The sequence below is a fragment of the Dermacentor silvarum genome, chromosome 5, assembly GCF_013339745.2.
Source record: "Dermacentor silvarum isolate Dsil-2018 chromosome 5, BIME_Dsil_1.4, whole genome shotgun sequence".
Lineage (NCBI taxonomy): Eukaryota > Metazoa > Arthropoda > Arachnida > Ixodida > Ixodidae > Dermacentor > Dermacentor silvarum.
In genome coordinates this window covers 45686497-45937975 of record NC_051158.1, presented here as the reverse complement: position 1 = coordinate 45937975, position 251479 = coordinate 45686497, and the positions used below count along the sequence as shown (strand labels likewise).

Below are 251479 nucleotides of genomic sequence, written 5' to 3'. Positions count from 1 at the left end.
GCGTATCCAAATACTCGACAAGTATCGATGCACGACTTTCCACAGAGGTTCCCGAAACCCTGTAGCGTAGACACATGTATTTAATAATCACTGCGTTGTGAATAACAGCACAAGAAAACTTCGAGCCTCAGCTACTTCACTGAAAGTAAAACGGAAGCCGCCATGACACCTTTTCTACAGGAAGCAGATGGCGCTTCGAGCAGCAGAAAACCGAAACTGTTTTTCACATCATTTGGAGATTTTCTTCCATGATTTGCAGCCAGTTCAACACGCCGTCACTGCAGAAGCGTCCATCGCTGGTGAAGCGATCACTGCAGACTGTGCTTTGCGGAGCAGGGGACGATGCCGGCAATCTGACATGTTCGGACTAGCCGAGTGAGCTACGCTGCGTAACAGCCGAACAGCGACGAGTAAAACATGACGAAGGGGCGACGTGCGGAACTAAATTCTTTCTTTATTGCTCGCTTTAAGTACATTACACATGATGGCAGCAGGCAGTTGCTTCGTGTCATCCGCCCGAGGAGGCATGCACTTCACCAAATAAAGACGTGTCGCTATACGATCTCGGCCTCAATGCAGCACACATAAATACAGAGCCTATACCTCTAATAGTTTTTGGGAAGAAAAAAAGAATGGGAAGGGGGGGGGGGGGTGTGGACTAAGTTAACATTAAATTCAAAGCACATTCAACAAGCTTGAATCACTTGTATAGCAGCTAGAATAATATTGTTGCATGGTGCTGGATAATGAAACTTAATTACCACTGATAAAACTATTACTACTTCGCATGACGTGTTTAAAATTACGGGGTTTTACGTGCCAAAACCAGTTCTGATTATGAGGCACGCCGTAGTGGAGGACTCTGGAATTGGACCACCTGGGGTTCTTTAACGTGCACCTAAATCTAAGTACACGGGTGTTTTCACATTTCGCATGATGTGAACCAATCAATGCTACTTTATACTAAGTGGTTCATTATGAGAAAGGAAGGTTGGCGCTATCTTCTGCAGCCCTTGAGGGAGCAAGAATCAGCGCAACTACTTTATACCTATTACTTAGATTCACCACCGCTTCTTAGAGAAAGCAATTAGAAATACCAGAGAAAAGCTGCTAGATTCATACTCAACCATTTTCAACTTCTCCCCCCACCTAAATAGGGCAATTATAAGGACATCAAACTGTTCAAGCTTAGAATAAAGGAAAATAGACTTCAATTCCTTAAGTTATACTTCATACCAATTCAATTTATTGCTCGACCCATCTTCATATTAACCAGACCCACTCGTCGCCGTTGGCAGGATGCTATAACGTACACCGTACTTTGCATGAACCAGCACATATTTCTTTCTCCATACTATAACAGAATGGAATCGTGTAATCAGGTCACAATCTTGTATTAATAATTGTCTGTTTTTCATTGCTGTATTATCCTGCACTGTCACGCTTGTTGCATGTATTTGTAGCCCTCCCTGCTAGAACCATGTGTCTGCAGAATTCATACAAATTAAATAACACATACAAGCAAGAGAGAAGTTCACAGGAAGGTGGAGGCTTGAAGTGATTAACTGTGGTCGAACTAGAATGTCACTGCAGCCAATTAATGTTTCAACAAGGGAATTTGTCTCGATCACGTCTGCCCTGAAACAGACAAGTTCCCTTGTCGATATGTTGCCTCCAGCAACAAGTATGCTGACAGAGGTGGCCTGGACTGAGGCTGCCTGCTAATTAATCCACTGAGCAATAATATAAAGTTTTATCTCTCGCTCTCTCTCCAGCAACATTAATGTTGTTTGACAACAGTTAATCACTTAACACACATATGAATACAAAATAGTGGCCAGAGCGAGGTAGTTTCAATGTGCAATTACAGCTATTGAGTTAGTTGTGCCTTTCAGACATAAACTCTACTGGGAGCAGCTCTAAATTTCTGAACCCTACGAGCAAGAATCACTAGCTTTAAAAGAAAATGTTAGTTTGTTCCGATGCGACAACCGTAACCAATAGCCAGTTTTCCTTTTTTTTTTTTTTGCGTATGTCAAAAAGGTTTCCTTTCAGCAAGCTGCTTCATAATAACTGTAATGTATGGCCGAAATTTACAAACCGAAATAAGGCAACATGACTGAGTATAACAACAGGTCATAGATAAGAAAGGCACACACAAAGGTTCTTATGTAAATCTAACTGCCAACCTAAGAAGCAATTGCTTGCTTACAGCCTGACAGTATGCACGGTACAGACAAGTACCCCCCCCCCCCTCCCGATTAAAAAATATCAATAATAATAAAAATAACAACATGTAAAGAATGCAGCAATAGCAGTAAAGGAACATAAACTTATAACCAGGCTAAAAAAAAGGTGCTCATAAAATCTCAAGGATAAAAAATAGATAAAATCTAGGTGCGGTCATCCACAACCAACACAGGGGTGCTTGTCAATCTGATAGCACAGGTCATTGTCTTGATCAAAAATGACATAGTGCTTGTCAAAGGTATTGCTCCTGCTTGTCTCTCAGTGAAATTAAAGAATGTGCATGTTAAAGAACCCCAAATGGTCAAAATTAATGTACAGTCCTCCACTGTGACATGCCTCATAATCAGGTCATGGATCTGACATGTAAGACCAGGCAACTTTTTTAATTGTAGGAGTGCTGACGCAAGTGTCATGGTGGTTTTACTTCCCTTAACACTCGTGACAGCTGGTGCTAGCAGTTCGGAGTGATGAAATTGGTGCTATGAAATTGAACTTTTCATTTGTGTGCTGTTGTATGTGTTCAGACAAATTTCTTGCTGAAAGCAATTTAATTGAACCTTTTTACTCTCTTGTCGATTCATTAAAACATCTTTTGGTCTGTCCAATATATACTTTACCACAAGACAAATGTGTCTGGTAAATTACGCCTAAAACTAGAATGTTAACGTTGTTCTATGTGCTTTTTTGCAAGGCTTTTTGCTCAAACGTGCCATTCACCAGGAAGCACATAGACAAGGCCTTGCTCGGGGCTGAAGCTACAACCCTGACACCAGCCTGTCGCAATTCTTAAATTGTGAGTGAGCCCATGCACGTAAGGCACGACGTAACCTTTAATACATATGCACTTGCATAAGGATTAAGTACATTAACCTTTCCTCATTCAATGATTCAGGTAGGAATGAATGTTTTGCAAGAATTTGAATTGAATTGAGTTTATTCTGCAACAACAACAAGGTTGCGTGGCTGTATCCAACACTGAGAAAAATAAACAATAAAACTATTTTCAGGAACATGGGTGTTGGCAATCCTTATCACATAATTTGATTTTGTGATGCAGATAAACATGGATCTTGAAATTCCACAAATGTCCATGGGTCCCATCACGCTGAGGTTAGGCCCCTGCGCTCTAATTTTGGAGCCTGCTGCTTAATGTATATAACGTGCCTTGGGTAGCAGTAGCACAAAAATGGTATTCACATAACATATATATATTTTTTAATGGGGTTTTACATGCCAAAACCACCATCTGATTATGAGGCACGCCTGCTACTTTATGAACCAGGCATTGTGGCAATAATGGAAACCTGGCTCTCACCAGCTGTACTCGACCAGGAATTCGCTCCCCCTAACTACGCTGTCATCCGAAAAGACAAGACCATCTCGTGGCGGAGGCGTGGCGTTAATTCGACGTTCCATTTCATATACACTGCTGCCTCATGTCCCGAACACAGAGGCAGTTTTCTGCAAAATAATGTGCAATGGTACAAGCATAGTGGCGGGTTGCTTTTATCGTAGCCCATCCTCTGGTCCCGAAGGCATAGTTTCCACCCACGATTTTCTTCAGCAACATGTCCGTAGCTCTGCAGTTATACTAATGAGTGATTTTAAGCTTGCTGATATAAACTGGAGTAGCATGCACCAAACCTCACAGGGTTCAGAGGCTTTGTTCGATTTAGTGCTAAATTTCAACCTCCATCAAGTTGTTTCATGCTCACGCGTGTTCAAGGAACAGCCACCAGTACATTAGATCTAACACTTATTAGTAGTCACCTTAGCCTTATCAACGCTCAAGTTGATGTTGTAGAGGGTATTTAGGACCACAGAGTGCCCATTTGCGGATTAACACTCGATCACAGCTTACACTTTCAATCAATAGTAACACATGTTCCGAACTTCAGTAAAGCAGATGACGCCAGCGTACTAACTTGTTAGCTCATGAATCTTATGAGTTCATGGAATTGAACTGTGATCTTGTCACAACTGTAAATGACCTCTGGCTACGATTAAAGTGCATTGTTTATTACTGCATGAATTACTTTTCCACTACGGCTTACACGGCCCCAAAGTGCCATGTAACCCTTGGATAACAAGAGAAATTCTACATGCAAAACGAAAAGTTAAGCGACTACGGAAAGCGGTAAAGAAAACGTGCTGCAGTGCGAATGTATAAAACTAAAAACAGCCATTTCAAACTTCAAGACCAAAACAAAACAAGCAAAGAAGATTACTTCAAAGTCACACCACCGTCATACATTACTGGTAACCCGCAGAGGGTCTGGAAGCATTTCCGCCCTAGAAAAACAGGCAGTCCTGAACTAACATTAGAACAGAAAGTCCAATATATACAACAACTTTTTCCACTCTGTCTTCCCCAAAAGATAACGGAAAAATCCCGCAGCTTTTACCCCCCCCCCCCCCCCCCTGGTATCACGGGTATCAACCCAATAGATGTAAGTGACGAAGGAATATTTAGTCTTTTGCTCGAACTAGACCCAAAAAATCTTCGGGACCAGACAACGTCCCCAATCCCTTTCTTAAAGGATATGTGGAATGGTGCATACCATTCCTTGGTTTGGTTTTCCGCAAATCTCTCACCGTATCAGAACTTCCAGAAGATTGAGAAAAGCTAAAATAACACCGATTCCCAAAGCAGGAAAGTGGTGACCCTTCAAACTTCAGACCATATCGTTAACCAGCACGTCGTGCAATATTTGAACATATAATCTTAAAACATTTAGCCGTTTCCTTGGAGACGAACGGCATTTTGTCATCTTGCCAGTACGGGTTCCGTAGCCAGATTATCAACTATAACGCAACTAACAGAGGTTGTCATGATTTAGCACTGTTTATTAACAACTGCGCACAAACAGATATTATACTACTAGACTTTTCTAAGGCCTCTCATTCCGTATGTCACAAAAATTAATTGCAAAGCTCCGAAATATCATTGGAGATGGATTATTAACACGTTGGATTTAAGACTTTTTAACTGACCATTCCCAATATGTCCTGTTGGAGCAAGTACCATCAGAAACCCTGCCTGTCATGTCCGGAGTACCACAAGGCTTCGTTCTGGGGCCTTTGTTATTTCTTATTTTTATTAATGATATCACAGACAATATATCTTGCAACATTAGGCTCTTCGCTGACGACTGCATTATTACAAAGAAATTAACAGTCATTCAGATCACCTTTGTTACGGTTGACGTACGACAGCCCGTGTAAAAGGATTAACCAGAGGTCTCCCCATCGTGCTTGGTTGTCGCAGGCGGGACGATCCCTTTGTGTACAGGTGCAGGGACTGGGACGCCCGAGTTGGTGATCCTTTGTGTGCATGTGCGTGGGAGACGAATAGGCCCGCCTTCCACGAATAACGTCTTCAGGAGCCTTGGGTTGCCGCCAGCGGAGGCAAGCCCGGGAAACGTCGCCTAGGGGAGCTGTCCACCTTCCGCGAATGACGTTCTTCGGGAACTTCGTGTTGCCACCAGCGGGGACAAGCCAGGGAAACGTCACCTAGGCGAGAGGGAGATGCTGCCGCACCCCCCCCAACTGGACTTGCCTGTCACGTGACTGGAGCGAAACCCCGCCTCATTGTTAGAGGGCCCATTTAAGCGGCCCCGCCATGTATTTTTTCTCATTCATTCATTCTCTTCTTTGCAAACCTTCAACATGAAATAAACCGTGCAAGTTTCGCACTTAAAATCGTCTCGCCCTGCCTGGTCGCCATGATCTACCGGACGCCTACAACCTGCCGGCAGCGCCACTCTACCTAGAAGTGATGCCGGTCGAGGTTGTAGTAGCAGGCGCCCCAACAACTGGCGGATCGCGGTAGGATGGAACCGGACATCAACGCGAGTCCCAACAACTGGTGGCAGCGGTGGGATGCGCTACCCCGGAGGCCCAACTTTGGATAAGATCTAAGAGATCGTCTCCTCTTGGTCCTGGTGACAACTTCGGAAGGAAGGTGTCAGGATTCATGACTGCATATGGTGAGTGCACGGCTTTTCTTCACTGAGATATCACTAGGCTTTACGTATTTTTGGGAAAGTACAGAGCAGTGATTTTTCTTTAACCGTTGACGGAAGTTTGGAGTACGTCGAGGTTGTTATAGAGTGAAGAGTTAGCAGCACTAAGGGCAGCCATGAACCTGAAGGCACTAAAGAAGCCGGAATTGTTAAACTTGGCCAGAGAGTTGGGCCTCCAAATTGCCAAATCGAAGAGAAAGCCGGAGATCATTGAGGCGATCGAAGCAGTCGGGGCAGACGACGATGAACTTGAGGAATGTTTAGAAAGCATTGAGCATAAGGAGGAAGAACGCAAGCGCCTAGAGGCTAAAGAAGAGCACGAGAGGGAACAGGAACGAAAACGGAATGAGCACGAGAGGGAACAGGAACGAAAACGGAAAGAGCACGAGAGGGAACAGAAACGAAAACGGGAAGAGCACAGAATTCGGATAGAAGAAATTCGACAGAAAATCCAGTCTCTTAGAGGGCAACAGGTACGATCTAGGCTGGGCGTATTCAAAGTAGGCGAAAACTTAAAAAGTTTTCTTGCCCTTTTCGAGAAGGTATGCGCGGAGGTGCAGCTTGACCGTGAAAATTGGTCCTTCGAACTGTACAACGTGTTTCCCTTTAACGTGTCCTGCGTCTTGTCTCGCCTTTCTGATGACAAGTACCGGAATTACGATACAGGTAAGAGAGCTTTATTCCGGCAGCTCGGGCATTCCGGTTGAGAGCGATCGGAAAGGTCAAGGGGACGAACAAAGAGTTCCTACTCTTGAGGTAACTGAGCGACAACCCACGGTTAAGGTCGCGTCAGGGAATGGAGAGCACGCGGAGTGCGACGTGGCAGAACCCTCAGAGGTAAAGCACGTAAAGAGCGAGGCCGTCGCCTGTCTACAAACAGGGGCGATTCCGGAAAGCGTTCCTTGCGAGGACGAGGCTGGTTCCAGTTGCCATGAGAAGATTAACGAGGCACTGGAGACCTGCCTCGTGCCCCTGCATATGGGCGAAAGGCCGGAGTCGTCAAAGGTAGACCTAGATAGCGGGGCGGCTGAGCAAAGTACGGAAACGGCGATACCAGATCCCACCGGTACAGTTGGGGATGGCCTGGCTAAGGAAATAGTTTTCAATGATAGCGCAGGTAAATTGGCCTGACAGTACAGGGAACCGGATATTGCTCTGAACTCAAGCTTCGGAGAGTGCGCATTTCAGGCTTCCACCGAATCTGAGTCAGCGACCATCCCGGAGAGCGCTCCTTGCGGGGACGAGGCTTGTTCCAGCAACCCCAATGGGGTCAATATGGAGCTGGATACGGACCTCGTGCCTCGGCACTTGAGCGGCTCTCGGGTACAGCCGAATGTAGAGCGCGAAGACGTCGCGGAACCAGAGCCAGTGGCAATTCCAAAGAGCGTTTCTTGCGGAGACGTTCCGGAATCGTCAAATGTAGAGCAGAATGCCATGACGGCCGAGCAGAAAGGGAACCCAACACTCGGGGGTTTCAGGTGCATAACAGATGACCGCATGGCAAGGAAAAACGTTTTCAGACAGCGCCGCCAGAAAAAGGGAGCCAAGTATTCGGCGCATCGAAAACTTGAAAAAGTTGCCCCACCGCAGCCCGTAAGACAATGCACCAGGCCATCGCGCCGAACGGGAAAGGGTTTTTTGGGACGGCTTAGGAAACGGAAGCGTCACCAAAGGCTAATTGCGACAGCAAAGGGCGCGTTTCCGCGAATAAAGGTGCGGCTGAAATGTTCAGGTTTCAAACTGGTTGAGTATGCGTGTATGAACCCAGCCAGTCAAACAGGCACCGAGGAGGAATGCGTCGCGAAAGCGAGAACAAAGGAAGAGGGGCTATTCTTCCCGCGTTTATGGCCTCCCCTTCGGGGACGAGAGGGCAAGCTGCGAGGACACAGAGTGGCAGGTGTCAGCAGAGGGCATTGTATGTCTGGCGCCCTTTGTCGTCCTCGGCGAAGCGCGAGGGCTTTCGGACTGCGACCCCATCGAGTGCGCATTAGGAACTAATCAATTTGTCACACCGATGAGTAACTTGTTTGTACGAACACGTGAAGCATTTTCTTTCTTTTATTAGTTTTAAGAAGTCTTGCTTTTGAATTTACAAGTTAAGTGTTATGCTGCGAATTTCTGTGTCGTACAAGCCAGCTAACACGAAGGAAAGCGTCAATCAGGTTGCAAAGGTGGTGGCTCTTGACCGCGCCGATTTTGTAGTTAAGCATTGAGATTTGGGGTTTGCGAAGACAGACCTTAGTTTTGTAATTTAATGCTTACAGTATAGGGCGTGTATCAGTTACCACTGTAGAAATCTACAGTGGCTGGTAGCAATCTAGCTGGTAGCAATGACCGAAAGAGCAACTTTGTCCCTTTGACCTTTTTCGATCGCTGTCACGGGTTCCGTGGTTCGAAAGTGCGCCTGTGTTTTCTTTTCCAGTGAAGATTTGTGAATCACGTGCCACGAAGGCGAATTCACAGTTTGTAAAGGCGGAGTTAGAGGACGCGGAACACGTTACCGGGAGATGGTCCCGATTCTTTCTATTCATACCGGGTGACATGATTGACAGCGGTTGTAGAGAGTCATTTTGAGAGGGAGGAACAAAGGTGGCTTAGAGCAGCCTGTGTGTGAGGTGGTTGAAAGCTAGCGGCACGCGAAGATGCCTATAGCATATGAAAGAGAACTTGTGCAGTGCTAAAGTGGGCTACTCATAAGCTTAGCCACTAGTTGGCTGGTAGACAATTTAACTAACTGCCCGTTGTGACAACCGCGAGGTCTGTCTTAGATGGTCGCTTACTGCGACGGTGTCGCTGAGTCAAGCATAATTTTCAGTTCCCTCACAACGGGGTAGAGAAATGAACAGGCGGATTTAGTAATCACGTCATAACGCTTTTGGGAAATGGCTGTTTTTAGTGTTCAAGGGGGAGGACGCTCGAAAGGAATGGGAAAGCAGTAGCAGTTTTCTTTTTTTTGTAAAGCCTGGTGTGTCTTGGGGGAGAGTGGCCTTGTGCTCGGTTGTTTGTGGTTGTGGGTCCGGCACTGTTCTGGAGTGGTTGCGTGCCCAAACAGGAGACGAAAAGTTGCGAGACCTGTTTGCAAGCCCCGTTTCACCGGTCCGGACCAGGGAGAGAAGGCCTACAAGAGCGCCCCGAGAATTGATGGACGACTCCAGGAAATCTGCAAGCTATGAACCAAGGGTTCGTCACCACGGAGAGAAAGTCTGCTGCTGAAACGCCGATCCCTCGCCCAGTGGCTGCTGGCCCCTACGCGTCGGGATCTTCTTCCCCCGCCGGAGATGCTGTTACGGTTGACGTACGACAGCCCGTGTAAAAGGATTAACCAGAGGTCTCCCCATCGTGCTTGGTTGTCGCAGGCGGGACGATCCTTTTGTGCGCAGGTGCGGGGAGGAGATTAAGCCCGCCTTCTACGAACGTTCTTCCGGAGCATCTGGAACGCAGTATAGTCTGATCCCTTTGTATACAGGTGCGGGGACTGGGACGCCCGAGTTGGTGATCCTTTTGTGTGCATGTGCGTGGGAGACGAATAGGCCCGCCTTCCACGAATAACGTCTTCAGGAGCCTTGGGTTGCCGCCAGCGGAGGCAAGCCCGGGAAACGTCGCCTAGGGGAGCTGTCCACCTTCCGCGAATGACGTTCTTCGGGAACTTCGTGTTGCCACCAGCGGGGACAAGCCAGGGAAACGTCACCTAGGCGAGAGGGAGATGCTGCCGCACCCCCCCCAACTGGACTTGCCTGTCACGTGACTGGAGCGAAACCCCGCCTCATTGTTAGAGGGCCCATTTAAGCGGCCCCGCCATGTATTTTTTCTCATTCACTCATTCTCTTCTTTGCAAACCTTCAACATGAAATAAACCGTGCAAGTTTCGCACTTAAAATCGTCTCGCCCTGCCTGGTCGCCATGATCTACCGGACGCCTACAACCTGCCGGCAGCGCCACGCTACCTAGAAGTGATGCCGGTCGAGGTTGTAGTAGCAGGCGCCCCAACAACTGGCGGATCGCGGTAGGATGGAACCGGACATCAACGCGAGTCCCAACACCCCTTACGTTGTTTTCCTCACATGGCTCTCGCATCTCCTGTATTACGGCTTCCCCACGTAGCTAAGCACCGCCTGCAGACAGTGTAATTGCAGAGAAGTGCGGGAGATGGCGCTAGTGTTGCGATGCTAGCCCCACCTGACAGCATGGATACTCCGGTGCAAAGAGAATGAGCCTCCTTATTTTTGGCTCGGGGCTCGTGGGGTGCGTGAACGTCTCGAACGCGGTCAGCATGCTTCGTGAGTCCGTCCCAAGAAAGACTTCAGAGCGGGACACTGGTATGGACGAACACGATCGTTCGAACATGGCACCGTTCGTGTGACTGTGCATGTGAACGATTAGGCAGTGGTGTCCAGCAGGGGGCTAAGATATTCGCTCGATATCCTGTCGTGGTGAGTTAGACTTCCTCGATTCGTTAGCGTCAATTGGCGTGTTCTATAGGCAGTTATTTGGCTAGCTGGCATTGATGTACGGAAGGTGTAATAAATGCCCTTGTGATTGTTTGCACTACTGTGTTGTGATTCCTTTGTCCCAAGAGCACGTTTGAGACCCCACAATCATTACGAAGTACAGCCCCTGAAATACAAAGCATGTGTGGAGCACGATTTCACAGCTTGAAACAACACCTGACAGCTGTGTATTTATTGCAAGCACATGATAATTAATTTTAAAAGGTTCCAGAAATAATCCACAAACTGTATTTCATTCTTACCAAAAAAACATGCACCTGCACAAACTGTTTAGGGGTATGTTCCAGAATCAGAACTGTTTGTGACTTTACCACACTTTTTAACTATCGGAAGAAAAAAAAAACGAGTTATGGAAGTATTAGAATCTCAATCTTCTATGCGAAGACAACACAGCGAACTAACCTCACAATAAAATAATTCTGCATAATTTGTCACTTGGAGCAGAGAAATGTTTCCATCACAAGTTTTGCTCTTTCAGTTGACAAACAGTCGGAACTACTGCTGATATTACACCACTGCCATCAAATATGTCATAAGGCATGCTCACTCTGCTAGCTGCATCCACATTTGCTGTTCCGGATGATCCTCTTTCTTTGATCGTTTGGCCGGTGGTGCCTTGGTCGATGCTGACATGCTGTTGGCACGGTTCATTTCTTCCAAGAGAAGAATTCCTGTGCAACAAGTAGACAGCTTTAACATACCTGAATGCCTAGGTAGATTTAGCAAGCCTTTTTTAATACTTTGAAATGTTGTTTAGAGTCCTTTTTTAAGCTTATTTAAACTATACAGTGTGCTACAAGTGACGATGGCTTGGACAATGAGCTGCTTGTGCAACAAAGATAATCTCTCTCCAGAGAGCGATAGCTAAAACCAGAGTACTTTGTCTACATTTTTTTATACTGTCCCTGTTTTTTTCATGTGATAAAGGGTTAAAATGGAGTACCAACATGCCAAAACTTCTATTATTTAAAGAATCTTAGCATATCTAAAAATTCTGTAGAGAGAGGTTCTTTAAATCTAGAGCCCTCTAGATAGAGTATAACTAGAGAGATTTAATGAAAACAAGAATTTTAGCAGAGCTAAAAATTGTGTTCGGTGCTCCTGGATCCCAAAGACAGTGTCGTGAGATTTTGTCATGAGTGCTGCTGTTAACATCTTCGGCTTTTGGTGTTTCCCTGTATGTCTATGTTGGTGCTTTCTATCATTGAGTGTAGCTGGCAGTAGCTAAAGTTTTTCAGCAATAAATCGTTTTAGTGCACTTTATACTATACTTGACTGAACTTCAGTGCTTCTTTTTCACAAAAACTGTAACGTCACTCAAATGGGGTTGCACAGCTGGATAGCTCTGGCTACAGCCTATGATTAAATTGAATGTAGCTGAAAGTGAGCCACATTTCATTATAGCAGAAAATTTACTTCTGCGTTTGAATTGCAGACTGAATGGTACCTGCAAATGTGTTACACAGTAGCAAAAAAAATCAAGACTTTCTCATGGTTTAATTTACTATCCAATTCTTTTTGTGGAAACAGCACGACAATGGCATGGCTACTGCATCAACCCAATGATTCATTGCAAAATTATTATTTATTTCTTTACTGTTAATCATAGTGCTAACATATGGTAGTTTCTCATAGTATAACTAACACAGTATAAAACAAGAAAAGTGAGAGTTACCAAGGCTTTGGTGGCCACTGGCTATAGACGCTCTAGAGACCGCAGCCACTGGAAGCTTCAGATCCAATGCACTCTGAAATGCTACTTCCTGCAACAGACATAAAACATACAGAACGATTCAACTTTAAAAAAATAGAAGAGGAAGAGGCAAGGGTCAAAGGAGGTGCTAGCAAGACACGAACTACACACAGACCAGTTAAAATTTAGCATGCAAAATAACGAAAAGCCTGCTAAAACTTAACAAACGCTATAAAAACACAGGCCAATTTTTCTACCCAAAACAATAGCACGCAGTACAGTACATAGCCCACCCTCTGGTACATTACTTGGCTGTCAAAACAATGCTGTGCCATACAAAACGTATACAGTAGAACCTTGTTGATGCTATGCCTTTTCGTACGATTTCCTGGTGCCAACGTTTGCGATTGAGAACACAAAAAATAATTCAATACAGTTACGATTCTTTTTTACCAGTTGATACATTCCCAGAAAACACTCACGATCGTGAAATTACAGGACAGTGATGAAAACACCTGGGGCCTGCAGCTACCTGTCAAGTTCTACTGATTCCTAGGTAAATAGTATGAAAAAGAAGGCAGGCAGGCATGCATAACCACAGTCCGCCTAATCAGGTAAGTTTGTCTTTTTCCTGAATGCTTGCTATTCTATTCGTGGCAGCATTGTTGCCTCACCTTGTAGCTCAGTCATGACAGTTTGCTTGTGACAAGGATATCGCAAAAGCTCTACTATGATGTGCTTTGAGTGACGCATTGAGCGCCGGCCAATTTTCACCTGTGGCAGGAGGATGTGACCACTCCGGTCAGGCACGCTAACTTTTTATCCGACTAATATAGATGCACACAGCGTTTTTTCTTTTTGGCTGCGCTGGGACCGATTGTTACGCTGCTACAGGTCCATGTCATGACAACGCCAACTAGCAATAAGTTCTCAAAATTTTACTCAACAGTGATTAAACAACAACAACAACAAAAAAAAAAAGCAAAGACATATACAATGCAAAGACACGTTTTCCTGGGGACCACGGGTGGAGCATTACAACACCGGCTTTAATTAAGGTAGTGTTCGCTCGAAACGGACTCCCTTGAACAAAATGCTTGCGACCTCACCTGCACGAAAGCCATAAGTGGAGGGAAGCACCGCATGCTTCCTTCCAGGATGCCAGCCAGTGCCCTCTGCAGTCCTTGGCACAGTTCCTCCCGCTGCTTGGAGAGCGATGCCCCATCTCGCCTCGATTCATGCAACACGGATGTGACGACCCCAGAGAGCAACATCTGTGCAACTTGCTGGTCTTGCTAAAGAACAAACAAACGAACAACATCACATCAGAAGACTAATCCATATAAGGAAGCAAAAAGTTGTAAGAAGCTTTGTTCCCACTCAAAACATTGAATAATTTTCACGCCCTTGAGTGCAAATGGGTGTCCTGGCGAAGCACCAGAGCTGGGCACTGCACTTGCTACTGCACGGAGACTACCACGGTTATAACCCGAGCAGCTGCTCACAAGTTAGAAAAAGCAAGCAAAATTTAACGGAATCAAGGAGGATTGAACTGTATATGGAAGCGTACCATGAATTGATGATTGCAAATTTTGTGACCTAATAATGCCAACATTCACAGGCCCATTTGAAGAACAAAAGAAAGGAATAAAATAGGATAGCAGCGAATTTTGCACCAAACCTACAGAGCAGTACAGTGGCACCAAAGCAAGATCTCGACAACAAACGCTTCAAGATCTCCTAGGGTGAATGGTGCAAGGAAATAAAAACTCAAAGCACTTTAACATTACTCGCAAATTAAATATATTTTTACATCTCAATACACCAATGAAAACAAAGATGGCTGATTTTTATCAATACGAGCCCGAAAGTTCATCAAAGTGTAACAACACAATGATGTAGTTGGCAGCATATTGTCTGGCTATGGCTTTTCACACGTTGAGCACTTCGAGCACTCACAGCAAACCAGGTCAAAAAGAGATTTAAATGTCTCTTAATGTTAGGCTTATAAACAATAACCAATAAATTCTTCAAATTTTACCCTAGCAGTGCAAAAACAAGACATGCACATACCTATTACCGTGACTCATTTGGCCATGTACAGTCTTTGACCATGTACAGGCTTCATGTACAGTCGTGAGCAAATGTTTAGAGACCACAGCATCAGCAAAAAGTAAACACTTCTCGCGCAATGTGGAATTGCATTGTATTGGTCAAACACGCGCCACGCAGGCTGTGCCGCATTATTTCAGTCATCATGTCAAGGCTGCAAAGAAAAACAAACTTTTTGGCGGCCCCATTGGCCACCAAACATTTGCTTGCGAGTGTACATGTCTCCTGCATGCTTTGGTTGGTGGAACACGCTGGAATCAACGCACTCAATTACCTGGGCCAAAGCTTGCATGGGAGCTATCAAGGCCGAGTGCGAGATCTGAATGTCTGGGAAGTCACCCATGCGGTAGCTTCGGTAGAGAGTCACCTCCGCTTCACGATGAGCATGCCGTTCTTCTTTAAGTTTCTGCCAAGGAAAAAAAAAGCAAGCACTTACACAAACCAGTACGCTATGAAAGGGTGTGTCCCACTTATTATACCACCGGGGAATGCCACTAATGATCTATAATCGTGAAAGAGTCAAAGCAAGTTTACTAACCCTTTAACCCTTCAGAGCCCGAGCTGTTGGTCCTGCCAGTTTGTACCCCATGGCCAGAGTTCTTGAATGACTTTTTTTTTCTGGTCACGTAACTTCGATGGGAAAGCTTACTACGCCGGCCAAAACAGCCGTAATGTAGCGCAGTGTCATTTAGACGGCATTTAGCATCGGCCAGGGGAGGCTAGCCTGCATACGTTGCATTTAAGTTAATACAACTAAGCGTGCAGTTCCTTAAATAAATAAAAAAAAGAACACTGCTAGAAAATGACAAATGCTGGCCAGGCATCATCACTAGCGCTAGGCACAAGATGCGGAGCGAGCTACAGAGAGCTAATGGTCTTTTTCAATATGTCTGGCCTCTTCAAAACTACTCCCCAAGTGCGGGAGCTACTACCGCATTGTCAAGCGCACGTCTGCAGTGAACTGCGTCACTTAGCCCGTTGTGCCGTCTTCAGATCTGTTCCGTTAGGGACCAGATATTTTCCATGTGCAGTGTCTCAAGAACTAACATGACTTGCTCATCGTGGCGAGCTCTTAGGTCACTAAGAAGGTTCCCTTTTTGTTCCTGAGTGCAAATGCAGAAAAGTTGACGAACGTTGGCCAAGCATCATCACCAGTACTAGGCACAAAACTGCCACTCTGGCTTGGACTCGGTGTGCCGTTCCTGACAGCTGTGTTAGCTGTTCCAAAATCCCAGTAAATAAACAACTGAATGGTTTACTTGCTTGTCCAATTGAGATGACATAACCAACATACGCACAAAAAGGAGCAGGGCAGGTCTTACCTTGCGTGTTTCCTTAAGGCGAACTTCCCTGCGCATGTGCTGAAGACGGAGCTGATCGTCGTCTCGCAAGAACCTCCTCTTTAGCAGCCGCAGGCTGTCAACTGCGAGGAAAAGTGGGTTCAATCATATTTCAATATACTGAAAAACTTAATAGTTTTCAGACTTTTATTATGTAACAGTTGATGTGTACATATCCGAGGCACGTGTTACAGAGGACTGCCTCAAATAAAGCCTTTCTATCCAATATCCGTCTCAAACATATATTTGTTACACGCTGATATCGGGAAGAAACATGTTACATTTGTTTCATAATATCCAATAAGTTGTTAAAACAAAGTTCAACTGTATATTTTCGGATTTGCCCTGTGTTGGCAGTGGTATAATTCTTGCAAGTTGTTATGTGAAGTCTGGATCATTTAGAATGCAATGTAGTCCTTCAGTCCTTCGTTAGTCACAAACAATTAACAAGGCCCTAGCAGACGCTGTCAAAATTCATGATGTCATGCAGAGCTGGTGCGGGAAGTTCAAGGCAGCGTTGCCGCCGGTGTTATGTTTTTGTTTTTAACAGCACTGTGTATATGCCGAGCGTAATCTGTCTGTCGTAAACAAAAACTGTGGGCTGATCCTGGAGGTAGTGCAGAAAGGGTCAAAGCGCAATGGCACATACCCCTGTGACCTAGCGAAGCTGAGCCTGACTAAGTCTAGCTAAGCATGGTTGGGACTACTTAACCTTAGCCAGTCATCGATAGCCAATCAATAGCTAATCGATAATCGATCAATAATCAATAAATTCCAGAAAATGCTGGAATGACTTAGTAGTGCTTAGCCTAGCACAAATACGTGGGCAATACCTTGTGATAGCCAATAGATAGCCAATCAATAGCTAATTGATAATTGACCAATAATCAATAAATTCCAGAAAATGCTGGTGATGACTTGGTATTGCTTAGCCTAGCCCAAAAGCCAGGACTAGAAATTATCTCTATAATGAAGGAATAAGTCTGTCCCGGTTCTACTGTGAGCAGTGTGGCGTGCGACCTTTACAACGAAGTGACCTGTATAACGAATGGTTTCGGAGGCTCCATGCACTTTGTTATAAAGGAATTCAATTGTAGCGGCTGCTTTTGTATTAACAATAGTAATGCCCTACTACTTGAGGGTATTGGGAATATTGCCTTTCTTCTTTCCCGAGTGTACTTATGACAACCATTTGAGGTTGGCGTCTGACAAAGATGCCCGATAGCAACAAAGGAGCAGTGACATGACAGGATGAGCGGGACACGTTAATGACCACTGGTTCCCGATTCCCTGGAAGATCTGGACAAGTGTGCATGAAAGTGCCCCATGAATGGCATCTATGATTTGTCATGATTCATGTAATGACATCGCTGACATTTCACAAGGAGAAAAAAGAAAGGGGGGGGGGGGAACCACAAGATCTGCAGGAGAGGACAAGCAATTTATTGTGCAAGGCCATAGGTTCCCAGCTGCACGCACCAAAATAATGTTTGGCTCGCATATCCATGGCTACATTGTCTATACTCGGTTTCATACATACCAGGCAATGCTACAAAGGCTAGAGAGACTTCTATCACTGTGTGCATTTGCGAACAAAAAGATAGTGCATCACATAGGAAAGATAGATATAGATATGAGTCATCTAATTTTATGTGACATTAGGTCTCACAGTTTCATGTTGCAAAACTAGGATGTAATTATTACATGAAAGGCCCCGTAGTCCTCAACCTATTTAGCCCTGAACGAGCGGTGTGACACCTTTCTGCGACCAGTGGCTACAGTGCACCACTCGGGCTTGTGAGCAAAACAAAAAATGTGTAACAAAGAAGTCTTTGCAGTGGAAAGGTGGAAAAAGGTGTTTATTATTGCCCAGAGAACAGTCGAGGAGCATCTATACTGGCCGACGGAATCGGTCACGAATCTCGAGATACATGCATGCCGCTTGCGCCCACGCGCTTGTACTTGTCATCGTTTTCAAGTAATATCTTAGTTATTTTGTAGAAAGCATTGCAAATCACAAACAGCACTGTGACAAGCACGGAGTAAGGCTTCTACGACCACACTACTCACATAGCTTCCACAGCATCGACTACTATGTATGAGACGGAGTTACAGATCAGGAATGTCTTATTACCACGTTCAAGAAGCGTTGCTGTGCCCCTTCAATTGCTTGAGCACTCATTCATGGATGCCATTCTTACCTCGCTCAGTAGCAGTGGCCCCGTGCTTGCCGTTAGGGTCCGCTCTGCCAGGAGAGAGCTGTAAGATTGTTGTGGACCGCTGCTGCTTCTGCTGCGCAGGTAGGCTGGGCTCGTGCGTACTTTGCGTAAGCCAACTATAAGTGCTGGCCTCTGAAACACCACAATGCACAAAACATGACAATGGGATAGCAGAGCTGGTGAAAAGGGTAGGCAAAATATCTTATATCTGCACATTTGAATGCTCAGAATATAGAAATGCCATTGCTAGAACATAAGTTCAAAGGAAGATAGAAGTCTGAAGTGAGCAACAGGAATGGAATGCTGCTACAGCGAACATTCCTTGTTCAACCAGCTGATCTCCCTATCGCTAGAACATGATACATGTGCAGAAGCGGCACATGTGCGCAAAATATGTTGACCATTGTCATTATCATCATCAGCTTATTTGAATCCACCACAGCATGAAGGGCTTCCCAGCAACCTTCACATACCCCTGTCCTCCATCGGCCACTGACTCCCCCCCCCCCCCCCCATCTTCGGTTTGCAAACTTCTTAATCTTGTCACACCACCTAATATGTATGCTGTCCTTGACTGCGCTTCCCTTTCCCTCGGCACCAATTTTGCAACTTTAGTGCGGCAGGAATCAATGTCAATGCGGTGGCACAACAGAAATTGTTTGTTGGCTTGGGCTACATGGAGCAAAAAAAGAGGCAGGCATCGCTGCGTGTTTTCCGCGTCGCTACCAGTGTTGCAAGACTCGATGAATGTGCTTTTGTAAAGCGATTGAACAATAAAAAAGGGTTTTAATGAGAATCATTCTATGCCTCATTCTCGGCACTTCGCGGTAGGTAGGTAGGTAGGCAGGTAGATTCCTGCTTCTTCGGAACTGATGCACCCTCAGTGTTGTTTTTTTTTTCTCGAATATTATAAAACGAGCACAACGGTTTACTTTCAGTTATGCAGAAGAGAAAAACTGCTACAGATAACGGCAAATGCATTCTTAGTAGGGTCCTCACATTGCTATTCTGATTTTCTATCTTCTACCATGATTCTCTCTTAAGTGCATGTTTCCATGACAGCGCTGCTGTGACAGGATTAAACAAAAAAAAGAACTTCTATAAACTTACGACAGATGACAGAAACACGCAAGAGCGGTGGCCTTGTACTTCAGCGTGAACATTTGAATGAAAAATGACCGCGGTAACGGTGCACAAAATTCAGGAGCCACCCCTCCCATTTGCAGATGTGCGCTCTGCACGGCCGTCACCACGCACATGAAGGAACGTGTTCCGCAGGGTACTAACAAAAAACCCAGACTGAGCAAACCCAGAGGGATGAGAAAATATGCTTCTAGGATTATACCACAGGCGGCGGAACTACCTTGGAGCATGCCAACTTCATGTTACTGCGCCCATCCTAATGGAGAATGCATGGGTACACCAATGACATGCTGGGACAGAAGTGCGGATACGTACCGGTACGTCAGTGACATGGGAAGGGCTCAATGCAATGGTTAGAAGCTAAAGGCAGCACCTCCATGTACCAACCTGGAGAAAATAACCGTCTTCCGTTTCTAGCTGGAATAGTTGCTTCTTTTTAGCCTAAACAGAGAGAGGCGAATGCAACATTGCATGCTATGTCGGTCTGTTGATGCTGCATCCTAGATTTTCATTCCTATCGTAACGCCGTACATTGTCCTTGACAAAAGAACGGTCTCCATCAGATGCATGTAAATTTTCTCAAAGGCTGCGAGCTACAATATGATTTAACGACTTCCATAAAGTTCTGCATGCATCAGACATCATATCCTGGTTTCTATAAAGAATGCGCGCCAATTTTCCTCTATCGCATGACACAACTTGCATCAAGAGCCTTCCCGGTGCATCGCAGCATCGGGAAGATGCACTATGCCCCTTTTCCCAGTTTCTCTATTGCTTCCGCAACACTGCAATGCATCAACTTCAACAGCGCCGGCTTCAACTGCTAGGCTATGGCTGCCTGTGTCAACATTACCACCACCACCACCAGAACTTACCCCCTGCCTGCTGCGTCGGCGTGAATTGCAGTGTCGCCTGCGTGGCCCTCAGCTTTTGTGAAGTGGCGCCATCTGCAGTGGAAGACTGTGTTGACGAGGTCGACGACTGCGTCTGACTAAATGACAGGGTTTCTGCAAACAGGGGCGTCATTGCTGCGTGGCGCCTTCGCCAGGACCCCGTCACTGTATAGTCCTGCATGTGACAAGAGCGAGACCCCAATTAGAAGTAGGGCTAGTTAAGGTGTTAGAACACTAGTTAGGGTGTCAGTTAGGGCGCTGAAGTTTTTTTTTTTTTCTTTCGCTAGTATTTCTGGATTTGGAATGATGCTTCTAAGGACTTTGACAAGTAATTTTAGTGCCATGATTGCTGGACCATAGTCTGCTCCCAGCGTAGAATACCCAGGGCAAACTTGAGCTTAAAAAAAAAAGTGTTCTTACTTTATATAGTTTGCACCTGCTGTCATAATTCTTAATAATCCACAGAGACAAATTTCAGTTGAAGTTCCTTTCGTTAATGTTTCCCACAACCAGCATATACAGTCAGTAAGTAAAAAATTTATTCTGAAGTACTAATACGCTGGGTTTTTTATTAGGGTGCGCAAACAATGTACAGTATAGACCACTTATAACGTAACCGCTTATAGTGCAGGACCGGATATAGTGCGGTCCTTTCAGACTCCCGTTAATTTTCTCATAGCACTCCATGTATACATGTATCGCTTATAGTGCAGTTGCGGGAAACGAAATACCGGTTACAGTGCGGCTGCCTGGGAGTACGGAAGTCAGCGGAGACGGCCAACGCTCCCCTTTAACGGGCGCCCCAAGGAGTGCTCGAGGAAGAAAGAGAGACGAAGTGGAGGAGAAGGGCACATGGTGCAAACGAACAGCCAGTGAGGCTGAAACCAGAATCTTGAGTGCGAGTCGTGAAATATCACGGCGCGCATAGCGAGCGAGGGCCTCAAACTGCCAACGCCGGCCAACGCTCGCTTCACGATAACGGCAGTAAACGAAACTTCAGGGAGTGGGCGGCGCCGGCACAGCACGGCGAAGGGCGCACGCGGAGACCACGGAATGTGATTTCGCCTTGGCAACTCCGCCGCTTCGGTGGCTCCCCTCGCCTTCCCTCGTAGCTCCCTCACTTTCGACTGTCACCATGAGCGCTCGCCGCCATGCAGGCGCCGCTGCTCTAGCCGGCCCGTCGCCAGTTCCACTAAGTTTCGTTTTCTGTCGTTATCGGGAAGCGGGTGTTTGCCGGCGTGGGCAGTTTCGTTGGCCGGCCTGGGACAGCACCGCTGCTTCCCTCTGTGCCGTAGCCGCAGCGTGCAAGGTCAACACGTGACTAGAAAGTAGAGGAAGCATAAAGGAGAAAGAAGGGTTCACTGCCATTTTCTACGCGTGGCTACGGTAGCGTGGCTGAGACGTCGGCACGTACACGCATGTTCTGGCACAACGCAAAATCGGCGACCTTGTCATTTGAGAGAGGGCGAAATTTCCGCTACGTTTTTTCTTTTTTTGTTTTGTTCGCGCGCGACATTAAGGGGTCTCTCTTAAGCTTTTACTCTATGGCGGTGCCGGAGCAATGCCGGTCGGAGGCGCCGCCTGGTGATTTGGTTCGAATTAACGAGATTCGACTCTAAATTGAATGCAAACAGTTCTAGCCGCATTCCTCGACTGTCGCATACGTGTGGCGGCTCGGTGCACATGTTTTGCATATGTGCGGGCCTTGAAAATTGTTGCTTTGGTTATAGTGCGGTACCGCTTATAGTGCGGATATTTGCGACTCCGGCGACTTACGTTATAAGCAGTCTACACAGTATTGAAAGCTGCGAGTAGCAACTGTAAACATTGCTCATGTGTAGTGATAATCATTGCAGAGTTTATTTCACTATGCGTAAGCACGCTAAAAAGTTGTAGGCGCACTCTGCCATTTTCTTGTTTTTTTTTTACACTGTGTCAACGACCTCAAAAATCTAAATTGTGTGTAGTCAGCACACATAGGTAGTGTACATCAAGAGAAATTTTAAGTTTTAGACATTATAGTCCGCAGACTATAATCAGGAAAGCACAGTAGTTTCTGCCTGAATAAATATAGAATTCCAGACTAAAAAAAAAAAAATGGTTCCATGTGTGTCAGCCAGCCCTCGATAAACCTTCACACAAGTGAAATAGCATATCTTGACAAATAGTTTTTCACTGCAAATTCAACAATATCAATGCCCACATGACAAAGGCCCAAGTCAGAGCTTGTTCTATGTCTTATGCTCTCGGAGCTTTTGGTATTTTTATGTGTTATTATGAACATATAGCCATGTCACGATTAAATTTTACAATTTTCTTAAACATTTTGGGGGTTTGGAGCGTGCTTACGTTGACTAATAAATCTGTGTCGAGTAATAAATAGGCACGTTTTTCCGAGAATAAACTTTTGTATGAAGTAGCACTCGTCCTGTCTGGTCTGCCTTATCGTGTCCTCCGATTTTTTTTGCGTTTTAATTCAAGTATGAATCCTTACAAACTTGCTGAAACTTCAGTTCTTGTAAAATATAGCAACTTTGTGACAAGCACTGTCTTTGCTATCAATTCCCATTTGCAATATCCTGTCACGAGCCTTTATTGGCTCGATTTTTTTCTTAGTATAGCTTGATTTTGACAACATATAGTATATATTTTTTGTTAGCCACTCAAATGAATTTTTCTGTCTCTTTTGTTTCTACCAAGTAATGGGGCATGCTCCCAGTCAAGCTGCAGCTTAGCAGCTTTTTTGTCCTTCGCCTAATTGTTTCTTGTACAAAAGAAATGCCAAAATAAATTGACTTGACTTTTGATATAATATCTATCACTAGGAGTATGCAATATACTGGTTGGTTTGCTCCAAATCTAAGCCACTTCCTCACTTTGATAAGTATCGGCATGGTGACAACACCAACAAGAAAGGCTATTACTTTTAAAATCTGGTAAATTCACAAACTGGCGTGCAACCACCTTTAAAAAATAAATTAAATTGTGGGATTTAACATTGTGAAGCTAGGCAGTAGGCTATGAGGGACATCGTTGTGGAAAGCTCCTACATTAGTTTTGACTACTCGGGGATCTTTAAAAAGTACCCAAAACACGGCACATATGAGTGTTTTTGCATTCCGCTCCCATCAGAATGTGGCCGCCATGGCTGGAAATAGAACCCACAACTTTATGCAAATTCTGGGGTTTCATGTGCCAAAACCGTGACCTGATTATGAGCACACCGTAGTGGGGGACTCCAGATTAATTTGGACTACTTGGGGCTCTTTTAACGTGCGCTCAAATCTAAGTACACAAGCGTTTTTGCATTTCGCCTCCATCGAAATGAGGCCACTGCGGCCAGGGTCAAACCCACGACCTCAAGCTAGGCAGTGCAATGCAGAAGCCACTGAGCCACCATGATGGGTGCTAGAATTAATTGCACCATAAACGCGGTAAAAAGACCGCTTGGGCTGGTAGCTGGCTTTTATCCCTGGCTGCATGACGGTGCAACACTCGACACAGGAAACAAGGGCAACTGCTGTTAGCACATGCACTCTCCCACGCTTGTTCCAGACATGCTTATTCATTAATGTGGAAAGTTGGGCGAGTTGGTGATTAATCATATACGATATTGGTGAATCAGTGCACTGACAAGGACAAAGTGGAGAGACACAAGAATGCACGACACTCGCTGTCCTTGTCAGTGCGCTGCTTCACCAATACGGTATGATGCTTATTCATGTTTGTTCCTGGTTTGTAGCGTAGTGCTGTCACACAAAGCCAGCAGACACAGTGACCTTGCCGTGTTTGTAACTCACAGATGTTGTTTGTTGGCAAAGCAAAGTTGTTAACGATCATTGCTATCTCACAAGTAGCGGCACCTAGCAGACCTTGAGTGCCCTACAACTCACCACGAAAGTGCAATCTGACAGGGGATGCTGGAAGACCTTGCGATCGTAGTCGGGACTGCGCGATGTCAGCTCCAGCAGCAGAAACGTGGCCGATGACAGAAACTGCTCTTCCATTTCAGGGCAGGTACATGTCACCGAGTAAGGCGATGAGGCGCTCTGTGGTGGCACGGGGCAGCTGCGTTTCTTGGCACCAAAAGTTTGCTACCGACAGCCTGAAATGGTTGTACAAGAACAGTAGAAGCCCTGAGCAAAATGCAAATCGCAGCAGTATTAGTAATATGGCAATAGACGAAAGAACGAAAGACAGAACGAAAAACTGCGATTACCAATAACAACAACCTTGCAAAGTTCTGTGCGATGCACACAAACTCGCACAGTGATAGCTGAGGATGTGTTCCTTACAAACTGTTTGTGAACAAGTTTACGTGCACATGCACACTATCAGCTGCCACTGCTTTATGCTTGGCATCTTCAGTGTGCGCGAGCACTTTACATGGAGCCATGACGGGAGTGCCAGTTATGACTGCCACAGTGTCATAAGAAGGTTGTACGAGCGCCTGAGTTAACAAAAAAAGATTTATTTCGGCAAGCAATGACACACATTTTGCATAGCATGATAACTGTCCAATACCACCAGGATGACTGAAAATCAGCAACTGTGCACTACGTACCATCATCATAAATTGGCATCGAAATGGGAAATAACTAGCAAGAACAGCTGTTGCATGTACCACTGATTTCTACTTTAGAGTGCATTGAGCGACCTCGACTGAAGGCACCAGAATTAAGCTCCCTTGTCCCTGAAGTTAGCGCTTTGCTACTTTGCAGCAAAACTTTGCCGGCAGGGAAGTTCGGCATCTTTTATTTTTCTTCCCTTAAGATACCTGCCTATTGTGCTGTAAACTACCCAAGAAGAGGGGAGATATATTTTGGGTAGGCATAAAAAATTGGCCATCGCCGTGCCGACAGCGTCACTAACATGAGCGGGGCGTGCTGGAAACAATGGCGATTGAGAAAACACTTTAGGTAAGAAAAAAAATATCGTATACGGGTTCAGATTATTGTAAAAGCTCTTACCAGACACGAAGCGACAACAACCACCCCTAAAACATGGTAAACCACAAAGAAAAATTGTCACGGATGCAATATTATCTGACCAAGCTCACTAGTAAGTTAAGCATGCGCCCTTCTTCTGGGATAAGCTGCCGCACGATGCCACATTTCTGCTGACTTCACCTGCACCCGGCTCAATGAGTGGCATCCAGCAAAACATATTACAGATCAGTGGTGTGTACTAACTATACAGAAGTGATGCATACTCACTCTGTAGCCAGTTTTTAAGCATGGAATAGTCTCAAATGTACATTTTGGAGCCTGAATTATGACACTGTTACAAATGCAGGCAGCCCTTAAAGTGTAACAATTCATTTGAGTTGTTTTCAACTAGTTACATTTGGATTTACTTTGATCGTACATGGCTGGCAGTGGTTTAAAGAAATGTTTAAGTTCATTTGTTATTGCTAATTAGAGAAACAAGACAGAACACAGTAACGCTTAGTCAACTAGTTAACATTTGGATTTACTTTGATCGTACATGGCTGGCAGTGGTTTAAAGAAATGTTTAAGTTCATTTGTTATTGCTAATTAGAGAAACAAGACAGAACACAGTAACGCTTAGTCACACACACATGTGGATGGCATTGAACGCACATGCAATGGTGTTTCAATGGGGAATTGACATAGATACTGAAGAATGCACACACAGAGATCACCAAGACACATATACCTATACAACATAGCATATTGACAAGTCTTTGAATGTCATTATCACTGGAGAGCCCAACATAAGGCAAGCAATGCGATACCATCAGCCAGAAAGCCAGGCTATTTCAGACATACAGTAATGCATGGTGCAAATAGGTTTTACAAACAGGCCTTACAGAACTGCCAGAATGTGCACCCTACAGAACTTACTGTACTTAAAGGGCCCCTCACCAGGTTTGGCCATTTTAAACAAACAAGCGTAGCTGGTACATGACGTGCTGACGATTGTGTCTGCAAGGTAGTATTATGCTGCTGCGTGCCCGGGAAAACAGCTGAAGTTTTAAAGCAAACACCGAGCATTTTCCCTCTCGAGGAAGCCCGCTCCCAGCCAGAGAGTCACGGTGACACGCACAAATATACCTCTTTGCAGCAGGTGTTTCGTTGCTCACCAAGACTAATAATCCAATGTGGAAGGTGCAACACCGCAAGAAAGGAAGAGAGAGAGAGAAAAAAAAGGAGGCGGGGCTTGATGCCTCCTGGCAGCATGGTACCAGAACAGTTCATTTATTCTATCTCCTTCAATAATGAGTCAATTTAAAAACAAAACTATTCTGGCAAAACAGCCCTTAGATGGTGTTTTACAGCTTCCAGTGATAACTGAAATTTGCAATGGGGCCTGTTGAGGGGCCCTTTAAAGGGACAGTGATAAGAAATCCTAAATCAGTTGATTTATAAAGTTTTCTTTGAGAACTTTATCGTTTTTAATTTCACTATAATAGGCTGACTATTAAAAGCGAAAGTGAAATTCAAAGTTCCATTTTCACTTTTTTACTTCGCACTGAAACCCCAAAACCATCACGTCAGTGTAACATCATGGATTTCAATGCACTTTTCTTTGTACTCGGACCATGTTGACTCAGTGAAAGTTCTCGAAACTTGCCAAATTCAGTCCTTGGCCCTTACAGCACACATCGTAGTCCATTTCTACCAATAAAGAATTGACTAGGCCCCAACAGATGCCATCAAATTCCATGACATCACGGCTAACTGATGCAGGAACTTCAAGGCACCGTCGCTACCAGTATGCTTTCTTTCCGAGACTTTTCTGGCTCACCAACAGTATTCTCGCAATAACAGTGGTGTTTTTGGTATTGTAGAAGGTTAGCTTGTAGTGAGAAATACAGGTGCCAGCAGAAGACGAAGAATAAGACGTTTGTTGTTGGTGCTCGTGCTCGAACCGTTTGGTCGTTGCCTGTTTCGGCGCATTCATAAAAACGCCGAGCGTATCTACTATTAAACGTGCACTATCAAGCTTACTAATACAGGTGAAAGTATTTTTCTCTTACAATACAATATTATTTTTCTTAGTACAATAGGCTACTAACTTGAGTGCACTAAGTTCTGCAATGTGCACATTTTTGACACAACGACCCTGCTTTCAAAACTTGTAAATATAGAAAGCAGACATGTAAAAACTGTGCTTGCTATAAACTGCATGTGCTTACATGAGTCTAAAGCTGCACTCTGCACACTTCGCCTTCTCCCATGAGTCTAACTGTAGATATGTACCTGTCATGTGTGAATGCAATGACTGTATAGGTTATGCACAGGATTGCGCATGCAGGTGCACAGGATTGAGGGATTAAGCAGCTGTTCAATGTGTACGAGTTCGTGAGCACTAACACATGAACAGGTCTCTTTTTTTTTCTTCAAAATCCTTTGCACAGAGCAGCAATATTGGCCTTTGGGTGTTAACTGGGCATTCACTGTAACACAGGAAGAAGTTTCGTTCAGGGCTAATTAGTTATACAGTACCAATTATTGTCATAATAGTGTGAATATACAACACACATAGACACCATGTATATTTAGTTGTGTGCATGTGTGTTTTATATATGCCCTCACTGCACAGGAAAAGACACGAGCTCGCACATTGCGAGCAGACCTAAGCTGACTGCATGCAAACAAAAACCATGCCACATGCCAAAGAGTGGCGCAAGGTACAGAGCTGCCAGCAACACAGGGTTGTGAGGAACTTAGTGCATTTGACTACGGTCTTTTACAACATGATGCTAAGTTTGAGACGTCAGCTCACCTTAATGGCAAATCTGCGTCGCCTAGGCCCAGCAGCAGCACACGCCTTGCCTGTTTCATCAAATTCGCAGCATCCTTATCGGACCTGTGCATAAATTTGCATGTTTTGCCCATAAATTAAAGCAGTAAAATATGCAGAGATGAGATATACACACACATAGAAATGCATTCTAAACAATCACACACACACATAAAGTTGCGCAAGGAAACCGATATAAATTCACAACACAACAGCCATCATGCTTGTTCCAAACAACGACACAGCTTGTCACATAAGCTTAAATTATACAATAACCTTGGTTGGCCATAGTTATTATTGGGCTGTGTTATGAACCAGTCATTGACAGCCTGAGGATTGTGTTCATGATTCGTTCGACTCGAATTTACCAGCGTTGAAGCAAACAAGTGCCTGTGCCAACGCATGCTATAAGAAAACAATGTTCTTACTAATAGGTCAGCACTTTAAAGACTGCAAAGCCCTCCAACGTGGGGAAAAAAAAAAGAAGCCCATGAAAAATTTACTGACCTGTACTTTGTGTACAGGCGCATGCAGACGTCGTACACCAGCTTCCTGCAGGAGGTGCTGGCGTGACTTTGCAGCTTGCAGACAACGGGGAGCAGCACGTGCCAGTCGTCTTCGGTGGCGACTGTCGGAAGCTTGACGCAGATCTCGAGCGACACTTTCTGCAGTGCTTCATCACTGCGTTTCCCAACACACACATGATGAGAAGCGTGGAAGAGTGACATTGTGCGCAAAGATGAGCCAGCAGAATATGCCACGGTTCATGACATTTTTATCTGAAGATGTTTACAGCGAATGGCCGCCTCTTCCAACATTTCTGGTAACAAGTCTGTCCACTTTTTGCCTGTGCCTTGAACTTGCACCGATCATTCGGAATTTTCGTCTAAGCTCGTGGGCTTGCGGACTTTAGAAAAATTGCACCACCTAATTTGGAAGCCTACGCTCCAAAATTACTGCTGCAGACTTGCTCTCATCGGAGACGTCCCCCACTAAACTGTACAGACAGGCCTCCAGGCCATGATTTTCCTTCCATCCTTTCTCTCCTAACGCGACAGGCAGAAATGGCACAAAAGAAACAACATAGCAACCATTTCGGCTCTTAAAAGCAAAAAATGTTTGCATAGCTTGGACCATAGAGTTCACTACAAAAATTACTGCATGAAACTCTGGGGCTGCAGTCACTCAGCCACTATGGTAATGGCAATTTATGTGGGAATACATATGGTCAAGAGTAGTTCGCCTGGTTTACACCAAATGTTCTTGTGATCTTGAATGCACCCATACTAGAAGCCTGAGTATTCTACATGCACCCATTCCTAAATCTTGCAGCTTGTGTTAAAACCAAGCAGCTTTTCATCTCATGCTGGTGTAGTGAGGGAAATAGTAGGACGTTTTTGGGTGATACAGTTCAACCTCGATATAACGAAAACGGATATAACAAATTATCAGATATAACGAAGTAAATGAAAATTGGCTCACCACAATTACAGTTTAAAGATAGATGTTTATAACGAATATCGGATGTAACGAAGCTATTCTTGTGTCAGATGTGAATTCTTTATAACGAGGTTCAGCCATCTTTCCTTCCCTTTCTGTCTCTCTCTCAGCTGCAGAAGTGCTGCAGTGTGTCTGTGTGTTACATAAGCATCTGCTGGAAGACATACCCATGAGCGAGCATGTCTATGAAACCGAGTCCCTCCAATTTCCGGACAGGTTGGTCCACCTGGGTGCAGGCCATGGAGATGACCTCCATGATGGCAACCTTGAAGCTGGCCAGAGCTCGCGGCAGCTGTAGCATCATTGTTTCGGTAAACCTTTGTCGAAAGGACGAGAGAGGGAAAAACACAGGCAAGAAAATGGATTTTTGAAAGTGAAAAGATCACAAGGACGAAAGCCTTGTAAAGTCCTTAAAAACTAGTTTCATGGTCAAAATGGTGCACAAGGACATGGATGAGTGAGCGGATGACACACGTGTTATGTTTTGAAGTGAATGCCTTCTCAGGCACGTGTTGCTAAGCAAGACTTGCCTCCTTGCATCATGCGTCTACACCATTCATACATATATGCCTTCATGGAGTACTTAAACCAAAGCCAGAAAAAAGGTTTAGCGAGTTCCATTGTGCATGTGGCCCTGTTAATACTCTTTGCTACCTCAGCAGCTGCTGCATATTCGACCAAGCCAAGCATGCTGCTTTGTCTGGATCATTCCTTGCTAACAGCATCGTAACACGCATCCACTAGCAACTGAAAGTCCCATTCCTTACTAGTAGAAGAAAATAGTGGGACATAAACAATTGGGAGCGCAAACAAAGGTACACGTGCAAGAAGCCATCATACTGACCACCCAGTCTAACCTAACCAATTGGCCTAAGCAAGCACATTGCTGAACTTAAAGGCTAGTGAAAATTCTTTCGCAAAAGTGAGTTAACAAGTTTTTGCTGTACTATGTTGCACTGTTATTCCACTAACAAAATAACACATAGGTAAACTGACATCAAGCAGATTCCAAAACGCCATTGGGCGTACAGCGTCAGTTCTATCATGTCTTCTGTGAATAAATTAGAAGAGAACAAATAAACAGGGAAGACCTGCCGACATATTAGAGCGAAGCTGTATATGACTAGACTCCCAGGATTTCTTCGTCTCCGTTGACAGACAATTCAACCAGTCACAGTGCAAGGTGTGCGCCGCGTGCACCGCTGGGTTCCTTGCGGCATCAACAGATGGCGTTCGCATCCGCGGCGCCGGCCGTGTGTGGGAAGAAAAAAAAAAAGAACCAGAAAGCTCGCCTACATGCATAGCGCTTCCCGGTAAAGATTATGGTTGCATAAGCTGCAGTTGGCGGGACGTGGCAACTGTAGCATACGAAGCAGGGAGTGACGTCTCCACACTTTCATATGTAAACGAAGAACCCACCTAGCAACTAATTTAATTTGTGTTGTGATAGCGCTTCGGAAAGGCCACGCATATTCAGGACTCCTGAAGAGCAGCGTGAACACGATGAGCGATGAAGGGAACAGCAACGTCAATATGCACAATGGTGTCCTGCTCAGGATCGGCAGGACCCAGTTCAAGGCTACGTCACATTCGTCTATCGGATCAGGTGATACCACAGCTTCACTGGCCAACCACCTTCACAGTGTGGATTGGAGCCCAATGTTTTTGTGATCAAACCTATTTCAGCCACTGTTTGCAGAACTGTGGACAGCAGGATTGTGCATCGAAAGCAAAAGCACTGATGAAAATAGTGATATTTAAAACATGTTGCATACATATTAAAACATTTATGATTGCACCTGTGCTACAGGTGCGATCTACAAGAGTTAATAATATAGTTGAAGCTCGATATAATGAACTTCAATATAGCAATGCCAACTGCCGATTTTACCGACTTCTTTATATTAAGGTTTAACAGTATGTGTAAAGAAAGAGCTTTAGTAAAACGAGTAGGAAGGTAGACATTTGGATGTTTTCTTTCGGTATCAGCACGTCGTCATGTGGCGGGTTCATTTCTTTCACTGTTTTTCACAATGTTTTACATCAGGCATATTTTGAAGTGGTTGGGTAGGTGCTTTCCAAGTATGCTATAGGCATGAAATGTTCTTGCATGGAGCCCAGATTCTGCAAACTTCACAAAACTCACTGAAAAATTGAAAATTATTAACTAGCTCAGAAGCTGTACACTTTTCATGATTCTGAAGCAAGAAATACGGTGAAATTGAATTTTTGATGGGCAAAGAATTGGTGTCCGAAGAGGAATCCACATCTGCAGCAAGCTGGAACAATGACAAACACATCTGAATACAGCCAAGATACATAATTAAAACTTTTCTGGGTCCCATACAATTCTTGAAAAGCAGGAAGCCCCCCAAAATATACAGCAATAGCATCAGCAGAAACTTAGAAAACTGCATTAACACCCATGCACACAATTGCATCATTCAATCCAGTTACGAACTTGACATTTTTCAAGCAGGTGTTGAACAGCAAACTCATACCTCTGTGCAAATGGCTCGTAGAAACGACAGATGTGGTGCAAGCACAGCACATACTGGTCACGCTGGGACATTCTCAAAATGGCATTCAGGTTCGACTCGACCGAGCTGCCAAATGTCGAATCGACGCCGATGCCTTCGTTCATCTTGCGAAAGGTCAGCCCTACGACGTCTGCTACGGACGTGTACGACAGTCGATGCTTGCTAGCCAGGAGTCTTGGCAAACGGTCCAAAATTCTGGGGGAGGAAAGTTCAACAAGAGGCAATTTTGTAGAATGTATTACTGTAGAGTGTAGAATGTCTCAGAAGGGTTTGGGCGCGAGCTAGTTGGACCGCAAGAAAATGCGCCCCCCCCCCCCCAAAAAAAAAACACAGACAAGGGAGAACACGGGACGAGCGCTGTCCCGTGTACGACAGTCGATGTTGCTAGCCAGGAGTCTTGGCAAACGGTCCAAAATTCTGGGGGAGGAAAGTTCAACAAGAGGCAATTTCGTAGAATGTATTACTGTAGAGTGTAGAATGTCTCAGAAGGGTTTGGGTGCGAGCTAGTTGGACCGCAAAAAAAAGCGCCCCCCCCCCCCCCAAAAAAAAAAAAAAAAAACACAGACAAGGGAGAACACGGGACGAGCGCTGTCCCGTGTTCAACACAATTTGTAGAATCTACCATTAGATGTTTCCAAATCTTAATCTTCACATTGGTCAAATTGTGAGGCGTTAGAATGTGAAGACGGTGCAAGTGTGAATGACAAGTGTCCTGTTCGAGAACTAAACCGTGACTGCGAATGCTTCCAGCTGTTTGTTTCCTTAGAAATTTGCCTACAGACCCCATGAGAGATACTCATGTTCTCTAAAATCTATCATTCTATAATCTATAATTCGGCTTGTACAAAGTGTACGTAAAAAGTTTTTGTTCGAAAATATTTGTATGGGAATGCTCTCTGAAGCGTGACACAGTCTCGGCCTTTTATAAAAAATGTTGCAGAGCCCCTTTGAAGACATTAATAAATAGTGTGGATTTGCACGAGAAATTGTCTGAACTTGTTAAATGTATACTCTCGGCACACCAGAATAAAACAAATTTTCAGAACTTTTTTTGTGATTTACCTGCCCAGGGTGTAGTCCTGGATTTCAAACTCAACGAGGTCGTTGGTGACGAATATTCCAAACAGGAGTACACCTTTCACGTCCTTGCTGTCCAGTGAAATCTCATCCAACAGCTGCAGAATGGTGCTGGAAAGGAACACAACAAAATTAAAAAAAAAGTCCTTTGAGCTGTGTCTTACGAGAACTAGGCTATCAGGCTATAAACTCCTCAATGATTTCAATGGTTTCTAAGTTTGGCTGCGTACACCCATGACACTCTTAAATACTGTATTTACTTGTACAAGACCCGCACTTCTCTCTGGAAGCCGTCCCATTGGCACTCAGAATTTGCACAGAACATCTGACTTTACATTCAAGGACAATTTAAGGATTTCAAAGATGCCAAGGGCCAAAATTTAAGGAGAGGGAAACAAACTTTATTTGTACAGATACACTGAAAAGTAGTGAAATCTCCTTCTTAGCTGCAATTTATTGCAGCTAAATAGCTGCAGAGTTGGACACACGTCTCAAGCTCTTCAGGTCACTTTTATAAGTGAACTTTCCCATTGAAATGATGTCAATAGCCTTCAGGCATGATGGTTAGTAGTGTCCGACTTTAGCCAAAGATACTTGTCGTCTTAAAGCCAAATGGCTCAAACGTACTTTTTGCCAAGCCTTTCTAGAGCCTATAGAGCTTGGAAATGTAGCCACGATGGCTGCTGTGTGAACCAACTAGCAAAACAACAAAATGGTGGCACATCTTGGCCGCTTGGTCTTGCTTTGTCTAGATCCATGACTGCAATGGTGATTTAAACAAGTCTGTCACTGGGAGCTGTGGACACGCCACATTGCAATCGTTTAGCCACGCTCTCAAAAGAAAAGGATTGTTTCCCAATAGACAGTGTCTAAAGTTTGCTACATTGAATGTTCTGAATTTCGAGGGGTCTCCCGCTGTCACTTCGTTACATAGAAGTCTCAAATACATGTGCTTCTATGGAGTAACGGCGGGGAATAGAAAAACTTCGTTATATCCAGGAATTAGTTATATGGAGGTTCGTTATAAGCAGGTTTAATTGTAGCTTGTTAAATTGTGAAATTTGTTAAATCGAGGCTGATTATATTGAGGTTTGACTGTATACCACCGAATAACCGAAAAATTGAATAGTAGATATTTGATTTGCAATTGAATCATTGAAAAGTTCACAATTTGGTTTGATTCAGTGATATTCGAGCACTATTCACATACCCATAATGTATACCAATAAAAAGATAACTAGGCCTTAGTGGGCACTGTCAAAATCAATGATGTCATGGTTATATGGTGCGAGAACTTCAAGGAACTTTCGTCACTCACCCATCTCAAGTTTTTGAATCATTTCTGGCTTGCCAATCTTTCTCTCACAGTTGTCACTCACCCATCTCAAGTTCTTGAATTATTTCTGGCTTGCCAATCTTTCTTTCACAGTTAAGAGTGTGTTTCTTTTGGTATCATAGGAGGTTAATTTACTAATACAGATAAAATAACTTTTCTCTTTAGCATCTGTTCAGTGGCTCTTCAACTGTGTGTGCACAATTGCTTGCCCTGCATGGCTGCAATAAAGATCCTTCTAAATGCTGCTGCATTAAACAGGCTTCTTAGCCATCTATCAGCACATGGAGGGGGCAAGTACTAACTAGTGCTTGCAAATATATTTCCAACTGGCTATCCGGTTTAACTCGAGGGAAGTGAATCCGGTCTCGAAAACCAGTTATCCAGATTTCAAAAAATGGATTTTCAAGATATCCGGTTTAAATAACCGGTTAGCCAGATATTCGAATATTCGGACACGAATATTTGGTATTTAAAAAAGGAAAGGTAAGAAGGTTAACCAGAGCAGATATCGGGTTTACATGAGCGGTTGGAAAAATAACTACAAATATAAGAATACAAGAAAGAAAGAGGTAATTTCGGCACAGGTACAGAAGAACAAATATCCTGCTATCTGAATACTATTAATCGAATAACCGATCACTTCGGTTATTCGGTTTTCAAGTTCGAATTACCGATGAATTGAATAACCGGATAACGGGCTTTTCCGCGAAACTGGTTTGATGTTGTTGCACTAAGTACTAACTCTGCGGGAAAACGCAGGTGCTCCTTCCAGGTTCCAACCCACGCTTGCACCAGTTCCAGCTGAGTGCGAAGAATGTCACGCCTCTGGTGTCCGCAGTGGGTAACCAGGAATTCCAGCACCGACTGTGCTTGTTGGCCAACCCCCAAACCCTTGAGGTCCTGGATCAGAAACATGTCACACTTTCAGCATTCAACGCTATGTTCCCTACTTTCTGGCACATTCGTAGAAACGTAACTGCTAACCTGATTAGGAAAAACAGTTCCTCATGCGACACCTGATCAACTGTGAAACGATCACATTATAGTGTCTTATTCTGCGATTATCCATTGGCATTCCAGTAAACTTCCTCCTGTCCTACCATCATCCATGAATTACTAAGATGACCCCATAACCTACTGATGATTCCTACTAACCCCCTTAGGGCCATGATCCACTGACAATGCCTACCTACTCCCTTATAGCCTTATAACCAATATAACCTTGTAATCTCCTTACTCCATACCTGCCAACCTGTGAATATTAAGATTTGTAAAACTCACCTAGCCATAACACTGGGACTGTGGCTTATATGGCACTTCCAAACAGCACTTACCTTTGTAATAAATAGACAGAACTTCAAAGGACCTTTCTTTGCTACACTAATTGCTAAATGTCACAATTTCTAAATGTAATTAGGTTCCATAGCAATATTATGGATGTGGTGCCTGGATATGTTTTAGCTGTGTTGCATTCTTCGTTGTTGGAACAGAGAATCTCTTGTGTGCTGTGTATTCCCAGTAAAAAAAAAACAAAAAACAATTGACTTCAATTAGCTTTTCCAATAGGAATCAGCAGGGACCAATAGGAACCAATTTGAAAATCGTTACTTCCAACCGGTTACGATTGGGTCAGAGGAGAAACCAACTGGAGTTGCCAATTGAAATGAACTGGACCCAACTGGAACAGATTAGAAAATCCCTAGTTCCAACTGCCCAGTAAGAAGAAAAAAAAAAAAACCACACAATTGACTCCAAGTAGCTTTTCCAATAGGAATCAACTGGGACCAATAGGAACCAATTGGAAAATCCTTACTTCCAACTGGTTACGACTGAGTCAAAGTGAAACCAATATAGTATTGAGTCCAATTGGACTTGGTTCCAACCAAGTGGGAAATCCTTACCTCCAGTTGGTTACGATTGAGTCAGGGATGCAACCAATTGAGTCCAATTGGACTTGCCAGTTTGAACCAGCTAGGCCCACCTTACATTCCCAAATACTAAGTCTAATTGGACTACCAATAGGAATAAACTAGCTAGAATGTAACCAACTGGGAAATCATACTTTCAGTTTATGAACTCATTCAAAGCAGTGGCGCACCGATCAAGAGGGGGGGGGCGGGTGTTGTAACCCAACCGCCCCCCCTGAGGCAGAGTTACCCCCCACGCGTCCAGCCCCACCACTCCAACGTGTACCTTCAGTGCTCTGTTCACATTGTCATTACAATTCAGGAGGTGGCTTGAGGTCGAAGTTTCCCTGATTAACAAAAACACTATATCACTGTCTTGTATTTATTCATTCACTCTTAAATTCCCTTGAGTAAAACGCTGAACAAATAAACATCATCATCATCCTTGCTGTCATGAAATTATTATAATTATTAAGCATTTTATTTGCTGTTGGATTCCTCTCGCTAAATCAAGGAAATCGCATATTATGCAAAGTGCTTGCTTCCCCCCCCCCCCCCCCCAAGAAAAATATTTAACCCCCCCCCCCCCCCCGGCAGAGATATTTAACCCCCCCCCCCGGTAGCTCGATTGTAGTCGGGGGCAGCAGCGCTGACGATGTGCAGGTGACAGCAAAACCAGGGGTTACTCCGCTCACGCTGCGTACACTCAACGCACTCGACAAACACTAAAGTAGTGCAAGGGAGAGGAATTTGGCATACGCATCGCCCACGTGGTACGATGTTCAATTCGGCTAGCAAAAATTTCGGGTGGCATTTCAGATGCTAAGTTCACATGAACAAAGCTTGCTTTCTTGAGTCGAACGAGGAATTTCAATTCGTGCGAGGCTAACTAAAATGAGGGAAGCAAAGTGCGACACCTCAACACGATGGTCCACCAGGTTGTGTCCTTTCACGTGCGATAGGCGGCTTCATAAAGCCTTAGGCCTAATGCGTCGCTATCCTGACAACAACCGGCATCAAAAAAAATAAAAAATACATCACCCAAAATGGGCACAACAGGCAACCGCGAGGAGACGTTAGCTCTGTGAGGTGGTCCTACCCCGCTCGGTGCACACAGCATCCGAGTTGACGGCGCCCACCGTCCCAGACGGTGTCGGAGCGCCCGGTGCCAGGGCGCAATACCAGTCAGCCCGTAGCGGCACCCGTGGCCCGCGGCCACCCGGCTCCCTGAGCCGCAACTTCCGAAGTCAAAGAGATAGAAGAAGCTATTTACATAAGAAACTCCCACCACCCACGAGGCTTCCGTACTCACTCGCTTCAGGCTTGCCAATGCTCCGCGGGCGCTAGGCCTCACTCTCCCAGGATGCAGACCACGTGGCTCTCGTACCGACGAGTGTACTTCAAAACACTCGCAAAAAGGCTTAGCATGTTAAAAAGTTCAAACACGCTACAGCAACCGTCGCCTCGCTCAAGAAAGCACACCGCCGACACTAGCGATCAAAATACACGCTAGGACTACGCTTCGGCTGAAACATATCGAACCGAGCAAAACTGTTAAAATTATCGTCCGATGCCCCAAGAGCCCCACGTTGGGCAGCCAGATGTGGGGTCTCACATGTGCTCTTGGGACAAAGGAACGACAACACAGTAGTGCAAACGATCAAAAGGGCATTTATTGCACCTTTCATACACTAATACATACTAGCCGAATTGCTACCAATAGAACATTCACACGGGCGCGCGACAAATCAAGGAAGTCCGACTCACCGCGACCCGATAGCGAGCGAATACGTTCGCCCCATGCAATGACACCATCGCCTAGTCGTTCACGTGTACAGTCACGCGAATGGTGGCGCGCTCGAACGATCTGTGTTTGTCCATACCGGTGTCCTGCTCTTAGCCTCGCGCGACGGCGCACGCGCGAAGCGTCCGTGCGTGTTGGTCGCCGATCCCAAGCCAAAGAGAGAGCGCCTTCGACCTTTTTCTCCCAAGTCACCCCGCCGTTTGGTAGCGTTAGCATCGCGACACTCGCGCCATCTCTTGCAACACGCCGCAACCACTACGACCACCGCCAGCACTTAGCCACGCGGTGAAGCCGGACCACAGGAGACGCGTGAGAGTCGCGCATCCCCATAACTGGTATTGCCCATTGGTGCAATTGGGCATTCCAACCAATTGGTTTCAAACCAATTGGCACCCATTGGGTACACCCCCCCCCCCCCCCCAATTGGTCACTCCAACAAAAACCAATTGGTCACGTTCCAGTTGGTTCAGTTGGTCCAGTTATGTACTAATTTACGATTGGAAGTTTTCCAATTGGTACCAATTGAAAATTTCGCAATTGGAGTCAATTGCATTTTTTGACAGGGCTGCGACGGCAAAAAAAGGCTTGAAAAATAAATGGCAGAGACTTCACCTCGGCTGCTATGCGCAATCATTGTCATCGACTGAAAATAGCAGATGATAGCCATTGCAGCAAATTTTTGAGGGTGCGATGATTACTCTATAAAAAAAAATATGTATATATTTTTGGTGGCCAATTTGAAGGGTACGAGCATTATGCGAGTAAATACGGTAAATACTGTACGGCTAAGGCACTTCATGAACGTCACACACATCATCTGACCCCAAAAAAGTAGGCAACAAGTGATACGTGAGTACTACCAAAATCTCCCTATGTTGCAGCACACGGCACAACTAACAGATGACAGATAAGACAAAGCCAGGCAAGTGCACAAATTACACGTGTGTCGAACTGCCTGGGGCCACATGGGACTTTTGGCCTATGCAGCCACAACGTAATGGCGGTGCAGTTTCCTGTCAGTGAGGAGTCTGCGGGCTATCAAGGACCTTAAATCGAAGAAGCCCACTGAGGTCACAACTGGTGTTATTACAGGGTCAGCTGTGTGCGCTCTGACCAGTATCCGGCGAGGGTCACTTTAGGACCGAAATAATGAAAGGTTAGGCTCACAGAAATGTTTCTATGCTAGCTGGGACATCCGATTTGGATCAAATTAATTGCTACATTAAATTAATCAGCGTAGAATTCATGGAAGTACAATAAACTTCACAAGACAAGAAAGAGAGAACATGGCATACTTTGGCATCGAGATCCGCAGTCCAAGTCAGAGCAGTCACGACGAGGTCAATAACGAATGCGTCCAGCTCAGATCCAAGTTTCTCTTGTGCCATAACATTAAGCATAACTGGCAAGAGGTGGTGTGCGTACACTTTGAGAACCTGCAAATGGACAGAGAGGTATGTCGTGTTAACCTTCTGGGTGCAGGGGTTTTTATACGGTGCAACAAAATTCAATTTTCGTCCCCACAACACGTTAGCAGGCTTTAAATTTAAATTTAATGGTGATATGTTACTGGAAATTTTAATAATTTTTATATGAAGCAAGCAAAAATTAAGATTTGTACTATTGGATTATTTTAATTAGGATAATTTTCCCCAGGCAACACAACCTTTTCATCGCTGTTGTTGTGCCTTGAGGACACCTCGTAATCAAGATTACGCTCCTCTGATGCAGTGTTTATAAATATCATTGAATTTCTGTATTGTTCAAAAAATGTGTGACCTTCTTCGCCCATTGCCCATATCAGAAAACGAGAGACACGAGCAACACTGACAGCTGATAAGCATTGTTGCGCCGTTTGTCGTATAAAAAGAACCTAACATAGCTTAATCAACTTCTGAGAAGATGGTAGATGTTTCACATTCACGAATTATCTCAAGCATGGCCATGGGTACGTATCGGAGGCCAGATGAACGTCTTCAATTAGGCGGTGCCGGCCAAGCATGCATCGCTTGCCAAAACGAAACTTTACTGAAGTAGTCCATGTGTTGATTCAGAAAGCTATGTGTTGGACTTGTGCATAGCCCGAAGTAGCATGGGGATAAAGCCAGCTTACTGTCCAGATGCTCAAACAAAATGCAGAAGCAGACAGCTGGCAAACACGTATGCATACAGCAACTGTCCCAGGCAAAGGGCTGGCATGCACTTAGAAAGCGACGTGTTACACACAAATCACACGGGATGATTGGCACCACGTGGCAGCATAATCATCATCATCATTTTGATGCCTGGTACCATGTTTCAAAGAAGTGGCCCTGGTTCTCACTCAGTGGTATACAAACACACACACACAGCAGATAGCTTGGCAAGTCGATACGTAGTCCGCTCTGGATCCCTACCAAAGTTTTGAAATGCCGCTTGGTATCACCTCTCCTCTGTCGTACAGTTGTGCAAAGGGGGAGTTATCTTTAACCACTTCGGAAATAGAAAGAAACCTGTATGCGTATTTTAGGCAACATGTACTAACTATGGCATCGCATTTCTTCTTTATTGGACGGAGGCGCATGTAAGGACATGCAAAGTTGTAGTCGACCATTAGTGCTTGTTATGCTGCGTTTCCTCCAGGTACGTATTAACGAGGTTCCACTGTATGCCTCTACCGCCTGCGATACTTTGGTAGTGCAGGCACGGCATCAATTTTTAAATTTTTTACAGGCCCCGTACGATTTCCTGTATGTCTCTACCACAGTGGTCAGTACGCACCACTGTTCGCACCAGTAATGCAACAGCATGACTGCAGTTTGATGTGCAGAGCGCGTCATTAGGCACTTCACTCATTCTTGGTGTCTCTGTCGCATTACAACTACTGCAAGGACACATATTGCGCGCTGTTATCAGGATTGCCCAACCTATGCCTTGCTCAACACTGCCATCTCGATTGGACCGCCGATAGTTTCTTACATTGATATTACGAACAAAGGCAGGTGACTGTGCTGTACAATCATGATTATGTGAAGAAAAATGAAGCACTTGCATTTGCAATAATACAAAACGAGGTAATGAAAAGCCAACTCACCTCAGCGCAATTGACAATGACGCGACAAAGGAAACGAAGTGCATTTGACGTGGTGTGCGTCCCGATGACTGCCCCTGTGATGGTGCTCAGCCACTTAGGCACTGGATTGGCTTTCGCTTCCTGAAAGGCGAGAGTAAAATCAACTTCAAATGACTTCACTATAACTTAAGCTTTGAGGATTTGCTGTTCAATCTCACCACCTGTATCTAAAAATTGTAGCTTGGTCAGGTTATGTTTAAAAGTCAATCTTGAAAACCACTTTAACGAAATGAGACTTTTCATTAGGTTGAACCTTTCAGTGTTCCCCTTTGAAACTAACACAGCCTGTCTGGTGAGAAGTCGCTAGGAAAGGACAGTCAGTAAGCATGGGTCTAATGAAAAGCTCCATCTCTGAATTTCTTACAGTGACAAAGAAGTCAACTACACACAACTATCACAGAAGACATGACAGCTGCTGTGTGATGAACCTCTTTTGCAGCACTTAATGATGGATATTGAAGCTCAGCTAAGCATTCACCTGCAACTGTAACTAACTAGGCAACTACTAATTAGAGATCTAGAGGATTCCTAGAGAAACAACTAGAAAACTAACTAAACAAGCTACCGTATTTACTCGATTGTAACGCGACCACGATTGTAACACGAGGAGTGACTTTTCATTGCGTCCACCAAGAAAAATAAAACAGCGAAAGTAACGCGAGGGGTGACCTTTTGTTGCGTCCAGCAAAAAACAAAAAACAAAAAAAAAAGAAGAAAACCGCTAAATAATGCGAGACCACCGGATGCATGAAAAAGTCGCAGTTTCGCCCGAAAGGCGAAGCATCAATTGTGATAGCAAAATTAGTACAGAGCTATACGGAGTGTACGGAGCTATACAGAGCTAGACAGTAGTTTTATCGGATGTATAAACTTGGACACATTCACTTACTAACTGAATTAACAAGCATGGTGTCAGCGTGCACACGCAAACATGAATAGACCACACTCGATGACCGTGCACAACTGCTGTCAAAACGCTAGCGTGAGCAAGCGCGCCAGCAGCAGCCAGCGAAGGTTCGTGCAGTCTATTGCTTGAACGGAAACTGAGTGGCGAAAGCACAGCGCGTACAAAGGTAAGAGCCGTGTGGAGATCGCTTTCAAGATACGGTGCATGCGACATCCCGCAACCGCGCAAAGTATGCAGCATGGTGGCAGAGTAGAAGCCGCGCCCCTTCCTTCCCGCGCTGCCTTCCGGCTTTCCTCCTCTCGCGTGGGAAATTGAGTCACCAATTCCCCTTGCGCCCAGTCACAAGATACGCCATTTGGTGCCGCAGCTAAACGTCGCCTCCCCTCCCTCCCTCCCATCCCCCAACGACCTTTCGCACGACGGAAGACTTCGCGTTTGCTCTCCACCGTGCGTTCGCTCTCCGTGAAAGCACGCGTCCATCACACACTTTCACTCGCACATTTCACTCGTTCATTAGAATTGGGTGCATCACTGCACTTTTTAGACAACTTTAATTTCGGTATTCGATTGTAATGCGAGGATCAACTTCAGGTAGCAAAAATCTGGAAAAAAACTCTGGTTACAATTGAGTAAATACAGTAGTTAAGAAAAAAAAAAAAAAAACTAGACTATTGAGGAGTGAATGTAACTGTCTTGCACACTCGGGAAGAAGTGGCTCACTTCAACTGTCTTGCAGATGATTCCAATGCTGGCCATGTGCTCTATGACAGAGCACACCGTTGCCATGCACTCGTGCTGGTTGAGTTCATCATCCTCGAGGTCAACGACTTTCAGCTTGCGGAACTTTGGGACATTATCTTCAGGCTGGAAGAATGCCGAGAAGAAATAACCGTTTCAGTAACGGCAAAAAAAAAAATTATTCCGCGGTTTTCCGCAACACACATCCACTCGGAAAGCAATGAAAGCATCTCGAAGAGTTATCATTCTAAATGGTTTAACGAATTTGCGAGAGAAAGCAAAGAGAGATTTTCGGAGGAAACACACAGATCAGAAATGCATCGGCACTACTTACTGCTTTTTCAGCTCCGGAATCTGTGGACTTGCTTTGCTCGTTCACATCCCAGAATGCCTGCACCAAACAACTATGTGTTTTGTATGCCTTTTTTTATGGCCAGGTGTGCGCGGCACAAAGAAGCTATGCGCTACAGACAAACTCGATTACGAGTGCATTTTGAGGAATAGTTGTGCATGGGAAAAGTTGCTGTTTCACCCAAAAGGCAAAGCAATGATAGCAATAACAAAATATTAGACTATCACGTGAAGTAGGGCTTGTGGTATGTATAAATTGTAGTGAACGTTGGGAAACTAAACAAGCGGGGTGTGACGCACCCAAGGACAGACATGAAAAGAGATCAGTCGATGACTGTGGAGCACTCATCATCACAATGCTGGCGTGATTAGGAACGCTGGCAGTGGGGAGTATGCATGCTTGCCCTAAAGTGAACATTCTGTGCTGCCATTCTTTTCATTATTTGCAGCTCATGTGACTTTCAACACTGGGTGCACAAGAAGGCAGCACACATGCACATGAAGCCACCAGCATTCTCGGCTTGACCTTGTATTCTTGCCCTTTGCCTGGCACCCGTAGCAAATCACAAAACCTTCAAAAATAACACGCGGGTTGTGTATGCGCTTATCAGTGCAGGCTTGATCCCGTGACCGGGCGCATGAGAAGACGGCGCGCATCAAGCCGCTAGCTTTAACGGCTACCCCTTGCACCAGTAGCACATCACGTGACCTCCAGCACGTGGTGCTTGGTGGCACAAGCTCAATCATGTGGCTGCCAACGTTAGGCATGCGAGAAGACTGAGCACATCATGTCACCAGTCCTCTCAGCTCGTCTTCGCACACACAACAGGTCACGGGAACCCCAACAAAGGCATGCAGGTCGAGCAAGCTTGTTGTGCTGGGGCATGCATTCGCCTCGCATCTGGGGCCGTGGTGGCGGCGACAGTAATGGTGAAAATGCGCCTTGAGCATCTGTGTAACTGCTATCACAATAAGAAGTTCGTCATACAAACGTCTTTTCTAAAACATAAGCAGCACTCCAATCCCACTTTTTTGCGTAACATGCAGTCTCCACCCTTTAGGGAAGCCTCATGCATGCAGTGTCACACATCAGTTACAGGGGGTCAAGGCTGCACATTTGTGTCAGTGAGACAGACCACAGCTGGTTATGTGTGAAACAGCAGCATTTTCCCCCATTCAATTATACACTAACTGCTTTCCGCTTTGCACAATGATGAATCAGTTCTGATCGCAAGGCCATCAAAGCATTCCTTGCCTGTCACCTGAGTCGATTGTGAGAGGTCACAACCAAAGAACGGTACCTAGCTTTCACACATCAGCATCTAGCATAGAACTTTTGGAGCACAGAAATCTGTGACCAAAGGGGTTTGCAGCTTTCACATCACATCGCACAATAGAAATCCTGTCTCATACCATTTCAATCTGAGACATGGCAGGCTGAAAAGATACATTTAAAATTTTGTGTTATATATAGTGGTGTGGGAATATCAAATATCACTGAATTGAATCCAATAGTGAACATTCGAATAATTCAATCTGCGAATCGAATATCTACAATTTGATTTTTCAAAATGCTATATATCCTGAGTAGAGACCCACACAGTGCCTCAACACGGTACATGCTACTTAGTTATAGCACATCCTTAATTATAAAGCAAGGGTATGTTATGGGTTGCACACAAGCTCAATCGAGCGACGGACACTTCTGTATAATTTTCCCAGTGATACCTTGTCTACAGCTTATCTACTCAGTAAAATGTTAGATCTCCATATTTTATCTTAGTCATTGCATCCTGTATGTATGTTCCCTTGTTTGCATCGAAGAGAGAAAGAAAAACAAAACAAGAAAAAAGTAAATACTACAGGTGTTTACCGAGTCTGGTCGATCGCAAGACACACAATAAAGCTTTCACAGTCTTGTGATACTCATTTGAAGCCTCATACGGTAATGTGAATAACATTATGTGCCTTGATGCACTTCCTGTTACACAACCTATCCGGGGTGCTTTCAGCATAGTTTCCAACAACTGAACGACTGATCGATTGACTGATTCATGGTCTTAAGTCCCAAAGCAATCCTAAGACTGACTCACCAGTCCGCTTGCCGAGAGGCTGTACTGGCTTGCTTCTTTGGCGAGGCTGCTCCCTTGAAGAGATGATGAAAGACTGCGCCTCCCAGAGGATTGACGCATGCCGCCATCCTCCAGCGTCTCTTCCGTCACACCTACAACTTGACGATTTCTTCGGAACGGAGCCTGTAGTTCAGCAACGTCAGAGCGTGTCATGCTTGTGCTGTGCTTTGGGAAACTTAGTGCTTACAAATGCAACACCGAAACTAGATTCTCATCACAAAAAAAGTCTCAACCAATACCTCTTAACGAAAAGTTGCACTCATCTGCCAGACAGATTTCGTCACTCATTAGCACTTCAGTAGTATGTGATGCATGTGTTACTGCCTCTAGAATGGTCCGACTTCCCTAATGACGGTTCCATGTGTTTACCAGGTGCTCGCCTTGCTGACAGTAATTATGAGTGTTGATGCTCCGTACAGTTTTTGTGCTTGTTTGTCACATGGCAATCAATCATTGCTGCTCATCTGAGACCTCCTGGTGTTTGCATGCCTCTATGTTCCCTCGTCACCTACACTGACTCATCACACTTTTCCTCGGCTGGCGTGTGTACTGCTGATTGAGGACTATTCCACTTTCGAGATACCGAGCCTGCGAAAAACTAAATTCCGAGATCTTATGTGCCAAAATCACGATCTGATTATGAAGCATGCTGTAGTGGGGTACTACGGATTAATTTTGACTGCCTGGGGTTCGTTAATGGGGCACCTAAATATAAGTACATGAGCGTTGTTGCATTTCGTCCCCACCAAAATGAGGCCACCGTGGCCGAGATCGAACTCGTGGCTACGAGCTCAGCAGCGCAGTGCCATAGCCGCTGTGGGCTACCGTGGAAGATTGAATAGTTCCTTGACGTGCTTCTCGTGGCCGGTAATTAGGTGAGGACACTTCCCAGGAGCCACAAGAGCCAGCTACACAGATGATGCAGCTGGTAATGTCGTGAATACATTGGTGTGCATTTATCAAGTTCATGACGACACTGAAGAATTTTTAAACAAGCTAGGTGCACAGTGTCAGCTTTCGCTGGTTACGTACAGAATTGCACAGAGCCAGGAAGCAACAATTACTCAATAGGTGAAGCAAGAGTGCATGAAACAGTACTTTTTTTGTCATGTAAACCCAATAAATGTCTCTCTTTACATCTGCCTTTTGGTTTTAATGCTGTTTCCTTCAGTTGAACTGGGGTCCTTTGGGTGCACCAGGAATAGCAGGCTGAGTTCTGTGGATTACTCCTGGCAAAACTTCCAAGAAGACAAGCAGCTTTCCACGGTCTCTACGAGTTCGTCTTAACAGGAGTCTACCGTACGTTGCTCTCTTATGCATCGCTTACCTCCAGTTCCAGTGGGAATGTGTATCTCTTCTGCTCATCAGTGATGTTGTTCCAAATGAATTCACCCTAAAAGCACAGTAACAATTATGTGAATGTAGAATTACACGCTTAGTTTTCATATAGCAAAGTGAACAGTACTAAGTCAACTGCGCAAGGGTAATTTGCATTTTTAGGTGGACACAAGTGTTGCGCTATCTTTTGTGAGAACAGAAGACGACTACATTTAGCTATAACAGCTTGCCAAAAGTGGGCAACCAGCAGTTTTTGAACCTCAAATGGACAATGTACTGTCACCAGTATGTGGTTGATGCAAATAAATAAAGTGCTATACAGTCAGGCACAAACACTCGTGGGACACAGGACTTGCAAGAAAGCTGAACTGCGTGTATTCTGGGCACATAGAGTCCAATATTTTATTGAATACTGTAAACACTTATCTAACGTGCACTTTTTTTCCAAGAAAGTGGGTTCGAAAATTGCCTGTGCGCTACAATCGAATACGAAACTGAAACCGCATTTGCGGCGTTCGCAGCAGCCTACTGTCAGAGAGTCGTCAGACCCAGCGTCATTGCCATCCCAAACGGTGACGGAGTATGTTCTTGTGAAGTTTGTTATGGCTTCATTTTGTGCTCCACTACGATCTGGAACGTCATTTTCGGTCCATCACTTCGAGATACAGTACTATCACTTTCGTGAGATTTAGCGTGACTCAGCTAAATGCATCGGCTTATGTGGCCACCATCGTTCCTGGGGTTTACTTTCTTGTTGCTGACAAACTGCTTCAATACACATTACAATAACCGTATATGTCTTTGCTGATCAGTGACCCATAGATCTCAACACTATAGCTGGTGCTGACAAAATCCTCAAAAAAAAAAAAAAAAACATCACCCAGGGCACAGTGCAAGTTTTCATCATCACTGCAGCATAGGTTGCTGCTGTCCCTGTCGTTGCCTAGAGAAGCAGTAGCGACATCTGCTGATTTTTGTTTTTGTTTTAAAGTATTTAGTAACTGCTGCATGCATGAGGGGGCATCAGTGGGAGAAGAATTAGCCTAAGCAGCATGCTTTCACGTTCAAACTAAATGAGTTTTTCTTCCATAGGCTTCTTGCCGAGACTTTCCAGTGCGTTCAAATTAAGCTAAAGGTCTAATTAACTGAGCTCGAATTAGCGAGAGGCGACTGTAGTCGTGAATTAAAAGTTAAGATCTCTATTACTTCTTGTGACCTATGCACTGATCTATTCATAAGTGTATGAATAGCGCATGACACTTTGCTGAGGCATAAGTGTCATGCCTCAGCAAAGAATAAAATCACATTAATTATGGAAACCTTGTTTCATAAACTTTTGTGGTCGAATGTACATATACGCAGGCGGCTATATTTAATTGACGAATAAAGTGATAACTTTAAGAGTTAAAAATAAAAAAGAAGAAACAACAACACTAAAAAAAGTCTTGCTTGCAATGCAGTGTGCACATATAAACATTACAGTCATCTGAAAGTTACACAAATGAGCTAATCAATTGTGCAAAAATCTGCAAAGTGGAGAAAGCTTTATTAGGTGAAAAGTTGTCATCCACCTGAATATTGCCACAAATGTACAAAGTAAACCCGTATGGGTTCTTCAGACAGAATGTGTCGCAAGTTCCAAGTTGACCCACTGACCTTTTCGGGCTTCTCTTGGAAGAGAAAGACGTCGTAAAACTGTGCTTCCACCTGCGTGCACGAGACCACGGCAGCGATCACGTTGTATGCTGCGCACCGCAGGTGGCGCCACAGGCTCACATGTGCTTCGCTGCTTCCGAGCTCGCCCCTTTCTTTTTGAGCATGTTCGTGTGCCTGGAATAATGAGATGGCATGCACGCAAGAACGGTCCGATCTCAGCGAGATCTCAGTAAATTGGACACAAATACAAGAAATGAATTACAGGATACAACAATGCATATTTAAAATCTGGCTGGACATGCTTTTCCCGTCAATGGGATTTCTACAACTGTAACAAGAAATAAAATTCAAGTTCCAACGCATTATTGGTTACAGCATAGTGAGCATTCGTCTACATGTAGCTCAAAGTATGAGTTCTGGTAGCAACATAGTGAAACCCCAGTAAGAGCAACTCGTGATACAAGTTTTCCGCAGATTACACGCAGAAAAATGCAGATTCTGATTGTGCGTGCTTTGCCCTGTGGCTTGGCTTAGCTGGAGTGCAGGCTGCCAGTCAGCCTGTTGGTTAATAGGTTACAGTGCGAAAGCAGTACACAGGACAAAATTACCAGTGATGAGGACAAGCACTAACATAATCTTGTCATATAATCTTGTCTTGTGTCCTAGTTTCGCAGTGTAAACCTTGTGCCATAGAGAATCACCAACTAGCCCAATCTACCATGCCTCTAGGCCTGTCGATCTCACACGATCCCACTGGGCCCCTTCAATTTGTCGTCCTGGACTGTGCAGGACTGCCTGAGATGCTGCATACGCAACGTTCATTGCCTGAAAGCAGCGGCTCAGACAGTTCGTAACTCTCAGGGACAGATAATTGAAGGGGCCCACTGATCTCCCCATTGCCATGGCCATGACGAAATTTGACACAGTTGACACATCAGCGACTTGTGGTGCCTATATTTGGCGTCACACTTGCACTTCTTTCGGATAGACCCTCTGGGGAATTTTTCATTTATATCAGCGTGTGCTCTTATAGAGAATATCACATATAACAAAAGTACTTAAGTGTCGGTTGAGATTTCATTATAACTTGTTTTGACTTTATTACAACCCTTGAACACTATATTTACCTAAAAAAATTGTAATTACAGAACAAGGTCAGCATTCACAAATGCTCTTGCGCTATAATTGTTCATAAGAGAAAACTTAAGCTAATCCTGATGTTGGACATATCATTAGTGAAGGCGGCTGGCCAATGGCACTTACAAAAGAAGAGCTGTGTGATTTCGGCCTCAGGTGCTCATTAAACATTACGAGCTTTAAGAATACAGTACCTTCAGCAGCGAGAACACTTACTTGGTGACTTCCTTGGTGAGCTCGTTCCCAACGGCGGTGGTGACTCCCCTGGCATGACAGAAGGCATTGTTGATGGCCGACTGCTTTCCAGAGACGTCGTCCTTGTGTGAGCAAGAGTAGAGGACTTCGAGACAGGACAGTGCCACGACCTTGCTGGCCAACTCCCACTCGGAGCCCTGTGCAAAGCCACGGGCGGTGTATTAATTTTTTTTCAACAGTCCGTATGGACTTGAGAGAGAGAGAAGAAATGGCAAGGAGGGTAACCCAGATTGCACCCGGTTTACTACCTTGCACTGGGGGAGGGCAAAGCAGGGGCACAAAGGCGAGGAGAAGGCACTAAGAGCTTAAAAAAAACCAAACAAAAAAAAACAACCCTTGGATGTGGGAATTTAAAACAATGCAGTTAGGCTGTACTCCATTTCATACATAGCATACAACACTATGAAGGCTAGCGAGACTTCGCTCCCTGCCCTTATTTAGTACAACCGAAATTAGGTGCGTCACGTATGACAGAAAGATACAAGTCTGCGTCATGTAATTACATGTATCATTAAGTCTCACATTTTAATGTCGCAATACATGAAATATTTATTACATTGAAGACATTGCAGATCTGAACCCATTTACCACCTGAACGAGCTAAAGTGCCATGATTTCTGAGACCAGTAGCCATAGCGCACCGCTACCGCTCTCGACCAGAACCTAGTTTGTCACGTACTAGAAGTATAAAGGTGCACAAATAATAAGCAATTTGGTGTAACCTTATGCAAAACATTGCAGATCAAGAACAAATGTACTGCAAAATGCGCGGAGTGATACTTCTATGACCACATTACCCGTGTAGCCTCTGCAGTGTTGCATGCCAAGTATGAAACGAAGAAGCGATAATGGCTCCCCCCCCCCCCAAAAAACATAGTCGTACCGATCGTATTTTTGATGCGACGGTGTCCACAATGGCGGCAACATTGTCAACGAAGAACTGTCGTAATGAAGACTTGGGGCTGTGCCTGAGGAGTTGAGGCAGGAGCTTGGATGCGATTGAGAGCCTCGCTGATGTTGGGAGGCCGCGCAGAGTAGCGGCGCATTTGTAGGCTGTGGTGAGGAGCTGCTGTTGCTTTGCCTCGGAACACCTGCGGAGTGGAGGGATGAGACTTGTTGCAGAGGCAGTGGCAGCTGACATTTGTTAAGGCAAGAAACAGAGGTCACAGAAAACTTCTTTGCGGAACACATCTGCTACGCTGCTACATCGCCCTCACAACAAGTAGCAGCATGGGAGGCAACGGAGCGAGCCAGAGCGAGTGTCAAAATGTTGCAACGTCCTGCACCTACCTGAACACCTTCCACGTACCGACGTCCTGACACAGTAGAAACGAAACCCAAACTGGCTGTAGAAAGGCTATTATATTAAATTATTCAGGAGGCCCTGAGGATTGCTAGTATTTATTTTCTATGGTTTAGTAATCTAGGATCCTATGTAATGCAAAAATATCAAGTTAAAAATACGTTAGTACATAATGCTCAAAAGGTAAAGTTTCAACAGACAGTTATGCGGCGAATGAAGGGGTTACGAGCCTCGGCATGGTGCGACGCAGGCAAAGCAGCACTTCAGGCTCGAGGAAATGGCTCTTGTCCTCGCGGTAAAGCACGCGGAGCAGGAGTTCGAGGAGCACGGTGCTCCCAGTGCTCTCGAGGCCAGCCAGCAGCTGCGCAGGAATGTGACAAGTGACTCTTCCGCACAACCAAGTTGAAGTGAAAACTCCACACAAAAAGCAGTGTCTGAACAGACATAATGAACCGGCAACACTTATGCAACCTTGGGAGATATAAGAGATCTCAATGTACTGTGGTGTGCCAGGTGTTCCAGCAAATGCTGTAAGTGATTCTAAAGAACAGTGCAGCAGAGACAAGAAAATCCCAATTGCGAACTGCAACATACAACAAACCGCACCATATTGCAATTACCTTCAATGTTAAATTGTTAATTACAATGTTAAATGCTGAGCTTTGGTTATTTACAGTGATTATTGCATAGTTAAAAAACTTATCTCTACTGCACCACTTTTCAAGAATTACTGAAAAGATTGTCTGGCCAACAAGTGAACTTTAACATTCGTAAAGAAGCCCTGCAGGCACTACCGGGGAGGGAAGAAGGAGAGAAAATAGCACCATGTTTCAATAAAAATTTGCCCTGAGCATGCATCTATTGTAAGACAGATATGCATTTTATTAATGATTATTAACTTTAAACACAGCACACATGCAGCAGCAATTTTGGAGCAGCTGAGACTGACCAACACATTTAGGCCACAGTGACTTCCGGTGACTTTTCTAAGTTGGTCAGTTTCAGAAAATTGTCTTAATAAACTTCGTCAAAACAAGTGCCCTACATATGGTGTCTCTTCCTGCCAAAAGTGGGTGGCACAGGTACCATCACAATCTCTTTTTATATGCATACGTCTTAGCCTTTAAAACGTTTATGTGAAAAGAATTTATTTTTTGTAAACCCTGTTAGTGCAACCTTTATAAAACTGTACAACAAACCCAAACTCGTAAACATTATAAAAATTCAGGAGAGTTTGTAGGCATGTTGTTGACACACATGGCACGCACAGCAACCTGAATGCACATTGGACTCCGGAAGAGCCCTCTGGCAGCTTTACAAATGTCATGTAGGAGAGTAGCTAAGCCTTATTGGGAGCACAAGTGGGCTCTAATGACAATTCAAAAGCCAGATTACTGCTACTATAACAGCTTACTTTAGTAATACAGCTCTAAAGTTGTCTTTTAACGTTTTTTGTATAACTTCAAGAGCGCTCTAAAATAACCAGTCAAACATGCCATGAGCAAGGCAATGTAATGATGGCCACCATTAGGAACATCCATAGAAAAAGCAAGGAATTCGGTTCATTGAAATATGGCCACAGTTATTTGCTAACAGCACAATAAAGAAAGAAAGGAAACGCTTTTCCCCTTCCATGCACCTCCGGCATTAGATGATTTTGAACATGCCGTTTACATGTCGGAACAGATAAAGTTTTACAGTTCAGTCAACCAACAAAATGCTCACTTGTGATGCTTAATCAATCAAACTTCACCTTGCGCATTGCCTGGGTGTAGGACAGCAGTTCAGGTGCACCGGGAAGCAACTTGGACACCTCCATGGGAAAATGCTGCAGCACCATGTTCTCCAGGGCATCTCTGTTTACAGCAAAAAGTGTTTTGCAGGGCAGCCAAACAGTTCGAGAGATTGGGGTCAGCCTGGCAGAACTATTACAATCGCCCTCCGAAACACTGCGGGCATTCCTGTCAAACCCACGATCACTAATAATTAGAGGAAGGAGACAAAAGTCCAGACAACCAATGGGAGGAGTTGGTTCTCTCGCACAGGCCTCGTACTCTCTCTCCTATTATTATTTCATACATGCCTGCCGCAAACCCACACTGTTGAATGTGCTTGGGTAAATTGAAATTAAATTGTGGGGGTTCGATGTTCCCGTTGCTGCACGGTAGCCCACGAGGGACGCCATACTAGAGGGTTCTGTATTAATTTTGACCACCTGCGGTTACTTAATGTGCACCCAGAGCCCGGTATGCTGGCATTTTTGCATCCCGCCCCCACCAGAACGCATCTGCAGTGGCCAGGAATCTACCCCGTGACCCTGCACTTAGTAGTCCATGGCCGCTGTTTTACCTGCCATGGTAAGCAGGTGAAACATGCTCAAGTTAATGCAGATCCAATGCAATACAGATAAAACTCAATGCAGGTTGAGTGTTGCTACATTTAGTTCTCATGCACAATAACTTCACTTCAACCTCGCTGTACTCTCACAGCGTTTGTGACTGCGTTAGTAGTACCTAGTGCTTACAATTTAATGTCACCACCTTTTGTACAATAATGAGCATGAGCAGATAATTCCAGGCATGTTGTGGTCCTTCTGGTTTATTCATGGGTATAACATAATTGGCAGGCAATGCCCTTTCGTAATGTTCTCGGGCCTTAAAGGCATTGAAATAAAACAAATAAATAAAATAAATAAATAAATAAATAAATAAATAAATAAATTAGTTAATTAATTAATAAATTGGTCATAAGAGGTCATTGAAGACTCACTCCGTGCGCAGTTTCGCTATGCATTTGTTTTTGATCCGAGATTCTTTCTACAGAATAACCGCTTAGTATATTACAACTATTATAACTTGTGGATGCAAGTATTTGTGTCAAAATACGAATTATTAGTGAACATTTGTGCTGACAGTGAATACAACACGTTTACCACTATTATTGTTTCGTGATTTGACTTTGGTGCGCCAGGTTTGACGTGAGCCTGGTTACACGAATAATGCGAGGAAAAATATTTCACCGCAAGTCTTACCTGAGCCTGTCGCAGGTTTCTTGACGTGTATCGGCTGCAAATGCCGGAAGCAAGCCCAGTGCGAGGACCTGATTAAGAACCAAGTGCACGGGAAATTAAAATCTCCACGTTGACTTGTAACTTGCTTCTTTGGGTATGGTGTAGTTTTAAGGTTTGGCATTGCAGAAAAGGCTATAGACTGAAGCCTGGTGCTACTTTCATGAAGATGAGGTATAGTTAGCTTCAAAAGTTTATATGGGGCATGCGTTTCCCCCCCCAATTTTTTTCTTGCAGCCCAAAAGAAAATAACACTTTTCCTACAGCTCGTAAAGTAGCTCACTGTCTTGGTCTAAGTTGCAGATGCCAGGCTGCAGAAATATTTCAATTCTTATAAGAGCTTGTGCACTGTGAACCTCGGACGAAGACTGTACTTTGATTGGGCACGACTTTTGCTTGAGTCATAAGAAAGCCAGGCGGCCTAAGCCTAGCCTACATGCCAAACTAAACTAACACCAATTTCACAAATTGGCTTGGTCTCACTGATAGACTGATGTTGTTTGAAGCCCCAAAGCTACGAGGAATGGCCTAATCAGGGTACTAGGTAAATTGACTGCATTGATGCCTTTAATGTGCATCTAAGTCTAGTTTAATATTCTGTAATTTTTCGCATACTACTCTGTGGAAATGCGGCAACGACTGGGAGTCTAACCCGCAGTCTTGTTCTTTGCTGCAGAATGCCATAGCCGCTGAGCTACCGCAGCAGGCAAGTTTGATTTTAGGCACACCTTCAACTGACGGTTGTGTTTTCAGCGCCTCACCAGCCCTACCTGTTTTAATGCAATTAGCATTTTTAGGTTACTTCACATACCTTTCAGTACTGATCTATGTGTGGACCTAACCATTTCCCTTTCATTTCGCGCCAACTTGGGCCACTCAGTATGTGCCACTGAGTATGTGCAGCTCCTCATAATAATCATCATAACATATAAAACAAATAGTCATCAAAGGCACTAGAGGGGTGTGCCAACACTTGAATATCACCGAATTTAATCAAATAATATGATCCACAAATTGAATATCTACTATTCTACTTTTCGAATATTTATTATATTCGATGTAGGGGGCAGGGAGAGGGGGAGGAGGGGAGGGGCGTCGCTCGAACTTGTCGTGACCCTCCCAATTTCAAAATCCTTGACAGGCGGTGAATCACGCCGAACTTGACAGTAAAAGGTGCCCGCTTTTATCGTCGCTGCCAACAATGGCTATGCACGCAGCGGTGATGGAGTCACGTGACACGCGGTCGGTGCTTTCGTCTATCATGCAGATTGACCCACCTGCCATTTTGGAGGGAAACTGGAAAACAAAACTTTCTTTGCATTAAAGGATTGCCATAAAACACAGGTTCACTATTAAACTGGAATTCTCATTGGTATACAGTACAACATAACGTCACTAATTCTTTAGCTTCAGAGGGGAAAAAGCACTTGATGCTGTTCAACAGAAATTTTGCTAAATAATATTTTCCAGACCTTCATATTGTTACACAGTAGTTTGCGCTGCTATAAAGAGATATACTATACTAGAATATACTGGAACTGAGCTGTAATCAGTACTGGCATACTAACTTGGTGTTTCCTTTAATAAGAGCAGACCGTATACAGTGGAATCTCGATGATACGAATCTCACGGGGTTACGAAAATTATTCATATTAGCCGAAATTCGTATCATCGAAACACAATTAAAACTAGCTAAATTAAAGAGTCAGAGGTGAACTCACTCAGACACACGCACGTAAAGAGCATTTACAGTATAGACCACTTATAATGTAACCGTTTATAGAGCAGAACTGGCTACAACGCGGCCTTTTCCGACTCCCGTTTACCCTCCAATAGAACTCCATGTATACGCATACCGCTTAGAGTGCAGCCGTGTGAGACGAAATACCGGTTATAAGCCGGCTTCCGCGGGAAAATCTTGCCGACAAGGGCGGTAGCGAGCACGCTTCTCAAGGAGGTGCACCCAACAATGGGAGAGGAGGTCAACGAAGGTGATGCGGAGACGTGGAGCATGAGTCCAAGCGTGATAAAATCGTCGCCGCGCGCCGTATGTTTGAGTGAAAGCGCGCAGGGGACGTGCGCCTTCACGGAGAGCGAACGCACAGCTGAGAGCAAACGCGACTTACGTCGCGCGAAAGGCCGTGGGGCTATGTAAAGGAAGATGGGGTGACACTGTGCGGTGGCACCAAATGTGTATCTTGCACGGTGTAAGTGGTACCTTGCAACCGGGTGCAAGGGTAACTGGCAACGCAATCTCCCACGCGAAAGGAGCAAAGCAGGAAGGCAGCGCGGGAGGGAGAGAGGGGGGGGCGGCAGCTTCTAATCTGCCAACAAATGCGTTCTTTACTTTGCGCCTGTGCCGGTTGTCGGTGTTATCACGCGCACCGTATCTTGAAAGCGATCTCCACACGGCTCTGACCTTTGTATGCGCTGTGCTTACGCCGCTCAGTTCCTTCACTGCGGCGGCCGCGCTTCCTCACGCCTGCGTGGGGAAAAGCACAAAAGGAAAAGCAACAAAAGCGTCACCGCTTCAAACTCGATCTTCGCACCAAGTCATGGGCTCCGCACTGTCCGGAGCCGCGTCTGTACCTCCGTACCAAAAGAGAAAGGGAGAAAGCGCGTGACTGCGTGCTGTTCTTTCGCGGCCGTCGGTGGGGCGGCGTTTATTTGTATCAACCGACACGGGTCGAAAATCGATTCGTAACAACCGTTCCCTAGCACGTTACAAAATAATGGGGCTCAGTCGGGACCACAGAAAAATTCGTATTATCCGGAAATTCGTATTAGCCGCGATTGTATCATTGAGATTCCACTGTATCTTGATTTCTATGTACCTATGTTACTGATTGGAGCTGGGCAGGCCATGTAATACGTAGGATGGATAACCGGTGGACCATTAGGGTTACAGAATGGATACCAAGAGAAGGGAAGCGCAGTCGAGGACGGCAGAAAGTCAGGTGGGATGATGAGGTTAGGAAATTCGCAGGCGCAAGTTGGAATACGCTAGCGCAAGACAGGGGTAATTGGAGATCGCAGGGAGAGGCCTTCGTCTTGCAGTGGACATAAATATAGGCTGATGATGATGATGATGATGATGTTACTGATAGCATGCTACATTCTTGTTATGCAAAGCTAGGAGACTCCTGAGAATGTTCAGCACCTCGTTTTCTTGCCAAAAATTTGTAAGCATTAAACATTGCAATATATTTTCTGATATTCAATTTGATATTAGGATTTTTTTTTTATTCGATTTCATGTTCGATTTGAAATCTACCATTTAGTATTCACACGCTCCTACCAAACACACACCTATTAAACATAGATTGCTAATCGTATTAACGTTGCCAATCATCTTCGAAGTATGAATGCGCCACCAATTTTTTTTGAGATACTGAGCACTGGCACATCATTGATTATTGCGCCTAGAGCCAATTAACTCTCCATGACGTGTGCAGCTGCAACTCAATGACACAAATGGGAAAGACGTTACCTTGTCAACAAGAGCTGCTCCTGGTCGTTCCAACAGCTTGAGAAGAATTGCAAACAGAGTTTCAAAGTGGGGGCTCTTTGGAATTGCGATCTGTTAGCAGAAAATGCAAAGAGAGAGAGAGAGGGCACATTCAGAACTAAAGCATGTTAGCAACAAGATGAGATGACCAGTAATGCTGCCTAATTTAACAGACTTAAACTATGGAACTCTTGACAGTTGAGATAGCAGACTTTCCAAGGAACTTTGTTAAGCCGAATCATTTGATAAGAGGAACATTCTGTGGATTCATCAATAATAGAAACAGTTGGGGAAGTTGGTATTCGTTCATTCTCGTAATGTCGGCTAGAAGGACAATGGACAAAAAGGAAGAATCCTTGTTTGATAGTTCACTGCTGACTTAGTACACTGCAGTTTAAGCTGAGCTTCTGATAAGGTGGAAAGATTTCCAGCCTCTTCAAGTTTGTCAAAGAGCATTGTGAATTGCCCATTCAACATGTGGCATGCTGATTTGAGGGACTGTTCAGAAGGAAAGTGGACAATTGTGTAAGTCAGGCATCCACTGCTTTCAGTGACAAAGACGAATGTCTAGCCAGCACAAGCAGGCTACCATGAGTCCAACCTTTTTTGTTGTGCAGTAGCGATTGTGATGCCTTCATACCTTTTACACACACCCGTATAATTTGTACATATGGTAGCATTTCTTTTTCAACAAATCTTTAGTTGAGAGTCATGTTTGTAGTACTTCCTTATGTCTTTGTCTCAGTAGCGCTGCCACCATACAATGAGAGACTTGGGTTTAGTGATACTGTAGCAACTACAAAGCTTACATGTGCGCTAAATAAACTAGTCATTTCTAGGCACCCTCACAAGTTACAATATGGTGCTTCACTGCCGAAAGAAGACAGGATACTGTAGAACAAACTTCTAGAAGATAAAGAGAATACATATTGCTGCACTACAAATGATCATGAAACTCTGGCAAAAGAGGTGCAAAGTAAAAAATAAAGAAAAGAATGCCAGCAGTATATTTCAGAGCAGTGAGAATTTTCACAGCGTAACGTGACATCCGCAATGTCATTTCCACCTACCTCAGGACTCACATGCACAAGCTTTTCTAAAACCAGGACTGCAGAGTTGACGGCCGTTTGAGGAGAGTCTTCCGTGAAGAAGCAAGCAAGCGAGGTCCAGTGTTTCATCACTTCGGAAGACAATGTCGAACCGTGCCTGCAATTAAAAATGACATGGGGGAAAGAACAAAGGCAACAATGTTGGCAGCTGCAGAATGGGAATAGTATCCTAAAGCCCAGACGGTGGTTGACTGGGAGTGTCCCATCCCAAAGCGATGCCTAGGATACAAAATCACTGTAGAGGAAGGCTCCAGATGAAAAATGAGGTTAAATATAGTTAATTAAATAACATTATGTAGTGATTAATTAATTACAACTGTAAAACTACACACAGACAACACAAATATACACTGTATTGTCGCGGTTTCAGACCAATATTGACTATCTGATGTTCTTTGGTGTGCAACCGAGGAGTGGCACACAAGCATTTTTACATACTGCACCCATCAGAATACAGCCACAACAGCCAGGAACTGAACTCATGATATCGTGCTGAGTAGCAGATTGCCACAGCCACTGAGCCTCTGCGATGAGTATCCATGCATATAACCTATGCACATAACTGTACATTGCTCAAATGTATATAGCAGCAACCGGACACAATCATTTGGCCGAATGCAAAGTTCAGGAAATACAGTTAAACCTCGACATAATGACATCAGTAAAAGTGGTAATTTACTTTGTTATATCGAAATGCCGTTATATTAATGCAATAATAAGTACAGTCGCCGATAGATTTTCTTGCACGGAAGGGGCTGCAAAATTTTCCAAATTATAGGCCAAACGGAAAAAATTTATTTCAATGAGAAAAAGAATTCAGTTTGTTGAATTTGAGAGTCGGTGACGAAATATACGGTTTCATGCCAAATCGGCGATATCTTCACACTGGCCTATGCAGCGAAGCCAGCCATGCTTTCGAGTCCACTCTGCCCACACAGCTGATAGTGTCGCCCAGAGTGGGACGACGCTATCATGAAAAGCAGCGGCAGCGGGTAGCGAATGCTTCGTCTCTTTCTCTTATTTCACCGTGTCTCCTAAACTTGAGATTACGCAATCTTCAGTACTAAATGTATGGAAAGACAGTGCACATGATGCCACAAAACTTGGCCCACTTGCTCTTTGCACACGTGGCAGATTACATCTAAAGCAGGGCGCGTAGGCTGTGTATGCACACAGCCGCGCTGACAGCCTTGTACAGCCATGGCCGCCCTAGAAAAAAAGGCGCATGCCAACCTGCTGCCCCCCCCTCTCGCACGCTCGATTAAAAAAAAAAATTTCATTCTGGCATTTTACGTGCCAAAACCACAATCTGATTATGAGGCACATTGTCATGGGGCGACTCCGGGTTAATTTTGACCATCTGGGTTTCTTTATTGTGCACCCAATGCATGGTACCCATGCATTCTTGCCTTTCGCCCCCATTGAAATGCAGCTGCTGTGGCCGGAATTTGATCCCGTGATCTTGTACTTAGGAGCACAATGCCACAGCCGCTAAGCCACCACGTGGGTTCTCGCACCTTGGTCACGTTACGCCCCCTTCCCCTTGTTTGCACGGGAAGATGATGCCCATCAAACCACCATCCTTCCTCGCTCACCCTCGCACGCTTTCACTCGCACCCAAAGCATACAGCACGTGGGATGCGGTAGGATCTTATTGCACTTGGAATTTATATGGAAGATGCTGCTGCTCCGCTTTGGCACTTTGTTCAGTGAGTTCGCAAGCAGCTGTTCATAATTCAGCCATTTGACCATCTGCATCCGCGGAAGTTTCCATTTTATTGTCTCGGTATTCCTTTGCAGTGGCAGCAAAATTTTGTTATACTGAAATCGTGTATAAATAAACTTCATTATACTGAGGTTCAAAAAACATGTTCTATCAATAAGAAGTTATAAAAAGTTAAACACTTTGTTATAGCGAGAATTTCATTATACCGAAGTTCATCATATCGAGATTTAACTGTACTGTTGTTTCGTACCTTCAACTTACCTTAATTGCCACCACTTTCAATTGGTAATTGTGGCTGGTGAATTGAATGCAGATTTTGCTGTGTGGGAATCTTGCCGTCAGGTGAAGGTTTATGGCAAGGTGCATTTCACTGCCGTGAAGCCACAGCTGAGGGCAAAAATTCGCGTATGGCCAGCACCCTCAACCCTGTACTTAAATTTAGGGATTTTCTGGCATGGTATATAAGCAAGAAGCTAAAATCAATGCAAAAAAGAAAGGAGAAAAGAAATGAAACATAATACTCCAAAGCTGCAGTTTAACAAGAGTGAAGCTTGCAGTGCAGCATGCTTACAGTGAAACCAGCTGCTTGTCTTGGAGAACGTGGCTGAGAACTTGAGTCAGGAGAGCAGTGTTGTTACTGGTGAACTTGAGAGCTGCTGGCACAAATGTTCCTGCGTTCTCAACAAAGTGCCGACACAACTGGTCACCCATGACATTCCAAGCCCTCGTGGGTTCCAAGCTTTGAAGCATGCTGCTTGCCTGCACCAAAGAAAAAGGAATTTCAAATATTTTTTTTTCCGAATACTGCAGGCCCTACTCAGGCCCTTGCTGGAGTGGATATAAGCAAAATGGTACAGAAAATAATACACAATGGTTTGGGAACACTTTTAGGCACTTGAAAAATGTGTCCTAGTAAAGTAGTCACGAAAAAAGGACAAAAATGTTACCTTGAGAAAATCTCCAAATTACTTGGCCAAAAAACACATTGACAGGCTAGTTGGTTAAGATTCATAACACAATGTGCACTGCGACTGGACGAGGGCAGAGAAAGAAAACAACACACACACAGCAGCGAGTTCCGAATGCAATGACAATGCAGATCGCTCGAATAATAGATTACGCAGAATACTCAAAATGCAATGATTCCACAACACAGTTTAGTTCAATGACATAACACAATTACATAACACATGGCGAAATTTACTGGAAAAGACAGAAAAATTGCAAAGAGAAATTTAATACCATGTAGAATTAGTATAATGTGAATTACAAATTGGTAATGCCATTGATGAACGCATCACGACAGTCACATTTGACTGCCTCAGCAGGCCGTTTGTTCCAATGAGAAATGGAAGAAACTCCCATCAACAAACTACTGTAGAACACCACCTTGACTATCCCTTTTTTTAAAGCCTTGTTTGGAAAGCACACTGGCCATTCAGAACTGGCTGCACAGTTCTACGTGACTTTGTATGCATACATCTCTTGCATTTTACACTATGAAGCTTGCAGGGACATTATATACAAACATTAAACTTCACTTAAATAATAAATTACAGCTATTACAGAAAGCATCGAGTGACAGATTAGAGATTAGTGCTACTAAATGTGCCCGGTAGCCTATATTGTTGGCCTTTGATAACCCATAACAGAAATCACAAGCAGGAGTGTGCTGAACTGAGAGATGTCTGCCGCACTCACACTGGCTCCTAGGGCAGTGGCCAGCTCCAGGAGATGCAGGCAAAGGTCCTTGAAGAGGGGAGTTGGCGACACTGCCCGTTCCCCAAAAAACTCTGCCACCGCGCGGACAGGGGCCATCGCCTTTTCCGGTCCCGCCTTTACAATCTTCAGCTCGGCCAACAGCCGGTACCCGGAGACGAGTCCCATGAGCCTCAACAAGTCATTCTGCCACGGCTCCGTGTCTTCGTCCATGGGCTCCAGGTCAACTTGCGAGAGATCCAGGGTCTCGGAGGGATGGCTGAGCTCCCTCAGCTTCAGCTCCAGGACTTTCTCAATCGTGCACTCGGGATGCTTTGCCAGAAAGTCGTCAAGCGCTGAGGAGAAACTGGATAACAGGAGGTCTGGAAAGGCGGTCGCTGCTTGCTTCAAGAATCCCAGCATCTGTTGCGCAGAATGACAAAGCACGCAGAAAGACTTAGCAGCCTATTAATGACTATTACTGTCAAATCAAGTCTGAATCTGCACTCTGAGAGGATCAACTCTGTTCGAGCGTTATAGCTCTGTAAATGTAAAGCAGCGAAACATATAATACAGCCTCCTGCATTTGACACATACCATCCTTTAGCCTTGTTGAGAACTGGACCCGATTCCACAGCATTAGACAACTGCAATACTTATTGCAGTCATCAGCACAGTTAATTTTTCAGTATCCCACATTGGTGATTCTCAGGTAAAATTTATAACTGACTGCATCGGCATACCTGCCAACTCTCCCAATTTGTCCGGGAGATTCCCAAAGTCTGACCAATTCTCCAAATTGTACAAGTATAGTGAGACAAAAGAAAAAGAAAAACCAAGCCCACCGTAAGAACGAAAAAGAAGGGAAACTGCATCATGCAGCACAGCCACATCGTAATTGCCATTCTGCACTAGGTAGCTAGCCCAAGTAAATCCAAATCCAAGATGTCTGTTTGTTGGAATAGCAGGTCTAACTCAGTTTGCTTAAGATCAAGACCTGCGTTGAAAGCACATGTGAGGAAAGGGTCTAATGTCTGTTGCATAATGACCAGTTCTCTTAAATTATCTTCACTGCTATGCAGTCATGTGAAGTGGTGAAGCATAAACAAAATATTGTGGTGAAGCATATTGAGAGCGGGAAGGGGTACTTGGGAAAGGGCCACTCCCACGGGACCAGGATGTAAGTGCACGGGGCATAGCATGTGTTCCTTAATTATGCACGTACACTGCCTCCAGTCACAGTATGAGTACTGAGATGTCTAGTAAATGTAATGGCAGCCATTACGAGCTGTTTCTGAAGTTGTTGTGACGATTTGAGTCCTCGTTTTTGCCCATCTTGCGCACCCCCTATATATAAGACACATGTGGGCATGTGCTGTCTCCAGTCACAGCACGATCACCGAAATGTCTAGCAACCGTACTGGCATCCATTCAGACGTTACCGTGGCCCCTTCCAAAAAAGAGCGAATTCTTTTTTTACATCCCCCCCCCCCCCCCAAATTCCCTGAATTTCAAGGTCGCCAGATATGCACCGGGAACCAAAAAGGCTGTCAAACCTTTGAAAGACTTAAATCCGTTTCGCATTCAAGTTTTCTCAGGTGTTAGTGCCTTCACATACGTGGTGAGCATTTAACTTTTCTCTAGTATAACTTCAACATAGAACACAGTCTTATTGAGGTACTACTTCAACAGAGTGCTAATTCGGGCCAGTCAGATCATAATTAGTCAATGGAATAAAACAGTGCCTCCCGATGGGACAAAAAACAGATGACACACATGGGCAACACACGCAGTATTCGTGCATATTTGTTTTTGTCTTTTTGTCTCATTGAAAAGCACTGTTTGTTCATTACTTTGTTTCTGTTCATTACTTATCCTGACCAAGAAAATTTTAAAAAAATACGCCGCCGTCGACAACAGTTGTGCGCGTTGTTTGTGTGACCGCACACAACCACTGTCAAAATGCTGGTTACGTGAAGGAACAGCTAAACGCCGTTGTCGAAACTGTTGGGGGAGAGGCGGGCGAGAGCCTAGAGAGAGTCGGTGGCACTAGGGTGCCTCGATGCCCTCCTCGCCCACCGCTCCCCTTCCACTGGGAAGTCACATTTGCTCTCCGCCGTGCGTTCACTTCCAGTGAAAACGCGCGTCCCTCGCCCTCGCGCGCTCGCACGTAAGTCGCGTTTGCTCCCCGTGAAAGCGCACATCCCTCGCCCTCGTTCCCTTTCACTCGCACATACAGCATACAGCCAATGAGAGTTTTTTTTTCTATTGCCGGACGCGACCATCGAAGAGTGAGCCCTGTAACAGCCTCGCTGCAAAAATGTCCTGTTTAAAATTGAAGACAAATGTGTCGTAGCAGCACCTCGTGTGGAAGCTGGTTTGCGACTTCAAGGTCGGCAAGGTCAAAGCCAGCCTCTGATGGCAGCAGAACGCAGACAACACAGCACTTCCAGAAGGCTTCGGTTTTCCAGAATGCATCAGGCACAGAAGACATGGAAGATGGGGCGGTCTTCATCCAGACAGTCATGAAGTTGAAGAGCCGCACGGTCAGGGAACATTTTGCCCTGAAAGTAAATGTGTTCCACTTGAGGACATTCTTACACTTTTACTGGTACAGCAGGTATGAATGAAGTTTCTAGACACAATCAGCCACAAACACACAAACGTTGAACTACATTCGACCGCCTTTACAATGAAGCGACTGGGACCCAGAATATCCTCTGTTATACAGGTCACTTCGTTATATAGGTCACATTCTTTAGAGCACCAAATAAGGCGAAAAAAGTGTGCTGAAACAAATCAAACTCCATTCTGACTATTCTGAGATGCTTACTGCCTGTTGAGTCTTAGAAAAAAAAAAACAAAAAAATCTTCATTCTTCGAGTTATGGAGCTTAAAACTTGTAGATACATACACTTTTTTAGGCTTATTTCAATTATAAGGTTCCTTTTTGTTAATCTAACTTGGTTCTAACTTCATGGAAGTTTCCTTTACTTAGTTTCTAGAAAAAAAATTGTGAGAAATCAGTTCCCCAGATTTCACTAACAGGATATCAATGACTTCTGCATTGATACTTTGTTAAGTGAAACCTGAAATAGCTTTTCACAAAGTGTTCTGGAAAATTAAGTAAAGAAAACTCATATACAATTGGAACCAGGTGAGATGACCAAAAACGAACCCTACATTCGAAATAAGCACATGAAGTTACATATATCTAAAAATTATCTCTATAACTAGAAGATCATGATATTTTAAATCTTCTGGCTTAAGACCCAACTCTTTTCCCCCCTTGAAAAATATCAGTCATTTTTCAGCATGCACTGCTTCACAGAGTAATTGACTGCCACTGATCTGATATTGCCGAGGGCTACAGTGTGCTCAGTTAAAGGCAGTGACACGAAGAACAGATGCAGGCCATCGAATGCCGCTAAACATGTGGAGACATAATTCGCCTAGCTCTGTTGTTTAGGCACAAACTGGACTTGTATGATGCCATTATAACGTTACAAGAAAGCATCCATGACGCTTGAGCATAACCAAGAGCACCTGGGGTAGAGCATTGGGTTTTTGCACTGAGAAACCTGGGTTAAATCCCGCCATCGGATCCATAATTTTTAGTTTTTAACAGCAGCTTGTGATGAGCAACCAAGATAAAAAAAAAAAAAAAAAACAACTGCACCAACCATGCCAGACCTCAGAAAGGTCGGTAAAGGAAGATTTAAAACACCTACACATTAAGTGCAGACGTTCCTGTTGGCATGCACAGCAGGGAAGCAGCCTCTTCACTGCTGAGAGCCTCATGCAAGTTTTCACACAAGGCCAGCTGCTCCAGGAACTTGGTGACCAAAGGAAAGATGGAGCTGGGCTTGCCAGAAACTGAGAATAAATGTGTCAACACACAATCATCATTATCATCACCACAACATCACCAAACACGATTATCATCACCACAAGATTAAATATAACAAAAGAAACAGAGCTGCTCTTCACTTAGGCTTGCAACATTGGCTGCCCTGAACTGAAGCCCTCGTTTCCAGCACACAACATCCTCATCGTCCTTGGGCTGTGAGCTGCACACAATATATGAAGCACTGCGAATACAAATTTGGCGGCCCCATTGGGAACATGGGCAAAATGTTCACAGCCGGAGAAACTTGCCACATGGGGTTTCTATCGCTGTAATGTAAGAATCTTCAGCACTGTGATCACAAAGGTCGGCTAACTGCTTTGAATTTCAGCAACGCTACCTCCAAACAACAGCCTGGGTTCCAGCAGCCGCTGCTCCAAGATCCAAGTGTAGCATTCGAGCAGGCCAAGTAAGTGGTCACAGAACTTGCGGATGCCTGTCAAATTGGTCCAAGTGCCGCTCATTGCAGATAGACCCGCCTCAAATCTGTAATCAAATGACAGATAAAGAAAGGTTGAAGAAAAACGCACTTTACATAGCCTGCACAAGATTTTGAAACATTCTCATGAAGAACAAGGCATTTTGCAATGTGTAATATGAGAAGCTACTCTTGCGATATAGTAAAAAATCACAATAAGAGACTCGAGCACACCTGTTAGTTTGTCAACACTAGAATTCGTTAAAATCCTACAGGCACAACAAAGGTACGGGACATCCACAATAAAGTTTGCTCTCAGCACATAGCTTTTGTGGTACAGTCAAACCTCGATATAACGAAGTTGTACTTGCAGCGAAAAACTTCGTTATATCGAAGTTTCGTTAATTCAATAGAACTAAGATGGGGAAATAAAAATAGTTCGTTACATTGCGAAATTCGTTAAATCGAGGTTCGCTATATTGAGGTTTGACTGTATATACACACACACACACACTTTATTAACAATGATTTACCTTTAGACGCGGCTCAAAGCGGCAGCAAACTTGGAACAACAGAGACTGACAGCATTGTTTCCGGATCAGTGACATTATCAGCAATTTGTGGTTGTTGATTTTGTCTGCTTCAGGAATTTGTATAAACTCGCTCGAAACAAGTACCCCTCTGGCATATGGCGTCTTGCATTGCTACAAGATGGTGACGTAGATACCCCCGCTTCTTTTTTTGCATGCATTCTTTCCAATCTTACGCTGATCCATCTTTTACATGCTTCAAAACATTTTTGCGAACAGAATTTATTTTTTGAAAGACTTGATGCAATATTCGTAGAATTGTCGAAGAGCCCAATTCTTGAATGTTAAAAAAAATTGGGAGAGTTGATAGGCATACTCAAGGCAACACCGATAAGTCGTATGACAGTAAACACTCCGTACAACTGTGTACACAAGAACAGGTATTAGAATAACTCAATGCAACTAGTATTCAAGTGAGGGCCCAGAACTGTTGAAGGACTGCAGTAATTCGTGGAAAACAGCGCAAGAATAGAAGTTTGTATTTTTAGTTTGCACATTATTCGTACCAGCAGAACAGGAAATTGTGTGGTAATCACTGATTAACTATATGAACTATACTTCATTGAAATTTGCTGATTGCCATTTTTATTGCATTGCACTAGCATGCTTGCTGCCATAATGGATGTGAGGCTGGTCACTGCTGAAGGGGTGTGCACTTTATTAGAAGCTCCAAGTGACGATGACATTCACAGTACTCTGATGTCTTGCTTTATGAACACTCCATTTCAGTTGCAAATGTTAGTTTATTGATTTCCTGGCTTCTCTGTAACCTCTGTAAACTTGTGTCATCCAACTGTACTGTTATTCCCCCTATGTAGTGACATCTGGGCTTGGTATTGAAATAAATAAATAAATTAGCTCCCAAAAATCTGTCGCTATGTTTGCTGAAGCAACACATTGTTTTGTCCTACATTTAGTGAAGGCTTTCTAGAAAAATAATTAGCAGAATGTGAATGATAGACAGATACAGTCGACTTCCATTAATTCGATCCTGATGGGACTGATGAAATTGATCATATTTTCTGGCGGGTCGAATTAAACAAGATGCATAGAAAATGCTGAAACACGCCTCTGATTCATTTGGCCGTATTTGTCCGATCCTAACACGCTTCCAAAGCAAACGTGCACTGACTTTCTATGTGTCCAAAGTAGAAAACTAATGTAGAAATGACATTGAAGCTTGTAAACTAAGTAGAACTCTAATGTGCACCCAATTTTTTAATGTAGGTGGCCGGTTTCCTAAAGTCAGCTTCGCCACACAGCTTTTTTTAAAAGTCACTTTCGCTGCAATACATTCCTGTGATCCGGTAAAGCTTACGAATGTTGTAAAGGCAGTTTTGGTTTCATGTCAGATTGCACCACACGGTATATTTTCAGCCCAATTTTCTTCAGAAAGAAAAGAAAATGGCGTGCGCTAGGATCAGATAAATACCATAATCAAACATTGGAAGCTATGATTATTGCTTGAAAATCTTAGGGTGGGTCGAAAATAGGTGTTATCGGTGAGAGATGACGTGTGTTCAATGCATTCACTGTCCCCAAAGCTCTGCCGAGACAGACACTGCCATTAAAGGGGTCACTATTGCAGTCACCATAAGGGTCAGGCATGTGTGTGCTGACTGATCAAGTTCTAATTAATTGCCGAAGGCAAATTTTAGGAGCAAAGTAACGAAAGTTTGGGCCCACAAAATACACGGGTGCTGGCCAGGACCTTTGGCTGGGATCGAATTGACCAAAGAAATCGAATAAAACAGAGTTGAATTAACAGAAGTACTTTGAAACAGTCTTGAAACAAATTACAGTGGAATCTCGATGATACGATCATGGCTAATACGAATTTCCCGATGATACGAATTTTTCTGAGGTCCCAGCCGGGCCCCATTACTTTGCAACGTGCTCCAGAACGGTTGTTACGAATAGATTTTCGATCCGCGTCGGTTGATACGACTAAATGCCGCCCCCCCCCCCCGACGGCCGCGAAAGAGAACAGCGCGCAGTCACGTGCGTTTTCCCTTTCTCTTTTGGTGCGGAGGCGCGGACGCGGCGCTGGACAGCGCGGAAGCCGCGACTGGGCGTGAGGAGTTTGAAGCGGTGGTGCTTTTGTTGCTTTTGTGCTTTTCTTTTTGTTACGTCGCTCGCTGCGGCGGCCGCACATGTGGAAGCGCGGCCGCCGCAGCGAGCGAAGGTTCGTGCGGTCTATCGCTTCAACGGAAACTGAGCGGCGTAAGCACAGCGCATACAAAGGTCAGAGCCGTGTGGAGATCGCTTTCAAGATACGGTGCGCGCGACAACACCAACAGCCGGCACAGGCGCAAAGTACAAGAACGCATTTGTTAGCAGAGTAGGAGCCGCCCCCCCCCCCCCACTCCCTCCCTCCTGTGCTACCTTCCCGCTTTGCTCCTTTCGCGTGGGGAGATTGCGCCGACAGTTACCCTTGTGCTCGGTTGCAAGCATTTGGTGCCGCAGCACAGCGTCGCCCCCCCCCTCCCTCCCTCCCTTCCATACCCCCACGGCCTTTCGTGCAACGGAAGTCGCGTTTGCTCTCCGCTGTGCGTTCGCTGTCCGTGAAGGCGCGCGTCTCCCGCGCGCTTTCACTCGCACATACAGCGCTGCGGTGACGACTTTATCGCCCTTGGACTCGTGCTCACGCTCCTCCTCCGCATTGCCCTCGTTGATCTCCTCTCCCATTGGTGGGCGCACTTAGTGCTCGCTACCGCCCTTGTCGGCGAGATTTTCCTGCGGCTGCACTGTAAGCGGTATGCGTATACATGGAGTTCTATGGGAGGGTAAACGGGAGTCGTAAAAGGCCGCGTTGTAGCCAGTTCTGCACTATAAACGGTTACGTTATGGGTGGTCTATACTGTAAATGCTTTTTACTGTACGTGTGCCTGAGTGAGTTCACCTCTGGACTCTTTAATTTAGCTAGTTTTAATTCTGTTTCGATGATACGAATTTCGGCTAATACGATTTTTTTCGTGACCCCGTGAGATTCGTATCATCGAGATTCCACTGTATTAGCATCTTAAAGCTGCCCAGAGGGCTACGAGGAAAATCGTAGAGGGAACGGGGAGTGGGGTGGGCCCCAGATAAAGTTTAAGCACTTTGGCTTCTTAAATGTGCACCTAAAGCACGATACACGAGCAAAAAAAAATTAAATTATGGGGTTTTACGTGCCAAAACCAGTTCTGATTATGAGGCACGCCGTAGTGGGGGACTCCGGAAATTTTGACCACCTGGGGTTCTTTAACGTGCACCTAAATCTAAGTACACGGGTGTTTTCGCATTTCGCCCCCATCGAAATGCGGCCGCCGTGGCCGGGATTCGATCCCGCGACCTCGTGCTCAGCAGCCCAACACGATACACGAGCATGTTTGCATTCCTTTCCCATTGAAATTGGTTCGCTGAGGCCAAGAATTGAACCCGCAATCTCATATTCAGCAGCAGCAAAATGCCATGGCCACTGAACCACCATAGCAAGTGTAATTTGATTTACACCATACAGAGAGAAAAAAAAAATTAGGCAATCAAAATGATCAGAAGAAATAAAGGCCAAAGGTGGGATACCTTTCGAGAAAAAATGAGTCCCCATTGGCCTTGAGCAGTTGTGCCACATAGCTGCTGAGGGTTGGAGCTCCTGCGCATTGGTAATCAGAGATAACAAACTGCACTTATCATTAAAAGGGTTCAGGCTTAAGTACCGGGCTTTCGTGATACGGCCAGTCTCAATGTTACAGACTGAGTGCGTCTGCCTCACCACTTCCGTGTGGCGCAGCTTAAGGTTATAAGGGATCGTGTCAACCTATCAGATGCAAGATCCAGCTGTGCGTTCCGAAGGGCGCAGGAGAGCGGAAACGGGTTCGTCCATTGTGTGCTACTAATCCTCGAGTGAAACTTACAATCAATTGGCATTGCGTGGACAACAATCAGAGGAAGATATAGGAGGAGCCTTTCATGTGGTTCTTTTTTTTTTGGTTGGCTGACTCGACCCTGTCAGGATCGAGGTTCCTTCCCACGCCTCACATCTCCAAGCTCGCATGCGCTGACAGCCATTTGCCAAGCTTCATCTTTGGGAACCACTGCTCAAGTGGCAACATGGCAGATGTGGCTAGCGCACTGGAGCTACATGCAAAATGTGCTTCTCCCTGTTCAAATGTGCGAGCACATGTCACCGTGACGTGCTCTGATTAGCCTTTCCCAGATCGCCCTCTGGTTCCCTTTTCCCCAAGCTCTGGGGGAGAAGGCGCCAGTGACCGTGGGACCTTTGCTATTGCGACTTATGCTTGGTAGACCACTACCCGGTTAGCCTAGCACAGCAGCCACACATACTCGATCGCTCTTGCGATGAGCCTGGCCTGCAAACAGTGAACGTTGCTCTGCGGTGTATCCTGGGTAAATAAACTCGCGCTTGCTGACGATCTGACTCTGGAGCCTTCTCTGTGCCATATTGGGCGAGTTGACGAATCCTGCGGTAGCATCTTTTGTGCCCTATAGAGTGGAGGAGTGTCCCGCCCTTTCCTAAACATCGCCCCTTGTTGTAGGGCAAGCCTTGCACAAACCAATCTTTGCATCCCATAGCTCTCACTGCACTATTTGAAGTTGATGAGCTGAAGTATAGGCTTAACTAGCTGTAAAATGGCTTTGACTACTCTCACAATCATCATATTTTAAAAACATAGACATGGCATGTGTGATGAGGCTGAATTGTAAATACAGTTGTAAACTACACATGGAAGGTGCCAGAGGGAAGGGAAAAAGAAACTTTCACATTATAGCCAAAAACTAAGTTCCAAGACTTCTCGGAAAGTACAATACATTAGAGCTTTGCCAGACTTGCCAGACATGCATTTGATCAAAAACTAAAGACATGTGCCTAATGTAAATGGCACATCAAACAGACAAGGACACAAGAGGTGGACAACGTGTACACAAGAGGTGTGCAAGATGTGGCTTACGCAGTGGAAAGTACATGAATCAGTCAAGCCCACTTACAACAGACACTCAGTGTGAACAGAAACAGCCAGAGCACCACAACTCAGCATGCAGTCATGAGCACTGTGTCTTTGATTATAATCTATTGCATTCCTAAGTGCATGCTCCGTGGTACCTGTGCCTTTTCTTGTCCGTCATCTTTCCCGTATTCATTCTGAGACACGCCTTAGTTTTTTGGACTACTAAAGTTTGCCTTATAAGCGTGCTCAGCTGTACAGATGGACCTTACATCCAACGTGGTCTTATGAACTGAATATCTCACCTGGAAGCCTTGGAATGAGAGCCCAGACTAACTCCATGCACTTGTGGCGGCAGTCGGACTGTGGGCAGCTCGTCTGAAAGAGCAGCCACTCCACGGCCAAGGACAGCGTGACTGGCTTTCTTTCGAGATCGCTGCAATGTGGAGCACGCAAAGAGATACTTGCACAGCCAGGACACGTCCAAAGCCAACAAGCAGGAAGCAACAAAAGGTTGGCAAGCCTATGAAGTAAATAAAGGCAACACACTTCTGAAGATAGGGTGTAAACTCACAACGGCCACCGTCGTTTGCTCTTTGCACTGCTGAGCAGGCTGCTTTTGGCACTGACAATTCGCAGAATCTTGTCCAGCGCTCGGCAACAAAGGTCTCTTGTGCCTGCCAAAGATCAAAGGAATCAGTCAGCTTAAGTACACTGACTTTCTGTCCCTAATCTAATGATACATGATGCAGTGATATAGGTGCACATTGGGACATTCGAATGAGTTGTGTTTCGTGAGGTTCCCCTGACAGTTTCTTAACTTTCATCCCCTGAATGTAATCATCTCATATTGCCTCTGTGATGTACAGTGCTTAAAAAAGAAAATTTGAACAGAAGCAAATGCCTGTCACGCGTAATTACACGAAAGTGCAATGAATAATCACTCTGTAGCCAGTTTCTAAGAATGGAACAGTCCCAAATGTACTATTTAGGGTTTCAATTAGGCTGCTGTTACAAATGCAGGTGAACCTGTAAATTAGAGAACGCATTGGAGTACTTTAAAAATTATTTGCGTTTCAATTTTTTAGCACTGTACACTAGAGCACTGCACGGGCCCGGGCCGGTCCGAAAGCCCGGGCCCGGCCCGGCCCGCGGGCCGGGCCGGGCCGTCCGAATCGTTTTGTCGGCGGGCTCGGGCCGGGCCCGGGCTTATAGCCGCGGGCCCGGGCCGGGCTCGGGCTTGAGGCCACGGGCCCGGGCCGGGCTCGGGCTTGAAGCCACGGGCCCGGGCCAGACTCGGGCCCGCTCATTGAAGGGCCTAAGTAGGCCTTTGAGCACACGCGACCGTTTCGCATTGCATGGTTCAATGCATTCTGTGCCAAGCTGAAGTGACACGTGCAAAATGACTGTCATCATCATCATCGTCATCCTATATTTATGTCCACTGCAGGACGAAGGCCTCTCCCTGCGATCTCCAATTAACCCTGTCTTGCGCTAGCTGATTCCAATTTGCGCCTGCGAATTTCCTAACTTCATCACCCCACCTAGTTTTCTGTCGTCCTGGACTGCGCTTCCCTTCTCTTGGTATCCATTCTGTAGCTCTAATGGTCCATCGGTTATCCATCCTACGCATTACATGGCCTGCCCAGCTCCATTTTTTCCGCTCAATGTCAATTAGAATATCGGTTATACCCATTTGGTGTCAGATCCACACCGCTCTCTTGACTGTATATCTTATCAGATGACTATATCTTATCCAAGAAAATAGTAAAACAGATGAAGTTCTCATTTTTAATAGCGGAGCTGTTTCAGCCGGGCCTAATGTGTCCGCTGAATCCAAAAATGTGGGCCGATCCTGGCAGCAGTGCAGAAAGGGTCCAAGCGCAATGGCACATACACCTGTGAACTAGCGAAGCTGAGCCTGGATAAGTCTAGCTAAGAATAGTGGGGTCTAATTGCCTATCGATAGGCAATTGATAGCCAATCAATAGCTAGTCGATAATCGATCAATAATCAATAAATTCCCGAAAATGCTGGGGATGACTTGGTAGGGCTCAGCCTAGCCCAAATACGTGGCCAATACCTTACGATAGCCAATCGGCAGCCAATCAATAGCTAATCGATAATAGATAAATAATAAATAAATTCCGATAACTTGGTAGTGCTTAGCCTATCCCAAATACGTGGCCAATATATTGCAATAGACAATCAATAGCCAATCAATAGCTAATCGATAATCAATCAATAATAAATAAATTCCGGGAAATGCTGGGGATGACTTGGTAGTGCTTAGTCTAGTCCAGAAGCCAGGACTAGCTAGGTGCCCATCATCTCCGCTGTCTCTTTAGCATTGCGCAGCCAGTGCAAGCTACGCTAATTTGTTTTTGGGGCGAAGCTCCTTATAGCGGCACCCGTTCGTCCCCGTCGTAGTAGGTAGCCACGTCTAGTTTTATGAATTGCTCAATAGATGGCGTTGTGTGTCCGTATATGTATGTACACCCATATATACATATATATGTATACGTATAGTATAACCGGAAGCCGACTTCCGCTTCCGGTTCCGCTTCCGTTTCCACTTCCGGTTCCGGTTCGGGTTCCGGAAGCCAGCTTCCGGATTCCGGAGAACGCTTCCGGCGTTTTATAAAAAAAAATTTGCCGCGTATCTGCGTGCTTCGCTGCAAATGTCGTCGAAAGACGATAGTCTTCTGCCGGCCGTACTACATGAGTGCTGGTCTGATCCGCGGCCACCCGTGATGCTGTTCTCGTACCATTTCCGTCCTGGCATGAAGGTTTGTTTGAACAGATTTCATTTTACCGCATTATTTCATCAAGCGGCCATTTATGTTTTGCCCTGCCTCAGACAGCGCTTCCTTTATGTTGAATCGGCCGCATCTGGCTGGCATTGATAAAATTGAGGAGGCGCTGCGTCAGACATGGACGCCATCTGGCAATACATCGGGAAACATGAGCTTGTGCAGAGGGTTTCCTTCCTTCATGGCAGAGGGCGCTCGTCGGCGCGCAGTCGGAGAACGTCGTTCGTTGGCGCGCATAGCATGGTATTTTCAGCGCAGCTTAAGAAACTAGGGTCTTTAGAGTTACGTATCTATGTATTTTTATTAAAGGAACACACCTCCTAATACTTACCTAGTGATGTTGCGCCTCAGATATGCGTAATATTTAATTTGTGATCGATAACGTTCACAAGTATGAACAGCCATACCAGTTTAAGTAGTGTGGGCGGTAAGCAAGTGGTCCAACTTTCGCCGGGTGGCTGAATCGGGTGACAGACAGACAAACAGACAGACAGACAGACAGACAGACACACAGACCAAATTTTCAGCGTTTAAGTTCCCCAACAAAGACTGTCGTCTTTAAAATTCCGAAAGTTGTGTCCGTAGCGCGGAATCGAACCAGGGACCCCTCGCTTCCGAACGCGCGGCGCTAACCACTACGCCACGAAGCGCACATAGACACACGCACCACGATGGCAATAAATACCCAATATTAACGAAAGGCCGCGTTTCTAGCACGTTTCTAACGCGTTTGTGCTAGCGCGTTACGGCCCGTGTAAGAAGCTGGTGTAAGACGCTGTGGCCTCTCCGCCTTACCTTCAACGCGTTTCGAACGCGCTGCCCAAGGCGGTGGCAAGTCAAGTTCAAGTCGAGGAGCGTTTATGAATACGGGGGTATACTCTCTCAGCAGTCATGTGATGGCGTCGGCAAACGCGGTGCACGTTCCGGCATGTGTAAATGGCTGCGTAAGACGCTGTGGCCGCTCCCCCTTACTAGAGAGTACTGCACGTTTCTAACGCGTTTGTGCTAGCGTCCCCTTAAGCGGGAGATCCGATGATTCCCTCCGGAGCTTCGCCCACTCATCATCATTCACCCCGTGGATATGCTGTGATTTTATTTCCTTTTCCGCAAAAACGAACATTGTTTCCGCGTAAGGAAAAATAAATTATACAAAGAACCACTCCTCAAACCATTTCCATGTTACCGCTTTTGCGATCGGACTATTACCAGTGTCGATAATATGGCATTATTTTAGCGCTAAGGCCAGTTACTTTTTGCATCAATGCATAAAATAGCGTTTTCCTCAAAAAGTTAATTGGAACGCCCATGAATTTTGTCGGGCTTATTGAAAATTAATATCTCGAAACTGGTTCAGTCCTGAGAATTCGTTCCAAGTGGATACGCCTTGCGAACTCAGCGGCTATAATTCGTAGATTCGTGAAAGATGTGCCGTAAAATAATTAAAAAGTTAATTTGCGTAATTATGTTAAATATTCAAGTAGGCGTTTTTACCATCCCTTAGGCCATCCATGTCAGAATTAGCTTGTAACTACAAAAAACAATTAGCCTCCTTAGAGCGTCGTCGCATTAATGCGAACACAAGAAATCCTGAGATATTGTCAATTCCATACTTCAGAACACTCTATAAGCATCAGTCGTTAATACATGACCTACCATTCACTTTCCACAGATACAAAAATGGCGGTAATTTCAGTAAGAAGGAACTCAGCTGACACTTTGGTCACTTGTAATGTATCTGATGTGATTATTATTCTGCCTTTCTGTATGGTTCTGAGTATATAATGTAAATCCTGTTTCGTTTTCTTAGCAAATGTTGATCTTGTAAAATTCAGTCTCATGCTATGTTGTATAGCTGGTGCTGCGTTGTTTTGTATAGCTAGTATTGTTATTGTAGTGTTGTTTAAAATGCATTCTGTTAAAACTTTTCCAATTCTGTTAACTCGCCGTTACGCAAATATTCTTTGCCTTTCCATTTATAGCTATTTCGTCTATGAGGAATTCCAGCGATAGCTGGAAATATATGTGAATTATTTTGCATGTGTGGTCTTTCGGGTCATGTCAAACTACATATGTAGCTTTTAGTCCAAAATGACCGTCCAGCATGTAAACTGGACGATAAATTGATTTGATTTGATTGATTTCATCGGACACTTTGAAAATTATTATCTCGAAACTGGTTTAGTCCTGAGAATTCGTTCAAGTGGATACGCCTTGCGAACTCGGCGGATATAATTAGTGGATTGAAAGATGTGCCATGAAATAATTAATTAAAACGTTAATTAGCATAATTATGTTAATTCTTCAATTAGGCGTTTTGATTTCTCGGGGAAGTAATGGCCGCCTCATCGAGTAGTTTAGATCAAAGATTGTAACTGTGCTATCTGCCACAGGCAATCTTTAAAAATTTGGTTCAGCTAAAATAAAACGCCCTGTATATTTGCATGCTAAATGACATCATAGAACCATATCGTACAAATCAAGGTAAGTACATGCGCACCACCAGAAAAATAGTAGCACAGGCAATGGGCCGGATTACTGATGTTCCCGTGGGAGAAACAAAGATTTCAGCCTTTTATTGCTTATATACTGCAGCTGATTAAACCTCGAGAAGGTGAGGCTGACAGATACGGTACAATCTGTAAGTAAAAAAAAAGGAATTTTTTCTTACAGGCTGGGCCTGGTCATTCACACGCGGGCCCTAGCTAAGCTTAGTAATGAACGCCCGGGCCCGGGCCGGGCCCGGGCTCAGTAACACGGGCCCGGGTCGGGCCCGGGCTTGGAACCACGGGCCCGGGCCGGGCCCGGGCTGGTCTCGGTCATGTACGCTCGGGCCCGGGCCGGGCTCGGGCTTTGTATTACGGGCCCGGGCCGGGCTCGGGCCGAAAAATCAGGCCCGTGCAGTGCTCTACTGTACACACGTGAATCAAAACTTGACTAAGAACAGATTCTTAGTCACGAGAAGAAGGAAGACTACACTGAAAAGAATTCGGCAGAGACACTTAAGGGTGCTTACGTGTGGGCATGCGAAAGAATTATACCATTTGTAGACCTCGGAACGTCATGAACATGCTCATTTTATACACTCATGATGCGGCGCGACCTCCTCCCCATTGGCGTTGCCGTCATGTGCCCAATGATGTGCACACTAGGCTACACCTTTAGTCAGCCATATCGCTGCAACATGACGTGTGCAATGACGCACGCACTAGGCACACCTTTAGTCAGCCAGAACTGTGGAGCCACCGTGGCGTCGAGGAAGCGTGCTCGTTTTGGACTCGGGAGGTCCCGGTTCGATTCCCACCCAGACCGAAATGTACCAAATTTTCTTTCCAGTCATTCATTTACTTTGTTTACAGGAACCTCCCTGAGAAATTTGATGTCAGTCCGAGCTATTTTTAATGTGTTTTTACTCTTTGTGCAGTCGGCCATTTTTGGTACCATCACTCGGTCACGCCGACAACGACCGATTTTCGCTTAAAGGGGCATATAATGCTTTCGCATTAAAACACTTGTGCCAACGTTTTAAACCATACCACACCTGTGTGGTTCAGAGAGTTAACCTAAACATAGGCATTCTTGAGTGGTGCATCAATTACAGGGTTATGGTCGCCAGAAAGACAACCCAAAGAGCCAGGACACATCGAATATACAGAAAATAAGTTCAGGTAACATCTGTAAGCCAAATCTAATAAGTACACAAGTGTTTTCACTATCTGCTTTTATCAAAATGCGGTCACTGTGGTAGGGAATTGAACCAGTGACCTTGAGTTCAGCACCAGAATGCTATAGCCACTGGATGCAGGTCAGAGACAGAAAGTCTAATGAGAAAAAAATGAGGCAGAGAGGTTGGCCTGAGGAACATCCCTCTAGCCAGCTACTCTGCACTGGGAAAAGGGTAAGAGGGAAAGAAGAAGGGAAAAAGATGGAAGATGATGCCAACAGAAGGAAGATGCAAAACACACAGCAGGCCAATCTACTCGTCGCCTAAAGTTCAGGCTCATGGTCTTTAACAAGTCAAGTAAGGTCCGAATAGTCCAAAAACTAGATCAAAAAAGAGCCGTAACAGGCTGCAGAATTTAGCTTTACTGCAGCAGGACCTGGGCTAAAGCACTCACCGATAGTTTTTTCATCAGCGTGAGCAAGTTTCAAGCTGTCGACAAAGTAAGCCAGGGTCTCCAGGATGAACAGATCCACCAGAGATTCCTCCTCCCTGAAATAGGCGACACTCTTAACAACATTGACTGTAGAGCAGACACCGCAATATAAAGCTGAGATTTTTACTTCATGATTTGCAGTAATGTTGCAAAGCAATGCACATTAATCCAGCGATCACTGTGGTTGCCACATGCTAGCATAGCCGGAAGAAATGTGCATAGCCCTTATGTTTAATTGCGTTTTATAAGCAACGTCATCGTACCTAGCCTTACTGCTACACAACATCGGCAAATATTGCTTTGTCATGACTCATACGACAACAGGTTCGGCACTTAGAGACCAATCTTTGTATCAAATTCACATACCTTGCAAGTGCTTTCCGACCTTCATACGACCCAAGTCTCATTCTTTTATGTGGTAGAGTTTATACACTTTGAAAAGTATGTCCGAGCACTCCTTTAATGTAAAATGCCAGCATCTGTGAGCCTCGATTTAGGAGGAGTGTTATCCATAGGAACAGCAGCAGCGACAGCAATGCAACTAACTCGCTCACTCACCTGAGCAGGACGTAGATGTTGCTGAAGACAAGGGCTGCTCCCAGGCGCTTCGACGCGCTGGGATGGCGGCAGTAGCTGCACAGACGCCTCAGCACTGACTGCACGTTGATTGGGCTCTTCTCCAGCTCCTGAGAAAGCGATGCCGTGCCGCTGAGACAAGTGACGTGACTTTTTGAATTGACAAAACTTTTTGATGTCACCGTTTGAGAAGCAACGTTGGCTTCCCAGACAGTTGCTATGGTATGGGTGGTTTCTTTTCATGTAGAAAATAAGGAACGGTATTGGCCCCTCAGTCAAACAGCTCAGACAATGTCGAGGTCATCAGCTATGGGCAAAACCCGCACTTGCCAACCTGTGACCTTTAGGATTCGTAAAGATCTCGCGGACACAACACCAGAAGGGAGGAAGGGGGATAACAATGCATTTTTTTTCCTAAGTTTTTCCTGAGCACACACATTTTACGGGACACATATGCACTTCGTTAATGATGATTTCCATTTAGACACACCACACAAGCAGCAGCAATCTTGGAACACTACAAACTGACGAGCAACACACTGTTCTTTGACCACCGTGACTTGTTTGTGGTTTGACTTTGTGGTTGCTAATTTCCCGTGCTTCGTGAACTGTTCACTCAAAGCAAGTGTCCCCTCCCTCGGTGTCCTTTCACAATAAGAAAAGACTTTGAGAAGAATGGCCAGGGACCGATGAGTGAAATATTTTCATGAACAGAACTTACTTTCCATAACACTTCATCAAACATTTGTAAAATATTACAAGCTTGAATTTGTCAATTTTATACACCCTTCTGTCTGTGGGTCCATTGTTATTTTTTGTTGTAATTGCTATTTTTGTATTCTTATGTATACGACATTGAATTGCCTATTCTTATGCGAACTATACCTTTTGTTATTTTTGTGTAATCATCCAGCGTATGCAGGAAATCATTCATTATAATGCCAATTAATCGTGCATGTATATTATGTACCAAATATGCATGCTGTGTTCCTTTTTTTTTGTGATGCCTCCCTTACTCAATGCCTCTCACGAGGCCTGTAAGGACTTTTTAAAATAAATAAATAAATACGGGAGGGTTGGTTCGGATACAAACCTAGCCTTGAATTGGTTGCTGGTAAACCATCTGAGCATAGCCTTTCAGATTAGTAAGTTCTAAACCAACGTATGGTAGGAAGTTGGTTTTAAATTGTGAAAATGCACTGAACGCCACTTTGAATCCCTTTAGTGCCAGAAAAATGTATAATATTATTACAGTGAGAATGAGTATCAGGCGCGGATCCAGGGGGGATGTCCGGATGTCCTGACCCCCCCCTCAGATTTCTGCATCGCCCCCTCGCTGACAGGGGGATTGCCCTGTCGCAAAAAAAAAAAATGGCCACCAGGATTCTTCAAAAGTATTTTTCGCAAGTACCAGTGGTATCAGCCATGCAGAAGTAAAGCTAGCTCGCTCACAAGCTTTGTTGTATTCCGTAGGGGTGTGGTGTCGCTAAGTTGCCGTAGTTATTTTTTCTCATGAACACCTTGGACCTCCTGGTGCCTGCCGTGCCTTACTCGTCCCGTCGGTGGTGTCTAATGAACGAGGGGACGTCCCTTTTGCCAAACACGCCGAGGTCCGCTCGAGCGCCTTCGTGCCTGATTAACTTAGTTTCCCTTTGGGGTGTCAACGGTTGCCTTATTGGCTGTCATAGGTTCCGCGACCAACCTGCTTAATGAAAGAGACCTCTTGCTGAAGTGTTCATATATAAATAATAACAACTAACAGCTAAACTAAGAACTACGCATAGGCAACTTTTTTTTTTAACTGTAGCACTCATTGTGATCACAGTTACACGTTGACAATATCCAGTACGAGCACAGTGCCGTTCGTACGCTACAAGTTTTTCATTGTAACTTCGCAGTTTTATTGTTGTACATTAAGCATAGGAGGCTCAAGCCCGCCGGATCCGTTTATCTGAGTGGGCGTTCTCGCGGAGCGGGGCGAAGCCTCGAGCAGCGGCTGCGAAGTGGGGGAGCGTGACGTCAGAGGCCAACGCCAGCGCGCGGGCCTAGGATGACGTCGCGTGGTTAGAAAAATGAGAGCAGATGCGCGCCTTGTGTAAAAAAAAGGATGACGTCGCGTGGGAAACAAAACATGAAGACGCTGGCTCGTGCTCTCGCCTACTACGCCACATCGTTATTCTTATAGGTGGCGTCTTGAGTCTTCATACGCGGTGATTCGCATATCGTAAACAAGCAGCGTAGTGGTTGCTGCGTTGGAGCGGAGCGTTACGCCCATATTCAAGAACGTTCCTCTAGTCAACACAACACCACGACTCAAGAGAGAAGATGGCACCGCCATCAGTCCACAGAAGTGGTCACTGAGCTTTATGATCATTCACGGGAATTCCTGAGAATTGTCGCGTCTTTATTCTCGATTATTCTGCGCAGTACGACAATTGAAATTTGGAGTCTGATATCTCGGAGCACGGACACGCTAGAATAATTCTTCCAACTGATACTGTGTAGAAACTCGACTGTCTCTAAGTTTTCAATACAAACATACCCACTTACTGCAGTCAACAAAAAAATAATTGTTGAATTTTAGTTAATTGGGCTGCTCACAGCGATAATTATCATCTCACTTTGTGCCCCCCTAGCCGCATAACTTATTTGCACAGGTGGTCTTCGCGTGCCTCCCAGTGCCTAACTTTAAGAAAACCATAAAGCTTAGCTTTGAACACCCTGTATTATCAGGCGCAGCCGCCAAGCACATGGCTGTATTGGGTAACGTCCTTTTCCTATGAGCTCGGAGAAACCGATACCTGGCTTCGCTACACGTCTTCTTCCTCTTTCTGGGGTTTTACGTGCCAAAACCAGTTCTGATTATGAGGCATGCCGTAGTGTAAGGCTCCGGATTAATTTTGACCACCTGGGGTTGTTTAACACGGGCGTTTTTGCATTTCGCCTCCATCGAAATGCGGCCGCCGCGGCCGGGATTTGATCCCGCGATCTCTTGCTCAACGCCTGAGCTGACTGAGCCACCACGGAGGGCTACAGGTGTTGCTTTAGCCGTATAAAACGCGGGTTTATCGTGAGGAAAAACGGTAAATTTCGGTAAATAAGAAAGGCTACTATCATCATCATCATCATCATTGACAGAAGCTGACCCCCCCCTCAGAAAAAACCTGGATCCGCCCCTGAGTATGGACAAATGAATACAGTCAATGACTGATTTTTCAGACATGTCTGATAACTCGGATGCCCTTGCAGCACTGCCGCATACTCCATAGAGCCAATGGTAGTTGTCTAAATAATTTCTGACACTGAAACCCTTCGCTGTACAATTTTTCAGACTTTTTGCCATAACTACAGGTTCGAAATGACATTATTCGAAGTGACCACCACAATTTTGATTATCTTGCAGCTTTGGACCAGTGCTCTCGTGAAACGCATGCCGATCTGCTGGCAGCCGTAGCCACCTTGGCAATGCTAGGCCTAGCTGCTTTGATGTTCGTTATTAAGCTTCCTGCTATTCGGTACCGCCTTTTTCATTGAAAGAATTCGCCACTGTCAGCAATGACGCAGACTCCACCTTGTGATCCTCGCAGATGGCCTCGAAGCGCGGAAAGTTCAACAAGGGTCAAGCGTTGCACAATGCCGGTTACCGAAAGTTAGCTTTGCCGCAATACAGCGGTGTTACGCGGTCAAGCATATGCATTGTATTGCGGTGAAGGATACCAAGAGCCGAAAAGGGTTACTCTCTAGGGACACAGTATGCCTTCCTTACTTATACACTCACGCACCTGCAGTCGCCTGTCCCAGAACGAGCCCCAATATTCCTAATGAGTGTACTGGCAGGGCTTCAGAGCTACTTCGGACATGCCTGTGGCGATTTGAGCCTTTGGGGGCAGTAAAATGCATGCGTTCATTTTTTCGGACTGCCTGATTTTTCAGATATTTCCGCAGCCCCTAGGGAATCCGTTAAATCGGACGTTGACTGTATACAGACTTTGGTTTCCCAAGTTTCGGTGGAATGTGTACTGAATCAGAAAAGAAAGATTTTTAGTTTTTGAAGTTTAACCTTCATATACACTATACATTTCCGTCGTAACGATAAAACATCAAGATTATTTGTTGCTAATGACAATCATAATAAAGAAAACAATTCTGCTTCCTTTTGGCTGTCATGAATGAACTGCAGAAACAGAACAACATGTGCAGGAATGAACAAAAAAATTGCTACTTAAACATTTAATATATACCAGATATACGGAATGTTTTACCTGGCTACTTTCTCTTACATTAGTGCCAGACCAAAGTTCCCAGTTACCTCAGCCAGCCCAATTACACTGGCTCGTTAAAATGCAGCCAGCTTCCCACTATGAATATTCAGTACGCAAAAAACAACGTTTTGTGCTGCCATGCATTCGGAAAACTTGTCACAGCCCATAGTACTGAGCCTACCAGAACTCACAGAATAAAAAGTCTAAAGCGTAGGTTGGCATGCTCACTCGTGAGTGCATTTGCTCCACACTGATTTCACAGGCCTGACATTGTGTGATGAGTGACACCAGTGTGAGTGGGCATGGGTATATGAATGAGAATGAGCGCTGGCGAGTTTGAGTGGGCATGAGCATGAAGTGGGGTGAGTGTCGATTAACACAAATATCAGTGAAAGTCGGTGGCAACTTCTTGTGGACATGCATATGAACGTAAGTGCTGGTGATATGAACATTGGTGGTTGCCAGTAAGTGTCAATGAAAGCGGGCATGAATGCTAAGTGCTGGCAAGTATGTGTTAGCACGAGTTGGAGTGTGAGTGAGTACATCACTCAAAAAAATATGGCTGAGTGATTATGAGTGAGCATCACTTAACTGTGGCGACTCATAGACTCGAAGAGACAACTCACTTTTGGAGATGACTGCTTGATGCTCCATGCCATAAACTCCTTCAGGCATCGGGCGGCAAAGTCCCGCACCGTTGTCTCCTGCGACTGCGTGACCGTGTCCTGTGCAGAAGCAAGCCGGCGTAAACCCCTATGCTAACATGCCACTTGATTTTGTTGTTGCCTGTTGAAAGAACAGATAGCTCAATCTGCAGTAAGGATGGGCTATTCGTGCTTTTGCAATACGTAAAGCTGGCCACCACATTCACAAACAATGCTTTGACCGAACATTCTTCTTACAGCACTGCCGAGTGGAGCTCCCTGAATGATCAAGTTTCAGCATTGGAAGGAGCGCTTCAGTAATGCTCTTTCGCGATTCCAATGACAAGGAATTGCTCGAGACAGGCTTCTGTAACCTAGCGATTTTAAACAGATGCTGAAAGCCTGACAGTGAAAATGCAGTACAAAAGCTGCCAAGAAGCATTACAAAAGCACTGCTAATATTAAGTTGATAAGTGGCGCAGCACTTCGCTCAGCAAGGCCTTGGAGGAGAACAAAGTCATGGTCAGTTTGTGAAAATGACCGTGAATGCTGGCATCGCTAGTATTTGGTTTGCGAATACCACATACACGTGTAATCACTCTGCAGGTCACTGCCGGTATACACCAGTCAGCTGAGCTAAGGGGCTGGCATGAGAGATTAAGCCCAGGCTCTGCTAATGAACTTGCTCAAAGCTAGTAAAAGCCTCGATATCTCCAACACAGACATGCTCACATATCTGCAATAACGTGAGGCATCTTCATCGGCTAAAAATGACACACAAAGTTTACAGCTTTTCTTGTGCTGCTTGCCTCGAGAATGAAGTACCAACTCAAGCAGCAGACCGTCGTTTCAAGATTCTGAGAATGGTCCACACTTCTGATAAAACCTAAAAAATTGAATTAAATTGAAAAAAAGAAAAGCCAGCCTCATAAACAGCTTTTCACTCTCTTCCACATTGAGAATAAACACATTCATATCACTGCTTAGGTCTAAGATTGTACATAGGGAATAAGTTCAAATGACTTGCTTTAAACCAACCAGTAAAATACAGGGTGTTTCAGCGAACACTTTCAAAAACAGATAGCACAATTCTAGTTCATGAGCTGGTCTACTCGCAGAGGCGGACATTACTTCCACAAGAAATTGAAATGCATAATCGAATAATTAACAGAAATTCACTAATAAAGTTTTTAACTAATTATCTGATGGCCCATATTGCAGCAATTTACAAATTGTAGCCATGGAGTTCGCAAGGCGGATCCACTTGGAACGAATTCTCGGGATGACACCAGTTTCAAGATATTAATTCCCGAACTTTGCGGAGAAATGCATTGGCGTTCCAGTTAATTTTGTGCTTCAATGCAAAAAGTGACGTTTTGTTAAGAACCTAACTGGAACGCCAATGCATTTCTCCGCAAAGTTCGGGAATTAATATCTCGAAACTGGTGTCATCCTGAGAATTAATTCTAAGTAACTCCACGGCTACAATTTGTAAAACGCAATATGGGCCATCAGGTAATTAGATAAAAACTTAATTAGTAAAGTTTTGTTAATTAGTCGATTATGCATTTCAATTTTTTTGCAAGTAATGTCTGCCTCTTCGAGTAGACCAGCTCATTAACTAGAATTGGGCTATCTGCCACAGGCAACCAAATAAATTTTGAAAGTGTTCGCTGAAACACCCTGTATAATCAATCTCACTCGGCATACACAGGTTGAATTTGCACCGTCACTGGTACCAAGAAAGAAAAGAACATAAAAATAATCAGTATAACTTAGATATTACATTTTTCGTTTTAGCAATGCCTGCAACTCAAAACCCTGAAAATACTAAGAGGGCACACTCACCCAAAGGCACTCAACAAGGGCAGCACTTTCTTGGCTCCCTCGAGTCGACTTGCTGCTAAACCAGTGCATCAGCTGCAATGTCAGAGGCCTGAACAAATTCTGTGCAACCTGAGAAAAGATTAAAAAAAAAAGAAGCGGAAGAAAACAAAAAGAGTAAGCAAGATAAAAGCAAGCAGCAGCATTTCTTCAGCCAGCATCAACAAAAATAATGACTGACCAATTAAGAAAGATGACGAATCAATTAATTTTGTGTAAGGTGTATTATTCTGCTAAAATCCACTGCAAACCACCTTAAGCTGAAATTGGTAGAGAAAGTTCTAGTTCTGGTTCTTCATTTGTCAACAACCTTTCTAGGACGAAGGTGAGAATGCCTCCATGTACTCCAAGCTGGAGAACCACACTTTGCATGAACCAGGCGAATGTGTTCCAAACGATCGACTTTGACCAGCCGAATCTACCGCAAGACTCGATACGAAATATGTGTGAGCATCTTGGCACAATGGCCAACCTAGCTCACCTGGTCAGGATCACAGGATAAGTGAAGCATCTCAGGAAACAGGTGCCTGTAGAGGTGAACCATCGGACACTGCAATGTGGAGAGTCAATTCAGCACAGTACTCAGCTCATTTTTAAAACGGAACAAATGACAGGCTAAAAAGAGCAAACAGGGTTTTGATGGAAGCCATAGTTGATGTGTCAAGTTGATCAAAAATGCAAACAAAGAAACGCGTGAGGCAAAAGCAACTTAAAGCAATATGAATAAGTAATGAGGAGACTGTTAGCTGTTGTTTTGTTATCGAGGTCTTCCTTTTAAACTTCCAAGCAGGACACTAGCAAACTACAATGCTGATGCAAGTGCTAGGAGTGTTGACAGGGTTTTGCATTGTAAAGCTGTGCACTGGGCTACTAGAGATACCGTAGTGGAAGATCCACATCAGTTTTGACTGCCCGTGGTTCTTCAGCGTGGCACATAAATCTAGTTGTGAGCAATGTGAGAGGAAAGACCAAATTCATCTTTAAGTGACTACAGTCCATTACAACAGATCCGCATACAGCATACTTTTGGATATAAGAGACCATTCCACTCACTTAATTGGTCTGCCTATATTACTAATGCAATAAATTCCGCGTTTAATGGACTATTGCGTACAATGGACAAATTTCCGGGCAAATTTTGCCTAGATTTTATAAATACAACATACTCTCTGGGACGACAGCAGTTGACTGCACACAACTATTTCCAGCCAATCGCGGAATGTGTGAAAATTCAATTTTTCTTAAGGAATGAACACACTAAAGCAGCAAGCCTCCCGCAACGACACGCCCAACATGGAGTATTGGGGTCGACGATGCAAGCGGCTTACTGCCGCCCACCGCTGTTGGCTCAGTGATGTGCAATTAAATGCCGAAAGTGCTGCTACGCCTAACCAGCTGCTTCGAAGGTGCAGCGTACGGCGCTTTAAACCCTTTACTGTTTTCTCTGCTTGTCCAAGCCCTCAAGTCCCCAAAGCGTTTAGGATGAGTGTGGCTCATACTTGCAGAATTTGTTCTCCCCTTGAGTGTTTTGGATGAGAGACGCTCGTCCAAGGTTTAATTGATGTTTTGATTGGCAGTACGTGCCCGGTGATTCCTTTAGTCTCATACAGCTGGAGTGAGTTTTTCTTGTGGAGACCGGCATTTTTAAAATGGCATCTGACAGAAGCGATGCAGGTATTGCTGGCCCGTCTTCCAGAAAAGGAAGCATTTCTTCGTCGTCTTCTTCCTCCGACGATCATAGTTCAGACACTGAGGTGTATACATTGTTTCAGGAAGTGAAGACAAACGTGATGATCACTGAGGTCAGCAGATCCTCGGACAAAGAAGACAAAGACGAAAGATCAGAGGACGACATTAAAAGTATACGTCTGTGGATTAAAGTTGACCTCAACAGCATTCTGCCGAAGCCTCCACTATCTCCTTTTTTTTTCTGTACCCCGGAAGCAGCTTACTGTAAGTTCACCAGCTGAACTGTTTAAATATATTGAGTGCTTTCTACAGCTGAACTGGTTTTGATAATAGTCAATGAAACCAATCGAAAAGTGACTCTGTGCAATTCCTTGTTTTGAGCTGTACCAGATGCAAAGCTCCCTTAGTAAAGTAAAGCACTGTTAGCATGCAAAGCTAATGTGACAAGAGCTATTTAGGTCACGGCTGTGGCAATTTAAGCACAAGGGCAGTAAATTGGGTTTTTTCGAACTGCCTGACTTTTCGGACATTTTCGCGGTCCCTAAGAAGTCTGAAAAATCGGACGTTGAATGTATGCCCTAGGGAAGGGAAACTAACATTTTTAATTTTGCGGTGTGTGGGTGTAAATATTGACCCTTTTCGCGAAGCAGTTTGTTGCCGAGAAACGAGATGGCGCTTTTGGCGGCGCGCCATACGTTGCCGCAGCGAAAGCGCACCGCTTCTGCCCTGTTTCCGTGCGATCAGCTGTCGGAAATGCAACTGGGTTTTTGCTCATGCACTGTGCTCCATTCATGTTGCAAAATGTGGAGCGGTGGATTGAAGACGTCTGCAGTAGTTGGCAGCAAAAACAGTGACTGGCGTATTAAGGAATGGAATGAATATGAGTGTTCAAGTTGACGGACTGTTGCTACATACGGACTGTTGCTACATACGGACAGCCTCTGTGCCAGCCCTCTCAATGAACAAATTTCCTGGTGGATAAAAAAAATTAACTTTTCACAAAAATTCATGTCAGCGGTGTATCGCTAAACTCCAAAGACTTCAACCTCAGAACGTCGACAAGAGTAGGTAACGCTAGTTAAACAATGACAAAGAGAGTAGCGCCGCTTCCTGGCATAGTAAGTTTCCCGTACTTTATCTACACACATCTACCCAACTCGCATGCAAACTTACACACATCCTGTCGCCAGCACATTAAGAATATGTGAATGGGCACACACTTGAATCAATGTGCCAAAGCATGGGTGACAGTGACTACACCGACAACACACGAATAGTCGAAGCTGAATGTTTCGCGACAGTCCACAGGAGTAAGTTACTAGCGATACTACACATTTGCTACAAGCTATTACAAAGAATATCTTAGCAAATATCTACAAGGATTCCACAGCTAAGTTGGTTCTCCACAAGAAAAGTAGAAAGTTACCTATCAAGAAAGGGGTCAGGCAAGGAGACACAATCTCTCCAATGCTATTCACTACATGCTTAGAAGAAGTATTCAAGCTCTTAGACTGGGAAGGCTTAGGAGTGAGGATCGACGGCGAATATCTCAGCAACTTTCGGTTTGCAGTTACATTGTGCTATTCAGCAACAATGGAGACGAATTACAACAAATGATTGAGGACCTTAGTCGAGAAAGTGTAAGAATTGGGTTGAAGGTGAATATGCAGAAGACAAAGATAATGTTCAATAGCCTGGCAAGGGAACAAGAATTCAGGATCGCCCGTCAGCCTCTAGAGTCTGTAAATGAGTACGTTTATCTAGGTCAGTTACTCACAGGAGACCCTGATCATGAGAAATAAGTTTACAGAAGAATAAAATTGTGTTGGAGTGCATACAGCAGGCATTGCCAAATCCTGACTGGGAGCTTACCACTGTCGTTGAAAAGAAAGGTGTACAAACATTGCCTTCTACCGGTGCTAACATGTGGGGCAGAAACTTGGAGGTTAACAAAGAAGCTCAAGAACAAGACAGCACAAAGAGCGATGGAACGAAAAATCTTAGGACTAACGTTAAGAGACAGGAAGAGAGTGGTGTGGATCAGAGAACAAACGTGGATAGATGATATTCTAGTTGACATTAAGCGGAAGAAATGGAGCTGGGCAGGCCATGTAATGCATAGGATGGATAACCGGTGGACCATTAGGGTTACAGAATGGATACCAAGAGAAGGGATGCACAGTCGAGGACGGCAGAAAAGCAGGTGGGGTGATGAAGTTAGGAAATTCGCAGGCGCAAGTTGGAATAGGCTAGCGCAAGACAGGGGTAATTGGAGATCGCAGGGAGAGGCCTTCGTCCTGCAGTGGACATAAATATAGGCTGATGATGATGATGATAACAAAGAACAGAACAGCTACGTTCCAAGCCTTGTGTGCAGCAAGAACAAATCTATTGCAACTGAGCACACCCACGAGCGATTAGGCAGAAAATAATCAGATAGTGACCCCACCGACGAACTTCACTGAGTCAGAAACGTGACAAGTCGCTGCTTCTAAGTATTTGCCAAATAAAGAACAAAGAGCAAAACACACTGATCCTGATCCAATTCCTAAGCGGAAAGCTGGGTAAGCTTGGAATACATGTTTGGCCTCGTTTTTAGAACAAGCACCAAATACGCTGCTCGCGCCGTTTGGACAAAGCTTAATGAGCTTCGAAAGTGCTTTTACATGTCCTCTGAAGCTGTGGCCAAAGCTTTGTGTCGACCACCCAGTCAGCGTCTACGTAAATCTCAAAACAGAGGTTTCCTGAGCCGCACTGGGCCTCATGCACATTCATTGTAAACACGGAGGCAACAGAGACAGCTGAGGCAAGCAATGGACGCGTCACCACGTGATCAAACATGGCAGCGCCCACGGGAACACTGCGAAAAGGGTCAATATGCTCTAGCGCGGAAAAACTGCCATTTGTCAGCAATGTTGGAAAACCGTCCGACAGCAAGGCGCCATGCCGCGTGGTTGTACAATTACTGCGTAAACATGCTTATGAGTTTTTTATTTAGTTTAATTTCAATGTTTTTGTTGTTTTTGTGATCGCCTTCAGGCCAGACAGCGGTATATATTCGAAGTTCTGCCACCTCACAACATACCATGGCCGTAATTTTGGATAGAACAGACTTTAGATATAACAGACCTTTTTCACTGGGTTAATTACAGTCTGTTGCAACAAGGGTCGACTGTACCTTGTTCTGAAGTATAGCACACAAAGTGAAGCTTTCCAGTATCAGTGTGTGATGGATGATAGTCTAGAGCTCTGAATCGAACTGACACATGAAGTTTATGAAGTGTACTGAAGGGACTGGGCCACGGTGCTGGTGAAGGAAGAAGAAGACAAGCAACGCTTGCTCGCCCGCTTCGCCATAGCTCCCTTTTGACTTGTTTCAGTCTACCGTTCAAACGCCAGATCCGAGTGCTGCTAGGCAAACATCCCCATTGCATCTGGTGGAGGTGTGGGGTTTCTCTTCCACATCCTGGAACTCCGCAGTCGTACGCTACCACGAGCTCCTGTGATGAATGATCCCGGACCGTCCCAAGCTGCTGCTCCCGTCCCCCCTACCATTGTCTGCCCTGGCGTCGTCCGGCAGCGCGATCCTGCTATAATTAGCGGAGCAGAGGACCTCGACGTCGAGGACTGGCTCGCCGAATACGACTGTGTAAGCGCATATAATAAGTGGGCCGACCGCGACAAGCTCACTAAAGCTTGTTTAGCTTTTTTCCTTCATCCACATTCCAGATACAGTAGGCTTCCATTGATTCAGCTCCGGTTAATTCAATCTTGACTGAAGGTCCAGGCCGGCACCATGTATTTCTATGGTGCCAAATTTTCTTTATATCAATTTTAAAATTGGCCTTTGCCAGATAATTCAAACTTGACCAGTCCACATAGACATCTGTGACTGTTATGGTGATCCAAATAGCGACCCTTTTAGAGGTAGCATGTTGCGGCAGAGCTTAGGGGAGAGTGAATGTCCCCTAACACACATAATTTCTCGTTGAAAACGCCTACTTTCGTCCTGCTCTAGAACAATTTCCAAGCAATAACAGTAACTCACAATGTCCGATTACATTATTTACCTAATTATTCTAATGCTCGCCTTTTTTTTTTTGCTTTTTTCCAAGACAATTGGACTGAAAATTGCCTGCGAGGTGCAATTGGATAAGAAACCAAAACCGCCTTCATGACATTTATAAGCTTTACAGCATGTCACAACTGTATTGCGGCAAAGCTAACTTTAAGGAATCGGCAGCTATTGTACATTATGTATTAGGCCCCTGCCCATTTTTGCTAATAAATCAAGTGCTAATTAGATTTCTTCATTGCTTAGGAACTTTAATGTAACTTCTACATTAGTTTTCTACTTTGGACACAGAAAGTAGGCGTGCGTTTCATTCGGAGGCGTGTTAGAATTGGGCAAATTAGCAATGCGTTGTCGTTTTTACGGCACCTTGTTTAATTCGACCGATTTCAGCAGCCCCATCAAGGTTGCGTTAACGGAAGTCGACTGTACTGGCAGCGGCAAGCTGCACAGTGAGGCCAAATTTTTTCTCGAATATAGAAATTTTCGTTATTGCTCTCCCAAGAAAGGCATATGTTTGAATAGATTTTTGGGTGTGCATTGATGTGCTGATTTAATTGGGCAATTGAAAAAATTTGGTATTTCAAAAATGTTCTTTCGGAAATAATTTAGTAATTAAAAGCTTAACATACATACCTTGGCCCTTCTCTCGGTATTCTGAACACCTGTGCCTACAGCGTATAGGACCAGGGCATGAAGGAGCTCGCAGGCTGCAACCTTTGTCTGGCGGTTGCCAGCAAAACGTGCCAGCTCGACCACCCGAGGCAGGAAGCCATCTTATAAAGAAAAAGGAGGAACAATGAGTCATGCTCAAAAATTTGTTAAACCCCTTAACCGTCATGCCCGAGCTGCACTCATATTAACAGTTTGGGTTGAAACTGTCTAGGGTGAGTCCTGCTCATCAACACCACAGTTTCCTTCGAGTTGCTCACTGCGAACAAGTCTCACGTGTCAGTGCATCTGTCAGTGATTTATGACTATTACGAGTACTGAAGAAGTACTGCGACAACATCCACATTCATACTCGAAGTGACTATGGTCCCTGGATAAGGCAGGCAGCTAGCTACATAGAGTTTCTTACTAAAGTTACTATCAAGAAATCTGTCACTGCAGTCATTCAACGACCATGTGAATGATGGGTCATACAAAGATTTATCTATGATATGGCATGGCTTCGTTTATTGCTCTTTGTTGTTTAGTAGTGTTGCGCACTAGTCTCACAACATTTCTTTAGAGCAGCGGTATGTCCTACGGTGACCACTTCTTGCTACTATGTGAGCTTTACAGCGTAAATTAGCCTAGACACTTCTGAGAATGCATGCTGATAGATCCGGATGGCCTTCTGGTCGTGACAATCACCACGGGTAAAGTTTTAAAGATAATAAAGATACTTTAACTAACGAATGTGTTTGTAATGTTCTGAAAACATTTTATAATGTCAAAAATGAGCAAATTTGAGGTGACAGCATTAGGTAAAAACAAGAAACAGAAAGTTTATTTGAAGTCAGTATGACAAATTTTAGGGGTGTGCAAATATTCGAAAATTTCAAATATTATTGAATATTATATTTTTAATATTCTTATTCGATTCGAAAAATAGATATTCGAAAATGTTTGAATATACGGTCGGATACGAATATTCGAATCAAATCGAATATATTGCTGGCTGTGTGGGAGGGCGCAAACACGCTTTGCATTTGCTTTTAACTATTCTAAGAATATTGGGGCGATTTTATGCTGCATTTGCTGAAGCGATTATGCTGAAGTGCTGCTAGCAAAATTTCGCCTGTAAAGCCCACTTAGCCACCAGACGGCTAAACTTTGCGGGAAAGCCAGCTTTTAAGTAGCAAGGGGCACAGGTTTGATAACAGCGAGGGTGCACTTTTTCTTTTTTTCTTTTGCAGCGCCACCCTCAATTTTAAGTTTATTGTTTGACAGCAAGTGCGATGAGTGACGACTTGCACGGGATCCAATGCCTCCTAGTTTACGGGCATATGATGCGGTATAATAAGGCACAGGCTGGTGAGGATAGCTAGCGGGAATGACGGAGTTTTTCAATGTAACACAGGCCAAATACACAATGTTTCAGTATCACGAATCACTAGTCGTTTTTTAGCATTGACAATGTAACTGCAATGTTCCAACATAACAAATTAACCCAGCTTGTTAATAAATGCATGCGCATATCATTATTCTATATTCGATTCAATATTTTAAGCTAAGTGTTCGTATTCAATTCTTATTAGAAAATTTTGTTATTCGCACACCCGTGCAAATTTTAGACAAATTGAGCAATGTTTCAACAAATTCATGTGCTAACCCATACCATTCCCCATGCTGGACGAAATGCTGCACTGGCAGCGTGGGCAGACGTTAAGAGCCTGATTTCCCTCTGATAATTTTAGCATGAAACTGTATGGCTGGCTAGTTTTGTGGTGCAGTATATGGACCCGTCAAAAGCTGACAGAGCCCATAACAGTGATCAGTATAAAACAGCAAGCACAAAACATGCACCTTCAGTTAGAATTCAGCATACACATTCCTTCTCAAGGCTGTTGTACAAGGCGCAGTTTTCACTTAGCTACACCAGATTTCCATGGTTCCGCAACTGCTGCACCCCCCCGACTAGGTGCAACCAATTTGGCTGCACTGCTGCAGAGCCAGCGATTGGCGCAATTGTGAGCAGGGCGACAGCAAGCACCGTTGAAATAGGGGCTTGCTTGCTTGCTGCTGTGAACTATTTTACTGCATGTTGTCATACATGCGCTGTTTTGCACCGCAGCTGCGAACCAAGCAAACCCAAATGTTCAGTGCTTTTAAATGCCGGACAACACGGTACTTATTCCATTGTTAAATATAATAAGAAAATGAAAACATTGTACTTGTTTCCACGTGGCTTTTATTGTAACAATACAGATATTAATATTTTATGAGAAGGGGGCAACGTTGGATGTCACTAAAACTGAAATCGCACTGTTGCCATCACACTTGAAAGGTGTCAACCAAAATCGCTGAGCAATGCCCATGGCAGCAGCAATTACCCCCCCCCCCCCCCCCCCCGATTGGTGCATGTGAAACAGCCTTCCGTGCTAACACACCATATGGCTAAAGACCAAAACATTCAGTACCAAAAGCAATGTCAATCTTGGCGTCGGGGAATGGCATGGCAAAGAGCAGGTGTTCTCGAGTCTCTGGGTCCCACGTCAGGGCGGCTGCCAGTGTCTCCTTCTCCAAATCGGCCATAAGGAATGCCCGCCGCTCGCCGTCAAGGCTGCCCAGAAAGTCGAGGATCTTGCGCCGCAGAGTCTCAAGTTCAGTTTCTTGGAGCTGGGGCATGGAAAACAATGTTGCGGATAATGAAGCTGGCCCTACCTGTAGTGCTCCACTGTACCCAGAAAATTTCCTATGACTATTTGTCACCGCCCCGTTTCAAAGGGGATGCCATTAAATCATCATTATCATCAGTGACGGCTCCCTTAGAGTAATGGAAGCTAATCTTGAAGGCCCTGCTTTAGTGCAATGCAAGCGCTGGAAGTGATTGCGAAAGCTGGAAACACATCATGGTCACCACGTTTTGGAAACCATGTACTAAAAGTTTAAAAAAGCTAGTTTATCCTTTAATGAAAGTGTACTAAACAGGTGGCACAGTCACTCACACCTATTATTTAAACCAAAGCACACAACTGACCGATTGCAACACATTCCGAGCGCACGTACAACGGCCTTACTCAAGCAAGATGACAGTAGTCCTCACTGCTATCCTGCTGTACTTAAGTACAAGGCAACATTGAGGGGAGCGCAGATGAGAATTCCATCGTAGATTTTTCCAGGAAATATTAGGGGGACTTCGGGGGGCGCTTCCCAACTCCTACAGCAGAATCTTCTTATTCTCACCTCCTTGCCTTTTGACTTCGAGGGCTAATAAAGTTTTCTCGTGGCACAAACATGACATACTTCTTACCATAGTTGTCTTTCAGCGCACTAAAGACTACTATGAACAACGAGCTTTGTGTCAGCGGCGGCGTAGTGAAACATACCGTGACATTTATTTATTGCTAGATCCTACCTTTTCCTGTTCCCTTTTCTTCTTGTACAGCATCTTCAAAGGGATCTTGTGCGGACCGCGAGGTCTAGGGCGCTTTATGTCGTCCGCTGGGTCTGTGAATAAACCTGCAAGACATTTAGGAGGGAGCTTTAGCTTGAAGCCCGCTTGTATTTTCCTGTTCAAACACTAAATGTGAAATGCCGAAGTCCCATCACTTGGGAAACAGCTAAACCCTGTAATTTTCCTTTGTCGTATTTGAGAGAGAAAATTAATTCACGTCAGCCGTTCAAAGAAGAATTTCGAGTTATGGCTTGGAATTTTTGATGGAAGGTTCTGTAAATTGGTAAATCAAAATAAATTGAGGAAAAAAGTTTACAGCTTTTCTCTCAAAACTGATACTGTAATTCTGTAAACTGTGTCCATTAAAATGTTCCGAGTGGAAAAGTATAGTGCATTTTTTTATAGCTTATACGAAGTCATTACATTACTTGAGTGAGTTGTATAAGATTCCTATTTAGAAAATGCTGTTACATATTAAAGCAGCGGACAATAAAACAATTTTGTCCACCACCTTCTTCTTCTTTCTGGGGTTTTACGTGCCAAAACCAGTTCTGATTATGAGGACTCCCGTTTACCCTCTATGGGAGGGTAAACGGGAGTCGGAAAAGGCCGTGTTGAAGCCAGTTCTGCACTATAAATGGTTGCGTTACAAGTGGTCTATACTGTAAATGCTTTTTACGTAGGTGTGTGCCTGAGTGAGTTCACCTCCGACTCTTTAATTTAGCTAGTTTTAATTGTGTTTCGATGATATGAATTTCGGCTAATACGAATATTTTTCGTGACCCCGTGAGATTCGTATCATCGAGATTCCACTGTAATCGGAATGTTCAGTGATCTATTGCCCAGCCCAAACCGACTCTGTTTATAGAGAGAGAGAGAGAGAGTTTAAAAAAAATGCATTAGTGCTTGCCTGATCGTGTGCCGAGAGAGAGGTAAGGGCACAGCCCAGGCAGAACCTTCCTGAGGCAGTTGTCTGCCATGTCTGCTGGGAGACGTCTTTCCCATAGCTGAAGGGTGTCCAGTGTGGATTTGGCCAGTGGGAGGAAGCTGAGACCCTGCTGCAGGGCCATCTGGGAGCAGACGGCAGGAACCCAGCCGGGTTTGTGAACAATTGAGATTAAACATCTAGGCATCCGAAGCAATTTTTTGATGAGAAAAGCATTCAAGAGTGAAATTTTCATGAGATTTCCGAAAACCACGACAAAGCATTTTCTGAAAGGCTGAAGTAACATTACTTCTGGCAGCACAAACGAAATGCAAGCTTAGGACTTCAACATTAATAAAATTTATCTTTTTTTGCTGTACGCAAATGCACAAAAGGCCCACAACAAAGATTCAGCGAGCGAGAGAGCCACCACCAACCATCACAAAGCTATCGAATGGACAGAATTGGCTTCCTTTTTTTGGATTGCACCAGCTATGTAGTACATTTTCCATTTTATGTGGATTAAAATGCAGTGTCAAACAAAAAAGGTTTTTCTTCTGTAAACAGTTTAAAGGGGCCCTGAAACACCTTTTCTTGAAACCTTATCACCATGCTGGAAATGAGTGCAATGCTTTTCAAAGAACATGTTTCCAAAAAAATTTTTGAAAAGGACATACTACTTATAAATGGAAATATAGTGCAATGTTTATTTTCCCCATTACCCCTCAACATGTTTCCTATCAGCTGGGGCGACACCCAGAGCAATTGAAATCGGAATTAGCACCTATCAGTCCCTTTTTTCGTCCCCCCCCCCCCCCCTTTCTTTCTGTCCATGGTGCTCTTACAGTAGTAGCCATGTGAAGCTGGCATCAGACAAAGGCACCCAAGGGCAATAAAAGAGCGATGACAGGACAGACAGAGCGTGTTAACCGCAGCTATCACATTTCCTAGAAAACCTGGAACGGCGTGCATGTGCATGCCCATTGGCTGGCATTTATGGGCCGTCGCACCCAGCATATAATCTCATCGCTGATGCTGCATAGGGCAGGAAAAAAACAAACGAGCAACATCTCGAAAGCTGCCACAGGAGAGAGCAAGCGATCTATAATATGAGATTGAAGGCTTTCTGTTGAATGCAGCAGAATAATACTTGGCTTGCATGTTCACGGCTGGATTGCCTACAGATTGGCAATGTTTTCTTATTTATTTTCATACTCTCAATTGCCTGAAGGAGCGAGAAGGGATGTGAGTATTAGAGTTTGTCTTTAAATATTTGGAGATAAGAGACGATGAAGGTAGGGAGGTGGTTCCGCCCTGCTGAGGTTCTTTGTACAAATTAGTTGGCGTAAATGTTGGTGCGAGAAAGGGGTATACCAACTTCTTGGGAATGATCAAACCGAGATGATACATACGAATGTTTTCTTACCACGTTAAAAAAGTGCTTCAGTGACCTTTTAAATGTGTGAAACAACCCCTTGAAGCACATATTGCTTGAAGTGGCTACTTGAGTCACACTTGTTCCACTATACCCGGTGATTCGACTTAACCCCGTAATCTGAAATGCCTCTTAACTTGAAGCCCACACTTGACTTGACCTAAGTGATGCCTGTCGCGAACGTGCAGAAGAAAACGCAATGAGCATCTTGGACACATTTATGCCAGGCGTCTTTTAGATCAAGGCAAGCATAGGCTTCAAGTTAAGATGCAGTTCTGGATACGTGAGTTAATAATCTACAGCTATTTGGCGCTTCAGCATACTTAGCAGTCACCTTAAGAGCAGGCACACGTGTAATAGCCTGCTCCTGAGCAGTTGGGCTTGGAGCACGCAGCACCAGCTCCAGACACGAGGCCAGAAGATCGTCTTTGAACTGTTGCAGCCGACCCATGGTTTCCTGGACAAAGCTGGACACTAGGCAGAGGCACGTCTTGGCTTCGCTTGAGCCACTCTGAAAGCACAATGTAGAAAAAAAAAAAAAAGACTTTTCAAATTACATGTTACACGCACACGCACGCACACACACACACTGCTTCCAGAAATCAAGCTACTAAAGTCTGCGCAAGATGTTTGTTTCATTTAGACACATGAATGACAGGGTCTCACCTCAAAGTATGATGACTTTTCGCAGATCTGAAAGCAGACAGCCAGCGCCTTGTAGAACCCGCTGACTAGAGGACAGCTACGACAAAGTGATTTCACAATTTCAGTGCTTCAACATGTCACCTTACAAAAGCAATAAAAAAAATGCATGTCCTGCATGTCCTGGAGCAATCTTTCCAAATTTATAAAACAGATCTAACCACTGCCATCAGAAAGCATAACAAGGCACACAATATGCTGATGAGTCATCATTACACAATGCTTGCACAGATAAACTAAAAAAAAATAATAATGAAGACAAATGGAGCTTACCGTGTCGAGTATTCCACAAACTTCTTAATCATGACAAAGGCCCACTTTGTAAATAGTTCGGTGCGCTTCCACAGGAACATGTCCCTAAAGAACACGAAAATGCATTAAAAATAAATCAGGTTCTTGTACAACTCTATCTTGGACAGCCTTTGCAGCAAGCTTGTTACCTGAAAAAGTCAACCAAGTTGATGAAGATGTTGAAGTCCTTAGGGCACTCTGCGTCGACTCCGCATGTAGGATCTGACATGTTGGTTTCGGTTTCCTGTGGGACCAGCCAATGAAAGCGGGATGCTTAAGCAATGCGCTATGGACAAGCAAGGTACACATTTAAGAAGTACCAACATGATATTACAGTATAGACCATTTATAACGTAACCGCTTATAGTGCAGGACCAGATATAGTACGGTTTTTTCAGACTCTCATTAATGTTCCCATAGCACTCCATGTATACGCATACCGCTTACAGTGCAGCCGCGTGAGACGAAATACCGGTTATAATGCGGCGTCCGCGGGAAAATCTCGCCGACAAGGGCGGTAGCGAGCATGCTTCTCAACGAGGTGCGCCCACCGATGGGAGAGGAGATCAATGAGGGCGATGTGGAGGAGGAGCATGAGACGTGGAGCATGAGTCCAAGGGCGATAAAATGGGTGCCGCACGGTGTGTGCAAGTGAAAGCACGCGGGGGACATGCGCCTTCACGGAGAGCGAACGCACAGCGGAGAGCAAACGCGACTTCCATTGCGCGAAAGGCTGTGGGGGTATGGGAGGGAGGGATGGGGGGCGACGCTGTGCTGCGGCACCAAATGCGTATCTTGCAATCGGGCGCAAGGGGAACTGGCAACGCAATCTCCCACGCAAAAGAAGCAAAGCGGGAAGGCAGCATGGGAGGGAGGGCGACGGTTTCTACTCTGCCAACAAATGCATTCGCGCCTGTGATGGCTGTCGCATGCACCGTATCTTGAAAGCGATCTCCACACGGCTCTGACCTTTGTATACGCCGCGCTTACGCCGCTCAGTTTCCGTTGAAGCGATAGACCGCACGAACCTTTGCTCGCTGCGGCGGCCGCGTTTCCCCATGCCTGCGTTAAGACAGTGGTTGTCTGCGGTCATCGAGTCTATTCATGTTTGCTTGTGCGCGTCGCCACCACGCTTGTTAATTCAGTTAGTAAGCGAATGTGTGAAATTTATGCAGCCGATAAAACTACTATCCCTACTCCTTATAGCTTTCTATTAATTTGCTATCGCAATTGAAGCTTTGCCTTTAGGGCGAAACTGAGACCATTTAAAAAAAATTATTACTTTGTCTGCTTCATGCGAAGATCGTGGGTGCTTGGACATTAACCTTTTAATGTTCGTAAATTTAAACAGATGCAAAACTCACAGTTGCACGCTTAGATTCTTGGAAACGCGCGGCTGCTTGGTCTACATGTTTTGCGTACATGCAGGGCTTGAAAATCGTTGTTTCGGTTATAGTGCGGTACCGCTTATGGTGCAGATATTCACGACTTCGGCGACTTACGTTATAAGTGATCTACACTATATCAACTTGTCTTTCATTATTTTTGTTTGCATTAAAGGAAGGTCCAAGCCCCCTCTAAGCTCTAAAAAAAAAAATCCTGGAGTTGCAGTGCTCTAAGCATTTTACTTGTTTGCTTTTATTGTAGTACCTCAGTGAAGAAAAACAACCCAACTTGTTTCTGCGAACCAGTTTTCATTTCGGTACCCATTTACAGCCACACTGAAAGATAAATTAGAAAGGGCACAGAAACAAGCCGCAAGGTTTGTGACTGGCAATTATGACTTCACCATAAGAAGCTCGCAGATTACATACCAATTAGGTTGGAAACAATTACAGTCTCGTCGAAGATTGCAATGGCTTAAGTTTCTGTTCAGCACAGATAATAAGCAAACGGGAATAGATATAGTTATATTAAGCAATCATTTTATGTATCAGCAAGGTGCGACCATACAAAAAAAATTAGGGAGTGCAAATGTCGCCTTGATGTATATTCAAGTACTCATTCCTTCTCCATACTATTAGTGCTTGGAGTGAGCTACCTTTTGATGCCTTGTTTCATTAGTGCAATTGAGCCTTGAGCCTGTTAGGCCCCATGTCCATTTTGACAGCACTTTGTCCTGGTTCTATTCTATTATATCGATGTTTTTCTATTTTCTTTTGGCACTTGTCCTCTTTCTGCAACAGTGTTTTCATATAGAAACACTGTCTTAAGCAAATTCTGGTCTGTGTCATGCCAATGTCAATGACACTGGGTCTGACATTTAAAGACCAACTTTAATACAGTAGAATCCCGCTGTTACGTTTTTCACGGGACCGTAAAAAAAAACGTAAGAGCCGGGAAACGCAAGAGCCAGGAAACAGGAAAAAATTGAGCAATGGGAGTAGTGTTGAACTGCACACAATATTATTTTAATTCTTACGTGCGACAAAAAGTAGTTTCGCCCGACAGCCGAAGTATCGATTGCGATGAGCTATACCAAGTAAGAATAGTAGTTTTAGAGTCTGTATAAACTTGTAAACATCCGGTTATTAACTAATTAACAAACATGGTGTCAGCGCCCACAGGCAAACATGAACACATCACACTCGATGAGAGCGGACACGTGCAGTTAAGCGCCGCTGCAGAAGCGAGCGAAGTGAACTTCGTGCTGTTGTCTATCGCTTCAACCCAAACTGAGCGCCGAGAACACGCAGCACGCACAAAGCCACGAGCCGCAGACGCATCTACACTGCGTAGAATCTGCCCCCACGCAGATCGCTTTCAAGACACGGCCCGCGGGACCGCGCGCCGCTGCGCAGTATGATGCCAAAGCACAACGCTGCCCGCTATCCCTTCCCCCCCCCTCGCTCCCTCGCTGGTGCCTCGAGCGAAACGGAAGGAGGCGCGCTTCCTCCCTGCTTTTCTTTCGCGCCCGAGACGCGGTCGTCGGCTCCCTTCGCACGCTTTCACTCGCAAATTCAGCACACGGCCGCGCGGCGACGTATGCTGTATGTGCGAGTGAAAGCGTGCGAGGGGAGCCGACGACTGCGTCTCGCGCACGAAAGAAAGCATACGGCGCGCGGCGATGGCGTTATTGCCCTTGGACTTTATACGGAACATCTATGAGCCAAAACCAATTTTAGGGCCGCAACGCGTCATAGACATCATCTTTAGATATCAAAAGCGGATATCAAAGGCCATAGTTTTGCTGGTGGAAACCGAAAATACGTAATAAATGTTACCTCCAGCACTTTGGGCGGCCAATGCCATCGTCAAGCAACCAAGCCAAGCGACATGAAAAGTCAAAATGGCCGCTCGGGCCGGCGCGGTGTGGCAGTTCGCAACGTATGATGCGGGAACGGTCCCACAGTTGCGACGTAACAGCGGGGTTACCAATGCATTGGGTTCTATGGGAGCTGTGCCGGGACCGGCCGAAAACGACGTAACAGCCGGGAAAACGCAGCACCCGGGAACGTAACAGCGGAGTTCTACTGTATCTCACAATGCAATATAAAGGTGAAAATATAGTCCAGCGCAATGTGCACGTGTGGCGCAGTCACCGTATTTGATTCTAACGTGCCCTGGATTATAACATGCACCCCGAATTTCATACACTTGAAGCATTAAAAAATGCAATACCGTTGATTATTCCAGCACCAGAGTTTTTGCGGTATGAGAGAGAAAATAACAATTAATTCTGGCTTGTCATCAAACTGTTGATTGGAAGGTGGGACTCAAAATTTGGGGATTGGGGATGGAGGATTAGTACACCAGCTATTGCAATTTTGGTTTTGTACTGAATCCAAATGTGCGTGTCATATTCTCGGTAATTCTCTTTCTCCAAAAAAGAAAAAAAAGTGAGCATTAGAAGAGAGTGGTGGCACATAGCATAACCACATAAACACAGAGCTAATATAGCAGTAACCAAGTGTATTCTACTTTGCAGCTGGTGTAAAGTTACAGCAGGAGCATAATCATAAACACACCGACTTTTTAACGCGACAGCGTTAAGGGCCTCGTGTCGCAGAAAATCTGGTGTTGGCGTCGGGGGCGTTGCCCGGCCAAGAAAATCATCCCAAACCACGCCGACCCTGTAGGCCCTCTACGTGGCGCAGAGGCGCTGGTGAACTAATCAAATATCTCAAAGTAAAATGCGTCAAAAAAATCTTAAAGTACGACGTAACCACAATCTACAGACGTGATAGCGTCGGGATTGTAATTTCAATATATGAGAAAACATAATTCTCTTACGTGGAAACTCAAACACAAGCCCCTTTTCCAGCATTTCTACCAAGCATACAGCGCCGCGCCGTGGTTTCCTCCTTGCAAAAATACCATCCAGATCGCGCTTGCCTCCTCGGCAGCCTACAACAGCGTTGCATGTAGGCTCCCTACGGCAGCCGCATGCGGAGGCGAAGTTGGAGAAAAAGAAAGCTGCAGTTGCCGGGAAGCCTGATAAGCAGCCAGGGATCTGAATGCTATCGCGTTCTACTCTTGAAGGTGAAGCTTAAGCGTCCTCCAATTTTTTTTAAATGTCTAAAACGCTTTACACTTGCTTACAGCAATATTAGCTGTGTTTTGCTGGTTAAGCTCTGTGCCACCAGGTGGCTGCACCGTGCAGGAAGCTCAGGACGTTCATGTTTACGCTAAAGCCTCTGCATCACAACGGTAGTACTATGGAGGGGCTTTCATTCATGCCTCCGCCCATCTGTCACAATGCCCAGCTTGCCTGCCCTGCGGTTATCAGAATACTGGACATGCTCTGTGTTGCAACTAAACACTCGCAACGCATGCTGCTTGGATAGCGCTCGCTGGGGATCGACGGCCAGGCCGCTGGCGGAGAGCTTGGAGAGGCTTTGTGCGCTGGCTCCAAGACAACCGGAAGTAGACGTCACAATGTCGCATAATGACGCAGAGCCAGAGAAGGCGGAGCTTAGCCCTGATCACTCGGCGAACGAGTTGGGGAGAAAAAGCATGGCTAGGGAGGAGGGTAAATTGTAATTGTCCGTAGCTCTCTCAATATGAGATGGTTCACTTAAATTGTGGTGCGATAATGTTTTACTGTAGCTGCACCCTATGTGCCTACAAAATTTGTACAAACCGTTTCAGGGACCCTTTAATGCTCCAGGAGATGTTGGCTGACGATTTGAACTGGCGCTGCTATATGGCTCATTAGCGATGGCCACATCGGATATTGATGCCAGGAAATCAATTACAGACAATTCTTTTTTCAGCTTTTCCCTGGACCTACTAGAAGCGCCTTCTCTGAGCCCCAGCAACCATAAAGCGCCGCTCTTCATAGAGAATCCAGACTCGAGCATCATGGCATTGACTAACCACGATGTTTCTCAAGGTGTTTGTACGCTAAAACATCGTCTTTCCTTCCAGTGCATACATCAAGTGAGTTTGCAGTATCGTTGCTGGTGCATTGCAATAAAGGAAAGAAAATGACTAAAATTGAAAAAACAAAAAAAACAATTGTTAGAGACGATAAAACAATGTGTAAAGGGCTGCTGAGGACGCACTGAATGAGCCAGACCAGCTCATTCTATTTACTGTATTTGTACAAATTAAAGAAGGTTGGCAAGAAAGAAAAGTAAAAGTAGACAATGACATTTTTATAATGGCTCAATTACTTTCCTGGGACACTAACCGGTAACATGAATAGATCACACTTGATGACCGAAGACAACCACTGTCAAAACGCTGGCGTTCGTGAAGTGAAGGTTCGTGCGGTCTATCACTTCAATGGAAACTGAGCGGCGAAAGCACAGCGCATACAAAGGTAAGAGCCTTGTGGAGATCGCTTTCAAGATACGGTGCGCGCGACAGCCCGCAGCTGCGCAAAGTATAAGTACGCAGTTGGTGGCAGAGTAGAAGCCGCGCCCTCCTCCCTCCCGTGCTGCCTTCCGGCTTTCCTCCTATCGCGTGGGAGATTGAGTCACCAGTTCCCTTTGTGCCCGGTTGCAAGATGCGAAATATGTTTCAGTACTCTTTCAAAGAAGAACAAAAAGTCCACTCACAGTTTCAGTGTTGGATTGCTTAACCGATAAGTTCAGCTTCGACACCATGGAAAGAATAGCATTGAGCAGGGCATCGTAGAGGTTGCATACAAAGGTGCCCCGTGCGTCTGCCGTGACTTGCATTACATTCAGCTCCTGCATCAGTGTTACAACAACAAAGAGCCACTTTTTTGAACATTCTAAAGCCAAGTATGGAAAGCAACAGAGTATTGACTGGTCTGCAAATGCTACATATAACAGCACATAAACACTTCTCAAAGATTTTCCAGAAAAGGCAGGGGTGCAGCTATTACATTACCAGAGTTCAGCGATTCTCTGGCTTTGAACTCATTCGCTGCAACAGCAACGGGCTCCCACAGTGAACACTGCCATATTCTCAAGAACTTGCATCTGCTACAGTACTTCCCATTTGTGGCCTCTGAAATACATGCACACACCGCCACCACTCTCAAGATTTCGCAATTACTGCTGTTCAATTTTTGCTAAAATACTGTAGTAATATCGCACTTTATGGTCCGAATTGTTTGTTATAACACTAGGCACAGTTACTTGCCGTGTCTGTAAATAAAAAAGTGCAAATTTGCCTTCATCTAGGTTGATCACATCGCCTCCCCCACCAACCGGAAATTATTGGAAGCCAATCTCGAAGGCCATGCTTTGCCGCACTGCAGACGCTGGAACTGACACATGTGCCGTGTTTGATACATCACTCGCTTCGAGGTGTGCAGACGAAGGCAAATTTACATTGCTTTTTCTTGAGAAACCAAGAAAGTAACAGTGCTGAGTGGTATATTGAACAGTCTGGACCATAAAAATGCGATCTTGCAGCAAAACTTGAGCACGAACACAGCAGTGGCGAGTGTGATTTTGCGCATGATGCGATTTCTAAAGCAAGAACACAGGTCTCTGTATTACGCAAGTACCAAAGCTGTGTGATAGGGCGGTGGATAGACAGTGTTTCGAGCACCCAACTGCACATTGCCACAGGGACACGAGTTCGAACCCTAGCGGCGGCCGTGGCGGTCGTTGATGACGTTCCGTTTCTCTTTGCTCTACGGCGAGGGTGAAGATGAGAGTGAGGAGGCAATCTGATGACAAAGACTTGAAGAAGCAAACCCCTGCATAAACTGCAAGAAAACTTATTTGGGAACGCTTGTACACTCACCTGAACGTTGACTGCTTCCAGAAGGTAGTGCCATAACATGTTGTAGCGACGATAGGTGATCGTTCGAAACTTGCCAGTGAAGGCGTCGTCCTCTTCGCTCGCCTCCACGTCGGCCACAATGGGGTGAGAGCAAGTTCTCACAAGACCTTGGTAAACTGAAAAAAAAAGAAGACGACACATTCAGACCATTGACCATGTACACCGTATTTACCCCTGATTCTAACGTGTACATTTTTTCCAAGAAATAGGTCAGGAAATTTCCAAAGTTTTACATTTTAATACGAAAATGAAACTACGTTTGCGGTGTTGGCAACAGATTACCATCAGAGAAAGCTTCATTGCCACTGTCATCACAAGATGGTGACAGAACAAGTTTTTACATAGGTTGCTTTAACGAAGCGCTGCTTTTCAAAACGAGAAAGCTCATTCAAAAAGGCAGTTATTTTACTTGCTAAGCTAGCGACAAATGAGCCATGTAACATGTTTTTTTCATGTTAGTGACTCGCGTGCATCTCAGAACGAACTGAAGTGATTGGTCACGGAATATGCCAACATCTCGTTTGTCATTGTTACAGAGAGAGCTCTTTAAGACATTTGGAATATTAGATGCAGTGGACCACGTGAAGGCTGACATATTGTGTTTTATAGATAGTGATGAAGACCTCTCTAACAGGCACAACAATCAATATTAGGCGCAAATAAATTTACATTCTGGCAAATGTAAATTCTACAGGTTTCATGCTTTTCTGATTGTGAAAATCAGAGGCATGCTACTTTATTCTTATTATCAAATTTGGGTGCACATTATGTTTTACTTTGATTCCATAATAACTGGGTGCACGTAACATTCAAAGCTGCATTATAATTGGTTAGACGTGGTAAATACATCAGTGGAATGTTATAGTACTGTTTGATACTTACAAGACAACACTGGAAGCTGCGCAAGTACAGTGTAGACCGCTTATAACGTAAGTCGCCAGAGTCGCGAATATCCGCACTATAAGCGGTACCGCACTATAACCAAAGCAACAATTTTCAAGGCCTGCACATATGCAAAACATGTGCACCGAGCCGCCACGCGTATGCGACAGTCGAGGAATGCGGCTAGAACGTTTGCATTCAATTTACAGTCGAATCTCGTTAATTCGAACCAAATGACTCGCACTCAAGATTCTAGTTTCAGCCTCACTGGCTGTTCGTTCGCACCACGTGCCCTTCTCCTCCATTTCGTCTCTCTTTCTTGGGGCGCCCCAAGCACTCCTTGGGGCGCCCGTCTGAGGGGAGCGTTCGCCGTCTCCGCTGACTTCCATACTCCCAGGCAGCCGCACTGTAACCCGTATTTCGTTTGCCGCAACTGCACTATAAGCGATACGCGTATACATGGAGTGCTATGGGAAAATTAACGGGAGTCTGAAAAGACCGCACTATATCCGGTCCTGCACTATAAGCGGTTACGTTATAAGTGGTCTATACTGTAGTGCAGTCATAAACTCCGCAAGTTTTGCAGTACACTTGAATATGATCTGCGACGGTTTCTACTGAGTAACTACTTTATGTATCACAACTACAAATTGTCGATGTAATGTTGCATCAAATCAAATATAACTTGTGCATCTCTGTGCTTCCAGTATGTGATGTCCTATGTTGCGGTTGCAAGCACGAGCAACAACCTGTGGCTGCCGTGATAACCGCGTGGTCGCAGAAATATGCTGCTCTGTATAGGTTCAGATCTGCAATGCCTTCCACGTAATCTTTACATCATATTTGTGACATGGAAGTATGAGGCTTAACTTAGGCATGGAGACACGGACACAAGAAGCGGAAAACGGACAACACAAATGTCCGTTTCTCTCTTTTTGTGTCCGTGTCTGCATGCCTAACTTTTTCGAATATGAATCCTTACCAACTAGCTCAGCTTCCTGTCATTCTGAGGCTTAATGTTACACTCAATTACATGATGCATACCTATATCTTTCTTTCATATGTGTCACACTATTTTTTTTGGTAGTGAATGTGAGAAGTGAGAGCACTGCTTGCTATGTATGAAACGAAGTATGAATTTTTAAAGCTGCTCTTGACAAGAGAGCCAGCAGTCAGTCAGACATGCCGATACGAGACTACTTCATGTCCTCATGTGTTTAGCAAATCTTCATTACACATTTTTCACATAATGGAATACTCATTTCCACTGGTGATCTCAATACATTGCGTAACTCCAGTTGCTCGTGACTCTTTTCAGATCTCTCTAAAGTTACTTCTCCTGGGTGAGTTTGCACTCACCGATCTGTGACAGGGAAGTCGGCGACAGCGGGTGGACAGCGAGCAACAGGAAGAGGAGAGACTTGGCGTAGTGGACCCGCATGTTTTCAGCCACGAGTGGGAAGTTTTCAATCTGCAGCACCGCCAACTTCTCCACCAACAACAGCTGGATTTCCGGTACCTGCGGCACATACACAGGTCAGCAAGAAGCGGTGCTGAAATCTGAACTGCTCTGAAATTACGGCGTCCACAAAATAGAGAATGTCAGTAACACATTCAACTGTAGTAATAGCTCATATTTCATAACCCAAAGCTGCACTATGGACCATAAAGGTCACCATGATTGAGGCCATCACACTAATTTTGAGTATAGTCATCTATGAAAAAAACAAAAGTGGAACAGATGCTGTTCAAGAACTCGCACATGATACGACTCACTAATATTGAAATGCCTGCCTAAACCACAGACCCTAAGGGCCCCTACCAGGTCCAGTAGAAAAATTTGGCTATACACTAGGATTTGTAGAAGCCACCCAGAGAGTGTTCTACTGCAAGTATTTCTAAAAAGTGCTTAGCATAGGTTTTACTGCAAGAATTATAAAAATATGTGCTCAGTATGTGGGGATGCGCGACTCTCACGCGTCCCCTGATGTTGTTTTCCCCGCATGTCTCCTGTAGTCCGGCTTCTCTGTGTGGCTAAGCCCGGCGGTGGTTGCGGCGCGTTGCGAGAGATGGCGCTAGTGTCGCGATGCTAACGCCAACGAAAGGCGGGGTCACTTGGGAGAAAAAGGTCGGAGGCGCTCTCTTTTTGGCTGGGGATCGGCGACCAACACGCACGAACGCTTCGCGCGTGCGCCGGCCCGCTTCGCGCGACCGTCGCGCGAGGCTAAGAACAGGACACCGGTACGGACGAACACGGATCGTTCGAGCGCGCTACCATTCGCGTGACTGTACACGTGAACGACTAGGCGATGGTGTCATAGCATGGGGCGAACGTATTCGCTCGCTATCGGGTCGCGGTGAGTCGGACTTCCTTGATCTGTCGCGCGCCCGTGTGAATGTTCAATTGGTTGTAATTTGGCTAGTGTGCATTAGTGTATGAAAGGTGCAATAAATGCCCTTTTGATTGTTTGCACTACTGTGTTGTCGTTCCTTTGTCCCAAGAGCACATGTGAGACCCCACAAGTAGTGGCCGAGATCAAGAAAGGCAATGTCTTAAAAGTTGTTAAATTACTTTCATAAGCATGACATAGTGCTTGAAGTAATAACTTCACAAGTCAAGGATTTCTTTATTTACTACTTCATTACCTTGATTTTAATTAAGTACACTGTATGGAAAAGATCATTATGTTTACCTTATCGCAGACAAAAAAGATTTATACATTACTACAAGCAAGGACTGCAATTATTTCTGTTGTAAGTTACAACCGTCAACTCATCTAATACATGCGTGCTTAGTTTACACATCTTATCACTGTGCTTCACTTTTGTACTCCGTGATAAATGTTATATTACTGTGCCTGCCATATCTGTTACATCCTACTGAAATTATGTTTACAGCAGTGTATTCATTTCATGTTACTGCTTGTAACTGCTTCTCATGTTAAGAGACCTGTCAAAAATTCCTAAATGGCGGCGTTCATTTCTCACTCGTTCATGTACCTTATGAGTGAATAAATATTGATTGATTGATTGATTAGTTGATTAACAGTGGTGCCATGAGGTGAGCTAGCCCTCCCGACACATAGGTGCTCTCTTTCTTGCCTCGACTAATGCCTGCAAGCAACATTCCTTTTCTGCCTTGTCCTGTATGGAGCCCGAGGGCCAACCTTTTCCTTTTTCTGTTATGACCACTGCAGTACTCTAGCCTCCTTTCTTTTCTTTACCTTCTTTTTTCATTGCATGGCCCATTTGCAAGACAGGTCTGTGCGTTCTGCATTTCACGGAATTCCTTGATCGTTTGCACTGCGGCGGGCTATTTGTGACCTGCAGGCATTATGCAAGTAACGTGGAGGCGCCCCCACGGGTCATGTCACTCACTTTTTCCCCAAGTGGCTCCTTTGAATTTTTCAGCTGTTTTCACGGCGTATGCTGATGTAACACTAAACTGACACGATCAAAAATGTGTGATATACGCACACTGGTCATCTGTTTGCAATGCCCAAAGTTGGTAAGGGACCTTTTCAATCATGGCTCAAGGCCTGTTTGTGGAAGTTGGTAAAGGGAAGGGAGATTGTGTTAAGTATTTTTGCCAGCTTGGTTTTCTGTAATGTTCAGTTGAATCTAGGTACATATGTGCCTTTGCATTCCACCCCTATCAGAATGCAGCAGCTGTAGAGGAGAATCAGTCTTGCGACCTCACAATTGGTAGCAGAGTGCAGCTGACAGTGCGAGAAACACCACATCTTGAGAGCATTTCACAGCAACAATTCTGGTATTCAGTGAAAGATTCTGCGTATGCAAGTGGTCACGAGACCAAGAGACACAGCATGAGTGGGCCATTATGTCTTAAGTAGATAAAACTACATTAAAAATTTTTTTGTAGCATGCTGTCGCGTCAAGACATTACAGTAGATGTTGGGTACAGTGCACGTACGTCCAAATAGAGCAACGACACACGTTCGAGTACAGCACTTTGAAGTAACAAGCACAAGAACACTACGAATCTAATTAAAGGTGCAGAAAAACAAACATGTTTTGTTTTCTTAGTTTGAGGACGAAGCAATGCCCGCAGTTACAATATTTTACAACATCATATTCCAAGTATACCAAGAAATTGTAGGCTGCAGCAACTGCATTTATGAAATGCTTGCCAAATACAGACCCATACGGTTCCTTTTCTTTCTCTTTCCTAACAGGCAATCTGCATGATGCATGAATGGGTTGTCGTCGCACGCAATGTCATAAGTGCAAAGCTATTGTAAGCAGTCACAGCAACTGTGTTGTGTGGTGCCTTGGCATGTTCTTGCCTGCTGACATTGGTGATATGTGTGACTTCATAAATAAACAAGCCCTGACATCCTTACCTTTGTAGCACAACGCAGAATGCTGGCAGTGGCCTCTTGGAAACTGGTAAGCAAGGGCAAGCTGTCTTCAAGCACAGCTGGGCTGCTTATGCTGAAGAAGAGAGAGACACAAACACAAGACTGCATTACAAACTAAGGTGCGGCGCGACAATGCCACATTTCCGTGCACACAACTCGAAGCAAGACATCCAAAATGTATAATTATAAAGTGGCAGCACAAATTATGCTTGCATTTTGCATTCAAATGGGGCTTCACAGCAACACAACGTGAGTTGCCGCGAAGCCACAGCCGAATGCAAAGCCCACACAGAAATGCGTTCTGCAGTGCGGTCAAGTTACGCAGCATTTCCACAGAAAGCAGCAGGAAAAGTGACAAGCAACAAAATATTCCTGGAACATCGCTTCGTGAAGACAAGGCCATTTCTTTTATTTTTTAATTTAAATATTTTTTGTGCCCAGTTGTCTGCAACATTCCTTTTCCAAAGGTAGCAGGTGCAGGTGTGAAGTATTACCTGCCACAAGCAGAGGTAGGTTATCAGTCGAACCCGAATACAGTGTAGACCGCTTATAATGTAAGTCGCCGGAGTCGCGAATATCTGCACTATAAGCGGTACCCCACTATAACCAAAGCAACAATTTTAAAGACCCGCACATATGCAAAACATGTGCACCGAGCCGCCACAAGTATGCGACAGTCGAGGAATGTGGCTAGAACGTTTGCATTCAATTTACAGTCGAATCTAGTTAATTCGAAATAATTCACGCGGCGGCGCCTCCAACCGGCATTTTTCCGGCACTGCCATAGAGTAAAAGCTTAGGAGAGACCCCTCAATGTCGCGCACGAACAAAACAAAAAAAAAAAGAAAGAAAAAGAAAGAAAAGAAAAACGCGGCGGAAATTTCACCCTCTCTCAAATGGCAAGGTCGCCGAGTGTGCGTTGCGCCCACGGTGTAAGTGGTTGCGCCGGAAGATGCGTGTACGTGCCAATGTCTCAGCCATGCTACCGTAGCCACGCGTAGAAAATGGCAGTGAACCCTTCTTTCTCCTTTATGCTTCCTCTACTTATTAGTCACGTGTTGACCTTGCATGCTGCGGCTACGGCCGCTTCCCGATAACGGCAGAAAACGAAATTTCGGGGAGCTGGCGCCAGGCCGGCTGGAGTGGCGGCGCCTGCACGGCGGCGGGCACGCACGGTGACAGTCGAAAGTGAGAGAGCTATGAGGGAGGGCGAGGGAGCCACCGAAGCAGCGGAGTTGCCGAGGTGAAATCCGCTACCCTGCCGCCCTCCTCCCTCACTTTCCACGGTCTCCGCGTGCGCCTTTCGCCGTGAGGTGCCGGCGCCGCCGGCTCCCTGAAGTTTCGTTTACTGCGGTTATCGTGAAGCGAGTGTTGGCCGACGTTGGCAGTTTCGTGGCTCTCGCTCGCTATGTGCGCCGTGATATTTCACGACTCGCACTCAAGATTCTGGTTTCAGCCTCACTGGCTGTTCGTTCGCACCACGTGCCCTTCTTCTCCACTTCGTCTCTCTTTCTTCTTCGAGCACTCCTTGGGGGGCCCGTTTGAGGGGAGTGTTCGCCGTCTCCACTGACTTCCGTACTCCCAGGTAGCCGCACTGTAACCAGTATTTTGTTTCCCGCAACTGCACTATAAGCGATACGTGTATACATGGAGTGCTATGGGAAAATTAACGGGAGTCTGAAAAGACCGCACTATATCCAGTCCTGCACTATAAGCGGTTACGTTATAAGTGGTCGATACTGTATATCGAACCCACTTATAACGAATTATTGTGTATATCGAACAGCTGTAAAAAATCCCATGCAAATGGATAGGGCTGGTGCAGGCGTATACAGAACGCCCGTTCACCAGCCCATTTGATATATCGAAAGTGGCACTACACCGATGACCTCAAAATGCACTTCTTTGTGCAATCTGAAAGTGCACTTCTTTGTGCAATCTGAGGTCTTGTGGCGCCTGGAGGTGAAAAAGAGAATGTGCAGTTAGTCTAACAGTGTGGGTAGTGTGTGCATTCGGATGACCTAGAAAACCCAGTCATACAACAATATTAATGTAAACATGAGCAATGCTCGAGATTAGTGCTCAATTGAACACCACTGCACACTGCTCAATAACTCTTTTTGCCCCTGCAAGCGGGCAAATTCCTCCTAAGTGGCGGGCAGGCAAATTCCTCCTAAGTAGCGGTTCGGGCCAACAGGTGACATGGCGATATTTGTCACTCATCAGCCTGTCAGATGGCATGAGTCAAGAATGTCTAGGATGTAAACTTCGACAACGGAATATACAGAAGAGATTGTGACGGCCACAGATTTTTGTGTGGGAACTTTGATTTGAAAGGAGGCATACAGTGTGTTTACGCTGCAGGTACATGGGAGCTTAGTGGCGAGCATCGAGACAACCTACAGCGCGGTGCTTTAAAGCTTGGAAGCCATGGAATCGGATTAGTATTCGTCTGCACCCTCCGCTTGATGGCGAATCATATTTGCTCATTTCGCAATACTTCTCGTGTTTAATTTCAAACACAAATGCGATATCGTATTTTCTGATGCTAACTTAAATGTTATCTGTTAAAACCCTTTTGTGATCTCGAAAAATAAAATTGCAACATAATTTTTGTAATTTCTTTGCACGCAATGCATTGTGGTGAAGTATGAAAGCTGTGCAGTTATTGGAACAATAAACGAAGATCAACAAGCGAAGATCAATCCTCAGCATTGCTTAGGTAAACTATTGTTAGGACGTATGACTTGGGTTGCTAGGTCATGTGAACAGGTAAGCATTTGTTACTGTTTGTTCTTTTCAAAGATGAACAGGTACATTGCAGAGGAGCTACTTAGCATAGTCATTGGCTCAAGGCAGTTGAGTCGTGATTGACAATCCACAAGGAACTGTTCAAGAAGTCGGTGGTTAAAGGCGGTTTGGTGGGTAAAACGTTAAAAAAAGAAAGCTTGCTTAAGCAAGGAGGTGGAAACTAAATGAATAATATCAAAGTAGGCCAATTATAAAGAGACTAATAATCGTGATGAAAACGTATGGTTTACAAGAAGAAAGAAAATTTGGGGGCATAAAATGACTTCAAATACAACGAGCAATTTAGAGAAGGATCCAATTCCATATGTGGTGTCCCTTTCTTGATTTGCCTTGCCGGAAAGAAAGCTTGACAGCTTCGGCTCACCTCTGAAACACGTGCTCAGACCGCAACAGAACGTCACTCAGCATGAAGAGGACATCGCTCTCTTTCAGGTACTGCTTGCATGGCTGCGGAAAAAAAAGAAGAGCAACTAAGCATGTGTTTTTGAAGTTACTTAGGGCAGCGGAATAAAAATGACTTCAAACTTAGTGACTGCATCTCCTCACTAGCAGCAGCTGAACAGCGAAATGTTCTCTTTGGAGTCTCCAGAGCTTGACAGGCAATTCTTGCAGTTTCAGAATGTAGATATTGTGTACTTTCAGCTATCATCAAATCATATCATCATCTAAAGCGAGTTTTATAACTCTACAATGTGTTTGTGTCATTTACTTATGCTTGTTTAGAACAAAATACACTTTTTGTCTCATTGTATTGTGTGTGTGCATGCTTTTTAGTGTCAGTTGGAACGTCTAGCTGTTTTAAAAATATTCTTTAGAGTGCCGTAAAGAAGCCTATAAGCTCTGCTATGTTACTGCATTGTATTAATACTTTGGGATGTACCCTGTGCATTTGTTTTACAGAACATTGCCCTTGCAGTTTTACTTCAGGACCTTTTTTTGCTGACGTCTTTTACATCATTCATTGCAACATGAAATAAATCAACAAAGTCACTGTCGGCCCTCATAACTGTTGGTGAGACTCTTCTAAAGGACACTATATTAAGTCAATATATAAAGTGGCAGATCAGTTATCCAAGACCAGCAACCTATGTTGTCCAAATCATCACTCTGACTCAGAATGGGGCTTCGGTAAGCGAGCAAATGAAGCAATCGCATGGCAGGGCTTGCACCTCCATTGCAAGACTACAGTGCCAGCTCCCAATACATAACGTGTCCCATGCATAAGGGGGTAAATACAAATTGAAGTCAACAAAAACTCCACTCAATATGCATTCCTTCTTACAGCAATTGCTTAGTGATGACCATACTGACAAACAGTTTAAAGGGACACTGAAGAGAAAAGTAATTTTAACTGTAGCAGTAAATTATCCTTCTACAATATGAAAGAAACTGCCCTTAGCGCAAGAGGAGGCTTGATTTAGCCGAAAGACACAAAAATAAGATAGAGGTGGTGACAACACCCTGCCATTCTCGCGCTAGCTTGGTGGGGCGTCATGAATTTCTACGGCATCTGCTCGGGCCTAGTTAATTTTGATCAGTAAAACTGTACTTCACTGTATTCTGAAGGAGCAAAAGAGCTAGCAAGTTTCAAGAACTCTTGCACAGCCACAATGGCCGCAAATACGAAAGAACGCTTTAAAATTCACGACATCACAGCAGTGCTGTCAACCTCTTGAAGCCACGTTTCTCCTAACTCGGATTAAAGAAAAAACTCCCTAGGTTTCCCTAGATTTCTACAAGATGTGGTAATTCAGTTTTCAATATGGTTCCTTTAAGATAAACATTTGTGTAATGCAAATAGACTGCAAACGTTACGTTGAAATTTATTTCTAATCTCACTTTAAAATATTTAAACAGTTACTGCACTCAAGCTGAAATGTTGTTAGGCTACCAACAGAGTCTCACTTGAAGCCATGTTCACAGATGAAGATGCCAGCAAGTTTATACTTTGCTCTAGTGCGAAACAAGTTTCTCATGGAACATTTCTGGAATGATACGGAAGATGTGCATATGACGTGCCTTACAGAATGTAACAGTATCAAAGCTTTGTGCCACTTTACGATACCAATGAAAAAGATGCGCAACAATTTTTTTTCCCTGTATGCCGTGTAATGGTGCAGCATCACCACCGTGGCACACTTACATGTACTTTGCAGTGAAGCATGCATAACGGGTGTGCCACCTCAAGGAGAGAAAGAAAATCGATAAAGGCAAGAGAAATTACAATATTAAAAAAAGTTACACATATCTGCTTATACACCAAAAGAAAAGCAACACCTTACAAGAACGCAGTTAAGAAATTACTCAAGGACAGATTCGAGCAATAGGCGTTTAGCTTTTCTGCAATCATTGCTGTTTGTTATCAGACTCTGCCTGCTGACGCCGAGATTTGACTGGCAACTTTGTTTGGTGTTGCGGCATATATTTTTTTCGCCAGTCACAGATAAAAATTTCCTTCAAGTGCCCAGAAATCCACAGTACGACAGCAATAGTGCAATATCAGTGCTTCGTTAACCAATCCGGGGCCTCTACACCCTGTTTGCTTCACGCGATGTGTTCACTGCGTTGCAGCACAATGATGAGCCATGCTTCATATGATAATTTGAAGATAATTTGCAGCTACTGAAATCAAAACATGCCTTCACAGCAGCAGTTCCACGTATCGTTCGCTGAGGTGTTGTAGCAGTGGTTTTTTTCTGGCACAAAGTTTTTGTAAATTTGGAGAAAATTCCCAATTTGTATAAACAATACATAAAATCCCTAGCTCTAGGGAAGTTTCCCTTGACTTGGCAGCACTGCGTCACACTGACATATCACTGAGCTTTTGGAGCGGAATTTGAAATTTAACTTCCAACTTAATTCTCTCTTCTAATACTTTACCTGTTGCCACGAAATTAATGAAAATAGTGTTTTTAAAGAATGCTTTATCAGTCAATACTGTTTTGGTGTTTCTCTTTAGTGCCCCTGTACTAAACATTTGGGCAACTAGCCAAATGGAGGCTGCTCACAAGTTTACATTAAGCTCGGCGTAATGCAAAGGAAAATCGAGAAGCAATGCGGCAATGAAGCATGCTACACATACCAGAGCTAGGAGACCGTATCCCTTCAAGGCTGCGGCGAGGTTGTGGGTGTTTGTCTCTGATCGCAGTGTGTTCTGGAACTCCTGAATGAAATACTGTAAGCGCAAAATGGGGCACATTAGGGACAGGATAAAGCCGTTTGTTCATGCCAAGTCCAACACTTTCACACATAAAATTGGGAAGTATGGCCTGCTGTTAAAGACAACACCTAATTATTGTACAAACACTGGTTCCTAATACTCACATTAGATAAAGAAGTATTCACAATGATCTTTTATAAGTTGATGTCTATTGGGTGCATAAATTCAGCAGCCAATTTTCTTAACCCATTCATGGGCGGTGCCAAGTGTACTTCCCACTTGCTATATGTGTGGAAGAAGGCCATGGGAAGCATTATTCCCACCACAGGAGGGTGTCGTCATCTTACAGAAACTTGGTAAAATAAAAATTATTGCAGCAGCGCCTTCTGTTGATGCTAAAATGGATCTACAGCATTTCCTACGCTTTCAGCCTATCTCAGCGATGCTGTCCTCTTGATTGTTTTGAGCAAGCGATGAATTCAGAAGGTGCACAAAAGCTTTGAAACAATTTCCTTAGCACCAAAAAGCATCCTTTATTCGATTTTATTTGAAATTTGCAGCAAGTCTGTTTTGTTGTGACTATGTACTAGCACTTCAGCATTACAGGTAGCAGAGAAGCGGACATGGCACATATAACAGTGCTATGCTGTTCCACCTGGTGCAGACTCCTGCTTCAGACAATATCGTAGAAAATGAACAGTTTTTGAACAACTTTTCACTTGCTTTTTGAGCAATAAAATGGAAGCCCAACTAATGTGTGATTCACCTTCCATTTTCTTTTTCCCCTTTCTTTTGTTGTTAAGATCCACAAGAGACATATTTCTCACTTCAGTGACAAAATTTGAACCCGAGAGGGTTAAGTGACAACTGCACAAAAAGCAACGTTCGAAGCAGTATCAACAATGCTCCTTACTTCGAATATATTCAAGTGATCCTTTCTGTCCTTTCCTTCAGCAAGTGCAGCTGCAACCTGAAACACACAGACACACAATAATTTTTTTTTTCACTAGATGGAAACTTATGCTAAAGCTTAATATAACAAAGTAATACTTTTAGACTTCATTAAATTAGGAGTTTCATTAAAGTGACGCTTCTTTCTCTTAGGAATTAAAAAAAATTCTCCACCGGCTTTTAAACTAAACTGAACTGAGTATAAGCGCAAGTGACTTGCAAGATAGCCCCCCCCCCCCGACATCACCTCTCGCAAAAATGACTCCAGCGCTGCCACTCCCAACCACTTCATATCCCTGTTGCTGTGGTGACTCCAGTGGCAAATCTGCTTGTACAGAGACTTGTACTCGTCCAACAGCAGCTGTCCAAAGAGGGCGGCATGCTTGGACAGCAGGATCAAGGCAGCTGGTTGAAGAAGTAAGGACACAAAGAATATTGAATACAGTCAATGCCCAATTTTTCAGACTCCCTATGAGACGTGAAAACATCCCAAAAATCGGGCGGCCCAAAATAAATTTGTGCATGCCTTTTACTGCCCCTAAGGGCTCAAATCACCATAGACATGTCCGAAGTAGCTCTGAAAGCCTGCCAGTACACTTATGAGGCACATCAGTGCTCATACTATGACAGGAGATGGTGAGAGCATAATTAAGGAATGCATACTGTCTCCCGTTGACAGTAACCCCTTTTTACTCTTGATATGCTTCACCACAATACAATGCGTATGCTTGACCACGTAACACTGCTGTATTGCGCGCAAAGCTAACTTTAATAAACCGGCATTATGCAACGCTTGACCCTTGTTGAATTTTCTACGCTTCGAAGCCATCGTCGAGGATGAAAAAGGCCGAGTTCGGCACCATTCCTGACAGTGGTGAATTCTTTAAATGAAAAACGCGGCACCGAACAGAAGGAAGCTTGGCAGCAAAAATCAAAGCAGCTAGGCCTGGTGTTGCCGCGATGGCTACGGCTGCCAGCGGATTGGCGTGTGAGAGTGCTGGTTCGATGCATCCAGATAATGAAAAATGGCGGTGGTGGTGGCTTCGATTATGGCTGATTTGGGCCTGTAGTCACCACAATATATATCCAGAAAGTCGGACGGCGAACAGTATCAGTGTCCAAAATTTTATACATCCTGTGCATTAGCTCTATAAGGTATTCACGTGGCAGTGCCATGAAGGCGTCTGAATTATTGGGCATGTCCGAAAAATCGGTAACTTGACCGCATCCCATATCAGTTGTGCAGAACTTTGTAAGGAGCAGGAAGGTTCATTAAAGGGAAAAAAATTGTCATCTACCCAACTGTAGCACTAAGAAACAAAGGAAACACACACGGATTTCTCAGAAAGGCAGCTTTGCAGTTGAAGAAAAATTCGACCCGGTTCAGCGATCCAACCCTGAGCAATGACTTTCCAGGGCCATCACTCTACCATTGGAGCTAACCAGGAGGCTAGCCAATCGCCGAGTGAGGGTGAATTAATGAGCAACTTGAAGCACCGGGACCCTGAATATGACAAATCAGTTCTGTGGAAATTCGCAATGCCGAGAAATGCCTTTATGAGAAACCTGTATGGGTCCTCTTTGTAGCTTTATGCTACTGCCAGGTAGACGACAATTTTTCACTTTCAAGAAGAAACTTTAGCTCAACATAGAAAAGGATATTAAGGCAAACATAGTTCGATCCGTTTTCTGCTACTTCCCGCTCGAAAAGGTAGCTCGCACCTTTATTCCAAACTACACCGCAAATACAATGCAAAATCAATTTTCTTTTTCTTTTCAGTACACAGGACTCGACCGAAAATCACAAAAGTAGTGCGAAAAGCCACCTTTAACCCTTGTGCACCCTTTCGTAAACGCGCGGCTCTATGCAAATGGAATGTAATACAGTTCAGCACAATGCGGTCGCGGCTGCAAGCAGAGGGTGGCAAAGACATGTCGGGAGGAACCAAGCACAAGCGGTAGCTCAGATGATTTAGAACCATGCGGGCAACAGTCTGGTGAACGTTTGGCCCCTTTCTTGTTTGTTCATTTTCAAAGCCCTAGGCTGATGTAAGTCTGCATTGTAACCACAACGAACGCTCTTGCTGATGTTATCCTGTCACCAGGATTCACTGTCATCATCGTGGAGTCAATGCGTGTACAAAGAAAAGGGTATGTTACTGTTTTGGAATTGGCCCGATGTACAGCTTGCAGGAGTGGCCTATCATATCAATGAGCACACTTGATAAGGACAGCGCATAGTGTTTGTGATGGTTCCATTCACTTCTTCAGCATTCCATCCACTTGTCAGCACTGTTTCCCTCAAGCCCACACAACGTGCAAGCTCGCAAGGTCTGATGAACAATAATATCAAGCATCTCCGCATATGCAAGACTGTGCACACTAGCATGCAAGAGTTCAGTGTCACCAGACCACTTTTCTGGGATATGTCCAGTTCCTTATGACCGCCTGGAGAGAACCATCAACTGGTGTATGTAAACAAGCCTTTGTTCTTCCCAAAAGCCAAATTTGCTATCAGAGGAAACAAAAAGTCCCTTGTGTATACATATACCGAAATCCCGGACGCAGCCAACGCAATCTGAATTCCTGTTGGCCAAGCTTAATCAAGTTGGCGAACAAGCAAGCAGTCTGCACCACGCTGCAGCTGCTATGGCTAGGATGATGCCTTTCGCCTGCAAGGTTCGCCTGCAAGAAACTCAGACAGCCATGCCCTCAGATTGGTCTCTCTCGACCAAGTGACTTCGGGAACATGCATCCATATCTTATCGGCACAGAAGTCCATGCCTCTCGCGCTACTCCATGCCTGAACTGCCTCATTAGACCTGTGGCAGGCGCATCAGCATGCAGAAACCAGTTTCTGTGCGTGTATGTGGAGTGTGGGCTAAAAGCCAACAAGAAGGACGCCCTTACCTCGGGGGACGTCGTAACGCGTTGTCGCAGGGTTTGGCACCAACGCATTCTTCATGAACGAGAAGAGCAAGAAGTAGTCATCGGGTTCTGGAAAAAAACAAAACCAATGATGACAAACAACAAAGTTATACTCCGTTTTATACATAGCCGGCATTGCTGCGGAAGCTACTCAAGTACACTTGAACCTCGTTATAGCAAGTTGAAGGGAGCCGAAGTTATTGTATTTACCGGCATCCAACGCACATCTTTTTTCAGAGGAAATGGGCCCCAAATTGCCTGCGTGTTACAATTGGATACGAAACCAAACCCGCATCTACGGCACTGGCAACAGCCTATCGTCAAAGCTGTCACACGCAGCATCATTGCCATCACAAGATGGCGGCAAAGAATGTTTTCATGGAGGTTGCTGTGGGTTCATTTTGTGCTCAAATATAATCTAGAGCAGTTTGCTCAATCATTTTCGGAGATACTACTATCATTTTCGTGAAATTTCGTGCGACTCACTATTGAATGTGTTGGTGCATATGGCCGCCTGTGTTTCTGGCACTGTGCCAGGAATGCTGTTGGCCGCATACTTCGACAAATGTGGTGCAGTCATGCAAAACCTTGCGAAAGTGACAGTAGTGATCTAAAAAGTGATCACTCGAGAATACTGCCCCCGTATGCTTGGTACCTGTGGCCAATGAAATAGAAGTGACAATCACGGCATGTTGCTTTCATTATGAAAGCTCATTAAAAGAAAATCCATTCTGTGAAGGTGCATTTTCTTTTATAAATTGGGGGCATGTTACATTAGGCAAGAAGTGCAACCCATGAAAATTGGGTGTGTGTTAGATCCTTGGGGGGGGGGGGGGGGGTTAGAATTCCGTAAATACGGTAGACATCTCCGTTACTATCCTATCCTTTACTGCAATATATGTATGCCCGAAGAGATGCACAACTGTAAACATGAAAATAAGAAGATGGCATTGTGCCCCATGGGACTGCTAGATGGCCACATGTGCAATGAAGTTTTATTAAAACACGAAAGGAATCTTCACTGCTGTGCAACACGCGACTTCATAGCGCCTGATGCAACAGCCTTTATGATGGCTGCCTTCAGTTCTATTGTGATGGTGTTTCGCTTAATTTTTCACTTGGCTCTTCATGAAACTATCGAAACGGCACCATGGCTGAAGAGAACAGCTTGGAAGCGTGAATTGCTGGGCTGTTGGTTCATGTTCTAAAGCGAAAAAAAAAAAAAAAAACAGCGAATACCAAGACACAGGACCAGAAGGAGGCACACACACACACAGTCGCCGGAGCCCAGGGTACAAGAATAATATCTTAGAAGCGTGAATTGCTGGGCTAGTTGGTTCATGCAACTGTGTGTGTGTGTGTGTGTGTGTGCACCTCCTTCTGGTGCTGCGTCTTGGTTGTCGCTGTTTTTTTTTTTTTTTTCCGCTTTAGAACAGCTTCGACACTGCGATGTGTCTGTTGTGGTCGAGAAGCAAGTGGCACACAACATGGTGCACCCAGTGAAACTATGCAGCTAATCCAGGCTGATCAGCTACTCTTAGGTGGCTTCAACTGTGTGAATAAGGAGGCTACCAAACATCACCGTGCCAGCTTGGCTTGGCTTGGCTTGTTGGACGGCTTCAAGATTGCACCGGTGCCAGTGCGATCTGGGAGGCCACGCCTAGCTGCACCTGCCTGCGCAGCACGCCACAGAGAGAGAGAGAAAAGTGGACGGCTGGCGCAGATTGGAGTGCGCTAAGCGTGGGCTCCAAGAATGCACCAGTGCGATCTTAGAGGCCACACCCAGTACCAGGGTTCGTACAGGTTTCCAAGGTAAAAATTCAAGGATATTCAAGGACTTTCCAGGACCTGTCACAGGTTTTTCAAGGACTCAAAGTGGAATCCAAAGTAGAATTTCTATACTCTAAGATTTCCAAAAATGACTAGTTTTATTGCTCTTATAATAAATAAATGTGTATCACAATTATAATAAAGATGTCTAGTCTTGATAACTTCTCAAGAACATAACACCAAATGAACGCTTACAACAGCGGCTGAGACTTCTCCAGTATAGGCAGGGTAAAGTTCACCAAACATATTCAAAACATTCCGCAGTGTTATTGCACTAATATCAAAATGAATAAATGTAAATCACAATGACGTTAATAATATCTAGCCCTGATCACTTTGCTAGTTCACAACAATACCAAAAAAAAAAGTTCACCAAAACACAATGAACACTCCCAACGGCTACTCTGACTTCTCCAGTATTAACTGGGCAAGCTTACCAAACACTTCCAAAACATTCAGTGTAGTCTTGCTACACATCCATTATAACAAATAAATGTATATTGCAATTATGTAAAACATGCCTAGTCTTGATCACTTCTCAAGTCCGCAATATTAAAAGTTCCCACAACAAGCACTCACAACAGCTGCTCAGGCTTCTGCAGTATTAGCTGGGTTGATTCATCAAACATTTCCAAAACATTTAGCATAGTGTTATTGCACTTATACTACATAATAAATAAATGTGCACCACAATTACATTTAAAATGTCCTGTCTTGATCACTTCTCAAGTCCACAATATTGAAAAAAGTTCACAACACACAACAAGCGTGTAAAACAGCTGCACCGATTTGTCTTGTATTCACTGGGTAATGTTCACCAAACATTTTCTAAACATTTAGCATAGTTTGATTGCGCTTATTTATAATAAACAAATGTATATCACAACTATATTAAAACGTTCAGTCTTGATCTCTTCTCAAGTCCACAATATTGAAAAAAAAAAGTTTATAAATGTTCACAACCATTGCTGGGACTTTTCTTGTATCACCTTGGTATTCTTTACCACAATTATATAACAAACCTCCAGCCCTGAACACTTTTTCTGGTCACAACACAATAGAAATGTTCACAATAAACTATAGCAAGTTCACAACAGCTGCTGGGACTTTTCTTGTATAAGCTGCGTGATGTTTAGCAGCTCTTCAGCTTTACTTTTCGCTGTCTTCCGCAAGCTGTTGGACTTCACCACAAATGTAATATCATTTGATGCTTCTGCTTTTTCGGAATAGTGATCAGCTGAAACAGTCAAATCAGCGATGACTGCTTCCAGTTCCCTTTTCCTTTTCTTCATGTTGTCGATCTCATCATTGATTAGACGTCTTTTTGAGCGCCTCATGTCGTCAAGTTTCTCCTGTTTTTGAGCCTCAAGGTGCGCATTGTAGCGGTTCCTTGCTGCTGACACTGATGTCCTCAGCTCCTTTGTGATGGGGACACTCAGAATACCACCAGCTTTGTCTACTGCATCACATATCATGCGTTGCGATATGTAGGACAGGTCTGCGAGGTTCTCTACAGCAACTTGACGGTTTATGCTAAACCCACGCTCGACTGTTGCTTGTCCATGGCTGAGAACAAGTAGCAATTTTACAACATTCCAAAGCTCGACATAAGAGGAATTTAAGCCCATAAGCTGATAGAAGAACTCATCCAGCCTATTTAGACCCTTCTGAAAGAGCCGAAGCTGATTCCTTTCCTGTTGCAACAACTCTGTGTATTCAGCTAAAACAGAGTCTCGTTGCTTTTCGTCAAATCTTTGAGCTGTGATGAGAGCATCAACCACTTTCCTCAGGCGTAAGAGACACTCATCGTGCTTGCAGCACATGAGCCGTGGGTCTAGGCAGGACAGGCTTCTGACTAGGATTGACTTCAAAGGGCTTTTGTCAAGAATTTTTTTTGTCACAGCTATCAAAAACTGCTTGCATTCCATTTTGAACTGGAACACATCTTTTGTACTTGCTTTGCAGTCTTTGATAATCTGCTCGCACATGTGGCCTATGTCCACTTTTTCCAGTGGAAGATGTTTGTCCACATCTTCAATGTTTAGCCTGAGAAGGCCACTGATCCCTGCTGCAGACAAAATTGAGCATTTCATGAACTTCATCAGCAGCTTTCTTACTACTGTCTCCAGGTCTCTTGCCAGAAAGAAAACCATAGGTTTGTCTACTTGATATTCTATCAAGAAGGGTCTGACAGCCATGGCAACAGTTAGGGCAAAGTTCAGCTTTGCCAGGACAAGAGGGTCACGGAGGAACCCACACAAGTTCTCGAAAGATGCGCACCTTGGTAGGGTCACATTCTTACTCCTTGCTGCTTCTATGTATTTTCTGATGTCGCTCCAAAGAAGTAGTGCCCTTTCTATCACACTGACATTCTCCACCCAGCGATGCGCCACAAACTTCAGTGGAAATGTGCTCTGCCCTGTTATCACTGTAAAATCTTCCCTTCGTGCTGGGGAGTTGTCAAAGAGCATGCTCAGACTTGACAGTAGGACATCAAGTCCCCATTTACTGGCCACGACACCTGCCCTATAAGCATTATGAATTGTGTGCAGGCCACAAGTGCCCAGATCAACACACTGCACTTGGTAGTTTTCACGCAAATCTGCTTGCAGTGACCTAAATAACTTTAGGTTAACATTTGGTCCATCCATTGAAATTTGGGCAATCTTTCCAAGCGGTAAAGGTTCGAGGGCTTTTAACAACTTTTCCTGGATGTCTTCAGCGGTCGCGTGCCCCATGAAGACTGATGTGAGATATCTTGTTGCGACATTGTGCGAGGAATTCCAGCACCTCACATGTGCGTCCATTTGTTTCTGGTGCAGAAACTCGTTTCCAGATTCGTCGAAAAGCACGACGTAGCAGTCCGAGTTTTCAATCTCCTGCTGCAAAGCTGCTTGAAAAAAGAGTCTAAGCCCGTGGCACGCTATGTAAGAGAATTTCTTTTCTCCGCAGGAAAAAGCTTTTGCCAGCTCGCTGTCCGGGAACATGCGTCTGAACAGATCGGTGGTTTGTGACGACGACCTGTATGAATAATGGCTGGTAACCACCTTCAGAGTCCACAAGATTTCAGCGTCTGTGACCATCTCATAGGTCTTACAAGCACCCTCTAAATCTATCGCCTGCGATGAAACCGCGCGGGTGGGTCTTTCGCTTGTGCTAGCACGCCGTTCGTCTGTCCTCGGAGCAAGGTAGTTTAGCACCGTGCTTCCTGCTGCCGCCTTCATTACGCCACTGTGCTTAGCACTCTTCATGTGGCTCTTGAGAGCCGACTCACCTATTGCCGCAATGTCGAACGTTTTTCCACATGGTTTACATGTGGCTCGGTGCGGATCCATCGTGTCCGGCGCAACCCAGTTCTTGTAGCTGTCGTTGCTAAGCCACATGCTTTGAAATTTGCACTTCCCGGGCATTATTCCAATGTTTCTCAGATGATCCCGCTGACAAAGACGGAGGTTCACCTTTAAACTCCCGTTGTGCAGAGGCGTCCATCACAACACAACACACGTGCACCACACACTCGATACCAAATACAAAGCGCCATGCTTTGAACACGGCATAGTAGAGACATAAGAGAACACCGATCGGACTCCTGCCAATGTTGCCAGCAGCTCAACGAGAATCCGCTATCCATGTAGCACTAATGTCTGCGCACAAATTTATCAATAAAAATACTGCGTGGGAGTCAATTGTTAAGCGTCAGATGGCTGTTATTAGGACTGGAACTTCTGGCATCGGGCAGTACAATGTTTTTTCTTTTTTTTTTTTTTACTTTCAGCTCTGATGGTAGCACAACGGTAGCGGATATTCGTGAAAGTGCTGGCTACATAAACAAAAGCACTGAGCCTCAGTGGTAAAGTTTCTCCACTATAGCTCTCTTTAGCTTCACCTCGCGTGCAAGAGGGAAAGTGGGACAAGGCAGACCGACGAGCGAGGAGTGAACGAACGATAGGGTGAGGAAAGCAGCGTAAACACTGCCAGCCGAGCCAGCACCGAAGCGCGGCACGCATCTCTCGCTTCGTTCGAGGTTTGACGCGGTGAAGCCTTTTATTTTTTCCGCGCAGTTCTGCAAAACTGAACCATGTGCGCTCGTGCCGGCGTATTGTTTATGAAATGGGGAGTTTGTCAATTCCACGCCGATCTACCACAGAACGGAGGTCGCAATGTCGATATCAGAGTGCATTGCTCACGAAATTCAAGGATTTTCAAGGACGTAAAAAAATTCCTGGACTTTCAAGGGCCTTGAAAATGCACTTTTCAATTTCAAGGGTTTTCAAGGGTTTCAAGGACCTGTACGCATCCTGCAGTACACACTCAGCGAAACCTAGCTGCCCAGTGCGCTGCAGCCAAAGAGAGAAGTCGGTGGAGAAGTGCGATAGTGAGCTGTTGCTCGTGCGCAGCTACGCATGGCGATGAGAAAGACTAGTGTTGCTTGACGGCGTATTTGACGTGGGAGGAGTTTCGAACCGCTACGCCAAATGATTGCCCAACTGCACGGAAAGCAAAATATTCGACGCACAACGGTCGTTTTCTTTTTTGGGGGGGGGGGGGGGGTTTGGAGACTAATCCAGTATTTTGTATCCAGTGGCAGGACAATTTTACTTCCTTAACACGAGGCTTTAAATACATGAATCTCTATGGAGATTTCATGAAGAATTTCATTTACTTCGTTATATCCCATTTTGTTAAAACGAGGTTGTTCTTACCGAAGAACACGGTCATATATTTCAAGCACAACTCTTAGACGTTAAGTGAAGCACTCATTAAAGCATCGACATGACACTTTCGACTTGCAATCTTTTTGCATTCAATCAAAGTCCAAGCACTCTAAGTCTTAGAAGAAATACTGGCAAGTGCCGAAGCGCTCTATATTATCTCATATAATAGCTGTAGGGGCAAACCAGCCGATGCGTCACAATGTCCCCAGTGAACCATTAATGTACCATAGATGTCCATAGAACATCATGTTTGAGACATTGCACACATCCTATAGATATCTATATTTCTCCAAACAACGTTACAAATACGTACCATGGATAATCTAAGTCCCATCCAGATCACGTTGCTCTAACGTTGAAAGGATGTCGCAGCTGGACATAAGTAACCTCTAATAGACGTTCTTTTAGGGGACGCAGGAGGTCCATAGAACATCTAGTGGATCTTTCCTGCTAACGCTATAATGAGCTGTATACCTGCGAGTGCCACAGTAGATGTACTATTGAATACAAATGAAATGCGAACAGCAGAGTGTGTGGTCAAAACGTAACTAAAAGCACAGTGTGGCGTCGGTCAGCGATGATTGTACACATGCATGTGGTTTCGATGCGGAGTGCGGGGCTGCTTGTTCTAGTGCGTATTACGTCACCTGTATTTTGTTGGAAGCTTGTATTCTCACCCCGCCATTGCAGTGCCATTCCTATCTGTGATCACTTTTAAGGTGGCTAGCACTGTTGTTGCGCATCCAATGCAATACATTTTTCGTGCTATTCAAATTACGATTAGACACTGGCAGCTTTGATGGTGGTAACAAAAGCAAAGCAATGCACGTTAGCAAGCTGGGTGCATGTCAGCTATATCACGCTACAGATGTAGCGATGGTGCTAGTCACCATAACACTGTACTGCCAGGTGGGTATGGCACTGCCCGAGGAGAGATGAGAAAACAACTTTCGGACAAAATACGGGTGACGTTTATCGCAATAGGGCGAGCAGCGTTGCACTCTTCCTCGAGAACTACATCCCCACGCACGTGCACAACGACTGGCCGACGACATGCACAGTATGCCTTAGTTATGCTTCGGCCACACACTCCGCTGTTCGCATTTAATTTGTCCTCGATGGTACATCTGCTGAGGCACACTAATGGCACAGTTACCCCCATTGTCGGCATGTAGCTGGTGACTTTGCTTGAAATGTTTTGTTTACGTGTAAACGTGTGAATGTGAAAATATAAACTGCAACACTTAAGGTGAAATCCTTAGATGGCTCAATGGTCGAAAAATCCGATGTCCAGCGTCGCAGCACCAAAATTCAATGGCACCAAAATTGGGGATTGAACCTTCGACCTTTGGTGTTAATTAGGTCGAAGCGAATTAAGGCACAGTTCATTAAGATAGAGTTAATTGAGGCACTCTAACCCACGGCCTTTGTTGGGAGTCGAAACCACTTGGAGATATGGGCAAGCCGGCCACATCTCCAAATTATCTCCAAGTTGGATTCCAATTGACATGGTGAAGGTAGAGTCGAACCCACTACCTTGGGTGTTCATTAGAGCGAAGTTACTTAAGGCAAGTTAATTACGGCAGAGTTAATTAAGGCACTCGAACTTTGGTGGAAGTCGAACCCACGACATTTGGTGTTAATTAAGACAAAGTTAATTAAGATACAATTAAGACACTCAAACTCTCGACCTTTGATGGAAGTAGAGCCCGCAACCATTGGTGTTATTTATGACGAAGTTAATTAAGGCACAGGTAGTTAAGGCACTCGAGTCCACAACTTTGGTAGGAGAAAACAATAGAAGTAACAACGCATGCGAATGACAAATAATTTAATTAATGCTTCGTGATTGCGCAGGCTTCTGCCTTCATCCTCTTCAGTCTTCGCTAAAGTGACTGTCAACATTTATATATAGTTCTAGCGCTCATCAAAATGCGAAAACTGTGCTAAGAAAACCGTAAATCCGCATTTTGATCATTATGCATCATTACAAATCCTGCAATGGATAAATGAAAAATAGTGAGTTCAGTAAGCACTAGGTAAGGCACACCAGTGAAACTCACAATGTCATACCAATGTTACTTTTTTATTTATGCAACTGATAAAGCTTTATTACAAGAATGATCGGCCCCCAGCCACGCACATGTATGAAATTATTCATTACATATTCTCGCTGTATACCAACAGGTTAAACGCGGATCTAAAAAAAAAACACGTAATCAAAAACAGATTCTTGAAAATTAAACTTTATTAAAACACAAGTAACGAGTAGGCACAAAATGACTAGTAGGCACAGTGCCACAATTATAATTAAAAAGAATAAAACTGATTAGTAAGAGGTAGTATCACATACTAATTAATGACCAAAAGTGCATGGCCTGCTTGCCAGCACCTGCTTCTGGGGCCATCGGATTCAAGATAGAAAGCCGGTACTTTCTCGCCGCATTGAAAAATATATGGTAAAATAAATTCCACGCAAGCAGAATCCAGAGATGGAATGTTCATCTTGATAGGCAACTTGGTCAGGCAGCTTCTCAGATCACAAAAGTGCCAATAACATAATGCTGCCAGAGACTTAGAGGTAGGCAGTGCAAATGAGAAATATCCCTGACACTTGAAGAGGAACGCTGGAAACCAAGCGATACAGACATGTGCGAAAATTAACCATCAAAACATTGCCTCCAGAACATTCCCGTAAGCGCTCCGCAAGGCGAACAAACGTACCACAAATAGCAGTCAGAAGCACAGCTCTAAATTTCAGCACGCAACTGTACAGTTCTGCCTAGTATATACGTACTTGGGCCATGGTCAACCACACAAAAGTCGAAAAGACACAAATAAAGCACACGCTGCTCTCGCCAGGAAGCGTATTGCTGCGCACTTGCATCGAGGCGCGTGTTGCTGAATTGATATCAGTGGCGATGCGAAGTCAGAGCTATTGCGAGTTCAAGCTTCTTTTTTTCTTTATAAACTGTCGCAATACATCAGCAAGTTAAAGGTTACGTATTTTCAACAATGTACTAATAGATATAACTGAAAAATAAAGCATCTTTGTATGAGAAAGAAAATGACGTAACCGAGACCGAAAGCATAGCGAAAAAATGGCGAAAGTATTGGCTTTTGCGCGCGGTGTCCGGCAGCAACGTTACCAGACCTCCAGCAGTGCGTGCAAAGGTCGTGCTAAATTGCAAAATAATTAATTTAATGCTTTTGCTCTCCTAGCTTCCCATTGTTAGGCATTAGAGACAATTTGCTTGTATTTCTGCGGCATAGTGCGTGCATCGACTCATAACGCACAATGTACGATCAATGCACGAGAGCTTTGAATGTGCAAGAGATGTCCAAATCATAAGGACATTCGACGTCCTCTGGATGACCATTGACTGCCACGTACTAGTCGAACATACTATAGATGTAAACTGGACGTCGTTAAATGTCTTGGATATTTGGTCTTTTGTGGTACATCCAATGGATATTTGTGGTTCACTGGGTCATGACACATCCTAAGAGATGGACGTGTCATGATGGCATGACACATAGGCTGGCTCTGTTCCTGTCAGCGCGGGGCTGCCAGGCACGGGCACAGCAAACAAAAGATGCCCACAGCACACAGCAGTAGCGCACCCAGGATCTCTGCCAGGGGGGGGTTCACAGTTTGCCAATACCACCTAACAGCACTAATTTCGATTTCTTCACGGGAAATTGTCAATAAAATGCGCTTTTTGCGAGTGTGCAGACGATTGCGCGTCTTACATCTTAGTTGCAGTACTAAATGTGTAAGGAAAGAAAAGGAGTTAAACAAAAGGGGGGGTTAAGTCAGCCTCAGGGGGGGGTTCCAACCCCCGAATCCCCCCCCGTCGGTGCGCCACTGGCACACAGGTTAATTTTACTTTGAACAACACCAGTGTGCACAGCTACACAAAGTCGGCACTGCAAATTTTGCTCTGTGTCATGATGTCCATCCTGACTTTATTCATTTCCAATGTTGTACTGCTAGCCCCAATGAGGCCATAAGCAGGAGTGGGTAATACAATGAAAAAATGTGGTTGATCCCTCTTATATAGGAATCGGTATAGAACACGAAAGTGAAACGTGTCTTCACAGAAGTAGTGTAATGTTTATTGCACATTGATATATAATGTCTATTGGTGTTTTGTGGCTAAAGCGCCCGTAGGCGTTGATGCACCCACGCTGACGCCTGGTGGCACGTCTCCTCCATCACGACTACCAACGTCGATGACCATGAGCAACCGTCGTGCATATGGAAGCTGCACTACGCTGCACACGCTAGCACAACGCGAAAGACGAAGCACGTAACTGACACACTAATACAACGCGCAAGACAAAGCACGTAACTGAATCGTCAGCGAGTCAAATCAGCGCGTACAGCGCGTCGTAATTGCAGCCTCCGCGATCAACTTCAGAAACATTTTCAGAGCTAATTGCGGAGGCCACGCTGCGCTGTGCTGAGTACGGTGAACGCCACTACCAACGCCACCTAGGTGGCGTTGGTAGTGCTTCTTGATGCCAGCGTCCCTTCGAATGCTGGCATCGAGGCGTCGTAGTGGTGAGACCACCGAAGCGTTCACTGTCGGTGCGCGTTAGTGTCATAATGCAGTACTTCTCTTTTCTGCTCGTAGGCGGCGGCACCGCCCCGAACAAGAGCGCGGGTACACGGAGGAGTGTTAGATATATAAGGCGCGTCTGTGTAGCTCTCTGCAAAGGCGTTTGTGGCGCAATGGGTTAAACGCTCGGCGATCTATCGTCGCGGACCGAGAGGTCGTGGGTTCGATTCCCAAATTTTGCATGTTTGTGGAAATTTTTCTTCTGGTTTCTTTCTTTGTATTATGTTCTATGACGTATTTCCGTGACGGAAATACGTCAGTGAAGTCTTGGTGGACCCCGGCATAAAACACTTTCGTGTTAAAAACAATGATCATGCAAAACAAAACATTTAATGTAAAGAGAGGCATGAAATAACGTATCAAGTGCCCAGAAAACAGTGGATCCTATACATGTGAAACAACGGAAAAACACACAATTTGTAAAAAGGAATGAAAAAGAAATACAGTGGAATCTCGATCATACAATCACGGCTAATACGAATTTCCGGATGATACGAATTTTTCTGCGGTCCCGGCCGAGCCCCATTACTTTGCAACGTGTTAGAAAACGGTTGTTACGAATTGATTTTCGACCCGCGTCGGTTGATACGAATAAACGCCGCCCCACCGACGGCCGCGAAAGAGAACAGCGCGCAGTCATGCGCTTTCTCCCTTTCTCTTTTGGTGTGGAGGCGCGGACGCGACGCCGGACAGCGCGGAGGCCGCGACTGGGCGCGAAGAGTTCGAAGTGGTGGTGCTTTTGTGCTTTACCTCCTTTTCCGCGTGACATCGGACGGAGTGGCTGCCGTGCTTCGGGCCGCGTTCTTTGAGTTTGCGCCATTTTGCCTAGTCGCAGCGAGTTACGTCTACCGAGATATATCTCGGCTGATTCGCGCGGCTGTACGCCAAGGCGCGGGAGCCTCCGTTGGCGCGTCTTCCGTTGGCGCGTCTTCCGTCGGCTGCGTTATCGGTGCCGATGGCACAGGGCGATTGTCGGTTTCGCTGCTGGAGTCACACGGTGCAAGATAGCGCGGCACGTAATCCACGGTGCAAGGTTGCGCTCGTTCAGTCCGGTGCTCCTCCGCTTCTCCCGCTAATCACCATATTTTTCTTGCCGTAGGAGCGCTTCCGTATTCCGAAGGCGTGCTTCGTCCAAAGTTTATTCGCCATCATCGCTCCATCACTAACCTGGGAGCTCTCAGTAATGCGAATTCTGTGTGTCAAGTGAAGACGCCGGCGTGGTTTACGAAGCAGACAACTGCGGTTGCCATCTTGCCCCTGCCAGAGCAGCAACCACTGGAGAGACAGACGCCTTTCAGCACGGCAGCCAATCGGAGGCCCGCTTTCATCGGAGGGCCCGTGTGACTACCTATCGCAGACCCGCGCTTCTTTTGTGTTTGTGCGTTTGTTACAAGATGGCGACGACGGACGAATTGAGAAGCGGAACGGCGAAACTTTGAGCTTTCGAACGATACCAAGATGGCGGCGCTCGGTGGCGGGAAATACGAGATATGGCTCCGTGAACTGCGGTGATTTTGCGCGATTTAAAGCTGTTTTCTCGCCCTGCGCACTGACGAATTAAACTTTTTCGGGCACTTTTAGTGCGTTTTCAGCCAAACCATTTTGATGCAGCGTAGATTAGGCGTTGCAGATACCCAAACGCGTGGTTTTCAAAAATCTATTTTTCTCACGATTTTCACGATCTGATCCCCGCGTCCCCCTTTAATTTAGCTAGTTTTAATTGTGTTTCGATGATACGAATTTCGGCTAATACGAATATTTTTCGTGACCCCGTGAGACTCGTATCATCGAGATTCCACTGTATTAATAATAATGGCACGTACATTTAAGCAATTAAGAAAATAACAGACATATTGGGGATATGACACCTGTTCAAACAACAGTGAACTGCACGACAAATGGCTATCAGTATCGGCTGAAAAGTGTAGCCGATGCCTGCAACAAGATACTAAAAAAAGAAAAGAAAAAAAACAAGAACAACAACATGCACTGCTAGAGATTGCCCACCAAGTGCAGATATGAATGACTCTATATCAATACAATCAACTGTCGTTGCGGGCAAACGATTCCATTCTGTAATGGTGTGCAGAGAGAATGAGTTTTCGAACGCCATTCGTTTTACTAACATACTATTCCCTCAGTTCCATTGAATGCGACACACCGAGTCTCCAGACTGTGACCTGTGCATGAAACTATAGGACATGTGCTGTGAGACTGCCCTCAGTACGTGGAAGAGCGACAGAAGTTGACTAATGAGGTTGCGCACCTCGACAGCCAACCGTTGTTCGAGGACGTTATTTTATGCCTTTGACGTGACGTTAAATGTAGTTTTCAGGCCACGACCTTATAGGACGTTTTTAAAGATATGGGTCTGGACCGTAGGCTTTGAGTAGGCCTGCTTGTTATACCTTTTGCATCGTCCTTCTGTCATCATCGTCACACATCATATTGTTCTTTCTTTTCCTCTTCCCTTTCCCCAGTGCAGAGTAGCTCACATGCGAGGAGCATGAAGGCCCGCCAGAGGATAGATTTTTCGGGCAATGAGAACAGACCAGGGTTGAGAGGGAAGGGAAAGAGGAGGAGGTAAAGGTGGCGAGAAAGGGTGAGCATTGTAGTCCGCAAGGTCATTTTTGCGGTCCTGACCATGCGCCCGCAACCAGTGGGAAGTAATGTCTGTCCACACGTGAAAGCTTGTCAAGTTAGGGACTCTGCTCACAAATATGCAGCATATCTTCTTCTATGTGCAAAAAAAAAAAGAACACACACAGTGCACCAGTAGACGGAGGACTGACGGAAGAAACGGACACAAACACTAGCACCCGTTTCTTCCGTTAGGGGTCTGTCAGCTGGTGCGCTGTTTTTTGCAATTGTTTACCAGAAAGCCCGGACACACACCATGGTTCAGCAAATTTTGAACATGCCCCGCAAGGCACGGCACACAAGTGTTTTTGGGTTGAAATGTGGTTCTCACGGCCAGCAGTCGAACCCACGACCTCGTACTCAGCAGAACACTGTAGCCAGTAAGCCAGTGGCAGGAAAAGAAGTAGCATGTCACCTGATTCAAAGCCAGTGCCAAAGCTGTGCAGGTAACCGGACAATCCTTGAAGGCAACCTGCTAAGGTCGTTCTTTCTTTCCCAGCTCCAGTTTTCTGCACAGAGAAATCTTGGTTGTAGACGACTGCCCACACGTGCACAGCCTTTGTTTTGAAAGCCATTAGGAGTACTAAGTTTTTTTTTTCCAGTCCTAGATGCGTTGTATTGTTCTCACACAACTTCTAGGCAAGGCCTCAGTTGGACTCTTTCTCCAAAGCTTCCGAGCTGTACAGGGGCACACAGGGTATTCTGTAAGAGTTTACCTAGTCGACTGTCCATTTCGGCTATCGCTGATTGGCTGCTGCTTGATGTGCAGGAAGGAGACTGGCTGGCACCTTCCTGCACATCAAGCAGCAGCCAATCAGCGACAGCCGAAATGGACAGTCCACTAGGTAGACTCTTACAGAATACCGCCCCAGGTGCAGCAGGAAGCCAACAAGACGTACTGGAGGTGGCTGTGATCATGAGCAGTGGCTTTGTTTCTTTTGCTGTAGGCTGTGCGCATACGCAAGGCTATTTTCTACATGTAAAGCGATTTATGGCTTGCAGCAAAAGTATTACCCACACGCAAAATGTTGCTTGAAAACGTTGAATTTAAGGAAAAGAGAACTGGGCTCTTCGAGAAATCAAGGCCTGGATGGCCGAGATCGGCATCAACACTGCTAATAAAAGATTACATGCAGTTTTGTGAAATAGAAGTGTTCATTTTGCAACAAATCTGCATAAAACTACACTAACGTTCTTCAAAGTACATGCCCTAATACAAACATGCCTTTCCCTTCCTTGCCACTCGATTATGGGTAGATAATATGATCTTGTGTGCAACCACGTTTCTTTTACAATACTCTGAAACCTCCCTTACTGCGTATAAATATAGACTTCTTCTTTCTGGGATTTTACGTGCCAAAACCAGTTCTGATTATGAGGCACGCCGTAGTGGAGGGCTCTGGAGTAATTTTGACCACCTGGGGTTCTTTAATGTGCACTGCAACGCAAGCACGCGGGCGTTTTTGCATTTCGCCTCCATCGAAATGCGGCCACCGCGGCCGGGATTCGATGCCGGGATTCGATCCCACGATCTCTTGCTCAGCAGTGCAACGCCTTAGCTGACTGAGCCACCCCAGCAGGTATAAATATAGACTATTTCACTATGTTCCCTATATACGTTAACATGTCTTGTTATCTATTTACCATGTTTACTGCATGCCTTGTAGCAGGGGGCCCAGACATTCTTCAAGTGAAGCAAATGTTCACATTTTCTCTCCGGCCCCTTGTGTTTTTTATATGAAAAGGAATTAAAATAAATAAATTAAGTGATAAACTAGATGCACAGCCCCACTGAGAGACCAGAATAACTTGCTATGACAATGGCTGGTTGTAGAGACAGGACGTAGAGGGTAGGCAATGACTGTTGGTTGTGCACATACTGGGGAGCAAACACCGAGTCGTGGTTGAAATAGACCTGCACGTGTGCGCTACCGCGCCCAGTCGTAAAGCTACTCACTCTGAGCATCTTCAACTCTCCAAGGTACAGAGACAGCAGTTTGTCACTGTGCGGATTAGCCGCTGCTGGGTGGTGCTCGGCGATGACGCCCAGCACGCAGAGCACCTCAACCTTCACTGCAGAGAATGACAACAAGATGCAGCTCACTTTCTTGGCTCGAAGAACAAAATGAAGGTGATGTAAAATGTTATCGACAGCTGAAATTCAAAGATACAATTTCCTTTACAGTGACCAAAAGGACCATCAGCACGGCTATCACTGCAGTGATTCCACTGAGAATAACGTGAAAAGTTGTTAAGTGTAATTTGTTTTGTACTTTAAGCTACTCTGCCGCACATAGATTCCAATAGGCGGAGAGGGCTGAGCTTGTTTTGTTTGTCTTGGATTTATGCAAGGCTACATGGGACGTCTATGACAAATGGTAAGAGTCTCACAGGTTATGCAGCCGTCATGAGGTGGCAGCATTGCACACCTGGATAAACATTTTTGGAAGCAGATAGAGCACCTACAAAATTATGACTGAAAGCAAATTTCAAACATACATTATCAAGTGCTGCATACACATGCATGCCAACAAGCCTTGCATGCAAAACACTGCTCCTACCAATTTCTCTAGGATACCTTGTCGGTTTAAAATTGCAGTGTTCCAGCTGGCTTGTTAATCTAGCACCAGATTTTATCATTAGAAAAGCAGACCACATTGTCAGCACAATACATTGCAATCACAGGCTGGGTTCTTTTGTTGTCAAAGTAACACTGTTTCACTTGCACAATGATTTTTACTGGTGCTAATGTCAGTCGTTGATACATGTATTTTCCTGAATTCCGTTTTGTCCTAATGTGGACGCAAATTAAAGAAATTCAGATAAGTAACGTCTTAACGAGAATCGTTATCAAGCTCTAAAAAACCTGCATTTTATGACAAAATGATAAAAGCTGGTAGGCATAAATATACTACACGCCTATGGCGACAGTGAAACTGACAGGTAGCTATTGTACAGATTACTGTTGTGCTAAGTGCATACCTGTAGGAGTCATCTTTGATGGCTGCGACAGCAGGATGAAAAACCGATCCAACAGGCCTGGAATGTCCAGCTTTTCACCGATGTCCAAGCCCTGACAAGATTCCAAGACCTGGCAAAAAATGGAAAGGCAGGTGTAGAACAAATACAAAGCTCTGGACAAACATTCACACAGGTTTCATGCAGACTGGCACAAGCATATTTTATTGAGATTAACTTCCATATTCTAGAATGTTTCTCCATATTCTAGAATGTTCCTCCATTCAATACTTCTTTACTGGAAAATCTGGACGGCAGCACTTCACCTCGACTGAAGCAATCACTGCACATCCATGGCAGTTTGTAACCAAGCTGCTCAACAATTGCTCAACAAGCTGCTGACAATTTTGTAATAAAGCACTCTCAGCATCTACTTGAATGCACTGAAGAAGGAATGTTTGTTTTTAATGTGAAGCTTCAATTACCTCTTCCCCACATTTTGCTGGTGCTGGCTGCTGTCTTAGCGAGTAGACAACAACTTGGCCCACTAGGCCATGTGCCCATAAATTTAGACAACTCTAGGACACTGGGGTACGCCCAACTAAATATGTGCTACTGGATATGAGCCCATTCCTGGCGAAACCCCCAGAATGAGCGTGTGTCACTGTGACGCAAGGCGTACAGAAGCCTTAAATGTGGTTAGGCACGTGTTGTACTTCTCTGTGCACACACCCCTCAGTCAGCATTCCATTGACAAGCATCACACATCATCTAGCGATGCAGACAGCTAACAGCTGCAGGTGATGAGGCTGTACTGGCGTTATCCACTACTGCTGCTACCTTGCTAACTCAAGCAAGCTTCACGCCTCAGTTAAATTCCAGCAATGCGTTAGATTTGCATGTTTTTCAAGCAACTTCCTGTTGCGACAATCCCTAAGGTGCATTGGTGGCTTGCCTGTGTATTCTTCATTCAAAGAGCAACACTATGCTCAACTTGGTGTAGTTGAGAAAGGGCTTTTCAGTCGAGGCCTGATATGTGAACACGGGGGTAGAACAAAACTAGTAAGCTAACCTTGGACAGCAGGACCAGAGCGGCGCAGCGCACCTTGGCTGCCTTGTCTCTGAATGCCAGCTGGGTGCTGACATCCTGTGTGTAGTGGCAACGACATGAAAACAGAAAGACAAAAATTAACTGCCATGGCATTTGTACCGGTGCAGTAGAGTGTGACTGACCTAAAAATATTAAGCTACCAAATCAAAGGAAATGATGTCGGAAGCTCTTTGTGTGATTTCTTTTCTTTTTTTTTTTTCCTGTATATAGTGACGTGCATTAATCTCGGTGGTGGGACAAACCTTAACAACCGCTGCGTGATTGAAGAGGTGTGACGGGACTTTTTCGAACCAGCCAGTGAGGAGCTGAAGACCTTTTGCCTTGGCATCCTTCAGCTGAAACGAATTGCGGTCAGGTTTAAGCATACGTTGAGTGATCTGTGAAGTACGCTTCAGACGTTTTATTTATTGCATGAATGCACGGCAGTCACAGAAGCCAAGCAAATAGTAAGCTTTGTACCCCTAGAGACTCATTACATAGTTACACAGATTAGGAGAGTGAAAACTCAAAAATGAAGAAGCTAAACCAAAATCCAATACACCAGCTGTCTTTGCTATTGCGATAAATTCAATGGAATATTTATATGCAGTCAACCAGTCAGTAAAATAGTGGCTTTCTTTATGAGGAAAAACAAAAAAAAACAAAAACTTGTGAAGCTATTGTACAAATAGAGAATAAACTTGAATCAAAGGGCAGGAAGTTATGCACTGAACCATTGCTAGCCTAAACGAGGCCACGAGATGGATGCCTGCGAACTTTACATTGACTTTCTGCTGAGGCCTGGGTTGTGCTTGTTCCAGTGGTGTGTTCCAGTGATATTGCCAAAGCAAACCCTGCTTAAGTGGGCGGCTGCTACTTTTGCCTTGCGTGTCAAAGACTAACCTCGACTAATTTTTAGTACCTCTCCCTTTTCCATCACGTGTTATGAAAATTTGATTTATAGCTTGCTTCTTCAGAACTAGTTTCTCTGTTACTTCGGACGAATAAAAAGGATGGAAGTGAAATATTTTTTCGAACCAGTGTAATATGTGAAATATTTAGTGATACCAAAAGTAGGGCAACTTGAGTGAGTGCATACATTTTTTTTTTTTAAAGCAATGAACGTGGGGTGTCCGGTCGACGGTTATGACCGAGTGCCACCAGTGAGCCTCTAAGAGTGACCCACCTGTTCGCTCACGATGGATTTTTTCAGGTAGGCAACTAGGCTCTTTTCATCGCTGACGAGCAGGGTCGTTATGTAACCTGCGTTAAACAAAAGTACGCGCCGTCAAAGTTAACGCCCGACGCTGGCAAGCAATCAAGTTCGATGACACCTAGGTAGCAGGCAAACCTTCGTCCTTATCAGAGAAGGCCTGGTCTTGACAAGTACGGTCGACGTCTTCGACCAAAGTCAGCGCCTCGTCAGTTCTTTCTGAGGCGTGTAGCTTCAGGAGCGCCTCGCGAATCTGTTCAGTCATTCTTGAAGTGCCTGGCGGGGAAGGAGTGATCTCTGTCAAGTACTACTTTGTCTGAGTGATCTCTGACAAAGCAGCTGGCATTGCCGTAATCTAACGCAAAGAGTCAATTGCAAACGACTTAACTGCTCACCGGGCGTCTACATGAGCTGCCAAAAACGAGACGGACTGTGAACCGCTCCTAAAGTGGTTTGTAAGCTCCCATTCAGCCATCCGAAAGGTACGCCATGAAGAGATGAAGCGGGTAAGAAACCACGTGGGTGCGAGTGAAAACAAAACAACACAAAGCGTGGCCTCTGCGAGTAGATAACGCCTGTGTCAGGAATCTCGGGGGCGACGCACAAAACTACTTACGTGCATCACACGCCGGTTCGTTCACGTTCAACAACAGTTCTGAGAGCGACAAGTGAATCAAGTATTGAATTAATTGCAACACTTTCGATTATGCAACGAGAGAAGGAAGAACGTAAGCACGCTTTCAGTAGTATCTACTAGGCAAAGCTTTTTTCCCCCGAGTTTCTCCAAACGCGGTAGACGAAGAACCCTTCCGGATGCAAACTCTGTGCCAAAACTCACGTGTGCTCGGGAGCGCGCTGAAAACGTAAACAAACATGCGGATAAACGCGAAAACTCAAGTTTGGTCTCACAGTGTGGTCCTCGTCCCTTACAGAGAGCATCACGTAGCAAAGTACGTATTGGAAAATTCAGCGAGTTCTAAGGCAAACTGATCGGAAGAGCCCTTTTCGACGCGCACTACGTTACAACTGCTGCAGGTATCACGAATGGATGAAGGACCCCTACCTGCAAGCGATGACAGCTTCAGAGCCCCTGACTCTGGAGCAAGAGTACGAAATGCAGAAGTCCTGGCTAGAGGACGAAGACAGTTTAGTAACAACATTTGCTGTTTCCTAGCAAAACTGGCTTTGATTGCAGACCGTAACTAACAGACCGATGATATACTACTTTGCAGAATGCACGTTTATCATCTTGGACCGGGAAACTTACGAAAGTAGCCAGGATGAAGTGGGTTTGTATCAAACTCGTGTCTCTTGTGGTTCGGCGCGCTACTAACAGTGTTGTTGCTTCATTAGAGGCGATGATCGGCGACGTCAACCTATTCTTCAACGACCAGGACCGCCCTCGTGACGCAGAAATTGAGGTCATGATTGCAGGTGCGTGATCTTGCTGTTTTGAGCTCAGTGAGAGTGCGTGACACACTGTCGCCTGCTCCTCTGACCGCAGAGTCGTCACAACGCCGGAAAGGCCGTGGCAAAGAGTCGATTCACCTAATGATGAGATACGGTGGGTAAATTTTCAAGCTTTGATGCCCTCCTTTAAGCACTCGTACTACTGTTGGTGCGACTTGAAAGCCAAGTTTTAAGATCCGTTGTGAGTTCATAATGTAATGCCCTGGATTTCGTTGCATTTCATCATAGTTAACGGCCGTAAATAGTGCGTGAGAAAGTAAAAACCCTGCATGATCAGGGTCAGAGTGAAAAAGAGCGAACAGGGTGCCTCAATGCGCACCATCACCCCAGCTACGGAGTGGTGGGGAGGAGGATGTCGAGTTGCCCTAGGGTATGTAGGGCGAAAGCACCACTCTGATGTCTAGTGGTTTGAGCCGTATGCTTGTCTGGAAGTACCGCAAGTATCAAGAGTACTGGCACCTGAAACAAAGTATTGCATGGGATGTATATGTAGTGACAAAAGATGTCCAACAGGTGTTTGCGCTGAAAACCATGAGAAGTCCGCTTGTTTTGAATGAGACATTTGTCATTATTGAGGACGCTAGGCACGAAAACATCTACAGCCTACTCTGAGGTAGTAGCAACGATGGAAACCTTAGTTGAGATGAAAACGTAGAGGTACAAACTATCGACACTATCTGAAGACACAGACATAAGAGTATAGCTGGCAAACTGCACTGCCAGCATAAAATAATTTAGTCACTGCAAGTGAAGAAAACAACAACAAAAGCTCACCTATGTGTCCTTGCAATATTTAAAAGCACCATATTGTCTGGCCAAATCTTAGAACCTTTACTTAATCACAGGTGAAGTCTGCACCTACCAAATATATACATTGTGGCCTGTCTAAAAAAAAAAAAATGCAGGTCAACAGAACCTGGCAATACAGTATTGTCTTATGTTTCTTGAGACATACAATGCTAGCTTTTATAAACTTTTTTTCGATATCTGGAAAAACATTGTACTGGCTGTCTGCTAGAAAGATGTTCATGTGGTGTCATGAAAAGTAAACCTTGCATTACGTATGAAAAAGTGCTTCAGTTAGTCCATATTGCATTTTGTTGATCATTACAGGTGTTCAAGAACTTCATGTCATGGCTTTCTCAGCAAAAATAAAATTAAACAATGAAGTTAGTCAAAGGTTGTTCGAGAACATAGGATTTACTTTGGTAAGACCAAAAACCTAATTACTCACAATTAAAATGATTACTGCATTTTAAGAGACTAGTCGGCATATTTCTTTAAGAATTCTTTTTCTCCGATTCTATCAATTCTTTAGTCATTCGTTCCGCCAAATGGCTTGTCCCAGTGATCTTCTTTCTTCTTTTGGGGGTTTTACGTGCCAAAACCAGTTCTGATTATGAGGCACGCCGTAGTGGAGGGCTCCGGATTAATTTTGACCACCTGGGGTTCTTTAACGTGCACTACAACGCAAGCACACGAGCGTTTTTGCACTCCGCCTCCATCGAAATGTGGCCGCCGCGGCCGGGACTCGATCCCGCAACCTCGTGCTCAGCAGCGCAACGCCTTAGCTAACTGAGCAACCACGGCGGGTTGTCCCAGTGATAGCAGGGACAAAATTACATGCAAGCCAATGGAAGCTAGGGCAGAAAAAAATGAAGGAATCATTAAAAAATACAGCCCTAGAAACGCTTTTCATCTATGAAAACCATAAATGATTTTGGGACCTATGACTGGTGGGATCCTTAGGACAATAGGCATGAATGAACTATCTTTTGGTTTCATGGGGAAAATATTATGCCTGTCAGACCGCGAAGGCAATAGGGGCTTTTTTGAGAGAGTTAACTTGATGTACGATAGTAAGTGTTGCCAGTTTTTTTACTCAGGCGAGTCTGCTTTGATCTTATCATCATCGCGACCACTTTGTTCGTTTCCTTCTGTTACCCCTCCCTCTTACTCAGTGAGCCTCTTTAAAGAGATTAACCGTTCCTGACAGTCCTGGACTACACGAGACAGTGCATTCAGTCAGTGAGCATTGCCTATGCAGCGTCTCAGGCAGTCCAGGACGACAGATAGAAAAGGCACAGTGAGGTAGCCAAGAATTTTTTGCGTGAATGGGGGAGGGGTGAGGAGGTTCTCCTGGCCATGTCCCAGCCCTTACTTCGATGATGTCTGGAAGAAAGTAGTTTAGGCCTATATATGTCACAGCTTTTACCTTATAGTAAATCTATCTTTAGAGTACGATAAGAATGTACTTAGCTGGCTTGTGTCACCTGCAGGGTCCCTTCATATCGAATGTCAGGTGTATCTAGACATCGTAACACACATAAGAATACTATTTGCTTCAGATTTGTTTGTTGCATGCTCACAGCCTGATGTGACTTCATCCATTTGATTTGTTACAGGTATCGACAAGCAGTGTATTTGAAGAAGCAACATACCATATTGAAGTCAATGATCACTTAACAACCATTTTGCAATCTGCTACACCACATTACAGACTTGAATCATTGCTGTAATTACAGTTTCTGGTTCTTGGTGTATATATATGTTTCAACACGACATGCAAATAAAGTACACCCAGCGACGAACTATTACGGACCATGAAATCTGAGAGAAAGCTCAATATTTGCGGTCTCACAACGTAGCCTGGTATTTGCATTTTGGACCTCGACTAGAATATGCTAGCAACGTTGTCATATACAGTTTTACTAGCTACTGCTCCAGGCTGCTTGGGAATTGAACTTGTTCTGAGATCCCGTGGTCCGTAAACTTTTGTTGCTGGGTGTACATGATGAAGCAAAGCTAAAATTGGTAGTTTATACATGACAGCGAGAAGTGGCAGGCAGACTGCGAACGTGAACTTGGAATAAAGTTTATTTGATCAATCTTGTGCACGTTAAATGACGCAACTATGATTGCTTGTTGAAGTGAGCATCACATTGGGCACAAATAGCCCCTATTTAGGATATAGAGTTAGTATACTGAACAGTATTCGCAGTGTTAGAACACTGTGAAATAATTCACACCCTTAAAAGAGAATAAGGGTGTAAATAGCGTGCGAGTTATAGACCGATTTACACCCTTATCTGCTGTTAAGGCTCTGAATTATTTAACGGCGTAGAGAAAAAGCTGGGCAAGAAAAGTGGCAACCGCAAAGGCACCGTCATGTTGCTGCTTCACATTTCTGTAATGCTAAAATTAAAAAAAAATATGATGCCCAACAAGCATCTCTACATAGCAGGCACATATGGACAATGTCTGAAGTTCATTTTGTATATTTTTGAGAAATACGAGGTGTGTACAAAAAGAAACCGAACTTTTGAAATAGCGCGCCAGAGGGAGCGTGCAGCGGCTACTGAGCGCACGTAGCAGCAGGTTTAGACAACAAACTGCCATTTGCGGTGTTTCACTCTGACCGTTAGTTGGCGAGCTACAACCGCTGAAGTGAGCACGTGCACAAGCTGTTCGCCGGATTAGTGCCAAAGTGACAATGGACCCTGCGTTGTCCCTTTATTTTAATCATTTTTTTCTTTACCTCTCCTTAAGAACATCATAGCAGGCGATGAGACGTGGGTTCATGGCTATGATACTGAAACGAAGGTGTAGTCTTTGCAGTGGGTGGGCAAAGAGTCTCCTCGTTCAAAAAAGCACGCATGAGTCGGTCAAAGATCAAGGTGATGTTGGTTGTGTTTTTTGACTGCGAAGGCATTGTCCATCAGGAATTTGAACCCCGTGGTCAGATGGTAGACAAGGAAGTCTACCAGGGAATTCTAGCACATTTGAGGAATTTTGTGCGCAGTAAGAGGCCTGAATTGTGGCAAAACCAGACTTCGATGTTGCATCATGACAATGCGCCAGCTCATACGTCGCTCCTTGTCCGCAGCTATTTAGTAAAACATCCCACTCCCGTTGTGCCCCACCCACCGCATTCTCCGGACCTAGCGCAAGCAGACTATTTCCTGTTCCCCAAACTTAAAGACACGTTGAAAGGACGTCGTTTCCAAACCATAGAGGAGATTCAGGACAATGCGAGAAGAGGCCTGTGCGCCATCCCAGAAATTGTGTTCCAGGAGGCTTTCCAAAAATGGAAGAAATGACAGGAACAGTGCATTGCTAGTAGAGGGGTCTACTTGAGGGGGACAGTGCGTAAAATGTTGTACAATAAGCAATAAAGATGCTATAGCAAAAGTTCGGTTTCTTTTTGAACACATTTCGTATCCATTGGCTATTCGTAAAATATACGGCGCATGGGCACAGCGTGAAGGTGTTCACTTGCAGGCACTTGAACTAGATGGGTCCACAATACCAAGAAATGCTCGGGATTGCGTTTGATTGCACCTCTCTTGCGTCTCGTCATCTGCGCCTGCACAGCGTAACAATATGGCGGCGCCCATGCAGTTACCTATTTCAGTGCATGGGCGCTATGGTGAGCTTTTCTTCTAGAATTGGTTATACTATCGTTTATGCAACTTCGAAACTGACTGGCGATTATTGAAACAAACTTTAAAAAAATTGGGCAAACCATTTGTTTTAGTCCAGATTTTTATGAGTCATGGTAGATTGCGCTGAAGCACAAGCATAACTTTGACATTTCGGCGAAGCAACATCAGGGATGCTATTTTGTATACATTGTCATATTTCGCCATATTATACAATCCTGCAATTTTTGCATTTTGACCCAATCCAGGAATTGAAGTAGCTGCCCTGAAAACCATCTTTTAGACAGAGAGATGTTTATTTGAAATCAATTACACGCATTGGGACACATATTCAGAAGGAGGTCCCTAGCACATGCCTGAAAAGAGACCTCACGTTAGAAATTAAGTGGAGACAAAAAATTGTCGCAGTTTCACCCGAAAGGGGAAGCATCAATTGCGATAGCAAATTAGTAGAGAGCTATGCGGAGTATGGATAGTAGTTTTATCAGCTGTATAAACTTGGACATGCCGCAGCACCAGCAATGCGCACAACTGTTGTCGACGCCGTCGGCGTTCTGCCCGCGTTCGCTCCGAACGCGCGCGGCCAACAGTTGTCGGTGCCTCTGGGGGCGGCTCGGAGGTTTTCGATGAGATCAGAATGGGACACTCGTCGAGCAGCGTCGGAAGTTTTTACCACCTCGTCTCGCAACGTTTTTACATAAATACGCATTTGGTGCCGCAGCTAAACGTCGCCTCCCCTCCCTCCCGTCACCCCACGGCCTTTCGCGCGACGGAAGAATTCGCGTTTGCTCTATATATGTGGTGATTGTAAAGGAGGAAAGACGCTTAATTCTGCAGCCTTTCAGGGAGCACTGCGCAGAACGCGCGTTTGCTCTCCGCCGTGCGTTCGCTTCCTGTGAAAGCGCGCCTTTTCACTCGCACATACAGCTTACGGCGCGCGGCGACGATTTCATCGCCGTGACGTCATACGGAACTACACGGCGACGCCGACGGCAGAAATCCGCTTTGGAGTGTCCATATAATTGCTATCGCTCGCAATAATACAAAAAATGGCAACAACACAGCATTAAGAAATTTGTTGTAACAATGGAAACAGCAAATATACCTGAGTAATATACACCATACGAATATAAACAGTGAATATCAAAGTCACGCACACACACAAAAACGGGAAAGTTTGCACTCGGTCGTGCAAAGCTTAGGTACAGCGAAACTGTTGATCCTCAAGTCTTACTGGCTGCTACTGCTTTGTATTAACTTGGTTGCTGCTAGGTCTTGGTTTACTTAACTACGCATGTAGGGAAGGTATTCTCGAGCGATCATATTCGGTGGTACCTTTCCTTTCGCGACATTTCGCGTGATTAGCGCTGGACATGTAGGCGCCTACGAGCGATAGCTGGCATGCCACAAACGCAGGCAGGCTAACCAAGGCTGGCACAGTGCCAAGAATACTGTTGCTTGCTGACACCGAACGCGTTGGAGGCTAGCCGCTCGATATCTAGCGAAAGTTGACACGACTATGCACAGCCCCTTTTATGGCAAACTCCGAGGCCAAGCGCATGCACACTGGTCGAAAGCTATGCACAGTGTACGGCCGGCGCGCAGCGGACGACATGCTGGGATGACGTCACAGCGCATGCGCAGTAGCGCGCAGATGGCGGGTGCTCGGCGGAGCCGTGTTTGTGTCGGGCGAAGCGAGCGCGCACCAACGCCGGCGGTTACTAGGCAACGTGAGGTGATGTCATCGCTACTGCTTCGGCGCATGCGCGGCTTGGCAACGCGGGCGGTGTCGGCAGCAGCTCTGCGCGTTGCCTCGTTGGTGCTGCTACAATTTCTCTCTATCTCGCTCTCATTTTCTCTTTCCCTCCCGAGCATTGCGCGCGCCGCGCGCATGCTCTGCTTCCCTCTCTTTAACGTCCGATGCCAAGGCAACATGTGCACCACGGTGTAAGAAGATAGGTGTTCCGACGGCGCGCCCGCGCTTGGGCGAGAGAGCGGCCACTTCGTGTGACCGGAAGTGAGCGCCGCCGCTAGGGGCAGCACGTGTTCAGGAGGCCTTGGAGAAGCGGCACAACAGTGGATAATTTACGACCTCCGTCAGCATTTAAACATCCATACCCAAAAATATGCAATTTTTCGGTATTTAGACGCCAAATCCTGAGCAGGTAGAAGGTTTCATGCCACTTACAGTCAAAATACCGTCATTTCGAGCACGAGAGAGACGCGTCGTTTGCTCGAGCAGACGGCGCACTGCGCTTACCGCTGCTTGCCGCGTCGGAGTCAATCGGAATGTCGGCAGAAATATAAAGGGACGTTCCTCCAACCAAAGGGTCGTTTTAAGCAGGCGAATGACATATATTCATCGAAATAAAGCACTTCTGCCGCGCGTGCCCATAAAAGCGCCAGCAAAGCGAGCGAAAAAGTGGCCCCCAGAACAGGTGCTGCCCCTTGCGGCAGCAGCGTGCGTAGAGTCACACTAAGTGGCCACGCTAGGGTGGCTACCTTCTAGCCACCCTAGCCACGCCTCGCGCCGCCGTCGGATCACCTTCCTTTTTTACATCGTGATGTGCACGGCACGGAGAGGAGGCGAGGCACACGCCGCTCCGCGAGGTGGTTACTAGGCAGCGCAGTGGCGTCATAGCTCGGCGAGGTTTTGCGGCAGCAGACGGCACGTTTTATGGTTAGCTAGAACAGCTTCGCTGTTAAAATTAAGAAAAAACGATGACAATGTAATAATGCAGATCAGTTTAATGCACAACGTTTAAGAGAGAAGAATAAATGAAAGAAGCTTTTTCTTAAATGATTCTAAAGATAACAGTTGCTTAGTATTTAATGGTATAGTATTCCAAAACTGAACAGCCCCAAAAGTAGCGGTATGCTTGCCATAGTTGGTGTGTACATATGGTAGTAAAAAGTGTTCGAGGCAAACCTAATTGAGTTGGAGTTGAACAAATGTGATTTTTGCAACACATCACGGCTATGTTATCATTTAGAGACTTGAGAACAAGAATTCCGAATTTATATTTGATCAAATTTCACACTGATAATACACCATTCTGTTCAAGTAAGGATGCGCTGGTGAATGGTGAGCTGAATGTTAGGACGGAAAGTATTTGAGATGGATAGGTATTCGCCCATGACGGGATACAGCGAAATAATGTTGTAGGACTTACTTAGATGGTAATTTCGACAATTTGGGTCGTTATTCTGGACATTGGCGAATTCTGCCATATTGCCAAATTTGCCATCTTCTCAGTTCTGCTTGGCCCAGAGAGCTAGCTGCTGCAGCCTCTTTGATTGGCTCAAATTGCCGCCATTACAGAATTTGACAATATGGGGGAAATTCGCTGATGTCCAGAGTATAGCATCCATGGTATAGCACCCAGTGTCCAGGGTTTCATCCCATTTGAATTGTCTCCGTCGTTTCGTTCTTTGTTGGGCCCAGAACTTTGGAACACTTGCCCAGTGGCAGTGCCTCGCCAACACGTTCATTGAATCTGAAGTGACAAAGACGTTTTTGTTTTGTTTAAACCGCCAAGCAGGACTAGGAAGGAACCATCCGGTCTCTGCGCTCGCATCGGAAGAGCTGCGCAAACTCAGGCGAGTTTATGACAACCAGGTTCTACACTAGCGCCGTGTCCCACGTGGCGGCGAACGAGTTGGACGCGTCCTTGATGCACAGCCTTTGGCAGTACTTGAAGTACGTCGGCTTCCATGACGGAGCGTTGGCTGCATTCTTGAGCCGCGATCAGACGCTAGCGCGAGATCTGCGGACTTGCAGCGTCACCTGGAAGGCGTCTAGCTGCAACGCAATGTCGTCCAGCAACCTGCCGAATGCCCTATGAAGGACTGGTGAATTTCTTGCCAGAGACGCCGTGACACTGCTGGTTATGGTGGGGAAAATAGTGTCCCTTCCCTTCCCCGCTGAAGGCGGAGAAGCAACGTCCAGCCGTCCTGCGACATAACGCAGGAGCGTAGCTGCCAGGTCTACAGAAAGTGGCGTAGCCTGACCTGCATGCAATTCTTTTTTTTTTTGGCCTTAGTTTTAATTAGAGCCCTTCTTCGTGTGCACTCGATCCCAATAGTAAAACCTCTACTGCATGTATTTAGTTTCATGAAACGAAGTATATACAATTCAGGTTCAGGTTTTCTTGTTCGGATGGAGTACACAGTGATAATAACTTCAACGAAAAGAAAACTAAGGCCAGGAAGCGAAGTACAAGCAGTTGAGGTTTTCTTGTGTGGAAGAGTACGCAGGAACGATGATCCCGACTAAATCTAAGACCACGAAACGAAATACATGCAGTTCAGGTTTTCCTGGTTGGATGGAGTGCACAAGAAAAATAGCTCCAACTAAATCTAAGGCCATAAAACGAAGTACTTGTAGTTCAGGTTTTATTGTCGCGATGGAGTGCACAGGACCAATGCCCGCAACTAAAACTAAGGCCAAGAAATGAAGTTGTTGCAGTTAAGGTTTTCTTGTGTGGATGGATGCGCAAGAACAATGACCCCAACTAAACCTAAGATGAAACGAAGTACATGCAGTTCAGGTATTCATGTGGAGATGCAGTGCAGAGGAACATTGACCTCAACTAAACCTAAAGCTATGAAACGAAGTACATTTAGTTTACATTTTTCTTGTCAGGGTGCACTTCGCAGGAACAATGGCCCCAACGAAAAGAGACCGTGAAACGTACATGCAGTAGAGGTTTTACTAATCGGATGTAGTGCACACAAACAAGCGATCTAATACCTGTGTTTCACGGGCAGATTTGGAAGGCCTTCCAGTCGACGGCCTTCGAAGCGCCACAACTATATCGACTCAAAGGAGTTGTCGCGCTGCTACATGGCACATTTGAAAGGCCGTTGAGTGGTTCAGGCGTTTCTCGCAAAATTGTGTGGCGCTGCGGATCTTTATTTTCATTTTCATGTCACCAAAAGTTAAACAACATTAAAACCACTTAAAATCACTATAATTTCTTTTATGTTTGTTTATATGGCGAAATGGCGGTGATATGACGGCAGCCGGCAGCACATGGAGTAGAGGGAGAGTGTACTAGACAACATGGAGAAAGGAATGAACACAAGCACGTCGCTGTTGTCGAGAGTATGTGCAGTTCGCACATATCAAGTGGCAAAAATACTTTATTGAATAATTAATAACACTCATATATAGTATTCTTAGAGCATTTTGGTTCGATTTGTTCTTTATAACCATGAGTACGTGCACACTGTGAACGAGAGGGCATGTTCGCGCTGTTTCCGCTTTCGTAGCTCAAAGGCCATCGAGATTTCGATAGAGTTGTGGAGTGCTCCGTTGACTCGATAGACTATTGACTCGACGGCCTTTGAAACCGCTCGTGTAGCAGCTCGAACTTGACCTTTGAGTCAACTGACTATCGGTTGGAAGGCCTTCGATACGCCCGTGTGAAACGGGTATAAGACAGGCCAAGAAACGAATTACATGCAGGTCAGGCTTTACTGTTGGGGTGGAGTGCATAGAAAAAAAAATGGCTCCAACTAAAAAGAAGAAAATGAAGCGAAGTACATACAGTTAAGGCTTTTTCTGGGGCTGGAGTGCACAATAAAAGTGGCCCCAATTAAAGCAGCCTAAGAAACGAGGCACATGCAATTCAGGTTTTTGTGTGCAGATGAAGTGCATAGGAACAATGACCCCAGCAAAAACTAAAGTTAAGACATGAAGTACGTCCAGTTCAGGCCTTGTGTGGGTAGAGTGCACAGGAACAATGACCTGAACTAAAGCTAAGACCATGAAAAGAAGTACATGCAGTTTAGGTACGATTTATGTTTAGGTACGAGTACGAGTTGCACCGCTGGTTTTGAGTCGCAGAACACTATCCAGTTCGCGAGGTTTTGTTGCAGTATGCAGCGGCCTGCTTCTTGAACGCCGGTCAACTCAGCTGCTGTAGACGATGTTTTGTGTCCTATCTTGAACCGCTGCGTAATCCCCATTGCAGGTACCGTGTAAGCTGCCGCGGAAGAGGCCTGTGTAACAGAACCATCTGCAAAAACATGTTCGGTATATCCGTACTTGTAAGCAATGTAGGATAATGCGAAATGTTTGAGACCCGCAAGCGGCATTTTCGACTTTTTCGTTATTCCGGGGATTGATATTTTCACCGTCGGCTTTGCCATCGTCCAGAGTGGAGCTTTCGGTATGCCATGCGGTGCGAAGTCCGTCGGCAGTAGATCTCGTTTCGACAATACGGCTTCTGAGTAGGCGGCGTCAGGCCGTATACTTGTGACATTTGTCTGTGGACGATTCCTATGCCTAGTTAGTAGCCTTAAATGCACTCTCATTGGCTTATGTTGCAGATAGACTCGAGCTGGGCATGCGCGTGCCTCTGCAATAGTGCCCCATGTGCAAGTACGTCGTCGTAATCCTAGGCAAATTCTTGGTGCGCGAGCCTGAGCTCCTTCAAGTGTGCGGACGGCAGGTGAACTAATCCGAGAAAGTACATGCGCGCTGTAGCGGAGGTATCCAACAAAAAGTGCCTGGTAGAGCTGCAGAAGAGATGATTGGGATGGCCCCCACGATTTTCCAGAGATGTCGAATGATTTGTGCAAAGCTGTCCAGCTTTTTTCTCAATGCAGAGATGTGCTTCGACCAAGGTAAGTCACGGTCGATGGTGACTCCGAGAAACTTGTAGTGCGTTATCGAAGGTATAATCTTGCCATCAATCATGACGGGGTAGCAGGCCATTGATTTCCGTGTAAATGCCATGGCTACACTCTTTGTCGGTGAGAGCAGAGGAACAATGGCCCCAACTGAAACTAAGACCATGAAACGAAGTACATGCAGTTGAAGTATTCTTGTTTGAATGGAGTGCACAGGAACAATTGTCCAAACTAAATCTAAGGCCGTTGAACGAAGTACATGCAGTTGCGTTTTTTTTTGTGTGGATAGAGTGCACAGGAAGAATGAGCCGAACTGAAACTAAGACCATAAACGAAGTACACACAGTTCAGGTTTTCTTCTGGGGCTGGAGTGCACAATAAGAATGTCCCCAATTTAGAAAGTCTATGAAACGTAGTGTATTCAGTTCACGTTTTTCTTGTCAAGATGCAGTGCACAGGAACAATGGGCCCAACTAAAACTTAGACGGTAAAACGTACATGCAGTAGAGGTTTTACTAATCGGATGGAGTGCACACAAACAACGGCTCTAAGACAGGCCAAGTAACAAATTACATGCAGGTCAGGCTTTACTGTTGTGATGGAGAGAGAGAGAGAGAGAAATGAACTTTATTAAAGCACCGGCGGAGGTAGCAGGGTGCCACGCAGGCCCTCTTGCTACCCGACTATATATGTGCAGTCATCAAGTTGCGTCTCGACGCTTACGCCGGGGGACCCAACGTTCTCCACGAGGCTGTCGCCCCTGGGTCCCGTCGGGTGCGTCCCTGCGCGTTTGGCGAGCGAGAGCTGTCTCGATCCGCTGGACAGCCTGTAGTTGTTGCTCTGAGTCCTGAGCCGTTACGGCACTGGCAATGTCCGTTGGCAGTCTGCCTGGGTAGGCCGCTGCCTCTCCTGGATTCAGTTTACAATCCCACAACAGTGCACAGAAAGAATGGCTCCAACTAAAACTAAGACCATAAAACGAAGCACTTGTACTTAAAATTTTATTGTGGGGAGGGAGTGCACAGAAACAATGACGACAACGAAAACTAAGACCATGAAACGAAGTACATACAGTTCAGGTTTTCTTCTGGGGCTGGAGTGCACAATTACAATGACAGCAATTTAAACAGCCTAAGAAACGAAGTACATGCATTTCAGGCTTTTCTCTGCAGATGTAGTGTACAGAAACAATGACCCCAGCTAAAGCTAAGGTTAAGAAACGAAGTACTTGCTGTTCTGGTCTTCTGGTGTGGGTAGAGTGCGCATGAACAATGACCCGAACTAAATCTAAGACCACGAAACGACGTACATGCAGTTTAGGTTTTCCTATTGGGATGTAATGCTCAGGAACAATGGCTCCAACTAAAACTAAGGCCAAGAAACGAATTACATGTAGTTCACGTTTTTCTTGTCGGGGTGTAGTGCACGGGAACAATGGCCCCAACTAAAGCTGAGACCATGAAACGAAGTACATGCAGTAGAGGTTTTCATGTTGGGATGGAGTGCACACGTACAAGGGCATCTAACTAAAATTAAGACCATAAAAAGAAGTACTTGTAGTTCAGGTTTTCTTGTGGGTACGGAGGGCACAGGAACAATGACCCGAACTAAATCTAAGACCATAAAACGAAGTACATGAAGTTTAGGTTTTCCTGTTGGGATGGAGTGCACTGGAACCATAGCACCAACTAAAACTAAGACCATAAAACGAAGTACTTGTAGTTCAGGTTTTATTGTGGGGACGGAGTTCACAGGAACAATGACCACAACTAAAAATAAAGTCATAGGACGAAGTGTATGCAGTTTAGATTTTCCTGTAGGATGGAGGGCACAGGAACAGGGGCCCCAACTAAATCTAAGACCATGAAGCGAAGTGCACCCTGTTCAGGATTTCTTGTGGGGCTTGAGTGCACAGTAACAATGTCCCCAATTTAAACAGCCTTAGAAACGAAGTACATGCAGTTCAGGCTTTTCTGTGCAGATGGAGTGCACAGGAATAATTACTCCATCTAAAGCTAAGGTCAAGAAACGAAGTACTTGCAGTTAAGGTTTTCTTGTGTGGATAGAGTGCACCAGAAGAATGACCCGAACTAATACTAACACAATGAAACGAAGTACATGCAGTTTTAAGTTTTCCTGTTGGGATGGAGTGCTCAGGAACAATTGCTCCAACTAAAGCTAAGACCATAAAACGAAGTACTTATAGTTCAACTTTACTTGTGGGTATGGAATGCGCAGGGACCACAACTAAAGCTAAGGCCATGAAGGGACGTACACGCAGTTAAGGTTTTATTGCGGAAATGGAATGCCCAGAAACAATGACCCCAATTAAAGCTAAGGTCAAGTAACGAATTACATGCAGGTCAGGCTTTACTGTTGGTGCTGTTGGGATGGAGTGCACTGGAACAATGACCACAACTAAAGCCAAGGCAATGAAACGAAGTACATGCAGTCCAGGTTTCCTTGTGGGACTGGAGTGCACAATGAAAATGGCCTCAGTTGAAGCAGCCTAAGAAACGAGGCACATGCAGTTCAGGTTTTCCTGTGGTGGTTAAGTCAGAAGAACAACGCCCCCAACTAAAGTTAAGGCCCATAAACGAAAGCCTAGAGTCATTGTCCACAGTGTGAATGCATGGTAAAACTGGCCGCAGCCAGATTTACCAGCCGGAGCCAGATGACTCTGACTGTTTTAGGGAAGTGCGAAAGAGGAGTCTCGCTGCAGTACATGCCTTATTCATAACTCGTTTCGACGGCGGCAATGCGTTGTGTAGCTATATTGATTCAATGCTAAACGCCTTACCGTCCACAGTCATTGTGAAATGGATTACGCCGAATTTTTCTTTCTTCCTCTGCTTTTCACTCCAGCCTGTTGAATGCAGGAGACATCGTAAAACATTCATATAGCAACAATTTATGTTCATTACCCCAGAACATGGGGGGAGAGGGGTGGAGGTCAGGGCGAACACAGAGTTTTCTGCACCCAACGTGATCATTCCGCGCCTCTTTAGACGTACATTGTATTTGTAGTTACCCTGATCATTAGGTTATGGTTTCGCATAGAACGAAAAACTTGAGGGACAAGAGAGAGAGAGAGAGGTTTATTTGAAGAAAGGCAGAGAGGTCGGCTTGAGCGTCAGTTTGCTCTGGCCTGCTACTCTACACTGGGGAAGGGGGAGGGGATAAAAAGAGCGATGAATGATGATGATAAGATTAGGAGGTGCGTATGTATATGCCCATCCCGTTGAGGTCACACTATAGCCGTGCATGGAGTCCAGTGGCTTGAAGGAAGGCTACCGTCGCTTCAATGACCACAGCTGCGCTGTTGGCGTCAGGCCAAGGACCTAAGACAATCTCGTGAGACATTGGTCTTTTAGTTACTCGCTGAATAGTTGAAATGAGGCTCTGCCGTTCTCGCGCGTACGCTGGGCATGAGCAAAATATGTGCTCAAGTGTTTCTGGCACTGGGCAGTGATCGCGGTTGAGGGACAAACATTATGCATATCCCACGGGCTGTGGGAATCGAAGTCATGCGAAGAATTTCTCAGGTAACCGGCTACGGCATCGACCCTGCGGTGGCGCGCCTCGACTTGCTCTTTGACTCTATGACTTTTGGCTCTGTGACTTGGAGCAGGCGCTCATTGTGGAGTTCGGACATGCTGAGGGTTAGAAAGAACGTGGTCTTGCCTAACTGCTCGATCATTGCGAACACGTTCCACTTCCTCTGCGCCAAGTAGTACCCCAGTAGTACGCCATCCTCCAGCTGTTCAAGTAAACCTCTGAGGAGCGTAATGTCCGAGTTGGCACATTTCTCGACGAAGCTGTGGTCTTCTAAGAGATTCTTTGTGAGCGTGAGGAGCCAGTTGGCGTGCACGGGGTGGAAACTTGCTTTTGAAGCGCTGTTCGTGTGGAGACAGCCACCGCCCAGTGTTCAGCAGCCGACATACCCGGATCTTCTTACGGGCGTGATCTGTCTCGGCGCAGGTAGTCCGCAAGAATCAAAGGCGAAAGTCGGATGACGAAGCTCTAATGACTACGATGCCGCGACCACGCCGGCAACGCGAACATGAGCATATAACCAGCAGCTCAAGTTAGTAGGCACTGCTAGCCCCGCCGGCGTAGGAGGTTTGATAGATATATAGATAGACAGACAGATACACTCAAAGTGTCTGAAGTTCGCAAAGAATGTTTCTCATTAAAAACTAGTGGGGGCTCACTCCGGTATCCGATAAACATAGGTTTGACGTGAGCACAGCAAGAAGTCTAAGTTTAAAGGACTTGAAGTGTTAATTCTCTTTAGGAAGAGGAAGTTTCAGAGGTTCTGCGTTTGCTCTTGCAGATTTTTCAACAAAGTGCTGTTTTACTAAAATGGTGAGGCCCACTTATGTATAGCGAGTAAAATGCCACATAGTTAAACAATTGTGAAATGCTCTTTCGCATGCTCTTAGCTGAGTTGCCTTTAACTTAGGGCTGAATTGGAACTGCTTCAGCCTTCAGTATAATAAGTGGAATTAAACACCCCAGCGCTTGAGAGTTGATATTCGAATAAGGTTGCATATACACTTCAAGGAAATGGGCAGATATAAAGAAAACGTGAAATATCTTTCCGAGATAAAGAATTGGCTATTCGATAAGATTGAAGTGACAATTGAAACAGCGGTATAGTTGGCCTTACGGCAAGAATGACACTGTTGAGAAAAATTAAAAAAAAAAAAAACAGCCTGACGACGACACCATGGCGAAGCGACAAAAATCATAACGACTCGCACGTGCGATTCGCACCCTGCGCCCTTTATCACATCCGCGTAGGATGAATATGTCTGGAAAGGACGTATCATGGCTACCAACATCGAAGTTTCAAATAGTTCTAGTACAAATATTTCCTGTCTGCAAGCTACTTCTCTGTAGCTCACCATTCGCCCTTTTGATACTTTATTTCTTTGGAGTTTTCTCAGTTACACACGATCTTGCTCTATCTGCACATCGTTCTCGATCTATTTTAAACAGATATTAGGCGTTTTTAGGATTACTCTTGTCACGTGGTTTTCGGCGTACACCACGTAGTGGGCATGCGCCATATTTAAAGTTGATCATCATGAAAGCTGCGTGGGGCATAGCGTGCGGCAGGCTCTGTGGTCACGAAGGGAGAAGAAAACGAGGAATAACAACACGACCGTTGGCCTCGTCAAATAACAGCTTTTCCCCCAAGCGAACCAGGAGTAAACATGCGGGACCCGATGTACTTCGAGAACTACGGCAATCCTCTGGACTTCGAGGTGACCAACAAGGGCGAAAAGGTGCTAGTGCCGAACTACCTGGTGAGTACGCCCAATGCCGCGAATCTCTCGTTTGAATCGGAAGGGGTCGACATTGTGCCACCAGGGCAGTAACGAACAGACATCCGCGTTGTGAGTTTTTCTAGAGCGCAGCTCATAGGGGACGCCCGTTCCTGCGACGAGCGTCGGCGTCGGCGTAACCAAGCGAACGAGCACAGTGAAAGATGAAAGCGAACGCGGAGCGCAGCAGGGAATGAAAGACGCGAGGAGGAAAGCGGCGGAGGAGGGTATGGTGAGAAGTAAAGCGTAGTACTGCGACGATGGCTACGAGATGGCTCCAGAATAGCGCATGTTGTCTGGAAGGCCTGTCGCCGGCGGCTGCTGTGAATCACGCCCAGTGCTCAAAGACAGGGGGGGGGGGGGGGGGGCGGTCCTGCATTCCTTAAGCAGGGGCTTGCCTCCCCCCTGGAAGGTCAACTGCAGTAATGCGGAACCCACTCGACAAGCGCTGGAGGTGATTTTATTACTAGTAGTGCCTTGTGCGGGGCAATTGCAAACTCTCCAATTTTTCTACTAATGATTTAATCGCGATTAATCAGTCGACGTGGCATGAGCAATAACAAGAAAGTAGGTATTGTCGTAATGCTGCGTGCATTTCACCGATGCACTGCACATGACGGTCACCACCCTTGTTCGACTAAGATTCTTGCCACAGGATACTGTTTCATGAGTCACTTGAACGTGAAGCTACTTGCTCACGAATTAGTGAAGGTTCACCTTGGTTACTCTGGGTTGCCAGTTATTTTCATTCATTTAGCTGTGAATTATGAGTGCTGTGTTTTACCAAAGACGTATGTACATTGTATACTTTTGTAGCTAAGCAGGTGCGATACCATGAAATACATGTATATTGTTGTAGTGCGTGAACTTGTCAACGAAGCATGGTAACTTATTCTCTGTTGCACGACTTATTTGCTTTGAGTTCACATATCTCGTACCCTTTACCTCCCGAGTTATAAAATGGTTCCCAAATGCCAATTTTTCGTAAATGCTTGATTGAATCGGCACATTAAATAAGTGGCTGAAATACACTCTGAATAATACATATATTTATTTGCAGAACACCCATAAAAATTTGTTTATTTCTAGAGAAAGTTGGCTTCACTACATGAAGGTGGCTTTTATTCTTATTGTTTGCTTATTCCTGCTTGTAGTATATATATAATGAGCGTGTGTGAGTGTGCGTGCATATTGCTACGGAACAGTATTTGCCTTGACGAAGAGGCGAGCAGTGTGAAGACGACGACGAAGATCAGAGGCTACTGCGGGCTGTGGCTTCTTGGCCAAGTGCGGCGCATTTCTTTGTAAATATACTTGTATATAGCTTTTCGTCTGCGTCTTCCTACGTAACATATCTGGTGGAGGTGGACGTTCCCTGTACCTCGTCACGGAGCTTCGCAGTGGACGGTACGTCGAGTCTTCCGTCATGGCTCCCGCCGACGACAGCTCGACTCAGCCAGCTCCGACACCTGCTGCCACTTCGACGACCTACATCGCTCTCCCCGCTTCCCGCGATCCTGGCGTATTCTCGGGCAAAGATGGTGAAGACGTCGACGACTGGATCAGCCTGTACGAACACGTCAGCCGCAATAACCGGTGGGACCCTACTATCATGCTCGCCAACGCACTCTTTTACCTCGGTGGCACACCTCGAGTTTGGTTTCGGACACACGAAGAGGAGATCACCAGTTGGGATTCGCTTAAGCAAAAGCTCCGAGACTTGTTCGGAAACCCCTACGGTCACCAACTTGCCGCGCAGAGGGCGTTATCCGGCCGTGTGCAGACGTCCACAGAGCCCTACGTCACATACATCCAAGACGTCTTGGCTCTGTGCCGCAAAGTTGACGCACACATGACTGAGCCAGACAAGGTTTCCCACATCCTCAAAGGCATTGCCGATGACGCCTTCAACTTGCTCGTATTCAACAACGTGGCGACCGTGGATGCAGTTATAAAAGAGTGTCGCCGCCTGGAACTCGCTAAAAGCCGACGTATCGACCAGCCGTTTGCCCGTCTGCCCAACACCCCAGCGACATCTTCCTGTGCCGACGCTCCTCGTCCCAACAACACTGGTGATGTTACCAGGATCGTCCGGCGTGAGATTGAGGCCGCCTATCCGGCTGCCTTCAACTCCAGCTCCTCCAACGCACCTGCAGTCACGGTTTCCCTGATCCAGGCAGTTGTCCGCCAGGAGTTCGCGAACATGGGTCTTCACACCGTCTGCTCGGCCCATCGCCCTGATACCCATCCGGCTTCTTCGATTACGCCCCGTCCCACATCTTATTGCCCACCACGTTTCCGCAACCCATCTGAATGGCGCACTGCTGACGACAAGCCCATTTGTTTTCACTGCCGTAGAATCGGGCACATTTCTCGCCACTGTCGCAGTCGTTGGAGTTCCCCGACCCGGTCTACTTATACTGCCTACTCTCGCCCAGGTGGCCCTTCTCGACCCTATGCAGCACGCTCCGATAATGCCGCCACTGATTCTCCTGCGCCGAACCGCCCCTATTCTCGTTCGCCTTCGCCCCAACGACGACAATCTCGCTCTCCTCAGCCCCGTCGCTCCTATTCGCCGACTCCCTTCGGACGCCGCTCCCAGCCGGAAAACTAGACGATGCAGCGCCTCGAGGTGACGCTGCATTGCTCCATACGCCGCCAAATCCTCTACTGACGTTGCCCACTCGTCTGAACCTTCTTGACGTGCAAGTCGACGGTGTTTCTGTATCTGCTCTTATAGACACTGGGGCGCATGTATCCGTAATGAGTGCTGACCTTCGTAACCGGCTGAAGAAGATACTCACACCCCCCACGACGCCTGTTGTCCGTGTCGCCGATGGCGGAACAGCCCCCGTAATTGGTATGTGTGCCGCCCGCGTCTCCTTCGCCGATCGCTCCACTATCGTGCTATTCACAGTCATCGCCCACTGTCCCCACGACATCATCCTCGGCTTGGACTTCCTCTCCGCGCATTCTGCTCTCATCGACTGTTCCGCCAGTACTCTCCGCCTTGACCTGCCTGTTCTGGATCCCTCTGAACCACACCCTAGTCGCCTCAGTTCCGTCGACTTCGTTCGCTTGCCACCTTCGGCACTGACCTACGTTGACTTAGTGTCATCCCCACCAGTGCCCGACGGTCACTACATCGCGGCTCCCATGCAAGACGTCCTGCTTACACACGGGATCACAGTGCCTCATACAGTTTTATCTATTACGGCGAATTGCGTCTGCCTGCCCGTGGTCAATTTTGGCTTGACGGCACAAGTGCTGCCACGCGGGATGTCTCTGGCCCAGCTTTGCTCATTCGAGGATCACTCAGTAGCATCTATTGCAGTAGACGACAATTCAGCCGATCCTCCTCTACCATCGCAGTCGGCAACTTGTGCCATTGCCGGCTTACAGAAAATGATTGCGCCCGACATGCCGCCCGAGCACGCTCGTGAGCTCTACCGCGTTTTGTTATCCTATCACGATATTTTTGACTTTAACGATCGTCCCTTGGCCCAAACTACAGCTGTTAAACATCGCATTAATACCGGCGATGCCCCTCCTATTCATCGCCGCCCGTATCGAGTGTCCCCGGCTGAGCGTCTAGTTATTCACGCTGAAGTTCGCAAAATGCTTGCCAAGAACATTATTGAACCGTCGTGTAGTCCATGGGCGTCACCTGTTGTACTTGTAAAGAAGAAGGATGGCTCATGGCGCTTTTGCGTGGATTATCGGCACCTGAACAGGGTTACCAAAAAGGACGTGTATCCCCTACCTCGGATTGATGACGCCCTTGACTGCCTCCACGGTGCTCGCTATTTCTCCTCTATTGACCTTCGCTCCGGCTACTGGCAGATTGCCGTGGACGATCTAGACCGCGAGAAGACTGCTTTTGTAACACCCGACGGTCTTTATCAATTTAAAGTGATGCCTTTCGGTCTATGTAATGCTCCTGCCACTTTTGAACGCATGATGGACTCCCTTCTTCATGGCTTCAAATGGTCCACGTGCCTGTGCTACTTAGACGACGTTATAGTATTCTCCCCAACGTTCGCTACACACTTGGAGCGCCTCTCAGCAGTCCTGGACGTTTTTCGTCGAGCCGGTCTATAACTCAACGCATCGAAGTGCCAATTCGGCCGTCGCCAGATTACTGTCCTTGGACATCTCGTTGACGCGCACGGAGTGCAACCGGACCCAGGCAAGATCCATGCTGTTACGCACTTCCCTGTTCCGAAGTGTGTCAAAGATGTGCGGAGCTTCGTCGGCCTGTGTTCGTACTTCCACCGTTTCGTGAAAAATTTCGCGGCAATAGCACGACCACTAACAGAGCTTTTGAAAAAAGACACTCCTTTCCAGTGGGGCGATAACGAGGCCTCTGCGTTCTCGCATCTAATCGACCTCCTCACAACGCCTCCCGTTCTGGCCCACTTCGATCCTTCTGCGCCTACCGAAGTCCGTACTGATGCCAGCGGCCACGGAATTGGCGCGGTACTGGCACAACGCCAGCGCGGCAGCGACCGTGTTATCGCTTACGCCAGCAGGCTCCTTTCACCCTCCGAGCGCAACTATTCCATCACTGAGCGTGAGTGTCTGGCCCTAGTTTGGGCGGTTGCGAAGTTCCGTCCATACTTCTATGGCAGGCCCTTTTCCGTTGTTACAGACCACCACGCGCTTTGCTGGTTATGCTCACTGAAAGATCCTACAGGAAGACTTGGTCGCTGGGCCTTACGCCTCCAAGAATATTCGTATACTGTTACCTACAAATCCGGCCGACTACACAAGGATGCTGACTGCCTGTCTCGCTACCCGGTAGACAAGCCTGACGACGCCGACAGTAGTAACGCCAACGGCATTTTCTCTGTGTCTGACTTCGCTAACATCGCCGATGAGCAGTACCGGGACCTATCGCTGCGAGCACTCATCGAGCGTCTGCGCTCTACACCTACCGACGCCTCCGTTCGCCGATATGTCCTCCACGGCGACATTCTGTACCGAAGGAACTTCGTCCCTGATGGATCTGATCTTCTTGTCGTGCCAAAACATCTACGACGAACTGTGCTCTTTGAGATGCATGACGCACCCACTGCAGGCCATCTTGGGGTAACCCGCACGTACGACCGCGTCCGGCGCCGCTTCTATTGGCCTGGTCTCGCTCGCTCCGTCCGACGCTATGTTGCTGCCTGTGATCCCTGCCAGCGTCGGAAAACACCTCAGGTGCTACCTGCTGGTCATCTCCAGCCGATCACCGTCCCTGTGGAACCGTTCTTTCGTGTTGGATTAGACCTCCTCGGCCCCTTTCCCACGTCATCTTCGGGGAACAAATGGGTAGCCGTCGCAACTGATTACGCCACCCGATACGCTATCACGCGGGCTCTCCCTACCAGTTGCGCCACTGACGTCGCGGACTTTCTCTTGCGTGACATTATCTTGGTTCATGGCGCCCCGCGACAGCTGCTTACTGACCGTGGTCGCAACTTCCTGTCGAAAGTTATCGCCGACATTGTGCGTTCCTGCTCCACTCAACACAAGCTGACTACCTCATACTATCCTCAAACGAATGGCCTGACGGAGCGGTTAAACCGTACCCTTACCGATATGCTGTCGAAGTACGTTTCCAAGGACCACCACGACTGGGACGTTGCCCTTCCTTACGTCACATTTGCGTACAATTCTTCCCGGCACGACACCGCCGGATTTTCTCCATTTTATTTACTGTACGGTCGCGAACCGACCTTGCCCCTTGATACGGCACTTCCTCCTGCTGCGATCTCAACAAGCGAGTATGCGCGCGACGCCATCGCCCTCGCCGACCATGCACGCCAGCTTGCCCGTGCTCGACTGACGGCCTCGCAAACCGTTACTCAGCAGCATCAGTACAACGCCCGCCACCGTGACGTGCAGTTTTCGCCTGGTGCGCTCGTGCTCCTGTGGTCGCCCTCTCGTCACATCGGGCTTTCAGAGAAGCTCCTTTCGCGATACACTGGGCCCTACCGCGTGCTGCGCCAGGTGACGCCTGTGACGTATGAAATTGAACCTGTGAGTTCGACCTCGCCGTCTACTCTGGCATCTAGTGATGTCGTGCACGTCAGTAGGCTCAAGGCCTACTACACTGCTTCAGAGTCCGGCCTTTAATCGCTCCGGGACGGTGCTTTTGCCGCCGGGGGTAGTGCTACGGAACAGTATTTGCCTTGACGAAGAGGCGAGCAGTGTGAAGACGACGACGAAGATCAGAGGCTACTGCGGGCTGTGGCTTCTTGGCCAAGTGCGGCGCATTTCTTTGTAAATATACTTGTATATAGCTTTTCGTCTGCGTCTTCCTACGTAACAATATACTGGTCGCCGCCCAATGAGGGCTCCCCCTCCACTGAAGGGATACTTGAAGCCCTGACCGCCCCCCCGCGTCACCCACGCGCTGGCTTTCGCGACCTCCAGAAGTGTGTATTACGATGTAGAGAAAGTTCACGTTGGCAAGCGGCGCTGCCTTCGCGGCAACGAGTGGTCGGTGGAACAGTGGATTGTATGATAGAGCGTATATTGCAAGTTTGAGAATGAGTCTTACCGTGTTCTGTTGTCTCCGTGTGAGAGTCAATATAATAGTCGCTCTGTTGCAAAAATAGTGCTGGCAGTGCTACAAGATCACTGCTGTCAGTTTCTACCACTTACTACCGGTAGGTGTAAATGCAGGCGTAATGAAAGGCTACGTTTTATTCACTAAAAAGCTCGATACTTCACTTGAATACTTCCAATGAAGTCAGACAAGAAATGGAAAACGTACGTGTACATTGTTGTATAGAAACAATTTCACGGTTCAGGAAGCATTAACGAGGTGAAAAATTGGCTTCTGAAACGAAAGAATAACTTCTCACGGCTGGTGCCACACTTGTCGGCTTCTTTCTCAGGCCGGTATACAGTCGCTGGCCGTTACACTTATCACTGTTTTCATCATAAGGCTACAAAAAAGCGATTGTACCGACAGACAAAAAAAAAAAAAGATTATTCCGGAAAAAATTCACGACGTTTCCGTCGTTACCGCTGCAGAATTCGGCACACTGGACGGCGAGCTTTGTTTTGCTATAAAGAAAAATAAGTAACATAAGAACTCGCTGTCGGGCGCTGTACTACATCGAGCACCCTCATTACCACGGCATTGGTTCTAGGTAATAAATGTGCTGGTATCATCATCAAAGCTGGGCGAAAATTAGTACAAAGAGCATTTTTTTTTTTCGACGACTACGGTGGTGCTTGTCTTGTTCGCTGTTCCCAGCTTCGAGTTCCGTTCCAAATTCTTAAGCGAATCCTTCTTTGTGGAGTCAGACAGAGTTTGATGCTGTAGCAGGTGGGTCGACGGCGGAGAGAGGGAACAAAGGGAAAAGGAATGCAGAGTATTATGGTCAAAGGAACGCAACACAGAACGTTGAAGATAAAAGAATGTTCGTATATTCTGAAACAAAATATATATTTATTTCCCGGTCCAAATCTACGCTCCGTAGGGTGGCGCCCTCTGGATTAAAAGTGGATCTTAAAGGCTATGTTTTCCTGGTTGAATGCGACGGTGATTTTTGGTGCCGGAAATACGTCATAGACGTCGGGTGTTGGACAGCACCTGTACGCGAATGTGACAAAAAGCTAAACGGTGGAATTCAGAAAGATCTGCAAATATAAAGTCCTGTCCGTATCATAGACGCCGAACCATTGTTACGCCGCTTCTACAGCGATATGACATAAGGCTATTGAACTTTCGCATGCAGAATGACGATTTATTCCTGGCTGCAACGTTTGCTGGGGTTTTTCACGTTACCAGAAGAAACTTGGTGGCATGGCTGCTAAATTTACAACGAGATAGCAATCTGAGGCTACCACGACGTCAAAGGGGCTTTACACGACGTTACATGACGTGCGTGTGTGGAGCCATCTGCCGGCTCGTTTCTAGTAGGGCGACATGGTGCAGTGGTGTTTTATGGCAATAGAAATTATATGGACACTCCAAGCGCATTTTTGTCGTAGCCGTGATCGTGGACGTCGCTGTAGGGTTCCGTATAAAGTCCAAACATGGTAATATTGTCACCGTGCGACGTTCGCTGTACGTGCGAGTGAAATATTGCGAAGGTCAGTCAATCGACGACACGGTGTATTATTGTGTTTACACCGTGGTCGACGATCGCGGCTCAATCTCTCTCGCGCGCGAGGGAGAAAGCTGGGCGGAAGCGCGCTGTCCTCTGTCAGGCACAAAGCACGGGGGGGGGGGGGGGCGAGGGAGGGGGGAAGGGGCGTTCTACTTCAGCGGCGAGGCGGCGGCTGCTTACGGCGCCGCCGCGCGGGCGCCGTGTCTTGAAAGCGATCTGCGACGTGGAAAAAGTGCAACTAGTGCCGGTAGCTTCGCATGCGCTGTGCTTTCGTCGTTTAGTTCGCGTTGAAGCGAGAGACGGCACGAACGTCAATTCGCTCGCGGCTGCTGCGGCGCCTCCTCACTCAAGCGTTTTGACAGTGAGTTCCCGCGGTCATTGAACGAGAAGTGTTCATGTTTGTCTGTGCATGCGTGACACCGTGCTTGTTAATTTAGTTCGTAAGTGAATGTTTACAAGTTTATACGACCGATAAAACTAACATTCTCACTTCGTATAGTTGTCTTCTAATTTCCTATCGCAATCGATGCTTCGCCTTTCGGGCGAACCTGCGACATTTTTTTCTGTTGCGGACAGTAATTTGCGACGGACTGTCCGTGAATGAATGAACGCTCTATTCGATTCCGTGCACAGAAATTCTTCGTCTCAGCCGCAGCCGCAAACTTGCTCGTCGCCATTACACGTTCTTCTCCTTTGGTCTTTCGCAGGTCAACTTGCTCGGCGGCATCGTTGTGCTGGCCACGTGTGCCATCGTCGCCAGCGTAGGTGTCGCCTCGTTTGGCGGCGTCAGGGGCCGCCGCGCGGGGATTTCCGAGGCGCCCACCGCCGCGTTTTTGCCGGACGCCGACGAGCCGCTTGACCCTTGGACGGCCGACGAGTGGCGAAGGCTCATCCCCAGCCCTAGGCCCATCCTGTGCTTCCTCAACCGGGAGGGATTCCTCAGGTACACACATGCTGTCCATCACAAATTGGCCACACTCGCGGAGACAGACGTGTACTCAATGTGAAGAAACAAAATACTTTCCCAGATGTATGCCACTTCAAGCAATTAAGTCATACATCAGCGACACAGAAGCGGTATGATGGAGTTATCGCACCTTTCCAATGTCCTATGGGCCTGTTTTGTCATTACCTGAAATCTACCCAAGCAACTGCCGAAGCTTCACAATATCCGACGCAATTATTTCGCTATGCCCAAGCCTTTTTACATGCCTTTTAGCGGACAACTGACGCTGGCAATGCAGTTGCAAAGGCACGCACGCACGCACGCACGCACGCACGCACGCACACACACGCGCACACACACACACACACACACACACACACACACACACACACACACACACACACACACACACACACACCCACACGCGCGCGCGCACACACACACACACACACACACACACACACACACACACACACACACACACACACACACACACACACACACACACACACACACACACACACACACACACACACACACACACACACACACGCACGCACGCACGCACGCACGCACGCACGCACGCACGCACGCACGCACGCACACACACACACACACACACACACACACACACACGCACGCACAAAAAAAAAAGCACCGCAGCGTCAAGATGGCAAATCAACATTTCTGTGCCCGCCGCGATAGCTTATTGGTTATGGTGTTGCTCGTGGTCACGGGTTGGATACAAACAAGCAGCGGCCGAATTTCGACGGGGGCGGAATGCAAGAACACTCGTGTACTTGTATTTAGGTGCGCGTTAAAGAACCCCAGGTGGGTCAACATTATTACGGAGTCCCCCGCTACGGCGTGCCTCATAATCATATTGTAGGTTTGGCACACAAAACCCCATAGTTCGTTTTAAGTTTAATAGTTCTGTCACAATGTGGGGCAATGACAATGCTAACTTTCTCGGAAGCTATGAACAATGGCCAGCAACAACGCCTCAAGGAAACGCATCTCCCTGTGTGTTCGGCGTACTGGACAGACAAACAGCAGTGGTGCGCGCTAGGTAACGTTTAACATCAACTCACCACTCTCGTATTGCACTAAAAGCTACACAACTTAAACATTGGCCGTCAACAACCCCGGTAATTATCGTCAATCACTGCAAACTGCAATGAAAGCTTCCCTTACGTCGATTCCCACAGTGCGTGGGATGCGCATAATGTTTGTGGAAGAATATTTTAACAATTGACATTGTTTTTAAAATTACACAAAATGATTTTGCCTACCGCGGTGCCCTCCTGCAATACGGCCGTGGCAACGTGGACGTTATCTCTAAAAATTCAAAAGTTTGTGAACTAATTTTAGGTAGTTATCGAAGTGAATATGACGGCTACTCGACCACCTATATAGTGTACGCCGCGCTGGAAGAACAATTCGCGAAGAAAGCAGGGTCACATCATTTAAATCTTATAATAAGAAATCTGTTTTATTAAATTAGATTACTGATAATTCATGGCCGCCGCAAGAAGACGTCATCTGGTAGTCAGTCATGCGCCCCTCTTTCAGCCAACGTCCCACGTTTGAACTATTTTTTCGCTAAGACAAAGTTTGGTACTATGACACGATAACAAAATTTCGGAGACGATGGATCAACGGTAAAAATGGACCGACGGACGGTGCACAGTGAACCCAGTAATCATGCTTCTTATTACTGTCCCAGTAAGGTTCACCCACCGAGATTACATGCGCAGGCTAGCGATTCGCTTTTTTCCATTCTTAGTCCGTGTATCTGTCCAGCTCACCGTTTGCATTTTATTTCGATAGCAATTATATGGACACTTCAACCGGATTTCGGCAATCGGCGTCGCCGTCGTCGTCGCCGTCGCCGTCGCCGTGAGGTTCCCTATAGATAAAATCTTCGCCGCGCGCCGTATGCCCGAGCGGAAGCGTGCGGGAACGGGAATGCGTGCTATCAGGGAGAGCGAACGCATGCACTCAATCTCCCACGCGCAAGCAAGGAAGCGGGAAGCCAGCGGAGCGGGGGGGGGGGGGCACTTCTACTCTGCCAACAACCGCGCTAGTCGCTCGCCGCCCGCACCGTCTCTTATCTCCACACGGCTCTGACCTTTATGCGCCGTGCATTCGCCGCTCAGTTTCTGTTGAAGCGATAGACCGCACGTACCTTCGCCGCTGCGGCGTATGTGCTTGCTGCCAGCGTTTTGACAGTCGTTGTCTGCAGTCATTCAGTGTGATCTATTCATGTTTGTTTGTGCGCGCTCACACCACGCTTGTTCATTCAGTTAGTAATAGTCGGGCCACATTTTCCAACGCACGCTACACATGCAATGCTGCCCGGATCGGCAGTGCAGCGCTACAGGTGTGTCCCTTCGCACGCGCTGCCCACGGGAAGCGCCTCTCATCAACACCATCGTTTCACACGCGCCTTCTCGTGGTCATCGAGTCTCTCTTCATATCGGTCTACGTACGCCGCAGCACACCTGCTTACTTAATCAGCTCATGTTTACTACAATTCATATTGCTACCAAAGCCGCTCACCTTACTTCGTATGACATTGCTGTGTTGCTGTCGCATTCATTGCTTCACCCTTAGGGTGAAACTGTGACATTTTTTCTCCCATTGCAAAGGCCACCTCCGGACACGCTGATCCTGCGCAACTTCCCCGGCTTCTACTGCAACGAGATCGTGTACAACGGCCTGACCTTCGAAAACGGCACGCTTCGCCTGCTGGCCGACGCCACGGACGACGCCATACTTCGCCAGATTATCCGCGTCCGCGACGCCCTCTATCCTCACTGGAAGGTCGTCGCCAACGTGTTCGTTGAAGGCTACGCGGCGAAGAAAATGCCAGGCGACGGCACCGAGTTGCTCGACTCGCTGTTCGCTTGGCTTGAGCAGCGCGGCATCGACGGCCTCAACTTCGAGTTCGACGACGATGCCTTCCTGGGGGACCTCGACGCCGCCGGCGAAGTCGTGGCCTTCTTCGCCTGGGCAAAGGCAGACCGCCGCTGGGCCAACCTCACCCTGTCCGCCATGATGCCGTACGGGGTGACGGTGCTCTTGCACGAGGAGCTGTTGCTCACCCTGGACCGGATCCTCTTGAAGACCCACGGCCTCTTGGACGAGTCCTCGGGCACGACGCAGCTGGTCGCTCCGCTGGACTACGCCGGCTTGACGCACCGTCGCTCCAACCACCACACGGTCATGGGTATCTTGGAAGAACTGGAGGACACCCTCGGGAAGAAGACGTGCTTCACAATCTCCCTCTCAGGAACGGCCTTCACGCTAAGGTATGTCAGCTGCAGCTGTCACTTTACGCGTGTGCAGTGGTATGTCTACACTTTAGCTACACGTGGACGACAAGTCGAAAGAAGCACGCAGGCATAGGACAAATAGGATGACCACCAACATGATGCATGTTATTGCCAGTCGTTCTTGTAGCAGCGTTTCACCAGTTAGTTCAACGAGTCGACGAGAATTACGACGAAGTTTTATTTCTAACTTAGGTGTTACAAATAAGGTATCCTAGAAGCAAATGAGTGTCTGCAATCGTGAGCAAAAGTAACGGAACCCTGCGAGTGTGTGTCGAAAAGCATGCAACGTCACCTTGCGCCATGACACTCAAGCTAGTGTGACGTCAATTCCGGTGCAGTGCGCTTGTATAGGTCCATTCCCATAATTTTTGTCGAAATGGCATTCACACATGTGTACTGCGCCGGAATCGATGTCACACGAGCTTAATTGAGCGGCTTGGCACCAGGTGACGCTGGCATGCTTTTCGGCACACACTCCATTACTTTTGCTCATGACAGTGCAATAGATGGCCACATATCCTGCTTATTATCACACACTTTATTAACCGAACGCGAGTAACTTTATGTCGTGCTTCTCTAGCAAAGTATCCATTCTACAGTCGGCAAGAAGAGGGGACTTTCTGAGCACCCGACAAAGCTAAAAAGCAGAAGAATGTACCGCACCTCGCCCTCAGCTTGTCGTATAAACAACTCCCACAGGTAGCCAAGCTTGTCATAATATAAATGACTTCTGCAGGCAGCTGACGAAGCTCACCATCTCAGCCAATACTTGTACTTATAGTAGGTGAGTGGAGCTAACAAGTCCAATGTCAACGTGGTTTCTCATCTTTATAAAGTGACGGCTCCTACTCAGCCTTTTATAAATTTGCAGCAAACACTTCGTTTATACGTCTGCTGACAACTTTTCACGACGTGCATTTATAAAGAATGTACGTAGACCCCCTTTAACCACCAAAGAAACCAATTGAAGAAATCGCAGAACTCGATATGGAATTAGGCAGACTGGTTTCAAATGCATTCCTTGAACATATTTTGTGATATCGGCACAGCTATGTTGTGCACGCATTTCCTGGATCGATTCCACAATTTCTTCCATCACTGCTTCGTGGCCGAAAGATGGCTCTGAATGAGCATATTGTTTCTCTGGCATATATATGCGTTGACAGTGATGTCTTCTTCGGAAAATGTGCGCCTGAAGCACGCGAAATTGCTGTGTCCGCAGCGTACAAGATGTGCTTTCATGACCTTGCTCTGAATTTAATGACGAGCGCTATCGCCATGTCTTGCAGTCTCTAGATTTAGGCAAAGAAGCAATTAACGCACAAAACATCATGTGAAAAAGAGGATGTTCTTTTTTATTCAAGTTTGGTTTGATTTTTTTTTTACGCACAGTGCGGTCACAGACGAGAATCAAAAGGAACACGCGCACAGCAGCGCTGACTCGCAGATTAAAAAGCTCGTTAGAGCTACACGCGCTACATTGTACTCGAAAAGATAACATATGCATGTGTTAACATAGAATAGAAATAGCATAGAATAGAAACAGCAGAAAACAGTGCAACCTATCTTTCATATCAGATTGGTCAACGGTGAACGTGCTAAACAAGAAAAGTGAAAAACACTAAAAAAAGAAGAAAAATAAATTCTGGGCTTTTAAGTGCCAAGTTTCAAGTGAAGAAAAATATCAGGTCACGCAGACACCATACGAAGTACGAAAAACAACAACGTAATAGTGAAGTCCGGATCACGTACAAATTATGGCTTACAGAAATAAACATAATACCACAACTCCTGAACTAACACCCCAGTATATTGAACTTCTTGCGGAAGAGAATCTCCCCAAACAATTTAGGAAGCGTCTTGTGGCAATATTACTTTCTGAGGGCTAGGTTTATGCTATGTGTCGTATTATAGATTTCATGTTGGTGATGATGTGTGTTTACTGTCAAAAATATGATACACGTGTAAGAGCGCATTGTTTGCTCTCCCTTTATTCTCTGTATTTGCATTGATATATGAATCTCATTGTGATTGTATGATGTGTAACAATATCAAAATGATAGCACTGCTGCGGCTGATGTCAGGGTGACATAGTCATGTCAGGCACTTTCCGCGGGCATTCTGCTATGCCTTCCAAGACAATTTGTGTAAATTGTCTTGAATAAAGAATGCAACTCAACAACAACAACAACGACAATCTGATTATGAGGCACACCACAGAGGGGGACACCGGAGTAATTTTGACCTCATGGAATTCTTTAACGCTCAGCAATACGCGTGCTCAGTACGCGTGCTTCCTCGCATTCGGTCGCCATTGAAATGCATCCGCCATGGACGGGAGTGAACCCGTGACATCGTACTCATCAGCCGCACGCCATTGCAACTAAGCTACCGCTTCTGTAAAAAAAAAAATAGATTGAACCAGCCCTGTCAGGAAGGCCGCAATCTGTAAGTGTATGTGCAAACAGCAGACGTCACTCAATGAATCAGCGTACCAATGCCACACAAAGATCAACGTATAATTTCTGATACGCTTACTTTGTCCCGTAGAAATACTTATTTAAGCGCGGGAAACTTGACAGAAAATTGATAATATCCTTGTTGCGATGATTGTGGTACGCGTCAGCTAAAAAATTCATTAACGAATCATTCACCACACTAATAATGTGTTATCTCAAATTATTTTTCGGCACAATGTACTCTTCGTGGACAGGTGAACAATCAAACATGTCGTGGGAATAGTTGGTGCTTGTTGCTCGCCAAAACTATGGCGCAGCACCAGCAACACAGCCGAAAACTACACGAACAAACGCACTTCCAAGTGATTTATATAAAAGAAGACAGATTCTGCAAATCCAACAACTAGTTAGATAAATGCAAAAAAAAAGAGCCTCCCCTAAAGTGTCATGAAAGTAAAATCAGTACCCTGAAGCAAAATAGATGGCTCTCTTACGCATCAGTCACCTTTTTCTTTCTTGATAAAGTTAAACGCAAGTTACACGCAACTTCATCATAGCGTCATTCAAAAATAGCCGCGGTTCACACGTGCTAGACTTACCATGATACACACGCGCCTGTAAATGTCCTATGGTCTGTGTTCTTTCAAGGCGAAAGCCTTAGGTGTCTATGTTGGCGGTGCCCTTGGTGCGAAACTGCGCTGTGACGAAAAATGGTCGACGCCGCAAAGAGTAAAAACGCATCTAAAGATGCCCGGATTAACGTCACGTTTCTCATGGAGGTTCGTGCAAACAAAGTAAATTAGTGGCTTTGAAAACAAAATTTAGTACATTTCGGTCAGGGTGGGAATCAACACGAGCCATCCGCGGTGCGAAATGAGCACGTTTCCCTGAAGCAATTAATGGCTGCTCCACAGTTCCGGCTTACTAAAGGTGTGCCTAGTGCGTGCCTGGCTGCACACGTCACGTGGTCACAGAGACGCTCTAGTGTCCACTGCTCGCGCATTCGTCGTCGTCTTCTTACACAGCGGGCAGGCTTGAGCCTTCACGTTTTACAAACGTGTAACACTTGCTTACTTTTTGCTTCTCTTCAAGAAAAGGTGAACACGTGTTAACGTGAACAACGTTAAGGCCCCCTGTCACAGAAAATCCAGTTTTAGCGTCGTCCCGCGTTGTCCGTTACTGAAGAATGCCGTATATATTTAGGTACATGTATGTGCCACGCTTGCAATATAACGTGCGGTATATGCGGTTTATATCGCCACACCATTCTATCACTAAAGTTGCTCATATCTTGTCTTACATTCTTGACAAAGTTATTCCTCGGAATTTTGAGAAAGAGAGCTTACAAACAAATGTTGTTAAACAAAACCCCGACAACGCATGTCTTCTATATTAAATACTCTCAGAGTTAAATAGTAAAAGTGCGAAAGAATACAGAGACCTGAAAATGATGTAATTTTTTGACGCGGCGTTTCACTACCTCCGGGATCGGCCCACGCAAAAGGCTGCGTTTCCAGCAATCACAGAGCGGCGCGCAAGTTCGGTTACTTGCAGCACCATCCAGATGGCGCTCGCCTTCACGCATCCGCCGCGCCCGCTGTGCGGGAGAAAAAACACAAAAATAACCAGAAAGCTCGCCTTCGCGCATAGTGTTCGCAGCCAGCGTTTCCCAGTAAACATTACGGTTACGTAAACTGCAGTGGCCGGGAAGTGTGAGAAGCAGTCAGGGATCTTTCAATGCTATCGCGTTTCGCTCTTAAAGGTGACGCTTAAGTGTCTTCCAAGTTTTTCAAGCTTTCCTAGACGTCGAATGATGCTAAGAGTTTGTGAAAGCGACATGAATAAAACATACTTAAGAAATATTGAACACTGTTTAAACTTGGAATGCGCGAATACAGTTCCACATGAAAACTAGAGCAACTTGTTCACTTTTTATTTCTGGCCATAAAAACTTAAGTTGTAAAAAAAAGAAACAATGAAAAGTTGTTTGCGTCTAAACAGTTGGCTAATCAATAACCGATTGGTAATTGCTTTGCTGAGCTCTCCACAACCGGAAGCTGACTCCAGTGTATCTAAAACGCTTTTATGTGCTACTAGTTAGCTTTCCTGAGCTGAAGTTTGCAGGTATCAAACTCATCGCGACATATACATGTTGAGATTTTCAAGGATAATGGTCGCCAACCAACCCCGTAGTCGGTAACCCTTTCCCTACTACCCAGGTCACCGTCGCAGCGTGACGTAGGCGATCCCGTGATTCCAGGACGGCCCGGGAAGGCCTCTTTCTCCGACGTGTGCGCCAATGCACCCGGTCGTTTCAAGAGGATCGAAGACGACGCCGCGTACACGGCCGAGAACTACTCGTGGGTCGCGCACGAAGACCAGTTCACGGTCTTCGAGAAGACAGCCAAGGTGCTCAGGCACTGGCATCTGCTCTGCGTGGCAGCGGTCGACGTCGACCTCGACGACGTCCGGGGTCAGTGTGGGCGCACGTACCCGCTGCTCCGACGCATCTACGAGACGTCGTACATGCTGAACTATTCGCCAGAGTAATGCCCTGCCTCCCCTGTGCGAGGTTTTTTTTGGCACTGTTTCGGAGGTTACTTTTCTTTACGTAGCCAAGAAATAAAACTAATTTTCTTTCCTTTTCGGAGCTACGTAGAAAAAAAGAAAACGTTTTTGAATGTTTTACTCCTAATAACATCCTTGTTATACAATGAATAACCTTTTGGCACGTAAAACCCAAGTTTTTTTTCTTTTACAATGAATAACCACATATACGGGGCTTAATATATCCCCGTACGTCGTCTTAGACTGAAATATCAAGGGGCATCTCGTTGTTCAACTGGGTATGGTTCAAAGTATGATGTAAAGTAACGCACGGAACTGTGCCGAGAAAACACTAAAATTCAAAAGCCTGCCGGTCATTTTGGGAAGAGCCACTCTCGCCGCCAGCAGAGATGACGTCACAGGCGCGGTGCACCCGCGTCATAGGTGCAGCACGAGCATAGCTAACAACAGTGGGAACAACTCCGGGAAAAAATCAGGCAGAGGTCGTGGCGCGACGTCAAGCCAGCCGGCTCTCTGCTCTGGTGTGGGAGGAGAGGAACATCACCTTTGGGGGCAGTGATCGAGGCAATGCGTGAAAGCCTCTATTGTGGGCAGGGTAGTGCATCTACTAAAGAAAGAGTCGCAGGCCTGCGCGGCACACGCAGAACAGTCACAGCGTAAGCTGGTGGAGTGGCTCAAGAGTAGCTAAAATTTGGGAACCACGCACAACAGGGTCTTCGCGGCAGTCTGTTCGTCTCGTTTTGAAGAGAACGATCTGAACTGTCCGCCCGGCGTCCACGGCGAGCTGCGGCTTGTAATGCTCTCTGCACAACAGTCTGCTGAGCCTGATCAATTGCCTTACAACTGCAACTTACATGTCGGGCCTTTGCAGGCACCTTAACTAGATGGCGCCACCATACTGGCAGAGGCTCGGCAGCTCAGGAGCGCGTTGATTGCGCGCCTCGTCTGAATCGCATATCATCGTCTGCGCCTGCGGACGCTGCGTTTGCAGGCATCTTACCTAGATGGCGCCACCATACCGGCGGAGGCTCGAGTCGTCTCCCCTTGCGTGCTTGCCTTATATATGAGTATTTTCCGTAGCACGGTAGCGGGCGCTAGCGTGGCTCAGTGGTAGAGCATCCGGCTCCCACGCAGCGGGCGCGGGCTCGATCCCGGCGGGAATCGGGTACTTTTTCGCGTTTACGGCGATAGCAGTTACGCGCAAGCCGGCGGCGTCATCATCGCGACCCGAAACGGCTATTGGAATGAGCCCATAACAGCTTACGCAGTAAAAAAAAAAATGACAGCAGATGGTTAACCAGCGAGGCTGAAACGTGTGGCGCCGGTGTTTATCACTGGTTATTCGCATTCTTAGGGTCACTCACGCACTTTCCGGGGCTGAATAAGCACTATCTAGCTATCTATCTGTGGGTCTGACTGACTGACAACTTTTTCCTGTCAACCTGGGACAATGGTTAATCCAGGTAAAAAAAAAAGACAGTCACTTTAGCGTACACCAAAGAGGATGAAGGCGAAAGTCTGCGCACTCAAGAGACATTAATTAAATGATTGACATTCTCATTTGAATGCGTTGTTACTTCTTATTGTTTTCTCCCACCAAAGAGCGTGGGTTCGAGTGCCTTAATCGACGATACCTTGATTAACTGTGCCTTAATTAACTTCGCTCTAATTAACACCAAAGGTCGTGGGTTCCACTCTCAGCGAAGGTCGTGAGTTCGAGTGCCCGAATTAACTCTATGTTAATTAACTTAGCTTTTTTTGGCATGATCAGCGGCATCGGAGCCAGCTGTGGAAGAAGATGATGAACGCGAATGCAGTGGCCCGAGCGCGAGGGGCAGTATATGATGAGCGGCACAGGATCCAGTGGGGAAGAAGACGACGAACGCGTGAGCAGTGGCACGAGCGCGTCAGTGCGCGAGACGATCTCGCATGACTTTCTGTACCGCACGCCGCGTTTTCAAGGCCACCTTTTGATGAGGCATTTAACGCTTTCGCCTTAAAAGGTAGCGCATCGGGCTGTTGTGCTGAGGTAAGATGGTCTGAAAGCAACCGTCTGATCAACTTAGCTAACTGGCACCGGGTACCCAATGCCGCTCTTCAACGAACCTCTTTGACGCAGACATGGATCATTGGAAATTGCGGGAATGGGTATGTGGCACTCTTCAATGAATATCGGTGATGCTTATTTGGAGCACTGGGAATGTGCCACTCGGCCTGTGCTGCTCTTTAATGAACGTCTTTGACGCCAACTTGAGTCACTGGGTATGGGCCACTAGCTGTATGCCGCCCTTCAGTGAACGTCTTTGACGCCAACTTGCGATACTGGATATGTGCTACTGGATATGTGCCGCTCTACAATGGCCAAGAAATTCCGTTAACTTTCTCCGACGCTCGGCGGAATCGAACCCGCACCGACCGCGCACTTTAGGGTGGCGCTGCTAGATGGCGCACCGTGCGCAGTGAGAAGCGCGGGAGAGGGAGTGCTGTTGCGGTAACAAATCTCAGCATTCGCACGCACCAGCGCACCACGCGTCTCGTCTCGGAGTCCATGCAGGGTATTCTCGGCAGCGCCACTAGAAGGTGCAGCGTGTCCAAAAAGAAACGCGAAAGATGCGACCGGCTGCCGCATGGCGCGTTTCTCAGCGTTCGCAGGCACGGGCGCTTCACGCATTTCGGAGGCTACACACAGGCTTCGCGGCAGCACCGCTAGATGGCGAAATGTTCAAAGGAAAGCGCGAGACACTAGTCCTGCTGCAATACAAGCCTCATACATAACACGCTACGACGGTGGTAATACGTTGCATCGCTATATTGTTTCAATGCTAAACGAATTACTGTGTGAAAGCCATCGTGCGATGGGTTCAGTCCAATTTTTTAAATGCGTAAGCATTTTAATGGTTACCCAACGAGAAAAACTGTCCGAGCGTCCATCCGTGCTCGCTTTCATGTTCGCCAGCTGCGAAAAAAGACGACGACGAACGCGCGAGCAGTGGCACGAGCGCGTTTCTGTGACTACGTGACGTGTGCACTAGGCACCAACCTTTAGTAAGCCAGAACTATGGAGCAGCCGTGGCTTCGGATCGGAACGTCATCAGCGCACCCGGCACCTGCAGTAGTTTGCTGGCCTCATCTTCTCACGTTGCGCCGCCTTCCGCAGCAGTTCGTGTCGCCGCAGAGCTGTCGCATTTGCCGTAACTTGAAGCATTTTATTGTAACCACTGTGAGCGCAGGAGCATGTGTTCGCATCTATGTCTGCGTCGGAAGCGCGTAAGCAGTGGCGGCTATGTGTAGCTCGACGGAATCGACTTGCACAGAAGGCTGGAGCAACAGCATGCTCTGTGCGCGTCGCTAATTTTGTGAGTCTGCTCCGCGACCATTCTCCGTGTCCGCGACACAGTGCTGACCGTCGTGTGGGCCGCGGACGTGAGATTATTAAACCTATTGGTGGAGATCTGCAGGCGCCATTTGTAGTGTGTTCTTTTTTTGGCGCCAAATTATGCACGTGTTGTGTAGTGGGAGCTTTCTCACACTGTGATGGGAATTTTATTGCGACAGCAATAATATGGACACTCCAGGTGAATTTACGCTGTCGTCGGTGGCGGCGTCGCCATGATGTTCCGTATATAAAGTCCAAGTGACATAGCATCGCGGCCGCGCGCTGTGTGAGGTGTGAGGGAAAGCATGCCCAAGGTGAGCCGAGAGGGATGGTGGCTTCATACGGGGATGTTTGTCACGGTCGCAAGAGGGGAAGGCGGGGAGGGTGCGCAAAGTCTTCACACCTCGCAAGGGAGGGGGGGGGGGGGGAGAAGGGGGCGCATCTCTTCTACTCTAACTGCGGCGGCTGAGCGCGGCCGTGCGCGCCTTATCTTGGAGGCATTCTGCGCTGGGTTCCAAGGCTAGGCGACCCGAAATAGCTGATGAATTCGTGTGCGCTGTATTCTCGCGCTCCTAGTTCGCGTTGAAGTGAGAGGCAGCCCGAAAGATAATTCGATCGCCGCTGCTGCCACTCTTTATCACGCTAGCGTTCTGACAGCGAGGGTCGGCGTTCATTCAATGAAATGTGTTTTTGTTTGCCTGTGCTTGGGTGTCAACGTGCTTGTTCACTTTGTCAGTAAGCGCATGTTTACAGCAGTTTATGGAGCTGTTAAAAACGACTAATCTGATAATTTGCTATCGCAATCAATGCATCGCCTTTCAGGTGAAACTGTGACATTTTTCTATCCTAGCAACTTATATATTCAAGTTGGAATAGTTTGTGCGTAAACATAAAGACGAAGAATAGTGCTAGGACGCTACCACATTTCACGTCACGTGCCATCTCCGAGTCCTTTCATTTCTCTATTCAAGTTTGTCACGCTATTGAAGTAAGCCGAGTCTCACACCCTTCTTCGATTTCGTTTCTTTTATAACGCCAAGCAGTAATCGGCAGGAACCATCGGGTCCCCGCGCTCGCATGTGAACAGCTGTGCAAACTCGGGCGAGTTCATGACGACTAAGTTGCACACGAGCGCCGCGTCTAACGCGGCGGCGAACGAGTGAGACGTGCCCTTGCTGCACAATCTCTGGCAGTACTTCACGAAGTACGTCTGCTTCCAGGCCGGAGCGTCGGCTGCATTCTCGAGGTGAGTCCAGACGTTCGCGTGAGATTTGCTGGCTTGCAGCGCCACCTGGAAGGCGACTGTCTGCGAAGCTATGTCTTCGAGCACTTTGCCGAGGGGCCGGCGTGTCGACGTTTTCGCGAGGCACGCCGAGATGTTCGTGGTTAAGGCGGGGATGAGGGTTTCTCTTCTTCCCGCCTCTGAGGTTGGTGAAGCAGCGCCGTCCAGCGGTTCTGAGATGTAGCGCAGAAGCGTAGCTGCGAGCTCCGTTCCGAGGGTGGCGTAGTTTAGCGGGTTGTCGTGTCCGTGACAGAAAGAGGAAGGTCTGAAGGATTCGACGGGGAGTAGAATGGTAGTTGTGGAAAGGCTAGACCTTTCTCGTCGGCGTGTTGTGTCGTTCTTGGCAGTCCTTACGTTCTGGCTAGACCCTCGGCATAGCAGGACGTTCCTGTAAAGACTGCGATCGCTCAGGTTGCCCCGACACGCCGTGCCCTGCAGGATGCTCGCTAGGCCCTCCCCTGGAAGCACGTTGAATCTTAGTTGCTTCAGCTTGGCGATAGCAGCTCCACTTTTCTCTTTGTCTGGTGCGTAGTTTTCCCGAAGCATCTTTTCAAGTGTAGACACGAGCGAGTCGGCCACAGACTGCACCTCGTGGTTCTCGTCGAAGAAGCCCAACAGATAAGACTCGATGTCCTGCCAACTCGTGCCGAGGGTGTCTGCGATTAGCCGGAAGCAGGCGTCATTGCGGTTGTCGTCAAGCAGAACTTCGAGCAGCTCAGTTGGAAGCAGCACGTGGGCCATCGAGTAGATGGCAGCCTCTCGCGGGTTCAGTTTGTCGAAAAGGATGGTGAAGATTCTCTTCAGATTTTGCACGCTGACAGTTGCTGCTGAACTTGAGACGTTCGCACTGCGAGAACTGTAAGCCTCGATGATCTTTTGCCAGGCCGATGCGACAATGTCTCCTTCAGTGGTGCTCGCGAGGCCTTCCATCGTCACGTGAAACGTATCGACCTCGGTCAAAGCTGCCGCTAGCTCCCTGTCGGCGCCCACGAGTTTGTCGATAGCCTTGGAGCGCATGTCAGTGGGCGTCTCGAGAAGCTGCGTCACGCCTTTTAAAACGGCGTGTACTGCGCTTCTGTTCAGGTATGCAGAGAAAGGTCGCGAAAAGGTGATCGCTGCAGTTCCACTTCGGCCACTGTTAAAATATATGAAAGGCCTAATTCCATGAGCGGTCCAAAGAAATGCTGAGAAGTTCGCGACGTCCTGCGGCGTATTTATGAAACCTGGATCGATGAAGAAAAGGACCCACCTTTCAATATCGCGAATAACATCCATCACGTTATAGTGCATCTTGCGCCATTCTAAACCAGTTCTCGAAAAAAAAAAACTACGCCTTTATTACGCTACTCCTCAATGACCTATGTTGGAGGGGCCGGTGTAAGCTTTAACTTTGTACACCACTATGCACCTATATCTAACGCCACGGAAGTATACAAAACGTCTGTGCAATGCAATACCGGGCTGATTAGTGACGATTTTCGTTGATAACGATGCTTAGTGATGTGCTGCTGTCGATCCCCACAAAAGCTGTTTGTAGTGCTTTATGATGCATTTCGAAAAAGTTACGGTTTCATTGAGTGTGTGTGGTTCTGAAACAGCCTCTCAGGGGTTAAGTCCATGAGCCACTTTATTAGAGAACGAGTATATTGTGTTACCCGTGGACTTGCACTGCGATCTTCCTATATATTTCGCTTGCACTAGCTAAGCTAACGAAACTGTCGGCGAAATGAATGGCATGTTGTAGAAGGCGCGTCAGCGTTAGTTTAACTATGACACCGGAGCCTTGGTTGGTATTATGCACCTGGGAATACTCACCAAACCTGGATTTCATGGTTAAGTTAGCGATATTAAGGAATTCCAGCATGTTCTTCTGAAGCAGGACCTCCAGTGAGAGAGGCGTCCCGAGGCACGACTTGAAGAGCATGGCCGCTTGCGTAGCCACGTGCTCACTGTCGTTCCGTGAGGACAGCTCGAGCAGCACGCGCTGCAGCGTCTTTCTTTCTTCCTCGACCTAAAACATATGCAAAGCAAGTGTGCGAAAAAAAATCGGAAATCCTATTTTTCTTTGAAGGCAACGTTGTCATTGTGATGGACGCTACCATCGTGCTCGTTCTTCCTGTAATGTTTTTTGTTTTATTGGAATCAGCCGATACATAGAAAAATGTAACTGTCTTCACAAGAGCCGGCTGATTTGCGCAATATAGAGATTTTGGTCTGCGACACTCATTGAAGGTTTATAAGTACGCTACGAGGGGCTTTTAACTTTCCGCCCACGGTGCCTGTTAAACTCGAACGTTTACACCCTGTCTCGCGTGCATTTGTTGTCCCCTGACCTTCAATTGCGTTGACGAAATCGATTGTTACTATGACGTGAACAGGCCATGTTGTACCGTGCGTGGCTCAGCATCGCATTTTCTAACTCCTACGCCATCCTCTGTCGAAGGGCAGACAGCCTTACATGCGAGAAATGTATATTGAATGGATATTGGAAAATTCACAGAACACTGTTGGAAATGGATATATGTATGGAAATGGATATTGGAAAATTCACAGAACACTGTTGGAAATGGATATATGTATGGAAATGGATATTGGAAAATTCACAGAACACTGTTGGAAATGGACATATGTATGGAAATGGATATTGGAAAATTCACAGAACACTGTTGTGGCTGCCCGCGAAACAGTGTAGGAAGGCGAGTCACGTGCAGATACCTTGGTAGACGACACAATCATCCACTGTCAGAGTAAAAAAATTCTAGGCCAGTGGTCCCAAACGACCTCCGCACATGGGGCTATATCTGTGTTGCTGAACTTGCCCAGGTCAACGAGCATGCATGGCTTTGAGGACATTGCTTATCCCGCTGGATTGTGGGCGTGGTTTATTTCAAAGCTCGCATTTACCTCTCTACTACCTTACTCATTATTCCCGTACATAACAACCTCCCTGACTTTTCTTTTCTATACGTCCTCTCTCTCTCTCTCTCTCTCTCTCTTGTTTTTTGTGGACTTACGTCAACAGATTTACTATAATCGATCTGCAAGTCCATGAACGACATACCGAAAGAAATAGGCTTGTTAACAACAGTTCTATACAGAATATCTAAGTTTTACATTTACCAAGTGGCGTCATTAATAAGGCACAGCAGTCTACAATATGCATATTTGCCATCCAAGGGATGTCTAAATTGTTTTTGTGCGAATATAGCATCGGTCTCTACAAAATAGCAGCCGCAAGTTAGCAAAAAATTTCAATATATTATAAGAAAAAGCGGTATACAATACGTCTGTAGACAATCATATACTGTATAAATCTATTTCAAAGCGTATTTTGGAGACGACTGCTTTCATTATTAAATCTAGGAGAGCACAGAGGCATTCTTTTTACGGACAAAGTTTGAGAGCAGTGGTGGAGATTACCCTTTTATTGCCCTAATTACTTGAACTGAAGAAAATTTAACATGCACACAGAAATACTTTGCGTCAAGTTAGAACATCCAATGTTAGTTGAACACCAACTGCTAGCTCCAGGTAAAAATGGTGGGCTTCTGAAAGGAAAAGCAGAGATGGATATATAGTGCAAGAGATGTCTTTCATATCCGCACATATTTACACTCTGCTGCATTGTCGGGTTAATCGTGCTTCATATTATTGCAACCTCATAAAAAAAAGTCAGTAATGCAGAGGAGCCATGCAAATTTTTTGTTCAGACAAATGAATGCGGCCGCGCGAGTTTCATGGAGTGTTCACCATTGTCGGATACTTTGTGTGAAGGACCATTGATTTCTTAATGAGAAATGGTGACACACTGACATGGTTTTGTCGGATCAGTACACGTGACCTGATTCTGTCAAACTACGACCTTGGAGGTGGATAGTCGCATGGGAGGCACCATCAAAGTGTTTGGTAAGTGCGTGAATACCTTATTATTTTTCGATCGATACCAGACACCGCCCCTAAGAAAGGTTCAACGTCTCTGGCGTCGTTTAGTGCTTCTCTCAGTTATTTTACGCTTACTGAGGAACCTTGAGCAAAAGGGCGACTCCGCTTTGAAGACCAGGTTTTGAAACTTTGAGCGCATCACTTGTGCTAGAAGTGCGAACCTCGATCGAGTAAGGGTCGTTTGCCTGTTTAATTGGGGCATTCCTAACTTCCGAAACCTGCCACAGTGCGGGATGCTTCAAAGAATGCTGTCTTTGGCATGCCATCGTCAAGCAGTGCCCAGGATCAACGCCCAGGCACAGCATCTCCTGAAGGCCTATTCTCCCATCCAGATTAGGAGCAGCTCTGCCGAACCTCTCGCACAATAAACGCCAGAGATTCGGCAGATCGCGAAGAGCACTGGAGAGGCTCAGGCTTGGCATAATTCTGTAACTTCAGGGCTGCTCCCACAAAGTGAGGAAGGCTGCAGGGCGCACCACAGTCACTAATATTGCGCTGCTATGAACAGACTTGGATCGCTATGCAGGATGGTCCACAGTGACCGCTCGCCCCATCAGACCTGTGAAAGGAGCCACTTAGGGTGATTAATTCCGCGCAAGATGCTTCAGGTGTAAGAAGTTTTGCTTTCGTGCGGTCAGTTTTACATCGGGATAACAGGACGTTGTGTCGGGTGGATGACAATTTTTTCCCTTTATGAACTTCGGTCATGTTCAGAAAAGATTTACCAAATGCGGGAGCATGACAGCATGACTATCCACTGTGCCAACAGCTGGTATGAGCAGAGGTTTGAAAGGTGCACTCCAAGCCTGAAAATGTAGTGCTCTGGAGCAGGATTCGAACCCAAGATCTTCGGATTAGAGGCGCGGTGTTCTACCTCTGCTCCACCTTTGGATTCCTATCTCTGGATGGACAAACGGTGGACCATTAGAGTCACAGAATGGGTACCAAGAGAAGGGAAGCGCAGTCGAGGACATCAGAATACTAGGCGGGGTGATGAAGTTAGGAAATTCGCAGACGCAAGTTGTAATCAGCTAGCGCAAGAATCAGCTAGCGCAAAAATTGGAGATCGTAGGGAGAGGCCTTCGTCCTGCAGGGGACCTAAAAATAGGCTGCTGCTGATGATGATACGAACTAAGGATAGTAGTTTTAGCGGTCGTATAAACTTGTAAGCATTCGCTTACTAACTAAATGAACAAGCACAGGGTCACGTGGCGAACACAGTGAACACGGTGAACACATCTCGCTCGATGATCGAGGAAACTCGCTGTCAAAATGCTGGAGTGAGGAGGCGCGGCAGCAGCAGTGAACGAATTGACCTTCGCGCTGTCTCTCGCTTCAACGCGAACGTCGAAAGCAAAGCGCATACGAAGCGACCGGTACTAGTTGCACTTTGTCCACCTCGCAGATCGCTTTCAGATGGCATGCAGTGAAGTACCTTGATTTTCTGAAAGCAAAACAATATCTAGGGACTTTAGTAGGCAGCAGCCACAGGCCACAAACAGCCGATCTCGATAATTGCTACAAAGCTTTGACTTCAGCTTGAGATGAGACTTAGCGATGGCGGGTTTCCCCCCTTGTTTCTTGCTGACAGGGCGGAAAGCATATGGATCGTGCATATGAATAGAAGTGGGTGGTCGGCGCTCCATGGCCACATTAATTCTCGGTATACGACGTGCATGCTCAAAGGTCCTAACATGTCACATATGACTGTACTGTATCATGTAGCGATCAAAAATGAAACTCTCTATTGCAGCCAATAATCAGCCAGTTACGCCCAGAACTACATGTATATTCCTCTGCGCGAGGTTATTGCCTGTGTACGCCTCGTAGCTTCGGCAGTGCTGCAAGGTATATACTTGTGAGCTGGAGTATATTTTAGCATTGACACTTGGTTTACCCCTTTCAGCGTTTGACACACTGGAATGCGCCCCTGGCCTGGGTTTTCTTGTTGCTCTTTCACGCTAGCGTGAGGAATAGGGCCTCTTATCCCCGAGTGCTTACGGATTCATCAAAACAACGCCCAAGGCTGAGGCGACGTACTTCCCTGCTTCTCTGACCCAGCTCTCCTCCGTGCCCAACTCTACTGAACACGGGCGTGACAGTTAAATTGGATAGCACTAGATGGCGGTTCGGCAGAAGGCGACAGCTACACAAGCGCATCCCACCCCGTTTATAAGTGATTGCACTCAATTAAAAGCGAACCTGTTAGCCTCTATAGTTGGTCGGGATTTTTCGCGGCCGCGTGCTCACACATAAATGTGGGCCGATCCCGGAGACGGTGCAAAGAAGCGGGCAGCGCACCGTGTGTTGCTTCTCCAAGAGACATCACATGACACATCAGGTGACAGCATCACTTGACGATGACGTAATCACGTGAAGTCGTGTTTGATGGGATGACGTCGTCACAGGATGTCTTCAGGCGATATTGTGAAGATGCCGTGATCACGTAACGTAATGTTTGACGTGATGACGTCATCACGCGACGTTTGATGTAATTACGTAATGATGGTGCGTCATCACGTCAAACGTGACGACACCACTTAGTTCCGTAGGTTTTGGTGCCATCGGATGTTAACGCAGGATTTTTCGCTTCATGGGCCATATATGCGCTCGCATTTTTAAAGAATACCCCCCTCAGAAGTGGTAGTGGCGGTTTTCCACGGCTTCGCTTCGCATCCACTTTAGCAGGATCGGGATGGCGAGTCATCCTTTAATGCGAAATCATTATGTGGCACATGAGGTGGAACATTTGGCGTTGGCGTGACCATACGATGGTCCAAAAAGGTTACGAACCCTCGACCTTTGGCGGGAGTCGAACCGACGACCATTGATGTTAATTAAGGCGAAGTTAATTAACGCACAGTTAACTAAGACTAGAGCTAATTGAGACACTCGAGCCGACGACTGTTGGTGGGAGTCGGATTCACGACATTCGGTGTTAATTAAAGCAAATTTATTAGGCACAGTGAATTAAGGTACAGTTGAGGCACTCGAACTCACGACCTCTTTCACGCCGACATGGGTCACTGTAGATGCCGGACTGGGTAGGCACTGCTGTTCGGAAAAAAAGAAAAATCTCTTTGACGCCGACTTGGAACTCTGGTTTTGTTCCACTTGGTCCGTGATGGTCTTCAATGAAGCTATTTGATGCCAACTTGGGGCACTGGGCATGAGCCAGTTGTGGCTGTCGCTCTTCAACGAACGTATTTCACGCCAACTTGGGTAACTAGGTATGTGCCTCTAGGAATGTGCCGCTCTTCAATGACGTTCATAGGCATAGTCATCTGAAAGAGCTGTGTACATTTTGTTTTGATCATATACTTAGTTGCCAACTATTGCTACTGTATTCTCGGCATGGAGAGGTATCATTTGCTACCATTCCCATGCCCATATGAACGTTACAAGTCAGCTAACGGATACTTTTTTTCTGAAGTGGTTGCAAGATAATAAGATCCCAGATACGCCAGCCCGGCGTTAAGTCAGCTAAGAAGACTTTGCGCTAAAGACAAATCGCGTCCAGAAATGTTCAAACAGTAAGGCAAAATGGACGATCGAATAATGAATTTTACTTAATTTTCAGGTTTTCTCTTCCTCGTTTGCGTCAATGCGAAATCATGTGACACGTGAAAGCTGCTATATATGACTTCACTTTCCTGACTGTAGCTGCAAGGAGCTGCTGTCTCGTCAAATAGCTCACACGCAGGACACCATTACTATCTTTACTACCATTAAGGGCTGCCTGACTGATGGCTTTGGTTTCCAAGGAATCACTCAGCGATAAAATGAATGACAGCACAAATATCCTCATTACAACAAATCTACGCTATCAAGAGCACCATTCTTGAATAAATCAAACATTTTCATACCGACTTTTCTAGTGTTCTAGCTTTGGTGCCTCTGCTTGTTCAGTCTATCGCGAAGTAAACTGCTGTTTTATGTTGCGCTGTCTCCAGGGTCGGCCCGCTCTAGTCGGTGGGTCGAGCCTGGATGCAGTGTCATAGCAAAGAGGGCCATTTCCGGATACAGCATAATGCGCGGCCACGTGGGTCACGTGGTGGAGGCCTCGCGCTTCTTGCCGTCCTCACTGGAAGGAAGGTATTTGCTATATATACTACAGGCCGCTGTGTCGAGTATATTTACTTACATGACAATTATTTAACCGCTTCACGAAAGCTTCGCATCTCAGCTTTCGACATGTACATGGTTGGGATCTGCTAAGTTTTTTTTTTGTTACTAAAATTACTGACCATTTACCTTTGACGACTTCATGACTTCATTTATAAAAAAGAATTCGGGAGGCCGCAACATTCATATGGGGACGGATTACCAGGGAAGATGTTTAGGCTGCATACATGGGCTGCATGCATTATGAAGTCATAATTTTTTTTTCGTACGGCACCACACTACGCCGACACAAGCGCCGCCGCGGTCACCGCACCTCCCATGGATGCATCTGCCGCAACCCCTGCTGCCGCCGCGCCGGCACCTCCGAAGCACGTGACGTTATAACCAAAGAAGCGCAGACAACGGCGAATTTATGTGGTTCTATTTGGACCAATATATTAAACTTATTTTTGTCGGAGTGCTTGAAGCCTGCTGCACCTCCGTCCCCGGTTTGGCCCGGTATTACACTATCTACGGGATCGGCCCACGCATCCCTGTCAATGCGTCATGATACGGACGTAAGCCGGCAAGAAGGTAATTGCTATGGTACAGGACACTGTGCAGAATATATTTACTTGCATGACATTTATTTAACCGATAGCAAAGGGGACAATGTCGGATACAGTAAAATGCGTGGCCATGTGGGTCACGTGGTGGAGGTCTCGCGTCTCTTGCCGTCCTCACTGGAAGGAAGGTAATTGCTATGGTACAGGACACTGTACGGAATATATTTACTTGCATGACATTTATTTAACCACTTCACGAAAGCTTCGCATCTCAGCTTTCGACATGTACATGGTTGGGATCTGCTAAGTTTTTTTTTGCTACTACAATTACCGACAGTTTAACTTTTACGACCCCGTATATATAAAACGTCACCTGTCCCCGGTCCCTGCCTCGAGTCGGGTGGCAGGCGTAGGCGTGGAAGTCCTCGCACGGGTCGGCGTAGTAGTCGATGGCCTCGCGCGCGTCCTCCGACGCCTGGTCGCAGCGGTAGCGGAAGGCGGCTGCCTCCACGGAGGAGCCGATGGCCGAAGCCTCGTTCGGGCCGAAGGAGAACGGGCCTTTGATGGACCGCAGGGGTCTCAGCACGAAGACGACAAACGAGAGCACCAGCACCAGGGCCAGTACCCCCAGGGAGCGACGAAAGAATGTGTCGGGCTTGCGGTCTTCGAAGGCCTTCGTGGACATGGTCGTCATTTGTCTGGTTGGTGGGTGCGCTGCAGACTGGTTGACTGGTCAGCTGGTGCGATGATGGTGATGATGATGATTCCAGACAATGGTACGTACCCGTAACGGGGCCTCACCAAGGACTGGACCGTAGAACAACAGAACAAGTTTAAATTTTATTTATAGATGAGGGGGGATAGTAATAAAATCAGTGAGAGAGAGAGAGACAGAAGGACAAATGAAAGGAAGGGACATTAATGAGGCCCGAGCTCCCTTGGCTACCCTTCACCTAGAGAGAGGGAAAGCGGAGTAAAATATAAAGGGAAGGAGGTAAAGTCCTTAGAGAGTGCAAAGGCATTACTTCAGGTCTATTCAAACTCACTACTCTATTACACAATATTTCATTTATGATCGTTTTTTGATAACTTCGTTTACATACTTTTTGATGCGAAAGTGTCAAATGGCCCATTGAGCGAAAAAGCCGGCGTCGTCTGTAGTAGCGGAACGGCACTTAACACCATTGCTGGCACCGCCACCGGCACCATTGGCTGCGACTCCTCTGCAAAAGCGCGCCCCGCGCGCTCGTAACGCTGGCTCGCGCTTGCTTACTCGGGCCTCGACGAAACAGAGCGGGCGAAAAGGAACACCTGCTGCCGCGGTATTACGTGAGTGGAGAGGGCATCACCACGACGCCACGTCACCCTGGCTCTCGCTCTCGGAAGCCTGTGTTATCCGCGCGTTCCTTGATGGCGCATGCTCTCACCTGCCTTCTAACTGAGCCTCCGCAAGGCCAAATAAAAACGCGCCAAGCGTCTCAGCGCCCACGTGGAACTCCTCTTGTCCACGTGGAGTTCACAACTCGTAGGACCGTTCAAAGGCGTTCAACTCGTAATAAGTGCTTAGGTGTCCTCTGATTTTTTTTTATTTTCATGTCATCGCCACCTGGTTCGTGGCCTAGCCCCCCCCCCCCCCCCCCCCCCCCGCCCCCTTTCAATGGTCTTGGGCAATTGGTAAAGGTATTATCACCATCTTCAAGTCTCTACCTTATGTTGCCGATTATTAAACAAACATGTGAAGGAACAACCTTGGTTTCTAGGGAGCCTACATGCAACGCCGGCGTCCCTATTGGTTTCTATTCGAGATCGCGTTTAGCATGCTTGATGAGGTAGTTATTTGTGGTACTATGCCGTGCGCTGTGAGTAATGGGTAGCATCCCCTTACCACCATGCCTTACCCGCAGGCGGAAGCCAAGTGGTACTTGTAGCGACACTGTCTCAAGAACCATTTCGGAACTCCGTGCAGCGTTTGTCAGGACAGACGCAGTATCTGCGTCTTCGACCAGCAGTGCTGTGTCTTCGAGCGTTATGCAGGGCCGGTATTTTGTAGCGATGCGTTATGCTTTATTCTATACTAGTCTTATCATCCACTGCTCACGGCCGGCTGATCCCGTTGATAACGTGAGCGGACCATCGTTCTGACCACTGACCAAGCGCGCAAAGCGCGAAAAGGCATTAGCATCGAAAAGCATCACTACAAAATAGCGGCTTTGGGGGACAGTTAATCTTGGCAGTGAAGCGAAGGCTACAGGGGGCGGAGCTTCTGCACAATAGTGCTACTCCGCCAAGTAGTGCAGCAACTAGCACCTGCTTTCAGTGCCGGTTTCGGTTTTCTTTACACGCTGTGCACACCCGTTGCGCGCCTTCAGAACGCCCGATATAGCCCTAAATGTTTAATAAAATTTGACGGAATATTGATTTTACCGTTGAAAATGCCGTATCTAGATCTCATATGTTTGTTCCTACGTCCTCACCAAAGGTGTTTTTATCAAGTATGTCGACAAACGCGCCCCTCAGCTCGGTTGTCCGTGAGCCTGCACTCAGTTCACTCTACAGAACAGGTGCCCAGAAAATGTTGTGGGATCAGAGAAATAACAAAATAAATAAATGTAAGTAATTCGTTTTCAAAGACCACAATATTTATAGTATATCATGCGCGGTTTCTCATAGCATTGTTAACACAATAATAAATCGAGTAAAATTTACTTGAGCTATGGAAATGTGAAAATTATTAATGAATTTGGGGAACGTTTTGTTGGCGGGCAAAGAGACTCTGCGCTTCGGTCACATAGCTTTCCCTGCACTGCTAAGAAAAGTTGTTCCCGATTATAGCAGTCCTCGCTCCCCTCCCCGCCGGTACCACCGGTATCGGAACCAGTTATACCGATATTTTTTAATATTTGTTTTATTTCACCATTATGGCACATCAGTACAGAACAAAAATGTACATAAATAGTGAGGATAGGGGGGAAAAAAGCTGCTTTTTGGCAGCTTGGCTATCCCCGCCACCCCCTGCATATTGGTACCGGTATCACCGCACCGTACTGCCAGAATACGGTGGTACCGTACCACCATTGTGTTAGCGTACCACAGTGCTAGACCGCAGTCTTCGACATAGGCCCAAGAAAAGGGCTTGACACGAAAAATTGTGGTTAGTTCCGAAGAATAACTAAGCTATTGAAAAAGTATGCTAACTTCACAGATTGTAAAAAATTTACGCTAATGCGAACGATTCGGCCGCACAACAAAGCGGATATCAATAAATGTTTTGACGCTTGATCTCTGTGCCTAATTACTTCTGTATTGCCCGTTTGATTGCTAGTTTAGACGTTTTCGGTTTCGCGGTACTGCAACGACGTTTAGCGGCAGCACTCCTTTCGCTATGGACACTGGCTTTGGAACCACCAAGAACTACACTAACCTTCTACAGCGAAGCTGTTAGCCTCTAGTCAGTCGAGATTTTTCGTGTCCGCGTGGGCGACCTTTGCTCACACGCGAGCTTTGCTCCGGGCCGATCCCGGAGACGGTGCAAAGAAGCGGGAAGCGCACAGTGTGATGCTTCTCCAAGAGGCACCAAATGACGTCGTCAGGTAACATCATCACTTTACGAAGACGCCATCGCGTGACGTTACGTTTGACCCGATGACGTCGTTACGTCAGGTTACGTCATCAGGCGATATCGTCACTTGACAATGCCGTTATCACGTAACGTAACGTTTGACGAGATGATGTCATCACGCGACCTTTGGTGTGATGACGTCATCATGCGACGTTTGAGGCGAAGACGCAGCCACATTTCGTCATCATGTCAAACGTGACGTCACCACTTGATCACACGGGTTTTTGTACCATCGAATGTTAACGGCGGATTTCTCGCTTCATAGGACCATATAATGATTTCGTATATATAAAGAATATCGCCCTCAACAGTTGTAGTGGCAGTTTTCCACAGCTTCTATGGACATCCACTTTCGCGGGGCTGGGAAGGCGAGTTATTCTTTTGCTTAGCAAATTCCAGTGTATCGATGGAAATTCGCCCGAAATGTAGTATGCTGGGTTACGTTGACTGTAGTACTTTCGCCACGGTGCATGCCTATAATCGCAAAGAAAAAACTAGTTTCTTTGCCATTTATCTGCAAAACAGAGACACTTGGATAAAAGGCGTGCGCATTGGTCCAAATGTTTCACAAGTGTCTGATAAAAATTTACAGCGAAATATTTCAAGCATTGACGTTTTGACAAACTCTCCAAGATAGCCGGAGAAATTGTGGGCAGTGTGTTAGGTGGTGTGTAGCAGAGGCCGCTAGAGAAGTCGGCTCCGCAGCAGTGTGCCACAGCATTCTATTAACGCTTTTCGCGGCGATCCCGAGGTGACGCGTCCATTGCTTGTCTCAGCTGCCTCCGTGTTTAAAATGGATGTACAGCGGTGAGCACTGTTAGGGTGAACACGCGAGCGCGTGGCCGACGGCACTGTCAGCGCCCCGTTACGGTCATCACTGGAAACATTGCGCATGCGCATCACGCCTTCCGCGAAATAATTGTTCCACCGCGCGCATGACGTCATGAATGCACTTGTTCGTCGTCTGCTAGCCGCATTTTTGTTTTCTAAGCCCATGCATCCTGCATTTTAAGATTTCTTTAAACATCTGTGCTTGAACAGAACAAGACAAAAAAAAACTTGTATATCTATGGGGGCGTGTCTATTCGTTCCCTTCAAGGTTGTTGTGCATGCAACGCCGTATATAAAACAACCAAACATCTTTCGCAGCCGTTCATTCTGTCGCCAGATCGTATTATGGCTAGGGTTCCCGATGATGAACGGCGCTCAATTGTCGATCTTTCCCTGAAAGGTTATTCCCAGCGGTATATTGGCGCTTTAGTTAATAGGCCCCTGAAGACTGTGAACAGGATAATTCAAGCCTACAAGTATGAAGGTCGCATTCAGGATGCACCCCGCGCGCCCCGCCCTAAAGCTACCACAGACGATGAAGACGCCCTCATAGTTGCAGCTGCTGTTGGTAACCCTTTCTTGCCAGCCCCAGCAATACGCGAGGACTTGGATTTGGACGTTTCGGACACCACTGTTCGACGTCGCCTGCGTACTGCGGGCCTTCGCAGTCGCGTCGCAGCGCAGAAGCCACTACTAACGGCGGCAAACAAGGACGCACGACGGCAGTTCGCTGAGCTGCACGAAGCATGGACATCAGAAGAGTGGGGTCGCGTCATCTTTTCGGATGAGTCGACGTTTTCGACGCGACAAGACCAAAGATTGCGTGTTTGGAGACTACCAGGCACACGGTGAGGCAAACTTCCTGCTTTGAAAAGCAATTGTTTTAGTTAACGTCACAATGCCGCGCAGGAACGACCCGGACAACGTGCAAGGTGTTTCTGCCAGTGGGAGATCGAGTGTGAACGTGTGGGGTGCTGTTTCAAGATATGGTTTAGGGCCCCTGCAACGTATACGTGGACACTTATCGTCGGAACAATACTGCAACATTTTGAACAATGTGCTGTTGCCATATGCGAGCAGTTTATTCCCAGACGGTGATTACCTGTTCCAACAGGACCGGTCACCGATACACACGGCGCGGGCTGTCAAGGAGTTCCAGGCGGAGCAGCACATGCAGCTACTGGAATGGCCTCCGAAAGGAGCGGACCTGAATGTGATAGAAAACGTGTGGGGCCGTCTGAAAGCTTCTTTGGCAAGGAAGCCCCTTTATTCCGCGACTTCGGACCAGTTGTGGGCGCAAGTCAGCAACGAGTGGGAAAGGCTGAAAGCCGATCGGGAATATGTTCGATCACTTTACGACTCGTTACCGTCCAGAATAGCTGCACTCGTTGCTGTAAGTGGTCACATGACTCGCTATTAGATTTGCTCATGTTTTTATATTTGTTCTCATGGTCTTGTTTAACTTGAATTGCAAAAGTGCAATTTTCTTGAATAAAAAGTTTAATAATTATCCGTCTTACACTCACTTTTTTCCTTCACGCGCCAATCTTCAATCCAGATGGACCTTGAAATGCAGAAGGTATCAGCTCAGCGAACAAAAAATGCGGCTAGCAGACGACGAACAAGCGTATCGATGACGTGATGCGCGCGGTGGAAAGAGTGTTTCGCAAAGCACATGCTGCGCATGTGCAATGTTTCCAACGATGGCTGTTACGTGGCGCTGATAGTGCCGTCGGCCACGCGCTCGCGTGTTCACCCTAACAGTGCTCACCGCTGTACATGACGCCCGGTGCGGCTGAGTATACCTGCGTTTCGGGAGGTATCGTAGACGCTGACTGGGTGGACGACTCGAAGCTTTGGCCACACCTGCAGAGGGCACGTAAAATCGTTTACGGAGTTCACTAAGCCTTGCCAAAACGGCACGAGCAGCGCATATGGTGCTTGTCCTAAAAGCGAGGCCAACAATGTATTCTAAGGTATCCAAACTTTCCGCTTATGATGTGAATCAGGATCAGTGTGCTTTCATCAGTGCGTGATTTCTGCCGTCGGCGTCGCCGTGAGGTTCCGTATGACGTCAACGGCGATGAAATCGTCGCCGCGCTCCAGACGCTGTATGTGCGAGTGAAACGAGGGACGCGCGCTTTCACGGGGAGCGAACGCACGTCGGAGAGCAAACGCGCGTTCTGCGCCGTGCTCCCTGAAGGGCTACAGAATTAAGCGTCTGTTTCCTCCTTTACAATCACCATATATAGAGAGCAAACGCGACTGTTACATCTGCGGTGGAAGACGGAACACGAATGTTCTGGACAGCGCGAATCTTGTCGGAGTCGGGTTGAACGTCAGCGGCACTGACGAGATGGCCAAGAACGGTAATTTGACGACGTCCAAAGTGGCACTTGGATGAATTCAACTGCAGGCCGGCATGCCGGAAAACAGCAAGAATGACCGACAGACGCGTCAGATGACTCACGAAAGATGGCGAAAAGACTGTCAGATCGTCTAGATAACCCAGACATGTGGGCCATTTATAGCCGCGAAGTAAGTAGTCTATAATTCTTTCGCTTCGAAGGTAGCCGGGTCATTAAAAAGACCAAACGGCTTAACCTTGAATTGGTAGAGGTCATCAGGTGTTACAAAGGCAGTTTTCTCACGGTCCATGTCATCTACCGAGATTTGCCAATAGCCTGATCGAAGGTCTATGGACAAGAAGTACTTGGCTCTGTGCAAGCAGTCTAAAGCGTCACCAATACGCGGCAAAGGGTAGACATCCTTGCGCGTGATTTTGTTGAGGTGTCTGTAATCGACCCAATAGCGCCAACTGCCGTCCTGCTTCTTGACAAGGACAACAGGGGACGCTCACGGACTGCAAGATGGCTCGATAATGCCTTTAGTCACCATTGTATCGACTTCTCGTTGGATCACTTGTCGTTCAGCATGTGAAACACGGTACGGCCTGCGGCGTATCGGATTGGCGTCTGCACCAATCCGGTGGAGATATATTGTTACTGACAATATACATACACACATACACGTTCTTCTAAGCTCTCCAATCCCCTCTCTAGATTTACCTTTCGACCGGCTTCCCACACTTCACACACATACACGCTTTTTCGCTTTGACACTCCTAATGCTAACGCATTAAAAAGAGACAACGCTGAGCAAATTTTGTTACATTGAAGTTCGTTCGTAATTTATGCTCCGATCTTGCTCCTTTACGATTGCTAGAAAAAAAAAAATTCACCAGCCCTTCCCCTGTCGAGAAAATGGGGGTAAGCGAAGCTTGTCGTGTGTGTTTATCTGACCTTCGTCAGGGTAACGGAAAGTTCACGACATGTCACGGTAATAAAACATAAACGTTTAATAAATGTATAAATCGAGGGAAGGAAACGTACAACGCAACGGAAGGAAAAGTTGCACGAAAGGTAAACAAAAGTAGAAGGAAAGAGAACGAAGAGTACCACGAAAGGGACCGAAAAGTAGTAGGAAAGGAAAGGGAACGTAGTTGGTCATGCACGCTTATCCCCATTTTCTCGATAGGGGAAGGGCTGGTGATTTTTTTTGGTTCTCTCTCTCTTTTCTTTCTCTCTTTCTTCCTCTCTTTCTTCCTCTCTCTCTTTCTTTCTAGCGCTCTCTCTCTTTCTCTCTTTTTCTTTCTCTCTTTCTCCGTTTTCTGTCCCTGGTATGTACCATTGAGCTTGAATCCTTTCTGCACTATCACCAGGATCGGCCCACTTTTGGGCGTGACACCACCACCACCACCACCTTCACCTTCCGATTCGTTACTTCACTTGCTTGTCGCCCGGAATGGTGTATTATACCACCACAGCTTTTGCCCCGACGTTCCTACCCTATTGCTTGCCGCCATTGCCAAGCACCTCCGGTCGGCTGTTCTCCATGAACTGCACGACGTACCAGCGACCGGTCACATCGGCGTCTCCCACACGACCGGATTCGTCGACGCTTCTTTTGGCTGCAGGCCTTGCCCGCTCCGTCCGGAAATACGTTGCGGTGTGTGAGAAATGCCAGCGCCGAAAACCTCCATCTACACTCCCTGCCGGGTGCCTTAAACCGCTATATGTCCCGTCGGAGCCATTCTTTCGCGTTGGCTGGGACTTCCTTGGTCTTTTTCGTCTATCAACATCTGGCAACAAGAGGGTCGCTGTTTGAATTGAATTGCATTCTGGGGTTGTATGTGCCAAAACCCCGATTTTAATATGAGGTATCACTGTGGTGACAGATTGCGTCACGTGCTACGAAATGCCCAGAGCGCTTCCAACACGGTGCGCCAGAGATGTCACCGATTTACTTCTATACGAGGTGATTTCGAAACATGGAGCTCCTCGCCAACTGCTCACTGACCGTGGCCGGACATTCCCTTCGAAAGTAATCGACGACATCCTGCAGTCCGGCTCAACCAGGCACAAGCTGACTATGTCTCACCATTCACAAACTAATGATCTCACGGAGCGCCTGAATCGACCCCTGACAGACATGCTTGCAAAGTATGTTTCATCCGACCATACTGATTGGGACCTTGCTGTACCCTATGTCACATTTGCATACGGTTCTTCGCGCCACGGCACTGCCGGTTATTTCCCGTCTTTTTTTTTTTTTTTGTTCGGCCGAGAGCCAACATTGCCACTTGACACAGCCCTTCCATTCGCCGAAGCAGAGACCAGCGAATATGCACTTGACGCCATCACCAGGGCAGCCCAAGCACGGGAAATTGCTCGCGCTTGCCTCCTGACCGCCCAAGAGCACAAACGGCGTTTCCACGATCGACAACACAGAGACGCGCAATTCTCGCCTTGATCTCTGGTACTGCTGTGGTCCTCGAACCGCTACTGTGCGCTGTCAGAAAAACTCCTGTCTCTGTACACAGCCCATACCGAGCGCTGCGTGCCGTGACTCCAGTCACTTATGAAATCGCCCCAGTCAATGCAAGTGCCTCATCTACCCCGCATTCCACTGACGTTGTGTATGTCGCGCGCCTCAAACCTTATTACTCTTCTGTTAACACTGATATTTAAATGCACCGGGTCGGTGCTTCTGCCACCGGGCATAATGCTACTTGCATATTGCGTGTTTCTTTTGGACGATGGGTGCGGGCGCGCCGACGAAGAAGACGAACTGCTTCTTGGTCTCGAGCTGTCGGCTGAACTGTCCAGCTCTGCATGCAGTTGTCTTTATAAATACATACCTTGTAAATAGTCTTCAGTGTTTAATATTTCGTTCGCGTATTAATTAATATTATACGAAGACCTTTTAAAGCAAGGCGAGAAGAAATAAACCGACCATGCATTGGTTCCGTCCTGCGCTTTTATTTTCTGAACGCTTCTCCCGCTTTTGTCCCTTCATTTTCTTTTTTTTTGTAAAACCCCATTGCTTTTCTGAAAACACGCCGTCTCTATGACACTGGTCCGGATTCCCGGGACCCGTGGGCCGTGCTCCGTCGCATTCTCTTCACGCTATACCTGCGCATTGCGCATCGACCGAGAATCATTTGTATGGGATTAAGTTTTCCGGCTGTTTTTTTTTTTTGTTACTTTGACAAACGTCTGGCTCCTTTTCCGACTTCTGTATTGTATTTTTTGCCTGGCCAACTATCTCCTGAGAGATCTTCAAATACACACACACACAAAAAAATAATTTCATGGTACTGCAGCAATCGGATCATTCAGGACTTCTTTCGGTTCATTTTTTCCTTTTTGTGGTGTTTTCAGTTAAGCAAACGTTTCTTTCGAGATACTGGTTTGTTTTTTCCCCGTTCAATCTTTTTAAAACTACTAGATAAATATCACTGTACTGCGCCTCGTCGCACTTGGGCACTTCGAATACTTCTTCAATTTCTTTAATATCGTGCGGGTTTTTCGAGGAATCGCTTTAACCGGAGGGATGTTCCATGTTAGTGCTCTATTACTAAGCGTCCTCTTTCGCCTCGGTAGTTTCTTACATTGATTCTGTACCTTTCAATGCGACCAAAATTGTTTTTAAGAAAGCTTTCTGCGGACCAAAAGTGGGCGTTTTTTTCTTTCTAGCGAAGCTAAAGGTAGCGGTGTTTTGAGCAGACGCGGCGTCTGTTCGAAAAATCGATAAAGAGCTCGCAGACCTGTCCCGCTCTGAAGAAAGAAATGTCGTTCCGACTTAGCTTCGCGGTTTAAACATTCGCGCATCACTTCGGCTGCTCCGTGCAAGAAAATATCAACTCTGGAAGAAATGAAAAAAAAAAATGACAGAATCTATGATGCAAGCAGCATGCAGTAGCTTGAACCGTTCTTTAGTTTTCTAGCCCTCAAGCTAGGCCTTGCTCTTCGTACTTTTCATGTGCAGCATTTCTAGGATTCGAAGCGAGTGAGCTTCAATTTCTCAACACGGTTTAGCTCGAGTTGCTGCTTTCACTTCCGCGTGTGAAGATTTGCGGAAACGTTTCACCGAGACCTTTCATGTTTGTGCATGTTGGCGCACGATGATTCGTAAGTTGTATCGGCAGTTCGCCGAAAAGTACTCGTTTACAGCGATGTGGAAACAAAGGAGTGCGTCCGAATGCTTTTTAAATGGTGCCTACACGCTGGATCAAACCGCGGTGGCGCGTGCGAAGCCCTATCGAATCACGTGATCTTCTCATCCTTTGCTGGGGATGTCACCTTATCCAGGAGAAGCGATTGTAAGTATATCTCGAATAGCTTATTCGTAGTTGGCATCTTTTACTGATCGATGTTTCTCTACGACGTTTTGTAAAAAAAAAAAAATGTGCATCAAACGTGCGTTTATACACTAAGAGGCTCGATTGTGAAAACTCGCAGGATGACTTTCCTTTATACACTTAGAGATGCTAGCACATGTTGCAGCAGCTTATGGTGGTACAAATGTAAAGAAGTTGAAAAAATGAATACATCGGGCAAAACTGAAAGAAAAAAAATTCCGATATTGCCAACAATATTACAAAAACACTAAAATAATAAGGATAATATGTTAAGAAAATAAAAGCTTGCATTAGAACGTTTCATTAGAAGAAACAAAACGTTAACGTCCTAAAAAAAAACCACATAACTTACATATGCTTGCTGTTTCTGGGGCGCAGTCAAGAAATATAAAAAAAAGTGATTTGCACACAGGATTTTAATAGTATTTTGCACACAATAGTAATTTACACATGACATACCACTAATATGTGAGTAGAACTTATTGAAAACCATTGCAAACGATGTTGCATACCCTTGCAAACAATCACTCAGTTTCTATTTTAAACTATCAAACAGCATATCATCGTCATTTGAAAGTTAACGTTCCAAACTGACCGACTAACCAGTACATTGACACGTTGGCTACAAAGTAGGCCAAAAGTGAAGCCGTATTCACGACGCCACCGTCTCCCATTACAAATCAGTGAGATCTATAAGTCAGCATAATCAGTCTTTGATCTACATTTTATGCGCGCGTACCACATGTACCTCTTTTTCTTGTTGTTGTCGCCTTGTTGTTGCTATGGTTGTATTTTTACCCATTACTAACGGTCATGGGAGATACTAACTAAATAAATTTCTCTATCTTAACTAATCTATCTATCTATCTATCTATCTATCTATCTATCTATCTATCTATCTATCTATCTATCTATCTATCTATCTATCTATCTATCTATCTATCTATCTATCTATCTATCTATCTATCTATCTATCTATCTATCTATCTATCTATCTATCTATCTATCTATCTATCTATCTATCTATCTATCTATCTATCTATCTATCTATCTATCTATCTATCTATCTATCTATCTATCTATCTATCTATCTATCTATCTATCTGATCATCTTCATTTCTTCCATGAATGGTAAGAAAAGTACAGCTATTGCGCTTGCACGACCTGCATGGCGGTTCATTCATCAGGCCGAGACTCTATGCCGGACGGTGAACTGCACGCCTGCACGAAGATTTCTCATAGAGAGGGCACTGTCCTTTCTTATACCTCGGTCACACGAGCACGCAAAAACTCTTTTACGCAAGCGGTCTTTTACCAAGTTGAAAGACTTTTGAATGAAGAGGTGTTGCGCAGCAGACACACGGCGCCGACGATCTCCTTTTAGCGTTTCCTTCGGTACACGCTACCGAAAGCGTGGCGCTAGCGTTCGAAACAATATCGGCCAAAAATAACTTATGTATCTCGAAATATAAAGTAAAAACTTATTGTTTACACGTTTTTCAAATAAATTCAACATAAGAAACGTTAATATAAAGATTTATTGTAGTTGTCTAAAGAGCGTCATCACGTGACATCCCCAACCCGTTCGATCTGCTTACGAGAGTACAGAAGAAAATGAGCATTACTGGGTTTACTACACCTTCTGCGAGACATAAAATTATTTTTTATGGTGAGTCTAAGCGACAGAAAATTACGCATTTGCTTACTTTCTTTAATATATGATAATTGCTGGTGCCCACTGGTTTCGAGGCTACTCCTTTTCGGCCGTAAAGGAGATCGGCGAACTCCTCTTTCAGAAAAGACCACTTCTGAAAAAGAGATCGCTCCCTGTCGTGTGTCTGCGGGCGAAATTATTTTTCGGGAGAAGTCTTTTTGCTCAAAAGACTTTCGAGTGCCCGTGTGACAGGGGTATCAGTGAGTTTCTAAGGAGATCAGAGAAGCGCAGAGCAAAATTAGTTTTGAGGAAAGACTCAGGAAGATGGATGAAAGGAAACGAGCGGCTAAACCGCACAAATATTTGCACCAAGAAAGCGCGGACATGGAAAAGAGGACGAGGTCAAGAACGATGGCAACCAATTACAGGGTAACTGAAAGTGTGAATAGACAAACAGGAGTGATCGAGAAGAAAATGAGAGAAACAGAGACTGTGAATTCGATGCAAACGATGGCAACGAAAAAGACCATGAATATTTCCAAATAAGGCAACGATGAAACTAGGACCATTTTGATATGTCAAAATGCCTCAGGCCCCACAGATGTGGGCCGGGCTCATAGCGGATTTGGAATAAAGAAAAGAAAAAAAACCCAGGTTGGAATAGTTTTACGTTATGCCATCGTAAGTAAAGCCAAGATATTCACCCAGAAAGAACCATAGGGAACGTCCGCCGTCGAGGTAAATAACGCCCGGTGCTAAGAATAAATTTGGAGCACTCGAACACAGACAGAGTCTGTCATTATTGCGATGCTTCGAGCGTGGCCATGCACTGTTGTCGGTGGTCATGCATTAAAAAAAAAAAAACAATCAAACTTAGATATTCAGTCGAGCAAACAACCGCCAAACAAACTACCCCCCCCCCCCCCCCCCTTACAATCGTATCGCTTCCGCTCCTTCTTCCCTTGCCACATGTTTACCTTCGGCCTGCGCCTGTTTCTGACACCTACGCGGAAATGCATTTACCCTTCCGACAACCACAGCGCCTCTGTCCGTCCTCTCAGCTGGTATAGGGGCATTTCCAACGTGCTGCTTATTCAACCCGCTGTTTATTGCTCTCGTTTGTAGGCTCGATCTTCCACCTCAGCCACATGTTGACCTACTTATTCCCGATTGCCCTTCCCACCCAGCCATTTATAGCAATACTTTGTGGTGGTAGGCCTAACTCCTTTCCTCACGACGACCAGCATCCCTCGAGATTGGCGCTACGTGCCCAGATGCGCAAACAATGCGAATGGCGTCCAGTAAAGGCGACGCGAGTCGTTCACACGGGCACCGTCATGTGCAGAGCGCGCGGATAAAAACGTCCTATGTGGTTTCGAGTGTCTAAGTCAGACAGTTCATGCCTAAATGGGAGTTGCTGTCGGAGAGAGGGATTTCGATTAAATGATTTCAAAATAAAATTTCGAATAGAGTGCACGCTGACAGCCTTTTATTTTTTTTTGTATAAACATATTAGGCCGTCTACTCTCACTTGCAATGATGAACTCATAATAGTTGGACGGGTGCTTCATGGCCACTTTGATACTGCTATGACTTTGGCTGGGTGCAACGCTAAAACACCTACCCCAGCTTCACACTCATATAAACATGGCAAAGGAAGGCTAGATCTGCAGCGAATCAACCACATCATCTTCGTGCGCTGACTCGGACTCGCCAGCTTGACCACTGAGTGCTTCCTGTGTTTTTCCGCCATACCAGCTATTCTTCGAGCGTTGCCTCAGTTTAGGAGCTATCTAAGGCCAAGCCTTCACTGGCACTCGAAATTATGCGCACTAAAGTAGTTCCTTAGGCATCGAAACTTTCTCACTGCTATGACAATGACTTCGTTTTCTGATCGAATACAAATAGAGTCAGCTATATTTGTACCAAGTTTGAGCAGTTCTCTCAGCAACACCCTATGCTTACATTTCTTGTGTCTGAAGCACGATCATCGAACAATTTATAACTTTCTATGTATACCTGTTATAAATCATGCAAATAATGATGTTTCAGTCGTGCTATGTCATGTGTTAGAAACGTAGTTCTCTCCGTGTACATGACAGCTTCACCATTATCAATACCTGAGTGTGTTCTGTGCCGCAGATGACTGTTATGATTCAGTATATTGAACATAAAAGGGGCAATAACATTAGCAGCACCCCCCCCCCCCCCCCCCCCACCGCATACCACAAGGTATATATAGTTCATTCATTTGTGATTTGTGACTATTTGAATACGCAAAACGTGTTTAGGGTGAATGATCATTTCGATCATCGAGGCACACTCTCAGTGTTTAGTTCTACGGCCGACTTAAATTTTCTAGGCTGCCCTCTGCTGGACACCACGGAAACGTTTTGGAAGGGCGCCGGCACATTCACCTGGTGATTTATGCCTACGCCCATGCTGAGTGTGCGTCGGTTGGGCGTTTCCTGCATGGCGAATAATTTGTAATAGCTTCTCCAGGGAAGCATGTCGCTCCTGGCAACGGTGTAGCACTCACCGGCTACTAGGTGAAAAGGCCTGAGCAGGTTCTTGTGCTAACAGAGAGAGAGAAGAAGAAGAAGAAGAAGAAGAAGAAGAAGAAGAAGAAGAAGCTCGCCGTGCGGCCAAGCCGTCACTAGTATAATTTTCGGACAAGCTTGGTGATGTGTTTTACCATGAAGTACAGGTATTAGCGAAACCCTCATTGTTTTCTTTAACTCCCTGAGTAATTTGCCAATTACGAACGCCTTTCTTACTGTTTTAGTTTTTATTAGTTATTACAGTTAGCACGAGTTAAGTCGTAGGCTTGGTTTGAGCGGTGAATGAAATTTTACACGTAAGTGTCAAAGGACCTATTGAGCGAAATGCAGCTCCACTAACGTGAAACCTGGAGAGGTGCGAAACATGCAGTGATGCTCCGCTAATGGGCTCGTACTGCCTTAAGCAATCCCCGCAAACGTGGCCTCCCCATTACGACGACAGAAGAGAAGTGAAATTCTACGCCGGAATTTTGAGCGGCAACGCAGCCAACTGTGGAAGATGGCGACGATGACGAACGCGGGAGCAGTGGCACCTAAAAGTCATAGAGGAAAGGCAGGGAGGTTAACCAGGCTGAGCCCGGTAGGCTACCCGGCACTGGGGAAGGGGGAAAAAGGGATTGAAAGAGGAGAAAGAAGAGTGAAGTTCCCACCCTGCACATTTACAGCCAAGCGTTTATCGCTGAGTTTGTCACAGGCGGTCATACAGGCCAGTGCACCTCAAAAAAAAAAAAAAAAAAAAAAAAAAAAAAGAGCAGCGCTTTTGTCGCCCTGCACATAGCAGACGCACGAGGCCACGAGCCCAAGATCTTCTCCTCCGTAAAAGGCCTGTCGTCTAAGTGCCCCAAAGCCATCCGAAGGACACTCCTCTCATCTTCGTATCTGGGGCAGCCATATAAGAGATGTCTGGTGGTTTCCCCAACACCACATGTGCTGCAGTTGGCACTCTCCACCATTCCAATTGGGCATGGATAGGAGTTTCTAAAAGAAATTCGCATTCCCGGGCGGCACAGTAATGTTTCTTCTCGTCGGTTAAATCCCGGTAAAAGTTGTGATTGCATCTGTGGGTCCATGGCATGTAGGCGCCGGTTGGTAAACTCTGCTGTATTCCATTTTCTTGGAGTTATAATATGGGCAATACTGCTGAGGTGCCGCGCTGCATCCGTTCTTGAAATGGTATCAAGATTCTTTGACATTATTCAAGTTCCTCACGGGTAGCTTTGTCGGCACATTCATTGCCAGTGATGTATCATTGCCCAGGTAGCCAGTGAAATACAATCTCGTGGCCTCTGTCCACCGCTTGATAGAAGCGTAATCGTATCTCTGCTACCAATTGTTCATGTGGGCTGCGGCTCACAACTGATAAGAGTGACTGAAGGGCTGCCTTTGAGTTACAGAATATAACCCATTGATTTGGTAATTGTCCGTGCACATAAAGCACTGGGCTACGGAGGGCGGCAAGTTCAGACCCTGTCGATGTTGTGCCGGGGCTGATCTTGAATTTCTTGCAGAATGATGGCGACGGAATACCTACCACACCAGTAGAGCTGGTCAGAGTGGAAGAGTCATCTGTACAAATGTGAATTCGTTCAGAGTCGGAATCATGCAGCAGATGTAGAGTGGCTTGATTCAGGGCAAAAGTAGGCAAGTCGGTCTTCTTTGTAACTCCTGGAATGGAAAGCCGCACCTGTGGCTGCCGGAGACACCACAAAGTACAAGGTGATCTTGCTGCAGGCGTGAAGTCTGATGGAAGAGAAGATCGATAGGAAGAAGGTACAATGCACGAAAAAGTTGCATCTGGTCTACTTTCGCGAGAGAAGCAAGGCGTTGAGACTGTAGTCGGAAAAGGTGTCGAAGTTGATTTCGAAGGGTGTCTGTAGCCACATACGTACTGATGGGATCTTCCCTGGCGATGGCAATTGTTGCGGCTGTTGAAGCGCATCGCGGTAGGCCAAGACAAGTTCTAAGTGCTTGAGCTTGCATGCTCTCCAGTACTCTGAGGTTTGTCCTCCGGGCACTTGACAACACCGGAGTGTTGTAATGCAAGGAATACATGATGAGCGCTTTGTATAGTTGGAGCATAGAACACACCGACGGTCCCCAAGCTTTTCCGACGATGGCTTTGTAAAGGTGACTGATCGAGAGGAGTCCCTTCCTTAGGTAGAATACACGAGGGCTCCAGGAGAGGTCGCGGTCGACAATGATGTTTTTGGAAGGAAAAACATCAAAAATTGATGTTTTTTGTACAACATAGGTTGGCCATTAATGGACACAGGGTATTCAGCCATCGATTTTCGCGTGAAGGCGACTAATGCGCATTTTTCTGTTGACACACCGAGGCCTTGTCTCTGAAGATAACTAGACGTCATCGTTGCAGCCTTGTGTAGCCTTGCACAAACTTGGGCGAGTTACTGCGGAAGCCCAAATGCAGATGTAATCTGCGTAAATTGACAGACTGACAGACTGTGGCAGGGATTCTGCCATCCCAATCAGAGCCAGGTTGAACAAAACTGGGCTTAAAACGCCACTTTGTGGAACCCCACGGCTGGTGTAGAGGTCGGCAGTTTGACCATCCTCGGTGAATACAAAGAAGTTCCTTTGGGTAAGGTAGCTCCGAACCCATCGAAAAATGCGGCCTCCGTTTCAGCAACCACGAGCGCGTCAAAAATTCCTGCATGGGAGGCATTATCATAAGTGCCTCTCACGTCTAAAAATAGCACTACAGAGAGACGTTTGGATGATTTCTTTTGTTGAATCGAAGACACAAGATCAATGACGCTGTCGAAAACCACGGTCGAAAACCTGCCATCGCGTCTGGATAAACATTGTAATGTTCAAGAAACCACTCGAGGCACGCGAGGATCATCCTTTACATCAACTTAGCAACACAGCTGGCGAGAGCAATAGGCCGATATGATTTCAGTTCAAGGGGATACTTTCCTCGCTTTAAGATTGGTACAAGACGACTACGCTTCCACTCAGATGAAACAACACCGTCACTCCATGAGGCATTGAGATGATGCAGCAGGATCTCTCGTGCTTCATGGTCAAGGTGGCGGAGAGCAGCGTACGTGATGTTGTCGGGCCGGGGCGAAGAGGAACGCCAGCAAATGGCTAGAGCAGCCTCCATTTCTTCCATAGTGAAAAGGTTCATCCATTGCCGACACTTGCATGAAGGGAACTTCGTACAATTCAAGATCCTTTAATAGCACTCTGTCACTTGCAATTGCCTCACCAAAGTCTTCTCCAACATCGGCTTCTCGACAGCCTTGGGGGTGAGCCAGTGCCTTAAAGGGGTGGCGTTGCTGAGGAGAAGAGTGAAAGCCCTGGAGAGTTCGCCATACGCGAGAGAGCGTTTTGCGGGGGTCCAACGAGTTAAAGAATGATTGCCATCGTTCGGTGTCTAATTTGTCCATGCGACGATGTATTTTCTTCTGCGTGCACCTGGCCTGCTTAAGGCCTAGAATCGACTTTGTGCGTCTGTATCTCTTGTCGGCACGCCGACGTACTGCACGAAGCCTTTATATTTCAATGTCGAAGTCCGTGCGAGTAGGTGACCATGAGACCATGACCATGAATGCGCATTGCAGCCTGCATCGCGTCCGCAATCACAAGCTCTATGCTGTGTGCAAGGCCGCCCTTGAATTCCGCGTTCACAGAGGCTTGAAACGCAGGCCAATCAACTGTTCGAGAGACCATAGGGGTAGACATATTTCTTAGACCTTTGATGGCAACGTAAGTATGAATATGGCCACTTCTGCGCCTTTACAAGTCAGTAAACCAGTAGATCCTCGAAGTAAGGCATCGCGACACCAAAGTCAGCCTAGGCAGCTGCTGTACGACGACAATTTCAAGAATGTTGGACTGACGTCGTTCACAAGGCAGAGGTCATGGTCCGAAGCAAAGGATACAAGAGTCTGACCGCTTCCCGCTTATTGTGTATGCGCAGTACGAAGACTGGATCATTTCAAATCGCTAAGACCAGAACTGAACTGTAAAAGAAGTTTCCTTGGCCCTAATTACATAATTTTCAGTTCAGGCCCGCCGATAGGCAGGTACAAGAGGGAGCCAGGTTGAAAAAAACTGGGCTTAAAGCGCCCATTTTTACGACTTGGCTAGCCCTGTACGTCTTGTACCTTCGTTTAATAGAACCAACGTAGGCTCAAATAAACTTTGTTTGCTTGAGAGAGCTGCAGATTGTGCATTTCAACTTGGAAATAATGTTTGGACTCATTATGAGTGCGAACAAATAAGTGAAGGCGCTGGCGATTACCACGTTGCGGTTCGCTCAGAGGCGATTGCACGGGGACCACTCGGCAGGCTAATTTTGCCGGTGCCGTTGGCACGAAAGCTCTTCACACTACGACGGGATGCGATCGTCAGTTGCGTCATTGCCAACCGAGTGATAAAATGGTCTCTCAGGGACTCAGTTTGCTGAATAGTCGACCGATCGCTGGCGTAGGCGTCTCTTCGGTGTGGTGTCGGCCCAGTGTCACCAGGCCTTAAAAGGTTGCGTCAAGTCCAGCGGGCGCTGCCACCACCACCGAAAGAAGGTCGACGCTGCAAGAAGACATCTTCAGGAACCAGACGTTTATTGAAGCGTCGCCCCAGTGTGACGCAGAGATTTTTCGGTCCATTTACTTACGAACATAGAAAGGCGGATGCAGCTTGACTCAGGGTGTAGTCCGGACAAAGCCCACTCCACTTATCGTTTCAAATGAAGTTGCAGCCGTATACACGTTGCGCACGTTTGCGACGACCCACCGGCGTGGAGCTATCGGTGGATTTGCAAGGGCGGTGCACCGCACGAGCTTTTGCCGCAGTACGCGTCTGCACGCACGCCCAGTCGCTCGAACACTTCCATGACCTCCGGGGTCGGGCAGAGCGCATGCGCACCCTTTCAAAACCCTTTGCGGCCATTTCGCTATAGAGAAGGACATGTGTGCCATCGCGTCCCGAGTACGGCCGACTTTGCGGACAAGTTGAGGCGAGTTCGAACCATCGGTGCCATTGGGGCCCATTGCGCTGTCACCGTTGTCACCACCAGTGCTGTCGTGCTGTCGTCGGCGCATGCGCGGGGCTCACGCGTTATGGGGTAGAAGGTAGCTAGAGACGCTCGCGGTGCGTTTGACTGCAAAAATGACGAAACCTATACTGGAAGCAGCGTCATGCTCTGCTCAAGGCTCTCCTGCAGCCAGGGAAGCGTCCTTACTTCCGCTGCTGATTACAATAATTCGCCTCCCTAAAAAGGCAATTAAGGCTTTCAGACAGTGCTTGAAAGCGGCTATATGATCCGCTCTGTTTCCTAGGGTCCCAAGGAACTATACGCTCATCCAGTTCACATGCAATGATTATAGGGGCATGTAAAGTGTAATAGGTACCTAAACTTTAACCTTACTAGTTACATTGTGAGCTTCGAAAATATTTAGTGAATCCTTGTTTTGTCGTTGCATTCAGGCATTATTCGAGACACCCTTGCCGTCACCACTAACGTAACGAGTCACCTTGATGTGTTGTGGAAACATGCAGCACTCTATGACGGATGTGTAGCCATAGTTAAGAGTGTGGGTTAATTAGTGTTTTTTGAAGTAAATTACTGATGCAAGTGCTAGAGAGCGTAATAGAAGGGTTTTAATGACGGTGTTTGCTAAGCCAATGTGAGAAATTATAAGTCTGTGGTAGAAGCACGGGTTTTCATAAGAATTTGTTGAATAAGTACTGAAAGCCTTAGATGTTGGTAACGTATACCCAAAAGTTTGAGTGAAATGTGGGCAACGTCCTAAAGGTTGTAGATGAATATCGAGCAAGTGAAATTCTTTGTGCAATTGCTTATTAGAGCTTGTCTGAAATTTTGGTTGTTATTTAGCAGTGCAGTGCAAGTATCCTCTCAAGCAACCCTATAGAAATGTTTTGCAATATAATCAGACGTTTTACTGAAGTGTTTCGGGTGACGGCAGGGGCCATTGAATATTGGTGTACGTGAAGCAAGTTGGCAGCACCAGAGCATTAGAATGGCATAGATCAATTCTTACATATGACAATAAAGCAGATGAACTGGTGCCAAATTCTGGAGATAATCATTAAACGATGCTATCATATAACGCCACTACATTACAGTCACTATACTGAAGGGATGAATTGTGATTCGTTCTTTTTAGTGGCCCTAACAAAATCATGAGGATATGATCAAAATTTCTTCACATGCTAATGTAATTGACACGAAACACTTGTTCAATCTGTGTCAGTCCAGGCACTGCTAGTGCTTTATTCATGAAAGTGAAAATGTGTAATATACATATCAAGAACAACGCGTGGCAAACAGCCTTTTCGTTACAGCAAGCTTCAACCGCAACAAATGTGAACATATATAACGTGATAATAATTATTCTCTGTAAATAAGCAATTCTTGTTCTACCCAGACCGCGGAGTTAGAGAAAATTGCCGACTCTCCTGTCATGTCATCACATTTGACGCAGCACTCTACTGTCTCAACACTAAACCGTACCATGTAACTGATCGTGTTCTCTGCCTCCGCTCACCTAGGGTCTTCGTGGCTTTCCAAGTATACTGTCTTTCTTGAATCCTTCCTTGGCTGTTAGCGACAAAGGCGTGTGCCCTGCTCCGTTATAACAACATACTTCTACGAAATTAAGTAGTTTCGCAGGTAAATATTTATTCTTCAATATGAATGAAAAACTTCGTGGGCTGTTGCGGGATACATATCGCCGAAGGACATGTCTTTTACCGCAAGTGAAGAAACACACAAAAGGCAGAGACATAGACAACGCCATGTGTGTCTTAATTTGCGGCAGGAAACATGTCCTTCAGGAACATCAACTGTGACAAAAAAAATTACAGTAGAACTACATTTCACTCTTTATTTCTTCCAGACCGAGCAAAATTAAACACTTCTGAGCGACGTTCGCAAACATAGTGGTACTTAGATTCATACTGCAAAAAAGTACCTTTGACACGTTAGTGTACCGTGCGGACGCATCATTTTATTATTGCCATTCATTCACTCAGAACGTCGGCAATATTCACCGAACGTTGTGCCAACCGCGGGAACAAAATGGACACACGGATTCAAACAGGCACGCCTCTTGAAGAAGCGCTTGAATAACAATGATGAGGACTTTTGCGTTTTAGAGTCCTGAATAGCCGCATGGTGACGATCATCGAGCCTTGCAACATGCAGTTTCCTCGCAACCACGCCGTCAGCTAGATGGCGGACGCAGACAGTGTTGCCAGATATCTAGGCATTTTGGATATCACCCTTTTCGACGGCTGTAATAGAGTTTCTTCATAAGCTTCAGTATATCCGAGCTTTGAACTGAAAGCTATGCTTTACCTTCAAAATGAAAAAAAAAAGGAACAGTAAGTCACCAACGTACTCTTAATAAGCACATATACTAAAATTTGCCTAGTCAAAAGGCTCACACGCGATATCCTCGAAACGTTTGTTGATTTCGGCCACTCCTGTGCGACTTTCAGCTTGGAGACAGTAAAATGCCCGATCGGAGAAACAGAGATTCATCACTCGAATATACCGCGCAAGGAAGTGTCTATATTGGCGTGACGTATACGCAAAGCAGCCTTTAATTCATGATCACTGACCACAGCGTGCGAAATCAAATTTGAGGCTCCGACGTAGGCTGCTTTGCTGGCTCTTTTGCGATTGACATTTGATACTGATCATGACGTGGTACGCCGTCCTTCACCGACGGCTTTTACCGACGCCACCACAAAACCGTTGCGAAAAAGTCCCGAACGTCTTTAGTGTGAAATTATCATGTTATCCTTATTATCATGTCATCTTAACTCCTGCACTAGCTCCAGTAGAAGCTACATCTAGTCTTCAGAATGAGGTGACATCGCTTTTGTAGCTTACAGACGTTTGACTGCGACTGTGCGCTTCAACAGGCTCACACATTGTTTGCAATCCTTGACCAAAGTCCATTACAAAACTTGCGAACTATAGTCTCACGTATGCCGAACAAATTCCCTGGCGTGTGAATAAAATATCCTGGCTTACATACTAATTTTATTAGCACCAGGGTTAAATGTATGGTGCTTCAGTTAAATGCGGCGACAATTGAATGAAGTTACCTTACAAAACATGTACTCGGCAGTCATCTGAAACAATGTACCAAACTATCCACTCATCATTGTGATGCTGCTGAGTGAAGCGCGTCGTAACGCACACGTGGTAACGCTGCAGTACATTCCGAGTAATTTGCGGCAAACGTGCAGGCAACGAAAAAAAGCTGATGCAGAAAACAACACGTGGCGCACACGAATGTGAACATCTGCACTCATAACGTTTTCCTGAAGAAGCGACATCGACATTCTTTCGCGTTCTATCAAAATAGCTGTGGAGGAACATTAGCGGAATCCGCATCACAACGTGCGCTTATTGGACTCGGTTTAGAGTTTCATTAGCCAGTATAGATCCGTCGATACCGGGAAAACTTCTACGTCAACGGAGCTGTGGGGGTGAATATACACTGTGATACTGGGCTCAAAATTGCACATGGTTACAGTCCTGCTTTGTGCACGTGCTGTGCAACTGAAACTTCTCGCAATGGCCTCATGGGCCTATACTAAACAAGTGATCGTAGCACACTTAAACAGACTCAGCATTTGCTAGACTCCCAGCCCGGAAGGAAAGATTTCCAGGTACCTGAGGAGTCCCTGAGCTTCGCCTGCACGTGGAAAAAGCATTTGCAGGCTTTCATGGCTAAGCCGGCGTGAACCCGGGTGGGATTTAATTAAAAGCACAAAAATTTGGAGGACGCTTAAGCTTCGCCTTTAGAAGTGTAACGCGATAGCATTCAAAGATCCCTGATTGTTCGTCAGGCTTCCCAGCCACTGCAGCTTTCTTTTATCTGCACCTTCGCCTCGGCATGCTGCTGCCGACGAGGCAAGCGCCACCTGGATGGTGTTTTTGTCAGTAACACCGACCGGGCCGCGCCGCTATTTGAATCGTAGAAATGCTGGAAAAGAGGTTTGTGTTTGAGTTGCGGCGTAACATAATTATGTTTTCTCGTATATTCAAATTACAATCCGACGCTGCCATACCTGTAGGTTGTGGCTAAGTCGTACTTTACGATTTTTCTGATGCATTTTACTTTTAGAAATTCAATTAGGTTACCAGTGCCTTTGCGCCACGCGGACGACCTGCGTGGTCGGGGTGACTCGTGATGATTTTCTTGGCTGCGGACGCCGAAGCCGAGACCTACGCCGATGCCGGATTTTCTTCGACACGGGGCCCTTAACGCTGTTGCGTTATTATCAGTCTTGCTTATTCAAAATCTTATGGTGGCTGCCACACATTCCTGTTATGCATGTGAATATTTTGAGCACAGACGCTGGTTTCACACGAAGAGTGTATACCAGGGAAGTTTATTAAATGCATCAATCTTTTTATTAAGGGCAATATAGAACACGGTAACGATATCTTTACCATCGGCTTTCTAGATTGACAGCCTCTAGATAAGGAGTAATTTGCGTGGTTATGTGTGCAATCAGCATACTTACGGTTCCTAAATTTTAATTATTCAGTTTATATGGCTAAAACATCTTTTCAATTTATAACCCGTGTTCGAAATCATCTACATGAGCGAGAAAATTTTCACTGAATAAGACCTTGCAAGAGGTATGTGAACGATACGAATGCTCTTTCAAATAGAAAGTCACGTGGAAAATGAGCGCATGCAAGATCTTGACCTCCTACATATCAATAACATAGCCTCTTTATTTAAGAACGCAGCAGCGCGCGCGAACTGCTCCGTATTTGCACGCGGCCAATCTCGACACTTGATTGCTGGCCATACTGTCACCGTGTTTTATATTTCTGTAATTTTAACGCTGCACTTAACAAAACCGTTATAAAGTATGCTTACTGAAACATTAATGCTGACATAATGCATTTGTGCGTAGAATATAGTTTTTCTGCAAACATAGTGTTTATGTGTATAGTAATCTCTATATTAGTGCGTGTCTTGTGTTATTATCCGGTGCCACTTAGCGGGCATGCTCTTGGCATTATTTCATCGTAATGTCTGATACTCTTCTCCTTTTAACACGAAAGTGTTTTATGCCGGGGTCCACCAAGACTTCACTGACGTATTTCCGTCACGGAAATACGTCATAGATCATAATACAAAGAAAGAAACCAGAAGAAAAGTTCCACAAACATGCAAAATTTGGAAATCGAACCCACGACCTCTCGGTCCGCGACGATAGATCGCCGAGCGTTTAACCCATTGCGCCACAAACGCATTTGCAGAGAGCTACACAGACGCGCCTTATATATCTAACACTCCTCCGTGTACCCGCGCTCTTGCTCGGGGCGGTGCCGCCGCCTACGAGCAGAAAAGAGAAGTACTGCATTATGACACTAACGCGCACCGACAGTGAACGCTTCGGTGGTCTCAGCACTACGACGCCTCGATGCCAGCATTCGAAGGGACGCTGGCATCAAGAAGCACTACCAACGCCACTTAGGTGGCGTTCACCGTACTCAGCACAGCGGAGCGTGGCCTCCGCAATTAGCTCTGAAAATGTTTCTGAAGTTGATCGCGGAGGCTGCAATTACGACGCGCTGTACGCGCTGATTTGACTCGGTGACGATTCAGTTACGTGCTTTGTCTTGCGCGTTGTATTAGTGTGTCAGTTACGTGCTTCGTCTTTCGCGTTGTGCTAGCGTGTGCAGCGTAGTGCAGCTTCCATATGCACGACGGTTGCTCATGGTCATCGACGTTAATAGTCGTGATGGAGGAGACGTGCCACCAGGCGTCAGCGTGGGTGCATCAACGCCTAAAGGCGCTTTAGCCACAAAACACCAATAGACATTATATATCAATGTGCAATAAACATTACACTACTTCTGTGAAGACACGTTTCACTTTCGTGTTCTATACCGATTCCTATATAAGAGGGATCAACCACATTTTTTTTCCTGTCAGCCCCTGCCCCTTTAACCCGATGCGAATTAACAGTGCCCCTGGAATTTTCCTGAGGTCATCACGGCCGTCCTAGTCAATAAAATCATTTCTTCGTGTCCTAAAAGCAGTGCAGAACACCCCAATGGGGAAATACACGGGTGTGTCAACTACAAACGCGGCGCCCGTGTTTGCATTTTCACTTTACCAGCACACGTATAGTTTTTCCCACCTTTGTGTCACATAGGCGAGAAAATTTCGCGTCACAAGATTCGACCATCTCGTCTAAATCGCTTTCGGGGTGCATTATTGTCTCTCTTCCGCTCTTTTTTTTATTCTTTCTTTTTTCTTACTTTCGCAAGTATCGTCACCCCGAGACTGCCGCTAACAATCGGAGTTACGGGATGTCACCCATTCTCCGACGGTGTTTTAGCCTGCAGAGCAGCTCCGCTGCCAAAGCAGCACACGAGACCGCGCAGCCCGCGAGGTAGACCTCGAAGTACAGATCAAACGACTCCGTTCCGAGGTCCTCGTCGATCATCTGCGGCAACACGCGTCGTTGGTGAGGGACGGCCAGGCCATGTTCCGCTATGGCGAATAGTATCCGACGATGCTGATATCTGCGCATGTAGGCGGAACACAATTAGCAACATCTTCGAGAACGGGAAACAATGTACAATTGCTACGAGACTTAACAGCTGATCAGGCGAAACTCCAACTGAGAAAAATCATGCATCGCTTTATTGCACGTTGCGTTATGAACTTAAACCTACAATCTTCTGCGACCATTTCTTCGGCGTGGCAAGTTGGTCAGATACCCATCAGGCCGCTTGCTGCATTCACTCGCAGACCTCACACGTACATCATTCATGAAATGACACATGCATCACGAACGTATAACATTGCGAAATATTCTTCCTGGAACTGTGACAAGATCCTGCGCTTCACCTCCCGCCGGCTACAGGCTCCGAATTTCACCGTCGTCAACTCACTGTCCGTATACTTATGGCACTCTGCCACCTGTGACACACACAAAGGAAGCGTTGGGACAAACTGCAAAGTAAAAGCGTTGTCTACGTATTTATCGCAGACCTGATTTACGACACTATACCTTCCTTAGACCCTAGCGCAATTACGAGACATCATCGTTCTTCAAGGTGGTTTTTGCTGTCTACTGTTATGTTACGTATTTGAAAAAAAAACATTAAAAAATTTATATATGATGGCTAGATGCCAAAAGCTGCGTCTCCATGAACCTGAAAGAAACAACTATTTCCATCACCTGCTCATGTTTGCTATGATAAAAAATAACATTTCGTTGCTTAAACGCTTGGACGAGAATGCAACTACTTTTTGTATGTTGTCATGTTGCTGCCGTGTCCGGTATTTTCACGCAATCTCAGTGGTTATGAAACACACCTCAAGGCTGCTTACGGCCGGCAGAGGTCTAGATGAATGTAGTGTTATATTTCTCGACAGCGGATGATAACAATATGAGTAAACCACTTCTTTACAGTTACAGGTGCGCCGTACTTCATATCCAGAATGAATGTTCTGCGTAATCACTTCCGAGTGAATTTCGAAAAAAAAAGTTCAAGGCAATGTGCTATTAGACAAGGGGTCTTAGGAGGATGTCAAAACCGCAACATAATGTTTCCTCCCTGACGACAAGCTACTTTACCTAAATTTTTACAGCGAAGCTGTTAAGGGCTCAGTCTTCGATGGTCGCGTCCGGATGTAGAAAAAAATGTGGTTGATCCCTCTTATATAGGAATCGGTATAGAACACGAAAGTGAAACGTGTCTTCACAGAAGTAGTGTAATGTTTATTGCACATTGATATATAATGTCTATTGGTGTTTTGTGGCTAAAGCGCCCTTAGGCGTTGATGCACCCACGCTGACGCCTGGTGGCACGTCTCCTCCATCACGACTATTAACGTCGATGACCATGAGCAACCGTCGTGCATATGGAAGCTGCACTACGCTGCACACGCTAGCACAACGCGAAAGACGAAGCACGTAACTGACACACTAATACAACGCGCAAGACAAAGCACGTAACTGAATCGTCACCGAGTCAAATCAGCGCGTACAGCGCGTCGTAATTGCAGCCTCCGCGATCAACTTCAGAAACATTTTCAGAGCTAATTGCGGAGGCCACGCTCCGCTGTGCTGAGTACGGTGAACGCCACCTAAGTGGCGTTGGTAGTGCTTCTTGATGCCAGCGTCCCTTCGAATGCTGGCATCGAGGCGTCGTAGTGCTGAGACCACCGAAGCGTTCACTGTCGGTGCGCGTTAGTGTCATAATGCAGTACTTCTCTTTTCTGCTCGTAGGCGGCGGCACCGCCCCGAGCAAGAGCGCGGGTACACGGAGGAGTGTTAGATATATAAGGCGCGTCTGTGTAGCTCTCTGCAAATGCGTTTGTGGCGCAATGGGTTAAACGCTCGGCGATCTATCGTCGCGGACCGAGAGGTCGTGGGTTCGATTTCCAAATTTTGCATGTTTGTGGAACTTTTTCTTCTGGTTTCTTTCTTTGTATTATGTTCTATGACGTATTTCCGTGACGGAAATACGTCAGTGAAGTCTTGGTGGACCCCGGCATAAAACACTTTCGTGTTAAAAAAAATTCTCATTGGCCGTATGCGTATGTGCGAGTGAAAGCGCGCGTCCCTCGCGCGCTTTCACGGGGAGCGAACGCACGGCGGAGAGCAAACGCGACTTCTTCTGTCCCGCGAAAGGCCATGGGGGCACGGGAGGGAGGGAGGGGAGGCGACGTTTAGCTGCGGCACCAAATGCGTATCTTGCGACCGGGCGCAAGGGCGACTGGCGCCTCAATCTCCCACGCTAAAGGTGGACAGCGGGAAGGCAGCGCAGGACGGAGGGGTTGCGGCTTCTGCTCTGTGAGCAACTTGTACTTTGCGCGGTGCCGGGTGGTCGCTCCCACCGTATCTTAAAAGCGATCTGCAACACGGCTCCTACCTTTGTATGCGCTGTGCTTTCGCCGCTCAGTTTCTGTTGAAGCGATCGACCGCATGAACCTTCGCTCGCTGCTGCTGGCGCGCTTGCTCACGCCAGCGTTTTGACAGCGGTTGTGTGCGGTCACACAAACAACGCGCAGAACTGTTGTCGACGGCGGCGGCCTTTTGCCCGCGTTCGCGCCGTACGCGCGCGGCGTTGGTGACGTGTTTATAAAGAACGTGCCAACCTTTGCCGTACACCCTATGGCAGTGTACCGTAGCGACCATAAGACAATGGTCCCTGTGGTCACTAAATAAATGAAATCCACCGGATCATATAAATTTCTCATTCTTTAATAGTTCAAATAACTAATTGCACCATGACATCTTGATAGTCATAATTGTAAATACATAATTCCCACCACAGTATAGCTTCGCTGGTCTTCCATCTCCACCCCAGTGAGAGGGCTGACAGCTTTTTTTTTGTTTCCATTAATTTTTTCGTTGTATGAATTATCCACTATTTCGTTGCCCGATGATGTCACCAGCATGAAAGCCAAGATCAATCTTAAGCGTGCTCACTACATGAGTTGTATGCGCCGGACAACTGCGTGATTTGTTTTTTCTTTGTGAGCCTAACACACAGCACATTCCTCTGCAGAGCGCACGCGCAGCTGTGAACTCACTAAATGCTACCACACAGTGTAGGCCGAGCCGCTGGTCGCGGTGCTATACATAAACATTTTGGTGGTTTGCGCGTCAGAACCACGATCTCATGACGAGATACCTCGTAGGGGAGATATCGGATTAGTTTTAAACACACGGGGTTATTTACCTTGCACCTAACCCGAAGTGTAAACAGACGTTTTCGATGTTTGAATTACGTAGTTATAAACTGACGCGGTATTCGTACGTTAATATAAAGTGGCTTTATACGCGCCTATACACAGGCGTTCTTTCTATAACTTCAAGCGGCTTGTTCTGTGGAGTTTAGAGCCCCAGGTTAGATCTAATCGTAGATCATCGCAAATGCATAATGTCAAAGATGTGCAAAAATGTACATCTAGTACGGCAATGTCCTACCGAAGTTCAGGACTCGCACCTTCCACTTACGCAAAAATTCGTTTACCAACGGGCAATTGTGTTTATTAATCACAAGAAGATAAGTACATTGGGTATGATACAAAGATGGGGCCCTATAACTCTCGCAGGAGTTGTGGAGGGGGCCCCTATGTTATATGCTGTTATATAAACAATAGAGCGCTTGTGTTATATAAACACAAGCTCATAGATATCTAAGAACGTCACAAGTAAGGGTAAAAATGGTGTAAAGGAAATGCGCAGATGTCGCCATTGAAACACTGAAATAATAGGTTATAATAAAAGGTTATCTTAGTAATCGTTCATGTCAAATTATTGTGTAAAGGAAATGCGCAGATGTCGCCATTGAAACATTGAAATAAGAGGTTATAATAAAAGCTTATCTTAGTAATCCTTCACGTCAAATTATTGTGGAATGATTGACCCACCGTAGATGCTTAGTGGCTTTGCACTGCTAAGAACGAGGTCGCGAGATCCATTTCCGGCCACGTCGGCGGCACTTCGATTGGGGCGAAATACGGAAACACCGGTGTGCCGTGCATTGGAAACACGTTAAAGAACCCCAGGTTTGAAAAATTATTCCTGAGTTTACCACTACGGGGCGCCTCATAATCTTAATGCGGTTTTGGAACATAAAGCCTCAAATTTCAAAAAAATTTTTAAATGTCAAATGATCTGGAATGATAATTTGGTTCTGGGAAAATGCCAGAGATGCTGCTCATTCTGAAATGCGACATCACATAGCATGGCAGCTTCGTCATTGCAACTTGCACCGCTGGATGGTTAACAAAATTACTAGCACCAAAACTGAGCAAAGCCACTCTCACCTGGCGGGATTTACCCAATGGATGACGAACAGTTGAGGAAATGTGAAGAGGTCGTTGCTGGGAGTGAGGCCAAACTGTGACGCGGCAGATACCTCTTGGGCGCTGCACGTCGAGAACGCCACGTGAGTGCCTGCCTGCGCTTTTGCGTAACAGGGCGACATGTCTCCAGGGGTATAGTAGGTGCTCTTGCACTCGCGCGGCGATTTTGTGAAAAACTCGAAGGGTGACGAAAGACCGGGTATTGAGGTAGAAATAAAGATGTCTTCCCAAGCGTCATTCAAACACGGAGTCATTGCGCAATTCTCTATGTGCGACTGCAGTTCCTCGAGCGTCCTAACGGAAGCCGAAACCCTGGGGAGAACGCGAATCGATGTGATGCTGGTCTGCACGTAATTTCCCAGAAAAATCATGCCGAAGATCCACGACACCACGGCCAGACTACGATAAGAGGGCGCCTGTGCATCAGGTACTGTGTGACAGCGACCGAAGAACGTGGCAACCATAAACAAAAGAAAACCCGGCAGCGTTAGCGACGTTTGCGTACAGAACAGAGCGCGACTGCTGGTGTACACATACAGTACGACCAATGTGCCAACAAAAGCGATAGCCATCATAAATTCTAGAAACGATTCCGAAGAAATGACGAAATCCATGCGAATGTCACTTCGTCTTCTGGTGAAAAAACAACAACGTAGGGGTGAATAGTAGGTATCCGCGAAGAGCTCCGTGCTCGCCAAGGAATTCATGCTCACCGGAAGTAATATCATGTCTATAGATTTGTCGATAAGGGATAGGGAGCCTACGCCTTCGGTCACGCTGACGGTGTTGTTCAACACTCTATACGCATCCATCAACGCCAGGACTTCTGGATTCGAATTAATGTCTCCTTTGGACCGACCGTAAAATTGCACGGCGGCTGTGTACTTCTGATCCTTGGGAAATTTATTGGGAGATGCGGCGTTGGAGACGAAAAGGCTGGAGGCTGTGACATTGACGCGCTGTTCACATCTGCGGTAACGGTCAGCAGGGGCGTTGATGTCTCGAGAACTAACGCTCACCACGTTGCAGAGAGCCTCTGGAGAAATACGTCGCAGAGTACGGTTGTGCACCTCGGAAGAAATAATAAACTGAATGCGTCGGAACGCGGATAACTTCGTAATCCATCTTTCGTGCAAGTCAGGGATGTTTGAGGTGAAGGGAATATATGCTATCCTGGGTAAAGTCATAAAGTCGTACCTCTGTTTCCCGGATATACCACAGTTTTGTGCTTCTGAGTGGGCGTAAAACTCGCATTTTATAGCACGCTTCGTTACGAACACAAATTTTACAGCAGTTGGCAAATCATTCACTCGGGGATACAGACGCTCTATGTCGGACTTGGAGAGCATCAAGACGGGGCGGTCCCCCGTCGTCTTTGACGCCGTCATTACGCTGATCATATTTGAGTGAACTTGAGCAACGGTTTGCGACACGAATGGAAGCTGCAGGTGCAGCAACAGAGCTTTGCAGAAGAGCTTCCTACAAGCGCTTCTTACGTTCATAGTGCATGAAAGTTGTATGCAGAGACTATTGCAATCCGTCACAGTAGATGTTGTTTTGAGCTTTATATCCCGCCGTAGGGGTCCCTACTTCAGCGGAAGCAAAAGTGGTTTTATCGCGGTCAGAACCTCTCAGCCAAGCAATCTCGTCGATCAGGCTCGTTTAAGATGACTTATAAATCTCTCGCCTTACGTAGGAGGGAAAATGTACGAGCTTGCTTCAGATGATTCAATTGCCGTCCGCAATCATGCTCCATCCAGTGTAATTCATTAGCGACTTCTTGCACGGCAGTTCGTTTCTTTTCCTTGCAAAGCGACGCACTCCAGCACTGCTCACACCACCAATGTCCACTGGATCGTTGGACGTGTTTCGCTTTCGCCAGAACAAAAGTTCTATAATCGACTGCCAGAAGACAAAGTAAAAGATGAATATAATTCGAAAAAGAGTCAACGTGCAGCTCATATATTAACGTACAGAAGCTCGAAACACGCGTAGAAGTTGCAATTACTCGGCAGTAGCCCCACCACAACAGGGTAGCACTTGGAGATGGGATACATTGGCGTATGTGGCTTATTTAAAACGCACATAAAGCTCCCAGTTGCTTATCAACAAAACAGGTATCTTTGCGTGCTTACAAAAACACGTGGAAAAGTAGGTTTGTTGCCACCCTATGCGTACGCTAGACAGCAATGATTTGCATAAGGTTTCAATATGTCGCAGATAGCAGGTTGGTTTGACGCATAATATATACAGGGTGTCCCAACTATCATGCACCAAGATTTAAAAAAAAGAGAGAAATAGCGTTACTCGAAGAAAGCCTAGTGCATATCGTTTCCAGTACAGTCGAGTAGCCCCCAGTAATTTTTTTCATTACTGAGATTTAATTAGGTTTTTGTAGATAAGTATCTAACTCGAGAAGTACTGTCCTTATTATCAAAGTGTCAATGAGAAAATTGCAGAGCAACACGAAAAACTCGCGGTACACGTTTCTGTTGCTCAATACGTGCAACATAAAAGTGTTTTTTCCGAGCGTGAATTAATCCCGCGAATAGACGCAAAATTGCCCCGCGATAGCGGTTCGAGGCACTTTGCTCAGGCACAGCTCGGGGCACTCTCTGTACGCTTCGCAGATCGCTTTCAAGATACGGTCCGCGCGGCCGGGCCAGAGTACGTTTGATCCTCCCGTACCGCCGTCCGAGTCGTTTGGTCACGGTTTATAATGGTTCGACACGGATGGACAGGGCGCCAAAGAGCGATAACGGCTTATGATGATCGGCACGCCACCAGTGCACCTGACGCCGCAACCTCCAGTACTTTGCTTGCGTTATTAATGCCCCTTGCGCAGCCGCCCGTATCAGTTCGCGTCGTCGCAGCGCTGTCGTTTGTACTGGCCGGATAAAGTGTCAATACACTCGTAATGACACTGGTTTGCGTGAAGATGAGCAAGGTGACACATTGCTTACGCATACGTAGGCAACTCCCACAGGTGTTACTGCGTTAATTTTTTTTTTTTGCTGCGTATCTATCGGAGGGGAGGGGTGCAGGTGGGGGCAAGTTGTCAGATGTGCGGAGGTGGCAGAGTAGGCCATTTTCCTCCCCCCTCCGCCGCTTTCGAAACTGGCGCGGTGGGCTGCACACTGGAAAAACTAACAAAACAATAGCTAAGCCAAGTAGTCTTTCAGAATAGCGCGCCCGTGTAAGTACAATTCGTGTTTACTACGTATTGCCTTGATAGGCAGCGAGGATTGTCTTTCGGGCTTCGCTGTCACGCTTTGTCACCAGATAATGACTGGCGGCCGCATTACACAAGGGTTACGGTTCTTCGCAGTGCGAGCCTCCTGTGGGACCCGCCTAATATACGTCTGCATTGCAGAGGAAGCTGTCGCCAGGCTGTGAAAAACAAGTCTCATCTTCCGCTGCTTGCATTATTCGTTGGGACCATCGGACCTAGCCATCTTAGAAAACAGAATATCATCGCTGTTCTTTATAGTTTAATATGGTCCTCAAAACACAGTTTTTAAGCGCATGTACAGTTCCCTAGAGTGCACACGCGTACCAGTTGCCATTATTCGAACGTAAAACTTCCACAACAAGATTGCACAAGGAGATGGCATACATACATGGCTTATTTAAAACGCACATAACGCTCGCAGTGGCTTATCAACCATCCCGGCATTTTTTGCATATTTATAAAAACGCGAGGATGAGTAGATGTGTCGCCACCTTAGGGATATGCGTTGCCCCACTGATTTGCATATGGCTGATATCAATACACCGCAGATAACATGGTTGGTTTCACGCATAATAGCTGGTGTTTCAGCGAACACTTTAAAAAATGTTTAAGGTTTGCTTGCGGCACATAGCGCAATTCTAGTTCATGAGCTGGTCTACTCGCAGAGGCGGACGCTACTTAAACAAAAATTGAAATGCATAATAGACTAATTAAGAAACATTTACTAATTCATTTAACTAATCACCTCACGGCCCATATTGCAATTTACAAGTTCTAGCTGTGGAGTTGACAAGGCGGATCAACTTGCAACGAATTGTCAGAATGACACCAGTTTACCAGTTTCGGGATATTAATTCCCGAACACTAAGTTCCTCTCTGCGGCATGCATAACATTGTTGTTTTCACAGTCACTGTCCTCTGGAAATCTCCCGAAAGAATGGAACATGAGCAAGGTCGTTCCAGTCTACAAATTGGGCAATAAAAGTTTGCCTTTGAACTACCGCCCCATTTCCGTCACGGCGCTCGTCCACGGGCGCGTGCTATCACCTTTGCATCTTCTTCTTTCCCTCGAACGCCAAAGACTGGAATGGCCTTGCGCACGACATCGTTTTTATACCCTGCTCATCTGCTTTCATAGAACGAATTGCCTCGCATTGTGCCTTGTAACATTTTATTTTCTTTGTATCTCGTATTTTTTGTAACCCACCCCTTATGTAATACCCCGAAAAGAGGTCTTTAAGGAAATAAAAAAGTGAAAGTGAAAGTGAAAATGTAGCATTGTTGCAAATAAAGTAAACTGAAATTGAAACTCCTTTACATGATGAAGGGATTCAAGTCATGCACTTAGAATCAATGTTCTGACTCTTGCGGCTAGAAAGTTGTTGAGCCCCATTTGTATATTTACTTTTACTATTACTGTGGCTAGAGTCATTTCAAAATATATTCCTCAATGGTTAAACTATAATAACAGTGATATCACTGATTTATCGGATCTTCATATTTAAGAAATTGCGCATACTTTTTCCTGAACTTCCATTGTATTCCAAATGACATGCTAGTCCATTTCAAACTCTCAGTTAAAAAATGTGTGGCCTTAAAACTTTCTAGATACGTTGCCAAAAAGCATACTATAGAATGCTCTATATACTGTGTTTTTACTTGGACCTCCACACTGTAATCAGTGGTGCAATACAAGTCATTTTTTTATTATTGGCCGAATTGTGTATGCATTTCTTGTGGCTGAAAAAATTAAAATTGCAATAAAACTACTTAATTGAAGAAACAATGAAATAAATATTAGTCTTCACGTCACATGCTAAGTTTTGCAATAGTCAGTAAGAATAATTTTAGAATAATTTTGTAGGGAATAATCTGCACGTAGTATCTTTGCTTGTGTGTGCAAAGTTCAATCATGTCATGATTTTTTTGCATAAAGAGATCTCTCAAGATTCTACTTCCTATGTTGAGGTGAAATAGCATCTTTTTCAGAAGATATTGTGTTGGTTGACAAATTTTAAACAACAGGTAAATGACAGTTCAGAAGGAATTACGCAGTTGTACTTCAAATTACGGGAGTGAACATTATGCATGTGTTACAGCTATAATAGTTTTGTGTGGAACATGCACTGCGAAGTTAATACAGCTCCATTTCCCCCAAGATTCAATCAGTTGTAACAAAGCACACTTAGAACATCGTTTTCTGCACAAGATGATGTGGTGTGTCGGGAGAGCATGCACACCCCATGTGCATGCTGTCCGTCAGTGATATCCCTGGTATTATAGTTTCACCATTGAGGAATATATTGTGCCTTTTGCATCACTCTGCAAAGGTTGTGTAAATTCATTCCACAGCAAATATTATTGCTGTATCTTAAAAAAATGTGGTCGTCCATTCTTTAACTACAGACGCTTGACAAGGACGATGTCACAGCAATGAGTCAACCTTCAAGTGAAGCAGCTTCATCCACGAGAACATCACAGCATAAAGGTGAGCCAGTACGTTGATGCACAGCTGTATGCAGCCATAATGCATGTGTCCCGTTTGATCATGCCTTTTTCATGACTGAGGTAGACGTCCCCTACTATTCATGAAGTGAAGTGTGCTTTTTTATATTCAGGCAGGTCTCTATCAAGCCACAATGGACAGGGACATCTCTGAAGGCTTGTCTGATGTGCTAGCAGAGGGTGCTGCTACATCTGCTTGCTCGTCCTTCACTGATTCAGACATCACTGATGAGCATTCCGAAATCCAACATGTCCTGGTATGTTTGCCTGTGTTAATGATCACAGGGCTTGCTTAAGACATTTTCTCATGGGTGTGCTTTGGTTCATTAATGTTCTGCTCTGTTTTACAAAAATCTGGTGATACGCTGTAATATATACGTATTTCGGATTTCGCATTCAAAATAATTATTGCAATTTCAAAAATGCATTTGCGACTTTGTCACACAATGTTTTGTAAGATGTTTTCGGCAGACTTAAAATATCTAATAGTAATGCTCAGAATGAAGAGAAAGATCAAATTGTTCAATCTATCATCAGCTACATTACAGCCCTTTTTGACGCAGGTGACAAGCATACTGCATGAGTCGTGTGTTCAAATTTCCTTGTTATCAATGGCAAAAGCAAGTGCTAATGAATGAAAGCCATAAATGCTACATCACAACGAGATAAGCAAAATAAAACTGTGTAGGAAAGCAGTGTTATGCATGATCAAAATGTACTTGTTCTTTTTTTCAGTAAAGTTGGCATTAGGAAAACAAACACTCCTCGTCTGCATGAAACCGCAGTTATTTCCTCTCATTACACGCATAAATTTCACCCTTGCTAGGCTCCGACTATTACTTAACTACAGAAATCAAATTTATAACATGCCAACTGTGCTGGTAAGCTTGATTAACATCATTTCTTGGGACTGTAGATAAAAAATACAGCGCGCAGCCACAGCCACTGATCTTCCTAACAATGTCCTGCTTGATGGTCATTACTGTGCTTAAATTTTAAATAAAGTCAATGGTGTCGTTATTAGTCCTGGATTTTTGCTTGAACTGTGCATCTGGTATTTCGTTTGCGTGGTAAGCAATTTCAAGCTATGTCGCACAAAATAGTCCCTGATCATTGCACTTGATGTGTTTTGTCCAGTCTCCTAGTCCAAGGTCTACCAGAACGCTTAATTGTGATGCTTCTGCAGCGCTGCCTACGCCCAGCCCAGTGACACTCCAAACATCAAGGCATAATATGGTGAGGATAATAATCGACCACTACAATTTTTCCGTACTTGTTTCCTTCGGTAACTGCAAGTAACATTTATTTTCACGGCAACTGTTTAATAGCTGAAGCATAATAAAAGCCACTCAGTGAACTGCACGTGAACACTAACATTTATGATCATGGCATCGATGTAATTAAAAGCTGAAACCTATTCATATTCACCCACAGTGATATGAATTTTCTCAGGGTTTGCATTAACACCAAATGGCAAGCAATCATTTTTTCCACTTTCTCTTTTCCATTCAAATGAGACAACGAGCTAGGAGACCAACAGCCTTTTCACAATTTTCTACGCTTCTTTATTCACTGCATGCTTAGAAGTATTAATTCAAGCTCTTATTAGACTGGGAAGGCTTAGGAGTGAGGATCAACGGCGAGTATCTTAGCAACCTTCGGTTTGCAGATGACCTTGTCCTATTTCGCAACAATACGGACGAATTACAACAAATGATTGAGGACCTTAACCGAGAGAGTGTAAGAGTGGGATTGAAGATTAATATGCTGAAGACAAACATAATGTTCAATAGCCTAGCCAGGGAACAATAATTCAGGATCGCCATTCAGCCTCTAAAGTTGGTAAAGGAGTACGTTTATCTAGGTCAGTTACGCACAGGGGACCCTGATCATGAGAAGGAAATTTACAGAAGAATAAAATTGGGTTGGAGTGCATACGGCAGGCATCACCAAATCCTGTCTGGGAGCTTACCACTGTCGTTGAAAAGGAAAATGTACAATCATTGCATTGTGCCGGTGCTAACATATGAGGCAGAAACTTGGAGGTTAACAAGGAAGCTCGAGAACATGTTAAGGACCTGCATAAAGGGCGATGGAACGAAAAATGCTAGGCCTAACGTTAAGAGACAGGAAGAGAGTGGTGTGGATCAAAGAGCAAACGGGGATAGCCGACATTCTAATTGACATTAAGAGGAAAAAATGGAGTTGGGCAGGCCATGCAATGCGTAGGAGGGATAACCGGTGGACCATTAGAGTTACGGAAGAGATACTAAGAGAAGGGAAGCCTAGTCGAGGACGGCAGAAAACTAGGTGGGGTGATGAGGTTAGGAAATTTGCTGGCGCAAGTTGGAATCAGCTAGCGCAAGACAGGGGTAATTGGAGATCGCAGAGAGACGACTTCGTCCTGCAGTGGACATAAATATAGGCTGCTGCTGCTGCTGATGATGATGAGCTCAGCATATTTTGGCCACTCAAAACAAAAGGCCCCTGTGAAGCGTCCCATGTTGAACTATGCTGCATTGGCCTTTTCTGTGTTAGTTGTTTTGGACTTTTACTTTTTCTGTCTGGGCCCATATGAACCTGCAGTATTTTTGCAAATAAATAGATAAATAAAATTAAATGACACTAGCAAGCTCTTGTGGATGGCAGTTTGATGCCTTCACAGTATTTAGGTTCACAAAAGTGTAAACGGAAACCGTCGTTAGCAAGGTCAGGACCTAAAATTTCGCAATATATTCTTCATAACTTGCATAAAAATCACCACCCCTTCCGCTCCGTGAAGATGGTCGAACAGCGAAGCTGTGATAGCCGCCCTGCCACGTAAGGCTGACTGCAATGGGAGCGAGCCTCTGAGCCATAATTCCATTCGCGGCCGCTTGGCTGGCCCGAGCGGCGCTACTTGCGGGGGATGGGACGCATCGGTGTCCAGGGGAGATGGCGTTCCAAGCCCGTTCGTCACTATTTTTCTACGACGTTCCCAGACAAGAGTCCTTTGACCATTGAAAGAGTCCTTTGACCAAAGCTTCATGAGCAATGCCACTTAGCAGGTTGTTTTCGCATATTTGCATGTATGTTCTGGAGGTATATTTGCTTATGATACATAGAAACAAAACACTGTAGATGAAACTAGGAAACTGACGTCAACTTGAGTGGAATAAGTATATGATTAGCAAATCAAATGTACTTTTTTTAGTGTGCGTGTATTCCTATCTTGTTAGCGTTGGCGAACTGTGAGTCATCGCATCCTTTGGCCCGCATGCTTCAGCATGCAAGGCCCGAAAAAAGGCTAACATCGCTAGCAAAATTTAAAGCTCTCAGGTGTGTTTCAACACATCACACAACTTCATCCGGTTACTGGTTGCAGCAGGGGTGTAAAATTAGTATCAGGCTATGCGACAGGCCCACAGTAAAGTGACAGCTCTGTGTCATGATGATATCTTGCCTAAAGCAATTTATTGAAAGTGGAACTGCCACGGGTGATTTCGGTGAAATAAGAGCCTTCATCGCTGGTGTAAATAGGATGATTGTATCTTTAGCTGTTGTAAACTATAATCCAATAACGCAAAAAAAATGTGACAATACGTTTCAAGCTGCGACAACGGCATTTTAATGGGGTTCCTTCGGGAACCTATTATTCCGCAAGCTCAAAGGTTTTTCGACGCAATCGCTTCTCGACTTGAGCTCACCACTGCATACACCTCTGTCGTTAACAGCTAAGGGAGGATTCAATGAATACAGCAGGCTTGGGAAGCCACGAAGACGACCATAGGCGACTAGAGGCAGAGAACACGGTGCGCTAAGTGGTGCGTTTTAGTGCAGAAGCAGTACAATGCAGTGGCAAATGGCATCACAGGATAGGAGAGTCGGCACTTCTAACTCCGAGGTCTGGATAGAACGAGAACTGCTCAATAACTGAGAATAACTACATCACGTTATATATGCTCGCATTTGTAGCGATTGAAGCATGCTGTAACGAAAAAGCTGTGTACCGCACGTTTGTTCGTTGTGTATATTTCGCATTTTCACTTTGTCGAATGAAACACTCACAGTGTCTGGATTGAAGCCCGTTGTGGCAAGATTAAACAAGTGTGTCGTGCCAATTACATTTTCATGTGAATGTGTTTCGATTATATCATCATGATTTTGTTAGGATCAGTAAAAAAGAAAGAAATCATAATTCATCGCTTCAGTATAGTAATTTCGTGGGGTTACGTCATTGCATGATTTAGTGATTATCTCCAGAATTTTGCACCAGCTCGTCTGCTTTAATGCCATATGTAAGAATCTATGTCATTTTAGTGCGCTGGTGCCGCAGCCGTCCTGCCTGTCTGCTGTTCCAGCCTGACGAATTGGACGTTATATATACGATTCGTTTCAGGTTGTTTTGTCGATTCTACTCTTGTCCCGTGTTTCCTGCACTTGCTGATTGTCTGTCTTCACACACCCTATACCCACCGCAGCCCGAGGACGCGGGATCGAATCCCGGCTGTGGCGTCGGCATTTCGATGGGGGCGAAATGCAGAAACGTCCGTGTAGTGTGCATTGGGTGCACGCTAAAGAATCCGAGGTGGTCGCGAGTAATACGGTGGCCCCCATTACGGTGTGCCTCATAAAGATATACTCGTTTTGGCCCGGAAAAGACCAAAAAATAACTTTTTTTTTCACGCACCATATCATTTGTAGTAACCTTGTCCATTGCAATGCGCCTTGTTTGGCGATTGCCCCTAATCTATGTCTCCCTCTGACAAGTACCCGCCACAGGTCCAAACTGTCTGCAGTTCTACCACAGAGCGATATGATTCGTCATGATCATCATCAGCCCATTTTATGTCTACTGCGGGACGAAGGCCTCTCACTGGAATCGCCAATTACCCCTGCCTTGTGCTAGCTGATTCAAAACTTGCGCCTGCAAATTTTCTGATTTCATCTAATTTCATATAATTTACTGGTACGTAATCAGTTCTATCGCCGGTGAAAGCCTACGAATGCAATGGCACGTGCACAGCTGTCCAAGGCAAACACGATTTGGCCAGCCCTTCGTTTACTGATTGCTGTAACGTCAACATAACCGAAGCCAGCGAACATTTATAAATTTCAGTGACATTCCGGATCTATTTTTTTTGGAACGCGGTCGCACAAAGGGCGATTCTTGCAACCTCCTCCCCTTCTTTCCCACTATTATTTTATCCACGATCGCTGCTTGGCCATTTCAGTTCAGAGTATACCTCATCTAAAGTGCGGTTGGTACGGTTTTCACTAGCCCCGGGGCAAAACCTCCATCAATACTGTCATTCCTTCTCGATATTTCATTGTTTGCCGCCGGGGCCGACTGGCCGGCTTGATGACGGTTGCGACACGTGGAAGACAGTTGGTCCTTGATTCGACTGTGAACACGAGAATCGTAGCTGTACAAAGACTGACGTGTAAGTAACGACGCGTATATAGCGAAACCAATCGGAACGAGTAGAATGAAAAACAAAAGCGATAAAAACGGTGTAAAAGAGCAAGATGAGCAAAGTGGGAATTGGCGGATGGTGAAACTGGAACCCGCTGGCTGGAGTTGAGCAAATGAAAGAAACAGAGGCAAAGATCAGAGGCCTACTGTAGCCAGAAAACCTTCGATAATGATACAGACAAGACACACGCACCAATTGAAAGGAAATGGACACCTTTCGGTGAGAGTCTGGCGGTTGTATTGGCGAACCACCAGAAAGGAACCTTCGGCATGTGCTGCAGGGCCTGAAAATGTTGCGACGCTATATTTGCTGACTTGAAAGCTCAGCCAAGTGACCGGGTGCAAACGAACGGGCTCGGTGTAACCCCAAACTCTTGTCCGGAGCTCGTTTCCGCTTCGCCGACAAGAAGATCTTGGTGAATTGTGGAAGCAAGCCTTTTTTTCTTTTACAGCGAATCTGTCACGTGGCCGCACGAGTGATCAGTGTCCATTTTGGTCTATATATTCGTTTTTACGCCTGTTTGGGAGGGAATTTTTTTTAGAAAGGAATGTAGTGGACTCTCGATAGGTTAGGTTCCTGTTCGTTTATATTGTATTTTTTGTTCTTTTTTTTCTGGTGAAATTTGGTACTTGGCCAGACAAAGGGTCGTTTTCAATTACAGTCCGTTTTTTTTTCTTTCCGTTTAGTTTGGGCGAAAAAGGTTTGGAATGAAACCTAACACGGGCTCCGCGGACAGCTAGATGCTTTTAGAATGTTACAGTCTGCCTAACCGTGTAAACCAAAGACCTCCTACAGGCACACATTACACGAAGGAAGAAAGAAGTGCTCGACCGCAGTACCTAAAAGACACGTGTAGAAAAATGAATTTACCGAACGTAAACTTTTAATTACGCGAAACGTAGTTGTTTTTCGTGTGCTTAACAACGTATTGAAAGCTACCAGAAATGATGCAACGTCAAACATTTTCGAAGCACGGCATAAACAAAGTGTGTTTTGCGTGTTTTCGTTTCGGTCTCGTGGTGGAAGCCTACATGACAACCTCAACCTTTCTCGTGTCTCGGATTTAGTGTTCTTGTCAGTGACGTGTACATCTTCCTAGGTAAGGTTCACATTGTGTAGCTCATAATACAGAACTATTTAGCGTATGTTTTTAACAAGAAAGGGAGGCGGCTACTTAACGGCAGGCGGTAGTAGCCCGTTAGAGTATTTGGCGAGCCCGTTTCCGAATATGTGCAATGAAGACAGCATGGAGAACGTTTTATGTCCGAAGTCTTGTCGAGGTATTGACCACACGGCTGAAAAAAAGGCAGCACAGTAAGACAAAAAAAAAAGAAGAAAAGATACTACGCTATGATTACCCTTATACTACAGAAAAAGAAATACATTCAAAGCGTCAACTAGCATCAGGGTGGTTAGAGTTTTGTAACCTCACCTCAGCCCGTATGGAATAACCTTGGTAATGAAGCAAGTGGGAGCTCTTGTGTTACGTTAAAAGTTGTTATCCAACAACATATAACCAAACTATATAGACGCGGTGCTCAGTTATCTGAAGTTGAACGGACAAAATGTCGAACACGCTAATATATGGGGCTTGATGAGCTCGTAATATGCTTTAAAATGTGCACAGTCTTCCGAAACATCAGATATATTAGAAAATATGCAGTAAAAAGTAAAAAATAAAGGAGCGCAACCTGGAACACGGAGGGAGACAGAGGATGGGACGAGCGCATATAAAAGTTAAAATATAAAAGATAACATATATTAGTTTAGCTTCTAATTGAAGTCTCTAGCGTGTACTCTAAGTACAAAATGCAAAGAAAGTAAACAACAGGGTACAATTTATTGTGTATCCTGAGGACTTCTAACGTAGCCAAGTGATTGCACAGTGCTGTGCATGACGTTTGTCTGCAAGAATAAAACTTGTTCAGTGCCATAAAATGCCCGCTATTCGTTAACTTTCTGAGACATTAGCTCACATATAATAGATGTCGCTACTCTTCACAAGCTCACTTCGCTATCAACCACGCACTCTTTCCTGACGGGCCATGTTGCACCAAGTTTTGAAGCAGAGGTGAATGATACAACACCGCCTAATTTTCTACTCAAATTACTGGAGGGAATCCTGGTTCTGCGATCGCAAGCACTGGGATTGAAAGCTGACGGAAGCAATGAACCGGTAAGCAGTCGAGCTAAGCAAGAGATGTTTTGAGTACTGGTGGAAAAAAAAAGCAGGGTAACGAATGTTGTAACTGTAGAAGGTATACACAGAGGTTTTAACAGCGAAGCTGTTTAAGCTCTTGGTTGGGCCGCGTAGTGCGAACAAAAAATCTGCGCCCGGCGATGACGTCACCGCGCGTTACCTAGCAACCACCTCGCGAATCGGCGTGTGCTTTGCCTCCTCTCCGTGCCGTGCACATGTTGCCTCGACATAGGACGCTAAGGAGAGGGAAGGAGAACATGCGCGCGCCGCGCGCTATGTTCGGGAGCGAGAAAATGAGAGCGAGAAAGAGAGGGAAAGAAATTGTATATATTATGCGTGAAAGCAGCTATGCAATGTGCGGTGTACTGACGCCATATGCAAATCATTGCTGTCAAGCGTACGCCTAGGGTGGCGACACACCTACTTACCCACGTATTTTTGTTATTATGCAAAACAATGCCTGGACGGTTGAGAAGCCACTGTGAGCTTTATGTGCGTTTCAAGTAAGCCACATATGGATCGAATCTTCAAGTGCAATTTTGTTATTGTGCTGTTACTTTCGAGGAAGTACCACTGGTACGCGTATGCACCAAGGGAATTTTGCATGCGCTTCAAAACTGTGCTTAGAGGCGCTAGGTTTCGAGCCTCTGTATGTTATTACACGACGTGCACGCTGACTCTTTTGCGTAGTATATACATATTTTACTTTGTCTTCTGGCTGTCGATTATAGAAGTGTTGTTCTGGCGGATGCCAAAAAACACCCAAGCATTCAGTGGACATTGGTGGTGTGAGCAGCGTCGCTAGCCTGAGTGGTGTCGCTTTGGAAAGGAAAGAAAAGAACTACGGTGCAACGGCTTGCTAATGAATTACACTGGAAAGAGCTTAACTTCGGATGGCGATTGAAAGGTGTGAAGCAAGCTGAGAGATTTTCCCTCCTTCGTAAGGCGAGACATTTATAAATCATCTTAAACGAGCCTGTTTGGCGAGATAGCTTGGTTGGCAGATTCTGAGCACGAGATATCCACGTTTGCTTCAGCTGAAGTAGGGACCCCAGTGGCCGGACATCACGGGCAATGCAAGATTGACAGTGACGGATTGAAAGACCCTCTCCATGCAACTTTCATGCACGATGAGCGCAGGGAGTGTTCTGTTGCTGCACCTCCTTCCTTTCGCATCGCAAACCGTTGCTCAAGTTCACTCAAATATGATCAGCATTATGGCGGCGTCAAAGGCGACGGGTGCCCGCACGGTCTTGATGCTCTCCAACTCCGACGTAGAGCGCCTGTATCCCCGAGTGAATGAGTTGCCGACTGCGGTAAAATTTGTGCTTGTAGCACACCGCGCTATGGAATGCGAGTTTTACGCCTACTCCGAAGAACAAAATTGCGGTATATCCGAGAAACATGACTACGACTTTATTACTTTACCCAGGATAGCATATATTCCCTTCATCTCAAATATCACTGAGTCGCCCGAAAGATGGATTATAAAGTTATCGGGGTACCGGCGCATTCAGTTTATTATTTCTTCCGAGGTGCACAACCGCACTCTGCGACGTATGCCTCCAGACGTGCTCTGCAACGTGGTGAGCGTCAATTCTCGAGATATCAACGCCCCTGCTGACCGTTACCGGAGATGTGTACAGCGCGTAAATGTCACAGCCTCCAGCCTTTTCCTCTCTGATGCCGCATCTCCCAATAAATTTCCCAAGGATCAGAAGTACAGAGCGGCCGTGCAACTTCTCCGTAGCTCCAAAGGAGATAACAACACAAATCCGGAAGTCCTGGCGATGATGGATGCATATAGAGTGTTGAATAACACCGTCAGCGTGAGCAAATTCGGAGGTATCATAGCCATTTTGAAGAAATCTATAGACATGGTGTTAAGTCCGGTAAGTACAGCTTCCTTGGCGGGCAAAGAGCTCTTCACTGACGCGTACTATTCACCCATACGTTGTTGTTTTTTCACCAGAAGACGAATCGACATTCGCACGGCTTTTGTCACTTCTCCCAAGTCGTTTCTGGAATTTCTGATGGCTATCGCTTTAGTTGGCACATTGGTCGTACTCTATGTGTATGCCCGTATTCGCGTTTTGTTCCGCAGGCGAGAGTTGCTAACGCTGCCGGGTTTTCTCTTGTTTATGGTTTGCACGTTCTTCGGTCGCTGTCATACAATACCTGAGGCACAGGCGAGATCTTACCGTAGTCTGGCAGTGGTGTCATGGATACTCGGCATGATTTTTCTGGGAAATTTCGTGCAGACCAGCATCACGGCGATTCGTATTGTTCCCAGTGTCTCGGCTTCCGTTAGGACGCTCGACGAACTGCAGCCACACATTGAGACATGCGCAATGGCCCCGTGTTTGAATGGTGCTTGGGAGGACATCTTATTTTCTATGTCAATACCCGGTCTAGGGCCTTCCTTCCAATTTCTCAGAAAATCGGTGCGGGAGTGCAGGGACACCCATTATAGCCGCGGAGACATTTCGCCCTGTTACGCAAAAGCGCAAGCAGGTAGTCACGTGGTGTTGTCGACGTGCAGCGACCAAGAGATATCTGCCGCGTCACAGTGGGGCCTGGCTCCCAGCGACGACCTCTTCACGTTTCCTCAACTGTTCGCAATCCATTGGCTAAATCCCGCTAGGTGAGATTACTTTTGCTCACTTTTGCTGGTACTAATTCCGTTCACCATCCTGGCGGAGCAAGTTGCAACGAAGGGGCTGCCGAGCTATGCAATGTCGCATTTCAGAATGAGCAGCGTTTGTGGAATTTCAGAACAACCGAATTATCGCCCGAAATCATTTGACCACTAAAACAAATAGTTAAATTTTGAAATGTACGTGCCGAAACTCGTATATGATTACGAGGGACTTGGTAGAGGAGTGCTCCGCATTAATTAGGACCACCTTGGGGGCTTCAACACGAAACCCAACGAAGGTTCACGGGTGTTTCTGCATTTCGCCCCCATCGAAATGCGGCCGCCGCGGGCGAGTTTTCCTCCCGCAACCTCGTGATTAGTGTAGCTGCGCCAAAGCAACCACGGGGGTTTGATCATTTTACAATAATTTGGCATGAACGAGTATTAGGCTTATTATCTCCATGTTACATTGGCGACGTCTGCGTATTTGTTCGACACCGTTTTCACCACGACTCGTGAGGATATTATATGTGTGTGAGCTTGGTAAATGTATTTTCCTGTAAGTCGGAGGAAGGAGTCCAGAACTGCGGTTCTGGACTTCTTCCTCCGACTACAGGACAATCGCGCGAGAACACTACAATATCCTGAATATCAGTCGTCCTGAAGGGAACATCGCATTAGACGACTGTTGCACAGGAGAGTGCTTAGTGCACTTGAGAGTACTTCTGGCGGTCTCGCTGATTATCGCCGCACAAAGGCGTTAAACTGGCGCGTGATGGACTACAATTAGTTACACCTTGAGGCTAGAAGCTCCACTAAAGAAACCGTGTGAAAGGATTCAACCAACAACCACGTACAGGCGCGCATATAGTGATTTCTTTTTATCCGTGCAGAAATACCGCGTCAGTTTAACCACGTAATACGAACATCGGAGTGAGCGTACCAATTCATTTGTTTTGATAACGAGACTGCGCTTTCGATCCCCGCCCCTGTGGCCCACTTTTGAGTGGGGCCGGGAAGGAGGGGGGGGGGGGGGGGGGAGACGCGGCGAAATACATCCCTGTACACTTGTCCTAAAGTGCAAGTTACATAAACCTATATGTTGAAAATATATCCGGAGTGCGCCCACTCCGGCGTGTCCCATGAAGATTTCGTTTCGGGCGCGTAAACTCCCAGAATTTTTATGGAACGCGCCGCAACCAGCGGCTCATGTTAGACTGTGTGTGCATTGTTTGAGTTCACAGCTTGGGGCGTGTTTTAGAGGTGAATGCGCTGCACGCTACACGCACAAGAAATAGCAAGACACGCAACTCTCAGGCACATAGAACACATCCGTTGAGCACGCATTTAAAATTGGTCTTTTCCTTCATGCTGGGGACAACGTCGGGCAAAGAAAAGGTGGCGAATCCGTCATACGAAAAAGAAATGGATGCAAACAAATAAAAAATAAGGTAACGGGTCGTCTTGGAGACAACATTGTGTCGAAGTCCTGATACAGAGTCGTCAATCATATCTGCGATAAATGCGTAGGTAACGCTCATGTTCCTTTGACATTTGTCCTAATGCTTCCTTGCTGTGTGTCAGAGGTAGCGGAGTACCATAAGTATACAAATAGTGTGGTGATGATGATGGAATTAGATGCCGGTAACCGGCGGGAGGTGAAGCGTGCGATCTTGTCACAGTTTCAAGAAGAGTATTACACGAGATTTACGTGCGTGATGCATGTGACATTTAATGGATGGTGTGCGAGGCCTGCAAGTGAATGCAGGAATCGACGTGATGGGTATAACACAAACATGCCACGCCGAAAAAGCTGGAGGCTTAGTTTCGTAAGGGAGCATGTAATGTAAAGCGATACGCGATTGTCTTGTTTTGGTGTTTTTTCAGCTGAAGTTTCGCATGATCAGATGTTATGTATCATAGCAGTTGAACGTTGTTTCCCGTTCTCGAAGATGTGTTCCGCCTATAAGCGCAGATATCAGCATCGTCGGATACTCTTCGCCATAGCGGAACATGGCCTGGCTGTCCCCTACCAAAGACGTGTGCTCCCGCAGATGATCCGCCAGGACCGTGGAGCGGAGCCGTTTCATCTGTACTTCGGAGTCTACCTCGTGGGCTGCGCGGTGTCTTGTGCTGCTGTGGTGGCAGAGCTGCTCTGCACGTTAAAACACCGACGGAGAGTGGGCGACATCCCGCAACGCCACCAATTGTTGGCGGCAGTGTCCGGGTGACGTTGTTTTCTAAAGATAGAAAGGAAGAAAGGAAAGAAGACAGGCAGAGGAACAAGAATGCATCCCAATAGCGATTCAGACGAGATGGTCGACGTTTGTGACGCGAAAAGCAGGGAAGATCCATGAAGTGCAGGAAAAGATATAGGGGTGCTGGTAAGAGAAAATGCAAATACAGGAGATGCGCTCGCAGTTGGCCGCACACGTTTGTTTTTGCCATTTCAGTGTTTTGCGCTGATTTTACGACACTAAGAAAGCCGTTCATTCAGTAGGAAGGCAGTAATGACCTGAGGAAAGTTCCAGCGGAACTCTTACTTCGTACCAAAACGAGAGGAGTATTATAGGCATTACGACGAAATCACACAATGAGCTTGCACGCTAAGTGGTCCCTGATAAGTGCACAAGACACCCACTAATATACAAAAACAGTACACACAAACACCAAGGTTGCACACTAACAATTTTCTACGCACAAATGCATTAAGTCAGTATTGACTTAATGCATTAAGCAACATGACGGATGCCTTTTGCATTAAGCAATACTGACTTAATGCAAATGCATTAAGTCAGTATTGACTTAATGCATTTGCTGCAACATGACGGCTGTGACGTGGCGTGTGCAATGAAGCACGCACAAAGCACACTTTTAATCAGCCAGAACTGGGGAGCTGCCGTGGCATCGGGTAAGCGTGCTTATCTCACACCCCGGAGTCCCGGGTTCGACTCTCACCCTGAATTTACCGAATTTTCTTTTCAAGTGCATTAACTCAATTTGTGTACAGAAACCTCCCTGAAAACAATGTAGACACCTTGCACTATGGGTGCAAGGCTGCGGTCAAAATCGGGGCTCAGACGCCGACCAGCACGCTCCCGTTCTCGAAACTCTGGGTCCCCGACTCGGTGACGTCTCTCCTCAGCAGCAACCTCGGCACGGTATTCCGGATTGGCTCGTCGTCTTCGATCACATTCTCGCCTGGCAGCACGGCGCGCTTCCTGGTAAGTCGCTTCTTCTTCGGGTGTGCGGATCTTCTTTGGTCGTCCCATGACAAGGCAACATGTGCACGACACAGAGTCGTCGTGAGTTCGGCGCCGTCGCGGCGGCTCCGAGCTTTAACTCCCTGGTGACGTCACGGCCAAGCTGCGCCTCCACAATTGCCGGGGCGTGGCTGGTCGAAACCTGCCGAGCCGCCGCCAGAGACGCCGGGTGCAGTCACGGACATCGCGCGCGTTCGGCGCGAACGCGTGGAAACGTGGACGGCATCGGCAGCAGCTCTGCGCGTGGCCTGGTTGGTGCTGCTACATCTTCTCGCTCTCATTTTCTCTCTTCCGAGCATAGCGTGTGCCGCGCGCATGCTCTCCTTCTGTCTCCTTAACGTCATCCCATGTCAAGGCAACATGTGCACGGCACAGAGTCGACGAGAGTTCGGCGCCGTCGCGGCGCCTCCGAGCTTTAACTCCCCGGTGACGTCACAGCCAAGCTGCGCCTCCACACTTGCCGGGGCGTGGCTGGAGGAAGAAGAGGCGAAGCACAGGCCGCTGCGCGATTGGTTGCTAGGCAACGTGCGGTGACGTCATCGCCAGGCGCAGTTTTTTTATTACGATAGCAATTATATGGACACTTCAACCAGATTTCTGCTGTCGTCGTCGCCGCCGTGAGGTTACGTATAAAGTCCAAGGGCGATAAAATCGTCGCCGCGCGCCGTATGCGCGAGTGAAAGCGCGTGGGGGACGCGCGCTATCACGGAGAGCGAACGCACGGCGGAAAGCAAACGCGACCGTCGCGCGAAAGGCCGTGGGGGTATGGGAGGGAGGGAGGCGGGGCGATGCTGTGCTGCGGCACCAAATGCTTATCTTGCAACAGGGCGCAAGGGGAAGTGGCCACTCAATCTCCCACGTGAAAGCAAGAAAGCGGGAAGGCAGCGCGGGAGGGAGGGGGGGGGGGGACAGCTTCTACTCTGCCAACAACTGCGTTTGTACTTCGCCCCGCTGTGGCGGTTGCCTGCACCGTCTCTTAAAAGCGATCTCCACACGGCTCTGACCTTTGTATGCGCCGTGCACTCGCCGCTGAGTTTCCATTGAAGCGATAGACCGCACGAACCTTCTCCCGCTGTGGCGGCTGCGCTTGCTGCCAGCGTTTTGACTGTCGTTGTCTGCGGTCATTCAGTGTGATCTATTCATGTTTGCTTGTGCGCGCTGACACCACGCGTGTTCATTCAGTTAGTAAGCGAATGTGTCCAAGTTAATGCAGCCGATAAAACTACTATCCCTACTCCGAATAGCTCTCTACTAATTTGCTATCGCAATTGATGCTTCGCTTTTCGGGCGAAGCTGCGACATTTTTTTCGCACTACGCGGCCTAACCAAGAGCTTAAACAGCTACACTGTTAAAAAATCAAAGCCCCTTTCTTAAAGAAAGATGGTTGACCGTGAAGCTTTCTCACAGGCAAACTGAATCAGACTCAAAAGTCTAACGACCACGCAAGGAACCCAAGAAAAACCGCCAGGAGGTAACTTTCTTCCGAGCGGTCCTTCTGCCACTGACGACGGTACAGTACACCATTGCGTATTGCAAACATCGAGTTTGTTTTCGTGCCAGTTATAGAGACACTGTTATAGAGGCACGATTGGACTGAACTGTCGTTTCTTTTTTTGTTTTCCAGGTCCGCAGCGTGGCCGAGTGTGATGTGGAAGAACGGCACCGGGGCTCGGCTGCTTGTTTGAGGACCGATGTGGAGGAAGAGGAGGTGGGCAGATAATAGAACAGCTGGCCCAGGAACGGGTGCTGTCTCTGTGTCTCCTTTATTCCGTTACACTAATTTGAATAAAATTTGCCAATATTGTTATATGAATTGAACGCAAGAAGATAATTACGCCCATTTGTAATTATAGAGATACAAGGAAATTGGCTGCTGGACAATTTGATTTACTTCATGATTACACGTAATTTGTTTACATTGCGACTTCCTGCGAATAGTTTACTCCTTGTGTCAGTTCTTCAGTCCGCATATCTCTCTCCCATTGTTTCTGCACATATGCTCACGTGAGCTTTCTTTTTGGAGACCTCTGCGAAGTAGCGAATAAGCGAAGTAGCGGGAAAATATGGTACTGCTTACTCTGTAGCACTTATCAATAAAAGAGCCTCTGTTATGGATTACCCAATGGTACGTGGCTACGAACACAGAGGGAAATCACCTCGTACGATGTTCTTTCAGCGTATTTGAGAGCTGGTGCGTCCACAGTGCTTCCATGGGTCAAGTGATGACAGTTTTGAGAGCAAAGCTATAGTAAAGTCAAATCTCCGATTGTTAGCTCAAATGAGGGCAATAGCCTAATCAATTGCGTAATGGTACTAGGACGATATCCAATGCCAGAACTTTCATCAAAGGTTCTGGTATTGCCATGTCTATTAAAGTCATGCGTTTGGCGTCCATAGACGCGCAATCATTGTAGGGCGAACAGAACTCGCGAAAGATATTGAAGAAGCAATTACAGCGCGAGGGTATCCTTACTCCGAAATTATCCGCGAAAGCTTGCAGTGTCATTGAGGAGGCGCCGGAGTAAATTAGGATGCTGCATGGCGAAGTTCCCGATTCGGAAAAAGAATGCGATTTCCTTATAAAGAAGCGAATGCCTGCACCCGTGCCTTAGGTTGTGATCAACAGCTCTGAAGCAATCACTTATCGCTTCTGTAGCAGTTAATGCCACACGGCATGTGACACCTCGTGTTCATTTCCTGCCACTCACCAGTTAAGTACATCAACCGTTCAATGCGCACGCGCGAACGCTTGGTTACACGCCAGAAGTGAATATCGGTATATGTTTCAGTAAGGACTCACTGAATTTTGTCGCGCAGGGTCGGTGGCCTGATTGTATTGTTTTCCTAAGGAACACAATCTGTGCCTATGCCTAGCCGGGCTCCGTCATTGGCAAAAAAAAAAAAAGAAGTCACCCAAGTCAAAACACTGCACTTTCCGTTTCTTATGGCAGAACTCGAACCGCAGTTCAGAAAATGCAGGCATGACAGATGAGCGCTTGTTAAAGTCGGTTGATAAAACCGCCGAACCTTGGGTGCAATTCTGGATAACTTCAAATTCCGTCTTCTTCAACAATTTTGCCATCTTGGTGTTTCGAGCGAGTCAGGCAAGTCGTAGTAGCCATATCAGCCTATCAGAGCTGACCAGATGGACAATTTGACATTACAGAATTGAGAGCGTTTAGAAAACCATCCCGGCTTTGAAAGCCAAAGCCAAGCCTTCGTAAAGGCCACGTGGTTTTTCCCTGCAAAGTTTTCTCCGGCAGATGGCCTAGAAGACTCAAGCGGTGACAGTTGTAGGCAGCAACACTGATAGCAGCGGAAGGCGACTGAAAAAACAAAACAAAACAAAAGCAACCTTTCTTTTCGTTTGTAGAGTCATCACATGGTTCCGCGAAGCAAAGCGACTATCGCATCGATTGCTATTGAGCAAGTGCTGAATAAAGCTCTCAGCAAGGGCTAGAGTTTACGCCATATTTTCGTGATGTGCAGAACTCCTGACAGTTTCTCGTAATCTAATCACACCTAAAATTATAATTCTGTGCAAATTGTCTGCCCGCGGTTCTTCACAGCAGTCGAAAAAAATTGTATTTGTAGTATTTAAGAAAAGCACGAAAGGTTTAGATTAGTTTCGGGTTCTTTAACGTGGCGAGCAGTTATGCCATATCAAATGATTTATTAGGTAGTCGACTTATCTTTCTTTTTTTTGTGTGTCTGATTCAGTGATAAAATTTCGGAATCTACTGACATTCGGCATCTTCAGGAAAAGTAACAGCGAAATCTACAGCGTTTTAAAAATGTCTTGCTTTTTATGTTTCTTTCACCAAAATTTAGTACTCTTTCAAAATTTTCTGATTGTTCTACGACTTTTCACTACTACATTTTATGTGGACAACTGCTAGATATCTGCGATCGACCTTTACTACCCACGACCAATATGTGCCTTTTTCTTTTTTGGGCTAAAGCGTAAAGTCGAAGACAAACCCAAGTAACGCAAAATGTTGCCATAACGTTCTCTGAATGTGCACAAATGTCGGCGTATAACGTTGCCTACATGCTGCTAATGTCCTCTTTTTTGATCGCCACACAGGTACACAGACTTCAGGTACTCCACATAATCTGAGGTCCTTATACAACTGGTTAAAAATTGGAACAAGGTGTCTTTTACACAGGTAATGTGTTCGAGGTTTTATGTGCACCATGCGGTTCTTCAAAACACGCACCACGCCAAGAATTTTGGAGGTCATTGCATTGTGTTACCGCTTCGCAGAAGCCACACTGTAGAACTAACAAAAATCACTGAATGCGTACTGTAAAACATTTTGTTTAATAGACCTCTTTTGCCAGGATAACGAATCTACCATTTTCTAAATATTTTTCGAGAAAGAATGTACTTTTATTTTCAAATAACGTGTGGCAACATTGGTTGCAAGTTTCAAGTACTTTGTACAAAGCATAAGGGACTGAAACCATCCATCAGCCTTGTGTTGTGAACAAACCAACGGTGCTCGTTGCTACCGCAAGTTCGCCTGTTAACCACTCAGGAGCTCACCTCAAATTATTCCGCCGATATACAGGGTGTTTCACTTAACTTGGGCAAAACTTTAAAAATATCCAAATACTACGTAGCTGGACAAAACCGAAGTAATGTTGTTGATCGTCGCTTGGAGGAACTCAGATTATTATTTTTTTGATTTCGCCTAATTAGATAATTAGTTTTCATTATTAAACTCTCAAACATTATAATTACATGAAAAGGGTCAATGAGAAAGTTGTACAGCAACATGAGAAACTGCCGATACAGCTTTCGGTTGCTCAGCACGTGCTACATAAAATCATTTTTTTTCCGAGCGTGAAAGAAGCCCGCGAATGCACGCAAAATTGCCGCGCGACTTGCCGCTCGAGGCACCTTGCGCGTATTCGCGGGTATCTTTCACGCTCGGAAAGGCACGTTTATGAAGCATGCATTGAGTAAAAGAAAGCTGTATTGGGAGTTTTTCATGTTGCTCTACAATTTTCTTAGTGACTCGTTTCGTCTAATTATTATATTTGAGAAGTGGAATAAATAATGAAGACTAATCATCTAATTAGGCAGAATACAAAAATTATCTGAGTATCTCCAAGCGACGACAAACGACATTACCTTGATTCTGTCCAACTAAGTAGTATTTGGGTATTTCTAAAGTTTGGCCCAAGTTAAGTGAAACACCCTGTATGCAGTATACTAGTAAGCCTGCCCTGTCTAACACAATCATTTCCGCGTTGCCTATGTGTCTGACTAGAAAATATTCACTCGGTACCAAACTAACATTCATCTTAGCCTGAGACTGCACAGGCTTAAAGAAATGGCTTGCAAGGCCCGCTCCTTCAACACTATGTCATGTCGCAAATATTGTGTGCACGTACTTTTTTTAAGTAATCAATAATGATATGAAGAGGCAGCTTGCCTTATGCCAGTGTGTGGTGTGGCTTCAAGCTTTGCTCGAAGCGTTGAGTTTGGTCAACCATGGATTTGGCCTATGTGCTAGCATGAACATGTTGGAAAACAATATCGAGTCTCTAAAGAATTTGTTCGTCTGGAATATACATATTTATTCGCCATTGGCCAATCAAGTAGCTCACTTAGGCAAATGTTTGAGCACGGCCACTGCGGTGTTTCGTCGTCACCCATCCGCTTCGCGCTTCGTCTGTTTGCACCTTGTGACACCGCCAGAGCTGTTTTGTGCGGGAGGACTCATTGCTTGACACGGCGTTTCTCAACCGGTGTGTCTGTTTCTTTTTATCTATATATTGTTCTATAACGTTCGCTTACTAACTCCATAAAAAAAAAAACATGGTGTCACGCGCACACAAGCAGCTATGAACACATTTCACTCGCTGACCACGCATACTCATTGTCAAAACGCTGGAGTGACAAAGCCCGGCTGCAGCAGCGAGCAAATTGACCTTCGTGATGCCTCTCGCTTCAACTCTAACTAAGCGGCCACAGGACAGCGCACAGGAAGCTATCAACACTCGGCGCACTCTGTCCCACCTGAACTTCACGCTCGCCATGCTCTCTAAACTGCGCATGCGCGAAAAAAAAAACTGCATATAGGGACTTCTCTTCCTTGAAGATTGGCCTGTGTCTAGGTACTACTGAGGAGATGTCGAGTTGCCGGTTTTACTCTGTTCGTTCGTAGCGGAGTTCAGAGCGCGCGAAGAGAAAATTTGGGGGCTTTTGCTCCTTGAGTATCTGACTTTGCCTAGGTACTACGGCGGAGAACTTTCTTTGCTCGTTTTGTATGCGTTTGTCCCTAACGTTCGTTTCAAAACGCACACAAAACGTTTAATACAACTAATTTAAAAAGAACCACATCCAATAAGCACTCAATAAAAAAAAAATCGCAGCACGAAACGTACTCAAAGCTAGAGCGGTATCAACAAGACGCGAGTTCGGGGTAGGCAGCGAGTGTAAGCGCGCGCAACAGTTCGAGGTCGTAATGCGGAGACGAGGCGACGAAAGAAGCGGCGTTGGTCGATGTGGTTGACCATCGAACCGGCGACCAGCAGCTCTGGCTTGGAGAGGGGACGCAAGCGGTTTGGCGGCCCCTGCAGATGGAGGCGGCGTTATGGACAGACAGCTGGGCGTAGAACTCGGACTCGTAGCCCGACAGCTCCCGCCCTGCCTACGGGTGCAGAAGTTTGCCAGCCTCGGGCAGCAGTCCATAATCGGGTGGAGTTGTGACGCCCGGGAACGGGTTGGCAGAAGGCCCTGGTCTGCTGAAGTCCTGGAGGCTCGTGTACGGAACCGGACGGCCCGTCTTCAGCTCCCGGTCCGGTGACCGACCTTCTCCTGGCGTCGCTTCCTGCAAATCCACCGCTCTTTACGCCGCCCCCTTCCTCAACTGGAAGAAGACGGAGCTGAACAAAATCGACACTCTAATCAGAACAGTATTGAAAAAGGTCCTAAGCCTCCCTAGAAACACTAGCACGGAACGACTCCTCCAATTGGGGCTACACAACACGGCAACAGTACTCTTTGAAGCACAGTGAACCGCCCAAATTAGTCGGCTCTTACTCACAAAGGCGGGCATCGAGATATTACTAGAAGCAGACATACAGCCCCTCTTCATGCCACCAGAGAGGTCGCAACTATGCACAAATGCCAAGAGGTCAATAACCGTTGATCCAATCCCAAGAAACATACACCCGACCCACAACGAAGGGCGGAGAAAAGCGAGAGCGAAGGCAATCCTCGACAACGTCAAGCGAAACGAAACGCAAGTCCTCTTCGTTGACGCGGCCAGATATTGGAATCGAGGCGCATACGCGGTCTCTGTGGTGGACGCCCATGGCTCACTCGTCAACGCAGCCACGGTGGTTACCAACTTCACTCACGAAGCAGAAGAAATGGCCATCGCGGTGACCCTTCGAAGCTGCAAAGAAGCCTCCGTCATTTACTCGGACTCAAGAACAGCCATCAGAACCTTCTCGGCGGCCCTCGTCTCTTGGAAAGCAGCTACGGTTGTCAACAAAATCTTCCAAGAAACGGGAGGAGAAAACCTCACGTCCCCACACATCACGTGGTTCCCGGCCCACATGGGCAACATTTCCGGACCTCCTGACTGTAATCCGAACGAGCGGGCACACCAACTGGCGCGAGAACTCACATTCCGCGTCTGCGGTCCGCCCCCTCGCTTCAACCCAGCCTGGAGGGATCTAGACAACAAAGACCCGCTCGTATCATACCACGAAACCACTTCAAATCATAGGTTAGCACGAATAATTTTTCCTTCTCCTCACCAAAACCTCAAAAAAGCACAGGCCGTCATTTACAGACAGTTGCAGACTAGGACATACATCACACCAACACTAAGCACGATCAACTCTGACCTTCCTACTGCACGCCCACACTGCGGCTACGAATACAACAACTTCGAACACATGCTCTGGCTGTGCCCTGCCAACGCGGGCACGGACTTTCCTGACCAGTCCTCCTGGGACTCAGCGCTCAGAAGTACAGAGCTCATCGCTCAGCTCAAGGCTGTCCAGAGGGCCCGGGCCGTCGAAGAAGGACTCTGTCTACCGGCCCCGACCTGGGTGGAGCCACCGGATTGATTGGCGAGGCCTCCGGCCCCGCTTTAATTCTTTCTCCTCAGGACCTCAATAAAGTTCGTACGCACTCACTCTTCCAATTCAATCCTTTTCCTGTAATTCAAGCGAAGCTTGTATTGCCTAACTTGTGTCGGCGTCGGTGTTAGTGTTGCTGTACGAAAAAACACAAACCGCGCAAAAATTAAAAATTGCTCGTTGGGCAGCGGATTCGAACCACCATACTCCAGGTTTCGAGATCACCTAGCTAACAGATTCAGCCACTGTCGGATTTTTTTCTTTATTGCACGGAAATATTAGTAATTATATGCGAAAATTAGTTGCGTTACATATATACACAGATGAAAAAGAAATTCACACACGCTAGGCAGTCCAATGAAAGTTCAAAAATCGGGTAAACAAACACAAGCGCCCAGACATGAAATCCATTCAGGAACGGGGTCAAAGGTTGCAACCACACTCCGCACTTGAGCAGCCTCTTCTCGAAAGACAGACCTTATCGAGCGGGGTGGCTCGGCATGTCTGTCGATCATTCCGCTTCTCCATAGTGAATACAGTCCTAATAGCATAAACAAATCATATGGTCCATTACTGATTACTGATTCAGCCACTGTCGGATCCCCATAGGCAACTCTAAACACGTGGTTTTATATGCATGAAGAAGTAGACGCAGTGCAAGGCGCGTGCCCGTAACACGTGCACGCTCTTCAGCGAACGCTCGACAAACGAACATGTCTGGCATAGAGGCTTCACATGCTTGGCAAGTCTGGTTCGGCGCCCGCAGATGGCTCGCGCGATCACGCCATACTGCCATCAAATCACTGCCACCCCCTCCCTCCGGAGGAGGGAAAGGTGTGATCGCCTGTTCGCTCACCTCGCACCCACCGTTTCCCGCCAGTTCAGGCCCGGCAGTCAGATTGCAAATCTGACTCAGGCCGCGTTTGGCCGCGTTTGGTTCGGTCTGCCAAAGAGTTTGCCGTTTGGTTCGTTCTGCCGCTGAAAAAACTAACCGACCCCTGCCCTAGGGTTGAACAAACTTCGCGTGCATGTCATAGGTCGTGACATCAATAAGGTCACATGCTCGTCAGTTACGTCACGAATAACGATAATAAAATCACGTTTGGCATATACCCGCATTTAATATGCGCGTATGACCCAGGGATAAGAAAGAAAGAACTAAAGAAAAAAAGCCGGAAGAAAGGAAGGAAGAAAAGAAAGAGAAAGAAAAATGGTTATTACAGTTAACACAAGTTAAGTCGTAGGCTCGGTTTGAGCGGTGCATTAAATTTTATGCGTAAGTGTCAAATGAGCCATTGAGCGAAATGCAGCTCCACTAACGTGAAACCTGGGGAGGTGCGAAGCATGCAGTGATGCACCGCTAATGGGCTCATACTGCCTTAAGCAATGGCTCATAACGCCGTGAACGCGGCCTCGCCATTACGACGACAGAAGAGAAGTGAAATTCTACGCTGGAATGATGAGCGGCAACGCAGCCAACAGTGGAAGATGACGACGACGATGAACGCAGGAACAGTGGCACGAGCGCGTGCTGAGCGCGAGCACGAGCCTCTTGCTTCAACGCAGCGAGCTGTGGAAGACGACGACATAGTCAGAGCTTCACTGGCTTCCATTCTCACATTGGTGGAAGGACTCTGAATGTTACAGCGAAGCTGTTAAGGGCTCAGTCTCCGATGGTCGTGTCCGCGTGTAGAAAAAAAAAACTCTCATTGGCTCAAGTATTTTTTGTTTCGCACTTTCAATATTTTAGTCTGAGAAGATTTAACATAAAAGGCATGCGTTGCTGGTGTTTTGTTTCATGACATTTGTTTATGGGGTGTCGTTCTCAAAATTCTGAGAAGCTGTATAAACTTGGACATACAGCGGCACCAGCAACGCGCAGAACTGTTGTCGAGGGCGGCGACGTTTTGCCCGCGTTCGCACCGAATGCGCGCGGCGTTGGTGACGTGTTTATGAAGTGCGTGCCAACGTTTGCCGTACACCCTATGGTGGTGTACCCTAGCGACCATAAAGCCATGGTCCCTGTGGTCACTGAATAAATAAAAACCACCGGAGCATATTTATTTCTCATTGTTTAATAGTACAAATAACCAAATACACCATCAAATCTTAATAGTCGTAATTGGAAATACATAATTCGCGCCATAGTACAGCTTCACTGGGCTTCCATCTCCACCGCAGTAGAAGGGCTGACAGATTTTTTTGAAGATGAAAGCCTCATCGTTCAATCGACCTTCAGCCTCCTTGAGCAAAAACCGTGTCGCCGAAGCGAAATTGTACACAATCCCGATTCGGTATATATATATATATATATATATATATATATATACATACATATATATTAACCCGCATAATTTCTCATCAAATGCAGACGTTCACGCAACAATTCTGATGGCGTGCGGGGTCAAACAAGCAATGGTCACGCTACAGGTTTGATGGAGCGCGGGTCACCGTCGTCATCGTGTTCATTAAGATCATTCAGGCACTCGAACCCGCGCCCTTCGGTGGGAGTCGAACCATGGAGCTCATGGGGGAGTCGAACCCACCAACTTTGGCGTTAAGGCGAAGTTATACTACGGCACAGGTAATTATTATAAAAGAAGTTAATGCACTCGAACCCTCGACCTTTGGTGTAAATTAAGGCGATCGTATTGAAGGCACTGTTAATTAGGATTGAGTCAATAAGTTACTCAAACCCGCGACCTTTCGTGTTAATTAGGGCGAACTTAATCATGGAAGACATAATTAATGTAGAAGTAGTTTAGAAACTCGAAGTCGAGACCTTTGGTGGGAGAAAACAAGTAATAGTGAGTAAAACGCATTCGCATTAGAGTGCCAACTAATTTAATGAATGGCTCGTGAGCGCGGAGGTTTTCGCCTTCATCCTCTTCAGCGCATGCTAAAGCGACGGTCAAGTTTTTTTCTTTACCTCGACGGCATGAATACTAAGAACATTTGAAACTCTGACACCAAGAAAGAACGACGAAAGATTCATTATGCAGAAAGAGAATAGGTGACCTTGTGACGAATCCTTTTGAAAGGAAACGCGCAATACGTACGACAACATGTATCAGACAGAGAGAAACATGCATGTCCTTTCTTTCATTTCGTTATTGTGTATCGTATATTGGCGCTGTTTCACTCTAGAGGCAAACGTCTTAAGATCGCCCATCTTTTATTGCGATAGCAATTATATGGACACTTCAACCGGATTTCTGCCGTCGGCGTCGCCGTCGCCGTCGCCGTGAGGTTCCGTATAGATAAAATCTTCGCCGCGCGCCGTATGCCCCAGCGGAAG

General features: G+C 45.9%; 3 protein-coding genes across 4 annotated transcripts; 2 read left to right on the top strand and 1 right to left on the bottom strand.

Annotated features, from left to right (window-relative positions):
* Positions 1 to 11326: 11326 nt before the first annotated feature.
* Positions 11327 to 141653, bottom strand: LOC119453341 (DNA-dependent protein kinase catalytic subunit). Its single transcript, XM_049667918.1, is given in 68 exon segments — positions 11327 to 11454; positions 12459 to 12546; positions 13586 to 13771; positions 14863 to 14994; positions 15911 to 16011; positions 18130 to 18279; positions 20166 to 20358; positions 24077 to 24199; positions 24201 to 24288; positions 27936 to 28019; positions 28461 to 28634; positions 29621 to 29770; positions 31955 to 32188; positions 33056 to 33181; positions 35149 to 35306; positions 39413 to 39553; positions 41191 to 41310; positions 42857 to 43000; positions 43209 to 43265; positions 45319 to 45480; positions 46685 to 46750; positions 48352 to 48525; positions 49615 to 49624; positions 49705 to 49880; positions 50627 to 50834; positions 51277 to 51407; positions 52800 to 52902; positions 54078 to 54145; positions 57604 to 57693; positions 58692 to 58827; positions 61028 to 61215; positions 62158 to 62577; positions 64517 to 64718; positions 65886 to 66030; positions 66402 to 66547; positions 70634 to 70703; positions 72321 to 72451; positions 72590 to 72692; positions 78944 to 79038; positions 79541 to 79668; positions 84447 to 84545; positions 86313 to 86420; positions 86830 to 86898; positions 92746 to 92885; positions 95238 to 95436; positions 96176 to 96279; positions 97125 to 97284; positions 98909 to 99085; positions 99241 to 99316; positions 99550 to 99633; positions 99717 to 99811; positions 105573 to 105707; positions 106738 to 106892; positions 109018 to 109177; positions 112023 to 112113; positions 115216 to 115298; positions 117934 to 118026; positions 118925 to 118981; positions 119210 to 119367; positions 121873 to 121959; positions 136116 to 136209; positions 137658 to 137773; positions 138683 to 138791; positions 139731 to 139805; positions 140012 to 140104; positions 140935 to 141011; positions 141100 to 141237; positions 141357 to 141653. Coding segments are annotated over 67 exon segments (8550 nt in total). The 5' UTR covers positions 141227 to 141237; positions 141357 to 141653.
* Positions 141654 to 141771: 118 nt separating this feature from the next.
* LOC119453340 (N-acetyltransferase 9-like protein) lies at positions 141772 to 145461 on the top strand. Of its 2 annotated transcripts, XM_037715381.2 has the most exons (7): positions 141772 to 141911; positions 141997 to 142106; positions 142194 to 142250; positions 142315 to 142395; positions 142466 to 142525; positions 143545 to 143639; positions 144837 to 145461. In XM_037715381.2, exons 1-7 carry the CDS (start codon positions 141835 to 141837, stop codon positions 144948 to 144950), a joined length of 594 nt encoding a protein of 197 aa, XP_037571309.1. In that variant the 5' UTR covers positions 141772 to 141834; the 3' UTR covers positions 144951 to 145461. The 2 variants fall into 2 exon arrangements, with proteins under 2 accessions (XP_037571309.1, XP_037571310.1); XM_037715382.2 differs by lacking the exon at positions 143545 to 143639 and having other exon boundaries at positions 144837 to 144944.
* Positions 145462 to 158734: 13273 nt separating this feature from the next.
* LOC119452388 (uncharacterized) lies at positions 158735 to 176277 on the top strand. The gene is made up of 4 exons (XM_037714578.2): positions 158735 to 158827; positions 167667 to 167902; positions 170557 to 171219; positions 175922 to 176277. The coding sequence occupies exons 1-4, from the start codon at positions 158735 to 158737 to the stop codon at positions 176250 to 176252; spliced, it is 1323 nt and encodes a 440-aa protein (XP_037570506.1). The 3' UTR covers positions 176253 to 176277.
* Positions 176278 to 251479: the final 75202 nt, after the last annotated feature.

What these genes read in the sequence shown, in the direction of transcription:
- LOC119452388 (XM_037714578.2), top strand. Translation starts at nt 158,735, where the DNA reads ATGCGGGACCCGATGTACTTCGAGAACTACGGCAATCCTCTGGACTTC. An exon ending in TGCTAGTGCCGAACTACCTG is followed by an intron (nt 158,828 to 167,666) that starts GTGAGTACGCCC and finishes GGTCTTTCGCAG; the next exon opens with GTCAACTTGCTCGGCGGCAT. An exon ending in GGAACGGCCTTCACGCTAAG is followed by an intron (nt 171,220 to 175,921) that starts GTATGTCAGCTG and finishes CCTACTACCCAG; the next exon opens with GTCACCGTCGCAGCGTGACG.
- LOC119453340 (XM_037715381.2), top strand. Translation starts at nt 141,835, where the DNA reads ATGCGGATAAACGCGAAAACTCAAGTTTGGTCTCACAGTGTGGTCCTC. An exon ending in CTGGCTAGAGGACGAAGACA is followed by an intron (nt 142,107 to 142,193) that starts GTTTAGTAACAA and finishes ACTACTTTGCAG; the next exon opens with AATGCACGTTTATCATCTTG. An exon ending in AGAACATAGGATTTACTTTG is followed by an intron (nt 143,640 to 144,836) that starts GTAAGACCAAAA and finishes GATTTGTTACAG; the next exon opens with GTATCGACAAGCAGTGTATT.